Raw genomic sequence first — 288,358 nt, forward strand, 5'->3', positions numbered from 1 at the left:
AAGTCTGCGACGTAAACTACTCCGCCACGGTGACCACCCTATACCCTTAAGAGGATTTATGGTATGTCTCTACTTACTATCCACTGTTACAGTAAAGACTACGCGTCTTTTTGGAAGTCTGTGACAAGTGCTTGTTTGAAAGTATGGCATAATAATCTGACTTATTTTTAACCTTGTGTAGATGCTTGAATTTCTGTAAATAGTTTCCTTAATTAAAACATTTTTATTCAATATTAATGAGTTGCCCTCATAATTGCGTGATTGTGATCATATGTAATGTTTTCTTTAAAATATTGTATTTGTCTCATGTTTTTGTATGTATACAAACTGAGAATGTGTTGAATAAACTTGAAACTCAATATTAACACGAACAGGTACAATGTAAACTTTAAAGTTTTACGGCTAATGATATCTGTACTGCCGTGGTATGTACAATGAGTGATCACATATAATAATCTTTAGCAAGGTCTATCGTTGATGCATACCTGTAAGGATTTAATTAGAAGAATGACAGAGGACCGTCTTTGTCTTATCTAAGGGTAGTCTACTATGTATGTCAAGGCCGAATAGATATCAAGCGTGTGCTTTGTGAGAAGGTAAGGCTACTTTTTATAGATGTTTCAATTAATTAGCATAAAATACTTGTCTGAACTTTCGATACTTCGGTTTAACCCAGACATTTATTAACCCATCAAGGCATATACCGAAAGCAGACACAACGGATTCTTATTCTGAAAGACACAGATGAAATGTACTTGTCTTATCATTACTATATTGTGATAGTAACTGTGAAATACATAACGCATTTTGTTTGCTTGTTTGTGGAGAAATATTGTTAAAGAAGGGTAAGTAATAGCAGTAACGGCATTTTAAGGGTTTAAATGTAACAGCTGACAACATCTAATGCAGATGATTACAGGAGTTGTTCAACTTACAGGAAAACACTTTGAAATTTAACGTTCTATTTAAAGACTTGCACGAGAGTGTAAAACTTTTGTATTGTACTGTTTTATCATTTCCCTATAGATACTAGTACTTCGGTTTGAACAGTTTTGGCCGTACCCGGGAAAAAAGGTGACAAATCAGAGAGCATAGTTCTTCGATGGTTGTTAAAGGTTAACCATTAATACAAGGGTATAGCAAATGAGCTCAAGTATAACCTTTCAATTGACAAGCATGCATTCGTCATAAAATCGGGTTACATTGGAACTCTGGATACTCTATTGCTCATGTGATCTTAAAATTCAGTTTACTGAATTTAAGGCGGATGTCAGCAAAGTAATGAATTTCTGTCCGAAGAATAACCCGTATTTCGTTCTAAAATACAGAAAAAGCAAGATTCACCAGTTCAACAGAAATCAAGAAAGGGCAAGTGTCTAGAGACTGCATGCAAAAATGTCCAAATTGGATACGAAAAAAACACTTGTTATTTTTGGTGGGGCTATATTCTGCAAAAAAATAGAAGACATGGGCCAATGCGGTTATGCTTTATAAGAAAGTGTGGCAATGACCTTGAGAATCTGGAGATCCTTGTCGTGTATGTTTAAACGTTGCAGATATTATTTTTGTAATAGAACTGAAATCGAACATTTTAACGGTGAAATACTCTTATATTTTAAAAACGTTAAATAAATAAAAAGTATTAAAAAACATGATTTTTTTTCAAACTGCATTTTGTCATTCTGATCACTTTCAGAGATGGCGGAGGTTTTATTATGGGAAGACTACTTGACGATAGCACTGTATTTTGCAGTTGTACTTTCACTGGGAATATGGGTAAGTATGTACTCGAAAACTTGATGACAAAAGTATTTCAGTTAAAGAATTTATTGAGAATGCTACATTTAGTTAAAAGGTTATTGTGGATTTTATTGTAAAAAGAACAGGATCCGTAACACATTAGATAAGGTGTTGATCTCATGGTGTATATGTAAGGATGAACTCCCTCTACTGTATAAAAATAATTCGCAAGACTAAAACTGTCATGATTTCATTGCCACCTTCTTCTTCAGTCTACGTTCAATCAGAACAGAGGAAGCACTAAAGGTTATTTTCTGGCTGGCAAAAATATGTTATGGTTTCCGGTAAGTAAAACAATATACTTTTTATGATAATTATAATAAACTCACTGGAAGGTAATATGACAATAAGCCAAGCACATCGAAATATAATGTCGTTTTTAGCTCACCTGAGCAATGCTCATGTGAGTTTTTGTGATCGCTTGATGTCCGGTGTCCGTCGTCTGTCTGTCATCTGTCGTCTGTCTATCGTCTGTCGTCTGTCAACATTTAGCTTGTGTATCCGATAGAGGCTGTATTTTTCAACAGATCTTCAAGACATTTGGTCAGAAGGATTACATTGATAAAATCTAGGCCGAGTTTGAAAATGGGTTATCTGGGATTAAAAACTAGGTCACTAGGTCAAATCAAAGAAGAACCTTGCGTATGCGATAGAGGCTGTATTTTTTAATTGATCTTCATGAAATTTGGTCAGAATGATTATCATGATAAAATCTAGGCAGAATTTGAAAATGGGTTATCTGGGATCAAAATCTAGGTCACTATGTCAAATCAAAGAAAAACATCGTGTATGCGATAGAGACTGTATTTTTCAACAGATCTTCATGAAATTTAGTTAGAATAATTGCCTTGATAAAATCTAAGTCGAGTTTGAATATGGGTCATCTGAGATGAAAAACTAGGTCACTAGGTCAAATTATAGAAAAACCTTGTGTATGCGATAGAGGCTGTATTTTTCAATTGATCTTCATGAATTGTGGTCAGAATGATTATATTGATAAAATCTAGGCCGAGTTCGAAAATGGGTTATCTGGGGTAAAAATTAGGTCACTAGTTCAAATCAAAGAAAAACCTTGTGTATTCGATAGAGGCTGTATTTTTCAACTGATCTTCATGAATTTTGGTCAGAATGATTACCTTGATGAAATCTAGACCGAGTTTGAAAATGGGTCATCTGGGGTCAAAAAACTAGGTCACTATGTCAAATCAAAGAAAAAATTTGTGTATGTGATAGAGGCTGTATTTTTTAACTGATCTTCATGAAATTTGGTCAGAATGATAATCTTGATGAAATCTAGGCCAAGTTCGAAAATGGGTCATCTGGGGTCAAAAACTAGGTCACTAGGTCAAATAAAATAAAAAACCTTGTGTATGCAATATAGAGGCTGTAATTTTCAATTGAACCATTATAAAGGGATTTCCCAAGATGCTATCACCTACTGCTCCAATTGTCTGTGTGATTATTTTCCACCCAATTTTAAAAGACTGAAGAAACATTAAAATTTTAGTGTTTGAACTGTTTGTCAGCTCTCACACTTATTATATAACCATCTGCTACACTCTGTGGTTTATGTTATCTTCATAAAACTTGGTCAGAATGTTTTTTATTATTACATTCTTGAATAGTTTCGAATCTGGGTCACATGGGGCCAAAAACTAGGTTACTAGGTCAAATTAAAGGAAAAGCTTGCATACACTCCGGAGGCCACTTTTTTGCTCCAATCTTCCCGAAACTTTGTCAGAATGTTTGTTTTTTATGGGATCTTGGACGAGCACGATTATGGGGCATGTGGGTTAAAAAAACTAGGTCACTAGGTCAAATCAAAGAAAATACTTGTTAACACTCAAGATGCCATCTCAATGAGAATTGGTCATAATTTTTGTCTCCATGAAATCTAGTGATGGGCAAATCGGTTAATCGGCATAATCGGACAAGCCAACCGATTCGATTAATCGGATATAATTGGATAATCGGTTACTCTAGTTGCATATCTATAAGGTCATCTCACAGTGTATGTTTTATGTCATTACTTAGGAAATGAACCACACAGACGTCAAATATCCTATTTCTTCATAAACATGAGTAAGTTAACAGCATAAAAGTAAAATATTTGTGAAGATAGTAAACTTCAAATCAGGTACTTGTCTTAATTTCACAAGGGACTTATCCAGTGATATTGTGTTATCAAATTAAAATTGTTTGGAGCAAAAAATGTATTAATGATTTATTAATTCTAAGTTTACGACTGGAATGATTTCAATCCCACAAAATCAAAAAATGAAAATTCCTTTGCTAATATGCTTGCGTAAGTCTTTCGGCATGCTATGCATACTGCCATACTAATGTCAAGAGTTAAGGTTGATGGTTTTCCCGGCTTAATGTTGTAAAACCATATATCTTCCAAAATCTGGGTGATCACAGATGACTTTCACTTTCTTTCGAGACTTTGAGGATGCCATTTTCAGGTAGAGTACTTTCCCTTGGCGTAATTGCCCCAAAGAACCATAAATACCAGAAAGAAAGAGGTCAGAAACAACTAAAGTATCCGTTTAGGGTGCCAAATAATTAATCGGTCAGGGAAAAGTGAAGTCGGCGATCGCGCTCATGAATGCAACGTCGACGATTATTCGATTGTCGCCGATTGTCGGCCCATCACTAATGAAATCACATTTTTCAAATACGCTTACACTACTATGATGTGTTTCTCAGGTGAGCGACCTAGGGCAATCTTGGCCCTCTTGTTTAAGGTTGAATTTACTGAATCTGGATTTAGTTAACTAAAAAATGTATATATGAGCCGTGCCATGAGAAAACCAACATAGTGGATATGCGACCAGCATGGATCCAGACCAGCCTGCGCATCCGCGCAGTCTGGTCAGGCTCCATGCTGTTCGCTTTTAAAGCCTATTGGAATTGGAGAAACTATTAGCGAACAGCATGGATCCTGACCAGACTGCGCGGATGCGCAGGCTGGTCTGGATCCATGCTGGTCGCATACCCACTATGTTGGTTTTCCCATGGCACGGCTCATATATTTATTTAAGTATTTTAAAAAGCCTAAATACCGCTTGTTTGTATGCTTTTTGTTTCTTTTCTGTGATTTATCTTTCACATTTTGCATGTATTAGCTTTTAGTCTATCGCCCGCAAGAGGGCGAAAACAAATTTTGTATTAATGAACGTATATCTTGTATTGACGTGTTCCTTAATGAGTAATGTGTTTTTGATGTTCCATTGTGTCGCAGCTCGGTGCATCTGTATACGCGAGTAATGTAGGAGCACCAATGTTTGTCGGATTGTCTGGAACAGCGGCGGCCAGCGGTATAGCGGTTACCATATATGAATGGCACGTAAGTACATATGAACAAGAAATTATTAAACACAGTACGTTATTTTTTCTTGAAATTCTGCAAAAGATTACTATATACGCATTTATTGTCTGGAACTTAACGGATTTCTTTTCATATTTTATGATTAAAATGCACTGGCTTGTTAAAAATGAACAAAAATTCTCGTATCATAACTATTTATTAGTTAATTTAACGTTGTTGTTTGCTTCTATTTGCATTATGCAAGGGCAGATAGTTCAATCATTGTTTTTATTTAGTTCTATGTTTATTTCGTAACACGAGAAAATAATGATTTTTCATTCCAGGCAGTTTATATCATTATTTCTTTGGGGTGGATATTTGTTCCAGTTTATATTGCGTCTGGGGTAAGTGAGCTCATCTTTCTTTTATGTAATTTTGCAAAACTGTATACTTCATACAATGTGTTTTATTATGCTGCTTGCACAGCAATGCAATTTGACTTATTCCTTAACTAATTTCCTCTATTACTGATATGAATGAAGTATGCTGGCCAAAAGACAAATACAGGCGTATGTGTTATAAATACTCTCTCTCTCTTTTGCGATTTTCAGTCAAGATTACAACTGCTGTATTAAATTACAACTATATGAATTAAATATTTCTGCATACGTTATTGATTTAAGGCCTTTACGAGTCCAGAATATCTGAAGATGAGATTCGGTGGCAAGAGGATTAGGGTGTGTACCTCATTGATCATGCTCATCTCCTATATTCTCAGGAATATCAGTGTAAGTATGATACTTATACAAACAATACTTTTAAGTTGCTGCAATGACAATATCGTGCTGTACTAGTCACTAATGAGAATTAAAGAATTCTTGCATGATACCAAATATAAATCGCCGGTTCAGATCTTGTGCATGACCTGTCTATAGCTAAACGCTTCATTTTGCTGGGCTAAAATTAAAACTTGAAAAAATACGAACATTTATTTCTGGCGTTATATGATAAAACACATATGGAGTGACTTGTCGGTTCCGTGGTCGAAAGGCCGTTTATTTTATACTGGAACTGTAAATCCTTTGAAATCCGATATGTAGTTCTACAGCACTGTACAAAATGAAACAAATGAAAGACAAAATGCAGTTGCTTCTTTTGAATGGTATCCTTATTCATTCTATATCAGTAGCTTTCATTTGTCTAAGGTTTTTCGCTAGTACAACTTCTCATCCATCAGAGGTTCGTCAAAGATCGAAGCCAAACTCAAGTTCACCGTTCACCTAGGGAACCATGGTAAACCTCTAGTATGCGAGAATGCTAGACCATGCAATGTATTCAAAACCAATATTTTACTTTATACATGCGGATTAATGATTATTTCTGTATTATCCAGGGTGAGATATTTTGTGGGGCAATCTTCATGCAGCAGCTACTCGGATGGAACCTGTATATCAGTGTCTCAGCCATCCTGGTTGTCGTCGCTATCTACACAATTATTGGTAAGAGTTATTCAAAAGTGATAGAATATTAGTTTAGTTTTTACTAATTTATTTTAGTGCGATTTTGATGGATTCATCAAGCTTATCTGAACCACTCTCGAGTCCGCTACCTGGAAAACATCTTATGAGAAGGCGTGGTGGCATTTACCCATTACCCCTGGGTCGAGAAGACGACACCTTATCCACTAGTCCACGCTCCACTTTACGGAATACAAAAATTCAGAATATGACTTGCATCTACCTTTGAGATATGTTAATTTTTCAGGAAAATGTTTCAAGGTAAATATTGTATTATATCTCCCAGTAAAGTTTGTAGAACTAAGACATTTTAGATGAGGGTTTTGAGAAATTTGTTCTATTTGTTCCGGGTACAAGATTGCTTTCTTGTCTGCTTTGACAATGGTATATAAAAACTCGAGTATCTGGTGACATTTGGTTTAACGAAGGTGTATATATGAGTAAAAATATACATCTGACATATTTCTATCTTATTCTGCGGCACAAGGGCTTTGTATGAAAATGCTGAATTTATTTCTTTGCAAAGTAAGAAACATAAACTGACTTGAACACGCAAAATCGCAAATTTGTTTTATGAATATATATTGCTGGATTTCAGGAGGTCTACGGGCGGTGATTTTTACTGACACGTTGCAAACTGGTATACTTGTGGCCGGGGCAGTAACTGTTTGTATTGTATGTAAGTGTATTTTTTCTTGTAGTTTTCATTTCTTGTAAACATGCAAATTTAAAAAAAATAGATAGAAACTTTCTTCTGATTATTGTTCTGTGAAACGGCTACTAATGACATTTAATATCGGATTTGCTTTTCATTCTGTTGTTCATGCATGTCTAAACCCTGTCGAAGAAAATGTGTGCGTTAAGACAAAGTCACACAGTGTTTCATTTATGAAAACCAGAAAATTATTTGATCCTTATAATTCAAAGTCAACATATTTCCATATTTTTTTACATTTTTTAACGATTTTGCTCTCCACACCAAAAAATATTTTTTTATCATATTTTGAATCTAAGCCTTAATCATTGTATAGGAAATGATCTAAACAAGAAAATGGGTACAAACACATAAATGTCTCGTTTAAACAGAAGACAGTTATCACCATTTGTCGAATTTTGAGAAAATCTAGTTTCGGTATTGACGAAATGTTGAAATGCGCGCATGAATACAAAAGAAAAAGTAAAAACAAGGAGTTATACGATTATGAGCGCAATCAATTCGCTTGAATTAAAACATGACGGAATTATAGAAATGCGACAATTTTGATATGAATCAGTACAAGATTGTAGGTCTTATTGTAGAAATGACTTGAACTATTGTTTTTGCATTCAGCTTTCAAAGAAATTGGTAACTGGCAAACAATGGAGGTAAAATACATGCACGCTGCCACAAATTACACCCTTGCCAATCAGTCACTATACAGCTGCGGCATGCCACGTGAGGACGCCTTCCATATATTTCGCGATCCAGTTAATGGCGACATTCCCTGGACGGGCTCTACATTCGGACTTACAATTCTAGCGTTGTTCGTCTGGTGTCAAGATCAGGTAATTTGGTACTAAAGTGCTTTTGTTTTAAAATTTATGCAGATTAGGATTTGGACTTTTTGTTTAAGCTACTCGCCCACAGTTTGAGTGAAATATTTCAATATGTTCATTTACGCCAAGTTTGGCATAGAATGTTTATATAACAGTACAAAATGATAAAGTGGGTGAAAATAAAGGTTAGATATTGGTAAAAATGCAAAATGAATGTAAATTGTCTTCATTATTTCAAAAGCTTTGCAACGGTTTACTACCTTCTGCACATTATATTCGGTTATTTATAAGATTATCTTTCAAAAACGTTATGTCAATAGGTTTGTACCACTAGTCACTCTTAATGAACTGTTTTTTCAGCTAATGGTTCAGAGATGTTTGTCAGCTAAGAATTTAGCTCATGCCAAAGGAGGAACCTTGTTTGCTTCTGCCTTGAAGTTTCTCAGCTTTCCAATGTTTGTCCTGCCTGGAATGATCAGCAGGATATTATACACAGGTAATGATAACTCACCGGAAGTGAGGTCTGATTGCACACCGAAAGAGTTCGTTTACCTTTTGTACAGTAACAAGTGTTCTAAATATAATGCTTGTCTGTAAAGTCTCTTTTGTAGATCAGGCAGATTTCAATATCTTGTAGTTTTCTTTTTAACACGCACATGCTTTTTACTCTGACCTTTTTGTTTGCGTTATCTTATCACAAGTGTTCAGTAATGTTTGAAAATACAAAAATGCAGCTAGTTGTGCAAACATATAAGTAGTATTTAACCTTGAGCATGCTAGATAAATTGTCGTCTGCTGGAAATGTCGTCTGCTAAAATTGTAAAGATCATTCAATTTGCTCCAAAATTGGAAGAAATATTGTCAGAGTAGCAAACAGCTTGGAACCTGATCAGACGCCGATTTAATCGGCGTCTGATCTTGTTCCAAGCTGTTTGCAAAGGCTGTTAAATTCGCCTGCAGCAGGCTAAGGGTTAAGTCTAGTTTGTATGGGTACGCACGTCAAGGCAAAGGGGGAAACGTTGCTTTGACAAATTGTCACACGAATAAGTTACTTAAGGATGTTCTCAAACGTAATAGTGACACTGTTCAGTTAGCTTGTATATAAAAGCTTGTAAAAATACCAAAAAAAGGTACAGAGATTTTCTTTTGCAGATGAAGTTGCATGTGCTGACCCTGATGACTGTACAGAAATCTGCGGCAGTCCTTCCGGTTGTTCCAACATTGCTTACCCACTTCTTGTTCTCCGCATACTGCCAGTAGGTATGCCAATCCATCAATATCAATTTGCAAGCTTCTGGCGAATGTGAGTAAATAGTAACTGGAGCAGGATGCGATTGTAAAGCAATTTGTTGCAGGTGCAAGTGAAAAGCAATTTATTGCAGATGCAAGTGAAAAGCAATTGTTCGTTGTGAATACGAATGAATAGCAGTTTGTTACAGATGCGAGTTAAGGGCAGTTTATTGCGAATGGACAGTCTGTTGCGAATGGGAGTGAATAACATTTCATTACAGATACTAGTGAAGGGCAGTTTGTTGCGAATGTGAGGGAACAGCAAGATTGAATAGCAACTTATTACAGACGCTAGTGAATAGCAATGTATTACGAATGCGAGGGAATGGCAAGAGTGAATAGCAGCTTGCTGCGGATTCGTGTGAATAGCATCGCATTGCGGTTGAGAGTGGAAATACATTGAGATACGAGATCTATTTTATCGGTGGTTCGAATCTATTGGCCGGCAATATGATTTTCTCGCACAAACAATGGATGGATGCTATCTGTTGAAATATAATTATAGTAGAAAAACGTCTTGTCAATGTCAGAGACCTGACTAAAAGATATTTTATAAATTGTATCTGATCAGAAAGTTTCATATACTGTACTTTAACGTAAACGTAAAAAGTAGACCCACAAGAAAGTGCGGACAAATATCCGCATTGTAAAGCCCTATCACACAGTTGACTGTTTTTATTTTTTGGAATGTCTTATGTTTCAGGAATCCGGGGACTTATGTTAGCAGCACTGTTGTCTGCAATAATGAGTACACTAACATCTGTATTCAACAGTGCAAGCTCATTGGTTACGCTAGATCTCTGGGCTCATTTTCGAAAGAACGCCGGTCAAAAAGAACTCATGGTAGTAGGCAGAGTTACAGTTCTTGTTTTAGTTGGAATCAGTATTCTCTGGTTACCTATACTTCAGCAGCAACAAGGTGGGATATTGTGGTTCTATCTGGCATCAATTGTTGCCTATTTTTTCGTTCCTTGGTGTGTGGCTTTTCTTCTTGGTCTGTTTTGGAAACCTACTACAGAGCCTGTAAGTATCGTGTAGAATACCACTTACCCTGTACGTTAAGTGTTTAAACAGTGGAAAACAATGGTTCTGATAAAACTGATGATAAGGTTTACTACATATACATTGACAAGTACTAAAAGTCATGAAAATCGAATCAAAATGTTATAGTTTAAGCATAATCAATTTTTAGATATAGTAATGGTTGATGACGTACTGATGTCAAAACTATTAATTGTTTAAAAGTTCAATTTCATGCATAAAGAACAAAATTGGAAAATTTTGCAAAATACTGAGAAAAAATATACTGTGGTTTTATTGTTTATTAGATGAATATGACATTAACGGAAGTAGCGCAAACGATAATCTTTATCATTTTTCTTTACTTTTTGATGAGGCTATCTTCTACGGAATGTCATTTGGACTGCTGGTTGGTATTATTCGGATGGGTTTGGATTTTTCTGTAGCTCCGCCCTACTGCGGTAGTGGAGAACCAGACGAGAGGCCACTTATATCTGCCAAATTGGATTTCTTACATTTTTCAATCATCAACGGTATTATCTGCGTGGTGGTCATGGTGATCATTAGCTTCTGCACGACACCTAGAAGTGAAAAACAGGTGATTAATATACACAAGCTCTGTGCGACTCTCACAGTTCAAGTGTATTGACGTTTTATTTTAATTAAGTCAAGACAAAACTGATACCAACTAGCCAAGCAAACCAACAACATTATTCCATCATAAAATTTGATCCATAGGAAGTATAGAGCAGAACATCAAGAAAAGTATTGTTAGAATTAGTAGTTGAAAGTTAACGTGGTGAAGTGCCGTGGCCTCTATACAAGAAACAAGAAAATGGATCGTCAAGAACGCAGTTTATATAAACAAGAGCACCGCCTTGCGGGTGCAGACGCTCATCTGATTTTTTTGTCTCTTTGTGTCTGTATAATATTTTCTAAGTCCAAAAGGGGCTATAATTTTTGCAAAAAGCAGGATGGAGTTGTGTTTCTTGCTGTACAGAGTCAGCTATTGATAGTAAACAAGTGGTGCAAGTTTTAAAGCAATAGCTTTGATAGTTTAGGAGAAAAGCTGACCTAAACATAAACTTAACCAGGCAACGCCAACGTCAGTGCCAATGCCAACGCCGACGCCAATCAAATGATGACAATAACTCATCTTTTTTTTCTTCCAAAAATCTGATGAGCTAAAAATGAGCGTCGTCCCCTGGGTACATAGCCAAGCTATGTAGAACAAAATAAAAAAAAAAAAAACTAATGTCTGAAATTTCTTGCTGTATACCCTCTTACCATTTTGTTACGGAAGACAACTTTGATAATTTTTGAATAATTATGTCATAATACTCCCCATGAAAATAGAATTTTCTTCTGGTTTGCTATATTTCAACGTTTGTTTCGTTAATATCTTATTCAGTTACACCGGTTAACTTGGTGGACTAGGCACGATGACGAGGAACCTGAACTAACTGATAACGAAGACGAAGAAGATAATGAAATTGGTGAACTGGATACAGCTGAAACAGACATCGCTGCTGCTACTAAACTTCAGCCGATAGAAATAGAACAAGATCCGGCAACTTTTTCTTGTCAGTATTTCTTTAAAACGTATTCAGTACATATATGTTTATCACAAAATAATTCTAAATAACGAAAGCGACAAATAATGGGTTGATTTAGCAATTGCAGTTTGGAACTTATGAGCGACAGTTAGTTTTTCAGTACATGTATTTACGTTTTGGAAACATTTTTCACAGTACATGAATTATTCTGGTAATTTTGAATATAGGGGCAATCCTCACGTTTTTATTTCACTTACATTATTTCTATAATTTTCATATTGGTTTTGCAACAGTGATTAAAGTAATGTCAAATTTATTTCTCTTTGTTCATTTCAGTCCGTGAAAGATGTAAAATAGCATTTTTATCGTGGATATGTGGGAATCCAGAAACCGGAAGTACTAAAATTTCAGCGGAAGAACGTGCAATAATACGTCAGAAAATGACGTCTATTAAAGAAAGTCGTAAGGCGACTATAATTCTAAACGCTGGAGCCGTGATCCTGATCACGGCTATAACTTTTTTATTTGGATATTTTGCTTGACATCAATATTGTAAAATAAATCATTGTTAATATTACGCTCTTTTTCTTCTTTATTTTTGGTTCGAAAAGATTTACATCAATACAAAGATGTATACGATCAATACTTTGCAATTATTATCGTTTGGTTTTGCGTTTCAAGTGAAACTTTATGTAAAACAGCAGAAATTATGATATAGTTTATACACACTATGGTTCATTCACAATGGTCCGTTTGTGTCCACGTCTGATTCTCAGACATTTAGAATACATTACTGGGAGCTTATTAAGCATCAAGACCTAACAAAGGCTGATAAGTAAAATGCTTTAATTATCTTGACGGTGCATTATTCCTGTCTACGAAATACAATTCAGTCACGTCATTTGTTTGCTTGGTGAAGATGGGTAATTCGGTAAACAACTGAACTTCGGACAAAATTTTGCATGGCAGCAAATCAAAATTATTCAAGAATGTTAAGCCGAACAGAGAGGTCGGGCAAAAAGTTAAACAAGGTTAGCGTTTGTTTATCAGCTCATATTTTTAGTCCTATCAATAAGACCTGACATAACATATTTTAACATTTTAACGTCTATCTGTTATGTCCGGTCTTATCGGATCGCCATTTATAACATGTAGCCAGAAGTGAACACACATCATGTCGCCTTTATTCTTCAAATTACGAACAACATAACCCAGTCCGAAGTGAAAGAACACTATTTACACCGAAAATAATCCTTTTTTCAACTGCATATGTGAATAATTAGTAAATTACAAAATAAAAGTTACTTTTCATGTTAAATATAGAGTTGTTTCTTTCAACTGTATGTATCGCTGTGTATCTGTGTTATGGTGTGCAACATTGCCGGTCTATTCCGAATGTTGTGTAAATACAATTTATTTTGAGAATCAATTTTAGACGAAATATTTTCGCTCTAAATCAGTTGGCAAATAGTTCACGTTGTTTTTCGTCTAAGTCGCATCTAAAATATATTATTATTATAGCCTGCTGCATATGCTTGAAAAATGGCGGAATGTGTATTGAAAACTCTACACAATTGGCATACATTGAATATAAGGGTTTTTAAAGGTAAATTTAAACGATATATTACTAGAATATGATAAATAACGGTAGGCTAAACTGTTTAAATCTGCGTACATCGTATATTTTACGTTTGAGAAAATGCTACATTCTACATATTAGGGCCCTTTTAGACGTTACAATGCAGATTAAAAATGAAATATAAAATAATGAAAATTGAAGGTAAAATGAGCATTTACATTGGACTACTCTTATTTTATAATATTTTTGATTTATTTCAAAGGCTCTATTCAATAATTTAGCTGTTTGTGTATTCTAGTATTCTACTGTCAATTCTACTTTTAAATTTCTTGTACAGGCGCGCAGCTGCACATAATACTCGTAAAGAGGGGTAATGCAGTATAAATAGATAGATAATGGCAGTGTTCGAAATTCGCGGTAGTCTGACAGCCCGTGGCTACCAAATTTCAGCTCGGGCTACCGATTTGCCGCAGGTACAAGCCCGACCAGGCTACCGAATTTTCCTAATTTGTTTAAAAAATCATGCTAATTAAACGAGTACTGCATCCAGCCTGAGAAACGCTTATGGAATTATTGTTGGTTTTGCACTCTCATGTGTTGACAATCAAACACAGTGTCAAAGACGTAACCGCAGCGCTAATTGGCTGAATACAATCACCTCTAGCGTAACAGATAATTTGATTAGCTTTCATACTTCTCGCGAAAATCTCACAAGTACCTGCAGTAGGCGGAGCTTAAATTATGCTATCAGCGTGTGTGTAAATGTATATTCAGCACTCGTTATTACATCATGCAAATTGTCAACAGTCCGAGTTGCAGTAATTGGCGATTGCGGATCCTAAAAAATTGGACGCAACAGTTTAGATTTTGTTTTGGCAAGGAGTGTCATGTCCGATGCATGCTTTTGGACTCTGACGATGCTGATCTGGACTGGAGTATTTAGAGTTAAAATTTTTCAAAAACATGGCAGACATGTACTGTATGTCTTTTTTATTACTTCAAACATGCATAGAGATGTCTGTAAAACAAAATGTTATATGGTGCAAAAATTATGACATTTTAAGGTATTAAAGTTCGGGCTAGTGAAATTGGTGTCGGGCTTGGAAAATTTCCAATCTGGTAGCCCGAACAGGCTAGTGGATTCAAATCTGAATTTCGTACACTGTAACAGTTTGACGTCTTAATCTTCAGATTTTTATGCAAGGTAGCAGGGGTGGCAAAATCTGATTTTGACTTGTTTGTCCTTTTTGTCAGTTGCTATTTTGTACTTGTCCGTATAGTAGTTACATGTATATAGTAAATTCTAGTCAAATTAGACTCGTCCGTACAAGCTTTGGGTCAACCTGGGCAATACGGACAATTGAATTTGCCACCCCTGGGTAGTCGAATGTATTTGATGATGATCATGAACGAGCATTAAATTACATCGTCAAAGGTAGTTGTTCTTTGAAAGTCAACAGGTGTACGGCTCCAGTCGCATTCGGTTTAATAATATTACAAAACGCACATTTTTACAAATTGATATCCAATCAATTGGACCTCATTCTATTAGTGTACAATGAAAAACGATATTCTTGTTTCGTTATTCAAATATCTTTTGAAACTGAATAACCATTTTAAATGTCGTATGATTTAAATAGCGCTGTAGATGCCCTCAACTTTTAGGACACCATAAGTTATTTTACACTAACAACTTCTTTCCATAATTTAAATGGCTTTTTTCCCAATCTGAACAGTTATCACGCAGAAATTTTCACACTTTTGAGCAAGTCTCAATGAAACTTAGTCAGAATGTTACCCTTAATAAAACTTTTGATGAGTTCTTGATTGGGTCATCTTAGCTCTAAAACTAGGTCACCAGGTCAAATCAAAGGGAAAGCTTGTAAACACTCTAGAGGTCAAATGTTTGGCCCAGTCTTAATAAAACTTGGTCAGAATTGAACCCTCAATAAAATCTTAGAAAAGTTTGACATTGGGTCATCTGGGGTCAAAATCTAGGTCACCAGTTCAAATTAAAGGAAAAGCTTGTTTACACTCCAGAGGTCACAATTTGGGCCCAATCTTAATGAAACTTGGCCAGTATGTTACCCTCAATAAAGTCTTTGACGAGTTTGATATCAGGTTATCTTGGGTCAAAACTAGGTCACCAGTTCAAATTAAAGGAAAAGCTTGTTTACACTGTAGAGGCCACATCTATGACTATATCTTCATGAAACTTGGTCAGAATGTTGATCTTAAAGATCGTAAGGTCCAATTTGTATCTAGGTCATCTAGAATAAAAAAAACTAGATCACCAGGTCAAATCAAAGGAAAAGCTAATTTACACTAAAGAGGCCACATTTATGAAGATATCTTAATGAAACTTAGTCAAAATATTAATTTAGATATTCTTTATGTCAAGTGCAAATTTGGGTGAGGTGGGGTAAAAAACTCGGTCACTAGGTCAAATCAAAGGAAAAGCTTATTGAGGCCACATTTATGACTGTATCTTCATGAAACTTGGTTGGAATGTTAATCTTGGTGATCTTTAGGTCAAGCTCGAACTTGGGTCATGTCGGGTCAGAAACTGGGCCACCGGGTCAAATCAAAGGAATAGCTAGTTTACACTTAAGAGACCACATTTATGACCATATCTTAATGAAACTTGGTCAGAATGTTAATTTTGATAATCTTTAGGTCAGTAGCTCAGGGGAGAGATACATGGCCTTCATGGCCCTCTTGTTTATATTTTCTCTGACTCGCTTAATAAATTTAAATTTATATGACAGTAACCTAATATTCTCTATTTATTACATAAATGGCGTTGCAGGAGTGTAATACAGCCATTAAATAAAAACGATACTACACTGTTGTAATAAAGCTTTGACATTGACGTGATTTATAGTATAGGCGACGTCGGTCAAATTGACTTGTTTATATAGCAGAAGAAAGTCGAATATTTGGTGTTTCGACAAGAAAGGCTAACATGTGATAAAAAGAATTCATCTTACATTTGTGACTATCCACGTTGAATTTATTAAACTCTTTGAATATAATTGATAAAATGTGGTGTTTCACATTTTATCATGCAATCTGTCTTATATTTGGCATGAGTGTCATCGTCAGTCAGACGAAGTCTCTTGCGAAAACCACAGGTTCCTATCTCAATATTTGACTTTCATCTAAGAATGTTACAAAAACAGCTGAAATGCACCGCCCCATCAGTACTCTCAGTGCTTTGATTACATACCTTTAACATAAATGTTTTACCTGTGTCAATATAAATAAAGGTAAACACTTGAAACGATCCAAGCGCTTTAAATAGTTGAATTATGTATGACAAAATACGCTGTATCTTGTTTAAAGTGAAATGTACTATACATGATGTAGGTTAATTAATTCTGATCTGTTTTCGTGTAAATGCATAATATATGCATTTGGATATTGCCCTATTACGATGAAAATCACGACAGTAAATTTGAAATTGATGGTTTAAACTTAAAATCACGGAGCAGAAAGTGGTTGATAGTTTGTACATCATGACAGGTAATACTTTTTTTATTTTTTTGTAACTGCTTCGTTTAAACAAGATAAAGATGTTAATGATTACAGTAGGTAAAAAATAAATCAACTGATATACTCGTATATTAAAAGATTAACTTGACTGACCCCAGACAAAGCACATATCCATGTAAGCCACCACAAGAGACCTCACTCTATATAAAAACTTTTATACATGTATAGATTTTTGCGGCATATAGTTTCTGGGATCGTTCATCAACAGTTCGTAAATAATCGCGTGCAACAGATATTAAATTTGTTTTTAAAAGTGCGTGATATAACGGAAGTATATTAGTTGCTTGTAACTGGATATTCTAATAACTAAAGAGAGGGTTGATTCGGTCACTGCGTAGAAATAAAAATAAAAACTGCATGATTAATTTTAAAAACTTGTCCAGACCTTTATCTGCACAAAAATTGCAAATCGCGCATTTAATTTCATGTGAATTGCTAGTCCTTCTGTGTAGTAAAAGCGTAGTAATGCAGTTATCTCATTTCCTCTTTCATAAATGTCCGTCTCTTTGTACGACCTATGTCGAGTCCGCTCCAAAACTGCTACACGATGGTCATTGCATTATTTTAATGACCATTTGGTATTTAGACCGCACGTATAACATTCCAGTCTGAACCATTATCCTAGTAGATCAATATGATATTTTAAGTATAAGATCGGAGTGACAATTTCTGCTTTTTTTATTTACAAAAAGACTTTACAACGACACAACTGTTCAGAACATAACATTCAGTAAGTTAAAGGTCAATGTAATACATGGTCAAGGTTAAAACAGATACTGGTCATTATTCACACGGCAACACTGAAATGTATTCAGATACTGCTAATCTATAGCAGTTGCTGATGAAAAAAATACCCGTCTTCAAATTTGTTGGCCGACATAAATAGTTAATGTCCGCTACATTGCTCGAATACAAGACAAGCTTATGTCATATTTAACTGAACGAAAATCAGACCATATCTAGTATATTAAAATGGTGTAACATTTTCGGAACCAAATTTAGTGCATTGAAAACAAATATTATGTGTACATTTCTGTTTCGTATATAGCATGCATTAACTTATTTTAGTTTATTCTTTATTCATATATTTATGGAATTTCATAAAAGTGTAACATATAGGTGAAGCTCAGGGCGTAACATTCGGGTTCCAAGGTCGTAGGTCAAACTATGCTACCCACTGAATTACCTTCTGCTCATTCTGTGCATTTTCAAAAATGTCTTGAAAGATCTAGTTCATGATTATACATCGAAGGGTAATGTCACCTCCTTCATGATACAAAGGTAACTGAATGAAAATGACTGGTAATCAGAAAGGGGCTCAAATGTTATTGGATGTTACTTTCATCCCAGTTTTAAGATATTGTAAAATTATTAAGCATGCTTGCCGTGAAAGTCTTATGGTTAATATACTGAAAAGCAGTGGGAATTTATGATACAAGTTTTTCTCAGCCTTATCTTTCATTTAGCTGAGTCAAAATACAAACACAAAATGTAAATGTGTTTATTAACTTCAGGTCAAGAACCTTGCATTCACATAAATGCTAACGAGGTTTGTTAACAGTCAGAAAATTTGCATCGTCGTGAAATTGAAGAGTGGGCAAACAATAACTTTCATATGTTGACTGTATCGCCAATGATATACTTGTAAATTTTTAACCCTTTTGGGGGTTCAGTTTAAGTTCAAATGGACTCGGTTTTTACAAAGTATAGACCATTAAACATAGTTTCAAATATAAAACAGAAATTGCAATCTTCTGTAAGGTATAAATTACTTTATTTTATCTAGAGACGACCGGTAGATGCTCTCTGTCTTGGGTCAGATGCGACAGGCGATAATTTACTTGATTTACAAATTTCAATTGAAATTGAAATCATCAGCAGTCATGGTAAAATAGGATACAGAAATCCTAGGTTTATACAGATTTGCTTCTTGTTTGGTTTAAACAGTAATTATTTCGAAAACTGCACATACAACTGTATAAATGAAATTTGTATATGAATGGATTAGAAAACAAGTTTACAAAAACGTATTTGAATTCTTCAGGAATATATATGTTTACAAAAATACAGAGGCGATAGCAACATGATCGTATGACATATGTGTAACTTTGTGTTAGAAAGCGGATACAAATATTTATCAAATTAATTTACTAATTAATGTGCTCAGTAAATTTGTTGAGGCTATATTGACCTACTTAAACATACGGGGGAAAAAAGAATATTTGCGGAATTGAACGGAATTACCCGATGAAATGTTCCAATTAGTTATATAATATTGTTGTTTGCGATTTGTTTTGAAAGATACTGGACAAAGCGTGGTTTTACTTTGTCTTTTTCAGTTTTCATCTGAATAATTTGGTAAAAATATTGGAGCCACAGTAGCAAGATGGTAGAAAAACTTGTATGGGAAGATTATATGACCATTGGCATCTACTTTGCCATTGTCCTTGCAGTTGGACTATGGGTAAATATATACAAATGTTACAGTTTCTATCATACAATTTCTAAATATAATAAATATAGACAGCTAAGTATAACAGCTTGGTGAACTTGACCTTGGGTATAATGGGCTCAGCCCCTACACATACATTGTTTGTATACTGGACAATGTTTATGTGAAGTTACAGTAAGATATAAGCAATAGTAAGAAAGATAATTATTTATGACAGAAAAACAAAGGTTGCCGAAAAACTTTAACCAAGAAGGGTCACGCCGACGCCGATGCCGGGGCGAGTAGAATAGCCCCCCTATTCTCCGAATAGTGGAGCTAAAAATTAGTATGAGGAAATTTGAAACTAAATATCTCTACTTTCCTTTGTAGTCAACATGCCGGCCAAATCGAGGAAGTACAACAGGATACTTCCTGGCAGGGAAGAATATGCACTGGATTCCGGTACTATACACTTACTTTTAGACTAGCCACTAGACTGATAATAAATATATTTCTACAATATTCCACTTTTTTGTCGAATTCAATTTCATAGAGACAAAAGCCAGTCTATTTTAGAGATGATGTTGAAATTATCATATGATATTGGACATAGGATATAGACTGGCTCAGTTCACTATATTCAGTCATAAAAATGTAAAAAAGATATATCATAGTCTAGGAGCTAGTCTAACTTACTTTGTGTCTGTGTTATATACATTATGGAATTAGTATCTATAAAATTATCATGTTTTAATCATTTTTATTTTATTTTTTATTATTATTCTTTTTTGTCATCGCTCTTGTCATATTCACAAGCCCCGCACTATTGGCTTTGGTAACAAATTTATATGTCAAACATCACTGGCAATATCTTGTTATACTTGTGTTCATTAGGCAATAGTTTTGAATGCCAATATAGAAAAACTATGTCGTACCGTTTATGATATATTATTCTATACCTATTTTATCTATCCAGTCGCAAACTTTCATTTGGAACACGTGACCGTACAATATATTACGGTATTTGGATGCACGTGCGTACAAAAATCCTGTATTTTCTGTATTTGGACGCACGCGCGTACAAAAATCCTGTATTTTCTGTATTTGGACGGTTCAACAGCCCCATGTAAAACATACGATAAAGCCCGAAACGCGTGAAAATGTTCCGAATGTAAATCGGATGAAGTAGGCGCTCTATGTACAGGGTTTGATTATGCGTCTTGAAATCTGGATTTTTTAATTTGAGTTTTCTTTTTGTTTACAACACACAAAAGCGATTCAAGGGATAACAATGCTATCTGATTTAGATATTAAAACGTTCGTTAATAATCAAAAACTTAAAAATACAGTAAAAAGGATCATCAGATGTTGGAATATTTGAAAAGTCGCTTAAAGAAGCCGTTCCGGACGAAACCTAGAAACTGGTATCAGCCCTGACTGTCTGAATAGCTATCTAAGCAGTTTTTATTTAACGGTTAAGAAAAAAATTGGAGAAGATTATGAATGGCAACGGACGGGCGGTCAGCATCCAAAACATGTCTGCTCTATAATTCAGTTTTGGTCGGATCTTCACCAAACTTGCTGACAATGTTTTTGGGCATTACATCTCGGCCAATTTCGATAACCAACCAAATTGTACCAGGCACTCTTTGATTATAGTCCTTGAATTACTCGAAAAACGGGGAATTTAGCCTTGTCCGCTCTTTTAAGTGTTATTACCACCCAAATCGCCAAATGGCTGTTGTAGGGAGGTTGCACCAATACTTTTTAATGATGATACGCAGAAAAAACAACATTCAATGAATTAAGTATATTACGTATGAAGTGAAATAAATATAGAATAAAAAGGTTATTTAAGGTCTAACATTGTTCTGTATAATATATATTTGCACTCATACCAAGCTGGGAAAAACTAGAAAAGGCAGGAATACAATATTCAGTGAAACATTTTTAATTTAAACTATTATTATAGTAAGATAAAATAGATATAGAATAAAAAGGTTATTTAACATTGTACTGTACAATACGAGATATATTTGGACTCGTACCCAGCTGAGAAAACCATATTGAACTCGCCTAGCGGCTCGTCCAATATGGATTTCTCAGCTGGGTACTCGTCCAAATATATCTCCGTATTGTACTGAACAATGTTAAATAACCTAATAATATATTGGTGTGAATTTTGATACACACGTTTGAAAAAAAAGTCTTGCTGCTACATTCTATTTAATACCTAATAAAACATTAATTTGTCATGAGATAACATAACAGTTTACTTTTTGCCAAACTATTTTAGGAAGTCGAAATGATATTATATTTTTGCTTTTATATACTTTTTGATTTAGTAAAGTTTAATCTAGATGTACATTTTGCCTATTTTACCGTTTACAGATTGGTGCCTCAATATATGCCAGTAACATAGGAGCGCCCATGTTTATTGGGTTAGCTGGCACAGCCGCTGCTATGGGATTCTCTGTGACCATCTACGAGTGGCATGTAAGTTTATATATCATTTCATAAGTTCTGAAAAATTGAATGAAATAACTATGAAGGTCATAGCAGCCTGTACGTAAAACGTTTATAGTTTATATCAAATTAAAGCAATCAGTAAAGATCTATATAGATATATAGTATCTGACAACCTTCATTGACCGTAAATATTACAGCTTTCCGAATGAAGGAGAAAAGATGTGATAACTGGTTTAAGGTTATCGTGTTTATTTAAAAGTTAAATGCCATTGGATGTATGCATAGAGAATCTTTTCCATTTTAGACCACCCAATTTATTGCCGACAGAATAGTCTATTGTAACATTGTTTATTATATACAGAATCGCCATGTACTCTTATTGCAAAACATAACGAAATGCAAGCACTTTGCTTCTCTGTGGTTTTGTTGTTGTTGCTGGTTTGCTTTCTATATTTTTTCGTCTGTTGTGTTACTTGTGGATATTTCCGAAATTTTGTATTTGATGATTTTGGGAGACAGAGAACTAAAATGTTGCACAAACACCTATCAGTGCTTTCTTTTTATTTGTAGTCAATCTACTTTTTAATACTGCTCGGCTGGGTGTTTGTTCCCGTATATGTTGCCTGTGGTGTGAGTATTTTTCATTTTTCATACATATATTTCGTTTTACAAATACGACTTTAACATTAAACTTTAACCTGCTGGCGGCAAATCATTCTTCCATCTTGGTCTGCACGGACGTGCTGGTTGATCTTGGTCTGATGGACAAGCCCATTTTAGAAATTTAGCAGGGTAAAGGTTATTGTTCTTGCAATAATTACGCAATGAAGTTATTGCTTATTCAGTTCTTATAAAATGATAAGATATGCCTTCTAGCGTAAATCTACGCATTTATAACTTCAGATATTGGTTAAAAGTAACTTTTGACTGTGTATGGATAACTTTTATTCAGAATTATGCAGACATATAGAATGAAATCCTACAGGTATCGCATACCCGAACGAGCACGACATCGCAATTATATCTATCTAGAATTTACTTTATACATACAATTTACTTTATACATACAATATTGTTATTTATTACACGATTCCTTAATGAATTGACGGTCCGTAGTTTGTGCTACAAGACCAGCCTATATCTAACATATGTTTACTAGGCTGGTAAATGAAACATTTAAAAATAACACTATGTGAATTAATTTCTGATGTAATAAAACGCTTATTGAATGGCCTGCTGGACAATATTCAAAATTATTTGTCCAAGGTCAGAAGGGCAATAGTTTTGACTTTTGACCGGAATACCATACAATGAGTGTATATAATAATACAAATATAACAATAAAGCAGTAAAGTTAGTTCATACTTTGTATGTTGTTTCAGGCTTACACAATGCCAGAGTATCTCCGAAAGAGGTTTGGTGGAAAGCGAATACGTCTTTACTGCTCGGTGCTTTCCCTTGTTGAGTACATTTTGCATAATATATCGGTAATACATTTATATCGGTATTACATTTGTTCAGTACACTTGACATAACATATCAGTAAAACTTATATTAATAAGCATTTGTTTTGTACCTTTTGCATAATACTTGCACTATTGAAAAATATTCTAAAGATTTCATGACTGATTTCTATAAAAGCATTTTTATACCGAAATGTTTCAAATTTATTTTTAAAAAATGGCTGGAAATCTAACTACAAAAACAAGTTCTTTTATATCTTGTCAATCCGTTAATTATATTTCACGCCCGCAAGTTTTTGAATGAGACAATATTTGTCGGGATGCAGACGTAGTTTATCTATCGTCATTGATATATATTTTTATCTGTGTTCAACATACTCCAAATGCAGCGTCTGTGCTTACATTAAATAAAACTATAAATAACATCAAGGTTGCAAGGCCGAAGCAAATAAACTCAGTCAATATCGAACGCATACAGTGGAAACATGATATTATTTAAGGTAAAAGAGCTCTGCATAACAGGGCATAATATGCCTGTTGGCAAGAGAAATGAAAGAAACGGAAGAAAGTGGGCTTTAAAAAGTGATTACTTTGGTGTGTGGGACGACATTAAGATATCATTTGTAATTGTCCCTTTTCACCGCAAATTATGTAACGTCATGCCCGTTACAAAATGAATGGTATTGCTATAGCTGCCTATATTTTCAGGCAGAAATATATTCAGGTGCTATTTTCATGCAACAACTGCTCGGCTGGAACATGTACCTATGTGTGTTCGTCATTCTAGCAGTCACTGCAGTCTATACAATCGCAGGTAAGAGGAATTTATTTTACCGGAGTTGGAATAGAAGAAAAGAGACGAACACAGCTATACTCTCACTGCATTTTGCATCAAACTAGGAAACTCTTGTACAAAACAAAACAATAGCAGGGAATCGGTGTTGCCATGACATTTTATTTTATTTCAGGTGGGCTTGCGTCCGTCATTTATACAGATACTCTACAAACTGTTGTACTTATAGCCGGTGCGACAGTTGTAACATCCATGTGTAAGTTAATTTTCTTATTATCTACACAAAATCAAAGCAATTAAAGTTCATATGGTGATTTCTAATACAGTGTTATAAACATTGAACCCCTTCAACTACTTATGAAACTTACGATAGTCGCACAGTAAGCATATGTCAAAGATGTTTCTTGAAAGAGCATAAGCGCTCACGCCAACCTTGATCCGGAGACTACTTTTAGGAAACTGTCTCTGTATCAGTTGAACGCTTTTCCAAAAGCTTTTAAAAATTGCTTGCACGTACAAAACGATTTAGTGCGAAATAATTGTCATAGTATTCTCTCCCTCCTATAGAGGTGCAAGTACTGCATTATTGCTTAATAAAAAGCAACCGGGGTCTTTCTTTTTGTTATTTAATTCTTACTCAGCTAAGTCTCAAATAATGAACATTAACTTGTTAGCGTCTGTCATATACATAAAACATCAGCTCTGACGCATACAGTCTTTTGTTTACATTTCAAATTATAATTCATTTTCTTCAGCACTAATAGAGATAGGAGGCTGGAACGGTCTACTTGTACGTTACCCTCAGGCGGCCACAAACTATACCTTGTACAACCAGACACTGTACCAGTGCGGGATGCCGAGGGAGGATGCCTTCCACATATGGAGAAGTGCTACAACAGGTGATATTCCATGGCCAGGAGCTCTCTTCGGTTTGACCACACTGGGTTTGTTTACTTGGTGTCAAGATCAGGTGAGTTCCATCGGTAAACACAAACAAAAAGCAGTTAGCAGCAACAAAGGATGATCATTTTCATTTTCAGCTCATACCTTTACCAATAATAATACTGACGAAAGTAGTACTGAAAAATGCATGACATTCTAGAGGATTTTGACAAGCGGAGTTAGCGCTTTCATTCTGCGAAGATTAAAAATATTGACATTATGAAATAGAAGGGAAAATATGAAAGTCAAGTCATAGAATGCACAATTGTTTACCTTGAACCGTTAGCTTTTTGAACTTAAGTTTTTACAATTCCTTGAATGATCAGTATGTTTTTTTATACAAATAAAGATATAGACATTTGACAATGCAAAGGTCCGAACTTTGTTTGAATATTGGTTTAAGGGACGGGTTTTAACACTTGTAATTGCGGAATGTCACCGCTTAATGATACTCCGAGAAAAAAGAAACACGTGTAGCTATTCAACATTTAGTAAAACTGAAACAAATTTCATTTTGCAAGTTATGTTATTCATTTTTTCCAGGTAATCGTTCAGAGGTGTCTTTCCGCCAAGAACCTTGGTCACGCCAAAGCTGGATCTCTCCTAGCAGCTTTTCTCAAACTTTTTGGATTTCTTCTTTTTATAATTCCCGGAATGGTCAGCAGAATTCTTTATACAGGTAAGATATAAATTACTGAAACTGCGAGTTTGCAGAGACTATAGTAACATTTTAATAAATATTCATTAAGCATATGAAATTAGTTTTCCGACAAGCGGCGTATAAAGGATTTCATACTTAATGGATTGTATTCTGTGGCTGTTCCTAATGGGTCTTCGTCTTTCTTCCTATTCCAGACGATATTGCATGTGCTAGTCCTGATGAATGTGACAGGTTTTGTCAGAACAAAGCCGGATGTTATAATTTGGCATATCCGCTGCTCGTTCTTCGACTTTTACCCGCAGGTGTGTGTTGCTGTTTTCGAGATTTTAGTTTTTTATGATAAATTAGCCATCGTATAAATTATATAAATAAATAGTTTTTCCCAGCATCTTATTTTTGCTATGATAATCGTTACCTCGAAATTAATTAGCTTGCTTTTTAATGGTGGGAGGGTCTTAAAAATGAAATCTATTTTGAGTACCCCTGGCGATTTAGTTATCCTGGTGATAGTAAATTAGAAACAATCAACGTAAGAATGTGTCGTTCTTCAAACTAAAAATGAAAACATCTGTCAAAAGGAGACATCTGGCGCATATTCAGCAAGCACTTTAATTGAAAAAAAGACAAATGTACAACATGGATTGGAAAGAAGACATTTGGCATTTTCCAACGATCCTCTTAACGAAAAGCTGTCACTTCTTTCAGGTGTTCGAGGGCTGATGTTGGCGGCGTTACTGGCCGCTCTGATGAGCTCGCTGACATCGATATTCAACAGTGCAAGCTCAATCGTGACCTTAGATATATGGACCCTGTTCCGCAAGAAAGCCAAAGAAACAGAATTAATGATCGTTGGCCGTGTTACTATTTTAGTACTGATTGGAGTGAGTATTCTCTGGTTGCCAGTCCTACAGCAGTCACAGGGCGGGATCCTATGGTTCTACTTACAGGCTGTCAGGTCTTATTTGGTGGTTCCCTTGTGTATGATATTCCTGTTGGGATTCTTCTGGAAAAGAATGACGGAACAGGTATATTTGCATATCTTTGAATTATTGATTGAAATTGTTCTTACATAGAACAAAGATTTTGTGCGTACTTACATAGACCTATATCCTGAAATTCATTGGAGGAATTTCATAGATTTGTGTAGTAATAATTTTATGTTTTACGTAAAACGGGATAAAAATTAAATACCTTGATAATTTTTCTTTTTTCCTTATAGCATATTTCTCCATTTAGTGCGTTTCACAGTAGAAGATAAAACAAAACCGGAACTATTACTAAACTTGTTTGTGGACGTAAAGTTCCCGCGCTTTAAAAATTAATACTCTACAATAAGAAAAAAGTGCTATTAGAAAATTATTTGTTTGAATTTAATTTTACTATTATTAATTTTGTTAAATATGGCATGCAAGAAAAAGATTCAATCACTGATGGTAGGTGTAGATGGAAAAATCCGCCTCTCGGGCAACTGTTTAAGTTGTAACTCGGCACAGCCTCGTTACCGCCAAAACAGTTACCCTCGAGCCGGATATTCCCATCCGCACCTACCACCAGTGAAAGAACCTGATAATATCTTAGAACATTTCAAAATGTGTAGAAAACAAATCAACAATCTGAAAAATCAACAATCTGAAATACTTTTTCATTTCTCAATAACTATTTCCATTTGTAAAATATATAGGGTGCATTCTGGGGAATAATGGTTGGGCTAGTTGTTGGTTTGATACGGATGGGCTTGGACTTTGCCATTTCTGCACCATATTGTGGGAGCGGAGAAGAAGACAAGAGATTTCCGATTGTAGCTAAAGTGGACTTCCTGCATTTTGCAATCATCTTGGCAGGTGTGAGCACAATAGCAATGGTTGTAATCAGTCTGTTTACAAAACCAAGGCCAGAGAGAAAGGTAAAATTTGTTTTCACATACAGTTTTATCTTTTGTCAAATACTAAACAATGAGAGCAGATTCGTCCATTTTTAAGTAAATACCTTATTACAGTTAGTGTTTCATTGTCTAGCGTTGAAATTATGTATGTGCATATAGATCTATAATCTAACAGCATCTTCAGACAATTGTAAGATATTTTACATAAACCTGAAAAAAATCTAAGTGATTTGATGTATAAACTAGTAGTAAATCCTATTTCTTGTTATCATAGCAGTCTTCACGTCTTAATGAGAAATTTTCGTTTGTGTACTTTTTATCGGCTAGATTGCCCTTACATAAAATTCTTTTCAAATTGAAGCTTTATCGTGTCACGTGGTGGACACGTCACGCTATACCGGAACCGGAACTTACCGATGATGAAGAGGAAGAGGAAGCTTCGCATCCAAATACCATGGAAATACAGGAACCTGATATTGGCAAGAAATCCGGTAAAATTGTTTCGTTTTCTATAATCTCCTGCCATGCACTGTTATTTAATTTCTAGTTCAACAGGCTTTAATTTGAGGGGAGCCTCCATGGTCAAGTGGTTAACTTCAAATCACATTCCCCTCATCGTTGTGGGTTCGAGCCTTACTCGGGGCGTTGAATTCTTCATGTGAGGAAGCCATCCAGCTGTACGGAAGGTCGATTGTTTTACCCAAGTGCTCGCTTGTAATGAAATAATGCACGGAGGTCTTCCTCCATCATCAAAGCTGGAAAGTCGCCATATGACCTATAATTGTTTCGGTGCGGCGTTAAACCCGACAAAACAAAGCTTGATTTGATTTCAGATGCGTTTTGCAAAATACTCCTGGCAGGTCTTCATGTAATTATATTGCACGAAATAATAAATTAGACAAAATCTGTTAAAATATTTTAGTGAAACAGAATATCAATGAAGATAGATTTGGTGTACAGTAATACAAACAACCGTAGATAAAAAAAATCAAGATGAAACATAACACGTTTATATAGCCCGTTTTTTCTTTTTGCATTTGTGCAGGTATTTTCATGTTATCTTTCTAAGTGGTTTAAATATACCAGTTACGACATAATGTACAAGTCATTTGTTCGTGATACTTTTATTATGCCCCCGAAGGTTGGCATATCAAAATCGACTGTCCGTCTGTGCGTCACGTGAAAATTCTTGACCGGGCTATAACTCTGCCATCCATAAAGGGACTTTGAAATAACTTGGCATAAATGTTTACCATAATTAGACGACGTGTCATGCGTAAGACCCAGGTCCCTAGCTCCAAGGTCAAGGTCTCATTTGGAGGTCAAACGTTAAAACAGGGTCTGTTTTGTGTCCGGTCCATAACTCTGCCACCCATGAACGGATTTTGAAATACCTTGGCATACATGCTCCAAGGTCAAGGTCACACTTAGAGTTCAAAAGTTGACAAGGTCTGTTTCGTGTCCGGTCCATACCTTTGCCATCCATGAAGGGATTTTGAAATAACTTTGCATAAATGTCTACCATAATGAGATGATGTGTCTTGCGCAAGACCCAGTCCCCTACCTCCAAGGTCAAGGTCAGACTTAAAAGTCAAAGGTTAACAGGGTTTGTTTCATATCCGGTCCATAAATCTACCATTCACCATAATGAGACGATGTGTCATTCGCAAGATCCAGACCCCTAGCTCAAAGGTCAATGTCACACTTAGAGGTTAAAGGTCAACAGGGTATGTTTCTTGTCCGGTCCATAACTCTGCCGTCGATGAATTAAAATTACTTGGCATAAATGCTCGGGGGCAGTTGTCACTAATAGTGACAGCTCTTGTTCCAACTCGGTTTTACTTATTTTGTTTCTAGGTATGGCGAACTGCTCGAGGTATTTCAGAAACTGGCTATGTGGCACCACTGACCAACCGGAGAAATATATATCACCTGAGGAGAAGGCAGAAATACGCCGGAAGTTGACGTCATTAGAGCACAATGCTAAATGGGGAAGAGTTCTCAATGTAGCTGCAATAGCAGTCGGAACTATAACTGCATTTTTGCTAGTATATTTTGGCTGATTCAACATTACATTCCAAAACGAGACTTAAACATATCATGTGCGTTTTAATGTACACTAGTAGAGACAACTGAAATAACATATCATGAGAATACATAATGTGAATTTGTACTGGTATGCGTGCATTCACTGCAGTAAGATATCGTGCGCTTTTGTATGTACAAAAGATGCAAATGAAATCAGAATACTGTTGTTTTCCGGAACGATGTCATTGTCTTATATAATCATATATTCATTACTTTGCATTTCAGCATTATACGGTCATTATAGCCTTGTAAACATCACATTTGTTAGATCATTTGATATATCAATTTGTCAGTTTTGTTATAATATACATGTAAGGCTTCTTATTGTTTCAGAATTAATTTGCGCTGCAGCTAGGTGAGGTTTGCAAGAGGTCAATTTTATATGAAATAAATGAAAATATATTCAGTTTTAATACTTTATTTTATTCAAACGAAAGGCTGTCTGAAATGTAAACACAAAAATACAACATGCAGAATGAACAAAACTATCTATGAGTGGCATAGAATATATTCCCTTACTCAGAAAGTTCTCCAATGGCGTGAAAAAGAGTAGTGTTCTGGAACGTAAAGAACATGTGCGGCTTGTTTTAAATTAAACCTGGGACAGACTGCACAGTCACGTGATAAATATTTACGACAATGCAGAGCAAGTATAGTTTCCTTCTGTTATGGACTGAGAACCAGAGCGGAACTGTGTACTATTTTATTCTTTTGACAATTTTTTAAAAAAAATCTAGATTTGTTAGAATGCTGTTCTTTGTATTCAAGGGGTCTGAAAACCCCCATGATATTTGGAATCATATTGGTCCTTATTCAACAAAATTCTGAATGGGATATGTTGACTTGGACTTGAAAGTATTTAATTTTTAAGTAATGTATTCATTATTTCCATGAGACATGTGCTCGATTTACTACAATCATTTTAAAAGAGAAAACAGATTGATTATTTAAAAAGATACAAGACGGTCATGATAGTTCTAAAGATGCTCACCTGACCTTGACCTTTTGATCATAAATATATGGCATGACACACTGTATTATGAAAATGCATCAATTTTGTTTAGCATAAAACAGATCATTCTGTAATAAGTTAGTTTCAGAACTATTTGCATACACTTGAGACGCTGCTTCTGACCAAGTTTGGCGAAGATCCATCAAGCATTTCATGAAAAGAAGTTGTTTTAAGTTTCATTTTTTCTCATGAACGACCGAGTCTGATACCTGGATGCAAAATATGCTTCAAAATGATCTTTTTATAGATCTTATAAAGTGCTTATACGCCAGAAATACAAAAATTCGTCTCCGCTAAATAACTTAAGAATGCTTTGACCTAGGATCCTCTAACGTAATATGCACATTGATCATGGGCATTAGATGCCCATTATCTTTAGTGCATGAGGTCAAGATTACAATAAACGTTAGCACCAAAGTCTTTAGTCGTTTCTGCTGTATTAATTTGATGTCAGCGAGTGTTAATTTGATGTCAGCGAGTGTTAATTTGATGTCAGCGTGTGTTAGTACAAAAAAACTGTTTCCGCGCAATACCTTGACAACTGGTTGATCCTCTTACCAGTCACGTACATTGCCCATGAACATGGGATGAATTCTATTTATTTCGAATTCAGTAGGTCAAAGATCAAGGTCACAGTGATGTTTAGTACAAAAACATTTTCCGCTCGGTATTTGAGAATAACTTGACCTATACAATCGTCGAACTTGACAAGCATACTGCTCATGGGCAGACAGAGTGGTTAGAGAGTCAGAGATTTAGTTACAAGAAAGGAACATCACGGGCGCATGGTAACTGTCATGTGAAGTGATCAGATGGACCTACTATGTGATGATGCTAGTCATCCATTTATCTGTCTGCAATTAAGTTTCTGTCCTAGAACTTCAGAATACTCTGAGCTATGACTCTCAAACATGGTAGACACAGCGCTTCGAGAGTATTATACTCCACACAACATCGCCCTTGTCTTATTCCTGTAGAAGTTCTAACGATCTCTAAGTGCTGTCGAACAGTAATACCTGAGATAACTCCAGGGATGCTACAGTCGAAGTGAGTGAAGATTTCCATTTATATATATATATATATATATATATATATATATATATATATATATATATATATATATATATATATATATATATATATATATATATATATATATATATAGTTCTTGCGCTCCTTAAAAGGGGCCACGCGAACCCATTAATGTTAGTGAAGATCCATTAATAATTCATAAAAAGAAGTTGTCAAGAGGGTGTTTATTTGTATTTTTACTCAGGACGCAAATAAAGAGGCCAACCGAGAACTGTAGAACAAATTAGACAGATCCACGAAAATATGCTACAAAAGACCCATCCAGCGGTACATGAGATGAAGACGATCGAAGTTTAAAGATATTTTCTCTATTTTCTAGCCCATGCGATCCGGCGGAATTTAATTAATTTTGAGAGGGGTCTATACAAGGCTGCTACACACAAAGTGTGGTGAAGATCCATCAGGCGGTTTTTAATCGTTTATTTTTCTATTTCTAACTCTGACAGCACATAAAAGGGTCCAATGTTTACCCATTTGAAATACATTGAGATATGTCTATGGCAAGTGTCCTGGTGCCAGCAGAGAGATTTAAATTTGTCTTACGAACGACTTACTATCTCCTACGTAGGATTTAGTATCTCCTACGTTGGAGTTAGTACCACTATGTCCTACGTAGGAGATACTAAGTCCTACGTAGGAGATGGTAAGTCATATGTAAGACAAATTTAAATCTCTCTGCTGGCACCAGGACGCTGCTACACAAGGATGCAGCAGACATCAGAAAAGTTGTTTCATTTTTTTGCATTTTTCTTCTAGCGGTCCCTGAAAGTAAATAAGTGGAATCATTTCGGTACGGAATTGAAAGAAGTCTATGCCAGGATACTAGAGAAGTCTATGCCAGGATACTAGAGAAGTCTGGCCAGTTGTGTCAGTTGAAGTAGAGGGCAATCAGTTGAATTACAGGTGATGGACGACGGACATTCTAGCATCCGCCTTTACCATTGCTTCAGTCGGAACATAGTTTATAGGTGAGCTAAAATACACTCTGAATGATGATGGAGGAATATTATATTGCATTCCTGTACCAGTTTATAAATTTCTATGACATATGAAAAAGACATGTAGATTTGAGCGATGCGAGCGTAAATGAAACGCCAAACATGGGAACATTTATATTCAGGTCGAGTCAACAGGGTGGAGAAAGATGTTCAAGTATCGCAAAAAGGATAACAATATTAGGTTTACCAAAAAAAAAAGTATTGAAATGTATATAAGCAAATAAGTAGCTAGCAAGTCATCAGTTTATCTTAGCAGCATATATTGTGTAAATGTATGTATTGTTAAGGGCGTCATGATTCATGAAACTTTGATTTTAACGATTACACTTCCGTAAAGCGCTATATCCAACAAGTTTAAGGTTTTTCAAAAACATTAAAAAAGTTTCTTGTTTAAACGGGGGTGGTGAAAGTCCCCACCTTGGAATGGATGGAACAGTTTATTTTCAGCCGAGCCCACGACAGGTGTCATGGTTAACTCCCCAGCATTCAGTCGATACTGCTGGAAACAGTACCAATTTAAGTTAATCACCCAGCACTGAACACTTGTCACTGGGAATCGAATCTGTAACGCTGGCGTTGTAATCCAACCTGCTAACCACTGCGCCACAGACTCCCTTAGTGCAATAATAAAAAATCAAAGAACTAAAATGTTTTACTGAAGTTGCAAGTTGTATGTAATGGGAGAGGCCATTCCAAATAGCTGAACCAGAGTAAAGAGTTTTTTTGTTTTTTTTTTGAAAGATTCACTAGTTGGAGATGAGATGATGACCTTAATGTTCTAGAATGAATATTATACAATTATTGCCTTTTGGTGAGGTCGATATGTGGATTTATCGATCTGATAACAGCGATATCGACCAAGGGCGCAGCCCTAGGTTGAAAAAATTGATTACAGGTATCTGCAGCCTTTGGTCATTTTTCGCAATAAATTGTGTACGACGTCGCATTGTTTTGACGTCAAACCATGATGACGTCACTGCTGGAAGTCAATACGTGTTTTGGCTCCACCTCCGAGTCAATACGGCTTTTTATCATTGATCATGTGACTACATCTAGACCAATGGAAAGGACTATCTATACAGATTTAATAATAAATATATTTAGTAATTAGCTCGATCTATGGTCTCATGTTTTCGATCTGTTTAGAAATTTTAAAGACGTTTCCCAAACGTTTTGGTGTAGGCCTATATAGCCTACCTTCTGACATATAAGAACAGAAAATATTCAAAGAGTGAAACACCACCCTAAAAGCAGCTTTAGTTAGTATTTTCTTGAAAAATGAATCGGTGCCAAACTTCTTTCCTCTGTATAATTTTGTTGAAGTAGAACCTTTGTGAAACAAAAACATAGGAGGCACCTGGATAATACTTTCATTTTTTGCAGAACCAAAGAGCTATAAAAATAAATGTATTTTATACTTCGGGGGCCTCCGTGGCCGAGTGGTTAAGGTCGCTGACTTCAAATCACTTGCCCCTCATCGATGTGGGTTCGAGCCTCACTCGGGGCGTTGAATTCTTCATGTGAGGAAGCCATCCAGCTGGCTTACGGAAGGTTGGTGGTTCTACCCAGGTGCCCGCTCGTGATGAAATAATGAACGGAGGGGCACCTGGGGTCTTCCTCCACCATTAAAGCTGGAAAGTCGCCATATGACCTATCATGTGTCGGTGCGACGTTAAATCCAACAAAAAAAAAAAAAATTATACTTCTTTGGCAGAACAAACAATCTACTGTATGGACAATATTAAGTTATAGAATATAACAACTACTCAGTTCGGCCGAAGAAGTTGCATGAATATGCTCTAGAATATTGTGTTTCGTATATTTTGGTGTTTGTGGACACATCAATTGGTTGAAGGCTAAGACGCTTTCATAGAAATGTGAAGGCCACTGGTTCGATTCCTGGCTACTCCCATCGCAGTGTGTCCTTTGGTATGGCACTTTACCACGATTGTCATTTGAAGTCGACCCAGGTACATGGGTAGGCTACCAAAATTTTGCTGGTGGTATGCATTGATGGTAGATATAACTGGTTTTAATTGTTCTTAAAATAGATTCGAACTCATCTAAATAGGCCTAATAGGCCTTGAAGCCAGTATGGAAATTTTCCGAGTTATACCTACCAGAGTGTCTATTCGCAAAGCTAAGTTAGCCGGATAGGCCTAAAGGATTTCTCTCTGTTTAGGTGGCTTTCTCCAGTCAGTGTCGGTACTAGATCTAGCAGAGGATGAATTTGACGCCATGAGTGGCTGCCTTGGTGCTATGAAAATGGCGCTAGCCTAAGGGCTAGATCTGGTAAAGAAAATATTTTTAATGCCGCTGTTAGGCCTACGACAAAAAGGTAGAATAACAATTATCAGATCATAAAATAAGCCATCCTGATAAGCCGAATGAGTTAGGCTAGGGTCGCTCGACAGGTCCCGACGGTTATTTACCTGTAGCTACACCCTTGTAAGTATGTTCGGTGTTTTTCGGATCCTTCCGTGAATAAATTCACGTGACAGTCACATGATACCTTCAAGGTAAACAAATATTTAATATTTGATCTTTTTAATCGATTTTCCACTTTAATAAACTGTTAAATGAATAATCATGTATTAAATATTGATATGTTTACAAATTTCTGCATTTATTTTATACATTATGAACATGTCAACTACTGTTTGAGTGGTAATGCAGGATTGTAATGTTAATTCGCGACGTTGGAGACATCATAGAAATTTTATAATAATTTGTTGAGTTCTGTAATTAAGTTACTGTTACTTACTTTAGCAATAAAACAAATTCAACATTTTAGGAGCACAATTCAAGTATAAAATACAAAAGAAAAGCATGTTATAAGTTTATTATTTAATCCTTCAGTTCTGAGAAAAACACAAAATTGATAAAATATTATATTACTATGCACAATGGCTAATTCCTATTAATAATTCATTAAAGTTCATATTCATGTTTTTCTCTTTATTAAAAGATTTTCAAATCCTTTCATTTCTGGTCTTGCAATTTATTCCATTTTATCAACAAAAAAATGGAAATCATCACCTGTTTTTGATAAATAATGAAAGTTTCCTCTCTGAAATTATACCATTTTCAGTATGGGTTATCAATGAGTCCGTTAATCAAACCTCTAGAGTCTAGACGCCGGGTCTATAGATTCGGTTATCGGACCCCTAGCCACTGCCTTAACTTTAGGTTTAGCCTCACTCATTAGGCTTACCGGGATAGCTTATTTTATGATCTGATATTTATAGTCGCCATCCCTCTAGTGACATTAAAAAGTTATAACGCTTTCCCGAAAGGTCCTATTATTTGACTAATATGCTAGGCCACTTACAACAGTCTTTCTGTTGGCCTAACACTATACAGTTCAGGAGGCTAGGGGTTAGATCCTTAAGAGGGACTTTGTTATTTTGCCGCCCTCCAGGTATATACTTCAATGGTGTCCGAAACATTTGATAGACTAGCTTTTTAATGAGCAATTACTTGGTCATACTGGAGTGCTGATCAGCTCTAAAAAAGTAAAGTTGGGTGAAGTGCAGAGAAAGTAGGTTTATAGTCCACCACCAACAGCTGTGCTGTTGGGTTATTCCCTTAAGCAATGATGTAAGTGTCTGCTTATATTTATCACCAGGTCAAGGTTTTGATCCCTTATTAGTGACTTTGGTGTTCTCTTCAGGTTTACATATTTTCTTACTTTTCTTAGGATGTTGCTGAAGTGGATGCACATGTTGCTGTTAGCAGGTCTAGCAGTCTTGTGTTCAAGTCTTGATAATGGCTTGGCCAGGACACCACCCATGGGCTGGCTCACTTGGACTAGGTTCAGCTGTAATACTGAGTGTTCCCTTGACCCAGATTTCTGTATAAGGTACGACTCGGGATATTGTTACAGGATGAGAAAGATGTGCATTCCGGGGCTTGAACCCGGGACCCCTTGTTTTACAAGGCACATGCTCTATCCGGCTGCCTGTGACACATACTCTCCCACTAACCTAACAAAGTCTGTATCATGGTAATTACTTCAGGACTCAATGTTAGCAATGAGTAATTATGATAGAGGCAGAAGATTTTACTTTTATTTTAGAACAATCCTGACATAACAAAGATCTGTAAGGCATTTAGCATTAGATAATTCTGTACTTAATTGTGTTGTCAAGGTAAGTAACCAGTCATGTTATTACATTTTGTATTCAGAAGATAGTTCCATAGTTACCACCCTTGAATTTTTTTCAATTAATATCAAACCCTCCCTGGGTACTAATTTGAAATCTATTCTTTATATAAAGCTAAATATTTCTGAGATTTAAGACAGTAGATATTGGGCACTAGTCTTGTTAATGTTAATTAATCATTTGTTTATCCTTTACTTTAGTGAGAAACTGATTATGCAGATGGCTGACCGTATGGCAGAAGATGGCTACAAGGATGCTGGTTATGAGTATGTCTGTCTAGACGATTGTTGGCTTGCCACAGAGAGGGATATATTCCACAGGCTTCAGCCAGATCGTAAACGCTTCCCTCATGGCATGAAATATTTGGCTGACTATGTAAGCATCAAGTTTGTTGCTGTAATGGGCACAAAAGAATTAATTGTTTTAGTTTATACTAACTTATTTAAGCTCGATTGTGATGAAAGCTTATAGCTTACTTGAACCACCCTTGAGTCTGCTTCCTGGAAAAACCAGTACTGGTGTTGTATGAGAAGTCTTGACCCAATGGGGCTCAAACCCACAACGCCTGGGTTGAGCGGCTGACACTTAAAATAACCACTAGACCAGTGCTCCCCTTGAATGAATTGTTTTGATTTTTAGGCCACACCAAATTGATGTCTTGTTCTTCGTTTTTTTTTTCAAAAATATTTGGGGCAAGCGAGCGAAAAAAAAATTAAAATATTTTTTTTTCAAATCATCATTTATTGATGCGAGCGAAGAGCAATGAAATAAAAAAAAGTAAATAATTGCTTGTGTCATGTTTTACACCAAGTAAAGTGTATTTCCACCTATATTGTATGACAAGCCAAAACAATCTTAATTTTGGTTCAGCAAAAATGTGTACAAAAAACCTTTTTGGCTGATGTTCAAACACCAGTTTAGGAGAAAAGACTCTTCACTGAGATGGGACTTGGACGTAGAAAGTTAGGAGTCCGAAAATACATTTATTACTGGATATGTCATTGTATTCCTCAGTGTTAAAGGCACATGTGGCAATTAGTGTCTGAATGTTTGTCACATACATACTTTCAATGGGTCTTCTTTATTAGTATACTTAAGTGGACATGAGAATATTGCCAGGAGTTTCATGTTTGGTAATTATCTTTTGAGTTTGGTACCTGGTTAGAATTTTAATCAAACTAATTTGACTTGATCTTCGAAATATTGAGATAAGCTTTTCATACGCGCAATATCTCCAATCCGTTAGGTTGCCCGACAAAAATATAAAACAACCATTAATGTGAGCGTCAAATTATTTGTACTAGTTTGAATTTTTTATCGCGTGTTTGCATTTGCAGGGGACATCAATCATTATACATTGAAAATGCAGTTTGTTTTGAACATAATTACTAACAATTGTGATATTACTTATTTTTTTCTTCTCTGCCCTTCAATACTTCAAAGGAAAAGACCCTCAATACTTCAAAGAAAAAAATCTTTTTACAAGCCGATACTCACTTTTGCTCTTCCATTTCGCCATTTCTTTGGTTTCTTTCCTTTTTATCAATTGTGGTATTTTTCTGGCAGTCCCACATGCATTTGATCGTTGTCCAATTATAATATACAGACAACAAATCTCGTACATGTGATACGCCAGATTTTTCAACATCTTGGACAGCTTTGTTAGTGACTTAAGGCAATGATGTAACCTTGAGTTAAAGGCATTGATGTAACCCTGAGTTTAAGGCTATGATGTAACCTTGAGTTAAAGGCAATGATGTAACCCTGAGTTTAAGGCAATGATGTAACCTTGAGTTTAAGGCAATGATGTAACCTTGAGTTTAAGGCAATGATGTAACCTTGAGTTTAAGGCAATGATGTAACCCTGAGTTTAAGGCTATGGTGTAACCCTGAGTTTAAGGCAATGGTGTAACCCTGAGTTTAAGGCAATGATGTAACCCTGAGTTTAAGGCAATGATGTAACCCTGAGTTTAAGGCAATGATGTAACCTTGAGTTTAAGGCAATGATGTAACCTTGAGTTTAAGGCAATGATGTAACCTTGAGTTTAAGGCAATGATGTAACCTTGAGTTTAAGGCAATGATGTTTAAGGCAATGATGTAACCTTGAGTTTAAGGCAATGATGAAACCCTGAGTTTAAGACTATGGTGTAACCCTGAGTTTAAGGCTATGATGTAACCCTGAGTTTAAGTCAATGATGTAACCTTGATTTTAAGGCAATGATGTAACCCTGAGTTTAAGGCAATGATGTAACCTTGAGTTAAGGGCAATGGTGTAACCCTGAGTTTAAGGCTATGGTGTAACCCTGAGTTTAAGGCTATGGTGTAACCCTGAGTTAAGGGCAGTGATATAACCCTGAGTTTAAGGCAATGGTGTAACCCTGAGTTTAAGGCTATGATGTAACCTTTAGTTAAGGGCAGTTATGTAACCCTGAGTTTAAGGCAATGATGTAACCTTGAGTTAAGGGCAATGATGTAACCCTGGGCAATGATGTAACCCTGAGTTTAAGGCTATGGTGTAACCCTGAGTTTAAGGCTATGATGTAACATTGAGTTAAGGGCAATGATATAACCTTGAGTTTAAGGCAATGATGTAACCCTGAGTTTAAGGCAATGATGTAACCCTGAGTTTAAGGCAATGATGTAACCTTGAGTTTAAGGCTATGATGTAACCCTGAGTTTAAGGCAATGATGTAACCTTGAGTTTAAGGCAATGATGTAACCTTGAGTTTAAGGCAATGATGTAACCCTGAGTTTAAGGGCAATGATGTAACCCTGAGTTTTAGGCAATGATGTAACCTTGTGTTTAAGGCAATGATGTAACCTTGAGTTTAAGGCTATGGTGTAACCCTGAGTTTAAGGCAATGATGTAACCTTGAGTTTAAGGCAATGATGTAACCTTGAGTTTTAGGCTATGGTGTAACCCTGAGTTTAAGGCAATGGTGTAACCCTGAGTTTAAGGCAATGGTGTAACCCTGAGTTTAAGGCTATTGTGTAACCCTGAGTTTAAGGCAGTTATGTAGCCTTGAGTTTAAGGCAATGATGTAACCTTGAGTGTAACCCTTCAAGTTTAAGGCTATGGTGTAACCCTGAGTTTAAGGCAATGATGTAACCTTGAGTTTAAGGCAATGATGTAACCCTGAGTTTAAGGCTATGGTGTAACCCTGAGTTTAAGGCTATGGTGTAACCCTGAGTTTAAGGCTATGATGTAACCTTGAGTTAAGGGCAATGATGTAACCCTGAGTTTAAGGCTATGGTGTAACCCTGAGTTTAAGGCTATGATGTAACCTTGAGTTAAGGGCAATGATGTAACCTTGAGTTTAAGGCAATGATGTAACCTTGAGTTTAAGGCAATGATGTAACCCTGAGTTTAAGGCTATGGTGTAACCCTGAGTTAAAGGCTATGATGTAACCTTGAGTTAAGGGCAATGATATAACCCTGAGTTTAAGGCAATGGTGTAACCTAGAGTTTAAGGCAATGATGTAACCTTGAGTTTAAGGCAATGGTGTAACCCTGAGTTTAAGGCAATGGTGTAACCCTGAGTTTAAGGCAATGGTGTAACCCTGAGTTTAAGGCAATGGTGTAACCTTGAGTTTAAACTTTAAAGCAATGATGAAACCTTGAGTTTAAGGCAATGATGTAACCCTGAGTTTAAGGCAATGATGTAACCTTGAGTTTAAACTTTAAAGCAATGATGAAACCTTGAGTTTAAGGCAATGATGTAACCCTGAGTTTAAGGCAATGATGTAACCTTGAGTTTAAGTTAAGGCAATGATGTAACCCTGAGTTTAAGGCAATGATGTAACCCTGAGTTTAGGCAATGGTAACCTGAGTTAAACTTAAGAATGATGAAACCTTGAGTTTAGGCAATGATGTAACCTGATTATAAGGCAATGATGTAACCTTGATTAAGGGCAATATATAACCCTGAGTTTAAAGCATGATGAAATGTAGTTAAGGCTATGATGTAACCTGAGTTTTAGGCAATGAGTAACTTGGTTTAGAATGATGTAACCCTGAGTTTAAGGCTATGGTGTAACCCTGAGTTTAAGGCAATGATGTAACCCTGAGTTTAAGGCAATGATGTAACATTGAGTTTAGGGCAATGATGTAACCTTGAGTTTAAACTTTAAAGCAATGATGAGTTACTTAAAATTGGAGTAAAATCATATAGAAATTCACATATTGCTAAATAATTGTTAATTTAATTACTGTATATGGCTTGTATTCCTAATTAAGGTACATTCTAAAGGATTGAAGTTGGGCATATATGAAGATTTTGGAACCAAAACATGTGCAGGGTTTCCAGGAAGTGAATTTTACATGGAGCTGGATGCGCAGACGTTTGCTGAGTGGGGCATTGACCTGCTCAAGTTTGATACCTGTCATTCTGATCCACGAGATAATAAATACGGTATTGTATATATGGAATGTTTTTCTTGAGCATGATTTAATTGATACACTTACCTTATATTGCTTACCTTCAAACAGTGGTGCTGTCCCAAACAAAAGTATGTAGACTAGTTAGGTTATTTTGGAAAAAATATATATTTTGGGATATGGCATCAGAAGTGTCAACTTTATTATTACTTTCATCAGAAACATGAATTTTTAGTGTTATACTTTGAAATGATACAATAGAAAACATATTATCATATCTGCAAGTGGTAAAAGAGTTCATTTAAAGGAAATAAAACAGGGCTGTTACAGAACAGGATGGTCTAGAGTAAGGAATGTCAGCAAGGTAGGTTTAGGTTATCACAGTCATCATTTTAGGTCAAAAATAAGTGTAAATAAAGATTTTTTAAGGAATGATAGAATTTAAAGGGAAAGTGGAGTACAAAAATTTTTATAGACCAAACCTAAAGACTTTAGTGATGATTCTTGTTTAGAACATGATTGTGTGCACACAGTTCAACTACAAAATGATGTCTTTTTATTCCAGCATGGTTTCCTGAATATTACACATATAAAATTATACTTCACTACCTTTCCATTTGTCCCTAACTTGCATGAAAATGTCTAGATTCATAAATTGCTTAAATAAACTATGCAGAATCATTTTAATATTTATATAAAACTGTTTCATTAATACAAATATGTAATTATCTAGTGTATTTCTGATATTGTAGGGTATCCAGCAATGTCTTTGTACCTGAATAAAACAGCCCGCCCAATACTGTTCTCCTGCGAATGGCCCTATGGAGAAATACAACTAAATGCTTCGGTTAGTATCCGCATTATATGTGTCCAAATTTTAATCCAGATCAGCTTCTGTCTTTTCTAAGAGGTTTCTTTGTAAAGCTAACCATGTCTATCAATTTGTAACAAATAAGTCAGTAGTAATATGAACTCGTATATCAGTTCTTAGGAACTTTAGGAAAATGACATCTGGAGGCCATTAATTAAGTTGCAAGTGTGTTTATGAAATTATGATTATTGCAATAGTTGTAACATGGGATCAGACCATTAAGTTGACAGTATAGTGTTTATCCTTTTCATACACACATACTTCTGTGTCAGAAAACTACCAGAAGCACTTTGAATTAACTTGTACTGTAATATTATACTGTAACAGTGTTCTTGCACAAAACTATATGTTTAAGAGGAAATGTTATGTTGTAGCTGCAGACAGATTATGGTACCATTCGACAGAACTGTAACGTATGGAGAAACTTCTGGGATGTTACTGACAACTTCAACAGTATAAAGAATATCGTAAACTTTTATGGGAAAAATAATGTACTGTTCCAGAAATACTCAGCTCCAGGAGGATTCTTTGATCCAGATCAGGTAGAGCGCTAACCTATAATTTGGGAGTCAGATATTTTATTGTTATATCCAATACGGGGAGACATTTCAAATCAAATGTGATCAGACAGAGCTTTCTGAAACATAAACAAAGCTGTTTAGAAATCATTAATTTTTGTTTTGTTTTGGGTTTAACACCATTTTTCAACAGTATTTCAGTCATGTTATGTTGGGCAGTTAACCTAACCAGTGTTCCCGGATTCTGTACCAGTACAAACCTGTTCTCTGCAAGTAACTGCCAACTTCCCCACATGAATCAGAGGTGGAGGACTAATGATTTCAGACACAATGGCGTTTATCAAATAGTCACAGAGAACAAACGCCCCGCCTGAGGATCAAACTCGCGACCCCGCGATCCGTAGACCAAAGCTCTTACCTCTTGAGCTAAGTGGGCAGAAATCATTAATGAATTTGGACAGTGAATGTTGAAAATGCAGTTACTTTTTAAATCATTTTTCTGAGCACTGATGACAAATTTTTGCACTAGTACAATGTTCTTTCCTTATATGGACATTACCATGTATGTTTCACAACAGAAATGTGACCAAGATAAACCATACTTCATCAGTCAAAATATAAATATTTATTAAAATGTAAAAATATGATCATGAGCTAAAATTCAACTTTAAATTGTGTTTACCATGATTTTACATAAGCTGCCTCATTTCATATTCACCTTATAATAAGGAAAGAATTCAAGGATCATAGTGCTAAAAATAGCCACTATATATTATTCTATTATAGTCAATATTGTTTGTTTGTTTGATTGTTTGATTTGGGTTTAATGCCGTTTTTCAACAATATTTCAGTCATATAATGGCGGGCAGTTAACCTAACCAGTGTTCCTGGATTCTGTACCAGTACAAACCTGTTCTCCGCAAGTAACTGCCAACTTAGTCAATACTGAATAAGTGAAGCCTGTGTTTAAGTAACTACCCCTTAAAGCTTCTTGCCCACAGTTTGGGAGAATTTTTTTTTCAACATGTTCATTTCCATCAAGTTTGGTATAGATGGTATATATGACTCTTAAAAATGATAAAGTGGTGAAAATAAAAATTAGATATTGGTAAAAGTGCAAGAAGAATGTAAATTTTCTACATTATTTCAAAAGCTTTGTAATAGTTTACTACCTTCTGCACTATATTTCTGGTTATTTATAAGAATATCTTGCAAAAAAGGTCAATAAGTTTGTACCACTAGTCACTTCCAGAGTACTCACTTTTTATGGATTTTTGAGAGAAATTATGTTTTCACCTAAAATATGTGGGTAAGTCCCTTTAAGGCCCACTTTAACAGGTTATGCGACCAACAGCCACTGAAAAACGGCACCATCAGATATAATTTTCTGCAAAAAAGTTCTATTGAATTGATATTAATGAAACTTCTCTGGAATCATTTTTGCATAGGTCTCAAAATGTGAGGTCTTACCATGCTTACATCTGGAGGAAATAATATATGTTAACCCTTACCCTGCTAAATTTCTATAATGAACTTGTCCATCTTTCAATTTTGACAGTACCATTAACTGTTAAAAGGGGTGCATACCAAAACGATACTCACTGAATCGCCAATGCAGATCCTGATCAGACTACACGGATGTGCATGCTGATCACGATCTGCAGCAGCACTGGTGGTAAAGGCAGAATAAATCATGTCCAGCATGATAAGGGTTAAAGAGCTTTCTAAAACAAAACAAAAAATCTGGGGAAATAGGATAAGGAAAGACACAATAGGTAACATTTAGAAAAGAAAGGCAGATATGTTGTCAAATAATGAGAATACTTTGTAATTCTAAAATTGACAAAAATTTGTTAAGTGACTTAAGAGACTTTTTTTTTGTTGGTCAGTTGTGTGGTCTCTTAATACATGCCAACTGTGTATGAATACTGTTCAAGTGGCTATTTGTTTGTAGTCAGCTTTTATTAATGTTTTCATCAGTTTCAGTGTTATATTGATACTTCGATGGGGTTTCACAATTAACTCAATATAGTAATAAGACAATGGGTAATCTCCCTTTACCTATCACTTGTCTATATATAGACTACTGTGTTGACATAAATATCAATTTCAAAGGAAATACATTTTAAAGATATTCTAATGAATACATTGCATATTGATTTATCTAGAATTATACACACTGTGTATATGAGAAATCTGTTTTTCCAATAGTGTCATAATTTTATTGTAAACAAATTGTATTCAACAGAGAAAGATGGCAGACTGAACTGTTCAAATTTTACAAACTGCAGTTAAGAATACATTTACTGTCTTATTTTAAATATTAGATTTTTCTCTCCTATGTTCAGCTGTATGTAGGTGAGTTTTGTTTGAGTCCTCACCAACAGAGAGCCCAGATGGCCATGTGGGCCATGTTTTCTGCTCCATTCACAATGTACTGTTATTGTTTTCAGTTACTTGTAGGCGGGTTTGGAATGAGTCATTACCAACAGCGAGCCCAGATGGCCATGTGGGCCATGTTTTCTGCCCCACTAATAATGTCCAATGATCTGAGAGACATACCAGATGAAGCAAAGCAGTTGTTACTGAACAAGTACATACTAAGTGTTGATCAGGACCCTCTGGGTGCTATGGCAACTAAAGTCTGGGAAGTGAGAACTTTATGTTTTTCTGTAGTATCATTTATTAGTAAGAACAAAAATGATAAACCACAACTTTTAGCTCAACTTTTGGAATAAAAAGTAGAGCTATTGCACTCCCCCTGGCGTTGGCATTGCCGTCGCTGTTGGTTAAAGCTTTTGCTATTTTTGGCTTGTGAACACAATAGAGACCACATTTTGCAATTGATTTTAATCATACTTGCACGTAACTTGTATTGGCATAATATCTTCATTTACGGATTGATTTGATACAAACTTGCAAAATATCTTTAACAATAATAGATCTTGGATTCCATGATGAATCTGGCAGATCCAATCATATTTTACATTGGATTTTAACTACATTTACATCTTAAGTCACAATAATATCTCGGTTCCTTTCGAAGACCTGCTAGATTCCGTCATGGGTTCTAGAGTAACTGCCCCTAAAAGGGGAAAAAAATTTCTATATTGGCTCTTTCAGCTATATAGAGGTTTCATTTATGCTTTGATTTGAAATCAAATAATCAGCTTGTTTACACTCTAGGGGACACATTTTTTACTTTGTCTTCGTAAGACTTGGTCAGAATGTTTATCATAAAGTCTTGAATGATTTCAAATCTGGGCTACATGGGATCAAAAACTAGGTCACTCGGTCAAATCAAAGGGAAAGCTTGTATACATACACACTTGAGGCCACTTTTTTGCTCCAATCTTCCCCAAACTTTTTTACAATGTTTTCATGAAATCTTGGACAGGTTCGAATCTGGGTCATGTGGGATAAAAATTTAGGTCAATAGGTCAAATCAAAGAAAATGCTTGTGTACACTCAAGAGGCCACATATTTGGTCCAGTGTAGATGACAATTGGTCAGAATATTTTTCTCCATGAAATCACTAGGTAAAACATGTTTATACTGTTATGGTGTGTTACTCAGGTGGGCAACCTAGGGCCATCTTGGCCCCCTTGTTGGTCCAATCTTGATGAAAATTGGTCAGAATATTTGTCTGCATGAAATCACTAGGTAAAACATGTTTACGCTTTTATGGTACTATATGTTACTCAGTTGAACGACCTAAGGCCATCTTAAACTCCAATTCAGAGTCAGGTACTGAGAAAAGTCAAGCATGCTGTCTTATGGACAGCTCTTGTTATACTACATTTAATTGATAATCTTAGCTTTTTTGCATCATCTGATAAGAACATAAGAATATTTCACTGGCTGATGGAAATATCAGGCTCGGGGGAAACTGTTGAGGTAGTAACTGTTGAGGTAGTAACGAGGCTCTGCTGAGTTACCACAAAACAGTAACCCAAGAGATATTCTCATCCACACTTTATCTTGCATACCATATTCTTCAATTTATAGAAGAAATAAAGCAAATGCTTTTCTTTTAAGCACTATTGTTTATAGTCATTCATAAATTACAAAATATAATTGATCTTATACACTGTATATGAGTTTTCCCAGGAATGGCAAAAATTGTGGAAAATCTTGTCTTGAATGAGGGAAGATAAGTACAGTCGACATCGTACTTGCGACCACCTCTATTAAGCGATTTTTGTATTAAACGACCGGTCAAAATCCCTCCTGAACGTTTTCAGTACATAAATTTATTCCATTAAACGACTTTTTTATTAAACGACCAGCGACCACTTTAATGGAGTCCCGACAGGTAAAATATTTAACAAAAGTCTCTATTAAGCAACCTGGTACCAAATTCCTGCCCGGTAATTCTTCACCTGTGTAATTAGCGAGTACATTTTGCACCTGCCTGGATGCAATTAACCTTTGTGACAGTCGAACTGACGAACAATCCAGTTATAATTTTCAGTTTGTGAAATTTATATACATATATGTATGCTCATGATATATACAGTTACATTAAGAGTTAAAAATATCTTTTCTCTTCACCTGACTGAAATTCATTAAGAGACCACTCCATTAAGAGACCACTTTTTAGCAGTCCCTCTGGCGGTCTCTTAATACAATGTTGACTGTATCTTTAACAACTGTTGTAGTGTGAAGCGAGTGATTCAAAATTTGCATGTCCATCGTCTGTCCTTGATTATAGCAGCTTAATATCAGTTGTACCAAAATAATCATACTTGTACATTTTGAGTATTATGATACTTCATTTGTCTACCAAATTTCTTATTATTGAGCTAAAGCTCAATTCATCATCTATTTCAGTTCAGTGGACTTCAGTTGTGGGTAAAACCAATAGTGCCTCAAGGCAGTCTAGCGATAGTTTTCTTCAACACAAACAATTTTGGAAGTGGAACTCCAATTGTATCAGCAGCCAGTGATATAGGAATGACAGATCCTAAAGGCTATCAAGTTACTGAAGTCTTTAAAGGAACAGATATGGGAACTTTTATGCCGGATACAAAACTGAATATACGTGTGTTTCCAGATGATGCGTATATGATGATTTGCAAGATTTTGTCTTAATCCTTTCCCTGATAAATTTCTATAACGACTTGTCCATCTTTCAGTTTGGACAGTGCCATTAACTGTAAAAACGGATGCTTAATAAAAAGATACTGACTGAATGGCGAACAGTGCAGATCTTGATCAGTCTGCACAAATGTGTAGGCTGATCATCATCTACACTGTTCGCAAGACAGAATCAGTGGTGTCCAACATGATAAGGGTTAAGATAATTTCTCCTATTTGTTGGTGGATTACATTCTCCTGTTGATTTATATCAAGTGCTGTTAGTGATCTCCTTTCACTTGTAACGCTTCATGTTTGAGCCACGCCATGAGAAAACCAACATAGTGCATTTGAGACCAGCATGGATCCAGACTAGCCTGCTCATCCATGCAGTCTGGTCAGGATCCATGCTGTTCACTTTCAAAGCCTATTGCAATTAGAGAAACAGTTAGCGAACAGCATGGATCCTGACCAGACTGCGCGGATGCACAGACTGGTCAGGATCCATGCTGGACGCAAATGCACTATGTTGGTTTTCTCATGGCACGGCTCAATTATTTGTTTGCTGCCTCAAACCTGTTCATTTGAAGAAAAGATTTATTTCCACATCTTGTTTTGAAAAGAACAGGTAAGATTCTTCAAATGCATAGTAAATGTTACTTTATGTATAAATGCTATGTTTCTGTGATAACTCAACAAGAAACCAATACAGTTGTCTGAAGTAATGCTGCTTTCATGTTTCTCCATTATTACAGTTGGAAAACCATTATAACTGTGACATTGGTTTTGATGTGACAAAGCAAACATCAAGGTATGTCTGACAATCAGATATGCTGTAAGGATATGCAAAGTGGGCAACAGTTGTATTAACTTATTCTGAAACATACAGATTTTATTATTCTTTAGTGTTAAACTAATGCCACCTTTATACAAAACAAACTGGTTGTTGTTAAAAAATGATCTCAATGTTTTTTGAATATCTTTGTTTGATTTTTAGCTCGACTATTCTAAGAATATGGAGAGCTGTACAACTCACCAAGGCGTCAGCATTGGTTAATTTTTTTTTTTTTTTTTTTTTTTTTTTTTTTTTTTTCCAATTTTTATTTCACTTCAGTACATTGACATTACGGTAATACATACATGATCATTATATGGATATATTACTTATGAACATTATATTTTAACATTACATATTTATCCATGTAATTTAACATAGTAAGAGGAAAAAGTATACATCTAGTACATAATATCAATCCCAGAATGGTTAAAGTTTTTTATAATGTCAGATATCTTAAATACTTGGAATACTTGCATATAGTGACAGTGTGTACATGTATGACAAGGGACATTACTATTTTCAGATTTATGCCCCTTTTTAACTTAAAAAATTTTGGTTAAAGTTTTTGATAAAGTCAAATATCTTGATCACTATCAAAGATATTCAGCTGAAACTTGGAATACTTGCATATAGTGACAGTGTGTACATGTATGACAAGGGACATTACTATTTTCAGATTTATGCCCCTTTTTAACTTAAAAAATTTTGGTTAAAGTTTTTGATAAAGTCAAATATCTTGATCACTATCAAAGATATTCAGCTGAAACTTGGAATACTTGCATATAGTGACAGTGTGTACATGTATGACAAAGGACATTACTATTTTCAGATTTATGTCCCTTTTTAACTTAACAAATTTTGGTTAAAGTTTTTTATAAAGTCAAATATCTTAATCACTATCAAAGATATTCAGCTGAAACTTGGAATACTGGCATATAGTGACAGTGTGTACATGTATGACAAAGGACATTACTCTGTCAGTAATATTTTCAGATTTATGCCCCTTTTTAACTTAAAAAATTTTGGTTAAAGTTTTTGATAAAGTCAAATATCTTGATCACTATCAAAGATATTCAGCTGAGACTTGGAATACTTCCATACAGTGACAGTGTGCACATGTAAGACAAGAGACATTACTATGTCAGCAATATTTAAAGAGCTGTGCTCCTTTTTAACTTAAAAAATTGTTTTCAATTATTCATAATGATAACTATCTCTGCAATGCATTGATACTCTGGATTCAAACTTCACACATGGCCAGTAAATATAGTCACAGGTGCAGGTCCTAAAAGTCTAACTTGTATTTTTAACAAAATTAGGTGCCTTTTTATACTCAGAAAAGTCATGTGTTAATACAGAATACAATTTTCTGCCTTTGTAAGTACTTGGGGGCTATTTTATTGAAACTTCACACATGTCTTAATTAGGGTCATTGCATATGGTCACTGGGCCAAGTCCAATAACTCTGAATTGTTTTTTAACAGAATTATACCCTTTGGTCTACTTAGTTCATATGGAGGTTTTGCATGCAACTTAAAATCTTTCTAAGTACTAGAACTACTGGATTGAGAATACAAAGCTATGGTAGGGGTCAGTGTATAAGGTCGCATATCTTGGACTTGTATTTTAATAGATCTATGCCCATTTTGTACTTAATGTGTAAATACTGCATACATATTTCTGCCATTGTAAGTACTTGTAAATAACAGCAGGTTTTATAATTTTGACCCTTACTGTGACACAGTTATAACAGTACTATTATAAAATCCATTTTATTGACAAGCCTTTGAATAGTCGAGCACGCTGTCATCAGACAGTTCTTGTTAATAAGCTTGTTATAGGTCAAAGAAAAAGCAATCATTGTAAATCTTCACTTATATACATTATAGTTATATCTTGTTACTGTGATAAGTTTTACATTCCATGCGATTTTTTGCTCAAAATATTCACGCTTATTCCCAGGAATTTTAGCCTGTATATCTGTTAACTGTTTCTTATAGATGTATTCTTTAGATTATTTGACATCTTTATCCTAGATTTTTAATATATGAGCCGTGCCATGAGAAAACCATCAAAGTGGCTTTGCGACCAGCAAGGATCCAGACCAGCCTGGGCATCCGCGCAGTCTGGTCAGGACCCATGCTGTTCGCTTCAAAGCCTAGCTATTACAATTAGAGAAACCGTTAGTGAACAGCATGGATCCTGACCAGACTGCACGGATTCGCAGGTTGGTCTGGATCCATGCTGGTCCGAAAGCCACTATGTTGGTTTTCTCATGGCACGGCTCAATTATTATCTTTCATAGAAGAATCTTTCTGTATTGAATTTCTTGAATTATTTTCAGCTTAAAACCGGATATCACTGAGTTTGAGATTTATTATGGTATAGTATTTCAATTAATTGATATAATATATGCAATGTTCATCATTTAAAGAGAATTGGATGCGTGTTAGGATTAATCTGTTCCAATTGGATCGTCATTTTTTTCATATCAGTGTAACATAAAATAGGTTTTGTTTGTAGTACATATACATGATTTTTAAAGACAGCATTAGACTTTTTAAACTGTGATATTTTTATACAGTACATTTAATTTACATCTTTATATTTTTATGACCCAACCCCACCTCACACTGCGCAACAGGGCAACAGACTGTCTGTCTGTCTGTCCCTCCCCTTTTTGTCCGATTGTTTACTGAAGAACACTTTGTCACAGGAACCTCAAACTAGGTAGGCTTGCAGGTTGTCGTTGGCAGATTCCCCCTATTGGTTTTAAGACTGGTAGGTTAAAAGTCAAGGTCGTGATGACCTTGAGTTGAAAATTGGTTTCCTACCGGTAACTGATGGTCTACAGTTGTCAAACTTCACAGTATGAATGCCTGTGGTCAGTAGATTACCCATATCGTTTTAAGGTGAAGTAGGTCAGAGAGCAAGGTCGTGTTGACATTCAGCTAAAGATCGGTTTCCCATCAATAATAGAAGAAAACATTGATGATCTACAGTACTCAAACCTCATAAAATGGCTGCTTGTGGTTTTGAAGATGACCCCAATGTTTCTGGGGTCAAAGATTGAGGTCACTATGACTGAGCAGAAAGTGGGTTTCTAACTGATTAGTGAAGAACATTTGACCTACTTCGTAAAACGATTGCCTGTGGTCTGTAGATGACCCTTTTACTGTCTTTGGATTCAGATCATCAAGCTTCATAAATTGATTGTCTGTTGTCAGTAGATGACCCCTTTCATTATAGGGTTCAGTAGATCTACTAGGTCAAAGGTCAAGGTCATGATGACCTTAAGTTAAAAACGATTTCCAGTAAAAAATCCTCCTATTTTTGGAGTATATCTCGGTGGACAGTATTCTCATGATGTTAACAGTATTTACTGGCCTGTGAAAAGAAGCTGTGACTTTCATGTGTTGTGCTATAAGGCACATTGCACGCCATCAACAAAAACTTTCGTTCTTCAGCCTAAATGCATTACGAAAAGCTTATACATGTGTTTATATGTAAATCAAAGTAATCATATATATGTTTTATGGATCAGTGACATTAATATTAAATGTGATATACATTTTTGTGTTATGATGATGTCTAAATTTTAATGTGTCTGTTGACATGATAAATATTAATGGCCCGAGAGCGCACGGACTTCTATTACAACAACTGAGGCCAAAAGAAGTTTATACTTTTTTGGGAAGAATGTTTAAAATTTATTTATATTCTTAAAAATAGTTTGTTATCATAAGTCATTTGATCTGTATTTATGTTAAATTCCTTTTTGATGAATTTCTTATTGATGACATTGTTTTACAGATACATTTACTGACAATCAGATAGATACTGTAATCAAACTGTGAAATAACCCGTAGATGTAAACTTTACCCTACCTCCTAATATTTTTAGCTCAGCAGAGCATAAAGTGCTCAAGGTGAGCTATTTCACCAGTCATTGTCCGGCGTCGTGTGGTGCGCGTCGTCCGTCATCTGTCAACATTTGTCTTCTTCACACACTTGAGGCCACATTTGTGACCCTTTCTTTAAGAAACTTGGTTAGAATGTTTGTCTTGATGATCTCTAGGTCCAGTTTTAAACTGGGTCATGCGGGATCAAAAACTAGGTCACTAGGTCAGATCAAAGGAAAATCTTGTTAACACTCTGATTTCACAGTTTAAGTTTGAAACTCAAAGAGAGAATTGGTCAGAATGTTTGGCTTAACGACATCTAGGTAGGTCAAGTTCGAATCTGGGTCATGTTGGGTCAAAAACTAGGTCACCCGGTCAGATCAAAGGAAAAACTTGTTAACACTCCAGAGGCCACATTTGTGACCCTTTCTTTAAGAAACTTGGTCAGAATGTTTGTCTTGATGATCTCTAGGTCCAGTTTTAAACTGGGTCATGCGGGATCAAAAACTAGGTCACTAGGTCAGATCAAAGGAAAATCTTGTTAACACTCTGATTTCACAGTTTAAGTTTGAAACTCAAAGAGAGAATTGGTCAGAATGTTTGGCTTAACGACATCTAGGTAGGTCAAGTTCGAATCTGGGTCATGTTGGGTCAAAAACTAGGTCACCCGGTCAGATCAAAGGAAAAACTTGTTAACACTCCAGAGGCCACATTTGTGACCCTTTCTTTAAGAAACTTGGTCAGAATGTTTGTCTTGATGATCTCTAGGTCCAGTTTTAAACTGGGTCATGCGGGATCAAAAACTAGGTCACTAGGTCAGATCAAAGGAAAATCTTGTTAACACTCTGATTTCACAGTTTAAGTTTGAAACTCAAAGAGAGAATTGGTCAGAATGTTTGGCTTAACGACATCTAGGTAGGTCAAGTTCGAATCTGGGTCATGTTGGGTCAAAAACTAGGTCACCCGGTCAGATCAAAGGAAAAACTTGTTAACACTCCAGAGGCCACATTTATGACCCTATCTTCATGAAACTTGGTCAGAATATTTGTCTTGATGATCTCTAGGTCCAGTTTTAAACTAGGTCATGTGGAGTCATAAACTTGGCCACTAGGCCAGATTAAAGGAAAATCTTGTTACCTCTCAAGAAACATTTTAAGTTTGAAACTCGAGAATTGGTCAGAATGTTTGCCTTGATGACCTCTAGGTCAGGTTTGAATGGTCATATGGGTCAAAAACTAGGTCATTCAATCAAATCAAAGGAAAAGCTTGTTAACACTAGAGGCCACATTTATGACCCTATCTTCATGAAACTTAGTCAGAATGTTTAGCTTAATGATCTCTAGGCCAAGCTCAAAACTTGGTCATGTGGGATCAAAAACTAAGTCACTAGGCCAGTTCAAAAGGAAAAGCTTGTTAACACTCTAGAGGCTACATTTATGGCACTATCTTCATGAGACTTGGTCAGAATGTTTGCCTTGATGACCTTTAGGTCAAGTTCGAATCTGGGTCATGTTGGGTCAAAAACTAGGTCACCTGATCAAATCAAAGGAAAAGCTTGTTAACACATTTTTGACCCTATCTTCATGAAACTTGGTCAGAATGTTTATCTTGATCCCTAGGTTAAGTTCGAATCTGTGCTCAAATCACATGAAAAGCTTGTTTACACTCTTGAGGCCAGATTTATGATCCTATCTTCATGAAACTTGGTCAGAATGTTTGTCTTGATGATCTCTGGGTCAAGTTTGAAACTGGGTTATATGGGGTCAAAAACAAGGTCAGTAGGCCAAATCAACTCGTGAGCGATTTAGGGCCATCATGGCCCTCTTGTTACAAGCTAGTTTTACTTCTCCTATCACAAACATATGAGAACAAAATATAGATACGCACAGCCTTGTCACTTATGAAATGGGTTTTCATGAAGGATATGAAATATTCTTTCCAAAAAAAAGTATAAACTTCTTTTGGCCTCAGTTGTTGCAATAAAAGTCCGTGGGCTCTTGGACCATAAAGACTATGCCTTTATCACATTTACAATTATCTGAATATAAATTCAAATTTATACATTTTTCTTTATTGAAAAATATGCATGAAACCTTTGAGCGACTGAAAGTTTAAGGTTTTGAATAAAGGCAAAATACCTGGTAAATGTTCCTGGTCTTTATTTAATTGCAATTTCAAACCTGTCAGATGATATCCCAGTTAAAATATAGTGTCAGTTTTCAAGTAATGTAGTTTTATAACTTGTAATTTACATTCCTTATTCATAAACTTATAAACTGATTATTTGATCCATGCTTTGCTATCTTGGTTGCTATCAGTGTGTTACCATGAAAAATTGCGTGCATGCATGAGTGTTTTATCAAAGTCGCCACAGGTAATGCATATTGACGACTCCGCCAGAAAACTGTTATTATTTGTAATTTTAGCTGGGGAATAATGCAAGATACAGACGACACTCCACTCCTAGGTTTCCTGGTTCTTTACCATGCCAGGTGTAAGGTACTCATACACGGTACTCTCATTCGAATGTTAGTACTGTTCGTTAAGCGGAGCTTGATATCCCAACCTTTCATTTAGTAGTCTTTATCTTACTGCGCGACTGCTGCGTTCATTCTAATGACAAAAAATGGCAAGTAACAGGAAAGGTGTGATGATGTCTGCTTGATTTGTGTGAAAAAAAAAATGAATACCTACACTCATCGTAAAATTTGTAGAATGAATTGAATAATTAAACCAAATAATTTGAAATTTTACCTAGAACAATTTTACCGTGTCCTATTTATTTTCGACGTTTGTCCGTCCGTTCGTCCATTGTGTAGAATATATAGATGAAACACAGTAAATTGATGTTATCCCATTATGTATTAGTCCAATAATGGTGGTTGCACCTTTATGATAAAATCAATTTACAGTTTTTTAAAAGAATTGTATGAAAACATAAAGGTAAGACCACTTTCACTTGTTTGACCTATTTCATTATCATGATGTTTGCTGATATTGTTTGTCAACAAAATCAAATTATCGAGTTATATTTTGTCAATTTATCTGTCCGTTCGTTCATCTTTCTCCCTATCCGTCAGTCACATAAGATGGATCCTTTAAGTGCCACCGCCTCGGTAGCCTAGTGGTAGAGCGTCCGCTTCGAGAGCGGGAGGTCGTGGGTTCGATCGCTGGCCGCGTCATATCAAAGACGTAAAAAATGGTACTAGCAGCTTCCTCGCTTGGCGCTCTGCATTAAGAGGATAGTGCTAGGACTGGTCAGCCCGGTGTCAGTATAATGTGACTGGGTGGGGTATCATGCCCCGTGTCTACGGCGTGATATTCCAGTGAGGCAGCACTATAAAGTTGGGCATTGTGCTCACTGCTACAAGCAGACACCGTCGTTTATATGACTGAAAAACTGTTGAAAAAGACGTTAAACCCGAACGCACACACACACCTTTAAGTGGCAGGTTAACAATTCAAGTTTCAGTATGAAAATTTGGTTTCTTTGGCAGCAAATGTGTAAAATGCCCATTCGGTTTGGACTTTTACTTCTTGGCAATACTTTTGTCTGATAGGGTTTTAAAACGGCATTAGTACATTCCTTCTAATTAATTCCAGACAAGAATGAGATATTGCGATCAAACTTAGTAAAATTGTAACTTATTTTGAAACCGAGGAATGCGTTTTTGAGTCAAGTTACAGGTCGCTGATCTTTATCATGTAATAAGATCACTTAGTCGCTTTGATTCAGTTTGATTGAGTCAAGATACATTCACAGAATATTCTTCTCATTATATTTTCGTCGTTGATTTGGAGAAAAAGTCTAAACGTCGCCATTTTGATTGTATATCTATATAATGCCGGTGTGGTCACATCGCACTTGCAGTTTCGCGGATCATTTCTTCAAAGCTATATGGATATTTGAGAGAAAAATAAAACAGTTTAGACAAGAAAAGAGATTGTATATGTACGTTTGTTTTGTGAAACTTCTTCAGAATTCCTCGTGCTATATTGGTGCACGAGCTACAACCAATCATTTGTGGTTTTACAGACGTTGTTGCACGAAAAAAAAAACGTGCATTAACCCTACATTGTGCATCGTCAGCTAACATGATTTAAAGAAGCATTTTAGTTATTTGGTAGCTATACATGTAAAGAATTTCAGATAGGAGAAATCGATCAAATCACAGAGCGGTTATATATCCAGCTGCAAAGTACCTGATAGTATTTTTTCGGGGAAAGAAGCACGTGCATTTCATATAGCCTTTTATAGGCCGAGATAATCATAATTTGGAGTGGTGACCAATATTTCGCTGTAGATTTTTATTTAACGAAATAATTTGGAAACGTGTCCACCTGTTGATTAAACTTACATAAACGGTAAAAAAAATCAGCAGTGAAGTAGGCGAAGTGCAGTTACTGTTCACTTCGAAATGCGAAAGATTGGACAAAAATCCATCGGCTTCATATATTTTTCAAAAATATGAAATTAAAAGAGAAAGATTTGATTTACCTCTGAAATCAGTTATGTGAAAACCGCAAAAGTTAATGAAAAGGAAAGAAAGAACATCTACCGCCGACACTCTTTGTGACCAACAAATTTATTTGATCAAATTAAATATATACGTGGCCATTATACTAATTGGTATTATGTCGACCCGAGGATGGTACTATTTATTTGACAGCCTATCATTTTCATTGAAAAATCTTGTATCCTCGTGTATTTTCAATTAATTTTGTGTGAATAAAAGTTAGTCTTTAATGAGTATGAAATATCACACCTTTCCCCAGTTTTTTTGTTTATTTTTGTACATTTCAGAATTATTTAACAAGGGTATTTCGCAGGATTCTGGAATTTCTGCAATGCATAAACATGATCATATCCAAACATATTACAATTTTACCTTTACAAAAATGTGAAGTAATTCGAAAAGGACGTAATGGCTGAGCAGACGCGATATTACCTACTAGATTTGTATCCTGATAACGAGCGACATTACGGGATCGCTCTAGTTCGCAACTGGGATGACGCCGTGATTTGTTTCGTCGCTGCTGCATATATATATAGCCCAAAATCACGGTTTTAACAATTTGAGCAACCGACGGTATACTGACCTCCGAGTGGTAATGTAAAAAAAAAATAATTGTGGGTACAGTTTTAGCTCGACTACGAAGTATAGAGTGGTATCCTACTCGATCCGGCGTCGGCGTCTTTCCACGTCCCTACATTGGTTAAAGTTTTTTTTACATTTTCTCTTTATCTTTGTTACTACTTGATGGATTGCTTTAAACTTAAAATAGTTATTCCTCATCATCACCCACATCATATGGCACAAGGGACATAACTCTCGCACCAATATTTCATGAATTATCTCCCCCCCCCCCTTTTTTACTTAGGCTTTTATTTAATTTTGATGCATTTTCACTATATCTGTTATTTCAGAAGGGATTTGATTCGGACTTGAAATAATTTGTTCATCATCATCGCTTACATTATTTGACACAAGGACCATAACTGTGACACCTGTATTTTATGAGTTATTTCCCTTTTTACTTAAAATTTCAGCTTATAATTTTTATAAACTTTCACTCTATCTCTGTTTTTACTGAACAGATTTGATTCAAACTTAAAATAGCTGTACCTCATCATCACCCACATCATATGATACAATGGGTTATTACTCTTGCATCAATATTTCATGAATTATGTCCCCATTTTACTTAGAATTTCATGTTAATTGCGGTGCACTTTCACCAAATCTTTGGCATTACTTAATGAATTTGATTAAAACTTAAATTAATTAGTTTTTCCGGATCATCATCCAAGGTCAGTAACTCTGGTGAAAATATTTTATGAGTTATATCCCTTTTTACTTAGAATTTTAGTTTGATTTTTATGCTATTATACATGTATCTCTGTTGTTTCTGGCACCAGGTCTGTTCTGAGTTATGCCCTCTTTTTACTTATAGAATTTCCAGTTCAAGTTGCGATGCAATAAAATTTGCTGTGTCTCCAGTATTACTTAATAGATTTCACGGATTCAAACTTAAAATTGTCAGGCTATGACACATGGAGCATTACTTTTGTAGAACTTTCCATGAATTATGTTCCTTTTATACGGTTTTTAGACTTAACTTATTGTCCAATATCTTCATCCACATTTGAGTCATTAAACATTCCAGTGACAGCTTCAGCTTCCTCAGTTGTGCCCAATTTCACTATCCAGCATCGGAATAGTCGAGCGCGCTGTCTCCTGTGACAGCTCTTGTTATTTTTGCGGGAAATAGGTACCGTAAGTTGTGTTGATGTTGACTGAGACTGTGATAGACAGATGGGTCCATGTTTTCAAGTCAGTTACTCAGTAAATCAATTTTGACACGCCACCCGCTGTTGATGTCTGATAACTACTTGCAAATTTAGACAAACTGAAATTGTAATTTTCTTTAAAAGGGGAAATACCAAAATTTGGATAAAGTATTAATGTAGGATACCGTAAAATCTGCTGATAATATCTTAGAAATGTTGCAACAAAAAATAGTAGGTTCTAATTGTTAAAAAAAATGGTAAAAGACTATTTGGCAGGAAATGCACTAAATGTGGATGTGAAATCCTAATTTAAGATGGAGCGTTGGATAAGGTGTCGGCCGCTCAATCCAGGGGTCATGGGTTCGAGCCTCACTGGGGTCACGACCATGACTTCTCATATTACACCAGTACTGTTTTTTCCAGGAAGTGAACTCGAGAGTGGTTTCAATAAGCTTCCCTTACAGTCCTTGACAAGGGCCCTGGTCTTGCCGGCCTATTGATCCTCACCAGTTGTCCTTCTTTTGACAAAACTAATTCACATAAAAATAGTTCAGTGATCTCATGAAAAATACGTGGTATACATAGCAAAAATCCAGGAAATCTTTGCGGTGGGGGTTGGGGGGGGGGGGGGGGGGTGGAATGGGTTGCACTGTTTGCCATTCAGTCACTATCTTTTTGGTAAGCACCCCTTTTAACAGTTAATGGTACTGTCTAAATTGAAAGATAGACAAGTCAATACGATGCAAAATATGACCTTTTACCAGTCTGCATAAGACTGTGATTAGATCAATGGAAATGATTGTATAAGTGTAAATTTAATAATATAAATGGGTAATTATTGTATATCTAAAGCGTGTCTCGAAAGTTTCGAGCTTGGCAACTATGAGTGCTGCCTCTAGTATCCGCCGACATGTTGAACTGTTGGCGGCGAGACTACATATTGATCTAGATATTCCGCATCTCAGATGTAATTTATGTGTAATCCGAAATAATTTGTTTGTAAAGCGTATCATGCTGATTTCCCTTAACGGCAAACGACTCTATGAAAAAAAGCTTATGCATCAAATTTTCAATGAAAACGTTCTTTATCAAAATAAGAGCTTCTATAATAGAAAAGATAATATTTTACTAAAATTATTATATGATGAAACACGATTTGGGTTTATTGAAAGGTTAACTATGTTTTTTAAGATTTTATCATTGAAGGTGACAATTAAGGTCATTCACCGGCTTGAGCCTTTTTACGATCATAACACAAAAATAGTTATCCCGGTTTCATCTCACAAATCATAAAAGAATTTACAATAATAGTTCATAATGCGACTGTTTTGATAGTGGACGTAGCAGAAGAGTAGTCCGGAATGTCACTCAACTGGATTTTTATGGATGAAAGTTGCGCTTTTTCCAATTCTCTAGTGAACTTTATTCAAACACTGCTGTAACTGGCGTTCAATTGTACGCATGCTTTTCGAACAATGATATGTCATGTATCATCGACATAATATAATGAATATCCCTGGAGAAAACCATTTAAAATTTTATTTTGATGCTTAAAAGGGGAACAGATCAAACAGAATCTTGCGGAATACCATGTTCCAACTCAAAAAAGTCAGGAAGTATAGAACCAACACGTACTCTAAAATTTCGATCAAATACAAAATTGTGAAACAAATATTGTAAGACGACACTTTTAACCTTTAATTGGGTCAAGGTCATTCATACTACAATAGCTCAAGTGGAATCATAAGGATTTCGTAAATTCGAAAAATATAGACACAGTATGTTCTATTTTGACAAAGCATCACGAATAACATTTTCCAGATGAACAAGTTGATAAGTCCGCTTAGAAAAATTTTAATTAGGCCACCAAACTTATTTAGAATTATTCTATGTTCTCGAGATTTACATAAACAATTAATAAGGACAGTCAATCTGTAATGGCTGGGGTTCGTGTTATCTGTCCCTGGTTTCGGCATGGGAATAACTTTAGCTTCTCTCCTCCTGGAAACTTTCCAGTTTTCTATAGCCTACTGTGAATTTCGAAGAGGAGTTCTAAACATTCTTGTTGTAGATGTTCTAGAAACTGATGGTGGATTTGGTCTGAACTAGCTGCAAAATTATGATATTTCTCAAGTAATTCTGTGAGTAAAAACTTTTATTTAAACTTCATCATTGTTTAAACTAAACTTAAATGGTTCATTTTTCTATAAAGTTGATTTAAAATTTTGATAACGTTGATCATAATTGTTTGCTCAGTGAAGAGTACGCTTAGGCCGATGATCATGGAACTTCATAGTGAGGTTGATCATGACCAGCAGATGACCCCTATTGATTTTGAGGTCAGTAGGTCAAAGGTCGAGCAAGTTCGGCTTTGAGTTTGGCTTAGTTCTGTGACAAGGCCATATTGTGGGGGTATAATTCGTCACTCGTGTGACAACTCTACTTTGTATTTGCTATGGTGCTTACCGTTTGTTATATCTTTAAGCTTCTTCCACCGGACGACATATTTCCTGGTGATGTCACGACCCGGAAGTGCTTTACCCGTGATCAACGTATCTGGCACCTGGATGTGATTACCTCAAGCTCCCTGGTTGTGCCGTAACCGCCCACTTGTTGATCTCTGTACACGACTGAGATAGCTCAGTGATACAAACACCGGATATGGAGAGCCAGAATGGGGTCAACTTCCTCGTGATTTGACCAAACAGTATTTAAGTTGTGTGATTCTTTACGTGCTAGTTTATTGGATACTTTAAGGATCTTACATGTCTGCCTGTGTAAGACGGGTGTTGGGAAAACAGCTGTCTTACACAGGCAGACATGTTAGATCATTTTTCTTGCCTATCACGCTTTAGACGAGGTTTTTCCCTAGGGAAAGACAGGAATATCTATGCTCGGACAAATGTATACTTTCCCAGCTAGGTAGGCATAAAAAAACCATCTGTAACGTTACTGTGGAAACTTTTAGAAGAAAGCACGGACTGAAAAATCAGCACATATAACTGTGAACCCTATACAGGAAGTGATCTCGTCATTTGTTACTTTCTTTCTTCTTTAGATCTATATTTTTTTCTTTTTCTTTTCATTACTCGTATGAGGTAAATAAACTTGTTAATACTGTACTGAGTGTAGTATTGTTCAAACAGGTTCTGCTCTCTTTTCGACCATCCTGTCACATATGTAGATGTGTGTGCATGCATTAATGATGATGATAATAATTATATGTCTCAACAGATGATCGTTTTTTGCTCGGATTCATAATGTTCAATGAGTTATTCTCAAAAGAGAAGTTGTTAGTTTCTTTTAAATATGTATCACAAGGACTGTATGAATGAGAAGAACGTCAGCATAATTAGCCTTTAACCAACGGCTGTTTCACTGAAATTTAATGATGTTTGCTTAAAATGTTAAAGAAAACAATTGAACATTGTAAACGGAAATTACAGATATAGGTAAGTTTTGCATTGACTTGGGAGGTGGGACCCTTTTGAACCTCATCTTCCTTGTATTATATGCGAAGGCTTAGCTGTAACTTTCTGAACTATATGTGGCTGCGTAAGCCTTGCTGCAACTTTATGAAGTACATGTGGCTGCGTATTCTTAGCTGCAACTTCTGATCTACATGTGGCTACGTAGGCTTAGCTGCAACTTCTGAACTATATGCGTCCGCGTAAGCTTGGCTGCAACTTTCTGAACTACATGTGGCTGCGTAGGCTTTGCTGCCACTTCTGAACTACATGTAGATGTGTATGCTTGATTGCAACTTTCTTAAGTGCATGTAGCTGCGTAGGTTTAGCTGCAACTTTCTGAACTACATGTAGCTGCGTAGGCTTAGCTGCAACTTTCTTAAGTGTATGTAGCTGCGTAGGCTAAGCTGCAACTTTATGAATTACATGTGGTTGCGTAGGTTTAGCTCCAACTTTCTGAACTATATGTGGCTGTATTGGCTTAGCTGCAACTTTCTTTAGTACATGTAGCTGCGTAGGCTTAGCTGCAACTTTCTAAATTGTATGTAGCTGCGTAGCCTTAGCTGCAACTTTCTGACCTACATCTGGTTGCGTAGGCTTAGCTGCAACTTTCTGAACTATATGTGGTGCCTAGCCTTAGCTCCAACTTTCTGAAATATATGTGGCTGCGTATGCTTAGCTGCAACTTCTGAACTATATTTGACTGCGTAGACCTAGCTGCAACTTTCTGAACTACATGTGGTTGCATAGGCTTGACTGCAACTTTCTGAACTGTATGTGGCTGCGTATGCTTAGCTGCAACTTCTGAATTATATGTGGCTGCGTAGGCTTAGCTGCAACTTTCTGATCTACATGTGGTTGCATAGGCTTGACTGCAACTTTCTGAACTATATGTGGCTGCGTAGGCTTAGCTGCAACTTTCTGATCTACATGTGGCTGCGTAGGCTTAGCTGCAACTTTCTGAACTACATGTGGCTGCGTATGCTTAGCTCCAACTTTCTGAACTACATGTGGTTGCGTAGGCTTAGCTCCAACTTTCTGAACTACATGTGGTTGCGTATGCTTAGCTGCAACTTTCTGAACTACATGTGGTTGCGTATGCTTAGCTGCAACTTTCTGAACTACATGTGGTTGCGTATGCTTAGCTGCAACTTTCTGAACTACATGTGGTTGCGTATGCTTAGCTGCAACTTTCTGAACTACATGTGGTTGCGTATTTCTGAACTACATGTGGTTGCGTAGGCTTAGCTGCAACTTTCTGAACTACATGTGGTTGCGTAGGCTTAGCTGCAACTTTCTGAACTACATGTGGTTGCGTATGCTTAGCTGCAACTTTCTGAACTACATGTGGTTGCGTAGGCTTAGCTGCAACTTTCTGAACTACATGTGGCTGCGTAGGCTTAGCTCCAACGTTCTGAACTACATGTGGCTGCGTATGCTTAGCTCCAACTTTCTGAACTACATGTAGCTGCGTATGCTTAGCAGCAACTTTCTGAACTACATGTGGTTGCGTATGCTTAGCTGCTTAGCAGCAACTTTCTGAACTACATGTGGTTGCGTATGCTTAGCTGCAACTTTCTGAACTATATGTGGTTGCGTATGCTTAGCTGCAACATTCTGTACTATATGTGGTTGCGTATGCATAGCTGCAACTTTCTGAACTATATGTGGTTGCGTATGCTTAGCTGCAACTTTCTGAACTATATGTGGTTGCGTATGCTTAGCTGCAACTTTCTGAACTACATGTGGTTGCGTAGGCTTAGCTGCAACTTTCTGAACTACATGTGGCTGCGTATGCTTAGCTGCAACTTTCTGAACTATATGTGGCTGCGTAGACTTAGCTGCAAATTTCTGAACTACATGTGGTTGCGTAGGCTTAGCTCCAAATTTCTGAACTACATGTGGTTGCGTATGCTTAGTTGCATGTGGTTGCGTATGCTTAGCTGCAACTTTCTGAACTACATGTGGTTGCGTATGCTTAGCTGCAACTTTCTGAACTACATGTGGTTGCGTAGGCTTAGCTCCAACTTTCTGAACTACACTGGTTGCGTATGCTTAGCTGCAACTTTCTGAACTATATGTGGTTGCGTATGCTTAGCTGCAACTTTCTGAACTACATGTAGTTGCGTATGCTTAGCTGCAACTTTCTGAACTACATGTGGCTGTGTAGGCTTAGCTGCAACTTTCTGAACTACATGTGGCTGCGTAGGCTTAGCTGCAACTTTCTGAACTACATGTGGTTGCGTAGGCTTAGCTGCAACTTTCTGAACTACATGTGGTTGCGTAGGCTTAGCTCCAACTTTCTGAACTACATGTGGCTGCGTATGCTTAGCTGCAACTTTCTGAACTATATGTGGCTGCGTAGACTTAGTTGCAACTTTCTGAACTACATGTGGTTGCATAAGCTTGACTGTAACTTTCTGAACTACACGTGGCTGCGTAGGCTGTAACTTTCTGAACTACACGTGGCTGCGTAGGCTGTAACTTTCTGAACTACACGTGGCTGCGTATGCTTAGCTGCACTTAAGAAAGTCTGCTAGTATTCTGCTTGGTTGCATTCTATGCTTCCGAATGATCATCATACAGATTTTATCTTATAGATCACTTATATCACCATTAGTCACGTAAACAGTCAATATGGAAAGCGTGTCGTCTAATTTTAAAGGGGCTAAGCACCAAATATGTGTATCACAAAGTCAGAATTAAGAAAAACATTCACAAGGAATTCGTAACATAAAAAAATGTATTCACAATGTTATTGCAGATGGGTGGGGTATTTGATAATGTAAAAAATTGCTTTACATTCATAAATAGTTACGGAAAGTCTTTACAAAATGCTCCGTGAACTGCTGCATGCATGTGAATTAAGAAATAGTTCTACTATTTTGTTTAATTTATTTTATCTTGGATAAATTTGCAGTACTTTGTTGAATCAAAATCTACAGTAAGTTGCCCTTTAATATCACTTAATTTTCAGGGTTTGGCTTGGATTTCTTTTTAGGACTTTTTACCTTTATTGAATGAGTATCTCAAGATAAAATAAAACATCAATAAAACTTCATGCTGGAATTAATTTAATATTCTGACACTATTTCTTATAATATAACCAGCCTAGTAAATATAGCTGATCCAATGAAGGAACCGAGAACTCAAGTAAACAAGTGTAGCGGTTCTCGTATCGGGTGACCTAGGTAGTTCAATTGGTAGAGCGTTGGCACGGTAAGCCGAAGGTCCGAGGTTCTAATCCCGGTCGAGGCTGCACATTTTTCCTGAGACTGTTACATTTGGGGGCTCGTCCGGGATGCTCTCCCTTGGAGCCCATGCGGGGCGAAGCAGTTTGGCTGGGGTGTGCATCTGAATTCGGTTAACAGTCTGCGGCAATGTCTCGCAATAAGAGGGAAGGTGTGTAGCGGTTCTCGTATCGGGTGGCCTCGGTAGCTCAATTGGTAGAGCGTTGGCACGGTAAGCCGAAGGTCCGAGGTTCGAATCCCGGTCGAGGCTGCACATTTTTCCTGAGACTGTTACACAAGTTACATTCAAATCTTAATTATGCGTGTCAAATATTAAATGGAGTTTTGTGAAAAGAATGTCAGTTTGGGTGATTTTCGAATTTCAGAGCTACAAAACAAAATAATGTAACTGTTTCACGAAAGGAACAGCGCTCTTATTCAAGTATGGTCACGTACCAAGAGTTATTTAGATATGAACATGCAAATGAACAATTGCGTAAAGCAGGTCAAATGCATTGTCCTTACGTATTTCGACAGTTAAAACCTCGTTCAAATAATGAACCAAGATGTCAAACCTGTTAAGCTGTACACTAAGTGTACAAAAGATTAAGTCCAGTCAGGCGTATTTTCATAGAAAACCCCACGGGTATATTAGTATAATGAAAACCCGACAATCTGATCTAGACAAACAATAACCGCCAGTAGCATAATAATGAAAAAGGTCAAACAAGTGAAAGTGACTTTTATCAAAAACTGTAAACTGATTTTATCATAAAGGTGCAACCACTTATTGGAATATAACATAATGGGATAAAATCAAATAATTGCATTTAATTCTAGTCAGAATTAAATAAAGAAAAGAATGAAAGTGATAGAAGTAAACAAGGCACATTTTGAACCCTAAAAAGCCATAAACGTATGGTGGCTCGTTTCTGCCATGGCGTGCTGACGTGTTGACGCAACCCGTCAGAACGACAATGCCACAGCATGATAAACTATTTTGTCGTGTTGTCTTTTTGGCGTCCGCCAGCTAGACAGCACGAGGGAACGACAAAAGTAAGGCGATAATGTCCAGGCGCCCTATTTTGTCGTTCTGTCGTGCTGACGGGGACGTTTTGCATTTTTAAGGATGAAGAACCTACCACAGTCAACAACACATTTTTAGGGATTCACTAGTTTGTTATAGCATGTATTAGTAGGGCAAGAATATTATCCCATCAAACGATATAAACAGAGTCCATGTGATTTGTGTGTCAACATATCAGTTTTACATGGAAGCAACATGTTCACTTACTCTAAGCTTTAACGCAATAACCTTGCCAGAAATATCATGATACATAAATTATCAGCGGGGTCCATATACGCTCCCGTAGCTGACGTCTAGATCGATTTTCTCTATATTCATATTATCTGGGGGTAAACATTTTTCGTATTACTCTCTCAGGAATGCAATATTTATAATACAGATATACAATACAGAGAATAACTAGACTGTAACTTACACTCGTCCTGACGACATCGGCGTCGACGCCTAGATTGACCTTTTTTCACTTTTTTCTATTTTCTTTTTGAATTTCACATTGACACTAAACTTTGTTAAAGGTAAATGCAGCTGTGTTTGTTTCATGGTGGCATCACTTTTTATAGGGCAAGTAATTTTAACTTTTGAGACATCTTTGCCTTTTTATATAGCTGCCTCCCGAACTTATCCTTTAATGCCAGGCACCAGGCAGGAAGATAGTCAGATACACCAAACCACACTAGCTAGCGGCTCATCTACCGGCCGCATCGGGTCGGATTCCAGTGGGGCTCCACTTTATCTCCTCGTTCCCATTTGCTCAACTGATTTGATCTAAACTTAAACAGGTCGGTCTTCGTGTATGACTGTCTCTTTGTCTTTCTGTCAGCGTGCGTGCGTGCGTGCGTTCGTTCGTATGTATGTATGTGTATATTCGCCCACCAACACGCCGGTACGACAGAACGATTTTTTCTGGTCTTGCCATCCTGTCGTGTTGTCGTGTCTTCGCTATGCCAACACGAACACTTGATATGGCTTAAATCAGCCACCATATTATAATGATAATTTTAAAAGCCGTACTCAATGAAACGTAAAGATCAGCTATCCGTGTTAAAATGTTAACATAAGCATGACGTCTTACTAAAAATGTTGTATACTCCTGTTTCACTTTTAGTGATTTGAGCTTAATAAAGGTGATGTTGCAAAAACCATAAACAGATGCTTTTTGCGATTCCGACAGGATTTAAATTCTGTGCAGAGTTTTTCGAACGAAAGGTAATGGTAAATTAGATATTATTTTATATTTTTAACGGTTTAATGAAATAGAACGGTGGGTTATATTTGAATCTTTGACTGTTTCTAACAGTGGGGTTTTCATTTTTATAATTTTATTGCACATTACAGAGCTAAGACTTGCACGCGTAAGAATATGAGAATAGAAACTAGTCAGTAAATTTGTAATGAATTAATGTGAGTAAATATACAGAATATATTTTTCCTTTCTGTGTCGGGCAATTAGACACGAGTTTTGAATTTAGTCCTTTATTGTTATATTTCATTATTAATTTGAATACTATTTAACGAATGTAGTCCTATTTTCAAGCGGTGAATTATTTGCATAAACGAATCAGAGAAAAATAGAAGCAAGCAGTACTTAATACTATTAGGTTAATTAATATTGTTCTGTACGATACGGAGATATATTTGGACTCGTACCCAGCTGAGAAAACCATATTGGACGAGCCTCTAGGCGAGTTCAATATGGTTTTCTCAGCTGGGTACGAGTCCAAATATATCTCGTATTGTACAGTATTGTGTTAAATAACCTTTTTATTCTATATCTATTTTATCTTACTATAATAATAGTTTAAATTAAATATGTTTCAATGAATATTGTATTCCTGCCTTTTCTAGTTTTTCCCAGCTTGGTATGCCTATGAGTGCAAATATATATTATACAGAACAATGTTAAGCCTTAAATAACCTTTTTATTCTATATTTATTTCACTTCATACGTATTATACGTAATTCATTGAATGTTGTTTTTTCTGCGTATCATTATTAAAAAAAAGTATATGGTGCAACCTCCCTACAACAGCCATTTGGCGACTTGGGTGGTAATAATACTTGACTGAGATATTATGCCCACAAACATTGTCAGCAAGTTTGGTGAAGATCGGATGAAAACTATTCGATTTGAACAAGCGGACAAGGCTAAATTCCCCGTTTTTTGAGTAATTCAAGGACTATAATCAAAGAGTGCCTGGTACAATTTGGCTGGTTCGAAACTGGCCGAGATGTTATGCCCACAAACATTGTCAGCAAGTTTGGTGAAGATCCGATGAAAACTGAATTAGAGAGCAGACATGTTTTGGATGCTGACCGTCCGTCCGCTGCCATTCATAATCTTTTCCATTTTGTTTCTTAACCGTTAAATAAAAACTGCTGAGGTAGCTATTCAGACAGTCAGGGCTGATATCTTCCAATTTCTAGGTTTCGTCCGGAAAGGCTTCTTTTAGCGACTTTTCAAATATTCCAACATCTGATGATCCTTTTTACTGTATTTTTAAGTTTTTGATTATTAATGAACGTTTTAATATCTAAATCAGATAGCATTGTTATCACTTGAATCGTTTTTGTGTACTGTAAATAAAAACAACTCAAATTAAATTCAGATTTCAAGACGCATAATCAAACTCTGTACATGGAGTGCCTACTTCATCCGATTTACATTCGGAACCTTTTCACGCGTTTCGGGCTTTATCGTATGTTTAATATGGGACTGTTGAATCGTCCAAATACAGAAAATACAGGAGTTTTGTACGCGCGTCCGTCCAAATACAGAAAATACAGGATTTTTGTACGCACATGCATCCAAATACCGTAATATAGTGTACGGTCACGTGTTGTAAATGAACGTTCGCGAATGGATAGATAAAATAGATATAGAATAATTAAACATATAAGATCAATATAAAAATACGACTTTCTTTCAACTGACGAAACTTGAATGAAATTGAATCTTAACTGCTGTATTGTATCGAATAAGTTGTTTCTGGTTCAAATGTAATGATCACCTATCCAGGAAAAATGAACATAGAACGGGGAAAAAACAGAAATTGTACCAACGTACATTGTACATCAATTCGTTTATATGGTAATTAGTACAACATATATTCTTTTCTTTCATGCGCATACATATATTCTCAAGCTAATTATCATGTGGAAGTAGGTCAAATTATGTTTAATTTATGCCTCAATTACAGCTCTTTGCCTCATTTCTGAGACTTTCTACCAAAATCGGTAATATATGTATTACCGCCTCAATAACACAAAGGTAGTGTCCGCTCTGAGTGCGGGAGGTCGTGAGTTCGATGCCTGGCTTAGTTATACCAAACACGTGAAAATAGTACTGGTAGCTCCCTTGCTTGGCACTTAGTATTTAAAAAGGGTTTTACCAGAAGGTAAAATAGGCCCAGGTATTAAAGTATCTGTTTCTGGATACCTTGTTTGTTGTACTCATGTGGTCTGTATGTGATGTTAATTAAAGCTTACCTTTACCTTCATGTATACAATTGCAACATTTTTGGTATATGTATCTAATTATAGATACAAAGGATAACTACTATGTTTTACGTAAAGGTAATATAAGAAAATGTTAAACCTAGAACTAAGAAATGTATCAGCTTGTACGATTTTTGCCGAACATTTTAATGTTTCAAGCAGCAGCTGAATATATCTAGCAGTGGAATATTCCGAGCAGTTAAACAGTAATTGATTTTTACGGTGTTCCGTTAGGGCCAGCGCGAAGGTACGACGGTACGATGGCGAAGCACGACAGTACAATGGTGACAACACGACAGTGCGATGGCGAAGCGCGACAGTACGATGGCGAAGCACGACAGTCCGATGGTGAAAGTCCGTCGTACTGTCGCGCTTCGCAATCGTACTGTCGCGCTTCGCCGTCGTAGTGTCGCGCTTAACCATCGTACTGTCACCATCGTACTGTCGCGCTTCGCCATCGTACTGTTGCGCTTCGCCATCGCACTGTCGCGCTTCGCCATCGTAGTGTCACCATCGTACTGTCGCGCTTCGCCATCGCACTGTCGCGCTTCACCATCGTACTGTCGCGCTTCGCCATCGCACTGTCGCCCTTCACCATCGTACTGTCACCATCGTACTGTCGCGCTTCGCCATCGCACTGTCGTGCTTAACCATCGTACTGTCGCGCTTCGCCATCGCACTGTCGCCCTTCACCATCGTACTGTCGCGCTTCGCCATCGCACTGTCGCGCTTCACCATCGTACTGTCACCATCGTACTGTCGCGCTTCGCCATCGCACTGTCGCGCTTCACCATCGTACTGTCACCATCGTACTGTCGCGCTTCGCCATCGCACTGTCGCGCTTCACCATCGTACTGTCACCATCGTACTGTCGCGCTTCGCCATCGCACTGTCGCGCTTCACCATCGTACTGTCGCGCTTCGCCATCGTACTGTCGCATTTCACGAACTTTTCTCTGTTTACTTAAGGTCCGACTAAATGTAGGCTATAGACTTGTACGGTCAGACGGTGGGACGTGCTTTTACTTACTAATAATCTTGTTTAACATAAATCAGTGGTAAAAAGACAGGGTCGATCAGGTAAAAACAAACACTTGTATTCTAGACCTAATTAACATCAGCAAAGACAGGAAATTCTATCCACGGCGCCTGCTGGGACAAATGAATGTATACTTTCCCCGCTAGATAGGCAAAAATAAAATATCTTTAACATTACTGTGGAAACTTTAGAAGAAAGCTCGGACTGAAAAATCTGCACATGTAACTGTGAACTCTATAATAGTAAATGCTCTCTTCATTTGTTACTTTCTTTCTTCTTTAGATATACATTGTATTTGTTTCCTTTTATTTTCATTACTCGTGTGTAAATATTCATTCATGTAAATAAACTTGTTAATATTTTACTGAGTGTTGAATTGTTCAAATAGGTTCTGTTCCCTGTTCGACCATCCTGTCACATGTGTAGATGTGTGAACAAGCATTAATGATGATGATAATATATGTCTCAACATATGATCTTTCTGTGTTCGGATTCATAATGTTCAATGAGTTATTCTCAAAAGAAAAGTTGTTAGTTTCTTTTAAATATATATCACAAGGACTGTATTAATGAGAAGACCTTCATCATAATAACCCTTAAACAAACGGAAAATCACTGAAATTTAATGATGTTTGCTTAAAATGGTAAACAAAACAATTGAAAATTGTAAACGGAAATTACAGATATAGGTAAGTTCTGTATTGACTTGGGAGGTGGGACCCTTTTGAACCTCATCTTCCTTGTATTATCTGCATAGGCTTAGCTGCATTTTTCTGAACTCTATGTGACTGCGTAGGCTTAGCTGTAACTTCTGAACTACATGTGGCTACGTATGCTTAACTGCAACTTTCTGAACTACATGTGGCTGCGTAGGCTTAGCTGCAATTTCTGAACTACATGTGGTTGCATATGCTTAGCTGAAACTTCTGAACTACCTGTGGCTGCGTAGGCCTTGCTGCAACTTTCTGAACTACATGTGGCTGCGTATGCTTAGCTGCAACTTCTGAACTACATGTGGCTATGTAGGCTTAGCTGCAACTTTCTGTACTACATGAGGCTGCGCAGGCTTAGCTGCAACTTTCTGAACTAATGTGGCTACGTATGCTTAGATGCAACTTTCTGACCTATATCTGACTGCGTAGGCTTAGCTGTAACTTCTGAACTACATGTGGCTACGTATGCTTAGCTGCAACTTTCTGAACTACATGTGGCTGCGTAGGCTTAGCTGCAACTTCTGAACTACATGTGGTTGCATAGCTGCAACTTCTGAACTACATGTGGCTATGTAGGCTTAGCTGCAACTTTCTGTACTACATGAGGCTGCGCAGGCTTATCTGCAACGTTCTGAACTATATGTGACTGCGTAGGCTTAGCTGCAACTTTCTGAACTATATATGGCTACGTAGGCTTAGCTGCAGCTTTCTGAACTACATGTGGCTGCGTAGGCCTTGCTGCAACTTTCTGCACTACATGTGGCTGCGTATGCTTAGCTGCAACTTCTGAACTACATGTGGCTATGTAGGCTTAGCTGCAACTTTCTGTACTACATGTGGCTACGTAGGCCTTACTGCAACGTTCTGAACTATATGCGGATGCATAGGCTTAGCTGCAACTTTCTGAACTATATGCGGATGCATAGGCTTAGCTGAAACTTTCTGAACTACATGTGGCTGCGTAGGTTTGGCTGCAACTTCTGAACTACATGTGGCTATGTAGGCATAGCTGCAACTTTCTGAACTACATGAGGCTGCGTAGGCTTTGCTGCAACTTTCTTAACTATATGCTGCATTTGTCTGAACTCTATGTGACTGCGAAGGCTTAGCTGTAACTTCTGAACTACATGTGGCTACGTATGCTTAGCTGCAACTTTCTGAACTAAATGTGGCTGCATAGGCTTAGCTGCAACATTCTGAACTACATGTGGCTGTAAATGCTCAGCTGCAACTTCTGAACTACATGTGGCTGCGTAGGCCTTGCTGCAACTTTCTGAACTACATGTGGCTACGTAGGCCTTGCTGCAACTTTCTGAACTACATGTGGCTACGTATGCTTAGCTGCAACCTTTGAACTACATGTGGCTGCGTATGCTTAGCTGCAAATTCTGAACTACATGTGGCTATGTTGGCATAGCTGCAACTTTCTGAACTACATGAGGCTATGTAGGCATAGTTGCAACTTTCTGAACTACATGAGGCTGCGTAGGCTCTGTTGCAACGTTCTGAACTATATGTGGCTGTGTAGGCTTAGCTGCAACGTTCTGAACTATATGTGGCTGCGTAGGCTTAGCTCAACTTCTGAACTATATGTGGCTGTGTAGGCTTTGCTGCAACTTTCTGAACTATATGCGGATGCATAGGCTTAGCTGCAACTTTCTGAACTACATGTGGTTGCGTAGGCTTTGCTGCAACGTTCTGAACTATATTTGACTGTGTAGGCTTTGCTGCAAATTTCTGAAATATTTACGGATGCAAAGGCTTAGCTGCAACTTTCTGAACTACATGTGGCCGCGTAGGCTTAGCTGCAACTTCTGAACTACATGTGGCTGCATAGGCTTAGCTGCAAATTCTGAACTACATGTGGCTATGTAGGCATAACTGCAACTTTCTGAACTACATGAGGCTGCGTAGGCTTTGCTGCAAGGTTCTGAACTATATTTGGCTGTGTAGGCTTAGCTGCAACGTTCTGAACTACATGAGGCTGCGTAGACTTAGCTGCAACTTCTGAACTGCACGTGGCTATGTAGGCTTGTCTGCAACGTTCTTAACTATATGTGGCTGCGTAGGCTAAGCTGCAACATTCTGAATTACATGTGGCTGTGTATGCTTAGCTGCAGCTTCTGAACTACATGAGGCTATGTAGGCATTGCTGCAACTTTCTGAACTACATGAGGCTACATAGGCTTTGCTGCAACTTTCTTAACTATATGTGGCTGCGTAGGATTAGCTGCAACTTTCTGAACTACATGTGGCTACGTATGCTTAGCTGCAACTTCTGAACTACATGTGGCTGCGTAGGTTTAGCTGTAACTTCTGAACTACATGTGGCTATGTATGCATAGCTGCAACTTTCTGAACTACATGAGGCTGCGTATGCTTTGTTGCAACGTTCTGAACTATATGTTGTTTTGTAGGCTTACCTGCAACGTTCTGAACTATATGTGGCTGTGTAGGCTTTCCTGTAACATTCTGAACTATATGCGGATGCATAGGCTTAGCTGCAATTTTCTGAACTAATGTGGCTTCGTAGGCTTAGCTGCAACGTTCTGAACTATATGTGGCTGTGTAGGCTTTACTGCAACATTCTGAACTATATGCGGACGCATAGGCTTAGCTGCAACTTTCTGAACGTATGTGGCTGCGTAGGCTTAGCTGCAACTTCTGAACTGCACGTGGCTATGTAGGCTTGTCTGCAACGTTCTTAACTATATGTGGCGGTGTAGGCTTAGCTGCATCGTTCTGAACTACATGTGGCTGTGTAGGCTTTGTTGCAACATTCTGAACTATATGTGGCTGCGTAAGCTTAGCTGCAGCTTTCTGAACTACATGTGGCTGTGTAGGATTTGCTGCAACTTTCTGAACTATATGTGGCTGCGTAGGCTTAGCTGCAACGTTCTGAACTATATGTGGTTACATAGGCTTAGCTGCACATTTCCGAACTACATGTGGCTGTGTGTGGCTGCGTAGGCTTAGCTGCAACTTTCTGAACTACATATGGTTACATAGGCTTAGCTGCAAGGTGGTGAACTACATGTAGTTGCGTAGGCTTAGCTGCAACTTTCTGAACTACATGTGGCTGCGTAGGGTTAGCTGCAACTTTCTGAACTATATGCGGATGCATAGGCTTAGCTGCAACTTCCCGAACTACATCTGGTTACGTAGGCTTATCTGTAACTTTTTGAACTACATGTGGCTGTGTAGGCTTTGCTGCAACTTTCTGAACTATATGTGGCTGCGTAGGCTTAGCAGCAACGTCCTGAACTATATGTGGCTGTGTAGTCTTTGCTGCAACTTTCTGAACTATATGTTGTTACGTAGGCTTAGCTGCACATTTCTGAACTACATGTGGCTGTGTGTGGCTGCGTAGGCTTAGCTGCAACTTTCTGAACTACATGTGGTTACGTAGGCTTAGCTGCAACTTTCTGAACTACATGTTGTTGCGTAGGCTTAGCTGCAACTTTCTGAACTACATGTGGCTGCATAGGCTTAGCTGCAACTTTCCGAACTACATCTGGTTACGTAGGCTTAGCTGCAACTTTCTGAACTACTTGTGGCTGCGTAGGTTTAGCTGCAACTTTCTGAACTATATTCGGATGCATAGGCTTAGTTGCACCTTTCCGAACTGCATGTGGTTACGTATGCTTATCTGCAACTTTCCGAAGTACATGTGGTTACGTAGGCTTAGCTGCAACGTTCTGAGCTACATGTGGCTGTGTAGGCTTAGTTGCAACATTCTGAACTATATGCGGAAGCATAGGGTTAGCTGCACCTTTCCGAACTACATGTGGTTACGTAGGCTGAGCTGCAACTTTCTTAACTATATGTGGCTGTGTAGGCTTAGCTACAACTTTCCGAACTACATGTGGTTGCGTAGGCTTAGCTGCAACTTTCTGAACTATATGCGGATGCATAGGCTTAGCTGCAACTTTCTGAACTACATGTGGTTACGTAGGCTTAGCTGCAACTTTCTGAACTATATGTGGTTGCGAAAGCTTCACTGCAACGTTCTGAACTACATGTGGCTGCGTAGGCTTAGCTGTAACTTTCTGAACTATATGCTGATGCATAGGCTTAGCTGCAACTTTCCGAAATACATGTGGTTGCGTAGGCTTAGCTGCAACTTTCTGAACTATATGTGGTTGTGTAGGCTTAGCTGCAACTTTCCGAGCTATATGTGGTCACGTAGGCTTAGCTGCAACTTTCTGAACTATATTTGGCTGTGTAGGCTTAGCTGCAAGTTTCCGAGCTATATGTGGTTACGTAGGCTTAGCTGCAACTTTCTGAACTACATGTGGTTACGTAGGCTTAGCTGCAACTTTCTGAACTATATGTGGTTGCGTAGGCTTCGCTGCAACTTTCTTACCTATATGCGGATGCATAGGCTTAGCTGCAACTTTCCGAGCTATATGTGGTTACGTAGGCTTTCTGAACTATATGTGGCTGTGTAGGCTTAGCTGCAACTTTCCGAGCTATATGTGGTTACGTAGGCTTAGCTGCAACTTTCTGAACTATATGTGGCTGTGTAGGCTTAGCTGCAACTTTCCGAGCTATATGTGGTTACGTAGGCTTAGCTGCAACTTTCTGAACTACATGTGGTTACGTAGGCCTAGCTGCAACTTTCTGAACTATATGTAGTTGTGTCGACTTAGCTGCAACTTTCCGAGCTATATGTGGTTACGTAGGCTTAGCTGCAACTTTCTGAACTATATGTGGCTGTGTAGGCTTAGCTGCAACTTTCCGAGCTATATGTGGTTACGTAGGCTTAGCTGCAACTTTCTGAACTACATGTGGTTCGGTAGGCTTAGCTGCAACTTTCTGAACTATATGTGGTTGCGTAGGCTTCGCTGCAACTTTCTGAACTACATGTGGCTGCGTAGGCTTAGCTGCAACTTTCTGAACTACATGTGGTTACGTAGGCTTAGCTGCAACTTTCTGAACTATATGTGGTTGCGTAGGCTTCGCTGCAACTTTCTGAACTACATGTGACCCCAACTAGACCATGAAGATGTGTGCTGTGGAGTTGAAAGAAATTAATTTTTCTTTAGTGAATGTGGAATGATAATAATAATTATTATTCTATACCTATTTTATCTATCCAATCGCGAACGTTTATTTGCAACACGTGACCGTACAATATATTACGGTATTTGGATGCACGTGCGTACAAAAATCTTGTATTTTCTGTATCTGGACGCACGCGCGTACAAAAAATCCTGTATTTTCTGTATTTGGACGGTTCAACAGTCCCATGTTAAACATACGATAAAGCCCGAAACGCGTGAAAATGTTCCGAATGTAAATCGGATGAAGTAGGCGCTCTATGTACAGAGTTTGATTATGCGTCTTGAAATCTAGATTTAATTTGAGTTTTTTGTAAATTTTTGTTTAGACTTAAATCTTCTACACCAAATGTTATGTTATATTGTGAACTGGGTATTAAACCCATAACTTTGCTTATTAAAGCAAGATTATTATGTTACAGGAGTAAAATATTGAATGCAAAGAATGACAAGATTTGTGGAATCCTGTATAGAACAATGTTAACTTTACATAATGCAGGTACTTTTAGCTCTCCATGGATTGTATATGTCAGAAATTGTTTGAACGAACTAGGATTGTCTGAATATTTCATAAATCAAAAAGTTGATAATGTATTTCATTTCAAGGCTCTAGTAAAAATAAGGTTATATGATCAGTTCTTGCAGTCCTGGAATAACACTGTGAATGACACTTCTAAATGCTTGGTGTACCGTATTTTTAAGCAGAAACATTGCTTTGAAGAGTATCTTGATATATTACCTACAAATTTAGCCTTATCACTTTGTAAGTTTCGTACTACAAATCATAGATTACCTATTGAAAAAGGCAGGTTCTTGGGTATTGAAAGAGAACAGCGCCTGTGTGGTTTTTGTTCAAATAACTGTCTCGGTGACGAATATCATTACGTTATGGAATGTCAATTATTTGTAAATGTCAGAACTAAATATTTGGAACAGCATTATTTGAATAATCCAAATACCTACAAATTCGAGAAGCTTATGAGTAGCAATGACAAACCTTTACTTATTAAACTTGCTCTATTTTGTAAATCTATTATGTCATGTTTTAGCTAGCTAGATATTACACTTTATTAAACCTTATTTCATACAACTCATTCTCCGTGTAAAACATATTTTGGCATATCTTCATAATTTTAGGCTTGTTAACGCTCATTATGACTAAATTCATGTCAGTTGTTGTACAACTATATATAGTCTTTTTCTCTAGTCGGATTATTGTAAGTAGTATTCATATGTATATTCTACTTACTGTCAAATGTTACCCTTCTAGTCATTAAAGTAAATAAGTATTTGCAACTATTGTAAAACTTACTTATTACAGATATGTACTTTACAACAACCAACTAGATGCATCCCACACTGATGTTTTATTTGTTATACTGTTATAGTCTCATGCATGTAATATGCCATGACTAAATGAATAAACTTGAAACTTGAAACTTGTTTACAACACGCAAACACGATTCAAGGGATAACAATGCTCTCTGATTTAGATATTAAAACGTTCGTTAATAATCAAAAACTTAAAAATACAGTAAAAAGGATCATCTGATATAATTGGAATATTTGAAAAGTCGCAAAAAGAAGCCGTTCCGGACGAAACCTAGAAATTGGTATCAGCCCTGACTGTCTGGAGAAGATTATGAATGGCAGCGGACGGGCGGTCAGCATCCAAAACATGTCTGCTCTATAATTCAGTTTTCGTCGGATCTTCACCAAACTTGCTGACAATGTTTGTGCGCATTACATCTCGGCCAATTTCGACAACCTACCAAATTGTACCAGGCACTCTTTGATTATAGTCCTTGAATTACTCGAAAAACGGGGAATTTAGCCTTGTCCGCTCTTTAAAGTCGAACAGTTTTCATCCGATCTTCACCAAACTTGCTGACAATGTTTGTGGGCATAATATCTCGGCAAAGTATTATTACCACCCAAATCGCCAAATGGCTGCTGTAGGGAGGTTTCACAAACTACCTTTTTTAATGATGATACGCAGAAACAAAACATTCAATGAATTACGTATATTACGTATGAAGTGAAATAAATATAGAATAAAAAGGTTATTTAAGGTCTAACATTGTTCTGTATAATATATATTTGCACTTTGCACTCATACCAAGCTGGGAAAAACTAGAAAAGGCAGGAATACATTATTCAGTGAAACATTTTTAATTTAAACTATTATTATAGAAAGATAAAATAGATATAGAATAAAAATGTTATTTAACATTGTAGTGTACAATACGAGATATATCTGGACTCGTACCCAGCTGAGAAAACCATATTGAACTCGCCTAGTGGCTCGTCCAATATGGTTTTCTCAGCTGGGTACTCGTCCAAATATATCTCCGTATTGTACAGAACATTCTTAAATAACCTAATATTATTATTTTGATATTATTTAAATGATAATAACTATTACTTTAATGTTATGATAATGATAATAATAATTATAATAATATAATCATAATCATAATCGTAATTAAATAACAACTAAGATGATAAAAGGTACAGTAATAATACTGAAAATAATAATAATAATAACATAACATAAATGTTATTTGTCTTAAGCATGAAAAGCTCATCGACACAACAAAAAACATATAAACATAATTTTTTGGCATGCGTAAAATCTTACGTTGCACATGAGGAGAGAAAGTGCCCACGGTGCCCACTTAACGATATTGGGGATGAAATGCATTACCTCTTAATTTGTCCTTTCTTTACAGCTCTTAGGAATAAATACATTCCTCATAGATTTTCCCATAGACCAAATATCCTGAAATACAAAGAACTAATGACGTGCAAAAATGAAACAATTATTCATAATTTATGCTTATTTGTTAAACATGTAATGCGGGAATTTAAGTAATTTCCTATTTGTATACATACCTTTCTTAAACAGTGTTTACTATGTACCAAATGAATTTAATAAGATTTAACAAACCAGTGTAAGTACATTCATTACGAATTCTTGTTCGTTTGTATTTCAGTCAAGAAAGAGAATAAAGTACCTTCGTGTAAGTCCACGCATTCCGAAATCTTAATCCATTTTGATATCAGCATAAGGAAAATGTACTTTCGGACTTATTTTGTTATTACAATTTAAGATAAACTCTCGATAGTAGCCTCCATTCATAAACTGTACACGTGGATTCCGTGATCTTCGCGCGCCTTGCGAACTCGTCCAATCAAAACAGAGTATATGCAAACCCAGCTACTACTATATTACACAACAAAAATAACGTGCCATATAATGTGAAAGCAATGTTTGTTTTTTTTTTGTTGTTTTATTTTTCAACTTCTGTTTTTGCTTTTGTTTTTTATTTCTACTTGCTATTTAAATCTGACATTATGTTATTGATATTTTTCATCGTATAGTATTTTTTTTTCTATTTAAAGTGTCTTCTTGATTTGATCACTTCCCCTTCAGAAATTACCACTCCCGTATGAACTTTATCAGTTATGTGTATTTATTTGTTCACATGTATTTACACCATGTAAACTGTGACTCTGAATAAAAGTACTGACTTGACTTGATATATTCATGTAAAATACATATTCATGTAAAGATGCGAGAAAAATCAAAATTAACATAAGCATAACACAAAGTATGAATTTTAAGATGTGAGAGTATATTCAAAACACGAATGAACATAAATAGACTAATATCTAAGTAACATCTGGTCTAACATTAGACTGTCTTAATTTAAAAGCTTTAGTAATATATGATGCAAGTTTCGTTAATGTATTCTTATTTGTCGAGTTTAATAATTCCATGAATTTAAAAACACTTGGATTTTCAGAGAAATATTTACTAATATATTTTTTGCGCAGTTCTGCATAGCAGCTACACTTTAGAATGAAGTGGAACTCGTCTTCCAAATCATTAAGGTCACAAAAACACATTTTCTTTCCTGTCTCGGTATGGGGTTTGCAGAATGTCTGGCTTTTTTAATCATTAAGTCATGAGAACTTAGTCTTATTTTAAGAATAGCCCTTCTATAGTTTATATTATTCAGAATTTTCAGATAATCTGACATTTCAAACACCTGTTTTAACTCTTTGTACATATGTAACGATGGGTGGAAGTTCATATTTTCTCTCCATTCATTTATGAATGTGTCTTTTAATCGTTGCCTTAATACTGGTATAAACTGGTCCATGTTCACTGAACTGGGGAAACTCCAAACGTCATCAAATCCTATTTAGTTCAACATATTTCTCACTTTTAGAGACCAATTATCAATTCCTCTGTTCGTTAAATCTAACTGGCGTGACAGAATATTTGTCAATATACAATTTTCTCTTCTTTGGTGTATTTTTAAAAAGTATTTATTAATTCTTATTTTGCGTTCAATTTTTTTCCATTTCATTTCATTTATTGGCAAATCGGCATTACAAATGCCTTTGACCATTTACAATATGTTTATTCAATATGGTCAAGACATACAAATACATAATTATATAATATACACAAATACAGAACAGAGCAGAACAGAACAGAACAGAACAGAACTTTATTGAAGAAGAAGCACAGATTACAAATTAACATTTTGCAATAACATGTGCGCAAAACATATATACAAGAAATTCACAAGCGGGTATTGGTATTGGTGATATATACATTTTATGTTTGTGGGGAAAGTGGTTAATCTTTTTCTTTTGTTTTGTCTAAATTTAATATATTGCAGAAATACATAAAACGGACAAGAGTGCTTGTAGTTTGTATATACGGGCAGGTGCAGTAATCGCCGATTGTCACAGCCATTTATGTTTGTTGGTTTTTCTTAATAAAAACAACATTAACAACTACAAAAACATATAACAATGGATTTTACATAGATAGATACTGTAACTATAAATTTAAACTTATGAACGGACATAGACGAGTATATACTGTTACAGTACCTTTAAAATGGACTTAGGTGAATACTGTAACTTTAAATTTTAAAATTGTGAACGGACATTGATGAATACTGTAACTATAAAACGGCCATAGATGAATACTAAAACTAAAAAATTAAAGTTGTGAAAAGGCGTAGATGAATAGTCTGTAAATATAGAATTAAACTTGTAAACGGGCATACTTGAATACTGGAGCTATAAATTAAAACACGTGAACGGACATAGATGAGTACTGTATCAATAAACCGAACAAAGATGAATTCTGAAATTAAAAAACATTAAAGTTGTACTGTAACTCTAAGTTTAAAATTGTGAACGGGCATAGATTAATACTATAACTGTAAATTTATACTTGTGAACGGACCTAGATGAATACTGTAAGTATAAAACGAACATAGATGAATACTGAAACAAAGAAAAGAAAAGAAAGTTGTGAACGAAAAAATATCACTTCAATAAAACATTTATACTGTGCAAACATAAATTCAGCTAAACATTATATGAAAATTTAAAGAGCAGTTAAATCTTCAAGAGTTTGTTCACGTAGTTTAATAGCTTCACTTATATATTTCGCATTTCTTATCAATCTTTTCTTGCTAGTAGAGGACATGATATATATGAATTTATTAACAGACGGCCAAGCTGCATTGATACAATATTTCTGTCTAATATGTGAATACTTATTGCAACAAAGCATAAAATGGTATTCAGATTCAACAAAATGACTAGAGCATATTTTATAGATACGATCTTGTCTATCAATACCAGTATACCGGCCTACTTTGATTTCTAAGCTATGTGATGCAGTTCTAAAACTTGTATATTGTTTTCTCAGTAAATTGCTTGGTAAAATATCTAAATATTTCTCATAACAAAATTCAAGTTTATATTTACTATAATATTCAAGTTTCGATACATTTTGAATAGACGCTTTCCAACTTTGTATGTACTGATCACGTAGCCGTTGCTTAAACATAGCATAATAGTTGCAGTTCGAATCGAAATTCAACCAGATATCACTAAATCCTAAACTATCTAATAAAGATTTAACTTTATGTGACCATGATTCACCATTCAGGCTATTGCATTGCTCATTAAAAATTCTATACATGGGCATATCCTGATTTTTCATAATTTTTATCCAATATTTTAAGGCTCTCTCTTTCATAATTACTGATAATGGAAAGCGGCCAAGTTCGCCAAAGACAGCTAAGTTTGGAGTTTGATTTCGTACCCCTAAGACGTGTTTACAAAATCTTAAATGTAGTTTGTCGATTTCTTTATATTCGTATATTCCCCAAATATCCGCAGCATACAAAAGAATAGGCGCAACCACTGAATCAAAAAGTGATAATTTTGTTCTAATATCCATATTTATCCTACTGAAAACAGATAGCAAATTATTAAACGCCCTTAAGGCTTGGTCAGAGAGAGTCTTTACAGCAATTTTCATATTTCCGGTATAAGTGAAATTAACACCCAGGTAACAAAAATGATCAACAATATCCAACTTCTCACCATTAACATACCATTCAAATGTACGGTTTTGTTTTCTTTTTTCAAAAATACAAACTTTGGTCTTTCTGACATTTATCTTAAGACCCCATTTATCAGAATATTGATAAATACAATCAAGTTGTGTTTGTAAGCTCTCAGCATTTGTTGTGAATAAAACAATGTCGTCCGCAAAAATCAGCATATACATTGACAATTGAGTTAAATCATTTTCAGTAAGGTTATTAAAATCGATACAATTTTTAATATCATTTAGGAATAATATAAACAATAGGGGCGATGATTAACGGCACACGGCCAGATTCTCCATACAAGCGTAGGTTGCTAGTTGACATTTTAGCATTAAAAGTCCACTTCAAAAACTTTCTGTGTACGCGTTCTATACATTCAGCGTTTGAGAAACCCCATATTTCGCTTGAGTATGATAGAATTGAAGATACATACGCGTCAAACAGATTAAACATGATTTCTGTCGGGACAGTTATATCTTTTATAATTGAGTAGAGCGATCCTATTGCTTTTAAGCCTTTTCCCGCCAGTGTACTAATCGCTGTTCGAAATGAGCCACCGGATGTCAAAACCAATCCGAGATAGTTAAAATGGTCAACAATTTCTATTTCTATTCCATCGTAGGTCCATTTCTCTGAATTTCTCAAGGCGCCCCCTTTTCTAAAGACCATTATTTTAGTTTGTTCGACATTTACAGTTAAGCTCCATTTATCACAGTACCGTTTTAAATTGTCCATTGATTGCTGTAATCCCGTAATTGTATCAGAGAATATAACAGCGTCGTCGGCAAACAATATTAGATACAGAGATAACTGATCTAGATTTATACCTGAATTAAGGTTTTCTTGCAAGCTAGTTTCTAGATCATTGATGCATAATGAAAATAGAAATGGCGAACATATTTCTCCTTGAAATAATCCAATATCGTACTCGAAAAAATCCGACAAGTTATTAAATTGTCTAACACATGATTTTACATTTTGATACAGGGAGCGTATGATTTGTAACAATTTGCCATCAATTCCATTCTTTATCATTTTTATCCACAAGGAGGATCTGTCAATGAGATCATAAGCTTTCTTGAGGTCCAGAAATAAGCAGTAAAGTCTCTGTTTATTCCTTAAATGATGCTGAATAATGTCATTAAGAACGAAAATTGCATCTGTAGTACCAAAATTTGATTTGAAACCAAATTGAGCGTCTGTTATAACATCATTCTGTTCTGACCATTTTTTCAGTCTGTTGTTTATTACTGACATGAACAGTTTTGAAAAGCAACTTACAAGGGTTATTCCCCTGTAGTTACCAGGTTCATTCTTCGCTCCTTTCTTGAATATCGGTATAATTATTCCATTCGCCCATTGTTCAGGAAAAGTAGCGCTTTGTAATATTTTATTAAATAATTTTTCAATATGCGTTATTATCAGCTCTAAGGACTCAATAAAATATTCTGGTAATAAACAGTCATTTCCAGGCGCTTTATTCCGGTTTAATTTCTTCGACGCCGCACGAATTTCTTCAACGGTAATCGGCAAATCTAGTTCTTCAAATGTTGTGCTAGTATTTCCGTTTTCCTGGTTTTCATCAAATGATCGTATTGCTTCAATGAATTCTTCGTTTCTCGAGTTACTTGTATCTGACGCTAATCCTTTGAAATGATCGTAAAACTCATTTAAAGATATATCACTGTCCTCTGACTTTTTTTTTACATTTGAAATGATTCCAGAACTCTCTGGGTCTATATTTTCTGAGCCTATTCATCTCTGAACACCTTTTTATGTCAAATATATGCTTGCTTTTCCTAACACAGTACCTGTAGTCCTTTTTCCTTTCAATTAATATTGATCTATTTTGATCGTTTCGATTACAAATAAATTGTCGGTATAAGTTTCTTTTTTGTATTCATTCGTCGTTGTACCATTGTTTGCTATTGATAAGCGGGTTTTGTTTAAACATAGCCTTATCTTTTAATGTGACTGTCTTTTTAAATAAACGATTTGCTTTCGTTAATATAAAATCGCTAAAAGACTGGACAACTTCATCAACCGACAGCTCATTACTTTCCATTTGTTCGATTACTGTATTTAATGTATCAATATTGTCTGAAATTGAGCTTAAAAACTCTTGTCTATATTCATCGTTCCACTTGGAGTATGAAAAGGTTTTTTTTCATAATTTTCTACATGCCTGGTATTAGTTTTTAATGAGACGGACACAGTAGCATGATTAGAAAACAAGTTATAATCACTTATGCGGAAATTACACAAGTAATCAAAATTTGCATATTGAGTCAACACCAAATCAATCTCACTTTCTCCGTTACTCGTAAAACATGTAAATTTTCCGGGATTTTTATCTAGTCTCCCATTACAAATACACATATTTACTGCTTTACATAAATCTATTAGATTGTCGCCAAATCGGTTTGATCTTTGATCAGGAGACCGCCGCGGGGGCGGAATGTCATTCAAATTGTCATTCAGATCGTAATCTAGAGTTCGCTCAAACTGTATATAATCCTTCTATTAAGGTCGCCTATAAGCATTGTTCCGCCGATTTCGGAAAAATAGAGAATTTCATTTTGAAGCTTTTGGAATAAATCAACATTATAAACGTTATGCATTACAGATGTCTCTGGGGATATGTATGCAAAAGCTATATACCAGTCTTTGTCCAGATTAAAAAATGTTTTATCAATCTTGGCCCATATGATACAGTCAAGATCATTTTTTACTATTTTTATTCCCTTCCTTATACTGTCTTTTATATAAAGAATAATTCCACCGCTCGCTCGTTTTGCTCTTCGGTTTTGAAATCTTCTGTACGAATGGATTGGGTTACCGTATCCATTAATATCAATTTTTGAGTTTTTAGTAGACCATGTTTCACTTAAGCATACGATGTCGTAATCCGATATGATAGCTAAAAATTCAGCATTCTCCTTTTTTGTGTTAGTAAGTCCTTCTACATTCCAACTAAGAACTTTTATTGAATTCTCGCATGAATCCTATGTCGCAGAGGCGCTCTCAGTGTGCATGGTGGGCTCGTATGCACTGCTCCTCTCAACATAAAGTTTGCCGTCAATGTATAATTTGTCCCATGCAATGTATGCGCTTTTATTCTTCTGATTGGCACTTTTCAAGACGGGTACCAGTTTTCGGCGTTTTTCAAGAATTTCTTTCGGATATTGAGGACTGGCGCCGTATTCGGTTCCCTTCAGATTCCGGGCTGCCTTTCGCACATTCTCTCTATCCTGTTGAGATCTAAATTTAAACTTCACCAGAATAGGTCTCGTTTTATTTGTAACATATTTTCCAATTCTTTGGGTAGATTCTATTTCAATGTTCGTGGTCGCATCTTCGATTTTCATATTATCTTGAACGACATTCAAGACCTTTGTTCTGCATTTTTCTTTTGTTTCTTCTTTTTCTTCGGGTATCTTATAAAACATTAAATTATTTTGAAATTCTTTTGATTTTATTTCCAATAGTGTAGACTGAAAGTCTTCTTCTTTCTTTTGTTGTTCCAGTTGACAAGATTCAAGTTTAGCTACCAGACTCTGTATTTGATTTTGTTTATGATGGAGCTGATCTGCCGTTGTCGAGTCAAAATCTCTACTCTTTTCCATATCAGTAATTTTTGACTCCATCTCCTTAACCTTTTGCTCGAGTGTGTCGAGCTGACACAGTTTTTAGGCTGGCGAATTTATTCGCCAGACTATTATAACCATAAATCGAAATTCTGCAAAGTTCAACAAAAGTTAAAGGTGCTGAGACTGACAACACAAAACCATTTCATGCGCAATTCAAATAGTTCGCCACGTTTATCAGTTTTGCCACAGAGTTGTATAAAGATTGTTAAACTTACCTGTTTCAGTAAATCTATTTGGTTTAACATGTTATATTAATGTTTTATTTTTCTAACGGTAAATACTAGAAAGATAATATTAGAAAATATTACATAATGATGGTAAATTAATTCGCCCCTATGAATGAAATGTCTGTATGAATGGAACTTTTTCATAACTCAACACTGTTGACCGTTTCGTTATAGATTATGACCCCGGTCTGTAAATAGCTAATTAAACAAACGCTGGTTCTGAGAAACAATTGTCGATTTGAGTTACAATGCGCATTATTCGACGACCTGACATAACATTGAAAATGAGAAATATGAACTATCAATTAAAATGAACTTATAGTGATACGAGTTATGTCAGGTCTTATATTTAGGGCTAAAGTTGTAAGAATCTATTCTTTCAGATCATTTGCTATAGGTACTAAGAGACGTAATCGCTGCGTGGAATTGCCACAGTAACGTGAGAAGAAACAAATGACCACTTTCTACGAGTTGTATGTCTAAAGAGTGACCATGCTATATATTCTTTTTTTTTCTTTCTTTCTTTTTTTCGTTTTTGCTATTTCTATACTAAATTCATTTTAGAAACATTCTGGCGAATGCTGAAAGATATATTGCAAAAAGTGTCTTGTCACCATTGTCACAAATTGACATACGGGCCTTATTTTATCTGTAGTGTAAATGCAGGTATTGCATCATCTTTTTGTAAATTTTTGAGTTATTGAGGTAAATGTCAGATTTCACGCATGAAATACCTCTCATGTTTTTCTGTATTTCATAACTTAAATTTCCATGTAAATTTCATTAAATTCTGTTCAGTAATAAGAAAGTTGATATTTTATAAACTTCAGTAATTTATGTTTTTATCCCAAAACCACTATAATGGGCCTCAAATTGTCAATTTAAATTCGCGCCAAAGTAGTTAGATTCCCCGGCTATATCGTGAATCCCGTAAAAAATGACAATAGTCATAGCTCACGGCTTAACCGTGAACCCCATGAAATTTAGTATTTGGCGGGACATTATCCTTTTAAAATAGACTGGACTAGATATGCCTTGCGCACACCACCTTACGACTTTATAGACGTATGTCTGAATTATTTTTCTTGCTAGAAATTTATGCTCGATCGAGGTAAGAAATTTATTTGTTAGATTTTTGTATGATTTTTGCTTTACGATTTTTATTTGGTAAATTTTTGTTCATTCTACAGAATTCTGTAACATTTACTTTTCGGCATATTGATTTTGGCTAGTTTCGGTTTGTCAGGATAATTTATTAATTTTTTTCAGACTTTTGTAAATTATTTAGAAGAGGAGTCTAAATGTTTCATTTATATAAGATGTAAAATTTGTACTGAAATTTGTAACATGATATTTATAAAGTACTTTGTTTCAAAAACTTATGTCAAACATTTCATTATTATGGAACGCCATTACTGCATTGTATTGTTATGTATAAATCTATATGGCAAGTCTAGTGCCATGTTTGTAATATATTATTGTAATATGAAATTGTGTGACAGTCTATTGCACACACATACAATGTCCGTTTTAGTGTATGGCATTAGATATTATATGGATGCCAACTATCATATAACGTTTGATTTACATTGAATTTTGTTAAATTTTGTAGTTGTAAATAATGGCTGCAGTTTATCATGTCCGTATCTATAATGTTTCTCATATACTTTTCATATCATTTCATACTTTAACTTTAGTCTTTTAAGTAAGTTTTCTTTGTAATATGGAATTTAAATAGTGACGTATTTTAATCATGTGACGTCTGAACTTAGTAGCACATATATTTTGTATAAGTAGCACGTATTATTTATGGGAGCCTACGGAGGTATGGTGTACCAAAGGAGCAGTTTTATGCCCTGACTTTTTTGTTTTGCTATGGTGCTTACCATATGTTATATATTTTAGCTTCTTCCGCCAGACGATTTTTCCTGGTGATGTCATAACCCGGAAGTACAATGCCCGAGGTTCACTTGTCTTCACTCGCCTGGATGTGATATTCCCAGCGCAGAGCTTTCGTCCCATGGTTGTGCCGTAAACCGCCAAGACGATGATTTTTGTTATCCTCTGAAGTCAGCTCAGGGATGCAATCACCTACCCCCATAGGGAGCCAATACGGAATCAACGTATTCACGGTTTAAAGGGACTGTATTTTGAATTTAGAAGCTGTTTTGTTTGTGCTACTTAAAGTTCACAATTACATTAAAGACCTGTGTCACGTCAGATTAGAATGGACTATAAGAACTTTTGTATCTAGAGATACTGAACTTTCTTTTTTTTTCTTTCTTATAATCAGTTTTTTTTTCTTTTCATATCTATTCATTGTTAATAATCATCTTATGTAAATAAATTTGTAAATATTGTAAAGGGTGTTGATTTGTTCTGATGGTTACTGTCGCCGGTACGGCCTTTCCTGTCACAATGGTGTCAGAAGTGGGATTGGTCGACCAGACACAGTAGCTATTCGAACATTATTAACACCCATTTAACTGCAGCAATAATTTGTAAAGATTCCTCTTGTTTTGTTCTATTGGTACACATATAATAGTTTTATTCATTTTTCAGAGTGACGTCTTACCTCAGACAAGACAAGGACAGATCCATAGCTTCAGCTAACCAGCTTTAGTGGTCACAGACTGATAGACAGTTGCTTACGACACTTGGATTCTGGGGTGAGTTCGTTCCTTTTATTTTTCTTTTGGGTTTATTTTGTGTCACTCTATGATTAAGCCACCATATATTTGTGCTGAGAGTGACCGCCCTTGACAAGGAGAGTTATCCTACTCACTCTTACTTGTGCGTCGCCCTACTTCTCCCAGTGATCCTATTAGGTATTAGTGTGCTGTATACATACCAGATACAGTATTTTTTTTTTAATTTGTGTGTGTTAGCAAGCTTGTTTACTTGCATATACTTTTAACCTACTTTTAAGTTTTAGTGCTACACAGTTGTGTTATACCTATACTTTATCTTAGGATAAAGCACTTTGATTTATTTTTGTTTATTTGTTACACTAAAGTGTTAACACTAGTTACAGTTGATTGATATTTGATAAGGCTAGGGTATTGTTGTAGCCTACTGTCACTGTACTTTGTTGATTGTTGCCTATGCAACCTTGATTGACACATAGTACTGTTGCGCAACTTAGTGTATTATTATTTTAGTGAGGACGTTTTGTGTAGTATATACGTAGTGTATAGTACTTTGTTTTGGCTTCAGTGGTAACTGTTAGAGCCTTAGTGTAAACTAGTGTAGTCTAGTTTTCCCCTCACGATTGTTTAACTGTGTCTCAGGTTGTTATAGTAGCTGTTGTACTGTAGTGTTATATAGTGTTAACGTAGTGTAATCATGACTAGTGTATGTAGAGTTAACGAAGGTAGGAAAAGAGTTAGGTTATGAAGGAGAGGAGTTACGTAATTTGTTAAGGAAGAGCAGGCTAGGGAACGTGAGGAAAGACATAGTAGATTAGAGGCAGAGAAGATAGGTTAGAAGCAGAGAAAGATAGATTAGAGTTAGAAGCTAGGTTGCAGAAAGAAAAGATAGAATATGAAAAAACAAAGTTAGTTTAGAAGCGAGAGATTAAGAGTAGAAACAGAGAGAGAAAAGAGAGAAGGAAAGGTTAGAAGCAGATAGGGAAAGATTAGAGTTAGGAAGTTAGGTTGCAGAAGGAAAAGATGAATATGAACGACGTAGTAGCTTAGAGGCTGAGAAGGAAAGGTTAGAGTTAGAACGTAAGTTAGAGCTAGATAAGTTAGAATACGAACGTAAGTTAGAACTAGATAAGTTAGAAATGGAAAAGGAGAAGTTAATGTTAGCTAGGAAGTTAGAAACAGAAAAGGAGGAAGCAGAAAAGTAGGAAATTAGAAACAGAGCATAAGTTTAAGACAGACTTAGAAAAGATGATAAGAAAAAGGTAAAGGTTAAGATGTCTCCCTTTGATGAGAAAATTGATTCCATGGATGCGTACTTGAATGTGTACGAAACGTACGCTGTTGCGCAGGATTGGGATAAAGAGATATGGTCACTTAACTTACCGTTCCTTCTAAAGGGTACGGCAAGAGAGGTTTTTGATAGGCTTCCGTTGGAAGATAGGAAGGATTATGATAAACTGAAAGCCGCTTTGCTACGTCAGTTCGAACTCACTGACGATGGCTATAAGAAAAAGTTTAGAACTGAGAGGCCTCGGGATAATGAGACCTTTGTGATGTTTCTAGCCAGAATAAGTAGATATTTAGATGGTTGGCTTAGATTGAGTAAGGTAGATTAAAACGTACGAGGATTGTTAGATTTTATTCTTAGGGACCAATTTTTAGATGTATGAAATAGAGAACTATACCAGAATTTGAGTAGTAAGAGTTAGTTAAAGCTAGGGATGTAGCAGAAGATGCAGATTTGTTTGCAAAGACTCGTGGAGGTCCCAAGTATGTCGTGAATCGAACCAATAAGGACCGGAGCTATAACCATATGAAACACCTCAGAGACAGTATCCTATTAGTCGTAATGTAGGCACTAGTAATAGAGGTAGTAGCAATGTTGTAATAGAGGTAGAGGTTATCAACCCTTTGGTGTACTGAAGTGTTATAAGTGTGGTCGAATAGGGCATAGTTCATATTACTGTAGGAGTGGAAAGTACGGCGGTAACAGTGCTAATGCAGCAGCAGAGTTAGAGGTAGAGCAGGAAAGTAGTAAAGGGGAGAATAGAAATAGTAAGGAAAGTAGAAATAGAGGTAGAGGCCGTGACCGATCTAGGAGTAGAGGTAGAGGAAGAAATAGAGATAGAGATAGGAGTAAGTCAAGTAGGTCAGAGAGTGGAAATAGCATTATAGAACTAAGTGATGTTGAGGAGTTAGGTATGCTTAGTGTAAGTACATGTCCTACAAAACCGGTACTTGTAATGGTAGGGATGTAATCGCTATGCGAGATACAGGTTGTACATGTGTGATAGTGAAACGGGACTTAGTAGAAGCAAGTCAGTTTTTAGAGAAAACCCGTAGATGTAAGTACATAGATGGGAGTGAACATAGGCTAGATGTAGCTAGAATAGATATTGATTGTCCGTATTTCAAGGGTACAGTAGAGGCGTTGGTTGTAGATAATCCTACCAATGATGTTATAATTGGTAATGTAGAGGGAGCTGTAGAACCTCAGTTTAGTAGCTTAGCGTCAGCAGTAGAAACTAGGGCGCAAGCCAAAGTTAGAAGCAAGTAAAGCTTAAATTTCCCGTCTCAGATTTTAGATGTATCTAGAGAGGAATTCTTAGATAAGCAACAGAAAGATAGCACGTTAGATTTGTGTAGAAAGAAGGCTGAGGAAGGTACGATTAAGCAGTGTAGAGGTAAAGGTTCAGTTAGGTTTGAGATAAGGATTAGATTGTTATATAGAGAGTATACCGCCCAGAATTTAGACAAAAGTAGGGCAGTTGATTGTACCTAAATGTCTTAGAGAAACTGTGATGAAAGTTGCACATGATTCGTTACTGTCAGGCCATTTAGGTATAAGGAAAACTAGTGATAGGGTATTAGGCGAATTTTACTGGCCAGGAGTAATGGCAGAGGTTAGGAGTGTACTGTCAGTCATGTAGTATTTGTCAACGTACTATAGCTAAGGGTTTGAGTAAGTAAAGTTCCGTTAGGAAAAATGCCTTTGATTGATACTCCGTTTAAGAGAGTTGCGTCGATATCGTTGGTCCGATCGAACCTATGACTGATAGGAAAAACAGGTACATTTTGACTATGGTAGATTATGCTACTAGATATCCAGAAGCTATAGCACTACCTAGTATTGAAACTGAGAGAGTAGCAGAGGCATTAGTAGATATGTACAGTAGATTAGGAGTGCCAGAGGAAATGCTTACCCATTGTGGATCGCAGTTTACGTCAGAACTTATGGCAGAAGTAAGTAGGTTATTGTCATTAAGGCAGTTAACTACAACACCGTATCACCCTATGTGTAACGGTTTAGTAGAGAAGTTTAACGGTAGTTTGAAGCAAATGTTGAAGCGTATGTGTAGTGAGAGACCTAGGATTGGGATAGGTATTTGAATGCTATGTTGTTTGCTTACGTGAAGTTCCGCAAGAAAGTTGGGATTTTCTCCTTTTGAGTTACTTTACGGCAGAACATTCGTGGACCCATAACTGTGCTAAGAGAGTTATGGGCTGGTAAGACGGAGAATGATGAGGTTTAAACCACTTACCAGTATGTTATGGATTTGCAAGAAAGTTGGAGGATACGTGTAAGATAGCTCAGCAACAGTTAGCAAAAAGTAGTGCTAGATACAAGAAGTATTACAATGGAAGGCTAGAGATAGGAGGTTTAAGGCAGGTAGTAAGGTACTTGTATTGTTACCTACAAAACATAATAAGTTGTTGTTACATTGGAAGGGTCCTTACGTAGTAGTAGAGGTAGTAAATAGACTAGATTACAGGATAGATGTAGACGGAAAGTTGAAAACGTTTCATGCAAACATGCTGAAACAGTACTGTGAAAGGAAGGATGATAGTAAGTCTATACCAGATAAGGGTATTTTAAGTAAGGTTGGAGCAGCTATTGTAGAGGAGGATCAGAGAGATATGACAGATTAGATCCGAATGAAAGTAGTGATGAGTTTTCAAGTAGAGTAGAAAAGGATATAGTTTTGTGTCCTATAAAGCAGGGTACAGAAACGTACAAAGATGATGAGATAAATCCAGAGTTAACAGTAGAATGTAAACAGGAAGTAGTAGATTTGTTAGACAATTTCTCAAAGGTATTGACAGATATTTATTTTGTATGCATACTTCTACTGATACTTTTTAAGTTTATCTCAAATGTCGGCGCCATTGCAGTTCCGCTCACGATTTGACGAAAAAGGGTCAGCCAAATTTGTAGAGTGGGGTGAAAGTCAAGAAAAGGCTTTCCAGACTTTGAAGGCTAGCTTAATGGGTCCGCCTATTTGAAGTTGCCAGATTTAGATCAGACTTTTATATTGAGAGTAGATGCTTCAGATTTAGGTTTAGGCTCAGTATTGCTTCAGGAAAGTGATGGAGAGAAATTTACCTATAGCGTATGCTAGTAGAAAATTGCTACCTAGGGAGCAAAAGTACTCAGTGATAGAGAAGGAGTGTTTAGCGATAGTATGGGCAGTAGCTAAGTTTCACGGTATTTGTTCGGTAAAAGACTTTGTATTAGAGACAGATCATCAGCCGCTCATTTATTTGAATAAGCGAAACTTAGCAATTCCAGGCTGATGAGATGGGCATTGGCATTGCAGCCATATAGGATCAGTATTAGAGCAATTCCTGGTAGAGAAAATGTAGGTGCAGATTATTTAAGTAGAGTGTAGACAGGTGGCTATATTATATGATGTACAGATAGTGACAGTGTGTGTTTTCTTTTTGTGTTGCTATTTTCAGTATGTCATTTTGCTTTCATTAAGAAAATTATAAAAATTTTCTTTTTAAGGGGGGACGTGTGTCACAAATTGACATACGGGCCTTTTTTATCTGTAGTGTAAATGCAGGTATTGCATCATCTTTTTGTAAATTTTTGAGTTATTGAGGTAAATGTCAGATTTCACGCATGAAATACCTCTCATGTTTTTCTGTATTTCATAACTTAAATTTTCATGTAAATTTCATTAAAATTCTGTTCAGTAATAAGAAAGTTGATATTTTATAAACTTCAGTTTAAATTTTTGTTTTTATCCCAAAACCACTATAATGGGCCTCAAATTGTCAATTTAAATTCGCGCCAAAGTAGTTAGATTCCCCGGCTATATCGTGAATCCCCTGAAAATGACAATAGTCATAGCTCACGGCTTAACCGTGAATCCCATGAAATTTAGTATTTGGCGGGGCATTACTTTAAATAGACTGGACTAGATATGCCTTGCGCACACCACCTTACGACTTTATAGACGTATGTCTGAATTATTTTCTTGCTAGAAATTTATGCTCGATCGAGGTAAGAAATTTATTTGTTAGATTTTTGTATGATTTTTGCATTACGATTTTTATTTGGTAAATTTTTGTTCATTCTACAGAATTCTGTAACATTTACTTTTCGGCATATGATTTTGGCTAGTTTCGGTATGTCAGGATAATTTATTAAATTTTTCAGACTTTTGTAAATTATTTAGAAAGAGGAGTCTAAATGTTTCATTTATATAAGATGTAAAATTTGTACTGAAATTTGTAACATGATATTTATAAAGTACTTTGTTTCAAAAACTTATGTCAAACATTTCATTATTATGGAACGCCATTACTGCATTGTATTGTTATGTATAAATCTATATGGCAAGTCTAGTGCCATGTTTGTAATATATTATTGTAATATGAAATTGTGTGACAGTCTATTGCACACACATACAATGTCCGTTTTAGTGTATGGCATTAGATATTATATGGATGCCAACTATCATATAACGTTTGATTTACATTGATTTTGTTAATTTGTAGTTGTAAATAATGGCTGCAGTTTATCATGTCCGTATCTATAATGTTTCCTCATATTTCTTTTCATATCATTTCATACTTTAACTTTAGTCTTTTAAGTAAGTATTCTTTGTAATAATGGAAGTAATAAGTGACGTATTTTAATCATGTGACGTCTGAACTTAGTAGCACATATATTTTGTATAAGTAGCACGTATTATTTATGGGAGCCTACGGAGGTATGGTGTACCCAAAGGAGCAGTTTTATGCCCTGACTTATTTGTTTTGCTATGGTGCTTACCATATGTTATATATTTTAGTTCTTCCGCCAGACGATTTTCTGGTGATGTCATAACCCGGAAGTACAATGCCCGAGGTTCACTTGTCTTCACTCGCCTGGATGTGATATTCCCAGCGCAGAGCTTTCGTCCATGGTTGTGCCGTAAACCCCAAAGACGATGATTTTGTTATCCTCTGAAGTCAGCTCAGGGATGCAATCACCTACCACCATAGGGAGCCAATACGGAATCAACGTATTCACGGTTTAAAGGGACTGTATTTTGAATTTAGAAGCTGTTTTGTTTGTGCTACTTAAAGTTCACAATTACATTAAAGACCTGTGTCACGTCAGATTAGAATGGACTATAAGAACTTTTGTATCTAGAGATACTGAACTTTCTTTTTTTTTCTTTCTTATAATCAGTTTTTTTTTCTTTTCATATCTATTCATTGTTAATAATCATCTTATGTAAATAAATTTGTAAATATTGTAAAGGGTGTTGATTTGTTCTGATGGTTACTGTCGCCGGTACGGCCTTTCCTGTCACAACCATTTTGTTTAAAGGGCGTAGATGTAAGCGAATTTTGTTTAAACACACGTTTTCAGCTGTAATTAGTTAAAGCAGCCTATGGTAGGAATGGAATACTTTTCAAAAAAAGGAGGTACACTATTACGGGTCCGGCAATTTTCCTAATTATCGTATTAGGGAAGGAACAGGACTAGACCATAATCATTAACAGTCCGGTTTATAGTGGTATTCCCTCATACCGACAAGAAAATCACCCCATCTGATCAGTGTTCATACATTCATAAATGTGTTTGTGTGTGGATGGGGAGGGGGTTGCATATCGAAGTATAGATGTTGTGTTTGCTACCTTTATACTTTATCTGATATTATGTCCCTAAATGTTTATTATTGCTTCTTTATAAACGTATATAAACGGTTATGGCACGCCAGTTGCCCAATTATAACGTGAACTCAGATTCATGATCGAATCAAAGTACTGAAAGTACAGCAAGGCTGGCTACCACAAAACACTGAATGAAAATTGTGCGGGAAAGATGTTTGCAAAATCTTAGATATCATGGGTTTTCCATATCAAACTAAGGCGAGCATAGAGTATTGTTGTGATGAACCATCTTGATTAACTTGTGCATCAAAGTAAAAGTTCAATCGAGAAACCTAGTTTATCGGACGTAAACATGGGTTCAAGAGAGTAAACAATAGTTTACGCCCGTTATCCTGTGTGTTCGCTCGGAAATTTATGTTAGTATTCGATAATCCTAGATTTTCGACCAAGAATGTAATTATTTGATAATATGATTGCCGAGAACCATTGTTTACGGACGTGAACCTATGTTTACGGCCATGAACTTGGGTTTACATGCGTGAACCACAGTTTACGAACTTGAACCTTGGTTTGTCGAACAAAACTATGATTTGTGGTCATTATCCTATATTCACGAGCGTAAACCTATGTTTACGGTCGTAAACCCATGTTAACATATGTTCACGTTCGTAAACTATGGTTTACACTCGTGAAACCTGGTTTACTCCCGTAAACATAGGTCAACGCTCGTGAACTTAGAATAACGGCCGAAATTCAAAGTTCAATTGAAAAACCTAGTTGAAACATGGGTTCACGGGCGTGTTTTCGCTCGAAAATATGGGTATGTGTTAGAAAAACCTGGTTTTACATTCGAAAACCCTAGTTTATCTATTGTTAATCCTAGTTTTTCGATCGTGAACCTGGGTTCACGTTATTATTGAACAATTGGCGTGCCATAACCGTTTATATATATGTTTCTAAAGAAGCGATAATAAACATTGAGGGACATTATATCAGATAAAATATAAAGGTAACAAACTTCGCATCTATATTTCGATATGCAATCCCAACGACACACACACACACACACACACACACACACACACACACACACGCGCGCGCGCGCGCGCGCACACACTCACATACACACATCATGTATGAATGTATGAACACTGATCAGATACGGCGATTTTCTTGTCGGTATGAGGGAAATTTTGGTCTCGAACCCGGCTATAAACCGGACTGTTAATGATTATTGTTTAGTCACGTTCCTTCCCTATACGATGGTTAGGAATATTGTCGTACCCGTAATAATGTACCAGTGTTTTGTGGTAGCCAGCCTTTCTGTACTTTCAGTACTTTGATTTATCAATGCAGTCAAGCTTTTGTAAGATTAGTGACATTGCCTGATCAGTATTCACTGCCTGCACAGGTTGTAGTGTTTGTAATGGCTGCCCCGAGGGAGGGGGAGACAATGGGGTACAAGGTGAACCTTGAAAATTTGGCTGCTGAAGATTCTGGCACAAATTTGTACCCTGGTTCATCATCTGACTATTATGATAGTTTATATGACTGAAAGTATTATATGGCTGACCTTGATTGTTCAAATGTTGTCCATTTTGTGTCATCAAAGTTGGCGATACAAAATTTTGCGCCATAACTGGTCTCTTTGTTGTTGGGGTGTCTGTATTGTTTGGCGATTTTTTATCCTTTTTACGCTTTCTATTACCCATAGAACTGGTTCACATATTCCGTCAACAATTACTCATATGCCTCACACAGAGTTATATCCAACTTAATGTATTTAACAGTTATTAAATCCAATATTTTATCATATATTATTCTTCAGAAAAAATACGTCCATTTTTTACGCATGCGTACATGATTTAGATGATAATAACTATTACTTTAATGTTATAATAATGAAAATAATAATTATAATAATATAATCATAATCATAATCGTAATTATTATTATTATTATTATTATTATTATTAAATAACAAATAATATGATTAAAGGTACAGTAATAATACTGAAAATAATAATAATAATAAAACACAAGTATAGTGAAAACTTCATGAGCTCTTTGTACTAACGAACAATATTTTTTGAATTGGAAATTGATCTTCTTGTATTCATGTAATCAACATTATTTGAATATAAAATTATTGTGTTCCATCTATACTCAATTTTCATTTTCAGTATGTTGCCAAAAGTTGAAATGCACATTTTGTTTTGAATTTTAGACAAATGTTATTTACAGTATTCTGCAAGCTTTAGATGAATGAAAGTCACATTTTTGTGAATTATCACAATTCTCCAGACAGAATTTGAAACAAAAAAAACTTTCATATTTCTTTAAGTTTTTCATTATTTGATCAACAAATATTTTTCTTTAAATAGAAATGCCAAAAAAAAAAAAAAAAAAAAAAAAAAAAACTAGTATAACTTTAAAAGTTATCAATTATTCATTAATTTAAAATAAATCACATTGTTTCCCCTTCTCTCTAACTGATACACTTGTTAAGTAGACCGACACTCCAATAAACAATGACCCTTGTTTATTGGAACCATACTGTGATGGTCATTAGCCCCCAACTGTGCTGGTGAAGACAGAAATCCCTTGGCCCACTTCCAAAATCTAGGCCTTTAAACGTATAAGATCAATATAAAAATATGACTTTCCTTCGATGGTTCAAATGAAATGATCAGCTAGAACGGGAAAAACAGAAATTGTAACAAATTACATTGTACTTCAATTCGTTTAAATAGTAATCAGTACAAAATATATTCTTTTCATATATGTTCATACAGCGAAGCGGATACATATATTTACAAGTTAAATATTCATTTGGAAGTAGGTCAAATTATGTTTAACTTATGCCTCAATTACAGCTCTTTGCTTTCTACCAAAATTGGTAATAAATGTAAAATGGGTATATTTATCTAATTATAGTGTTATGGAGTGAAAAATCAGAAAAAACCCGTTAAAAATCAGTTATCACCGAGATGTATATTATTTAGTATAGAAACGACAATAAGGATAAATTACTCAATAACTTTATGTTGCTAAAATTTTAAATAAGAGGAATTTTTGTTTTCATATGACAGATGTCAAAACTTTATTGTTGTCTCAACTTTGACACAATTATGCATTTGAACCTTTGTGCTTAAAGGCTTCTAAATGTATTTATGATAAGGTCATTGTGATCGTCTGCGTAATTTAAATGCTAAGGCTTCCAGACCGATCAGGTGTTGATTGCTGTCAAAACTTGTTAATATTTTAAATACTTGTACTTTTATTACCATGTACACTATATTGAATTTAATTGGTTGATACAGTTAATTACAGTCACAATAAGGGTCATTTTAACTGGTCAGTTGTTATATGTTTTTCTTAGCAGGTTTCTAAGAGGATATACTTTGGATTTCCAAGTAGAAAAATTGTTGTTTTCTACTGGAACACTAGAATATTTTAATATTTAAATCTTTGTTTTAATTTTTATATTCTACGGTTATACGTATGAAAACTGTTGATTGTTGACTTTGAACTGTGTGGTTTTTCACTGAAGAAAACTGGAATGGTGTTTTATCATTTGGACATAATAAGTGAGTGCGTTTGTGCCTTTGCCATTCATCATATTTTTCGGCATTACAGTAGATACAAAGGATATCTACCACGTTTTACGTAAAAGTAAATATAAAAAAAAGTTAAACCTAGAAGTAAGAAATGGATCAGTTTGCACGATTTTTGCCAAACATTTGAATGTTTCAAGCAGTGAAATATTTGGAGCAGCTGAACACATCTAGCAGTGGAATATTCCGATCAGTTAAACAGTAACTGACTGCTTTGTTTTTTGTTTTAAATTTCAGGCTATTCCAGTATAACTTGTGGACAATACATTGCATACCTATTGTAACAAGATCCTGAGCAATACCAAACAGAGATTGGAGCTCTCAGCTGTTGAAAATGATTCATTTGACACTGATATTAGCCGTCACATTGACTTATAGCTTCCCTGGAGTGTTTTGCCAGCAAACAAGAGGTGAGACATCTTTTTCTGTTAATGCAGTGATCAAATATAGATCTAGTCAGATTACTCAGAGCCGTACCGGAATGCTGTTCATCTAACCAAAGAAATACATGGTGTGACCAGGCATTGAACATTCCGGATAATACATTTTATCATATTTTTTATGTATAAAACCCTTTACCGCAATATTCCTTTGTGTATTTTGTAAGAAGCCGGTTTCATATATGTGAAATTATTTTAATTATATTTTATTGCTTTCTTCACATCCTGTACGAAATTTTACACACGTCAATGGCACGGATTAGAGACGGAAAATGCTCAATTTTTCCAGGAGGAATTCAGTTTATAAGGTATCTAAATAAAACAGAGATTCCGCACGTCACCGGTCAGGAAAATGGGCACGGAATATTTAAATTAGCAGAAAAAAATTACGTGCGGAGCAGCTTTACGCACGCCATTGGTAAGGAAAATCGGCACGGAATATTTAAATTAGCAGGAAAAAAATCCGTGCGGATTCCGTGCGGCGCAGCTTTACGCACGCGATTGGGCAGGAAAACCGGCACGGAATATTTAAATTAGCAGGAAAAAAAATCCGTGCGGCGCAGCTTTACGCACGTCATTGGGCAGGAAAATAGGCACGGAATATGTAAATGAGACGGAACTCAGAACAAAATTCCGTTTGGATTCCGTGCGGAAGTATTTCACGCACGTCATTTTTCTAGACAATTGGCATGGCCCATACGCTTATTGGACCGACAGGTGACGGACATTTAGTGGTCACAACAGCTTGCCAAAACATTTCGCTGTAATGTGAGCTTATATTATATTCAAAATCTTTAAAATTTTGTTCTTTATTCAAATTTAGTTAAATATACTTTCACACACAAGCTCATACAATGAAGCATGTTATTGCCTGAAATTTAATTAATTAAAACATTAAATGAATTAAAAATAGGCACAATTATGCAAGTAGACATTAATCTGATGATAAATACAGTAGTCTAAATTTAATTTATCTTAAACATAAGATTATTCTAAGCAAAAGTTCCAGCTGTATACATTATCACACTCGGCAAATGCATTCATGCTGCTTTGTAGAACAAAACTCACATCCTTTTACTGTCAGAACAATTTGAATGCCTCCAATAATTAAGTTGTTGTGAATTTTTCGTAAAAATGGTTGAATAACACAATTAATAGTCAGATGATCGACAAAATCGACTAAAGTACATGTACTTAAAATGTCAAGTTATTTTCACTAATTACAATTTTTTTAATTATGATGAAGATGATACCGGTACTGCTGACGATTCACAGTGACTGTCTGTTAATTGTATTTATAACGACTGTAAAAGGTGATCACTCTCAAATCTTTACCAAATGTATGTATGATGTGACACAGATGTATTGTAAAACTGTGACTGTCATGTAATGTTATGCTATATGACGATGAGCTGTATGCTTAAGTCAAAAATAAAATTTCTGTTCTGTTCTGTATTTATTCTGATTTATTTATATTCTTCTTGCATCAACCACTACTGTCCGTGAACAGGCTCAATCAAACCGTACAATTTCGTTTTTGTATTTTTCTCTTGTTGAGCAACCTGTGGAGTTTCCATTTTTCTATTTTAAAATGTCATTCAACAAGTTTTCTAGATCTATTGATCTTTGCCCGATTTATGTCGATATTTGGGAATATGATCCAGCACTGTGAGTTATCTGAAAAACAAATAAAATTTACAAAATCAAAGTGTTAAATATTTCTTAGAAAGCATTTTTAACAAAGATAATAAGCCTGAAATTACAGTTACATGTTAGATCATGTTCAAGGTAAAACTGAATTTGTAAATTTCAATGGTGTGTAAAATTTTGAGAAGACTGGGGAGAATTCTCAAAATTTTGTATTCAGATTTCAGAGGCAAGTTCGTGTGCTTAAAACAGGAAATGACATAAAAAAAACCGACTTAATTTATCGTATTTTTTTATTTTTTTTCCAAAAAATACGTTTGAAAATGGGGGGCCGAAAAGACCAATTTGAAACCGCCAAGAGGGACGAAATGACCAGATCGGGGACGAGTTGACTAGGGTTCGGGTCGACTGTAAATCGTTTGTTGTGGGCCTACTTTACAAATGCGTGGCTCTGGGGCTTTGTTGTTTTTTCTCCAAGAAGTCTACCCTTACCTATATTCTTTTGCTTCCGGAATTAAGTCGCAGGATTTCTCAAGGATTGAATTTTTCGGTCAGCGTGGTATGCTACTACAGTACCACAATTTGGCACAAACATAGTCATAGCAAACATCTCACAATTTTTTAAAGATGGCGCAAAAACTGCAGCAGCTTTGGAAACCAATAGAAATACTCAAATCAGTTGACCCTTGGTCTTACGATAACCAATCAAATATGCCAATACAAAATGGTCTCCTGCGATTGCCAACTTTTGAATAATGCGACAGGTAACCAGCAACTTCCTGTAAAGCTGATTGGCTGAGTTATCTTCGGTAAACAAACATGGCGGCGAATGTGATCTAATAGCAATCGGGAGACTGTACTTAAATGGTATAGTTTTACTGTCCTTGATTGTATTTATATGTAAAGTTGACGCAAGTCCAAAACAAATACACGTAAATGTTGTCTTACGATTCATTCGTCCCCGTTCAACTCGTGCCCATTTTGGCAGTTGGTCCGACTCTCCATGTAGAAATTTACACATACTGCCTTTTTAACATTGTTTTTGTGCCCCCCCCCCCCGCCCCCATGAGTGGTGGGGGCATATAGATTTGCTCTTGTCCGTGCGTGCGTGCGTGCGTGCGTTCGTGCGTCCGTCCGTACGTCCGAAGTTCGTGACACGCCTTGCTCAAAAGTATTTGATATAAATTAATACAACCTTGCATGAGTCTTTTTCATGATAAGAACTTGCGCATCTTCTATTTTCGTCTGGCTCCGCCCCGTAATTTTAGAGTTATGGCCCCTGAAATAGTCAAAAATGCACATTTTCACCTTGTGACACGCCTAGCTCGAAAAGTATTGATACAGATTCATGAAACCTTGCATGAGTCTTAACTATGATATGAACTTGCGCACCTCCTATTTTTCATCTGGGTCCGCCCCCTTTTTCTAGAGTTATGGCCCCTGAAATAGTCAAAAATGCACATTTATACCTTGTGACACGCCTGCTTCAAAAAGTATTTGACATAAATTGATGAAACCTTGCATGAGTCTTAATCATGACATGAACTTGCACACCTCCTATTTTTGATCTGGGTCCGCCCCCTATTTCCAGAGTTATGGCCCCTGAAATAAAAAAACGCACATTTTCACCTAATTATGTGCCTCACTAAAATGTATTTAATGTAAATTCATGAAACCTTGCTTGAGTCTTTATCATAATGTGACCTTGCACACTTGGCATTCTTCTTGAGAATTTTAGCGTTTAGTACAGAGTTATGGCCCTTGAAATAGCCAAAATAGTGGATTTTTTTGTTTGTGATGCTTATAGCTCAAAAAGTATATGGTATAGAATAATAAAGTTTAGTTTAGTTTAGTTTATTTCAACAAGCATGAAGGACTCCGGCCCATATACACAATATTTACATAGCTAAGCTAAAACAATACATGCATACAGTTTGTACTTGTGTGATACCCAGCTGACATTTTATTAAATATAATACACAAATAATACAGTAATTATTCAGTTCGTCACGTATTATACAAATTTCATATTACCTATTGTCACTATATTCCGCTCTTAACTTAAATGCATAATATATGTACATTGCCAAGTTTCTTATAATATTAACATTGGTACTTGACATCAAAATACAAAATTTATTAACATTCGGGTATCTTAAATATTTTTCTTTCAGATATTTTTGTCGTATATTTCTATATATTAGACAAATAAGTATAAAATGGTACTCGTCTTCGACACAATTTTTACAAAAAAAACATAATCTATCATTTTAGGTATACCTAAATGTCTTTCCTTTTCTGTTAACAGTTGGTGAGATGATGATCTTAGAGAGACGAGACTTGATCTAAACTTAACTATATCTATAGCATCTATATATGCTTCGACATCAAAATTTGTCTTAAATACATGGTAATATGTTAATTTTCTATTCTCAGCGCATTTTGTGTTCTACATTTGCAGATACTGGTCTTTTAGACGTTGCAAATAAGTATATAGGAAAACATTTTGATTGTTTACTTTTTGACTTTCCCAAATAAATGAATCTATTTCATAATTTTTTTTTGAGGCTATACCCCCTTAAGACTGCAAACATTTGAATGATTTCCCCTTATTTGTGATAAATGTACCAGTGGGGGCACACAATGTGTCCTACAGACACGTTCTAGTTTATAAAATGTGTACTAAATAGTTAAAAACAAATAAATTGGCAATTTTTATTGACTATCCTAGCTTTTCCGAGGAATACATGATCATTTAATATTCATTTATTTTTTATTTCATTGTCAGCATACTATGAATTTGAAGAATAATTAAAGCTAAGTCATACTCACCACAGCATTGGCATCACACCTAATAGTTAAGTTTTTTGATCAAGTCTGCATTTTGAAAAAAAAAAAGAACTTTTGAGATTTATAATTATATATAGATATGCGCCAACATTTACTCCAAATGTCTTTAATATATCTTGAAATATCTAACTGATTTACAAAAAAAAAATCATCTGAAGAAATGTCAAATTGTTTACTTAAATATTTTTTTAAGCGAAAACAAATTCTAAGTTAAACTTTTTCTAGAAGTTAGAAAATTTCAAAGTCAAACTTTTGCCTCTCACGAAGAAATAAAAATTCTAAGTCCAACTTTACGCCTCTGTTTGTCTTACATGAATTGATTGCGCCTGATATATTCTTAAAGATTATGCCTGGTTTTCATGCGATTTACGCCCGTAAGTAAAACAGAATTACCTGTCCTGCATCTTTACGCCTGGTTCTTGTCACATAACAACCCATTACGCCTGGTTTACGCCTCAAAACCAGGTGTAGTACGTCTCATTATTTTATAAGGGTCACTGGGTGGTTTAAAACATGATTAGTTGGAGAAAAATTGGATCTTGGAATAAAATCAATTGAAATAGCCTCTTCTTTGGAGCCTTTCACACAGCACCCATTTGATAAAAACAACACAATTGCTGTTAATAACATCTACATCACACATCAAAAGAATGTATACACAGTAGAAAAAAACTAGGTATATCTAAATTTTTAGAGATATCTGTGATATCTAAACAAAGAAAAATATTCAAGTGACAAATCTTGTGTGAAACTGCTAGCCAGATTTTACAATAATTTTACACAAATGGTCCTTGTGTGACCCTCTACCAAGATTGTTCAAAACATTTCCATTAGTCAGCAAACCAGTTAAATTTATGTCACAATTTTTTTTAATTTTTTTTAATTTCTGAAAGAAAGTTAAACTCTTTTCATTCCTAAAGAGGTCCGCCAACTTTTAATGTAAAAATATCTTGTAATATTTAATTTATTTAAAAGAAAAATCAGAAAAAGTCAAATTGACCACTTCATTGTTTTTTTTCAAAGTATAATGTCTCTGTCTTATGAAATAGTCAGAGTCAAAATTTCCGCAACTGAAAATGTCAAAGTAAAACTTATCCGCATTATGAAATTGTCAGAGTCAGAATTTCCGCAAATGAGAAATGTTTAAATGTCATTACTCTGCATGTTTTCCGTAAAACAAAAATTATTTTCCGCATAAACTGAAGGTTTCTGCAAATTTTCCGCTTCTTGAAATGCAGTGCGGAAATCTGAGCTAAGGGCGATCAAATATAGACTAAAACGTGACTAGATTACAAAGTAATGTTTTTCATTATTCCTTTGTACCCATACTTCATTTTACTCCTGTTTTGGGGCTTGTAGGAGTGTAAAAATTTCTAAGTGGAAAAAGTCCGTGTTGTAAAAATTACTAAGTGCCAAAATCCGTCTACAAAATTTGACTAAGTCGAAAAAGTCCGTGTCTACCAAAAATGACGTGTGGGTTGCAGCAGGTAAATAATGAGGGTTCGCACGGAAAACTGAATTTTTCCGCACGGAAAAAATCGGTGTCCGTGTCAATTTCACACGGAATATTGCAATTCCTGCCCAATGACGTGCCTTTTCCAGGCGGATTCTGTTTGGACTTTTCGTACATGATGGAAACTACAAATTTACAAGACATGCATGCAAAAGGCGAACTGAATTTGAGAATTTTATGAATGCATGGGTATACAGATTACATATAAAAGCAAAAGGGATTAGTAAATTAAGATTAACACAATGAGTATTATGGTCATTTTATAAGTAGAGAAATTTTGGTTTGAAAACATGTAAACACGTATGACCTAGTAATCGAACTGTAACGGACCGTTCCATTATTAAAACTGAGTACAAAAACGTCGCTAACCTCAAAACTGAAATATATATAAAAGTAAAACAGTTAACCGTCCCAAAAGCTTCAAGGCGTGAAGTATTTTAACATCCTAGAGGACGTAATCATTCAGGTCAATAACAGCGGCAGAGGATCAGCGGATTCAGGGGATGGAGAGGAATGGGGGTGCACAAGGCGCGCGCTTCTCCTAAAGAGCTGTCATACACAGGTTTTTTCTTCGAAAAGTATAAAAAAAATTGCCCGCTTCGTTTGCACATCATTAATTATTATTACTATTAATAACTCGAGGTGCGATATTTCTATGTATGATCATTTTTACCTATAGGTATTAAGATGCAATTTAATAGCATAACACAGGTTGCTCTAGCTTCCCTCGCACGTCATTATTCATTATAACTAATACAACAGTGGCGATATTCCCATGAATTAGCTCGCTACGCTCGTAAATCATTATTGCTTTACAACAACCATAGGTAATAATGCAAGCAACAAACATGCTGTCTGCTCACGTTACTTATTATAACTTAACGGAGATGGATACTCCTATGCAGATGAAAGCTAAAAACAAGAAATTTTCAGCTCGCTTCGCTCGCATGTCTGCATTTAGTATTATTTGCAAAATAGAAAATGAACAGAGCAAAACAGACACGTTCAGTGTCTCCTATATAACATGCGATAACAAACTTTAAAAGTGCAAAAATGCGGACCCCTAACCAGAAACCCTGGATCTGTCCCTAGAACATTAGTGCAAGATGTGTTACTAACTCGAAATTTCGAGAAATAAGTGCGAATGTTTGAGCAACTAAATTCAAATTTCGAATTATTAAGACAAAAAAATTGTGTTTCTACGTCAAAATTAGAAATACTAAATCGAGATAGTGTCTCGAAATTTCGACTAGTTAACGTATCTCGAAATTTCAAGTTTGTTATTATAAATTTCGATGTAACTAAGTTATTACACGCCTTAGTGTCTCGAAATTTCGCGTAACATCAAAACCCGTCTGGCACTAATGCTCTTCAGTATATTTTAGTTTAAACGACCAAATTGCAAATAAACTTCATTTATTATTCACATTTGTGAAAGAATACAAAGGAAATCACGTTTAATTTTTTGTTCAAATAATGTTAATAATAAGGAATTCATTCGCTATACGTTTATAACAAACAAGCAGGCTCAAATATTTATTTAGCCTAATGGGGGCAAGGGACAGTTAATTTGAAAACTCCACAAATCTGCGCTGATACCAGTGCGAAAAAAATCATAAAACATCCAATTTCGACAAATTCAAGGCAATTGTTGAGCGAATGTCTTGCATAGACATAGCACTTCATTATGTGTGACATTTTCAGCCTGCCGATTCTGTTGCTGCTGTGATAAAAACGAGTAAAAGCCTGTATCTGATTTCTGATATCTCTGTCGTAGGGGCTTTGTCTCACTCTGTCCCTCTGGTCAGATCGCTCTGTGTCTGTACTAGTAGAGGATGAATTATGCGCCCTGTGTGGCTGCATTTGAACTATGTAAAGCGCCTTTGAACGTGAAATTGATCATGAAAAGAGCGCTATATAAATCTGGTATAATAATAATAATATAATAAAACGCAGGTTTCAGGACACTAAATTTTTAGACAAAAATGGCCAAAAATGCACACCTTGGGCGACCTGTACCGTATTATCTGCAAATGACTGACCTAAAACACATGCATATGTTTAAAGCATGTGTCCAGAAAAAACTAATGGTGGGAAGAAAAGTGTCTCATAACCGTTTACTTCAGGACCCATTTTAAATGTCTGTAACTAACATTTTCTTAAAGAATATTGTCAATGCTAACTAAAAATCAAAAGAAAAGTGGGGGTCATGTTTGATGCAAGAAAAATAATTTCAGTCAAACACACAAACTGCAAAATCAGCTAAAAAATGAGACCACAAATTATACTGGTGGTGTATGATCTAAGTTTCCATGAAAAATTTTGTCATGTTGTTATTTCATTATGAAAATGCTACCTACATGTCAAGCATAGATCAGTCATGTGATTTTAGCAACAACAAAAAATGCAAAGAAAATAAGGAAATAGCTCTACAGAGCAAAAAAATAAAACTGAGGACTATTTGTATCCCCCATTATGCTACCATTTTGTTTTCGCGCCATTTTTCTATTTAGTGTCTGTATGCCTTATACAATACATATTTTCCAAACAAAAGAAAAGTTATATATTGTTATTACTTTACAATTTTGAAATAAATAAATAAATATTTTTCAGTTTTAGAAAAGTACACATCTCATCCCTGTATACGGCCATGCCAGGTGAACCAGCCAATGACGTGTTCATACGACTTTCAGTTGGAGCTGTATTTTACCCTCACCAAAGCGTGCTACGACTGTCCTTTCAACAGAACCGACTGCTTCCGACCTCACTGCATCCCGGCTGATGGTGTGTCACGTGGTTTAAACGTGATCAATAGAATGCTTCCTGGACCAGGAATACATGTAAATTATCCAATAACCAGATGCAAAGGTTATACAGCTTACGTTGTGAGACCAGTCTCAAACTACATCAGTGCCATTGGTCAATTTCAAACTTGTTGATCAAAACAGCCAGTTAGATGCTGCAGTTTGAGACTGTTCTCGAAAAACTCAGTTATATAACTTTGCGTGTAGCTGGTATTACTAAAATTAAATACGCATACAGTTTAAATTATTAGACCCTAGACGTCTACGCACTCCTAAGTTATTCAGCGGACGAGATACTTCCCGTATTTTAACACTTTCAAAACACGGTTAAGCGTTGACGTCACGTTAAACTTTCATATTTGGCGCCATGAAATAGTGCTTTCCTATCTCATCTACTTGCTTACATTAAAGACACATTAGAATCGAAACAATATATAGCAGACTCATGTTTTAATATATCTCAACAATACGAGTCGGTTATACGCCGCGTGCATAATTCATTTGGGCTAGGCCCTCGTGAAATTATTCCGCAGGCGTATAACCTCCTCGTATTATTGCGATATGTTAAAACGTGGTTCTGCTATATATAATTTCTTAAATTAGGCGCGAAAAAGAACTTATTAGATGTCTATATATATATATTAGATATATTACACACTTTAAGTTATTCAATGGAACGTGTTATATACTTCCCGTATAACACAGTTACGCGTTGACGTCACGTCGAGGTACTATATTCTGTGCCATATATGCGCCATGAAATATTGCTTCCATTTTTCATCTACTTCTTAACATAAATGACATATCAGAATCGAAATAATGTATAGTAGAACCATGTTTAAACATATCTCACCAATACGAATCGGTTATACGCTACTTGTAAAATTCACTCGAGCTACGTCCTCGTGAAATTATTTCTCAAGTGTATAACCTCATCGTGTTGTTTCAGTATGTTAAATGATTGTTCTGCTATATATTATTTCGTAAATAACGCATGAAAATCATGTTATAAATGTCTTAAGCAAAATAGTTCTCTGTAGTTAGATGTATATTTTTGATCTATATATGTGAGAATGGTTTGTCGATTGTCAACCGAGATAGATAAGAAAACGACGCGCATATGATATTGATGAATTCTGCGTGCGTTTAGAATCCTAATCTCTAATTATTCGCGCACTTATTTTGTCTAAATATTAGTGGTTCTGAGAGCTTTGAAACATAAAACATAATGTAGTGGTATGCTAAGGTTATTCGGAAAAGTATCTACAAAATGAAGTGTCCGCAGTTAGGTTTACAGATAGGTTTGGTTTTTGGTGCAAGCGGTATTTAGAGACATCTCTAAAATTCAGGGAACGGAGACTTTGGGTTGTGTGTGTTCATCTAGGGCAGAAATATATTTCATCCAGGCTTTAAAGTTAGCTTCCTCTACCAATAATGTATACATCGTTATCTTTATTTATCAAAAACGAAAATAATGAGTTTATTCGTTATTTGTCAAGTTCACTACCTTGGAAATATTCGACTCGTTTAGAAATTATTATGTTTCTCTTTCTTGATTCATTTTATCATGATTTTCTCGTTAGAACACAAATATCTGATCAGAGATCGCAATAATATCTCATCACGGCAAACTAAGATTTTCAAATAAAAATGTTATTGTTGTCATTCTTTCATCGGCGTCGGCGTCCACAACAAAATGTTTGAATGTTACCAGGTTTGTAAGAAACTGTTTGACTAAATGCTTTTAAACTCTACACGTCTGGATGACCTAGCGTGACTAACACCAGGCAGGCTTCCCAGAAACTATACTGCGCCTAAAACTTTAAAAAATCACGCTGTCATTAGTACTATATGATGGTCTCACACAAAAAGGTTACATTACTCTAACTGAAATGTCATCAGAATAAAGACAAAAAAATATCACTTACAACGTGTCCTTTAGGTTATCATTACTACAGGTCTGCGGTTGGTGTGTACATATCGTCAGCCTTATTCCACAAAGCCGTAATTCCATTTTTGGTGTGTACATATCCAACACATCTAGGTGTCTAACGCAACTTGCTAGTGGCAGAAATTTAATACTCTCCCACGCATCCGTCAAATATTAGCCTCTACAATACATTTTCAATAACATGGGTATTCTCAACACTGTTTGCTACCATATTGACGCGTATCACACTTTTTAGTCGTATTACTCACATTCTAGGTATGCGAAGGCGACACTGTCATTGTGAATGTGAAAAACGACTTAACTGGGGGTGAGGGAACCAGCATTCACTGGCATGGTATTTTGCAGCATGGTTCCCAGCATATGGATGGTGTTGGCATGGTAACACAATGCCCAATACCACAGAGAACCTCGTTTCAATACAGGTATACAGTCTAGATTATTATACTTCACGTAAATATTCCATATAATTTCTCAATTGCTTCAACAGGAAAATTATATCATATTTCCCTGCCATTTAAAATGTCATGCGCAAAAGATTTATCAAGTGTGTATACATTCTACAACTTAGTTTCAGTGCATCTGCGGGACATGCCGGATAGTCTGAACATAACAGCATGGTGAATTTTGGAGTACCGATCACGTGGTCGGGATAGGCCTGGCGTAGGAAGTCGGTGCATACAATAATGTTCACCTGATAGTTTCACATGCTTTTGAATTTTCATTACTTTTATACAAAAAGCTTTATTTCGCACTGTACTCCCACTGTACCCCATTCACAGTACCCCATTTCTTAATTTTATACAGATTTAAAGCCGAGAATCCCGGAACACATTATTGGCATGCCCATTCCGGACTCCAAAGATCAGATGGTGCTTATGGCGCTATTGTTGTTCGGCAAGCGCCCGAGTTCGAGTCTCACCTTGGTCTGTACGACGAGGACCTACCAGAACATACCATGCTCGTTAATGACTGGCTGGTGGAAATGAGTGTTAACAGGTTCGCCCATCACCACCAAGCAGGAGGAGACAACAAACCAAGATCAATGCTTATAAATGGTAAGCAAATTAGACAACAAACGTGTGTCAATCTTAATACTAATAGTAAACGATAAGCTAGGGAGACAACAGAGGTCACAGCATTGTGTAAATGGTAAGCACGAGGTAATGCAGTGCATATAAATCATAAGTAGGTGGAATTGTAATGCTTATCAAATGTAAGCATTGGGATCATTCAGCGCTCAAACAATGGTACGAAGGTGGTAATGCAGTGCCTATACAATAATAAGCCTTTGTAATTTGAAGGCTTACACAATGGCAAGCAGGGGGTAATGCAAGGTGTATAAAATGGCAAGCAGGGGGCAATGCAAGGTGTATGAAATGGCAAGCAAGAGGTAACGTATTGCTCCTATAATTTCAAGCAGAAGCTGATACAATGCCTATGCAGTGGTAAGCAAGGGGTAATGCACGGCTGATACAAAGATAAGTAATGGTAATGCAGTGCTAGCACAATGGTAAGTAGGGGTTAGTACAGTGTTTAAAAAATCATAAGAAGTAGAGAAATGCTCATACAGTGGTAAGTAAGGGGTAATTCAATGCTTTACAGTGGTAGGCAACGGGTAATGCGATGTTCATACAAATGTAATCGAGGGGTAATGCATGGTTCATACAGTTGTAAGCCAGGGGTAATGCAATGCATTAACAATGGTAGGCAATGGGTAATGCACAGCTTATACAATTGTAAGCAAAGGGTAAGACAATGCTTTACAATGGTAACCAAGGGATAATGCAGTGCTTTAACAATTATAAACAAGGGGTGATACACGGATCATACAATGGTAACCAAGGGGTAAGGCAATGCTTTTAAAATTGTAAACAAGGGGTAAGGCAATGCTTTACAATGGTAAGCAAGGGGTAATGCAGCGCGTTAACAATTATAAACAAGGGGTGATACACGGATCATACAATGGTAAGCAAGGGGTAATGCAGTGTTTTAACAATTATAAACAAGGGGTAAGGCAATGTTTTAACAATTATAAACAAGGGGTGAAACACGGCTCATAGAATGGTAAGCAAGGGGTAAAGCGATGTTTGAACAATTATAAACAAGCAAGGGTTAGGCAATGTTTTAACAATTATAAACAAGGGGTGATACACGGCTCATACAATGGTAACCAAGAGGTAATGCAGTGTTTGAACAATTATAAACAAGGGGTAAGGCAATGTTTTAACAATTATAAACAAGGGGTGATACACGGCTCATACAATGGTAAGCAAGGGGTAAAGCGATGTCTTAACAATTATAAACAAGGGTTAGGCAATGTTTTAACAATTATAAACAAGGGGTGATACACGGCTCATACAATGGTAAGCAAGGGGTAATGCAGTGTTTTAACAATTATAAACAAGGGGTTAGGCAATGTTTTAACAATTATAAACAAGGGGTGATAAACGGCTCATACAATGGTAACCAAGGGGTAATGCAGTGTTTAAACAATTATAAACAAGGGGTAAGGCAATGTTTTAACAATTATAAACAAGGGGTAAGGCAATGCTTTAACAATTATAAACAAGGGGTGATACACGGCTCATAGAATGGTAAGCAAGGGGTAAAGCGATGTTTTAACATTATAAACAAGGGTGTACAGGCTCCAATTTGTTTTTAACAATTATAAACAAGGGGTAATGCACGTTTCATATATAGGGTAAGATGCTTAATGGGTGTCGTATACAAGCTGATATGCGTGTTTAACAATTATAAACAAGGGTTAGGCAATGTTTTAACAATTATAAACAAGGGGTGATACACGGCTCATAGAATGGTAAGCAAGGGGTAATGCAGTGTTTTAACAATTATAAACAAGGGGTAAGGCAATGTTTTAACAATTATAAACAAGGGGTGATACACGGCTCATACAATGTAAGCAATGAGTAATGCATGTTTTAACAATTATAAACAAGGGGTAGCAATGCTTAACAATTATAACAAGGGGTGATACACGGCTCATAGAATGGTAACAATGGTAATGCAGTGTTTAACAATTATAACAAGGGTTAGGCAATGTTTAACAATTATAAACAAGGGGTAAGGCAATTTACTTTTAAGCAATTTAAAACAAGGGGTGATACACGGCTCATAGAATGGTAAGCAAGGGTAAAGCGATGTTTTAACAATTATAAACAAGGGTATAGGCAACAATGTTGGTTGATTTTAACAATTATAAACAGGGGTGGAATGTAACATCGGCTCAAATTAACAATGTAACGCTAATGGTGCATAATGCGATGTTTTAATTAAACAATGATAAACTAGCAATGGGTAATGCAGCGTTTTAACAATTATAAACAAGGGGTAATGCAGTGTTTTAACAATTATAAACAAGGGGTAAGGCAATGCTTTAACAATTATAAACAATGGGTAATGCAGTGCGTTAACAATTATAAACAAGGGGTGATACACGGCTCATAGAATGGTAAGCAATGGGTAAAGCGATGTTTTAACAATTATAAACAAGGGTTAGGCAATGTTTTAACAATTATAAACAAGGGGTGATACACGGCTCATACAATGTAAGCAATGGGTAATGCAGTGTTTTAACAATTATAAACAAGGGGTAAGGCAATGCTTTAACAATTATAAACAAGGGGTGATACACGGCTCATAGAATGGTAAGCAATGGGTAATGCAGTGTTTTAACAATTATAAACAAGGGTTAGGCAATGTTTTAACAATTAAAAACAAGGGGTGATACACGGCTCATAGAATGGTAAGCAAGGGGTAAAGCGATGTTTTAACAATTATAAACAAGGGGTGATACGCGGCTCATACAATGATAAGCAAGGGATAATGTAATGCTTTAACAATTATAAACAAGGGGTAGCTCACAGCTCATACAATAGTAAGCAAGGGATTATAGTAATACAATGCTTAACAATGGTAACCAAGAGGTTATGCATTGCTTTACCAAGTAAACAAGGGGTAATGCACGGCTCATACAATGTCAGTAAAATGTAAACAAACACTGTTAAAAACAAAAGTGAAAACTTTGTTGCTTCATTAAAAAATATTCTGTTAATAGTTTGAGCGTAAATAACTGGGGATCGACCATGTTTTTGGTCTAAATTGACATCTGCATTTAATAAAATAAGTACCTGATTTTCTAAAAATTACCTTTACTTACTTCAATTGTGGCTTCAACTCATCTGCATCTATATTAATTTCATTTTGCAGGTAAAGGGGTGTTACAAGAGTTTTTCGATAATTCGGGTAATACCAGTTCCTACACACCCGTGGAAATATTTCACGTGACCAGAGGCAAACGGTACAGATTTCGAACAATCAGTAACGGAATCTTGAACTGCCCGACACAAGTAAGAACATTTTTATCATCATAACCAATCTTATTTTTGGCAATTAATCTTGAAGCGTAATACATTGTCATTTTAAATAAATATCACAAAATGTCTAGGAGATTTACAGTGCCGAAATGTTTGCACATATACCATAGTCGATGTAATGTTACTTATAAAGATACGTCCAAATCAAATAAGAGAATAATTTGTTTGTTTTGGGTTTAACGCCGTTTTTCAACAGTATTTCAGTTATGTAACGGGGGGCATGTAACCTAACCGGTGTTCCTGGATACTCTACCAGTACAAACCTGTTCTCTGCAAGTAACTGCCAACTTCCCCACATGAATCAGAGGTGGATGATGAATGATTTCAGACAAAGTGTCTTTTATCAAATTGTCACGGAGAACATACGCCTCGTCCAGGGATCGATCTCACGGCCGTACGATCCGTAGATCTGCGTTCTCCCTGTTGAGCTGAGCGGGTAGGCCCCAAATAAAATAATTAGGACAAACATTCAATACTTACATTCTCATATTTTTCCTATAGCATTCTCTTTATTCAATTAATATTTTTATCTATCATTGACAGATTTCCATTGACGGTCACACCCTGACTATGATGGCATCCGATGGTAACCCGTTTGATAAAATCGAGGTAGATTCCTTCAACATTTTCCCCGGAGAGCGGTTTGACTTTATGCTTAATGCTTCTCAACCTGTAGGAAACTACTGGGTTAGGGCAAGGGGACTTGCTGATTGTGGTGTCAAGCAAGCAAAACAGGTAATTGTCACTATGGTTACTTACAAGAAACAACATCGATTTATTTAAAAAAACAAAATTTAATATATTTATACGTTAATAGCAATGGCAGTTACGATTTGATTGGTGTGAACAAATTTGAGACATTTTTAATACATGTAGATGACAAATGAGGCCAGTCATTTCAAGTGAACAAAGAACTGGTAGACAACATTGCTGTTTATAGCTCCCCGGTGTTCCATAAATCAAATGAGATTTTTGAATGTACTCTGTCGAAATCATGTTCTTTTCATAAAATATAATTTATATTAATTGCTTCATATAGGTGGCTATTCTACGATATGAAGGTGCCTCGGAGGAGGACCCTGTAGGAAATACCACATGGGAGGATGCAGACAGAATGGGAAAAGTAATTCTTTCAGTAACTTTATGTTGACGTACACCTGTGCCTTGCTATATATATATTATATTTGATAAATTCCTGTAAACGATCAAATATTTTATTAATTCGTTTTCATTTAATTTTTAGTAGAAGTTTTTAATCTAGATTTCTCATTGACCAAAAGATATTTAAAACTGTTGCAAAAATTATAAAAAAAACTGTAGTAAAAATAACTTCATTTAACGTTGAAGTTCTAATGTTTTAATACGGTTTATAGAAACTTAATCCGTGGAACAAGAAAGGTGATGAAAACAACATACAAGTGAGCGATCTTAAGTCACGTTTGGATGGAAAAGCTGCTCTAAAAGTAACTCCAGACAAGAAATTTTATCTTGCGATGGACTTCAACAAAATTGACAATTACCATTTTCACGATGTGTCATTTTACCCCATCTCCGCTGTGGAAAGACCTCAACACCTCTACATGCCACAGATGAACCACGTGACATTGAGACTGCCCTCATCACCACCCCTGTCACAGCATTCCGATCTGGATGAGGTATAAAAGATGATGTCTATGTCCCTTTGTGTAAACAAAATACCATTGTGTTCTCATATAAATATATGAATTGGAAATATATATCATTCTGGAGTACATGTAGGCCTACATTTATATTTTACTGAAATTCGATCGAGAATCTAGTAAATATGCATACAAGTATAAACGTAAAAGTAGAATAAATGAGATGACATATATATATATAGATTTAGTTCGTATAAATTCTCCCTACTATATAATAATTTATAATGCGAACTTGTATCCTAGCGGATCTCACGTATGGGAAAGTCAACTGTTCTGAATATAATTATATCCCTTAATGCAAATTATCTATATATATATATATATATATATATATATATATTCAATGTATCCTCGAGATCCAGTTAACTTTCAGAGAGAGAAAATATAGCTTCTCTGTTCCCAATCAGTTAAAAAGACTAAAATGTCGCTGCTGATTTGTGAGACATGAAAACAGAGATTTGAGTATATATATGCAAATGTTGAACCAGTACGAATGTGTAGTACAATTCGGGCTCGTATATAAAGCAGCTTCGAAACTGATTTTATTGGGTTAGTGGACTTGCTGTGGCATGTTCGTTTGTACTGCTAGGCGCTATGCAGTAATTGGTCTGGTATATTGTGGTGGTAATTTAGGTCGTATAAATTCTCTCTGCTATACAGTGGGGTGTTAAAATGGTTTATTTATGCTAACCGGTGAAATACTGAAAATTATTCGTGAGATATTTCTGTATATGTCTCACTGTGTCAAACTTCCTTTTCTTTAGAAAAAAATATCTCCCATGAAAAATATTCTTTAATTACCCCCATTTGTTGCCTTTAGAATGGTTATCCTAAAAGTCAAGCAAAACACGAGTCAAATACAGCTAGACAATCCTGTAGAGAGAAAAAAACTAGCTATACTAGAGTTTTCAAACGAAAAAAAAAAACAGTAATGCTCTAGAAATGTTACCTCGGTTTGTATGTGCTTCTCCACTTTCCATCTGTTTACTATCGTTTGATAGATTATTCTGGCGACAGCATATTTAGTTTGTTGTTGTATTAGTTATTTATCACAAGACATCAACTCAACTTTACGTAATATGCCAGCATTTTCGTAGTTTCCCAGCCAGGACCAGGTTTCCTTCCGTTGTCAGTTGTGTTCCAGGCACTTGGCGTCTGATCCTATATACCTTAGTACTGAAGAAATCAAAATCAGATTCTATATTCCTGAGTACTAAAAATATTTTGTTTAGTACTCATGTATATAGGATCTGATTTTTTTCTCACAGAACTTTTATTATTTCGTGTAACTATATGGTATTCAGATAAAGAATCTGTTTATTTTTCTCACAGAACTTTATTATTTCGTGTAACTATATGTTATAAACAACTGTGCAGTTTTTGTACCAGGTTAGTAGAGGAGGGTCATTGGGGGTTGGGGCGGGGGTGGGGTCCAAGTCACACGCCGAGTGCCTATGTTAGGTTATATCGCAATTTCACGACATAATTTGTTACGCTATGAAGCTCCTAGATCAATATTTCCAAGCTATTTCTGTTGAATATCCATGATAATATTATAAACAAAATGATTTCATGGACCTAATCACCAATATTCGATATCACTGTGCATACGTATCCATGGTTATTTAGCGGATGCATTCTATGTAACACGGTAGCTAAATCAATCCGAATTTCGTCATGAAGTATTCTTCATATTTGAATATGTTAGCATGTAATTAACAGAAAATTCGTTGGTCTTAGCATACAATAAAAAGAAACTTTGTTTATCACCGATAAGGGAGACAATTCTGATATATTCAAACAGGCTCCGACTTCGTGATAATATTGAATTGTCTCCCTTATCGGTGTATCACACTGAACACAAACGTGTTGTAGTAATGACTTTTGATGTACAAATGTTGAAATGATGTTTTATATATAGTGAGTGTCGAAAATCAAACTTGTGAGCATTCCTTTCCGTGATTGTAATATTAAATTTTAAAATGACAACCCAGCGATATCTATCCTCAAACCTTCGTTCACCTGCTTCTCTAATTCTATATAAATTTTATTAATGCCTCACTTTGTTTTAGTATGTTTAACTTTTAAAAGATAAAATGTAAGTACACCTCTTTTCCAACACTTAATTGTATGCGTTGTTTCCGTTTATAGGGCGAGTTCTGCAACCATATGACAACAGGATCAAAGAATTGCACGGAAGAGTTCTGCGAGTGTGTTTACCGGCTTCATGTGCAATTAAATGACACGGTTGAGATAATTGTCATTGATGAGGGTGTCACATTTAATGCGAATCATCCTGTCCATCTCCATGGATACAAATTTTACGTCGTTGGTATGGACCGGGTATGCGTTTCAATTTCTCTTTCTTATCACACTTCCAGATTTGGTACGGAACAGAAAGTTTGCTGTTGAATTTCGGTCGTTGCGATTTCAGTGTACATTTATAAAAAATAAATATATTAAGCGAGTGATCAAGTCTTCCTCATATATGCTATAAAGTAATTCCCACCAACTGTTAATATTTCATCTTTTTCTTAGCTCGGAGAATCTACATCTTTAGAAGAAGTGAAACGACTTGACGTGCAAGGGAGGCTGCCACGAAATCTTGTTGATCCCGTTGCCAAGGATACAGTTACTGTCCCTGATGGTGGATACTCCATTTTACGATTTCATGCTGATAACCCAGGTATATTTCACGTCGATTGTGTCTGTTTAGTATACTGGCGGGTAAACTTCTTTAAGCAATTGTTTCAGGAAGCAGGCAGATGCTTTCCAAATATTAATTCACGAGGACAGGCACTTTGTTATTACTACGCGTGTTCTGCGGGTCGTCTGGATCGTCTGATCACATTGTAGAATTGACTAAAGCCAGTGGACAAACGGTGACCTAAATCAGATGGTCACAAAGGACATGCGTTCATTTCGATTTTCTTACGTTCGTTTTTTTTTAAAAAAAAAATCCCTGTTATAATTTTGCTTCATCTATTTTGAAATGACTTGCCAACTCGTAACAATTGTAAAACTAAACTATTTTTTTTCATAACTTCATTCAACTGCAACATAAGCAGCACTCTTCTTGATTTAAAACACTTTCATGCATTAGTAACTGTTGATGAATATAAATCGAAGGTGTGACACAGAATGTTTCCATGTTGTCAGTGCATTAACATGGTAATTGGTGAAGTATGTTTTTATTTTAAAGAATTTTATTTTTTTTGTTTTCTACAACTTTCTGTAAAGTAATACTGATTTCATATCATTTCCATGGTTTATAAAATTATAATATTACAAATATTTTTGCATACAACTCGTGGCTGGCTAGCCTGTTAAAATGTGTAAATGCTCGTTTCAGGATTCTGGTTCTTCCACTGTCATATAGAATTCCATGCAAACATAGGAATGGGTTTACTCGTGCAAGTTGGAAATGAAAGTGATATGCCAAAAGTTCCCAAAAACTTTCCAAAATGCGGTAACTGGCAATTCACTGGATACGACGAACCGGAAGAAGACAAACAGTGCGTTAGCGGAGCAACCAGTATTTGGTCGGTGATGACAGTTTCTCTTACAGTGATAACTGGCGGTATAGCCATGGGTTTGCAGCAATACTATATATGAAGCTTCTTTAGGATAATGGGCAAGTAATGGTACTCGGTAATTTCCGTTCTATTTCGTATTCTCCGTATGTGATTCCGGCATTCTCCGGTTGCTATGGAAAGTATTGCTCGTATGAGCTAAATTTACAACCGATGAATGTCGAAATAGCAGACGAGAATACGCAATCACACGGAAAGTGTCGATTGTCGTTACAGGTCCTCCACTTTAATGACCTGTCTGCAGATTTTTGTATCTATATTCTTCAAGACATTGTCTTTATTATATAAAAACATCTCAACTGCAACGAATACATATTATATAGATAACATATGAAAATAGTTAGTACCATTTTATATTAACAATTTGGTTTTCTCTTCTGTTTACATCGCAGGCAGTGGAACTAAAGATACAAATTTGAAGAAATTTTACATGTAATGCGCATCAAGGTACTGCATCAATGTACAAAGTTTAAAACGGTCTGAAAAGATAAAGTATTATTTTCTAAGAAAGAGTTATTTCACTCTCAGAGATGTCGGTCACAAAGAAATTGTTTAGAACGAGTGGTTTTAGATAACGGAAAATAACACAAAAATCGTCCTGAAACCCGTGACACTTTGCTCACAAATCCGTTACCAATGCCTGTCCTAAACCATTTCGTCGTGTGACCAATATCCCCAAGCGTATAGGCCTATTGAGCCGAAAAGAATGGCCCTGGGTTAAATATTTGGGAAAAATGGAGACAACAGTGAAACTGTATTGTAAGGTTATGTGACTAGGTACCTATAATATCGCTTTTTACCTATAGGATTGAAAAAGGCATGCATAATTACTACTGTGGTCAGTAATGTGAAAAGAAAAATATATAAAGATCAGATTAAGAAATACTCTGGTGAAAGTGTGACATTATTTGTTGGGAACACGAACAGAGGTTTTTTTCTTAAAAAGTAAAAACCCACAGAATTTCACATGATAAAAAATGTTGACAAAGCTATTGCTGGAAAGCAAACAATCTCTGCTACCTTAATATATGCAACAAAATATGGGAAAATATCTAGAAGTGTACGAAAATCAACGAAAAATATTTCAGGACTGTCAAATGCAGGACTCAATATAGCAGGTAACATATATTGCCTTATCAATGCATTAATATAACGTGGACAAGATTAGGATTTACAAACGGTGTTCTCACAACAGAGTATCTCGAAAACATACAATTTCCTTTGTGTAGGTATAGGGTAAATCTCTATACATTGGTTTTAAGTTATTTAACACTGCATGCTTTTAAAATCCAATTGCGGTGGTTGGACCAGCCAACACACAGTGATTAAATAGGATTATTTAGACTGTAAATATATATAAACTTATACAGGGATCAGCTTTATATATCTGTAATATTTAGTTACATCTGCTTTGTACATATTTCTATTACAATTTCATTTACATTTCGTAATCAGCAAATGAACAAATACAACTGCATTTTATAATCAGGAATTTCGCAGTTTTAATTTTTTATACAAAAACCTTGTTTATATATTTGTTTTACGTTTTTTATATTTTATATTTATGTCTTTAATTGTCTTTGTGTTGCTTATTTACAATTAATATATTTTAAGATCACTCATATATGTACAAAAATGTATTCGGACGTTCGTGGAAATAAAGAATTACGTTGAGTACTTGACGTGTTATTTTCTTTTCGGTGAAACAGTATAACTGGCGTTTTAGGAGAACCATGTTGCCTGCGTCACAAGAACTGTGGTAAATTTTCAAATATTAAAGGTGGTCAATAAAATTCTCCTTACCTAATCAATGTCACAACAAACGTGATCGAAAACATTTGCTATTGATAATACAATTTTTAATGCAGGGATTTGATTTTGTAATTGTCTATCACTTTTGAAAATACATTACTGCACTACATCGGCCACTAAAACTATCTGCTTTGAATTTACTTCAAAATGGAACAAATGGAATTTGAGCAATCAATCACATAACAGTGATGAACATACCACATATTCAATTAATTTTGAAAGGCGTAAGTTCCCAGGGTTCCGCTGCGTAAATTGTTGAACAGTTCATTTTACCGTCATGCTCTGAGACCTGCACTGTTTACAATTCCAATATAATGTGTACATTAGTATGTCAATTGTAAGCAATCTTTCCGTATATTCACCATTCAATCAATTTTAGAAGATGACGAAAGTTATTCAAGGTAGTGTATATTTTATAAGTATATGAATGAAAGAGTATAGGCGACTCAGGTAAGGTCAATGTGTGTTACAGTTCGTCACTGTGTATTGACCATTGACCGCCCTCGTCCTGATAACAGGGTTTTAAAGACGTGCCACAGAATAACCAGCGCAGCGGTCCTGTGGTAACCGTGACTGTCTGACTATGAAACCAGGGATCGGGCCTTCGATCACCCGCTTCTCCAACTAAAATTTACTAACATTGGGATAAAAGTCCCGTGTATGGGTGCTTTACACCTGGTATGCTAATAACCAGAGATGCTTCTGGAATTCGAATTCTACATACAGACACATCACCAGACAATTTGTATTTCTCGAGGTGTGTCATCAAACTATAATAACTCACCAGTAATTTCTACTCTTTTTTTAATGGTTTCTAAACAGAATTTGACTAGATTTTCAATCCTGGTCCCGATGGAAACAACATTTGAACGATTATGCAAGTCATTACTTTCTCCGTAAATGTAAACGCATAATTATAAATATATAAACTGTTTGCATCTATGCATAGTAACTTAAATGTTGAAATTCTTATGAAGGTCGAAATTTATCATCTGCCGTTTAGTTGCAACTTGTCATAAAACTTCGATGTCAAACTCAAAGTATGTAAATACAATGTATTTGTTAGCAAGTAAAGAATTAATACATGTATTTCGACAGATTCACTAAAATAAACAAGTGAAAAGCCACAGGTCGTCCAACACGATATAAACGGCTCGGTCTGATTGAGTCTGTTCATGGACGGTAGTGAAATGCAAGCAACCGTCCACGCCATCTAGCCCAGGGTTGAGCTGAACTCAACATTTACACATGTTATAAGTACCAGAAAATAATTTAGAGACATCTGCAGATGTATTCATACGGCGGTACACATGGAACCTTCAATGACGCACAAAAAGCACTTCCATGATACTGCCTTTAAAAGACAAAATTAAAAAGCAGGCACCATATCTATGGGGTGATAAAAGAATCCCCAAAGCTTTAAAAGCGGGAGTATTGGAACCACTCAAGCCGATATGTTCAAGCTGAAAAATTAAACAGTACACTAACACAACATAAATGTCGTGCTAAACGATCTGAAGAGGCTCTAATTGAAGGTACGGGGAGATTTTTAACGGCCGCCACCCGGCACAAACAATGCTGCTGTGATAATAAAATAAAAATTAAAGTAGAAAACCACAGGCCGCCCAACACGACATAAACGAAAATATTGCAGGCTCGGTTTAACTGAGCCTGTTCATGGACTAAAACGCGTTTAACGTTATCTTGGTGTAACACGGAATCTGTAAAACACGCTTGTCATAAGTGTCCATTTTTGCCAATTCTTGCATAAAAACTACTTTTTTCACTGGATCAGCCCATGTATTAACGGGAGAAAAATCGTGTGCAAACAAGGCAATTCACGTGCTGTTAATACCCGATTTTTATTTTTGAAATGCTTCGCCAGGGACATATGTATGTATTTCTGCGCAGACTGATATTTGGCATCTGCATCTTGTTTCTTCCATAATAACCTCTTCTTGTAGCATTATAGACACAATGTAATCCATAGTAAGTTTAGCTGTATCAGTTTCCAACCCCAAACGTACTGCCCCCATCAATGTACGCACTAGCTTCTCTTAAAGTTTACTCCCTTTACAAAGCGTCTGTTCAGTTATTGTAAATAACTGTGAATAAATAAGTATCGCGTGTAACTGGTGCTATTGCCCGTTTTTAGGTATTATATTAATGACTTTTGTTAGTATCAGTCGGTTTGTTTTTACCTGATTGTTCGCAGAATTCATATAATAAACCAGGAAAGCTAGTCACTAGCTTCGTACTCATCCGTACTCTGTTTGTTCGTACTCAAAATAATTCGAATGTAAAGTTGTTATTCTTAAAATAATTGTGTTCCTGTTTATCAAATTTTTAAGTTATATGCAAAATTATGTGTAATCTAACGTTTGTAATAACTAAAAATAAAAATAAGATGCTCAAAAACCTCCAAATCACGCTTTTAGTAGTGTTGTTGTTATGTCTGCCCCGGTTATGGATATTTAAAACATGTTTACCGTTTCCAAGAACAACAAGAATGGTAAATAAAAAATGTACCGGAATCGTCAAGTCATCACATATGAAAACAATGCATTTAGTCGTCGTGTAATGTTTTTTTATGCAAGAATAGCGACAATACACGTTTGTTTTGTGTATTAACGCCTGCAGAAGCCCTTGGGATAGCTTATGTTTGTGACCTCGACCTTCGGTCTCGGTCACAAACAATCCCGCGGGCTTCTGCAGACGTTAATACACAAAAAAAACGTGTATTATCCCTACAGAATTACACTGCCTATCAAACATTTGATTTAACTGAAGCTGTTACCGTCAAAAATCTAACTTGGCTGTCAGAATGTTTTGTATATCTCTACAATAGATGAATATGTTCCTGTTACACAGCCAACCAGTCCTAGGATAATTATAAATCCGTTTTTCATATAAACTGTCTTACTGCAGTCAAACGTGATAAGTTCTATAACAGCCGGAAGTATGAGTGCAATGAAGGAGCTTTCACAAGCTCCTATCAGAGCGATAAGTAAATCTAGGTGTGGTACCAGTGTTGATAGTCCACCTGAAATAACAGAATACAGTAAGATAACTTGTGCAAGAAATGTGATTCTTTAATATGGGTGGATGAGTGTACATGTCAATAAAACATGTACTAATCATGCTGATCTTTAAGTTAGTGAAATCCCTAATCATTTAAAATTGTTGCTTCGTTTAAGTAACTTTTTCGTGATAAATTTCGGTATAGTGTTACTGTTATAGTAATTGATACCGCATACCAGGAGGCAATATTGGAAATAAGTTTCATGTTTATTATGCATTCTTGAAATGTCACCTTCTAAAAGTAATACTATTGTTATATATATTATTTCTTATGCTCCTTGTAATAACAGATTACAATAAAAACATGACAAACAGAAAAACTGCAATTGCTAGGAAGGATTTTTACGTACATTTATCAGAGCAATAAATGGATCTAGATGTGGTATCAATGTTGATAATCTAAACGACTTCATTCTTTTTTTTTTCGTAATGTCAATCTATGTATATTTGTAAAACTTTGTAATTTAGAAATATACTTACATATTAAAAGAACTAGGAACAGTCTGATGAAGTATTCTGTATACGCTGGTATTGATGTTGAACCAATTTTTCTCTTTTTGTCAACAAAATGCCAGATGATTTCTATTGGTACATAAAACTGTATTCCGTATGTAAGAAATACAGAAGATGCAAAAATCAACTTGACGGAGAGGTACAGCCTGCAAAATAACACATCATGAAAATATTACTTAAAATCTCCGTAGACCTCTTCGGTAGCCTAGTGGTAGAGCGCCCGCTTCGAGTGCGGGAGGTCGTGGGTTCGATCCCTGACCGCGTCATACCAAAGACGTAAAAATGGTACTAGTAGCTTCCTCGCTTGGCGCTCAGCGGTAAGAGGATAAGGACTGGTCACTGTGTGGTCAGCCTGGTGTCAGTATAATGTGACTGGATAGGGAATCATGTCACGTGTCTACGGCGTGATATTCCAGTGAGGCAGCGCTATAAAGTTGGTAACTGTGCTCACTGCTACAAGTAGACACCGTCGTTTATATGACTGAAAAAAAAACTGTTGAAAAAGACGCTGAACCCGAACACGCACACACACTAAAACCTTCGTTACATAAATTACATTAAGATTCCAATCAGAATTTTTAATTTTTAATAACTTTTTTGCTCATTTATGGATTTTCAAAATTCAAAAAGATTTGAAATACTAACAATCTTCATATTTTTGTATCCAAATATCTTTTTTCAATGAATAACCGTTTTAAATGACATATAATTTTAAAAGCGGCGTAGTGATTTTCACAACCTTTAGAAAAACAGTGTAAGTTAAGCGTTTATAATTAATCCATTTTATTTCGAAATAACAATTAAAAGTAATCAATAAATTGCTTGTTTTATAACCTTTCCATTGATCAAAAAATTATTTATGTAATTTGTGTTTTAAGAAAGTTTAGACCGTTATAAAAAACATCACTGTTTACAAAAAACATGGACGGTCGGCTTCTGCCCACCCGATCACTGTCTTATCAGTTCTAAAAATAGAATTTGTATACAAACACGATCTCTCCTATAGTGAACTGTCGCAATGTACCATTAGCAACAGTAAATAATTTGCGGGGTGCAATGTATTTTACATCAATTTCTAATGTCTCGCTTGGTAAAATGTATGTCTCGCTCGGTAAAATGTAGTACACTAGTTAGGCCGTGAAGTGTCGCAGGTACATGTATTACACTTACACATTATTGAACAAGTATTGCTATGTAAAATGTACTATAAATACCAGCCCATGATGTGTCGTGAGTTACATTGTATTACAGTTTGTGAAGTCCCGCGGGTTACCTTATTAAGACATCTGAAGTAACACTTTTTATTGCCAGTAGCTTAAAAATAACATACATTGCGCCAACAGTTTCAATGCAGGTACAAAGTTAAGAGGCATTTAATTGTGATTCAGCTATTTGACGAGACAGTATGAAAAGAATGATTCCCTCTATCTAAGCTCGAACACACACCGCTGACCAAATACTCAGTTGTATAAAAAAATCAAATAGGTTCTCTAAAAGTGTTTCAACATCCCAATGTACTCATTTGATTAAATTTATTAGAAAAGAGACTGTAAATGAAATTATGCCTCGCTGAGTTCATGTTTCAACACACGTCACTAAAAAATTGTTAGCATGAAATAAAATAAAACCAATGGATAGGGCCAATCCAAGGTATCGGAACACCAACGCGGTCAATGAGATAAAAACAAAGCTTTTAAGGCACGTCTAGGTCACAGTTCAAGACTGTCCCTTGTAAGGGGACTTCTTACATGAAAGTTTACTTTGCTATACTAACCACTGATCATTCGGTAAGTTGAGTGTTATGCTGCCCTTTGTTTCATTTCCATATTTCAGGTAACCATAGAAACCAACAGCATTATCAAGGGCTATAACTATAGTCAGTCCGAGATTAAGTACTCCAGCCTTTCCAAGAAACGCATCTTGCTCTTTCATTTTCTTATAAAGTGGCAAAACCTGGAAAACAACAGTAGTACCTTCTATTCATGAATTGTATTTGCTTGATATTTCTATGTATTATTCCAAATAAGTAAAAATAACTTTAACTCGTTAATGAAAACTGAACTCTTTTACGATTACATATATTTTTCATAAAAATGTTTTCAAAGTTATGTGATAATAAAAAAACTTGCGTTTTTCTACAAAACTTTAAACTTGAATGGCAATTAATATCAACATAAGGCTCTCTATGGCAATTATACAAACCATGCTTCCTGTACGAAAGACGCATTTTAACAGATAATGTTATATTGATAGCACCTATTACAGTGGGAATAACTAATAAGGATTCAATTGATCATTTTTTTGGAAACAATTTAAGGCAGCGTATTTAATAGTCTCTTAAATATCAAAGAATATTAAATGATGTGTTCAGCTAGTTTTCATTTATTTTCTGAGAGACAGACCTATGTTGGCACTTAAGGATTATTTACCATTGTGTGAGATTTCAAATGTATTTTTTGACAATTGCCTTGAAAATCGTCATATGAAAAGTTAAGATTTTCATGGAAGAACATATTCTAGGTTACAACAAGAATAAACAAGTTGTAGGAAGATTCAAAAGTCAATGTTTAAAACTAATAGGGAAATTTTGAGAAATACAAGACGTTTTTAGATATTGTAAACATATGGTATCAAAAATGAACATTTGTTCTCGTTAGATTAACTTACTAAAATAAAAAGCACATGACGGTTGTAGATTTACTTTTATAATACTTTACTACATAATGCAACCCAAGACTTTCATACAAAATACATTAAAATGAAAGCCACCGACCTACATATACCAATATAGTTGTGTGCGATACAATATCATGCCCAAGTTCTTTAAATGTGCAATAGTGATATTGGCTATCGGTTTCAAACACATTTCGAAGAAAATGAACGTTGAAACATCCCTTATAACCTGTCGCTTAATAATAAAGAACATCCAGTCTTAGCGATTGATTATTTATGGTGAGTTTACTTTCTGCAATTTACGTTGTTGTGGTTAAGTCACAGCATACTTTTTTGCAAGGGTAAACTTATGTTTTATGAAAGAGAGGCTGGGATTTCTTATCCTGTGAAAAACATTTCACTGCTTAGTGTTTTTGCACGCCACATTCTTACCAATCCGATACCTTCAAATGCAAACAAAACTTGTCCAAAGAAAAGCGGTATATCCCCTGCTTTAGCCACAGAAGGTCGGGTCCTGGTATCTGGAAGGTCCTGCCATAAGTTCACAAAAACCAGTATAAATCCAAACAAATTAAGCACGTTTGCAATAGCTGAAAATGGTGCCAGAATTTTCAGGCTTTTCACCATTGAGTAGGGAACCAGCATCGCTGTTACCATGACGATGTACAGTTTCGTGTCTAGTAATATTGGTGCTGCGTATTGTACAACCTAAATAAGATCGTTTAATTAAGTAAAATAACAAATGAGGCGCTGTAAAAATGCAAAGATAAAGAACTATGTTATTTTGATCAAAACGGTTACCAGTTAATTAACAGTCTTCAAAGAGAACATGCAGAGGAAATACCATTGGCTTAATTGCGTTATCATTAGACATGTAGCCGTAGAGTGTAAGATTTGACTTCTAATTAAGCACTTGGTTGAAAAGATTTGAGTTAACGAAATATATTGTATCATAAAGTTTAGGCGATACCTGACATCTGAAATAAATGGTAGGTATGTAGCTATGGTAGTAATATTACCTGTCTTACATTTTCAGCGATGAAAACTGTATATGTACAACAGAATCCAAGTTGTGTGGTTACCAGAAAGATATTCACCATCCTCCTAGACGGAAAAAAGATAATACATATTCATAGCATAAATAAATTGTTCCTTAAATTCTCAATCATACAGAGATAGACCCTAAAATTTTCAATGATAGTAATACATTAAATAAAATCTAGAAATTGATTTCCAAGTCCTTGAAATAACCAAAAATGATTTCACAAATGTGAAGTTTATGATAGTTTTGTTAATATCAATAACAGAAGTTTTAATTTTTAATGTAAAGTTGTGATCCACAAGGAATGACAACTCTTGCCTTGGGCTAATACTTATAAGCAGAGATATCTATTAGTTTACTTCCCTTGCAATTACACAATTGAATGGAAAATGAATCACTGTTTTAGGCACAATATCATACTTTTTGCACAATAAAAACATTAAGGATTTATTCATTTGTGTTTGATTTACCCCTCAAAACATGGTTCCTATGATTCTGTCAACTTGCACATGGTAATAATTAACTTTTAACAAGCCAATAATAAAATGAAGTACCAGTAAGTAACTAATAGTGCAGATAATACAGTTTTGCTTGTATCAAAATGTCACAATAGAAGCACTTTTGTAATACAGAACACATGGTAGGATTAGTAAAGGTGCAATTATATTGATCTCTATTTCCTATGCCTAAATCATACAGTGAAAAGAAAATACGATTTTATTGACACGGACCTTAACTTAATTTTTATCCGAGGTTCAAAACAAAACACAAGTTAAATTAAACTTATACATAGGATATTTATAGGCAAACATTTTCAATGCCATTTTTATCAGATTTATGAACGTTTAAATTAAACCAATTCTACATGACACATTTTGTCACAGTGGTGAGTGATTTTATTATTATGGCTTGTGTCAAACATGCAAATTAAAAAGCACAACCTACAACAAAACATCATAACCAACTATTTCTGAGTGGAAGAATTTCGTAGAATAATATATGCACTGCTATTTTGTTTTCGTTTTTCTTTCAAAAGGCTCTAATTTATTACAAAACAATGCAAAATAGAATTTCATTGTTTTCCAGCCTATTGTTCATGCTGGGAAAATTAAGAAGGCAGATTTAAATACCGTGCAAATCTGCTCCAGTTCCTTAGCCAATCCTTCCTTGTTTTAAAAGCTGTTTCCATTACGCTTGCATAGTCTAGATGTTGGCTCTTTGTTCTACATAATCAAAATCGCAGAAGAATTATTTTTATAATATCAGATATCACTCTTATTTCATATTTAATTCAGTTGTTCTTGTGAGTTTGAACAGTCAGCATCATGCCGCCAAGACGAAAAAAAGGGTGGGATGGGGGCTTTTGCTACTAGCGCTGCAAGTAAGAAGAATGCAAAGCCTCTTTCACTAGCAATGTCTTCGGACGAAGAAGAACACCAGGAGGAAGAGCACATCCGAGAAGTAACGCACCATGTGACACCCCCTGAAGACCCTAAGCACCCTGAAAACCCCAATGAGGACGGTCCGACCATAGCAAAGAGAGGGCAGAAGCAGAGAAAGGATTGCAGGATCCTCGGCCGGGCGGTTGAGGATAGACTGGTGGAGCTTTTCCGCGAAAACGAACTGCTGTGGAACTCACAGAAGACAGATTACAGGAACAAGGCGAAGAGGCAACGGATACTCGAGGTCAAGGCCACAGAACTGCCTCCTTAGTCTTTCTGGATCTTCCATAGTAGGTGCTCTCTACGGTAGCCTAAAATCAAATGAACCTTGCTAACAAAGCATCGGTTTATATACCCATATGCATGGACGTTCGGGAAACGCTCGAATGACGCTCAATGGACGCCAAGGGACGTTCGTTTGACTTTAGTCACACGCTGCGTGCGCTAGGGGACCGTTCAGCGGTCGTTGACAGGTCGCCAGTGAGTCGTTCACTGCAAAGCAAACGATTAGTAACAACCAAGTAACGCTAGAGTAACGACTGACTAACGATAACCGAACGCGTGCAACGCCCGGCGAACGTTAGTAAAACGTTCCACGAACGTTCTTTAACGTTCTTCAGCGTTTAAAATTAAACGTTGAAGAACGCTGGTCTCTGTGAGAACTTTTGTGCATGTTCAAATTATTTTTTCCGGACCAGCGTTCTCCGCCGATTCCCGGCGATCACCGACGTTCACTAGCGTTCACACAACGCTCTTCTGGCGCTATCCCAGCGACCATGGGCGACTACCAACGTTTCCTCAAACGTCACAGAACGCTGACCAGAACGTCATGGTGTGACGGCCCCATAAAGAAAAACTTATCACTGACAGATGTATTCTAACTGTTAGTTAACCGAGTAGCAACTTCTTTTATATTTTTTGTTGACCACGAGGTAATCAACCAAACTGCGGGCAGTTTTGATGTGTAAAACGTTCGACAGTTCACTGAGAGGTTTAGAGAATTTACCCGTCAAGCTTCCAAAAACTTCTTTCGAAATATTGCGTTAACCCTTCCCTATAGACATGTACGTATAAAAGCATTTGCAGAGATATGTAATTGGGTATCGACAATGGTTAACACGTTTTAACAGACTGGAATTTGCTGTTAGAAAGCGGTCCAATATTGTTCAATACAGGTATTATATTCTCTACCATTTGAGTGTTTTTATGTGTAAAATGTTTCTCCAGTACTTCTATAGAATCATGAAGGTTCTAGAAACGGTATTATACTGTAAGCTATGTGGTTACAGTATTCCCGTAATATTACAACATTTTTTTCCCGACAGAAATAATATTTACATTCGATATTTTGTTGTTTCCAGAACCACAAACGAAGTGTTTTACCTTTTACGAAGTTCGTTTCCTGATAGAACGAGTATGTGCATACAGTGAGTACAGATGATTCCTATAAGAGTCACCACTCCCAGGCTGAGCTTGAATCAATAAGAAATATATGATGTTAAATATAGTTTCATAATTGTCTCATGCTTACATAAATATTGAACTTTCAAAGTTACGACGAGAATACCGTTTTCGGATTTTTATGCCTACTTATTCGCGCCATTTCGTTTTCGTTCGTCGCAGCGACACAACTAAAAAAATAAAATAAATTAAAAAAATAAACAACGTTTGGCGGGGCGCCATGACGACGTTTGGGTGAGGCAGAGCTTGGCGCGGCGCCATAACAACCTTTGCCGCTGTGTCGCTGCGACAAAGTAAAATAACGATATGGCACAAGTCAGCCACCATAGGGTCTACATCGTAAAATTGGTCAGTTAACTATATTAAAGATTTTGATTTGGTGACAATTTCATCATTCTTTTTATAGGAGTTCTCACTTATCTTTGAAAGTACATTTTTATGAATATAACTAGATCTACAGTGTTAACATAACTATCATTGTTAACTCAACTTAGTTCGTTAGTAATTGACATTAGAAGCTGTACATGGGATCGGCAGATATGATATCCATGTTACTTGTTACTGTTTCTAATTCAGATCACGACACAGGTGGCTGATACAAGCATATGTCTGTACTGCTTCGAGCCTGACGTTGTAATATAGTCAATAGTGAAGAAAATATAAAGCTTGGTTTTGCTTGTTTTGCTTTTGTTTCAGCCGTGATACAAACACATCTAGTCACTACATAGATGAATGTTTCGTATCACATTTTCCAAATTTACAGTGATATTGTGAAACATGATCCAATACCAAATGTCTTACAAAGTTTCATCAAGAAATGTTCAGTTTTAAGAAAGATACGGACAGTTTACTGAGGTCACCCCCTGTCGATTTATATGCCCAGACTCAGTCCCTGTCGTCGTCAGATTGCAATTTTTCGTAAATATTTTAGTTGTCTGCTTTTGATTTGACTTGGAAGCTGAAATACGATTCATTCCGTAAAAAATAGAAATAAGGTCTAATAATTTTGATCATTCTCTAACATTACAGAGATAAAAATGATCCATTTTGTCCAAAAAGCTCAGATAAAAATGGGCACACCTGTTAAAAAAAAAGAGGCCCAATTTAAAAAAAATCAAATTTCACGCTTATTTTTGCACGAAAACGTCTTTCTACATCATTTACAACAGATTTGTGGCCATTTACATTACCTGTGATGACTTCCGACGAAAGTCATGTTTTAGCTCTATTATAGGTTAGAGACCACCAATTGTTTTCCCATAGACTTACATTGTAACATTATGGCGTGTACGGCCTCCCATACATCGAAACATGTATATCTAATCAAAAGTTTTTCAAGAACTATCTTAGTTCTACCAAAATATCGGACGAAAAACATATGAATAGTGATACTTTATTTAAGTAATTTTCGTGTGAATGAGATGACCCCCTGTTTACATCATTGACATGGCGAGAGAAATTCGTTTGATAAAACTTTTTTAAATACACATAAAATGTAGCAAATTTTGTCAAAATGTATAATACTGTAAATGCAGTGAAAAAATATCAATTTTGAAAAAATAATCACATCCTGGGTTTGTTTACATGACTGACCAATCAGAACGCACAGACGTTACCTTATTCCCAGGTATACACTTACCTCATTCCCAGTAAGTTCCCTGTACCGTTTTGAATTGGTGGTCTCTGACCTACAGTTAAAGACGAAGGACATACCCATAATCCACCGTTTTTGTATGCAACTGGAAGTGCTAATATTCCTACACCCGTATTTCCTTTCAATAGATGCATAAGACATTCTGTATTCCTGGAAACATAATTTAGAATACAAAAAAATGGCATTTTCTTATAATTTCTTATAGTATGATCAGTAGTTGTTTTAAATTCATGAAAGCAAATGGAAGATATAAAATAAAACTTTACAGAATGTCCGATCACTTATCGACTTTTGAACATGTCGAACAGCCCTCAACCCAAACATTTTACAGTGTTTCCTGTTGAACAGAACTGTATCACAGATTTTCTAAACATTGGTTTCAGTTTTATGACCCAGCATATAAAAGTATAAAATAATTTGAAGAAAAATATTAATATTCTTTCACATTGTAGGAAGACTTCTGGATTCGTTTGGTAAAACATTTTTATTTCCTTTAGTGACTTATATTTTTGTAGTCATATAGTAGTGTTTTCAATATATTGCAAGTAAAAATATGTGAACTTATACGTATTATTCTTGAACAAACGTATATTAAACTATATATAGCTTTTAGAACTCAAGACGAACTTGGGTGAACTTTTCAAACTTACGTCGTGGTAGCCCCGACAACATCAACAGGAATTTCTCCAGATTTCACGACAACATGACTTCCGGAGGCTGTATGGATATCATATACAACGTCATCGCTAGTAGTCCTGTCTTCGAATTTAAACTGACGATCTGTTTTAGAAGTGACATAACTCCTCACGTGACCTGAATCTGTTTCACTTTGAGATGTTAACAGTGCCGTAGTGTCCGCATCGTTTCCCGAGAACAGTTCCGATTCTTGTTGTGGCATGCTTTTGCTATATTATCTTATTTGTTTTATCAAAGAATTTGGATCCATTTGAAACAAAGAAATTTAAATTTACATTAGTGTAAGTTGTTTCGATACAGTTTTCTAACCTGGTCACCGTAATGGGTACTTGTCAGTAATTTTCCATTGTATGAAAGTATGACTTTGATTATGACACAGTTGTCGTGTGCCTGCATTTGATTACCAGCAAAACTATATGACATGATTGTGTACTAACATCTGACACAGCTATAGGTTACAAAATAGTTCTACTGTCTAGTATACATTACCAAAGTATTGAACAAGTCACACTGAGACCTTGCATTTTAACTGAAGAAGTGTTGTAATGATAATGCATTTATTTAGTACATGAACATGTTTGTATTTTAAAGTACACGTATGTGTCATTCGGAATGTGAAGTTTTAATTAGAAGTAAACGGGGATATAATTAGCGGTAGTAAAGTTGAAACATGATACTTTCTCTTTACAGTAGTTGATTTCTCTCTCTTGATGTATATACTTTCAGACTCATATGGTGGGTCTATTTTTGTATTGATTACAAAAACATTTGTAAATCAACAAAGAATCAACAGGTACTACAATAGAATGACGTCTGAAAATGGTATAAGTATATATATTTTAATCCTTACCCTGCTAAATTTCTATAGTGAACTTGTCCATCTTTCAGTTTGGATTGTACCATTAACTGTTAAAAGGGGTGCTTATCAAAAAGATATTGACTGAATAGCGAACAGTGCAGATCTTGATCAGACTGCATGGATGTGTAGGCTGATCATGGTCTGCACTAGTCGCAAAGGCAGAATCACTTGACGCCAACAGGCTAATTATTAAAGTGTCAGGCTCATATGGTAAGGTAGGTAGGGTCGGTTTAACGTGAAGAAAAGACATAAAGCAAAAGGAGCAAAGAAAGGTTTCAATGACAATAGAGCCGTGTTGCAACTGTGTTACACTTATGTACTGTGTTGATGCCGAAATAGATTTATTTATTCCCTGTCGCGCACAGACGCTACGTCCCGTAGACGTAGACATCCAACGGTAAAGTTTTCACAAGATATAACTTTTGAATTGTCAGACTTGCAAATAAAACTTAACTGATGCCTTTAAGCTGTAAAAATGTGTGTTAGCCAATTCAATGTAGCCACCAAAGCACAGCATACTTTAACTAATTCAATGGCAAAATCCCTAGTGTCAACCGTTGCAAAACATAGAACGAGTTTTTATGACTCAATACGTTTTATACAAGTTTAAGGAAGTTTGCAGTCTCTTAAAGGTTATTATTATTATTATTATTATTATTATTATTATACCAGATTTATATAGCGCCCTTTTCATGATCAATTTCACGTTCAAAGGCGCTTTACATAGTTCAAATGCAGCCACAAAGGGCGCATAATTCATCCTCTACTAGTACAGACACAGAGGGACAGAGTGAGACAAAGCCCCCACGACAGAGAGATCAAAAATCAGATACAGGCTTGTCCGGCTAACTTAGCCTAGCTCGTTGCGAATAGACAGCCTGGTTCTTTAACGTGCCCAGTGTATAGCACTGATACGCGCAAGGATTGCCTGGGTTCCTGACCAGTACACCTCTAGTTAGGTGGGAAACACTGAAAAGCGTTTCTGGAAATTCCCGAGTAGCTGCTGGGGATCGAACCCCCGACCTCAGGACTGGAAGGCCAGTGTGCAAACCACTGAGCTATCCGTTCACCAGACAAAGGTTAACAATATGAACATTCTAACACGGCAGCAATATGAAATACGGTCATTCAATGCAGTCTTTTACACGGCAGCATTATGAAATACGGCATTCAATGCAGTCTTTTACACGGCAGCAATATGAAATACGGTCATTCAATGCAGTCTTTTACACGGCAGCAATATGAAATACGGCATTCAATGCAGTCTTTTACATGGCAGCAATATGAAATACGGTCATTCAATGCAGTCTTTTACACGGCAGCAATATGAAATACGGCATTCAATGCAGTCTTTTACACGGCAGCAATATGAAATACGGCATTCAATGCAGTCTTTTACACGGTAGCAATATGAAATACGGCATTCAGTGCAGTCTCTAACACTGAATCAGTGCAGTTTCTAACACGATAGCAATATGAAATACGGTCATTCAAACGGTCATTCAATGCAGTTTCTAACACGGCAGCAATATAAAATACGGTCATTCAATGCAGTTTCTAACACGGCAGCAATATAAAGTACGGTCATTCAATGCAGTCCCTTATACGAGGTCATTCAATGCAGTCTCTAACACGGATGCAATATGAAATACGGTCATTCAAATGGTAATCAATGCAGTCTCTAACACGGCAGCAATATGAAATACGGTCATTCAATGCACTCTCTAACATGGCAGCAATATGAAATACGGTCACTCAGTGCAGTCTCTAATACGAGGTCATTCAATGCAGTCTCCAACACGGTAGCGATATGAAATACGGTCATTCAATGCAGTCTCTAACATGGCAGCAATATAAAATACGGTCATTCAATGCAGTCTCTTATACGAGGTCATTCAATGCAGTCTCTAACACGGATGCAATATGAAATACGGCCATACAATGCAGTCTCTAACACGGGAACTCATAATAAGTGTTCTTTGCCTTTGTATCCATGACACGCAACTTGAACACCAAGGTGTATATAATGAAATGAATGAATTAGCAAGCAGAAAAGTGCTATTCAAATATTCCAAATTTAATGCGAACACAATTCACCGTGTCCTAACGTTCAAAAGGAGTTTGGATATTTTTTTAATTATTCGAAAGTAAAGCCATAATCACTCCCAGGCATAATGTATCAACACAACCCGACATCATGCACATCAGCGGTCTGAAGGATTCCCCGGACATATCACCAGATAAATTCCCGTGTGAAGATTTTATGTCAAGTTAAGGCCTTTACGCGCGTTTTTTTTTCTTTTTCTCTTTTATTAGGTTGTTATATGTAATTGGACAGTATCTTGCCCTATTATGCTTTTTCTTACTCCGAGACAACTGGCCTTGACTCATTGTCAATCATATGTCAAAAAATGTATAAGTCTGAGTATTTAATTTTCAGATGGAGACCTTGCTGCTTATTTCATGTTATTATTTTGAATCGTTTTACACACAAACCTATATATTGTCAAAATCAATCCTAAGAAAGACAGTACTAAAAGTGCTGACTCTTTATTGCTTGATATACGGGATATAATAGATTCCGGCAACATGTATGCTACTATAGTGCCCGCGTACGGTCTGGGACGGTCTACGGGCCTTCGTTTTTGATGACTTTTGTAATAATTGCTTGCTATTCCTAGGCTATGTTTACGTTATAAAGAGTAATATATGACATTTAAAATTTGTAATTATGACTTTCGATATATGTTGTATGTGTCAATCAGTCTCTATTTTCTTTAGGCAAATTCACTTCCTTCTTATAATGTCGGGCACGCGCTCTTTCTATCTAAAATGACGTATTTTCATTCAAACACAGGTTACGTGTATAGTGTGTTTATTAGTACAGAAAAAATAAATATTCAAACTTGATTTAACTTGCTAATTATTTGATTCTCATCAGATAAACAACAAATATATAACACTGTCATTCAAAGATAATAATATCCCGAAGCTGTCCGCTGTAGTAGTTCAGTTTGGAGAGCGATAGATAGAAGATCTAAAGATCTAAAGGTCCTTGCTGTGAGCCTGGGTTTCGGCGCGAACGGAACGTTCAGAGGCTGGCCTTTCACATTGATTAATTCAATGACTCTTTTAAACAAAAACAAACTTTGTAAACCTTTTGTGTGTGTGGGTGGGGTGAGGGGGGGGGGGGGGGGGGGGGGGGGGGGGGGGGGAAGAGAGATGGTAAGAAAGCTGTCGCTATCACTTAATCATTTAATATAGTATACACGATATTTGAATGTTTATTATTTCCTTTCATAGACATACTAGCGGTGACTAAACTGTAAAATATGAACGCTGTTACCCTTGTAGCCGCAGAAGAACACATTGACCTTAGCTGTCATCTAATTTAAAATTAAATATGGCGCTGATTTATTTAGCATGTAAATGAAATGTAGTTTCAAAGGACACTACAAAACATGCCAGCTCTAAAGTGTCTTCTGTACTCTTGGCTTCAGGAATTAAAATCGATGTTCTGTTATTTTCGTCAAAATATAAAGTGACGGGCTGCCTTTTTAAACGGTCTCGTTCTTCGTATAATTCAAGTCATTATTCACATTTGAGCATACAACGTATACACAATTTCATGAGGACTGAACTCTATACACTCATTTTCTATTGAATAGAACAGTGAAATTTAAATCGAAAGTTTTTAGGTTTAAGCCTGTTTTGTTCATATTCTTTTCATAGCATCAATAAAACATTTTCTTATAAATGCATGTACTGAAACAATCTGGCAATGAAACACTGAACAGCAGTTAACATTGCTGCGTTGGATTCATCTGATAAAGCAAATGTACCCTGACTTTACTCCTTGTATTCAAAGCTTACTATCTTTTTAGATTGACTGACGCTATATCAAAATCTATCTCAAAGTGTATATGCTTTTTTTCTTGGAGAACTGCATATCACCCTTATATATTTATATCAGTACTTCTCCATCTTATTTTACCCAGTTTATGATGGCATAAAAGTTAATTGAGTTTTATTACGGATTATCTGATTTTCGACAGTCTTTCTTTCTCGACCATGCATATTTAACAGCTAATATTCTTTTTCAAGAATAACGTAGAACCCGGTAACTTCACACAGGTGTTCCGAAAGGACACATCTGTTAAACCAGTTGATAAAAGTTTTCACAGGTTGTTCGTAAACAAAAATATTTGCGCAAAACTTTGGATTTTTGCTCGATTTTTCAAACTCAAGTAATTGTTAGCTAATATCTCCAAACATAACGATCGGTTCTGGCCCAGAAATTGTAAATGTAAGCCATGGTCATTCCTTGACCAAATTGTCAAGTTGATTTGCAAGAATTGGCTTCGTTTTAAGAGAAATAAATGAAAAACTTTTCCTACCGATTTACAGCTGGTTTACATTTCCAGCTGGGTTACATTTCCAGCGGGCGTCAGGATAGCCGGTTATCCAGTGTGATGTAATTGAAACGAAAATAAATAAATTTAACATAGTATTTGCTTCATTAAAATCAAACTTTCTGAAACATATCGCGCCGATTTCTGTTTATATCAGTATTTCTCTATCTTGACTTCTCAAGTTTATGATGGCATGTAATTTAATTAAGGTTTATGATACAGTAAAATCACATTTAAAGTCTAATTGTGTATTAGTTTTTGTAAAACTCTTTAAAACGGTATGTTACCAAAACCACGTGCAAACGTGCAGTATCAATGAAACCCATAGTTATCCATTGAAAATTTTAAAAAGCCTTCTTTTAAGCTCAAATCTAAACAAAATGGGTGATTTTATCCTAAGGATAAATATTTAAACTTTATGAAAGTTTATCAATGTATGTAAATAGTACAGGTTTTATCAGGTAAAGTATTACATTGACTAAAACGCTTGATGATGATATTATCTGGTAATAAATATTAGCTTGTCTAACTTGTCAGCCGGAATAGCTCAGTTGGGAGAGCGTTAGACTGAAGATCTAAAGGTCCCTGGTTCGATCCCGGGTTCCGGCGCGAACGCAACGTTCGGCGGCTGGCCTTTTTTGTGAAATATTCCAACCTTCAGAAGTAATGTGACAATCTTATTATTAAATATTGTGCTAAACATACCATTTTTATTGCCTTTAAAGTATACATAAAATAGGAAGTATTAAAATAACAATAGCTGTTTCAAATTTTGTTCACCGAGATCACATAGTCCGATGACCGACGAGTGATACCTTATCTTAAAGTAGTTTAAGAAAGCTGACATAAGGTTCACAGAGAGTATATAGGAAATTTGAAATAGGTTAATGTTTAGTCTTATTTACTTTCTTAGACATGCTGGCGATAAGTGCACTGTAAAACGAAGAACACAATCCGAGGAAAACGTTGATGCCGTTGAAGAGCACCTTGACCTTAGCCGTCATAATATCTAAAGATAATGTGGTTTTTGATTAAGCTTGTTGTATGTCAAAGTTGGCATACAGACACTAAATAGAAAAATGGCGCGAAAAAAAAATGGTAGTCGCATAATGGCGGATACAAATAGTCCTCAGTTTTTTTGCTCTGTAGAGCTATTTTCCTTATTTTCTTTGCATTTTTTTTTTGCTAAAATCACATGACAGATCTATGCTTGACATGTAGGTAATACTTTCATAATGAAATAACAACATGACAAAATTTGTCATGGAAACTTAGATCATACACCACCAGTATAATTTGGGGTCTCATTTTTTAGCTGATGTTGCAGTTTGTGTGTTTGACTGAAATTATTTTTCTTGCATCAAACATGACCCCCACTTTTCTTTTGATTTTTAGTTAGCACTGACAATATTCTTCAAGAAAATGTAAGTTACAGAAATTTAAAATGGGTCCTGATGTGTGCTGCGGTCATTGGAAATAGGTCAGTTTTATATAGAATAAAGAACAACAACTATTTAGTGTGTTATAACCTATAATACTATACAGCATGCTAACTCTTAAGTGTCTTCTGTACTCTGGACTTAAGGAACTGAAATCGATGAATTACTGTAAAATTTACACTGACGGGCTATTTTTGCAATGAGGCCCCGTTTTTTGCATACTTCTAATCTTTTTCATATTTAATCATTTACATTTGAACATACAACATATACACCACGAGGACTGAACTCTGTACATTTTAGTTTGTTTTTACATCGGACAGTAAAATGTAAACTTAACCCCGAAGATGTATTATTTGAAAATATCTTGTTGATATTCTTTTCTTAGCATGAATACAATTACACTACAAGTAAAGATTGGATAAGAAGCTGTATAAGCTTAAGAATGTCCTCTCCATTTTATATCAATGTACAGACATATTTAATGGCATAATACTACTTCTAACTGACTGGATACTAAGTGCAAAACATAAGAAACTGGAAATTAGAAGAGGCAGACGACAACAACGATAGTATCAATTACATTATTACTGTTTCTATTATTTGATACAATTATGGATATTGATAAGTTGTTTCTGTTATAAGCCTTTTCTGATATACTTTGAGAGATTTTAACATAGCTTCAATTTATGTAAAAGAAATAATAAGCTTGAAAGGTGGATAGACCAGGTGATTCTGCTTTATCAGATGAATCCACGTTGTAGCTGCACTGCTGTTCAGTGTTACATTGCCAAATCTCAATGATGCTGATTTTTATTATTTTTTTCTTCAGTATATGCATCTATATGCTATTGAATCTTTTGGAGAACTGCATTACAAATGTTTGACATTTACCCCTGCTAAAACGGTTGTTTAATTTTCAGGAATTCGCATTGATCTTCCGATTGCATTATGTAATTGTTAAATATTTACCAGATGCTTCAAATTTAAAACATATCACGCTGATTTCTGTATATCGGTATTTCGCTGTCTTATCATCACCAGTTTATGATGGCATTAACAGTAAGGATTCCTGTAACTGTTATGTAAAATAAATAAATTCTTCATTTGATTTTCCTGATTCCGTGTCGACGGTCGGTTCAAAAATCTCACCTGAAGTAACGGAAGCCAGACGCAATGGAAACGGTCATTTATCCATTTTGATTCAGGATACTTGTAGTTCTCAATGTTTTTCATGCTGGTCATGTATATTTACTATCATAGAAACACAATCGGTACAGTTGACGTATGTGTTTCTAAAGGTACTGTACCACATACCACATATAACGAGTATACCCATCCCGGGGCTTTAGGAATTTAAGTCACTAAAATTCTATGACTCTTTTGTCAAAACTCAAAGTGCCGGGCTACCTTACACAGGGGCCTCGTTGTTCGCATAATTTCTCCTTATCCAAATCTAATAATTTCCATTTAAATATACAATACCCTTGTTTTTCCACACACGTTTCACAATTGCTAACTATATAGAAACTAATTCAATAAACACATCACGCTACCAGCCCTAACATGAGAGCCTTCAGTACTCTTGGCTTTAGGAATTGAAATCGCTGTACTTGAGTTACTTTTGTCCTATTTTAGCAATGAGCATATTATATAGTTCATAGCATAATTGTACCTCTAACTAACTGGGGAAATATAAAAAAAGGAAATAGAAAACAACGCTAGTAGCAATTGCATTATTACTGTTACTATCACTTGATACAATTATGGATACTGATAAGCTGTTTCTAACAAAAACTTTATTTAATAAATGCGTTTATTAAAAAATCAAACTCATTTGGCAAACGTGCCCGCCCGCTTAGCTCAGTAGGTAAGAGCGTTGGTCTACGGATCGAGGGGTCGCGAGTTCGATCCTCGGGCAGGGCTAATGTTCTCCGTGACTATTTGATAAACGACATTGTGTCTGAAATCATTGGTCCTCCACCTCTGACCATTCATGTGGGGAAGTTGGCAGTTACTTGTGGAGAACAGGTTTGTACTGGTACAGAATCCAGGAACACTGGTTAGGTTAACTGCCCGCCGTTACATGACTGAAATACTGTTGAAAAATGGCGTTAAACCCAAAACAAAACAAACAAACATTTGGCAAACACTGAACAGCAATAAAACCTGCTACGTTGGATTTATTGATATAGCAGAATTACCATGCTTTTACGCTACATATTTCTATAAGATCAAATGAAGCCGTGTCAAAATCTATCTCAAAGTATTTATATTATTGTATCTTGGATTCCAAAGGTTTGAAATCTTCCCTTTAAAAAACAGTTATACAATATTAAAGAATTCGTCTTAATCTTCCCCATGAGTTATAAAACTGTTCATTATATAGCAGCTACTTCACATATGAGAATTCCTCGGTAATTCTCAATCTTATCTTCTCCATTTAATGACGGGATCTAATTTAATTAAGTTTTTGTTACGAAACAATTGCACGTCTAACGGGTAATTTTTTATCAACTTTTGTAAGGCACTTAAAAGAATATGAATTATTCAAATCTGATGTTATCAAAAGCATATTCAAAATTGCGATATTAATGAGACCAGTCGTTATCCATTTAAAGTTAAAAGTCAATATTTAGGCTCTAATCTAAGCGATGATTTAATGTTAAGATATGATGCACTAAGATATATACAAAAAGTATAGGTTTTAAAAGATAAAGCACTTAAGTGAATTTAAACGCTTGTTTATGATATTATCAGTTCATATATATTTACTTGTCAAAATTGTCAGCCGGAATAGCTCAGTTGGGAGAGCGTTAGACTGAAGATCTAAAGGTCCCTGGTTCGATCCCGGGTTCCGGCGCGAACGGAACGTTCGGCGGCTGGCCTTTTTGCGAAATATTCTAACATTTAGAAATATTATTAAATATTGTGGTAAACACACCGTTATATTGCCAGCTATTTAATTTATAATGCTTGTGTTAAATTTTAAAGTATACATGAAATGGTATGAATTTTCACCATCGTAGTTTCGTTCTTTCGACTTTGCAACATCGTAGTTTCGTTATTTAGTCTTTTTTGAACATCGTAGTATCGTTCTTTTGTTATTTCGAGCTAACAATATGTGGCGATGGCCCTAACGGTACACCGTATATTCTAGACATTAAGTGTATGTTTGTGCCTTTTCACAAATTGGGTTGAAGTTTAGACGATGTCATTGTTTAACTTTTCAAGAACATATTGTTCTAAGTGCAAATTTATTAGCAAAATAACATATTATGGCGGGTTAGTTGTTTTGTTAAGTATAGAAAGCAGTCCTTACAACTTTCTTGCGGTAATATACTTTCTATACATTCGTTTTATAATGAATCGAACAGTGCAAATTAAATCGAAAGTTTTTGGGTTTAAACAAGTTTGTTCATATTCTTTTTAAAGCATTAATTAATTATATTATAAGGATTGGACATGAAGCTGTATAGGCTTAAGTTTGCCCTTCCCTATTTTAACAATGTGTATATATATAATTAATGGCATTATAATACTTCTAATTAACTGGAGACTAAGATATATTTGAATATCTTTTATCTTAATATGTGAGCATACAACGTAATACACAATTTCATATGAGGACCAAACTTTGTACAGCTGAGTATTTTCGAAATAAGGCAGCAAAATTTGTTCATATTCTTTCCATAGAATCAATACAATATATTATAAAAGAAGGACGACAGGCTGTATAGGCTTAAGATTGCTCTTCCTAACCTTAACCATGAGCATACATAGTTCATGGCATAAATATATTTCTAATTAATTGGAGACTAATAGATATAAGCATTAATTCAATAGTGAAAAATATAAGAAAAAGGAAATAAGAAGAGATAGAAAGCAACACAGGTGAGTTACATTATTAATGTTACTACCAGTTGATACAATTATTGATACTGATAGACTGTTTCTGCCATAAGCCTTTTGTGACATATGCATTTATTGAAGAGATCAAAATCATTTAGATTTGACTATTTAACACTGAACAGGAATAAAGATTGTTACGTTTGATTTATCTGATACAGCAGAATTACCCTGTTTTTACACCTTGCATTTAAAGATTACTATTTCTTTAAGATCAGTTGAAGCTAGATCGGAATCTATCTCAAAGTATATATGTTTTTGTATCTTCGAGAACTCCATTACAAATGTTTGACATCTGCACGTTCAAATTTCTTTTAAGAAATTCACTTCAATTTTCTCCATGCGCTACGTAATTGGTAGTATTTGCTTCATTAAAATCAAAATTTCTGAAACATGTTGCACTGATTAATTAAGGTTTATGATGTAACAAATACATACATAAGGTCTAATTGTTTATTAGTTTTTTGTTAGTCTGTTTAAAACAGTATTTAATTATTAAAAACTAATGTTATCAAAACCACGTGCAAAAGTGCGGTATCAAATTGAATGAAACCCATAGTAATCTATTGAAAAGTTGAAAAAGCCTTCTTTTAAGCTCAAATCTAAACTAAAGCGGTGATTTAATCTTACCATATAATACACAAAGATAAATATTTAAACTTTATGAAGGTTTATCAATGTATGTAAATAGTACAGGTTTTATCAGGTAAAGTATTAAATTGACTAAAACGCTTGATGATGATATTATCAGGTCATAAATATTTGCTTGTTAGACTTGTCAGCCGGAATAGCTCAGTTGGGAGAGCGTTAGACTGAAGATCTAAAGGTCCCTGGTTCGATCCCGGGTTCCGGCGCGAACGGAACGTTCGGCGGCTGGCGTTTTTGTGAAATATTCTAACCATTAGAAATATGGTGATAATCTTATTATTAGATTTTGTGCTAAATACACTGTGTTTATTGCCAATTATTATGCTTGAGTTGAATCTTAAAGTATACATGAAATAGGAAGTATTAAAATAACAAGAGCTGTTTCAGATAGTTACAATTATTACTTTGTTCGCCGAAATCGGCACATAGTCCGATAACCGATGAGTTACCTGCAAGTGATACCTTCAATTAAAGTAGTTTAAGATAGCTGACATAAGGAAACTGCAGATTTCACTGAGAGTATATAGGAAATTTGAAACATATTAGTGTTTAGTCTTATTTACTTTCATAGAAATGCTGGCGATAAGTTCACTGTAAAACGAAGAATATATTTTCATGTTTCAAGGGACATAATTCTGATGGGCGTGTTCGGGGCGTAACCAGAAGAAATTGTGCGACGCGACAAGAAGAGGCGTCTATGTAAACGCAAGGTGTCTTTGACAATTTTTGTAATAATTGCTTGCTATCCCTGGGCTATGTTTACGTTATAAAGAGTAATGTATGACATTTATAATTTGTAATTATAATGACTTTCGATATATGTTGTATGTGTCAATCAGTCTCTATTTTCTTCAGGCAAATTCACTTCCTTCTTATAACGTCGGGCACGATGCAACACTCCGCGCTCTTCCTATCTAAAATGACGTGTTTTTATTCAAATACAGAAACGATAAATATTCAAACTTCATTTAATTTGATAATTATTTGCTTCTCATCAGATAAACAATAAATATAGAACACTGTCATTCAAAGGTAATACTATCCTATCCCGAAGCTGTCCGCTAGAGTAGTTCAGTTTGGAGAGCGATACATAGGAGATCTAAAGGTCCTTGCTGTGATCCTGGATTTCGGCGCGAACGGAACGTTCAGAGGCTGGCCTTTCACATTGATTAATTCAATTACTCTTTTAAACATTCAATCTTAAACTTTGTAAATCTTTTGAGGGAAAGAAAACTCTTGATATCACTTAATTAATTAATATAGTATACAGGACATTTGAGTGTTTATTATTATTTCTTTTCATAGACATACAAGCGGTGACTAAACTGTAAAATATGAACGCTGTTACCCTTGTAGCCACCAGAAGAACACCTTGACCTTAGCTGTCATCTAATTTAAAATTAAATATGGCGTTGGTTTATTTAGCTGGTAAATGAAATGCAGTTTCAAAGTACACTACACAACATGTCAACTCTAAAGAGTCTTCTGTACTCCTGGCTGTAGGAATTAAAATCGCTGTTCTATTGTTTTGTCGAAAAATAAAGTGACGGGCTGCCTTTTTAAAACGGTCTCGTACTTCGTATAATTCAAGTCATTATTCACATTTGAGCATACAACGTATACACAATTTCATGTGGACTGAACTCTATACACTCATTTTCTATTGAATAGAACAGTGAAATTTAAATGAGCCGTGCCATGAGAAAAGCAACATAGTGGGTTTGCGACCAGCATGGATCCAGACCAGCCTGCGCATCCGCGCAGTCTGGTCAGGATCCATGCTGTTCGCTTTCAAAGCCTATAGTAATTAGAGAAACTGTTAGCGAACAGCATGGATCCTGACCAGACTGCGCGGATGCGCAGGCTGGTCTGGATCCATGCTGGTCGCAAAGCCACTATGTTGGTTTTCCCATGGCACGGCTCAAATAGAAAGTTTTTGGGTTTAAACATGTTTTGTTCATATCCTTTTCATAGCATCAATAAAAATAAATTCTTATAATTGCATGTACTGAAACAATCTGGCAATGTAACATTGAGTGCTACGCTGGATTCACCTGATAAAGCAAAGGCATCTTGATTTTACTCCTTGTATTCAAAGCTTAATGTCTCTTTTAGATTGATTGAAGCTATATCAAAATCTGTCTCAAAGTATATATGCTATTTATCTTGGAGAACTGCATTTCACCCTTATTTATGTATACATGTATTAGTATTTTTCCATCTTATCTTACCTAGTTTATGATGGCAGGAAAGTTAATTACGTTTTATTACGGAACAATGTCTCAGCCTTTTTGTGGAGCTCTGGTAAACGATATATGACGGATTGAAAAGAGCAGTATGAGTGAAACCCGTTGTTTTCCATTTAAAGTTAAGAAATCATATTTTAGGTTCAAATCTGAAATAAACTTGGCGGCGATGATGCAATGCTAAGATATGACACACAAACATAAATATTTAAACTTTATTTAACGTATATAAACAGTAAAGATCTTATCAGATAAAATACTAATATGATTAAAACGCTTGTTTATGATATCATCATAAATATTTCATTGTCAAAATTGTCAGCTTGAATATATCAGTTTGGAGAGCAGCTCAGTTGGAAGTGACTAAATGTCCCTGTTACAAATCTTTAGGAGTTAGGTGACTAGCTTATCATTAAACTTTGTGCTAATCATAACGTTTTATTGCCATTCATTTTGCTGGTGTTAAATCTTAAAATATATATGATATAGGAAGTAGTTATATAACAATACCTTTTTCAGATATTTACAATTACTATCTTTTTTTTAGCTTTTGATAATGCAAAACGAAATCATATAGAAGACAAGTTACCTCCGATAGCCAATCAGTGATACCTTGACTTGAAGTAGTTTATGATGGCTGACTTCTTCACTGATAGTATATAGAAAATTTGAAAATAGGTTAATGTTTATACTTATTTCCTCTCATATACATGCTGGCGATAACTTCACTGTATAACGAAAAGGAAACCCCGTAGAAAACGTTATTAACCTTGTAGTCGCTGAAAGACACATTAACCTTAGCCGTCATATAATTACTATTATGGAAACAAAATCGGTACAGTTAAGGAAATGTGTTTCTAAAGGCATTATATCAGATACCAGCTCTCACGAATATACCCTGCCATGGGCTTCAGGAATTGAAATCGCTGAAATTTTATGACTCGTTTGTCAAAAGTTAAAGAGACGGTCTCGTACCCTTACATAGGGGTATCGTTGTTCGCATAATTACCCTTTATTTAAATCTAACCATTCCCATTTGAACATTCAATACCCTTGATATTCCAAATGCGTTTCACAATTGCTAACTACACAGCAATTAATTCCATAATGTTGATAAGCTGTTTCTAACATATGCATTAAGTTGAAAACAATAAAGATCTTTAACATTTGGCAATGTAACACTCAACAGCAGTAAGACCTGCTACGTTCGATTTATTGAAAAAGCAGAGTTAGATCCTTGAATTAAAAGCTGACTATTTCTTTAACATCACTTGAAGCTATACCAAAATCTATCTCAAAGTAATTTTTGTATCTTGGAGAACTCCATTTCAAAGGTTTGACACCTACCCGTTCAAAGACGGTTATACGATATTGAGAAATTAGCCATAATCTTCCCATGCGTTACAATATTGGCATTTATATAGCTCCTCGGTAATTTTCAAAAGGTTTTGTTACACATCTAACGTGTAACTTTTTATTAACTTCTTTTACAAAGGATATAAATTATATAAATCCGATGTTATCAAAAACAGATTAGAATGTGCAGTAATAATCAGATCCGTCATTATGATTGATTAGCCATTTAAAGTCAAAAGTCATTATTTAGGCTCAAATCTTAGCTAAAGCGATGATTTAATAACATAAATTTTAACATAACATAAATTTTATTTGTCTTAAGCATGAAAAGCTCATCGACACAACAAAAAACATATAAACATAATTTTTGGCATGCGTGAAATACATATTCATGTAAAGATGCGAGAAAAACAAAATTAACATAAGCATAACACAAAGTATGAATTTTAAGATGTGAGAGTATATTCAAAACACGATTGAACATAAATAGACTGATATCTAAGTGACATCTGGTCTAACATTAGACTGTCTTAACTTAAAAGCTTTAGTAATATATAATGCAAGTTTCGTTAATGTATTCTTATTTGTCGAGTTTAATAATTCAGGAAAGAAAATGTGTTGTTTTTTTTTGTGACCTTAATTATTTGGAAGACGAGTTCCTCTTCATTCTAAAAAACACTTGAATTTTCAGAGAAATATTTACTAATATATTTTTTGCGCAGTTCTGCATAACAGCTACACTTTAGAATGAAGTGGAACTCGTCTTCCAAATAAATAAGGTCACAAAAAAAACCACATTTTCTTTCCTGTCTCGGTATGGTGTTTGCAGAATGTCTGGCTTTTTCAGTCAGTAAGTCATGAGAACTCAGTCTTATTTTAAGAATAGCCCTTCTATAGTTTATATTATTCAGAATTTTCAAATAATCTGACATTTCAAACACCTGTTTTAACTCTTTGTACATATGTAACGATGGGTGGAAGTTCATATTTTCTCTCCATTCATTTATGAATGTGTCTTTTAGTCTTTGCCTTAATACTGGTATAAACTGGTCCATGTTCGCTGAACTGGGGAAAATCCAAACGTCACCAAATCCTATTTTGTTCAACATATTTCTCACCTTTAGAGACCAATTATCAATTCCTCTGTTCGTTAAATCTAACTGGCGTGACAGAATATTTATCAATATACAATTTTCTCTTCTTTGGTGTATTTTTAAAAAGTATTTAATAATTCTTATTTTGCGTTCAATGATTAACGGCACACGGCCAGATTCTCCATACAAGCGTCGGTTGCTAGTTGAAATTTTAGCATTAACAGTCCACTTCAAAAACTTTCTGTGTACGCGTTCTATACATTCAGCGTTTGAGAAACCCCAGATTTCGCTTGAGTATGATAGAATTGAAGATACATAAGCGTTTCTAACCTTTAGAAATAAGGTGACAATCTTATTATTACATTTTGTGCTAAATATACCGTGTTTATTGCCAATTATTATGCTTGAGTTGAAGCAACAACGACAACTTTTATTAATGTCAGTGTGTGCTCGGGTTTAACGTCTTTTTCAACAATTTTTCAGTTATATAACTGATATCACTAACGAGACCAAGGATGGAGGAAGATGCTTTTCATCTCCTTGATCGGTCTGAACAAGCGATGATGGTCAGGCTCCGCTCAGGGCACAACAAGCTAAATGCTCACATGTACAAGAAATACAGACTGACATCATCACCAACTTGTCCGTGTGGTGAAGAAGATCAGACTGCGGAGCATATACTTCAGAGATGTAAAAGGCATGACCAGGAGCGAGCTGCGACTTGGCCGATAGATACCTCAATCCACCAGAAACTGTATGGAGGCATTAAGGATCTTCGGCAAACCACAAGTTTCATCGAGGCTACTGGTCTGACAGTGTAGACGCGAACGACAAGAAGAAGAAGAAGAAGTCAGTAATGTATATGTACTATTAAAGAGTTACTTCCCTTGCTCTTTTATGACCGTGCTTTTTCTTTACAGCTGTTTTTTTCCATTTTATTTTGTTATTACTATATCATTTGTTTGTCGGGAAATAGCTTTAAGCTAATGTTAATTGTTAATTTCATATCCGACGTTAAATAAAGTTTCTTGTATCTTGTATCTTGTATTGACTCAGTTCATTGATAAGTTTGCAAATACAAATGTGTGTATGCGCGTTGACAGCATGGACATTAGTGATACTATGAGATTAATATACCTATTGGATATATGTGATATGGTTGTAAGTATTTTTACATATTACAGTTTTGAGAAGTTGATATTTGTTATGTCTGAAAGTAATCTTGTTTAAATATGTGCCAAAACCTGCTTAGATATTTTAACTACACGTCGTAATGTACTGTATAAGTAGATAGTAAGTGTTTTATTTGCTGTCTCAGTGATTTTGATTTATCTTTTAAACTCTTACAGCAATGCGCTTCCATGTTTTTAAGTTTTATGAATTGCTTTAAATGTAAATTATCCTTATACAGAATACGCGATTTTATACAGATTGTACATATTGTAAATGTTTTTATATAGTCTCTCATAACTCATAAGGAGTGGTTTTATACATGCATTTTATGTTTTATATTCTATGTACTGTATAAAAGTGAGACTTTAATAAACTTTCTTCTTCTTTTTCTTTTATTATTACTTACTATTTCGGAAATAATTTATTATTAGCGACACGAATGCACTTATGCTGTTTAATACACCGAATTATACTTCAAGTATACATAAAATTGAAAGTATTAAAATAACAATAGCTGTTTCAAATAGTTACAATTATTAGTTCGTTCGCCGAAATCGGCACATAGTCCGATAACCGATGAGTTACCTACAAGTGATACCGTCAATTAAAGCAGTTTAAGATAGCTGATATAAGGAAACTGCCGATTTCACTGAGAGTATACAGGAAATTTGAAGTAGGTTAATGTTTAGTATTATTTACTTTCACAGACATGATGGCGATAACTTCACTTAAAAACGAAGAATACAATCCGAGGAAAACGTTGATACCCTAGTTGCCGTTGAAGAACACATTGGTCTTAGACGTCATAATATTTAAAGATAATGTTATTTTTGATTAAGATTGTTGTATGTCAAAGTATACTAGACAGCATGCCAACTCTTAAGTTTCTCCTGTACTCTAGGCTTAAGGAACTGAAATCGATGAATTTCTGTAAAATTTACATTGACGGTCTATTTTTTGCAGTGCGGCCCCGTTTTTCGCATAATTTAAATTTATTTTTCATATTTAATCATTTACATTTTAACATACAACGTATACACCATTCCACGAGGACTGAACTCTGTTTATTTGAGGATTTCTACATCGGACAGTAAAATTTAAACTTAACCACGAAGTTGTATTATTTGAACATATCTTGTAGATATTCTTTTCTTAGCATGAATACAATTACGCTACAAGTAAAGATTGGATAAGAAGCTGTATAAGCTTAAGAATGCCCTCTCCCTTTTATATCAATGTACAGACATATTTAATGGCATAATACTGCTTCTAACTAACTGGATACTAAGTGAAAAATATAAGAAACGGGAAATTAGAAGAGGTAGACAACAACAACGATAGTATCAATTACATTATTACTGTTTCTATTATTTCATACCATTATGGATATTGATAAGTTGTTTCTGTTATAAGCCTTTTCTGATATACTTTGAGAGATTTTAACATAGCTTCAATTGATCATAAAGAAATAATAAGCTTGATGGTGGATAAACCATGTGATTCTGCTTTATCAGATGAATCCACGAAGCAGTTGTACTGCTGTTCAGTGTTACATTGCCAAAACTCAATGATGCTGATTTTGATTTTCTTTTCAATGTATGCATATATATGCTATTGAATCTTTTGGAGAACTGCATTACAAATGTTTGACATTTACCCCTGCAAAAACGGTTGTTTAATTTTCAGGAATTCGCCTTATCTTCTGATTGCGTTATGTAATTGTTAAATATTTACCAGATACTTCAAATATCAAATGTTTTAAAACATATCACGCTGATTTATGTATATCGTTATTTCGCTATCTTATCATCGCCAGTTTATGATGGCATTAACAGTAAGAATTCCTGTAATTGTTGTGTAAAATAAATAAATGCTTGATTTGATTTTCCTGGTTCCGTGTCGACGGTCGGGTCTAAAATCTCACCTGAGGTAACGGAAGCCAGACGCAATGGAAATTTTGATTCAGGATACTTGTAATTCCCAATGTTTTTCATGCTGGTCATGTATATTTACTATCATATAAACACAATCGGTACAGTTGACGTATGTGTTTCTAAAGGTACTTTACCACATACCACATATAACGAGTATACCCTTCCCGGGGCTTTAGGAATTTAAGTCACGGAAATTCTAAAATTCAAAGTGCCGGGCTACCTTACACAGGGGTTTCGTTGTTCGCATATTTTCTCCTTATCCGAATCTAATAATTCCCATTTGAATATACAATACCCTTGTTATTCCACATACGTTTCACAATTGCTAACTATATAGAAACTAATTCAATAAACACATCACGATGGTATGCCAGTCCTAACATGAGAGTCTTCAGTACTCTTGGCTTTAGGAATTGAAATCGCTGTACTTGAGTTACTTTTGTCATATTTTAGCAATGAGCATATTGTATAGTTCATAGCATAATTGTACCTCTAACTAACTGGGGAAATATAAAAAAAGGAAATAAGAAGAGATAGAAAACTTCGCTGGTAGTGTCCATTTTAAGTTAAAAGTCATCATTTAGGCTCTAATCTAAGCGATGATTTGATGGTAAGGTATGTTGCACTAAGATAAGAACTTTCATACAAAAAGTATAGTTTTTATCAGATAAAGCAATTAAGTGAATTTAAATTCTTGTTTATGATATTATGAGGTCATAACTATTTACTTGTCAAAATTGTCAGCCGGAATAGCTCAGTTGGGAGAGCGTTAGACTGAAGATCTAAAGGTCCCTGGTTCGATCCCGGGTTCCGGCGCGGACGGAACGTTCGGCGGCTGGCATTTTTGCGAAATATTCGTACCGTTAGAAGTAAAGTGACTAGATTATTATTAAATTTTGTGCTAAATACACCGTTCTGTTGCCATGTATTCACACCCTATAAACGACTGTATCCCCCGCTTCCTCTTGCGAGTGATCAAAACAATAAAATGACACGGAAAAGGTACGAATCGTCATTAAATTCATTATTTGGCTTTACACTCTATGTGTATTTAAGTTAAACGATAAGTCTAACATAAATATGTGTATATGATGATATAATAGATGCAACTGACAGGTAATGTTTAAAAAATGCTGACTGATCACACTCATTGCATGAGAATTCTCTCGACGATGTCACGAAATTGATGAATATCACGCCAAATTGATTTGTAATCCAATTATCCATTTTGTTTTCTGTAATAAGTATGCATACTCCATAAATGTATGTAAATAAAATGTTTTGTTTCTGTTGCGTTTTTGAATGAAATTAATTTTTCTCTAGTCGGTAAAAAAACATTTACTGTATGCCGGCTTGCCAATTTTGATATTTGATCTGAATTCGTATTTGCGAATGATACTGTATTCCATCTTGCGATTACAAAAGGCGATTTACGTCCTTGAAATGCGTAAATGAAATAAAAAAATATGCATATAAAATTGTTTCTTTTAATCAGTCGTCATGTTTATACTGCCATTAAATGTCGAACCCAACACCACCCCGCCCCCCCTATGCGATGCTTATACTAATCCATTGGGGGTGGTTGGATTTGAGTGTCTGTGACTCGCTATCCTACTTAATTAAATAATTAATTAAATGCTTCAGCATCGTTTACAAGCAAGTGTTCAGAGTTGGCTTTACACACATATACTATCATAAAATACGAATTAGAAACTGAATGTATACACAAGGTCCCTACCATGTCTTGCAAGAAATTAATCGTCGATTCCCTATGGAAATCGCACGAAGTAATGTTACCTTACGATTTCAACATATCAGTGAGAGGACTATAGGTTGACCCCCGTTTGTCTGTCCGTCTGCAAGAAAATGATCCTCTGATTTAAAAACAACAAACAAAACTATTTCACCCGCAAGTATCCTGCGGATGAACGTATAAATAGAAAAGGATAACGAATATATTATCGAAAAAGTCGATTAAGTCCTTCTTAGTAATTCAGAGTTAACTTCATGGTGAATCAGTCAACAAGTTTCAAAAGCAGCACAAAATAGCTGAATGGCCTAATGGTTTAACCCCGTTTCTCAATAATAAAATAAACATGTTATCATTACAAATACAGCCATCATGTTTACTGACTGTCAAGATTTACCGCTATTTCTCATGTTAGAAATAGTTTGCATTTGATAGTGATAACGCACACACGCCAGGAATATGTCCTTGCGGATTTGGTCATTTTCATTGCTTTTTACAGTTTACAGTTTATTAATCAAGTCAAGGCCCATAAGGGCCTCTGACAACAATTGTAACAATAACAAGTCATAGTAACAAAATCAGATTGGCATGTAAAATCTGACAAATCGTTGCAGAAGTAACTGATGATGTGGAGGATGAGAACTAACTATTTATCTAAAAGCAGACATAATTTTCTTACAGAAAACAGCCAGTTTTAACAAAGTATTCTTATTGTAATTGTTCATAAGGTCAGACAATTTGAGAGTATCTGGATATTTAAAATAATATTCATCTATATATTAAATATATAGATGAATATTATGTTGATAGAAAAAAATATATTACATTTTTTATCAACATTGAAATATATATTTGTAATAAAAAGGAAATTCATCTCCTAAATATGTTACTGTTACACAAATGACAAGTACTTTGTTCTCCTGCATTGTTTTCAAATCTACCTTTTTCTATTGGCAACATGATTCATGCATCTGAATTTACAAAGTGAAATGCTAAGGTCAAAAGGTAAAAGCTTGAAATATTTTTCAAATACAAATTCGTGTTTATATATTCTATAATTTAAACATTTGCTTGGGTTATTAACTGAATAGTTCCAGTTTTGTATAAACTGATTTTTAATTCAAGTGTTAACAACATTTTAGAAGGAGTTACAAGAGCGAATCTTCTGATCTAACGACTAATTAGATATACCAAGAGAATCAAGACTTTCTTTAAAATAACATAACCAGTTAAATTTCTTGTTTTGCCTCTGAGACAGTGAGAGAAGTTCTGTACAAAATATTACAAATTTTATTTTCCTTGGAGCTTATTAACTTACTTCAAAAACTTAACACTCTACGACTCGAAAGTGGTAAAATACCAAGATCACCATACAACATGTTATTAGGGGTACTCTGCTTCAAATTTAAAATAAGTTTTATATATTTCAACTGAAATTTATCAACAATATCTAAATTTTCAACCCCTCCCCCATACCTCTGAGCCGTACAAGACAATAGGAGTAACCATGGTATCGAAAAGGTGCAACTGCAAATAAATAGGTAAAAACAACTTCCTGAATTTACTAATAACTGCAAACATAGCTTTGCGTGCTTGATCAACTAAATGAGCCTCAGTTCTACCGAACTTGCCATTGAATGAAAATTGAATACCTAGGTATGAGAAGTAGTCAGCAATTTCTAAAATATTACCACTCTCAAATTGAAATACTGAAGCATTACGTATACCTCTCTTATTTTTCAAAAATATGACAACTTTAGCCCCTATGAGGTGCAATACTCTGACATAGCATTAAGAGCTGACTCGAGGTCATTAGGGGTCTCTGCTAAGATGACTGTGTCATCAGCATACAATAGCAAATATAACTTGAAGAAGAAAACTTCAAAATCGTTATCACTTAACATATTACTAGCATTATCAGAAAATAACTGAAGACCATGAAATTTACTAGACAAAAAGCTATTAATCATTCCAGAATAAAAAAAGTAGAATAGGAAAGAGATTTTCACCTTGTCTAACTCCTGTATCACAAAAAATTCAGATAGAGTATTGTTTGATTTTACACAAGACTTCGCTCAAGTTATCATAAATGTTGAGAATAATTTTAAAACATTTACTATCAATATTGTAACTTAGAATCTTTCGCCGCAGAGCAATACGATTGACTGAGTTGAGAGAAATTTGGTTAATCCAAAAAAAGCACAGTACAGTTTTTTATTATTGACAAAATACATATCTATTAACAATTTTAAAGAAAATATATGATCAACAGGGCTATAATGTTTTCTAAATCCAGCCTGTTCTTCACACAATATGTTATTGACCTTAAAAGTGTTTAACCTAGTGTTTTATAAAGACGTGAACAACTTTCCAAAACAGCTTAATATAGTTATGCCCCTGTAATTGTCAGGGTTATTAATGCTACCCTTGTTCTTGTACAAAGGTAAATAACACCATTACTCCAGATATCGGGAAAAATACCTGACAACAACTGACGACGGACACAGGTTAATCACAAAAGCTCTTCTAGAGCACTTCTTGCTCAGATGAGGTAATAGACCCTCATTTTTTCCTCTAATGGCACTTCTGCTTGTAAAATGTGGACTTATTTCATTCTCAGAATGTACTTTCAGTAAAATAAGACAAGGTTCATGTTAAAGTGCATGTGTTTATGGCAAATACAAAGACAAACCTAAAATAAAGCTGATTACTGTGCGAAACTGTCAAGAAAACGATCCACAAAGGATTAGTGAATTCAATCTGGCGCCGCTTCACCCCATTTACTGTTCATATTCTCACATGTTATTTATTACAGTTGCGATTATATATTAGTTGGTTTGAAATTCTAGAAAATATAGTCTTGTATGAGACACATCGTCGCATTACGGTCTCATGATGGTGAACATTTGTGCCAAGTTATTTCAAAATCCCTAAATGCATGAAGAAGTTATGGCACTGACACGAAACACAGACCATGTTTCTTCTTTAAGTGTAACTTTAAAAAGAAAAAGGAAAGTAATAAGATGGGCATTAACTACATATGGCCGATGTTTGTATGAAAACTTTGAGAGAGGTAGGTGCAATATCACTGAAGTAATTGCACGACCAAATATATGAGGACACATATACAAACAGATCGAACAGACAGACCTCATGGTGACTGCTTTATACCACCCTCCTTCAAACATTGTTTGCGGGTTCTAAATATGAAGAAATACTACAGGAGCATAGGAAATGCCGACATTTTGTAAAGAAGTCACTCACAAACAGGCATACAGTCTTTCTACTAAACTCGCAAGCACTTGTACAGAAATTAAGCAAGCATGCATACAGTCAGGAAATAGTACTGAATCTTCTTTCCTTTACGGTTATAAACAAATTCGAGAATTTATCAATGATTTTATTTCATTTTACCAAACTAGTATTGTTTCTTTATCCATGAAACAGTGGAATTTACATATAGGTCATTCTTCCAGCAAGAAAATAAGTACCTGTGATGCCGACAATGTATAATTTCTGGACAAAATCAGTGATCAATCGAGTTTTTGCTATAATTCTACCTGTCATCAGACTAGCACATTATATACAGAAACAAGTCATGTTCAGGTTCTAATAAAATGAAAATATATATACCTTGAAAGCAAATCAGTCACTTTAAAATGCTGTTTTTCAACGTTTAGCTGTCAGTTTATTATTTTTGATCACTCGCAAGAGGAAGAGGGGAAATACAGTCGTTTATAGGGTGTGGTATTTACTTGTATTAAATCTTAAAGTATACATGAAATAGGAAACATTTAAATAAGATTAGCTGATTCAAATATTTACAATTACTATTTTGTTCGCTTTTGATAATACGAAACGAAATCACATATAGAGAACAAATAACCGATGGCCGATGAGTGATACATTCAATTAAAGTATTTTAAGACGCTGACTTCAGGGAACTGCCGATGTAACTGATAGTATACAGGAAATTTGAACTAGGTAAATGTTTAGTCTTATTTATTTTCATAGACATGCTGGCGATATCTTCATGTAAAACGGAGAAGACTGTCCGTAGTTGATACCCTTAATGCCGATGAAGGATACCTTGACCTTACCCTTCATAATATTTAATGAATTAATTTAACTGGGTGGGTTTCAAAGTATACTACACTTCGTGCCAACTCTAAAGAGGTGTTTGAATGAATAATTTGGCAGAGTGTAAATGACGTCATAAAAACAGTAAAATGGCTGATTCTACGGTTGGCCATTTTCTTACTTATAAAAGTGTCATATCGATTTTAATAAATGTCAGATCTTAAAGTTCACTCGTCGTAATTATTTGTTTGATAATGGCGTTTATACAAAATCAAAAGTTGAAAATTATAGTAAGGTATTCCTTCCCTTTAAAGTGTTTCTGTAATATTCGTGCATCAATTAAATGAATGCTGACAGCTAATTTTATAATTATCAATGTTCAGGGGAAGGCTACGTAGGTACACATAATTACATGACTCCATGTTTAAATTGCTAGTTCATAGTGTGTGCTGTATTGTGACAGATAGATTTTATACATAGTTTATAACAGTATGGTATTGGTTTAGTTTTAGTGGCCTGTAGCCTAAATGGTATAGTAATGGTTTATTGATTTCTATTCGGAATTCCTCTGATACTTAGAACAGTAGAATACAGGTGATCGATAGAGTAACGTCGTGCCTTTCATATGCACATTTAGATGAATTGAAGATTACATATTTGGCAAATTAATGGTTAGGCAATACATAGAGATAAAAGGTATGTAGGTTTTCTTTGTACAGGTTTTCCGTTGGCTGTGGAATTGCGTATTTATCGGTTGGATTGAGTTGTTCTATTGCCTCCTTTGATTTTCCCGCCTCCCGGACTGTCAAATGATCAAACTAAATGAAACTTTATCTTTGTCACTTTTTACTTTACTAATTTATTAGTTACAGCAGTTCAAAGCACCACTGTACCTTGGAAGAGACGTATAGAGTGTATGGAGTGTATATATATAGAGAGAGAGTTACCAGAATTGTATGTGGGCTGTGGATCCCAAAGATCCAGTAAGTATTTGTATAAGTATTTGTACAAGTACATGTATAAGTATTTGAAATTGTATAAGTAATTTTTACAGGTCTAAGTATCTGTGTTAGTATTGACAGTTGTATATGTATTTCATACATGTATCTCTTTGCATTTACATGTGTATTAATTACACTTTTGATCGGTAAAACGTTTGCTAGTTAGTGGACCTATTATACACTAATGATTAAAGACTGTATTGTTTTATATTGTAAAAGAACTGTCGAACCACAAGTACAAGTACAGCACTATTTTATATTTTATCATTTATATGAATGACGACATGTATATTATATATCTTTAGTTATTGCGTACCAGCTGACAGGATCATATAGTAAAATATGTGTAATTGTTAATTTCAGAGCGACGTTAGAGCGTTTTGATGTTAGAAATCTCCAAGTCATATAAAAGACTAGTTTTTACGAGAAGATTACGTGTCAAATTATTATTTAAAGCTGAACAGAAATAAATAAATATGCTGTACCTATGACTTCGTTTGTTACGCATCGCCAAACAAACTATGGGAAGCCAGGATTACAGATTTGACGACCACGACGAGACTTACGAGACCAACAAGCGAGAACACTTCTAAATGGCATTTTTGGACTTCTATATCTTTGCATGATACATTATGTATTCGGACGGAGAAGAGAGGAACAGGTTTTTACAGTGGCAGTTTACAGTGTGAACATTAAGATATTGTGCTTGTGGTTCTTGATAATAAACATTGTTGTGAATTTAAAAAGGTCATCAGTTGGTGAGTTGACATTGTTTTATGTTATTTAATTGATCAGCAAAATAGCCTTTGTTTCTTAAATACTTCAGATCTCAAATAAATTGAGTTAAATAAAAGTAATTCAAGTGTAGAGAAAGGGTATTGAAGTTTGGTCTAAATCAGCTGTAAATTTAGTGCTAATCAGTAAATATATATTTTTTAAAACAAAAACTATTTAGTGTGATAGTGTAAAGGAGTCTGAGGCAATCCGAGTAAAGCACATTTCACCGGTGAAGGGTATAATCACACTAATTTGCATGAAATATAACTTTGCATAATTAAAACATCTATCATATTCTTCTTAAACACTTTAAAGGTAATTCACACAGATCATTTTGATAGTCCCATTTTTTTTTCACTGTCCATGCCAGTTCCGTTTCTACGAAAAAGGTGGTAATTCCATTTTTCTGAGTTTGTCGTCTGAAAGTATAGTAGCCGCAGTCAAATCAATGTTGTTTTAGCTGGTGTAAACTGGTTTTCTTATCACACAAGCTGATAGTAGACAATTTAGAGGTGTAAATATTTCTGTTTACATTCTGTGGTTATTGTAGTAAAGCAGATATTCAGGGTAGTTCTGTAGAAGTAGAATTACTAGAAAGTTAAATACATTTTTAAAGAAAATACTGAGAAAAATGTAACTGATACTCTTCATTTGTTTATATCACTTTCAGGAATTTTCAGTTTAACAGCTTTATTTCAGCTGTACATCAAAGTGGGCTATACATGTACATTTCATTCATACTTTGTCTATGACCTTGGTGACCTAAGTCACATGATAACCACATGGTAGCATTCTTACAGTTGATTAGTTTGAAAATAAATATTTGCATACAGGTGGCAGTCACATGACCAGTGAATCAGTGTATTACAGAATTAGGTCATCAGCATTGAACAACTTTGTGTATTAGTTAATATTGAATATTTAGAAAGAAAGTGAATTGATATTTATTCTTTTATACAGCATTTAATACTTGGTCAGTAGTTGATTGTAAACATTGAACAGTGTAATTGATAATTAAGAAAATTATTGATAACATTTAAAGGTTTATTGAATTGGTAATATTTTCAGCAGTTCAGAAGTGGTTATACTTGTTGCTGCTTGCACCACATTCAGCAGCACTGTTATCATAAGTGAAAGTTTTTTTATTTGTTAATCTGTTACACTTTTGATAAAGTTTAATAGATTTTAACAGATTACACAATATAGACAATAGGAAAAGTACTAAGCTTTTTGAATTTAATTCAAATTGTTAAATACTGATACACTATAGTGAAATTTGAATACCACTAACCAACACCGTGTTATGTTGTACAAGTATGGTGTTGTGTCGAGTCACACATTACATATCGACGGATAGTTTTACTTTGTCGGATACTTTTATTCTTGCGCGTTGAATACCGTAAAAGGTCAAATAAACTGACATCAGACTTTGCACATAGTTTGTTGAATTAAAGTGCAAAATATTTACTTATTCAATGCGTTGAATAATTGAATTGAATTAATTATTCAACTGAACTTGTCCTTTTGAATAGATAGATACTTATACGGTAATTTTAGCAGTTGTTTCATTCGGTAGAAACATACTTGTGATATATTTTAGAAATTGTTTCAGTCGGAAGAAACAGTGTGCAACATCGTGATCACAACATCACATGATCATTGTGATATAATATTATTAGCTCGACATGAAGAGTAGTTATCATCAGGTAGATGTAGAAGAGTCCCACAAGAAACAGACAGCCTTTACTGTAGGACCTCTTGGTTTCTACGAGTGGAATAAGATGCCTTTCAGTTTAAGCAATAGTCCGGCCACTTACCAGTGTTTGATGGAGGAATGATTGGGAGATCTCAATATGAAGATATGCATAGTCTACTTGGATGACTTAATTATTTTCAGTAACTCGTACGAACAACATATGGAAAGGCTTAACATTATTTTGACACGACTTCAAGAATGCGGAATCAAGCTATCGCCAGGCAAATGTTACTTCATGAAGAGGAAAGTCAAGTTCCTAGGACATGTAGTTGGAGAAGATGGTATTGAGACGGATTCAGATAAGATTGAGAAGATAAGGACATCTCCAACACCTACCAACCCTGATGAACTCCAGTCATTTTTGGCGTTTGCTGGATATTACCTAAAATATGTCCGTGACTTTTCACGTATCACCAAGCCTTTATCTGACATTCTACCACCAATAACTAGCAAGAAGAACAAAGAAAACACAACAGAAAGAATGGAAATGGGAAAAGCAACATAAAGACACATTTACCAAACTGAAGACAATATTAACATCACCACCTATTCTTGGCTATCCAGATTTTACGCAACCATTTGAGCTACAAACTGATGCAAGTGGATCAGATTTAGGAGCAGTACTTTATCAACTTCAAGGAAACCAGAAAAATGTCAAAGCCTACGCCGGTCGTACATTATCGAAGTCAGAAAAGACCTACTCTGCATTTCGTCTTGAATTTGTAGCATTGAAATTGGCCATCACTGAAAATATTTCCGACTACCTGAAAGCAAACAGATTTGTGGTTTACACGGACAACTATCCTTTGACATACATTTTAACAATTGCTAAACTAGAAGCAACAGGTCAAAGATGGGTAGCTGCATTAAGTGATTACAACTTTGATATAGTATATAGGCCAGGTATTAAGAATACAAATGCTGATACCATATCAAGATACCCATATAAACCAACTGAAGATGAATCAGGAGAGCAACTTATCAAGATTGAAGATGACACAGTTAAAGCTATATGTAACTCAGTGCATTGTTCACCATTCATAGACATTTTACCATGTGCAACATTGAATATAGTAGAATCAACTGAGAGTCAATGAATGCCAATGGCTCAGATTGAAATGAGAGAGGTCAGAAGACAACAGAGACAGGATCCAATAGTAAGAATATGGCATAGAGCCACAGCTGATAGACAGTTTTCCAAGAAAAACCTAATAGCCAATAACTGACAGCATCAAACAATGTCAAGGAACTTCAGACAGTTTAAAATGGTGAGAGGACTGCTATATAGAGAGACAAATGATCATGACCAGATAATCAATCAACTGGAACTACCAGATATATACAAACAGCAAGTCTTGAGAAGATTGCACAATGGGGTTGGCCATCCAGGTAAAGAGAGAACAATATCATTGGTGAAGGAGAGATTTTATTGGCCAGGTTATACTATAGACATAGAAAAGTGGATAGCGAAATGCAATAGATGCCTAAGAAGGAAATCCTCAACAAATATCAGAGCCCCACTAGTCAGCATCCAATCATCATATCCATTAGAAAGAGTTTGTATGGATTACATGACTGTAGATCCTTGTAAAGGAGGATTTGGAAACATACTGGTTATCACAAACCATTTCACCAAGTTCTCAGTGGCAGTAGCAACTAGAAATCAAACATCAAAAACAACAGCCGAAGCTCTTTTGGACATTTTTTTTCTTCATTACGGAATACCATCAGTTTTACATAGTGATCAAAGCGCCAATTTTAAATCGGACCTAATGAAAGAACTCTGCAAACTTATGAACATTCAGAAAACAAGAACAACTAGTTACCATCCGCAATGTAATGGACAGACTGAACGATATAATCGCACTCTTTTAGATATGTTAGGAACATTGGAACCAGACAAAAAGGCTGACTGGAAAAAGTATTTACCGACTTTAGTCTACGCATATAGTGCTACCAAACATGAGTCTACTGGATACTCATCATTTGAGCTGATGTTTGGAAGAAAGCCAAAACTACCAATAGACTCTCTCTTCCATTTAGAACAAGAAGACAGTATGAGTACAGATTATGTGAAAGATCTCCAGAAAAGATTGGAAACGTCAAGAGAAATTGCCAGCAAATCTTTGGAAAAGGCCAGAAACAAGCAAAAACTTCAGTTTGACAAGAAGGCAAAAGCTGTGCAAATAAATATAGGAGATACATTCTTAGTGCCTTTGATCCAATTAGTTACCATAATATAAATGAATATGTCAGCAGTCGCTTAACTTATTGATTGCAAAACGCTTTATTTGACCTTAATCTTGTATCATGACAATGTGATAGTGACGCTTGATTGGGGGTTATCATGTACAGATATGCAATAATTGCAATAATTGCAGCCGAACAATAAGTTTACAAATTTGCCCATTGCTTTTAAGTTTTAAAAAAGGAGTAAACTGCAAATGCATGTTTTAATGTGAATATTAGTTTCATTGTACTTGTGTTATATTACATGTACAATATTTAAATTAAACTATGAACGTTAATCAATTGTACATTATAGTATGTTTTAATGCATTGCCAATAAATAATTTTAGTAGCGAAAATTAGTAAATGAATTTAAAAAACTGAAATATTTTTTATTCAAACATGTAATTTAAAATAACTTCTTTTTTTTTAATTTAGTCTAATAAAGTGATGGCATTAAACACGGAATTAGATCGACACACACGCCTATCTAATTTAGAGGACAGTATAACGATACGTGTTCTTATATGTATCTGATTGAAAAAGCATGTACCAGTCAGTACACGTGTACTAAGACGGGCAAAAATTTCAGTAAGTGATATTCAAACGCTTAGGGAAGCAAGAAGACATAAAATAACTTAAAAATAAACTCATTGAAAGAAAACTTAACTTTTACTTCAATAACTTAATAAATGTTGTTGGATGAGTATAAATATGAAAAGACCATGTAAAGCTTAAAATCTGTTATTTCCTACAGAAATCAGTGGGACTCGGGATCAAAATTAGTCATTTATTTCAAACGCTTATGGAAGCAGGAAGATCATATTTTATTTTAATAAAAATTAAATTGAAAAATTATATTGAAAAAAATGTGCAAATGTTGCACATTACTTCAATAACTTAATAAATATTGTCAGATAATGCTTTTGGTGTCATTTGATGTATTAAAGATTTCCCCCTCAATAATAATAAAGGCGTAAATTGACCGATAACGGCTGTAGTGGAGGTTATAACTGAAAATAGGCTCGAATTGTGCACTTTTTAGAAGAGTTTGGATCTTTATCTGATATGTTGCTATTATCTATAAGGAAACATTTTAGTTGTAGAACCCACCTCTGTCCTCCCTTTTATGGTAAATAATAAGGACCAGAGTTATGTTCGTTGAAATCATTTATAAAAGGCATCTGTATACAAAACCGACCATATACTTATTTATGTAATATACACGCACCATCATTTTACGCGAAATGTATGTCGGAGGAAATTTTTCATCAGTCTGGGTGCTCAAAATTTAATATAATGTGCTTATATGAGAGTTACGACCCTTGAATTTGTTAATATAGAACAATTGGACAACATTTATATTGGTACATTTAGAGTTTGATTTTTGAATAGTTTTGTTTAGCTACATTTCCAAAAACGATGTTATCAGTAGTAAAAGACAATGGGTTGTGAAACCCTATTTCTATGCCCCACTTCGAAGAAGGAGAGGCATATTGCTTTGTAGATGCGGGTCAGTCTGCTGGTCGGTCGGTATGTTGAACAATCAGTTTCCGGTTGATAACTAAATTTGATAGGGAGATTGATCACAACCTATAAATGACCCTTCTTGATTTTGAGATTAGTAGATCAAAGGTCAAGGTCACAGTGACCGTAACAGTTAAACGTTTTCCAGAGAATAACTTGAGACCGCTTAAGCCTAGATCACAAAATTTGATTTGAAGATCAAACATGACATGTAAATCACCCCTACTGATCTTGAGGTCAATAGGTCAAAGGTAAAGGTCATAGTGACCCGGAATAGTTAAACAGTTTCTGGACGATACCTTAAAAATGCTTAGGCCTAGGATCATTAAACTTTATAGAGAGTTTTATCATGACCAGCAAATGACCTCTATTGATTTTGATGTCTGTAGGTCAAAGGTCAAGGGTACATTGACCAAGAACATGTATACAGTTTCTAGATGATAACTTAAGAATGCTTGGTACTAGGAACATGTAATTTGATAAGGATTGGTTAGTCATGACCATCAAATGACCCTTATCGATTCTGAGATCATTAGGTCAAAGGTCAAGGTTAATGTAACCCAAAACAGTTAAACGGTTTTTGAATGATAACTTAAGAACGCTTAGGCCTAGAAGTACGAAACTTAATACGGTGGTTGAGCATGACCAGCTGATGAATCCTGTTGATTTAGAGATCAGTAAGTCAAAGGTCCAGTGCACGGTGACCAAATAAGTTCTGTTCTTCAGTTATTGACAGTATAGAAATATCCAACAGCTTTTCTTCAGGGTTAAAAACAGGTTCAAACCTTCAGATCAAGGTCAGATATGATTAAAAGCTTATAAATTATATAAACATTATAATTAACAATAAGCTTGTCATCATTACAAAAGCTTTAAGATGTTCCCTTAATGTAAGCTTATCGTTTATAGGACATTATTTTAATAATATTTGCCATTAAATAAAACAATATTATACAGGTGACGTTTCAAATTTAAGTTGATCAGTTAATCAGGAGTCAAAGGCAAAATAATCTTGTAGTACCCACAAACGCCTAAAAGAAGATGTCAAAATCTTTGTCTGTCGATCAACATGAGTACAATTTATTTGAAATATGATTTTACGGTTCCTCGAGCCGTCGCAATCCTATTTTGTTGTTTTTATATCAAAGGTCATGTCACCAATAAAACAATAATATAGTAGATACTTTTATATAACTTTTTATATCAACTTTTTAATATTATGTAAACTTTGTAGATGAACACAATGTTAAAGTTTTTTTTCGTCAACAGAATAAAGGTCGGTGTCATCTGAGAAGAATTGCATTTTGACATTCTTATTCCTTTCACCAATTATTATTTTTGCATAACGAATTCGGTAGCCTTTGTTTTGTTCTCATGATACTTTGATTTCATAGTGTTATAACGACAATTGTATATGCCTCATTTGAAAATGAGACATATTTTGTCTGCCCGCCTCAATGAAAGAATTACTCCGCATTTTGTCTTCATACAGACATATATCGAGCTGAGTTTAAAAACAAGTGTAAAAATGAGAATCTATAAAACGAGTTGTGAGATGATTAGTTAGGCGTTATGCCCCTTGCATGTATTCACATTTTCATGTTTTTCACATTTTATCATCACGTATAAACAAAATGATTAATACATGCGAAAATCATTGCTGTGAAAATGTCAGCTAATGTATACATTTTTTATTTAAAGCTTGTCTTTTTGTATTCAGCCCGATAAAACAAATTTCATTTCGTCGATGACAACCTGGCGTGATGTTTTAATTCTTTGTCATGTGTAAATGCTGTCTATAGTGGCTAATTTAGGATGCTTAGTGATGTTGCATTGTCTTGCGCGCGGTTTATGCAACACGCTGCTGTGTGTCGTCCTGACGCACACGCCTTCACACCATAACAAAACTTTGAAAGCTGTGTGTGTTGCTTTGGTATGTGCGCCAACGAGACAATCGAAACTGATAAAGATACATAGAACCCAACCTAAGGATACATTTAATCTTGAGTAAAAGAAAAAACTTTTATACATTTGATGGATTCTAAAACTTTCACTGGAAAATAATGAGGCGCAGCTGTCGGCGAGAAAGTGTTTTCTTTGCAGTGAAGAGAGAACGTCATCCAGTTGCTCAAAGTTACTCATCAATGACTTATCAAAGTTTCTTGCTAGATGGGAAAAAATGATAACCTTTTTTCGAAGAAATTTCTAGAAACAAATTGGAAAAGCATGCCAGTAATATTTCTAAGCAAACGTGACGAATGGCAAATAACGTCACGGTGTAATCAGTTCGCAAGGGGCATATCTAGCGAATACTGCTTTCGTACCTGTAAGAAATGTCAAAGGTTTAAAAATCATTACAAATTTGGGTTCAATAAATAAATTATTTTAGATAAATCGATTGTTAGCAGTTTTGCAAAAGTTTTATAGAATGTTTATTATCTTACTTTTCTTATTTCTATTACTTTTCAAGGGATTGTAGTAGGTACCGGAAAAGCCGGCAATTTCTATAATAATGTTCCTGATGCGAAACCAAGGTGCGGCGAACACCTTTAAATCAGGACTAAGCCTTATTTTCGGTATCAATTTTGCATGAAATGAAAAAAAATGACATAACTTGTTTTTCTTAAACTTGCATTCATTAACAAAATAGAAAACGTGGAAACTCCACAGGTCACTCAACACAACAAAAATGAAAATGTTGCAGGCTCGGTTTGATAGAGCCTGTTCATGGACGGTAGTGGAACAAATCTGATAAGTAAATACCAGTTTTATCTGGGCTGAAGCAATTTTCAGGAAATTGTTTCTTTATAGGTTAGAATATACTAAATGTCTCCGCTACTATTTTCAATGTAAAATGACAATGCATAGTATTTTCTCGTCAGCATTTCCAACCTTTCACTTCTTGTGAGGTAGTCTTGTTTTGAAGATTTGTCTATAGACGATTAATATATTACAAAAATATTGGCTTTGCCGTAATGCAGTGAGACCGAGGTCACGTGACCAAGATACTTGGAAAACATCAGCAGGTACTTTCATTTACATTCATTCTACCCAGCAGGTTCTACACAAACTTTGAACAATATAAAGTTACGAAGCTTTAAATCAGCCACAGAGTTTCTTCTTTAAAATAAAGTATCAATACAGCTTACATCTGGCACAAGATCACAATTATTTGCCCTTGGTTGACCACAATGAGGAAGTGATTACGCGGAAAATAGTTCGTCTGTTTGATGGTGAATTTTTGAGTGAAAGACCTGCATTAAATTACATAATTGAATAGAGGAGATGTGAAATAGTAGGTACATGTACAATTTGACATAATGAGAATGTATAACATAACATTTTGATTGGGCCTGTTTTGCCTGTTTGCTGCCATCTAAAGGGTATTATTCATAAGCATGTGACTTAGTTCAAAATGGTGGAAAAAGAACCGGTCAACCCCATGTTTGTTGTGGCTGGAAGTTTTTCTCTTGAATAGTTCTCTTTAAGTTCAGATACTTTTAGGGGGGTTTGGAATGCATGCAATATTGCAGTAGTGTCCTGTGTCTATATAGATCATAATATTTTATAGTAAAGATAATTCTGGTCTTGTGCTAGATAAAATGGAAAAACATAAAAAGTAAATAGTCAATATTTTTGTTATTTTTCATAACTGTTTTCATGGCTGTAATTGTGACAGTAAATGACTGGTAGGCATAGAAATCGGGTAAATATTTGGATTAATAATTATATTTGCCTGAAATTGCTTCAGTTTGGGTAAAAATTATCACGCACTTGAAAATTGTTAAAATTCCTTCTTTAAATTTACATATTTCTGGAAATTTTCTAAATTTGCAGGTTTTCATGCATGAAATGCATTTTTATTTGATCTATGTTTGAAACTGGTACGCAGGAAAGTAAATGGTGTATTACATATGCCCCGATGTGATATTTTCTTGATTTTTTAGAAATTTAACTGACCTAGCTGGAGTCGGATATGTAATTTTTCTATTCTTGTTTACATTTCATTGCTCTTTTGGATACTTGAATTTAAGTATAGAAAAACTATATTCAAAATATTTTTGAGGTCCTTGATAATACTCACTACTAAAACATTCTTATGAAATTTAAATATGGTAAAAATGTCCAAATATCTGTAATATCAGCAATTTTGAGTGACATGTATTGATAAAAATAATAACTTTGTTTAAAAACATTAAATTCATTATAGAAGGTAAACATTCGGGTGACAGACTATGCATAATTTTGTCAATAATCAACAGTCTTCAGTACTGAATAAATTCTAAACTATTGCAAGAATTTTGATAAAGCAATACGTCTTCATGAAAGAAAACTTGGAATTTACTCCGTTTAAAGACTTTCAGTGTTAGGAAGTTTTGGGCAAAAGTTACGAAAGTCCGGTAGTGACTTCCGACTTCCGAGTTCCGACTTCTGACTTCCCACTTCGCACTTCAGACTTTTCATACTATAAGCTTACGGAAGTCAGAATTCAGAAGTCGGAAGTCGGAACTCGGATGACAGAAGACGGAAGTCAGAACTCGGAAGTCGGAAGTCGGAACTCGGAAGTCAGAAGTCGGAAGTAGGAACTCGGAAGTCAGAAGTCGGAAGAAATCGGAAGTAGGAACTCAGAAGTCGGAACTTGGAAGTCTGAAGTCAGGATTGTGTACAGTAGGAATACTATCTCCAAAACTAATGCAAATATTGAATTGAAACTTCACATGTGTTTTAGTCATAAAACTAGATGATAGCATCAAGTCCCATAACTCTGACTTGCACTTTTGCCAAATTATGCCCCCTTTTGGACTTAGATATATAAATACTGATTAAAGTTTTGCGTGTAAGTACATATATTATAACTATTGCTTAAAGGCATATTGCTTTGAAAATTACTTTTTAGCTCGACTATTCAAAGAGTAGTCTAGCCTAGCTATTCTACTACCCTTGGCGTCGGCGTCGGCGTCGGCGTGGTTACAGTTTTGCATGCAAGTACATATTGCTACCATTTAAAGGCATACAGCTTTGAAACTTATTTTTTCTTTAGAATCAATTACAAACCTCACTGGGTCAAGTCCCATAACATTGACATTTATTTTGGCCAAAATATGCCCCCTTTTGGACTTCTTACATTCTGGTTAAAGTTTTACATGCAAGTTACAATCTCCAAAACTAATGCAGATATTGAATTGAAACTTCACATGTGTCTTCGGGGCTATAAACTATGTGATAGCATGAAGTCCCATAACACTGACTTGCAGTTGGCCAAGTTATACCCCATTTCGGACTTCCTGGTTAAGGTTTTGTGTGCAAATACGTATAGCTATTACTTAGAAGCAAATAGATTTGAAACTTATATTTTCATTTTCTAGAGCAAATACCTACATCACTGGTTCATACGGAACGGAAGCCTTTTAGGGCCGTTTTGAGTTAGAACTCAGATGAAAACAATTAGACATTAGAAATTATGACTTAGAACTTAAACCTTAGAACTTAGAACTAAGATGTTAGAAATCTAAAAAAGCGCGAATTTACAGGAAAATTCAATGAGGACCGGAAGAGAAAGGACAAGGTAAACATTCAAATTCTGTTTTTTTGATGTTTTTAATTTATCTTTTCTTTTTAGTTTAGCGACCGTTTTCAACAAGTTTTTAGTCATATACAAGCGAATAGTTTCTTAACCATTGTTTCTGGGAAGTATCAGCATTACACTTAAAATATGTGTATGCCTTTATAGTTAAACACGACTAACACAGGGTTGTCTTCCAAATAAAAACTCCAGTACTCGGAAAATTTCGAGTTTTCGTAGGTTTGCTGTGGTTTAGTTCAGCTATGTACAGTTGTAGTTCCATAGTTTTTCGACAGTTTTTTAACCGATGTTTGGTCCCCTTCCTGTACATTAAGTATGACATACCATGCAGGCAACTTGAAAAGGCACAGTAGGTTTATTTACTCGTGTTTGGCACAAAGATGAATATATAAAATATAAAACCGGAACGTTTAATCATCAAAAACTTACTATATTGCAATTTCAATACTACGTTTTAAAGATATCTGGTACCGTAGTGCATTTTGCATCCCGGCACATTTATTATCATAAAATAGTAGTAGTTGCAGTAATAGTAAGCAATAATCACAAAAATATCATCTTTATGGTTGTTCTTTTCAGTATTTACAAAAGTCATTTTTTTATGTTTTTTTTTCAGAGAATAGCCATGACGTCTTACTATACACTGATTTTTGGAGTACTGTTCGTTTGTATAACAACAGTCTGATGAGATATCAGTTGCACAATTTGATTTGCATGATATTGTCTTTGGAAATAAGATTTGAGAGGGATAATTTGGAAAGGTATATAAAGGCAGTTGGATTGGCACTGATATCGATCGCTATCAAAAAAAATCAAAGTTAAAAGAATGAAGTATTGTAAGAAGTTTTTTTTTTGCGTGAAATTGATGTACACAGCAGAGTAAGACATCCCAACATTATGCTCATAATGGGTTTTCCAGTGGCCAGAGACCACCTGTATATGATTGCAGAATATGATAAAGGTTCGAATCTGGATGATGTTATCTTTAGTAAGGAAAATCAGAATCTAGATGTGGGCAAAAAGTGTTCAATTTCATTGCAAATTGCGCGAGCTATGGCATATCTGCATAACCAGAAACGTTATTATTTTAGAGAATTATAATGTTGTGAAACTGTGCGATATGGGTCTTTCATTATTAAATACAATAAACAGTCAATGACAACATTCGCAAATCAAAACGAACTTCAGCGTGGAACACCTGCCTACCACAACTGAAATTATTTTGAACCACTCACCTGCTTGTAAAAGCACTGAAGTTTGTAGCTTGTCATGCACCATATCTGAGGTATTTTCAGAAGAGCAAGTATGGCCTCCTGGGGGAGATTCTCTGAAGGAAATCACTGAAAAGAATGAAACACCATACAGTCTCAGAAATTTTTTTGAAGATCAGGCTATTCAAAGAGTGGTAAAAAATGGTCAGTCGTACCCTGAATTAAAACAGTGAAGAGCGCCCGGCAGTGATTAAATTTATTGCAGAGTTGAAATCTATACAGAACTCAGTTGTATAAGCTCACAGGAGCTTAGTCTCATGTAAGAGTTAACGATGTTTCATTGTTGATTGAAACTGTGTTGTATTTTTAGCTCACCCGAGCCAAACGCTCAAGGTGAGCTTTTGTGACCACTCCATGTCTGTCGTCCAACAAAAAATCTTCTTCTTCAAAACCGCTGGGCAAATTTACTCCAAACTTCACAGAAATTGGGTGGCCCCCTTTCAAAATTGCCCAAAAAAATGAAATCCATGCAGAATTCTTGTTGTCATGGCAACCGAAAGGAAAATCTTTAGATATCTTCTTCTCGGAAACCGTCAGCTTGATTTAAAAATTATTTTGTAGGAATGATCTCTCTATAAAAATGCCGAAGCCGTTCTATTTCGATAAAAACATGGCCGCCAGGAGGCAGGGCTTATTTTCCCAATATGTCTCTATAATAAGCTTCAACAATCTTCTTCAAAACCACTTGGCAGATTTACACCAAACTTCACAGTAATATTTCTTCGGTGGCCTCCTTTCAAAATTGCCCAAAGAATTGAAATCCATGTTGAACTTTGATTAACTTGGCAACCGAAAAGAAAATCTTTAAAACTCTTCTCGGCGAGGTCTTGTTTTTTTGTAAAATGATCTTTGGGTGACTCTCTACAAAAATTGCCTAAGCAATTCTGTTTCGATATAAACATGGCCACCAGGGTGCGGGGCTTATTTTGCCTATATAGCTGTATTGTAAACTTCAAAACTTTTCTTCAAAATCACTTGGCAGATTTACATCAAATTTCACAGAAATGTTCCTTAGGTGGCCCTGCAATTTTCTCTGGATCTTCATGAAATATGGTCAGATTGTTTGTCCTAGGAATCTAGGTCAAGATGAAGTATGGGTCGTCTGGGGTCAGAAACAAGGACAGTCGGTGAAATTAAAGAAAATCTTGTTTATGCAATAGGGGCTGCATTTTACAATGGATCTTCATGAAATTCAATCAGAATGTCTTGATGAAATCTATGTCAAGTTAGAATACGAGTTAGCACGGGTCCAAAAGTAAGTCACCCGGTCAAATCAAAGTAAAACCTTGTGTATGCAATAGGGATTGCATTTTACACTAGATTTTCATGAAATTTTGTCAGAATTTTGTCTTGATGGAATCTAGGTCTAGATTGAATATGGGTCACTTACTAGGTCATCCAGTCAAATAAAAAAACAGCCTTTTGTATGGAAATAGTCCTCTCCAGGTTTTTCTTAGCACAAATTCTTCAGTCACATTTTTAGCATAATTATTCCAGGTGTTGTCAGGTGAGCGACTGAGGACCATTTGGTCCTCTTGTCTTAATTTCTCAGTGCAATTTTTACAATATTCCTTTGTTGTTTAAAAATTGTAAGCATTGTTCTTTCTTACTTTTTAAAGCCTATAGAGTTTTATTGAAGTTTTATGAGTTTATCTGGTTTTATTAACTCATTTTAGCTGCATTAACATTTGCTTTTTTGTTGTCCGAAATTGTTAGCACTATTCACAATTTTTGGAGCTGTAAAATTTTGTTGTTTAAGCTCACCTGAGCTCAATTTTTGTTAGATTCAATGATGTTATGTCTAGCAAGAGAAAGTATACAAATACGTGTATACACTTTCATAGTCATTTGAAGAGTTCTAAACTTTGTCTCGTACAAAATGTGTACAAAAATAGTTGGCCACATTTCTGATAACTTAATTTTTGACATTAAAATTTGTTTTGAAATGATTCAATTTCTGTGTTTAATAAAGTTAAAAGTTGTTATTGATATCTTTTGATTCCTTTGTTGTAATATTTCCACTAGTTGTTTTGTACTTTTGTTACCGATAATCTAGATTAATGATGATTTATACTAAAGATAATTATGGTTAATGTTAATTTAGGTAAATGATCATTACTATTTCTTGTTAGAAACTACTGGGCGGATCTCAATTAAACTTGACCAGAATCCTAGTTAGTTCTAAGTTAAACGGCGTCACTAGGTCAAAGATCAAGGTTACGTTAACCTTGACATTGAAAATGGTTCCCACTAACAATGGAGAGCCATTTTACCTAGGATTTTGAAACTTCATGATTTTAGGGTCACTGGGTCGAAGGTCAAGATTACAGTGACCTGAACATTGTAATTGTAACATTTTGTTGTAAGTGATCGAAGGGAGACAACTCTTATTTAGTACTGATTTATACTGTTCAGGTTTTACCTGTTGAAGGGCAATAATCACTCCTTGTCTGTTTTAACTGTTATATACTGAGTTAACCCTTTTTTAATTTTTTTTAATTTTATTGAAAAATCAACTGAGCGCTTCTTTAATTTCTAATAAAATCTATCAATATTCAATATTTCTGTTTTTATTTTGTTAGATAAAAAGATCAGAATTAATTAATATTTTTAAAAAATGCTTGTCATTTCTCTTATTGAGTTTTAAATAATTATTTCTTTTTTCATTAAATTCAATTCAATATATTTATTGCATTAAACATGTTACACACATTTATAGCAACACAATACATTAAATACAATAGAAGACATGGATTTCCTAAACAATATACATTTTTTGCAAAAAAGCATAGATGTTTGTGGATATTAGAAAAAGGTTCCTAGTTTCGTGTCAGATTGGCATAATATATAAATTTACTCAAGTTCTGTATTATTTTCCGATTAGTCACTGTTAGTAGGTTGATAAACTTTTGTTTGGTGGGCCAAGTATAATAATAACGTTTTAAATATTTAACTCTAAGATCTCTAAATCTAGGACAGATTAGAAGAAAATGATATTCATTTTCGATTATTCCATTGTTACAATATGTACAATTTCTTTCGTTCCTTGGTACATTGTTGTAACGCCCGCGTTCTATTGCTAAGTCATGTGATGATGTACGGAATTTCATAAATGATATTCTGAATTTAGGCTCTTGTATAATGTCAAGATATTTTTCTACTTTAAATTCATGCTTAAATAAACAATACGTTTCCAGACGAGGCGAGTTATTAATTGATGAGTACCATTGTTGGTTATACATATCTATTATTCTTTGTTTTATTGTATTGAAATTAATAAGCATATTAAACTGGTTTTGCCAGATGTAGGTTAAACCGTGGTCATTAAGGATAGTTCTAATATTATGGGCCCAATTACTGCCGTTGTAAGTGTCACCTGCCTCTGCATCGTTCTTCAACATATTGTATACTTTAAATAATATTGACTGATTGTCTAGAGTTAGTATTTTTATCCAGTATTTAATTAAAAGTATTTTTCTCTGAATAATCATTGGTGTTCTTCCTAATTCTCCATAAAGAGCATCTACGTTTGTGGAGCGTTTAACACATAGGATTTTTCTACAAAATTTAGTATGTACAATCTCAACGTCTGGTCCGGCATGGTGGCCCCACACCTCGGCGCAATAATTAAGGGTTGGGTGCGCACCATAAACCGGTTTAAGCTCCCAAGTGGTGTTTTTGCCACTGACCGTTCCAAGGCGGTGCCCCACTGTGTTCCTTTGTTTGTTCGTTTTGTCCTTGTGTGTTGACTTTGTGTGCGCGCGCGTGTGTATGCTTATTCTCGTCTTGTCCTTATGTGTTGGCTTTGGGTGTGTGTGTTTGTGTGTTGTTCGTTTTGTCCTGATGTGTAAGATTTGAATGTGTGTATATGTGTTGTTCGTTTTGTCCTGATGTGTAAGCTTTGAATGTGTGTGTGGTGCAAGCGTTTGCGTGCTGGGGGGTTCGTTTTGAGGAGGCTGCGCTTTTGGTGCGTGGCACTCCCTGTTTGATATTTTTCTTTGTTTTTTTGACGACACAAGAGTATCAAATAAGTATACTTTCTGAGAAACTGGTAGGTCCAACTGGTTATATACTGTAAATAAATTATGAAGCGAGAATTGGGCATGTTGTGCGATACGTTGCTGCGTGCGATTCCAATTACCGTTTTTAAACAAATAAACGCCAGGATACTTAAATGACTGAACAATTTCAATAAGTGAATTATAAATGTAAAAATTAAACGATGTATGACGCCCATTTTCAAATATCATTATTTTCGTTTTATTTACATTTAATCGGAGTCCCCATGCATTTCAATAAGTTTCAACATCATTTAACAATGACTGTAATGTTTTGGGATCATGAGCAAATATGGCCTCGTCATCAGCAAATAGTAGCAAAAATAGTTTTATATCTTAAATACTAACAATTCCATTTATATTACTATTTATATTTTCTAAAATATCATTTAAGAAGAAAAGGCACAAGATGCTGCTTGCAGGATCTCCCTGCTTTACCCCGATATATGATGTTATAGGATCTGAGTTTGTAGATTTATAACGGATAACAGACTTAACAACTAGATACATCGATTTAATAGCTGTAACGAGTTTTGTGCTTCGTAAGATCTTTGGTCACGGTAATTTTCCAAATGTATTTGGAAAGATTATCAAACGTTTTATTAAAAGAGGTTACGACCCAACTGTTTTGAGACATACCGCATGTTTAGTGTTCAACCCGTTTACAGTTGGACACTACGCTTCCCTCTTTGATTGCGTCTGACGGAAGAGGGGGAGGACTCTATGATAAGCAGTTTTTAAATCCTACCAGGACTGAACTGTTTTGATATTTGTCTTCTGGCATGTTTCGTCGGGCCCTTAAGGGTGTTTCTCTTGTTGCTATGTCTTCTGAAAAGGCATTGAGTACATACGTTTTTGGTTCTTAAGGTTTGTTTTTTATATATTTATACACGAGCATTTTTGTGTTTTACATGCCATGCCTTTTTGTTTCCATTACGTGTGTAAGAGATTCACCTGGAGGGGATTACTTTTATTTACACTGTCCCATGTCCTTGGAACATGGTGGGGGTAAGAGTGAGGTTAGATGCACCATAAACCGGTTTAAGCTCCCCAGTGGTGTTTTTGCCACTGACCGTTCCAAGGCGGTGCCCCACTGTGTTCCTTTGTTTGTTCGTTTCGTCTTATGTGTTGGCTTTGTGTGCGTGTGTGTTGTTCGTTTTGTCCTTATGTGTTGGCTTTGTGTGTGTGTGTGTGTGTGTGTGTGTGTGTGTGTGTATGTATGTGGTGCGCGCGTCTGCGTGCTGGGGGTTTCGTTTTGAGGAGGCTGCGTTTTTGGTGCGTGGCGTTCCCTGCTTGATATTTTTCTTTGTTTTTTACGTTTGATGTTATCAATTTTTTGCCATAACATTACTCGATCAATCCGGTCAAACATTTTTTCCCAGTCTAAAAAAGCAACATAAAGTTTCTTTTTCATAGATAGCGTCTTTGATATAATAGCATGGAGGACAAATATACAATCACTAGTGGATTTCGATTTTTGAAATCCATATTGGTTATCTATTAGAGCTGAATTTTCGTCTGCCCATTTTGTCAACCTAGAAATTAGCATTTTAGAGTAGATTTTAGACAAAATATTATTTAATGTAATTCCACGAAAGTTTTTAGCTTAAAGGTGAGAGTTTTCTAAAATGGTAAGAATTATAATTTAGTTGGTCAGGACATTACTCAACAAGAATGAGCAATTACAATTAGTATATTATCAATTAAAATAAGTTTGTGTATAATCTGAAAAAAAGCTTCATATCAATCAGTGAAATGTATAGCACTGGAAATAACATATAACATATCAATCAGTGAAATTATAGCACTGGAAATAACCTATAACATATCAATCAGTGAAATGTATAGCACTGGAAATAACTAATTATCTTAACATATCAATAAAATTTATGATACTCTGACATGGACTACATGTCAAGTCTACAGTGGTTTTATGGTCCCTTATCAGACTGGACCAGACAGGATCCTGTTTATTGGGGATTTAAATGTCTGGCTTTTAGGGGGTGGGGGTCACTTATTTAGTGGATTTTCTTTGCCTTTAAGGAAAACAAATTGCATGCAGAAGTTGTTTCCCTTGCACTGCCAAAATCTCTACCTACATCATCATCAACAACTATATAAGAAAGATTACTGTCAAGAAAGGAACTATTACTTATTAGTCCAATTTCTTTATTTCTGAAGCACCAGCCTCAAATATTCATACGGCATTATCGTTCACTTAAACATATTGAAGTGCATAGCAATAGGGCAATGACTTTTTCCTGCAGAACAGTTTCCCAAAATACTTTTTATAGAACGACCATTGGCACTTCTAAGGTAATGTATTTTAGGCTTATTTTTGTTGTCCATTTCGTCTACAAGATTTAACATATTTGTGTACGATTTGCAAGGGCTTCTTCCGCATTTACACCTACAGAGCAGTTTGAGAACTAGTTAACACTGAAGTTTAAAATATTAAATCTTGCAATTTCATATATTTTATGGATTATTATTTGTGATACTTAAGTAACGATATTGTAACTGGAAAGAGGATGGGAGACTAAGGCTTGATAAGATTTATGATCGTATTACAAATTGTACATCTATTTAAAATTTCCAAGCTCTAAATGATGATCTAAGTTGTAAGTTCTAAGTTCCAAGTTGTTAGTTCCAATTTGTAAGTTGTAAGTTCTAACTTCTAAGTTGTAATTTCCAAGTTATCTTCCAAGTTGAAAGTTCGAAGTTGTAAGTTCTAAAATGTAAGATTTAAGAGGTTTCTCAAAATTTTGGAGGCCGTCTTGGATTTTGAGCAATCGGACCTTGTACGGCCATTACAATGTCTAGTTCCTGAAACTACATACAATGTACATGTTATACATATAAAGATTTTTCTCGTACTTAGGAAAAAACTGAAAGTTTATTTATAACCCCCGCAAAAAGGCAAAGTGGGATACTAGAAATGGTCCTCGTCCGCGCGTCCGAATCGTTTTTGTCGGGAGCATAACTCCAAAAGTGCTTATCGGATTTCCTTCAAAATTCATACACTGACTGAGTATATTAGGAAGAAGTGCTGTGTGCATGAACAATAACTCTATCTTGCCGATTTTTGTAATAATTCCCATTTTGTCCGGAGCATTAATTCGAAAGTACGGTACGTATTTCCTTCAAACTTCATACACTGACAGAGTTCATTGGGGGAAGTGAAGTAATGAAATTTACTTTATCGATTTTTTAAAAATTGTTCACCTCTTTTATGTTTACTTTAACATTTTTGTCCGGAGCATAACTCCAAAATTACTTAACGGATTTCCTTCAAACTTCATACGTTGACAGAGTATATTAGGAGCAAGTTTAGCCTTCAATTCACGTTGAAGGGCAATAATCACTCCTTGTCTGTTTTAACTGTAATATACAGAGTTTATATTTTTCTTTGTTTTTAACCCTTCTTGTTTCTTATGGCTGAATGTCGTTTTAGTCACATGACATTATGAAATGAAAAAGGTGGGAAAAATGTTGTCCTTGCAATTAGTAATGTTTGTGTGAAGCAGGCATGTTGTACATTGAAAATGGTTTTTACTCAGTAACTCCACAACTTTTTCACATAGGCTCTTGAAACTTCACAGGCATGTTAGTCTTTTTGTGAAGATGACACATAATGATTTCAAGGGATCAAACATTAACATTGAAAATATTTCCGCGCAATAACAGGAGAACTATTTCATCTAGGACCTTTAATCTTCATAGGTTTATTGCTCTTAATGTGTAGATGAACCCTAATGAATTTGGTGTCACTGGGTCAAGGTCAAGGTCAAGGTCAAGCTCACAGGGACCTGAACATTGAAAATTGTTTCTGCTCAATTACTAGAGTACCATAGAACCTGTATTCGGATTTTGTTACGTAGAAAATTGTCCATTAAAACAATCATTCAATGTTGGGCGCCAAGATCCCTCTGGTCTTGTTCATGTGAAAGTCCAGCTAAAATAGATGTGTTTGTAAAATGGGTGGAGGAAAATAATAGATTTTAACCCATGACACCAAATTTTCCCTGGTACTAGTACAGAATAATAATTTTCCAAATATTACTTTTCTTATTTTGACTGAGGCAGTGTTTTTAAAGACACTGATTCTGGTATACAAGGTATGTGGCCTATGGTCTGTGTATTGGCGGTAAGAGCCAATATACAAGACTGGACGATTGATAGACTTGCTTCTGTTTATCATATTAAGCTACTGTATAGCTACTGTGCAATACACAGATTGCATGTGATATTTTAACCTTTATAACAAACCAGTTCTCACTTTTATAACGAGTTTAGAAAACCTGATTAAATTGGGACTAAACAAACAAAGTGATAAAATACAGAAGCATATTTATTTTTCAATTAATCAAGCTTTATAACAATTATATCTTATCATTGCTTAATTCATATAAAAAATAATGAATTAAAGAAAATGCATTCCGAGACCTTTTTAAAAATAATGAATAAATCTATGTATAAATAAATTATGTGTATTTTGAACAATGATATCTGTTTATTGCTGGATTTTATTGAGGGTCCATATTTTTTTTTTCATTTATTGAAAATGCAACTGAGCGCTTCTTTAATTTCTAATAAAATCTATCAATATTCAATTTTTCTGTTTTTATTTTGTTACTTAGATAAAAAGATCAGAATTAATTAATAATTAAAAAAAATGCTTGTCATTTCTCTTATTGAGTTTTAAATAAATATTTCATTATTCATTAAATAAAGGTGAGAGTTTTCTAAAATGGTAAGAATTATATTTTAATTGGTCAGGACATTACTCAACAAGAATGAGCAATTACAATTAGTATATTATCAATTGAAATAAGTTTGTGTATAATCTGAAAAAGCTTCATATCAATCAGTGAAATGTATAGCACTGGAAATAACCTATAACATATCAATCAGTGAAATCTATAGCACTGGAAATAACCAATAACATATTAGTCAGTGAAATCTATAGCACTGGAAATAACCTATAACATATCAATCAGTGAAATGTATAGCACTGGAAATAACCTATAACATATCAATCAGTGAAATGTATAGTACTGGAAATAACTAATTATCTTAACATATCAATAAAATTTATGATACTCTGACATGGACTACATGTCAAGTCTACAGTGGTTTTATGGACCCTTATCAGACTGGACCAGACAGGATGCTGTTTATTGGGGATTAAAATGTCTGGCCTTTAGGGGGTGGGGGTGTGTCACTTATATAGGGGATTTTCTTTGCCTTTAAGGAAAACAAATTGCACGCAGAAGTTATTTCCCTTGCACTGCCAAAATCTCTACCTACATCATCAACAACAACAACAATATAAGAAAGATTACTGTCAAGAAAGGAACTATTACTTATTAGTCCAATTTCTTTATTTCTGAAGCACCAGCCTCAAATATTCGTAAGGCATTATCGTTCACTTAAACATATTGAAGTGTATAGCAATAGGGCAATGACTTTTTTCCTGCAGGACAGTTTCCCAAAATACTTTTTATAGAACGACCATTGGCACTTCTAAGGTAATGTATTTTAGGCTAATTTTTGTTGTCCATTTCGTCTACAAGATTTAACATATTTGTGTACGATTTGCAAGGGTTTCTTCCGCATTTATACCTACAGAGCAGTTTGAGAACTAGTTAACACTAAAGTTTAAAATATTAAATCTTGCAATTTCATATATTTTATGGATTATTAATTGTGATACTTAAGTAACGATATTGTAAGTGGAAAGAGGATGGAAGACTAAGGCTTGATAAGATTTATGATCGTATTACAAATTGTACATCTATATAAAATTTCCAAGCTCTAAATGATGATCTAAGTTGTAAGTTCTAAGTTCCAAGTTGTTAGTTCTACTTTGTAAGTTGTAAGTTCTAACATCTAAGTTGTAAGTTCCAAGTTTTAAGTTCCAAGTTGAAAGTTCGAAGTTGTAAGTTCTAAAATGTAAGATTTAAGAGGTTTCTCAAAATTTTGGAGGCCGTCTTGGATTTTGAGCAATCGGCCCTTGTACGGCCATTATAATGTCCAGTTCCTGAAACTACATACAATGTACATGTTATACATATAAAGACTTTTCTTGTGCTTAGGACAAAACTAAAAGTTTATTTATACCCCCCACAAAAAGGCAAAGTGGGATACTAGAAATGGTCCTCGTCCGCGCGTCCGAAACGTTTTTGTCGGGAGCATAACTCCAAAAGTGCTTATCGGATTTCCTTCAAAGCTCATACACTGACAGAGTATATTAGGAAGAAGTGCTGTGTGCATGAACAATAACTCTATCTTACCGACTTTTTTAATAATTCCCATTTTGTCCGGAGCATTAATACGAAAGTACGGTACATATTTCCTTCAAACTTCATACACTGACAGAGTTCATTGGGGGAAGTGAAGTAATGAATTTTACCTTATCGATTTTTAAAAAATTGTTCACCTTTTTTTTATATTTACTTTAATATTTTTGTCCGGAGCTAACCTTCAAACTTCATACGTTGACAGAGTATATTAGGAGCACGTTTAGCCTTCAATTCACGTTTTCCGCCGGGGGATTTGCCATGTCTAACATGGCTCTTGTTTCAATACTGTTCTTAAACGCAAGTTTATCATTCATTAACATATGTAAGTACCAGTATGCAAAAAGTCATTAAATGTCAGGAAACAAATACATGTGCATAATTGTTTCAGCGTTACATGAGCAAATTGATCGAGGGGGAAATAATATGATAATATGAACCAAAATAATACACCAGATGCGAATAAAATACTCAAGACATAAGAAAAGTATAGTTTAATTTGTCTTAAAACATTTTCTTGTGTTTTAAGAGTACAGCTTATCTCCGCCTTATTCAATCAAACCGAGTCTGCAATTTTCACAGTTTGCCTTGTTCTTGGTGCTTCTGAGGGATCCACTTTCAAGATTTTATTTTATTTTATACGTAACGCTTAAAACACTTAACAGTTTCAGAATAATTTGATTTCAGTCAAGACACAAGTTTGTAAACACTTTAAAACGGTCCACAAAATATGAACTTGCCGCTAGTTTATCTAACGATCAAAAAATTTCAACGACTGGTTTACTTTATCGTTCATCTATGATATCGGCTAAATCCATACGAAATACAAACTGTCAGATACATGTTTGTAGATATTCATCTATCAAGTGTTGCGCATGTGTGTACAAAGCTGAAGCTTCTTCTGCATCCGTAGGTCTTACATGATCCAGAGACAACTGCTGAAACAGTTCGTTTTTTTTTTCGTCTGAATAGAGCTGCTTTTGTTCTCCATACAACTACATGAATATCTCGATATCTTCCTGGTCAACGTTATGACCAAGGTCGTGTCCGCCATATATTTCAGGTATAAAAACATAACATCTGGCATTCCACACGGATTATGAGCTCGATTTTTATGGACATTCCGTTGTTGTGCGATCATATCGTGTTCTGCTTGGATTAAATCCATGAAGCAGTATCTCAAACATTCAATGTGCACCCTGCTTGTTATATCAAGAACACATGCATCCATCATGTCCTTAAAATTACGAAATCCACCAGTGATTACCTTGTCTACATAATATTTCCCACCAAGATTTTATGCGCTGGTTAGATGCACTCTTCCCATAAAGCCTTTCAAACCAGCAACAATGTCCGTACCTCAGTATTTGAAAAAATGGTCACAGCAATGCCAATTTTGCATTTTCAGTTCCTCTGTCACAACAGATAGCCTTGGCACAATATCGAGTTCCTTCACTGTTTCTGAAGCTATTACAGATGGTGAATTATTACTGTTCGCTACCTCAAGCCAAAAAAATTGTCGACGGTAACCAACGATTGCCACATGTATACTAAACCCATATGAATTAACTTTATCATAACCATCTACATGCCATACGAAGTTCGGACCGTTTGATGCGTATTTTCGCTTTTTCAGCTGATGTGCTTTACGTATTATAATCCTGTCTGGATCTATCTCTCTCAAAAACCTTGAGACTTTGTCTCGCGATACCATTAGGCAATAAATCTTTCACCAAATTTTGCCACAAAGATCGATAGCCCGTATATTGACCATTCGCTGGATTGTTGCATGAATATGATCCCTCACAATATCTTCTGGTGTACGATTTATAGATAGATTATTAGCTTTTAAAATACGCTTTAGCTGACCCAAACTGAGGGCGCTTTTGTAACAAATTCAGTTCGGTTTCAAACCGGTTTTCCAAACTTTCGATTTGTTTTGTAAAACTGGTTTTGATCTCAAAAAGGTTTGTGTCATTTGTTTTCAAAATCTGCTAACCGGTTTGTCAAACCGATCAAACTGCCCCCAGAGGCGGTTTGTTCAGTTTGTTGTATCCGAAATTTATTGTAGTTCGGGAAAAAATGGCGGACCTCGTGAACCAAAATGGAAACGGGTAAAGAAAAAAACTAAGAATTAGTTGATTTCTTGTGAAACCCCATGGTAATCTTTATCCTCAGCCGAGATTATTTGTCACAAATTACTTTAAAAACACTCTCCTTGATTGGCATACAACCTGTTCATCAGTTTCTCTAACCGTCGAAATATTCCAGTCATTTCGTTCTAAGATTATTCGTCCTCCAACAGTGCAAAATCCCCCATCATTATAGAATAAAGTCTTAATTTATAGTAAATATTTCTGTTTCTGAAGAATTCCATACATATGTGATATTTTTTATTTAAATAAATGTCTCTGCTGCTAAGGGATCACTTCTTGTAGTGTAAAGAAACACACTTACTCTTGTAAGAATTCTAGGTTCAAGTCCTAGCAAAAAGCCCTATGCACATTGACAAAACTCTATATGCACATACACATCTTCAGTATATAAATATATAGATCTATCCAAAGCAGTTCTCTAGCCTGACTAAAGTGTGCAGTTTTAACTTTTTAAGCAAAATGAATATTTATTTTGTATTTTCATGCATACAACTATTCATATAAATGAACATTTTCCTACTAAATTTTCATTTTTTTTATCCCTGACAAGATATTAATTGAAAATAAATGACTGATGGAATTAATACTGACAGAGGACCTGTTTACTTATGCAGAAAAGTGGCCGAAAAAACACTGCAAAGTCATACGTACTTCTGGGGGACTTATTTTCATGGATTTCATAGTTGTGTAATTAACTTCTAACAAGCGGATAAAAATACCATCATTGTTATCTTCAAAAGTTGAATTTCATAAATTTATATCCCCATGAAATAAAATTTCAATATAGACAAAGCATTCATCAAACAACAATAAAAATGACTATAGATTCTGTAAAAGGAGCTGATCCTGTACCTTGTGGTCAAATGTTGTACAATCTATTACAATGCTAACTTCGAAAACAATTCCCATATGTGACTGCAACAGTATTATATAGTGACATATTTTGAAAAAAAGATCTGTTTTTAAGAAAGCTTAATTCAGAACAAAAGTGATAGACATTCTGGTAGGAGCTATTGTGATCACCATGTATCTGTTACACAAGTTTGTTTCAACTGATAATTGCATTGTACTCCTGTTCCATACAAGATTCTTTTGTCTCATTTTCAAGTCAAAAAGACAAACACTAACCAGCTACTGATTTCAAATAATGTTTCAGACTTTTGATAATTGACTGATGTTTTCAGGGTAGGTACATTATATAGAAATGTCACAATACCTGAAAGTGAGTGTTTAACCAGTTGTTACAAAATGCATTATTTTCATTTTACTAATAATATGCAAATTGCTGGAGGTAGAGGTCTGGTTAAGGTATTTAAAATGTGATTACTGTCTTATGAAAGTGGCATGTACATCTAACAAATCATTAGGTCAAATATGATGCCTACTCGTCAGTGGATGTCATCCAACTCATTGTTGCCAGATTTTGGATATATACAGTGTGGCGTTAGAAAAATAAATGTCAGAGATTAAAAATGGCAACCATGTTTTGAAGAATCTTGATTAATATTTATTTAAACACGTTTTTGTGGGGGTAAGACACACTCACTGGCTTAAAATACATCTAGTTACTTAAATCAGCCAGGCACCTCAGCCAGAGTATATGTACTTTGCTTGAACCTTGCGTAGTATGACATTATCTATTTTTGCACATTAATTACATCACAGCTGTCAAACATTGCCGAGTGTGTCTCAAACAAGGAAACAGCTATGATTTAACGTTTTTCTATGTTATTCAGTTGATCGTAGATGTATGTTTATCTTTGGAACATGAGTGTCTGCGCTATTGTGGTTTACGTTGTAGTGCAACTGTTTCTAAAGAACACGGCATTCCTTTGTATATTCGTCCTTGTTCAACTTTCACCTTCGGGTTCCTCCCCCCACCTCCCCCATTTCGCCCTTTACTATTTCCTCCCCTACGTCAATATTTAGCATGAATTAATATGTACTTGTTGGATGTTTGAAGCAACCCGTCTGAAATATTTTTTCATTACAGCTTCTTTTTGTTGTTTGCAAATGCGTGGCTCGGGGCCTGTGTTTTTGATGCTCTGTGTTCCCGAGAAATCTACCCTTACCTGTTATCTTTTAAGGGGTTACCCCTGTTACAAAACACTTAATCTCCAATTTTCAGCAAAGTGAAATAAAACAAAATGTAGTTTCAAAGTCTATTGGATAGTAGATACAGTTACATAATTACATCTCAGTTTTAGTCTTTGTGGCCGGGTGGTTAGGGTAGTTGACTTTAAATTATTTGTCCTTCACTGCTGAGTGTTCGAAACCTTGCTCAGGGTGTAGAAATCTTTCATGTGTGGAAGTAATCCAGCTCGCTTACAGGACAGTGGCTTAATCTAGCTGCCCGCTCATGCCTGAAATAATGCCTTAACCTATAATTCTGTCAGTCTAACATTAAACTTAACAAAAACAAACATTTGTATTCACTCATTTGATCTACTGGCTTATGTTGTTGAGTGCAAAAGGTAGTGACTCAATTGTCTATTCCATAATGAGCCTCGCTACACAAATATTAAAATAGAGTAGTTATAGCAGTACATGTTATCTAATACGTTTGGCTATTGGATACCAAATCTGTCATTAATCTCCATTTAGAACAAAGTTAATCACTAGTGTTTCTAGCTTCGCCATTTTGTTCATACAAAACCGCCTGTTTGTTCAAGGACACCTTTTAAAAGAAACAAGTTTATCATTACTTTTATCCAAACCGAAACCTAGAACCCAAACCGGATTTTTGCAAACAAATGGACCATGAGTTTAATACCATTTAAAACGTATAACATTACTAGTATATCATTGTATGGGAAGTCACACATGAAGTTTGTTCTAATACATTCGAGTCTTGTAAGAAGTGCTCCATTATTGGCATCGGCGATACCTGAAGTAATAGCATTATTTACTGTTGTTATACAAACGAACAGCACTCCAAACTCAGTTTGTAGTAAGACGTCATGGCTATTGTCTGAAAAAAAAACACATAAAAAATAACATTTTAGTTAAACCTAAAAAAAAACATAAAAATAATTTTTGTAAATACAGAAAAAAACATAAAGATAATATTTTTGTAATTATTTTTACTACTACTGCAACTACTAAAATTTTATGATTATAAACGTGCCGAGATGCAAAATGCACTACGGTACAAGATATCTTTAAAAAGTTTGCTCTAATGGGTATTACTAAATGTTAATATCTCGTAGTATTGAATTTGCGATACTGTAACAGTAAGTTCTTGATAATTGAACATCCCTGTTTTATATTTATGATATTCTTCTTTGTGCCAAACACGAGTAAATAAACCTACAGTGCCTTTTCAAGAGCTGTTGACCTGCATGGTATGTCATACTAAATGTACAGGAAGGGGACCAAACATCGGTTAAAAACTGTCGAAACACTGTGGAATTACAACTGTGTACAGCTGAACTAAACCACAGTAAACCTGCAAAAGCTCGAAATTTTCTGAGTGCTGGGGATTTTATGTGCTAGACAACCCTGGGTTAACTGTACAGGCATATACATACTTTAGGTGTAGTACTGGTACTTCCCAGGAATGATAGCTAAGAAACTATCCGCTTGTTTATGACTGAAAACCTGTTGAAAACGGTCGATAAACTAACAAAAATAAAAACATCAACAAGAGTGCAAGAATGTCACAATATACGCCCGTCACAGCAAATTTCTTTACTCTAGCACCTGTATTTGCAAATGGAATTTTAACTTTGTGGTTGTTTAGTAATAACTAAGTGTTTTGTTTTTCTAAGTCCACAAAAAAAACTCCTTACCAGGTAGAGATACATTAAAATACACCTAAAATTGGAAAGTAACATCTATGTTGTACCACAGATAAGTGGTCTTGGTTTTTCCCTACGGTCAATTATAAAAAAGTTACAATATAAGTTATTTATAGTAACAACTAAGGGAAGTTAATCTTAAAAAAAAAAAAAAAAAAAAAAAAAAAAAAAAAATTGTAAGTCCTCACAAAAATCTTTACCAGGTAGAGACTGGTCAAAATAAATAAAAATTGGATGTAGCATGCATATTGTACTACAGAAAAGTGGTCTCGATTTTTCCCTATGACTAATAATGAAAAAGTTACAATATAAGCTATTTATAGTAACAACAAAGGGAAGTAATTCGAAAGAAGAGAACTGCGCATGACACTTCGTCTTATGATGGTGTATAATTGTGTCAAGTTACATCAAAATCCCTCCATGCATGAAGAAGAAATGCTTCGGACAAAGTCATTCTTGTATCTGACCTTTGGCCTCTAAGTGTGACCTTGACCTTAGACCTAGGGACCTGGTTCTTGCGCATGACACTACGTCTCGTGGTGGTGAACATTTGTGCCAAGTTATATCAAAATCCCTCTATGCATGAAGAAGACATGCTCCGGACAAGGTTTTCATTCTTGTATCCTTTGACCTCTAAGTGTGACCTTGACCTTAGACCTAGAGACCTGGTTCTTGCGCATGACACTCCGCCTCATGGTGGTGAACATTTGTGCCAAGTTATATCAAAATCCCTCTATGCATGAAGAAGAAATGCTCCGGACAAAGTTTTCATTCTTGTATCCTTTGACCTCTAAGTGTGACCTTGACCTTAGACCTAGGGACCTGGTTCTTGCGCATGACACTCCTTCTCATGATGATGAACAATTGTGCCAACTTTCATCAAAATCCCTCTATGCATGAAGAAGATATGCTCCGGACAAAGTCATTCTTGAATTTGACCTTTGACCTCTAAGTGTGACCTTGACCTTAGACCTAGGGACCTGGTTCTTGCGCATGACACTCCGTCTCATGATGGTGAACAACTGTGCCAAGTTTCATCAAAATCCCTTCATGCATGTAGAAGATATGCTCCGGACAAGGTCTGTGGACGCCGCCCGCCCGCCCGCCCGCCAGGGGCGTTCCCATAATACGTCCCGTTTTTCAAACGGGCGTATAAAAACTAGAATTTGAATTTTTACCTTTTCCTTTCTCTTCCGGCCCTCACTGTTTTTTTTTTCTATAAATTCGCGCTTTTTTAGATTTTTTTTACATCTAAGCTCTAAGTTCTAAGGTCTAAGTTCTAAGTCATAACTTCTAACATCTAATTGTTTTCATCTAAGTTCTAACTCAAAACGGCCCTATTAGGCTTCCGTAGGTTCAAGTTCATAAACTCTGAAAAGCATTTTATGCTCCTTTTATGAAACAAACTAGTCGTTATATCCCTGCTTCTGGGACAACAATTCGATTAGTCGAGCATTGGCTGTCTTATGCACATGTCTTCTTATATCTCGAATGCATTTTCCAAAAGTTTAGTACTTCCGTATGCGTATGATATGAAAAGTCTGAAGTGCGAAGTCGGAAGTCGGATCTCGGAAGTCGGAACTCGAAAGTTGGAAGTTGGAAGTCAGAAGTCGGAAGTCAGAAGTCGGAACTCGGAAGTCAGAAGTCGGAAGTCAGAAGTCGGAAATCGGAAGTCAGAAGTCGGAAGTCAGAAGTCAGAAGTCGGAAGTCACAACCAAAATTGATCTTCCTCCACTCTTTTTCTTCTTATGTTTATGATTTCTTTCATAATAAATCGTGTACGTAACTTGAATTGTTCAAGATTATTTCAGCCTCCTTTCACACAATACGTGTTTATAGCATGAATGTTAGTACGTACACTCTTTCCCGTTGTCTTCCTGAAAATAATTATTTACCATGGGCACCCGTATGTGTCACAAACCGACATCCAGGCCTCAACGTATCTATAGTATAAATACTGGTATTGCATCATCCTTTTATAAACTTTTTAGTTATTGAGGTAAATGTCAGGTTTTTCGCATAAAATACCGCTCATGGTTTTCTGTATTTGATAACTTAAATTTCCATATGAAAATTTCATTAAATTCGGTTCAGTAATAAAGAAGTTGATATTTTTTAAACTTCAGTAATTGATGTTTAATCCCTTAAACCACTATAACGGGCCTTAAATTTTCCATTTAACGTTCCCGCCGTTATAGTCAGAGCTCACGGCTATATCGTGATTCCCGTGCAAAATCCAATATTTGGTAGGACATAACGTTACAAACTGACCAGACCAGATATGCTTATCGCATACCACATTACAGTCTGATGACACTATGTCACTCTTCTATTCTTTGTAGAAACTAATTTTTTGCTCGGACGAGGTAAGAAGTTTATTTGTAAATTTTTGTATGATTTTTGAAATTAGTAAACTTTTTTTGTAAAATGTTTACTTTTCGGCAAGCTATTAGCTAGTTTCGATTTGTCAGGCTAATATATTAGATTTTTTTTCCGATTTCTGTAAATTATTTATTAAGAAAGAGGAATCTAAAATGTTTCACTTGTATAAAATGTAAAATTTATATTGAAAATTGTGTAACGTGATAAATTTTTGTCATAAATCGTAATAATCTATCCTTTCGTTGCAAATTATGGAACGCCATTGTACATTTTTATTGTTGCCTATACAACCCTGACTGACACATAGTACTGTTGCTCAGCTTAATGTGTTCTTATTTTAATGAGGACGTTTGTGTAGTATATAAGTTGAGTAAAATATTTCGTTTTAGCTTCTGTAGTAACTGTAGAGTCCTTCTTTAAACTAGTGTAGTCTAGTATTCCCTCACGATTCTTTAACTAGTATCTCAGGTTGTTATAGTTATTGTTGTACAGTTGTGTTAAATTCTGTTGACGTAGTGTAATCATTTAAACATGACTAGTGTATTAAAGTTAACGAAGGTAGGACAGAAGTAAGGTTACGAAGGGGAAGAGTTACACAACTTTGTTAAGGAAGAGCAGGCTATGACCATGAGGAACGACATAGTGAATTAGAAGCAGAGAAAGATAGATTAGAAGCAGAGAGAGAAAGAGAGAAGGAAAGATCAGAAGCAGAGAGGGAAAGATACAAAAGAAAGATAAGAAGCTGAGAAGGAAAAATTAGAATTAGAAGCTAGGTTACATAAGGAAAGGATAGAATGTGAACGACATAGTAATACCCCAGTCACACATATGGCGCGGATAGCTACGTCTAGCCATGGATAGAAACGTAGTTATCCGTATCGATCCGTACATGAGCCGTACCTCAAATTAGTAATCCGTATCAATTCATACCAGCACTTGTTCAAAACGTATTAAAGACTTGTCCCAAACATCCAAGTTTCTCTAATTTTTGAACATGCATAAAAGTTTGAGCGATCCGTAGGCATTTGACCGTGACTTTAGTCCAACTTGGTTGAAACTTATTCATCCGTACTTAAACGTACTAAACGCAGTTAACTGTACTGAAACGTACCTTGCCGTAGTTTGACATAATGTCAAAATAATCGTAACGAAAACGCTGGCGACACGTGACCTATTAATATGAAACTTACCGACCCGTTACTAAACCTTAATGCGAACGTAGTCATGTTTATTGATCAGTAGCTGAACGTATTTATCCGAGGCTGACCGTACTTAAGCATATTTAACGTAGTTCACCGCAGAAACGTTCACGCGCTGGGCAATTTGCCTGGCGCAGTAAAACGTAGATTGCCATACCTATCCGTACTTATTCACGTCCTGTATCTTTTTGTTCCCCGTTTTTCACCATTTTTCCCGTACTAAGACGTACTGCTCCGTACTTATCCGTGTCCGTTCCCCCACAGACCAATCCCATTCGTACCGTACCTCAACGCACGGACATATCCGCATGTGCGACTGTAGCTTAATTTAGAACCTGAGATAAGTTTGAAATGGAAAAGCGGAAGTTACTGTTAGCTAGAAAATCAGAAACATAGAAAGAGGAAAACAGAATGTAAGAAGTTCAAGAACCTCAGCCCAAGAGAGACTTAGAAACAATAAACGGTAAAGGTTAAGATGTCCCCCTTTGATGAGAAAATTGATTCCATGGCTTGAATGTGTACGAAACGTACGCTGTTGTGCAGGATTGGGATAAAAAGATATGGTCACTTAACTTACCGTTCCTTCTGAAAGGTACCGCGAGAGATAGGCTTCCGTTTGAAGACCGGAAGTACTATGATAAATTAAAAGCCGCTTTGTTACGTCAGTTGAACACATTGACGATGGTTATAAAAAAAGCTCAGAAATGAAAGATCCCGTGAAAATGAGACATTTATGATGTTTCTAGCTGGAATCAGTAGATACTTAGACGGTTGGCTTAGGCTGAGTAAAGTAGAGAAAACTTACGAAGGGTTGTTATATTTTATGCTTAGGGATCAATAATTCTTAGATGTATGTAAGAGAACTGTATCAGAATTTAAGTAACAAGAGGCTGGTTAAAGTTAGGGATGTAGCAGAAGATGCAGATTTGTTTGCGAAGACCCTAGGAGGTCCCAAGTATGAATCGAACCAATAAGAACCGAGGCAATAAACCATGTGAAATCTCTCAGAGGCATTTTCCTAGTAATCAAAATGCGCACTGCTAATAAAGGTAGTAGTACTGGTGTGAATAGAGGTAGAGATTATCAACCCTTGGTGTACTGAAATGTACTAATTGTGGGTCGTGTGGGCACAGTAGAAGTGGTAAATCCGGTAATAGTGCTAGTGCAGCTGCAGAGGTAGAGCAGAAGCAGGAGAGTAATAAAGCAGAAATTCCAGATAGTAAATAAAATAGAAAGCCGTGACATAACTAGGGGCAAAGGTAGAGGAAGAAATAGAGATAGAGATTAAGTCAGTTTAATAGGTCGGAGAGTGGAAATAATATTTTAGAACTCAGCGATATTGAGGAGTTAAGTATGCTAAGTGTAAGTTCGTGTCCTTCAAAAGCCAGTACTTGTAATGGTAGGGATATAATCGTAATGAGAGATACAGGTTGTACATGTGTAATAGTGAAACGGGACCTAGTAGAAACAAATCAATTTTTAGAGAAAACCCGTAGATGTAAGTACTTAGATGGACGTGAACACTGGCTAGATTTAGCTCAATTAAATATTGACTGTTCGTATTGTAAGAGTACAGTTGATATATTTGGCAATGTTGTGGGAGCTGTAGAACCTCATTTAAGTAGTTTAACGTCAGCTGTAGAACCTAGAACACATTCTAAAGTTAAGAAGCAAGTTAAGCTTCGTTACAGATTCTAGATATCCCCAGAGAGGAATTTCTGGAAAAGCAACAGAAAGATAGCAATTTAGATTTGTGTAGAAAGAAGGATGAGGAAGGTACTAGTACGCAGTGTAGAGATAAGGGTTTAGTGGCGTTTGAGGTTAGGAATAAGCTGTTGTATACCGCCTAGAGTGCAGAAAAAAGCAGACAGTTGATTGTACCCAAATTTCCTAGGGAAATTGTGCGCTGAAAGTCGCGCATGCTTCGTTACTGTCAGGTTATTTAGGAGTGAAGAGACTAGTGATAGAGTCTTAGGTGAATTTTACTAGCCAGGAGTAATGGCAGAGGTTAGGAGATATTGTCAGTCATGTAGTATAATTATGTCAACGTATTATATCTAAGGTTAGGATAATAAAGTTCCTTTAGGAAAGATGCCAATGATTGATACTTCATTTAAGAGAGTTGCTGTCGATATTATTGGCCCGATCAAACCTTTGACTGATAGAGAAAACAGTTATATGTTGATTATGGTAGATTATGCTACTAGATATCCAGAAGCAATAGCACTACCTAGTACAGAAACTGAGAGAGTAGCAGAGGCATTGGTAGATATGTATAGTAGATTAGAAGTTTCAGAGGAAATGCTTACCGACTGCGGATCGCAGTTTACGCCAGACCTTATGGCGGAAGTTAGTAGATTATTGTCACTAAGACAGTTGAATACAACACAGTATCAAACCTATGTGTAACGGTTTAGTAGAGTGAGAGACCTAGAGATTGGGACAGGTATTTGAATGCTATGTTGTTTGCGTATCGTTAAATTCCGCAAGAGAGTTTGGGGTTTTCTCCCTTTGACTTTCTTTATGGCAGAACAACTCGTGGACCGATAACTGTTCTAAAAGAGTTATGGGCTGGTAAGACGGAGAATAATGAGGTGATAATCACTTACCAGTAGGTTAAGGATTTGCAAGAAAAGTAGGATACGTAAGATAGCTCAGCAACAGTTAGCCAAGCGTAGTGCTAGGTACAAGAAGTATCACAATAGGAAGGCTATAGATAGGAGGTTTAAGACAGGTAGTAAGGTACTTGTATTGTTACCTACGAAACATGATAAGTTGTTGTTAAATTGGAAAGGCCCTTAAGTAGTAGTATAGAGGTAGTAAATAGTCTAGATTACAGGATAGACGTAGACGGAAAGTTTAAAACTTTTCACGCAAACATGCTGAAACAGTACTGTGAAAGAAATGATGATAGTAACTCTATACCGGATAAGGGTGTATTAGGTATGGTTAGTGCAGCTATTGTAGAGGAGGATCAAAGAAATTACGACAGATTAGATCCGAATGTAAGTAGTGATGAGATTTCGAGCAGAGTAGAAAAGGATATAGTATTATGTCCTATAAAGCAGGGTACAGAAATGTACAAAGACGTAGAGATAAATCCAAAGTTACCAGTAAAAAGTAAGCAAGAAGTAGTAGAATTTTTAGTAAAAAGTATCAGACTTACTGACAGATATTCCTGGAATACCAACTTAGTTGAACATAATATTCCGTTGTCGACTACAGATCCGATAAAAGTAAAAGGTTATCCTATTTCTTTTCAATCGCAGCCAGTTGTGAAAGAGGAAACAGATAAAATGTTGGAGTTGGGAGTAATCATAAACACACAGTATTAGCAAAACAGAGCTATAAGTAGTTTAAACAGAATAAAAAGTGATTGAACAAGATTTTTATGTTCTTAATAACAAGAATATTTTAAAGACTGCACATAGGCTTTAAAACACTTTGATTAAGATAGTTCTGCACATTTGATTAATTAACCGAAAGTGTCGGCGTGACGTCATTTATCTATTTATTTATTCAATACATTCATTTATTGTAAACCTAGAATATTGCCTAGTAGCTTAAATGTTGCCGGAAATTTATTTTATCCCGGGAGATAAGCTTTAAACAATCAGCGTAACTGTCATTACAAGGGGGGTATTCGATCTACTCCTTACCATGGAAAAAAAATGGCGGCCAAAACTGAAAATGTGAGTTTTTCTTACGTTTTTGCTTTTTCAAGGATATCTAGACAATAACACATGTCTATCAACCTGCTCCACTGTTTTCTCCATCTACCGGTACCTTTCACTTTGGAAACAGCACTTTAATTTGTCTGGAATGCTGGTCATGAAATTCGAATCGATGGAAAATTCTCCGGTAAACACGGGATAAGGAATAGTGCGACTTGCAAAAATGGTCTTTTTACCTAATATACCGCAGGTTGTAAGCTATTTTTCTGATTTGAAGGAATATTTCCACATATTTATCTAATACTGTTGGTTTTGAGCAGATCACAGTTCGTATTTTCAAAAAAACACAATTTTTGTCCGATGGTAAGGAACAGTGTGCGAAAATTAGAGGATAAGGTGCAGTGCAATTTTTTCAAACGGATTTTACAGTTTTCTCTCATCATTTCTGAGATAACCAGTTGACATTTTTATACCATGTAATAATTAAAGAGGTCTGAATCGTGACCCTGGCTGTTAAACTACACTAATATTGAAGATGAACCATAGTGTAAACCCTCCTATCGTTAAGTTTTAAATGACGAACAATCGAGTGTTCCTTATCGTGGTTGTTTAAAAATAGGCCCCGGAAGCAAATTAAACATACTATAATTCCAATGAATATGTGTTTATACTTGTTACCTAATGTCAATTGGATTTATCATATCCATAATGCAAAAAATGTACAAAAGACAATTTAAAATGATACATACGTTACTGGCGCCATGCGCAAGTTTTATACAAAAATTCACAACGCTTGACCGCTTTTATAGTTAATGACGGATTTTTTAGTAAATGCAAAGAATACATGTTCCCTAATTATTAATAACTGCATCATAATATGTATGTTTGTGTTATTACGATTCCTAAACAAAAAAACAGATAGACGCCAATGAAGGAATACTTTGGTTATGGATCTATCCTACTATGAATATATGAGCTTGACATATAAAGAATATCGTTTTTATGTCTTTATAGGTTATTTCTAGTTTTGTTTCAACTACATGTTATAACATTTGATACAAGATATACTTAGTAGTGATATATTTTTCACTTAAACTTTCCTTATGTAAAGATTCCACTTTCTATGATACAAACGTTACATTTATTCTAAGACACTGAAAATCACAGCAGTTCATGTTGAACTAAGAGTAGTTTTTTCATGCCAAAACAGTATATGCATTTTCAATACATCAATCATTTGTCTGTTATGAAGCAGAGGTCCTTCTTAATTTAAATGGCATAAGAAATGGCAAAATGATACGTGATCGATACAAACGTTACCAATCTTATTTAAAATAACATAAACAAGAAAGTGTTACTCAGTTTTAATTGGCAGTGTCATCAGTTTGTATCGTCTATGTCGTAAGATGCAGATTTCACACAGGTTAAGTCGCACATTTGTCCTTGATGACGTGTTTTCTTTTTCTGAAAATGTTCAATGGGCTCCGCTGGTAATGTTCGGTTTAAATAGGAAACTTAAAGTAAAACCTATTTTTGATTATATGACAATTATATTTTTTTGTTTCAATTAAATTTATGTTGTTGTACATATTGAGTACGCCATAAACACAGTACAAATTATTGATACATACGTTACGTACGGTAACGTATGTATCCTTTCATGTCTGATATATTACTTTTTATACAACATGAGGCTTCTTTTATATTTTGAAGTCAAGGTTCCAAGATAATACGCTCAGGCGTTTTAATTTGCTAAAAAGTTTTGTTTTAATCACTATTTTTGTTTAAAACACGTCATGCAAATTCTATTTTTAAAATCTAATAATATATGCTTTAATATTAATTTCTTGCTAGAAAGGTTTTGTTTACAGAATTGGTTGTATGTCATAGTGTTTTTAGCATAAAGATACATGTTTAACATATTTTTGAATACAAAATGAATGGAAACAGCATACCCGTGGTACCCATAGCACAGTGATCGGTAACGTATGTATCAATACATAGGTTATTGGTGTATCACTGTTGACTTGTGGTGGGTTGCACATCAGGTTAACATTATTGTAACATCAAGGGCTAAAATCAGAAAGGTGTATCGAGAATGTGAGAAGGCTAAAGACAGTGCGCTACTTTAAAAAGAGAGAATCAGACAGTGAAACTATTACCTCCCTGCTAATTATATCCTTTGGCAAACAGAAAATGGAGGAGAGAAAATAAGAAAAACAAAACGAGAAACGGACTTCGAGACTTCGAAAAAAAAAAAAACAGTACTTTTTCACAAGAAATGTATAATATGACATTATACATTCCCTGTGAAAATGTACCGTGTTTCTTTCGGAGTATCGAGAGTCTGTTTCTTAGTTTGTTGAATAGGCTTTGGTTGTTCGGGCGCAGGCTTAACCGAAAAGATAGTGTTTGTAGTTTTACTAAGAACGTATGCGACCTTATATTACTTTATTTTCGTATCTATTAAAATCGATACCTTAAAACAAATCGCTGCCGTAGAACTGGTAGCTAAAAGGTAAAAGAGCTAGCTTTAATTACTGTTAAGGTAAAAATCTGCAAGTAAAAGGGCATAAAGTTTTGTTCCAACCGTGATATATCTTGAAATATTTTTTTACAAGACTGTTAATATATTTGAAAAAGTCTTTACAGTAAAGACAGACTTAATAGAACTGTTAACTCTGAATGAAATTTTATATGTAGAATTGTTGGTTTTTGTTGGTGCTTGGTTCATGAATGTGGTTGTACTCAAATAAAATTATCTTTTCTTCATTATTTGGAAAAGTTCTGACACGGTGACTTGTGGTTATATTTAATTTTTAATATTAGAATAAGAACTTTTTCTTTGTGCATTTCATTATATACAGCTTAAAGTGGTGTGATTCATGGATTCAGTGACAAAAGCACTTGTTTTAAGAGCTGCCACTTACAAATATACAAGAGAACGAGATTATCAAAGCCGCCTTTGAGAATACGAATAATTAATTTGACAATCGTAAGAAATAATTAATTTGAATAAATAAGTATTTGTGCTTTTGATTTACAATGGTCGGCTTCAATTTGATGGCAATCTTGAACATGAATTTTGATGCCCGAAAATGAATTTATTAGTTAATTTGGGATACATACGTTACCATCAGCATATTTCTGATCAGTTTTGACAAGTTTAATATGTGTTATTGTTGATTGACATAAATGTTTCCAAGAAAAGCTTGATGATTAAATGTTCTTAAATTCGTGGTATAAGATACATAATGTTGGTAAATAACAATCATATTTGCCACATATTAAGCCTTACTTGAATGTATTTTTTTCTCATACCTATGTGCAATGATACTTACGTTACTTTTGTAATGCAGCTTAAGATACAAGCAGGACACATAAAATATTCAAATTACTCTTCCAAATATATACGTTAATGGCATCGTAAGAGTATATCTATGATTTTATGAGCTTATTATGTTTGCGATTTGCCTTTTGTCAATGTTTTTTAAATATGTTTTGTTACAGTTAAATGTTCGTTCAATAATCTACTAGCGAACTCGCGAGGTAATATTCCTTAATAACTCTAAGCCAACGTTAACTTAAAATGTAAGAGTTAACCATAATTATGAAAAGTCGTATACATAGTTATAGCTTCAACCACGAATAATTTCTGGTCTTTGTATCCATAAAATCGTGAATTAGTGCGCCTAAATGTCGCATAACGTATGTATTTTAACGCAAAATTACAAAGAATGCATAACACCTAAACAAGTTAAGTGGTGTTGCTGAGTTTTCACTATCTTTAGTAAAACACATTGTATTTTAAGTAGGTTTAACTTTTAATGGTTTTTTAAGACAAAAAAATAATATTTCAACATTTTTGTAAGGCAATTGCTTGTTATTAATGACTTTGGGCGCTATACCAAATAGAAAGTTATAAATACTTAAATGTTGGCGAGGGATACTATATTAAATACTTGCTGAACTTTTGGCTTTCAGTACATCACGTGTCTGATAGACAGGCGGATACCTTTTAAATCTTACTACATTTAGCAAGAAATAGTTATAAATGATCACCAAAATATTATTGTAATAGAATTTTACTTGATTGTCTCTGAAAAGAGCAAAGTAAAAAGTTGCTTGAAGAAGTGAACTGCACCTTATCCTCTTATTTTCGTACACTCTTCCTTACCATCAGACAAAAAACTGTGTAATTTAAAATTACGACTTTAAATCGGCTCCAGACTAACCATGATGGAAATATATATTGATTCTTTTCTTCTAATTAGAAAAATAGCTCACAATTATTTGAATTATAAGGAAAAAAGACCATTTTTGCTAATCGCACTATTCCTTATCCCGTGTTTACCGGAGGATTTTCCATCGATTCAAATCCCATGACCAGCATTCCAGACAAACTACAGCACTGTTTCCAATGTTAAAGGTACCGATAGATAGAAAAAACAGTGGAGCAGGTTGATAGCCATGTGTCATGGTCTAGAAATCCTTAAAAAAGATAAAAAGTAAGAAAAACTCACATTTTCAGTTTTTGCCGCCATTTTGTTTTGGTGGTAAGGAGTAAATCGAATACCCCCCTTGGTCATTAGGTAGAAAGTCAGAAATTCACATTCATCGTTTGTCTCATATATAAAAAAACGACAGTTTTAGGTCGCAGTTTCTTCGGTAAGTCCATATTGTCCTGTTTGGTATAAATGAGATTAATGCTGTTGTTAAGAGGGACTGAAATAGTACTTAAGTTACACATAAATACAAACTATTTGCTTGTTTGCAATGTGATATCGACATCTCTTCACGGATAAGGGATACAATTAAATTTTTACGAAGGTGGAGATCTCACTGAAAAAAACAACACTTTTTATGTTATGCCGTTTGGTGAAGATTTCTGTTTATTACATGCTTACATGTTCAAATAAGACCAATACTTTATGATGAAATTCGGATTTATATGGGCTACCGTGTTACATATGATGCATCCGCTAAATTACCATTGACACTTTGGCAGATTGATAGAATATTGGTGATTAAGTCAGTGAAATCAACACGACGCCATTTCGTTTTTAAAAAATCTACCATACGATAGTGATGAACTGATGAAAAGTAGGGGAAGCACGTATCAATACTATAGCTACATGAATGGCAAGGTACAATAACATTTCTACAGCATTTGCGAACTTTATTATAGCTAGCTTGTCCTATACTATATGTAGCTGTACATGACTCGGGTATTGCTTGATAATCATAGTGAACCGGTAATTCTGAAGGCAACTAAGGGAGTTAATTAAGAAATATATTTCAAGGGAGATCATTTGATCGGAAAACAATGTAGTTCGTCACTGTGAGTGATATACAGAAATATCTCACTGATATTTTTCACTATTTCACCAGTTAATATAAAATAAACTGCTTTAACTAGCATGCGGTTTTGAATATGTACAATTTCAGTACAACAAGAAATGACCACAATATGACATAAATTTCCACACTATTCATATAAGGCATTAAGGTCAAATATTAAATGGTCAAAACCTCTAATATTAATGTTGTTATTGAAACCACAGGCACTCGGTTGAAAGGTAGGTATACTTCATAAGTGGCTACATGCAGTTTCTCTCCCCCCCCCGTCTCTCTCTCTCTCTCTCTCTCTCTCCCTGTCCCCTCCCATGCCAACCTCTCTCTCTCTCTCTCTCTCTCTCTCTCTCTCTCTCTCTCTCTCTCTCATAATGTCAACTCATCTTTTGAGTGTTATAGACATAGGTAGACATAGGATGCACGTCGACTTGCTAGTTAAGGTGAAAAGAGTTTCTACTCATTATTTTTGTAATACAGAACTACAGCAACTCATTCGTCGCTGACGAAGGTCTCTTAACTGTACAATTCATCATGTAATTAACTAAATTGACAATCCACCTTTTATTTCATCATGTCACATTTTAAGGGTTATGACGTTCTATGTGTGTGTTTTTCGCAAGACTTGAGTTTCACTTGAAATGTGTGGTATTTCTATCTAAAACAGTACATGATGGTACCATTTACCGGGAGGTTGAACCACTATATGCAGCCCGTCTGGGCGTACCAGATGTTTAAAGCACTGGTATTGGCAATAGGGGTAAAACGACCTGGCTGTTTGTTACAATAATTTTATTATCATTGTTCATTTATGATATTGTTGTAACAACTATTGTTTTTTATTATTATGTACAACGCCATTGAAAATATCTTTTATAAAAAAGGCGTTTAATCAAATTGTTCAATTTCAGTTTTGTGATTGCATATGTCATGTTTTGTTATTTTCCTACATATCTGCGATGTGTCACATGTTTAATTGTAAAGCGCCTTTGAACGTATATTACATATGAAAAGGGCGCTCAACAAATCTGTTATAATAATAAAATAATAATTCTAAAAAACTGATGGGTCTAACAACAGCTAAAATGAGAAGGCTAAAAGAATGTTAGCATGGTAAGTGTGATTAAAAAAGGACAAGCATTGAAAGATAAAAAAACCCATAGCTCTCTGGTCTAGTACATGTACTGTATGATTGCTTCAGCCACCTTGAAAGCTTCAAGGTCAGGGATGGTCGAGGTTATTCCACAGTACAACTGAAAATTTGTGGTCAGATTATTCCACAAGGTCAAGGTTATTCCACAGTATAGCTTGGGTACAAGATGGTATATGCATATTCTAGCTGTATTTTGTATGCTAATGTTTTGTCGTTTTCGTTGGTTGTTGTTATGTTTCCTTTTATGATTATGAAATTAAGAGTTTTATTAGCATTTGAAGATTTGAAGATATTTTAGTGATATGTGTATTCCATTTTAGATCTGTCACACTAAGATATTTTCCACTGGCAATTAACTCTAAAATATGACCATGGAGTAAATATTTGGTTTTGATGACACCTTTGATTTTTGTGACATGAAGTGCCTAATTCAGAAGGATTAAACTCCATGTCCCACTAATTTTCCCATTGTTCTAGCTTGTTGAGATTTTCCTGAAGTATTTTGTTGTCATCGAGAGAATTGATATCATAATAAGGTAGACTACGTTATCGTCGGCAAAGAGTCGGACTTGAGACTTTTTATATATTTATACACGAGCATTTTTGTGTTTTACATGCCATGCCTTTTTGTTTCATTACGTGTGTTAGAGATTCACCTGGGGGGGGGATTACTTTTATTTACACTGTCCCATGTCTTTGGAACATGGTGGGGGTAAGAGTGAGGTTGGGTGCGCACCATAAACCGGTTTAAGCTCCCCAGTGGTGTTTTTGCCACTGACCGTTCCAAGGCGGTGCCCCACTGTGTTCCTTTGTTTGTTCGTTTTGTCCTTGTGTGTTGGCTTTGTGTACGCGCGTGTGTGTATGCTTATTGTTCGTCTTATCCTTGTGTGTTGGCTTTGGGTGTGTGTGTGTGTGTTGTTCGTTTTGTCCTGATGTGTGGACTTTGGGTGTGTGTGTGTGGTGCACGCGTTTGCGTGTTGGGGGTTCGTTTTTTGGGGGGGGGGGGGGCTGCGCTTTTGGTGCGTGGCATTCCCTGTTTGATATTTTTCTTTGTTTTTGATTGAAAATGGGAGATCGCTATGATAAAATAGAAAATACTGAGGTCAAAGGATGGAACCTTGTGAAAACCCAGATGTCATTGGTAATTCTTTGGAATGTCGCCCTCTAAAACTGCAAATTGACTTTCTGTCAAGTAGAAATGCATAATACCACTTGAAGACTTGTGGACAGACACCATAATCTGGAAGTTTTAGAAGAAGCCTTATCAAAAGCTTTACTAAAGTCGAGCAGAATTAAGTTAGTTTGTGTACGATTGGAAATGCTGCTAATCAGCTCATCTATTAACTCAGTTAGTTGAGTGTCACAATATCTCCTTCAGGAAAGCCATGTTGGAGGTCATAAAGAATGTTACGTTTAGAAAGGTGGGCAGAGACATTGGAGGCAAAGATGTGTTTTAGTGTTTTACACAGTTAATGATATAACAGATAATTTGCCGGGTCACTTGTGTCCCAATTTTTGAATAGCGGGAAAACAAAATTTTATCTCCATTTTGAGGAGATAGATTATTGGAAGATTACAACTAGAATATCAACAATTTCATCATTAATTTTCTTGAAGACAACTGGGCAAAAATAATTTCAACATTAAGTCTGGTTTAAGATTAGCTAGCGATTGGAGAACATACATTTTATCGGTGGAAATTTCGGATACTATTAGGGAATGTTTAGAAGGCTATAGAATTGTAAGTTCTTGAAGTCAATTTTGTTTCAGAGAAATAATGATTTGTTGGTGAATACGGATTGATAATTATAGGTTTGAAAATGAAATAGATTAGTATAGCGTTTGTGCTCTAATAAACCAGTGAAACGTCAAAAAGGTTATTCCATAACCCTGCATAGCGCTGGTAAGTAAAAATTTACTGACTATCATCATAACTGAGTGGTTACATTTACATGTTCTTCACCTGTGTGGATTATAAATCCTCTTTTGGTGTAGAAATCTTTCACTTCAAGAATTTATACTGGTACATGGAAGGTTGGTAGTTCTAGCCAGGCGTCTAATGAGATAATACCTGCAGGCACACCTTAAATATTCCTCCATCAACATCAGACATTTGAAAAATACCAGTAACATTTTAATTTTGTGAATGTGACTCCATTCACAATAGAATGAAAAAGAAAATGTCCAATGTAATGTCACAGAATATTCACGAATATCCACAAAATTAGGTCAATGTCAATGTCAAGAGACAAGAAAAAATAATTGTACAGCAATAGACCAAATCAGTTATTACCATTTCTGGGGCTCCATCATGAATTCTGGGGAAAATTGTAATGATAGTTCTTGCTTGTACAATTCTAGTCAACATGCCTTGTGTTATTCTTCTGGCTGTTTAGGCAAAAAGCGACATGTACTCCAGATCGTTTTATAGTCTGTTCCATTGATCTGTCTTAGCAATGCAGAGTTAATATGTAGTATAAACGCATGGAATAGGTTAGGTAGTTACCACGCCACGATAAATTAGTGGCTTACTACCGTTTGCGAAACCAGTCAAGCTTTGGTCAACCGTAGTTCCGTTGCCTATAATGGCGGATGCAATGCCTTGGATTTATATCTATCCTTAGACCAAATTGTTAAGATTCTTTAAAAAGCAAATTCTCGACATATTGTTGATGTTTTTATACAGCTACTTCAAAGGTTAAAAGCAGCAAAAGTTCGGTACTTGGTCATTTACGTAAAACTACCATCAGTGCAACCAGATGCCTGTGATTGAAACCCATATCGAATTATGTATTAATTTCTTAATACTTCAGGTAATGTAGGATTGATCTTCAGTGTATTTTATGCATGTGATAAAAATACAACATAAACAGATGTTTTCTTTTATGATAACGCAAATCAAAGAAATAACTTACTAAAAGTAAGATTAAATCTTGCAGCGGATATATCACTTAATTGTGATGGAGGGAAATAATTTGAGACTGTAAAGGAGCATAATATGAACAGAAAACTTGGCAGTAATTGACTCTGAAGGAGGGAGTATGTTTAGAGGAACATGTAACTCAATTTTACAAATGTTCGCATACCACCAAAGTTTCTATCCCGTACGTGTATGTGTATATATCCAATATGTTATTCTGTAATACCTTGACAACTGAGATCACCTCAAATTTGTGAGACATAAAGTTTCACTCTACCTTTACGTTTAGACTCTCATTCAAACGTTAATATCCGATACAGTGTATATTCGGGAACATAACAGGGTCCAGATGTTCGAAATTTTAAGCGCCTGTTAAACTAACCACCGGCCTAATTTTGATCCATAATATAAGTCTTAATGGGAAACACATGTATAATGTTTTGCTTTTAATGTAAATACTGTTTTGTGTTCAGATAATTAATTCATGCATTTGTTTTTTTTAAATAAGCAAATATCTGTGCAATACAATGGCCATAATTTATCAGTAAAATAATGAATCATGAAGGAAGATGGTACAAATCCCAGTATCATTGTGTTTAAACTACTTTAAGGTCTTAGTGTGCTTTGAAGTGATATTTGTGATTAAACAGGTGAATTTTCAGTTGAACAATTAAAAATAACACATCCTCTATTATATGTCCAGTTAAATCTCTTGTGAGTCCTTCCCTTGAGAAAGAATATACAAGACAAACACACTTACGCTTTCTTTATCTTGATGATATAAAAGGTAATAAAAGTTAAACGAGACATTGTACAAACGTTTAAGCATACCTCTCGTGCGGGGACTTTAAAGAACGAACTAATGTTTAACCGAAATGAAATAGATATACAGAATTATCTTTCTGGAATAATAAGAAATACATTATAAAGATGCGAATATACATTTATTTTGTCATAATTTAGCATATCACTAGCAGCAGTAGAATACGACGTCATTAAGGGCGCTGTCGTCTTCATTTACTCCTTTGCCTACATATGCCTCTATTTTTGTTCTTATACCACAAATGGCAGTAAACGTCGGACATTTTCGGCTGGGGGCCCATGTACCCCATATTCCATGTCCGGGAGCTGCAGCAATTTCATACGTATTGGTGTATGGGAAGCCAAATTGACCACATTCAAATTTGACAAAGTTTGCTGCCGAGTCGTCGCCTTTTTTTCTCTAAAAATACAAAGAATAGCCATTATGGTTTCGTCATTCTGTGGATCTATCATACTTGTATATAATTAACAGCATTGTTATTCATTAACATACAGCTATTCTATTTTCGTATTTTATCTGTAATTATTATATGTTCAATGAAATAAAATATTAGATTGAAAGACTTAAAGTTGGGCTTTCTGGAGTGGCAGATTTATTCAGAATGTTAAAGAATCATCAATACCAGGGCAAATTTGAAGCCTAAGCTCAAACATTCATATCTATAATATGTATTGCAGTTTTTTAGCAATTTTAGTCAACAAATTTTTCTAGAAGTGAGCTGTGGTCAAAGTTGACTTTCAGACTAGTGGGTTTTATGTCTAGCATTAGACCGGGGGATGGGGCGGTGTGGAGACTTCGGGTTATTTGACATTCGAATCTTTAGGCGGCCGCTCTATTGATACTAGTATTCAGGCTATCTACATCATACTTCGATGAAAGAATAATAGCTTACGTTTCCTTCTACTTGCAAGCTGAAACCAACAAGTACATCAATACCACTGCATGTTGTTTCTCATACCCACTTTCCCCATGGTGACGTTTCTGAGATCACGTATTCAGTGAAATTACTTTCGAATGGTCTACATTTTTTATGGCATTCAAAGCGGTATTATCGCCGGTCGTGCCCTGATCTGGCTCGATCTGTAAAAAAATGTAGATACTGAGAAATGCATTTACAGTACCATTTATAAAAGGTATATTCTTGTACAAGTATCTCCTATTAAGATATATTATGTGAACTGAACACAAGCCCGGTAATAAAAAGAGAAATGAGTATTGAACCTGTGGTAATTTTGACATATACATTTATCCGTGGTAAATATTTGCAACGTTTCGATCGGAAATCCCTTGTCACACTTAATTCGACATTACCAATATGTTCAGCATTACAGGTACTTAATCTGATCGACAGAATTTTCGAAAACATTATATGCAGAGGTAAGTTACCTGCCAATTTGTCTTAAACCAATCAGCAATGAAAATGTTTATATGCTGTTATGAATCTACAATAAGTAGCATTATAGAAATATTCAGTATTTTCTATGGTGCATATTATTTGAAAGGGAGCCAACTTCGTCGACCTTAATTTACCAATTGACTATTATCTATCCTTCCCTGTCACTCTTGGAACATTTTAAAAACAGTTACAAATCGATTCTTAATTTTTGTACATCATTCATCAAAACTCATAGGAAAGGAAAAGACTATTTAGAAAATGTCATAGTGCACCGTTAAACATGAATATCTATGTAGCCAGTTGTTATAATTGCCCGGAAAATACAGTTATTGACTTACAATGTTATTTATAACATATCACATAGCAAAACATACTGTTGACTGACGTAGTGTTATAAATTCAAATGACATTTAAGTGTTTTTACATGAAATTAAAGGGTCGTATATTCAATGAACTATAAACTTACCATCATGTCATATCCATAAGCATAAGAGCCTGGAGAATAAAAGTCTTCGTAACCCCACTGTCCCCAGTTTCCGCCATTATATACTTTCAATGTGTCTACAACGCCCTGTTCTTCTAACAAATTATGAAATGGAATAAAATGATTTTGTACAGTAAATTACAGTAATAAGTTTCCGTAGTACGCCCAGTAAACTTTACTCAAGTTGGACACTATAACGCAAATTATGTACTATCCTTGATTCACAGTATAGTTCTTGAAAATTGACTAATCTAAAGAAACTATTGGCCACATCACAGTTGATATGTTTATTAATGTTAACAGCCTAAAATTTAGGTGAAATCAACACATTTCAAAAATGTTTTTCACAGTTAAACGTATTCAAAGTTTCTATGTTCATGAGTAAAAGTTAAAATTAATAAATGAATGTCACAATATTAATTATAATTGATTCAAGTAATCCATATAGTACAAATTGATCAAATAAGGACTGTTCCGGCTTTCCATATCTTCCAGGTAGCAAATCAATTTACATGTATTTTAAATATACATGTACACAAAACATCTATGTAGTGCTGCACTGTCTTAAAAGGACAAGATATAGAAAAAGTGAAACACCAATAACTCGCCCAGTTAAACAGTACAGTAACATAACATAAAAGTCGCGCCGAACGATCTGAAGAGATCAAAATTTAACAGTACTGAATGTACGGGTATCTGTATTTAGACTGATCTATTTATGAGTTAACTTGTACATATCGACGCGCCTATAAACATAACGTCCAGCAACGTTAATTCCTGTATAAGCCATGACAATTTACATACTAGTACACTGTTCTGTTATGATTTACTTTACTTTAAATAAGTAATGAAGATGTAAATGCATCGATACAGGTAATATACTAACTGTTAGTAGAAACTGTAGTAAAACTTTTAAATAGAGGATATTTGTTTGTTTTAGTGTAAGATCGAAATATATTTCACCGAGTGAACACTATGATGCAATATTTTCACGAGTGGCGCAAAATTATGGTGTTCACGAGTGAAATATATTTCGATCTTACACTGAAACAAACAAATTTTCTATTTATCCTGTGCATTTTTAATGGTTTCAGTTTGCCCGCGCAACGTCACGTGCATCGCGTCATAGCGTGATAATGTCCTGACGTCAGGATGACTTTGTAGAAAAATTATAAATAGTTATATTACGTTTTCTGATTTCTTTGACATTTTATTATGATAAAATGTAAATATTTATGATTCTTTTATTATCTTTATACATCTTTAACTTTACTGAAGAATATTTTGCAAGGAATTTCCTATCATTTATTATTCATATCTTCGCATTCGAATGTAGCTCTGTACCAGTGAAAAATAAAAATACAATAGACCGTGAAATTAACACAACTGGTAAAGAGTATCGAGATGTGTTGAACATTTCAAGGAGATGCTTTTTGCAATACAAAATATATTTAAGCATATGTTTCTTGCATTTTCATATCTCGTCAGTGTGTTCAATATGAAAAATCCAGATATCTTTTACTCTAATATGCCGACAGTTCACTGAAAACTTAATTCTCAAAACACTATTTTCCCCGAGACTTTCTTTGACAAGAAATAAGAAAGTGACTATTCCAAGACTTATAAATAACTTCCCCGCAGTATTTAGTCACCAGTACCTTATTACCACTACAGCTAACAAACAATATGCAACAAAATTACGAAATTTTTAAATGAAAACTATATATTCCTTCATATAATTTCACAAGAAAAACAATTTTATGTAATAAAAATCAAGCGCCATTTACCTGCATATTCCCAAATACACACAGAGAAAAGTAAAACCGTATACACGATAGGTTTGAACATCACTATTGCTATCGTCCAGTTGTCCGATGACAGAAACGACCAAATCTGGTATTATATATACTATGCGACGTGCTTTAAGAGCAGTCTCCATAATGTCATTACGGACTGTTAAAACGATAATGTTAAGTTGAAAGTTAGGATGAATTGCCCGTACAATGTCAGATTGCCATGACCATACAATAGCTTAAGTCTGAAAACAAATACAACAACAACGTAAAGTCGATTAATCTTTATTCATAATTAAAAGCCGATCCAGTGTTTAAACAAACGACTCTCCCTTAAGGGGAATGTAGGAATACTTTTCATGAAGTTCCATATTTGTTCCACCATATTACAATAAAAGGCAAAGCGTAGTGATTGGCTGTAAAAGGCCTGAACATGAAACATACGATGTGTTTCGAATAAGCTTATACCATCATCAGCTTAACATTTTATAATTTAATTTATAATAGTCGGGAATGATTATGTCCAAATATAATGATGTTTGTAAATAACATCTCCATACAAATCAGGTTGTGAAATATCTTGTCGCAGAAAAGTTTTTAGATTACATTAAAGGGGCCTATGCTAACTGATTTAATTAATAGTTGCGGCGATGAAATTTGAGCAATATTTTTGCCTATGATAACGGCACCATAATGGTAGACAGTAATATTACAGACTCAGCATCTTCCTTCTTGTTGATAGTCTCTTCATCGTCATCTTCATAGATTTTGATTTTCCTCTTCTTAGGTTTATTGATCAGCAAAAAAAAATTAGCATTTAGATCTCTCAACTTCTTGTTGATAGTCTCTTCATCGTCATCTTCATAGATTTCGATTTCCCTTTTCTTAGGATTATCAGCAACAAATATTGCTTCGTTTGACAATGTACTATACTGAATTGCAGGAGCCCATGGTCTTCCTTTCTCTATAAAGTCTACTTGATGTCTCGCAGCATTCTTGCCAATAATTCTCTTGTACTTGGTATGATATGAATCTGCTTTGCCAAACTCTAATAATTCATATCTCTTGTGGAGTGTAGTCTCTCTATATGGACAGACAAACTGTACATATCCGTGTATCATATCATCTATTACAGCGTAACAGATATATAATATTTCTTGTGAGTCTACTAAGCTTTGTAGACAATCTTCTGTCATTAACTTCAAGTCTTGATCTGCTGGATCCACCATTGCTTTGAATATATAGAACTCCTTCATCTTCTGGAATTTATAAGCTGTATGATAGTTTGTAAGCGTGTTTACGGTATGATAACATTCGACAGAATGAAGCTCGATGGTCTATTTCCCTGGTACTGTACCGAAAAATAACTTTTTCAATCAATCTGCTTTCTGATTGGTTAATACAAAGTAGGCGTGGTTTAAATGCGACATTCTGATTGGTCAAAACATTTTGAGCTAGATATGGCGTGCGCGGATGGTCTAAACTCTCATTCTGTATCAGAATGATGAACAGATCAGCCGCAGAATTACTGAGCACATTAATGACAAAGAGCCGTCAACAAGCAATGGAAACATTTGTGTTATACAAGCGAAGAGGCCTCATAAGAAGAGCTCAGAACTTGATCGAAAACATCGATAACGTCGTTACTTGCATCAACCTGGATCGAGGACGAGATCCTTCCTTGTTCAAGAGTAGCATGTCGGCGCTATCCAAACTGAACTTGTGGGAAAACGAGATCAGAGAGGCAACGAATGACAAAGATATGCCAGACATCATATCAGCTGCGAGGTTTCTCTTGGAAAACCAAGGCTTGCTGATGGATGAAATTGGTGAGTTGACACTTTCAAATTGAACTAGATAGCTAATAGTGATTGACTTTTTTGAAATAACCATGTAACATTTTTAGATATGGTTTAACTGAAATTCGTGTTTTTTCTTATTTGTTTCAGACAATAGTGACAGAGCAAAGAGACAGTTGCTTCCGACAGATATTATCGCAATAGATAGTGATGAAGAAGAAGAAGATGATGATGATGATCTACCAGATATAATTAGTCCGACTTTAATGAGAACACCTACGTGTACTTTGAAGTCAAAAAGTCCCGTAAAAGGCATCAAAGGACTGCATAGGCTGAAACCGTACTCAAGGCCTACATCAACTGTTACAAGTGCAAGCAGCACAAGCAGTACATTGTCAGAAACGGCTTGGGAAAAGAGGGAAAATGAGATGCTGGTGGCTCATCAGAGAGAACTGTCTAAAGCTAAGCAAGAGGCAAGGGACGAACTGTTATTATGCATTATATGTCTGTCAGCCGAGAAAGATCACACACTAGTGCCTTGCGGACACACCTTTTGTAAAGACTGTTCACATGAGAGTAAAGCTAAGGGAAAGTGCTTCTTTTGCATGGCCAAAGTAAAATCGTGTGTAAAAATGAGACTGACAGACTAAATGACTGACAGATGCTATTCATTCTTGTCTTATCATGATGGCAATAAAATGCTAACATATTACTTTGCTTTGTTTTTACTAATAATAGGAGGACAAAATCATATCTGAAGATATCATGCATCAGCTTTGCTAGTAATACTTAAACACTTTGAATGTCGACTGTTTTGTCAAATTTGTCTTGTAATGCTAAGGCAATGGGCATACAAAGATACAACTGCTTTGACATCCAGCAGAAGTTCCTCCCACATCGGTGTAGGACAAAATGTTCAACATCATGTTATGTATCATGTTGTTTTCTTTTTCCTACTGAGTGGAATTTGGTTTCCTATTGATCGAAATTTGGAAAACAATTAGCAACAGAATAGTGAGAAAACGCTTAATATCCTGTAACGCAGGACAAATGCCAGATTAAAAAATGCTTTTAGCAGTGTTCGAAATTCACGGTAGTCCGACAGCCCGTGGCTACCAAATTTCAGCTCGGGCTACCGATTTTCCACAGGTACAAACCCGACTGGGCTACCGAATCGAGTTTCCAAACTGAGAAACGCTTATGGAATTATTGGTTTTTGCACTCTTACGTGTTGACAATCAAACACAGTGTCAAAGACGTAACCGCAGCGCTAATTGGCTGAATACAATCACCTCTAGCGTAACGGATAATTTGATTAGCTTTCACACTTCTCGCGAAAATCTCACAAGTACCTGCAGTAGGCGGAGCTTAAATTATGCTATCAGCGTGTGTGTAAATGTGTATTAAGCACTCGGTATTACATCTTACAAATTGTCAACAGTCCGAGTTGCAGTAATTGGCGAGTGCGGATCCTAAAAAATCGGGCATTGCAGTTTAGATTTCGTTTTGGCAAGGAGTGTCATGTCCAATGCTTTTGGACTCTGACGATGCTGATCTGGACTGGAGTATTTCGAGTTAAAATTTTTCCAAAACATGGAAAACATGTACTGTATGTCTTTTATTACTTCAAACATGCATAGAGATGTCTGTAAAACAAAATGTTATATGGTGCAAAAATTATGTATTTTAAGGTGTTAACGTTCGGGCTAGTGAAATTGGTGTCGGGCTTGGAAATTTTTTAATCTGGTAGCCCGAACGGGCTATTGGATTCAAATCTGAATTTCGTACACTGTTTTAGCTTTTTAACACATTCGACCCGCATGACGCCTTTTCTTGTTTCTGTTGGAACAGGCATTGGTAAACTTTTGATGAAAAAAAAATTATTAAAGGGAAATATTATTTTTCTTAGTCCCAATAAAGCCGGTTGCACTTCGGTTCAGTCCTCACTTCAGAATGAAGAGAAAACGAGAACAGATGACTTTGTGGAAAGCCGCGTTTGTCAACGGGCAGGAAACGTTCAAGTCCTGGATTGACAAGGTGCGGATGCTTGAATTGAACTGTGACATCTCTTCTGCAAGCTCGACACATTACTCTGATCTGAACTTGAAAACAAAGTGTGCCAAGACAGAAGACAAATTTATGTGTACTTATTCTGTCGGCATACGACCGACTTCTAAGCAGAAGCGAACGTTGAACCAGATGCTCAAGGTGAGCAACTATGCTTACAATTGGTGCAATTACCTAGTTAAGGAGAAAGACTTCAAACCGAAGCAGTTCGACTTGCAAAGAGTTGTTGCCAAAACAAATTCAACAGACGTTCCGGCCGAGTACAGACTTCCAGGAGACGACTGGTCTTTCGACAACAAGATGTCAGGTATCAAGTTGACCGCCTGTAAGAACTTTTGCACCATGTACAAGTCTGCTCAAACCAACCAAAAGAAAACAAAGGTCGATCTCAGAAACAAAGACATTGTTCAGTTACGCGAAGGATCGTTTGAAGTTCAAAGCAAGTACGTGAGCTTGCTAACGGAAAAAGACATACCAGGCGAACGAATTCGGCAATTGAGAATTGCTTTGATGCCAGACAGTTTTTCGAAATCAAAGAAGGACTGGAAAGAAAGGTTTCTCAGGCTTTCGAAAAATGTATCTAAGATACCACCTTTGAGTCACGACATGAAGGTATGCAAACGTCCGAACGGAAAATTCATACTGCAAATTCCGTGCGATCCAATATGTACGCGACAGATACAAGTGCAAACTTCAGATTCGATATGTTCAATCGATCCGGGAGGCAGGACGTTCGCCACATGTTACGATCCTAGCAATATAAAGACATTTCAAATCGGACCTGAGGCAGACAAAAAGGAAATCATTCACGAATTTCACAACAAGATCGATTCTGTTCACCATCTCTTGTCGCATGCTCAGGAGAAAAAGCAGACGCAAGCCGTACAAGACAGAATCGGACAACTGAAAAAGCTGCATCTGAAATTGAAAACGTACGTCGACGACGTGCACTTGAAACTGTGCTCGTACCTGGTCAAGAATTACAAACTGGTCGTTCTTGGCAAGATATCGGTTTCCTCCATCGTGAGAAAAGACAGGCCGAACCATCTTGCCAAAAAAGGCAACAGGGACTTGCTCTGTTGGGGACATTACAGATTCAGGCAGAGACTATTACACAGAGTCCGTGGCACGGACTGCGAAGCGATCGCCCAAGACGAACGTTACACTTCAAAGACCTGTGGTAATTGCGGAGTAAAGAACGACAAACTGGGTGGAAATGAAACGTTTATTTGTGAAAGTTGCAATTACAAAACTCATCGAGACGTCAACGGAGCGAGAAACATTCTGTGCAAATACTTGGGACTTTTTCCATTCGCAGCATAACGAAAGAAAATGACAATCGATTTTTTCGGGTTCGATTCTATCCCACTTGACTCAAAGAGTCAGAAGGCTCGAAGACATTTTTGTCACAGATTTTGCAAATGCAAGATCTGGGGCAAGAATGTGTCCGGGTCAAAAGAGTCAGCCACTTCAAAAGTTCAAATCACAATCAACATACTGAGCAGTGACAGATGAAAACATACACTAACCTTTTTTTCAGCTCCTGTATCATGCATCCGCCTCCTTCCTTGGTAGGTTTCAACAGCAGGCATTCTGAGATGTATTTTCTCATAAAGTTTTTTTCCGATCCTCCATCTACAAACACAATAAAATGATTTTATTTTATGTTTTTCGGTGGTTTATCGATATATAACGGTGAATTATATCCTGATAAACTCACTGGCCACTCTGTGAAAATTATCAAATCTGATACCCGGATTAACGTCAAAAGTTTACCGAGCGTACTGAAAGCCGGAAACAATATGACGATGACGTCGTTAAAATGACGTCATCTTTGCGATGCTTCCTGATAAAATTTCCCGCAAATTTCGACATTTTATTGAAATAAACACAACAAAAGTAGAGTTTTAGACATAAAATAAACAGAAAAATTGTCCTCTATTTATTTCAGAGAAATACTTGTGACCGTTGAAAGCCATATTGTTATTGTTATGTCCAGCTCCTAAATGACGTGAGTGATGACGTAACGACCTTACGTGACCCTATTCTCGGAAAATGCAAAAAAAAAGACGAGAAATGGTGAATGACAGGGTCATTTCAAATCAATGTTTTGAACTTATTACTGATCGCAGAAAGATGAAAATGGTCTCATTTAAAAGCCAATACTTTTATCCTCATTGTATTAAATTTTCAGTTTCATATCTTATTTACTTTTTGCAAAATTATCGCCTAAACCTGCACCTTTGTTGTAACGGCGCGGCCATTGTTGTTTACCGTGGTGTGTCATATTCTGAGCAAAAAATCAGGTTCTTCCCCAATTTTGTAAACTGTGACAAATTAACAGCAAAACAAGAAAGGGTTTAGCTATCGAATGAGACCAACATCATGAATTTACATTGAAAAATGAATAAGATATAAACGTTTCAAAATCACTTATTTTCGCGAGCATTTTACACAAATTTTGACAATTTTTCATGTTCAAAAATATGCTAAACCAAATGTTCTAGAATGAAATCTTTACATGCATTCAATACGCTAGCAAACAGGCTTTCTTGCCTTAAAAGAAATATGTTTTACATTCACGCAATAGAAAACTACGAGGTTTGAAACTTGAAACTTTGCAAATGGCGCATTACCGTTATGTTGACAATACGGTATGACACTTCTGAGCTAAAAATCACATATTTCCACACTTTCGTAAATTCTGACATTTTAACATCAAAACAAGAAAGGGTTTAACTGTCGAATGAGACCAACATCATGAATTTACATTGAGAAATGAATAAGATATTTACGTTTCAAAATCACTCATTTTCGCGAGCATTTCGCATGAATTTCAACAATTTTTCATGGTAAAAAATATATATAACCAAGTGTTTCAGAACAAGATTTTTGCATGCATTTATTACGCTAGCGAACTGACTTTCTTGTCCTAAAACAGATATTTTTTACATCCATGCAATAGAAAACTACGAGGGTCGAAACTTGCAACTTTGCAAATGGAGCATTACTGTTATGTTGACAATACGGTATGTCGCTTCTGAGCAAAAAATCATATATTTCCACACTTTAGTAAATTATGCCAAATTAACATCGAAACAAGAAAAGGTTTAGCTTTCAAATGAGACCATCATCATGAATTTTCATTGAGAAATGAATAAGATATTTACGTTTCAAAATCACTCATTTTCGCGAGCATTTCACATGAATTTCAACATTTTTTCAGAGTGAAAAAAATACATAACCAAGTGTTTCAGAACAAGATTTTTGCATGCATTCATTACGCTAGCGAACTGACTTTCTTGTCCTAAAAGAGATATTTTTTACATCAATGCGTTAACAAAATATGAGCTCCCAAAATTTGACAGAAATTGCATCATTCTGCACACATGCCGTTGCGCGAAAAAAGTCATAAAAAAGTGTTTATTTCCACTACAAACTTATCAAAGCAAGAATATGTCATTCACTGACATAAAATCCACCTACCTTTTCATTTTGTTACTTCCAAATCCTCCAAATTATTCCATAAAGCTCCAAAACTCAGAGAGAACTTTTTACTTTTATTTTGTTCAATGCAGTTGTGACTGCCACGCACTGTCAGTATGTGTACGCTGTAAATTGATCAAGAACGTCACAGTTGTTTCGCAGACTTCTCTGTTTTACTGTTATTATGGTGCTAAAAGCCTTGCACACACTAAATCAACAATGCCTGGTGTATTTTACAGAATGTTTGAACCTGTGCAGTTATTGAAATAAGCTGTTTTGTATCACAAATGTGCACAACGCTTTAGATCAGAATGCAACCTTGTTTGGCAGCAAAAATGCATGTTTTCAGAAAAAAGTCTGTTTTATTGACGGTAAAGTGTTACAGGTACATTGCTTACGCCTTAAGTATACAAAATAGAAGATGTGTCTCATGGTACTATTATTCAAATGGGCTGTTTCACGTCAAAATTGTGCGCAATGTTGACTATCAGTGCACCTCTAGGTTTTATCTGTAAATCACAATAGAAGCAGTTCTTGTGTTACTGCTAGTGTTTCAGAGATAGATCAAGCATTACCCTTTCTGATATAAAAGTGTAAGTGGTAATTGTTCATTGAAATACAAAGGAAAATTCATTGTTGATATAGTACACAGTTGTGCGTTGAAACTGGCATCGCTCTGACTGTGTATTAATGTCTGAGAACATATAACAGCTCTTCTGACTTTACTTTTATTGTTTTAGGGATAGTGCTACTAGAAACATTCATTATTTTTCATGTTTATTACTCAGTGCTAAATACAGTTAACAGTAATTCAACAAATACATGTCTTCTATCTTGTCATGCACATACCACTCCATTTTAATGTTTTCAATGTCACAGTCATGCTATTGGTTGTATTTTCTTTCTTTCAACACTTTTTCCATTGTTGTATTTCTCAACTGCATCATCAACCAATTTTTGTGATCTTTGTTGCTCACTTACAATTCTGATGAACTCAGGATCCAATTCTTGGTCTGTAAGATTGCTTACTTGTTGTGCACTTTTTCCATTGTTGTATTTCTCAACTGCATCATCAACCAATTTTTGTGATCTTTGTTGCTCACTTACAATTCTGATGAACTCGGGATCCAATTCTTGGTCTGTAAGATTGCTTAGTTGTTGTGCCATTTTTAAGTTCGAAACTTATTTTATGACTGATTTCACATTCAGTTTTAACTTATATACCTTTTCTCGATGCAGAAAAATAACTTTCTTTTTTACCATTGTAAATTTTGTGTCTCTTTTCTGCGGCATGGCCGGTTACTGGGCACAGATATGCCTCTCCTATAGCGGTGTCCCACTGTGTAATGTCTCATGCACAGTTGTCATTATTATGAGCACAGTTTTATGTAATCTTTTGCAAAGGTTTCGATGTGATCTAAGTAGATTTTCCAGGTTTGGTTGAAATTTTCAGTCATACCATTCGTCCATGGACATCCAAAGTATATTACCGCTGATGAAGGTTTATTTGAAGCAAAAAGCGTTCACTAAAATGAACGTACACCCATAAAAATACCCCCCATTTTATAGGGGGGGGGGGGGGGTCTTTTTTCCAGTCATTTTTTACCTTTTTCCCGCACAAAAATCACTCTAAAACACCCTACCTGCCCACACGAAAATCCATTTCAATTCGACTTTTTTTTCAAATCCCATTTTGGTAGGCCTATAACTTGTGAGAAAACTACTGGTATATAGATCTATAGATCTGTTACTTATTGATTTATTTTACAGTAACTATGACCTTATTGTTAAGCTATGTTTATTGTAATATGTATATATGTATGACGAGAAACTGTGTACAGTTTAAGTCAATAAAATATTCTTCTTCTCTTCTTCTTCCTATTCCATGAATAAATCATTGTTAACTTTTTCAGGTGTTTACACAAGTCCGGGGGATGTCTGATGTTGAAACCAAACAAGTGCTGCAAAGTCGCAGAAGCTTGTGTGAGGCTTCACAACTTCTGTATTGATAGACAGATACCACTGAATGAAGATTTGGCAGAAAGTGACACCAGTGATGACATTTCTGTATGCCAGCTGCCACCATCAAGGTCTGGCTCGGAGAAAAGGTCACGGCTGGTCCGATTATTTCAATGAAATAATTTATTTGGATTTGCTGTAAATGTGTTTTTTCCACATCATTTTTGGCATTTACCGAAATAATAATGTAGACCAAGGAATTTATTGTTGCTTTTTTATGACATTTTTCTCCTGAAGAAGAACAGCTGATTTTTGTGCCCCCCATCGAAGGAGGGGTATATTTTTTGCAGATGGCTGTCAGTCTGTCTGTTGGTATGTAGACCAATCAGTTTCCGGATGATAAATCAAGAACGTTTGGGCCTAGGGTCATGAAAGTTGATAGTGAAGTTGATCATGACTAGCAGAGGTCAAAAGGTCAAGGTCACATTGAGCCAGAACAGTAAAGCTTTTGTTTTGCTTACAGTGAGCATATAATTTCTGTTCCTTTTGCAATTACAGGATGCATCAAGGGGGACATTTCCTGTTAGACGAGCTCTTGTATTTAAAAGCCAGCCAGACTTATAAAGAGGTACAATTTGTACTGTATATGATTAAAATCATTTATATCTGTCATCTATAGAATCTCTATGACTTGACTTCCCCTAGTTATCAACGAAGCAAACGTTTTAACTTTCAACAATGCTTCATAAAAGCCAAGTTAGAACTTATTGTCAATACAGACTCAGTTTTTCTATATGACCAAATACCGTTTGTTCTCGGATAATTCTGAATAATTGAACAAATAGAAGATATTACACAAGTGTCTTTTCATAATGGTTTGATTGATAATAAATTAACATTTGACAGCAGTTAGGATAATTTAACAAATTTATTGAAGCTAAATCATTATGAAATTATACAATAAATTATTCATATTACTGTAACAACAAAGAAAATAAAACTCTGGAAAATTACAGTGAAATGTGTAAAAGTCCTGATATTTCAAATGTAGATAATACACATTAATATGTATTTGACAAATAACAGCTTGTAAGACAATATATTCCACTGAAAGTAATATTAGATTTGTGTAATGCACTAAATCATATTAAAATCAATATAGAATATTACACGAGTGTCTTTTCATATTGAATTTATTAAACGAGTTGAATAAAATGATAAAATGCGAGGCTATGCCGAGAGTCACAAATGTAATATTCTTTTTATCACATGTAAGCCTTTCTTGTCGAAACATCAAAAAAATCGACTTTCTTTTACTATATAAACAAGACAATTTGACCGACGTAGCCTATACTATAAATGACGTCGACGTCAAAGCTTTATTACACTAGTGTATTATCATTTTTATTTAATGGCTTTATTACACTCCCGCGACGTCAAACATGTAATAAGAAATGTTATTAAATGTTTCTGACGCAGCCTAACGAGTTATGTAATATTTCAAGGCAATATGCATACATTCACCTAGTACTTATCATTTGTGAATTTTCATTAAATTCTGGCCAGGAACTTTGCAAAAATAAGGATGCAAAAAAATATAATTGAGCCGTGCCATGAGAAAACCAACGTAGTAGGTTTGCGACCAGCATTGATCCAGACCAGCCTGCGCGTGTATAAACAAAGACCTACTATTGGCGCCAAACAGTTTCATAATATTTGATATAAATTTTACAATAAAGAACATATTAGAATCGAAATAATTCATAGCAAAACAGTGCTTTATCACTATTTATACACTCGGGCGGTTATACGTCGTCCGAAATAATTTCAGTCGGGCGTTCTTAATTAAAATTAAGTTATTTCACGATAAGAACAAACGATAACACTAATGACAACTAGCGATCCATGCATTGATAATATTATATTGTTTATATGAAAAAATCAGGTACATTGATAGTTTCTTTCCGATCCTTAAAGTATAATTCTCGATTCAAAATACGTTATTTTATGGTAAGAACATACCGTTACTCTACAAACGATAGAGGTAAAGAGGAACTTTGTTATTGTGTGTCACGAAAACATCATGACGTCACTTCTGTTTACGGACGTTAATTTCCCGCGCTTTGTATAAGAAAGAGTCATAAAAAGAAAGCTTTATTTACTCTATTTTTTGTAAATTCCGGTATGCAAGTAAAATTATCTGTCAGAATAAAAAGCTCATATGTTTACGATATGCAAGAAAAAATATCACTCGTGTTCACGACAGATATTATTAATCTAAATTCTTGCATATTTTACAATTTATACATTATTGAAGACAATATTTTGACGTAAAAGAAAACATTTTAACATCACAGGTATGGGAAACATTAAGTGTTTAACCAAATTTGTACACAAATCTGAAATTTTGATATGGCACAAACAAAAATGACCATATATTCGGTGGAAAAATCTGAACATATTTTCAAAATATTTATGGTCCGTGACAATGCTCACTATTACAAACATTCTTATGTAATATAAATATGGCAACGAATGTCCAAATATCTGTAATTTAAACAATATTCAGTGACCTATTTTGATCAAAATAATAACTTAAAAATAAACTATATTCATTATACAAGGTAAACATTCAGGAGGCAAACTATGCATAATTTTGTCATTTATCAACAATTTGTACATTTTCAAACTGGTGTAGGCCATATAAGGCTTAAGTAAACCGTGTCCTTAGAGATATGCAAGCATACATACACACACTGACCTGATATCTTTTTTACCTTGTCTTGACAAATGCATACAAAAATAAAGATATAAATAATGTAGATAGCCCTACATCTAGCTGTATGACACAAGTGTCATGAGATAGGTAAACGGAACGGCCAAAGCGGAGGATATCCCACCAAAAGGTGTATCAATCACTTCGTCGTCCAGGTCTTCATAAACTCCATTATATTTTCCAGTTTCCGCATTTCGGAAAATGCTTTGGCACTTGTGGGAGGTCGGTTATATTGCCCACTTGAAAAAGTAAACCCATGCCAATACCAACATGAAACTCTATATGGCAGTGGAAGAACCAAAATCCTACAAACAAAAAGTAAATTTTAGATTATGTCATGTCATTGCAGATTATACTGCTTTGAAAAAACTTAATACTAAAATGCCACAATTTACACACGTAAATCGTGTAAACATGATAGGTAAGTGACAGCTGCAGCGTTATCTTGACAGGTTTCGAGGTCGTGTGCAGTAAGGGGGTCCGCAAAACAAAGTTTTCAACATTTTTTTCTTTACTTGACAACGTAAAAATTACAGACACGTTTTACTGTGTGCAAATACTGTAAAAGGCGCCGCCTGATTTCCAATGAAATTTTATCTGCGTCTGTCTCATTCGCATTTTATTCGTTTAAAGTTATTCACAATTGATATAATGATCGCGAAAACTATTTTCTGTTTAGGGCAAAGTATATATTTATTTTGTAGACATTAATTAAGTGTGTCTAACCATTTTTTATTACCGGATTTGTTTTATTACTAGACACACGCTTAGGGATAAACGTTCATTTCGATCCAGCAGCTGGCTTGATAAGACGTTTTACTTTGATACAACAAATAATGGCTGACTTCTGGCCGGTCATACAGCACATACTACGAACTAGCTATTTAAACATGGAGTCACGTAATAATGTGTGTTTACATAGCCTTCTGCTGAACATTGCCAATTATAAAATTAGCTGTCAGCATTTATTTAATTGATGCAAGTGTTCGAAGCTTGTCTTCAAGAATATAATACCGTTTACAGAAACAATTTAAAGAGAAGGAATACCTAATTATAAGTTTTGATTTTGTATATACGCAGTTATCAAACAAAAAAATACGACAGAGTAACGACGAATGAGTTTTAAGATTTAAGACATTTACTAAAATCGATTTGATACTTTTAAAAGTAAGAACATATAGTAGACAATCGTAGACTGAGGCAGCCATTTTACTGTGTTTATGACGTCATTTACACTCTGCCAAGTAATTCATTCAAACAGCTTTTAAAATTGATTAATTTCTATAGCAGCTTGCTTTAAAGATAGATAGATAGATAGATAGATAGATTTCAACATAAAATGTACAATTTACATGGCGACTTATAATTAAAACATACAATCAAACAATATACAAACATGTATGAATTAATATAGCCATGTCAATCAACATTATATGTTAAGGATAACACAAAAAGAGTTAAAATAAACTCTTATTTCCATTGTGGTCCTTAAGATATAGTATGACATAGGAAGAATAATTTATCATAGTAAAAAAAATAAAATAAAAGAAATATAAAATAATATAATATAATAAAGATGTAAAGCATGATTTCTTTCAATCTAGTTGAAAAATCTGTTTAATCCAGGAGTACAGTTCAATCACGGACTAAAAATGGCTGCAATTCTTATCAAATCTTTTTTATCAATTACACATTGTTTCCACTGTTTTGATTGTTGTTAGCAAACCGTTCAGACAGAATTAACGCTGAAGCAAAGAATTTCCCTTAAAGTTGTAAATGAGCAAAGCGATAAGCACGTTTTCGTGTATTCTTTTGCAGTTTTGAATGTTTTAAGGCCATTTTAAAAAATAAATGTAACAAGGACATTTAATAAATACCAGGATTATTTGCATGGAAACGCAATATTGTGTAACCGCCATCAGGTATCGTGACTGTATCCTTGGCTACGGGATCTGCAAGATTTCTGTGTAACTTCCCTTGGCCATCTAGTTGTTTTACTCTATCCAATGTCACAGTTTCTCCTAACTTCAGATGTCACATAAAAGAAATTTAGATAGCGTTTTTCTCTTGTGTGTTCTAAATTTTTGTTAACTAGCATGTATATACTTCTGACATTTTAAAACAAAAACAAAATAGTCAAATGTGCATTAACACGCGGACTGCACCTAAGTGATACAAACATCTGATACCTTATATTTAAGACTATCATACATTTTAGATTACTACATACGTCTATAAATCTTGGTTTGCTCACATTTCAGGACTAAAAACATTTAATGTCAATATTTACATGTTATAATATACTAAGAAATATGCATAAATTCTGCAGCGAAGTTAATGTGTGACTTTGTATGTTCACAAGCCCATATTTCTCAACGCAAAATCTTAAGAGTAGTTTTATTACAAACTCTGATTAGTATAACTTTATTTAACGACACAATTTTGAACATATGGCAACTTTTCCAGCGTCATACGCTCCTATTATTGTGCATCGGCGACACCTAGGAAGAACCACCGACCTTCCATTAGGTAACTAGATACTTAACACACACGAAGTAACTGTTATACCACAAGAAAACTCAGATCGTTGAGGGTTAATGATTCGGATTCTTTCGCGGAAGAATACTTCGTTCATTATGTTGACGAGTAATTGTGTATGTTCTGGTAACCTATGATTTTCAACAACGTTTGCGCCTGAATTTCCAAAGGAGAAAAAATACATAAATCTTTCTTTAATTATATTACTGAAAAGAGTATACTATAAATGTTTTACCCTTTCATCATAAATGTAATAGATTTTATGTTATTCTATGTAAACCTACTTTGTCCATTCCAACAACGTAGTATTTGTGGCCGTGTAGATGCATGGGATGGTTAGCATTGTAAGTTTCACCTTCGTCTAAAATCACTAATTCTACGACATCATTTAACCCCACCTGCAGCAGGTAAACACACTCGCAGTACACTTCTGTGCAGTTCCGAGACCCATTTGTTTCGTGGTTACAAAATATTTCCTCGAAATGAATAGAAAAATAAAAGTACATAAAGTGTACATCGCGAAACTCTTTTACGGATATTGACCGGTTGAGATAAGTGAACCACGTTAAGGGTAAAAGATGGATCATCGTCTAAATTATATATTTCATATTGAGAGTAAAACGGGCATTAAACATATTCAGAACAAGTGGAATTTGCACATCATTTCAAACGCATCTTCTACGCTTTACTGCTTTCAAAACTGCTTTGTTTACTTGTTTTCATTAAAGTGACACTCTAACAATTCTATAAAAAATAAGATACAATAGTTTCTTGCATAGCCCTCGACTCTTTGCAAAACTGCTTACAAGTACGAGAAACCTTTTCGATTTTGTTCAGTAATTATATATATTAGCACTGGCCTTCATGATCAACAATTAGGTAAAATTTGTCGTCTTATCGGTAAAATTATCCCCCTTGAAATCACCTGGCAGTGCGATATCGATTTTTATCTGGTTGATATTTTCCAATAGAAACAAAGAAGGAAATAAAGTTTGAACAAATATTGTTTTAATTAGAATGAACACACAATATTTATTATCCTATTGAAGTGTTCGTCATTCTTTTCTCTTTACAAAGATATAAAAAATATTTATCTAAAATAAAGAATTAATGCTTCCCTTGGCGATTAAAAAACATCACTGTCAGTCTCTGTTTACGGCATATAGTTACTGAATAAAATAAGCAAAAACCTGTGATACGTATATTATTCTTTTCCCTGTAGCCACTTTATTCATATTTTGAGAATATTTATTATTCTATTGAAGTATTCTACAGACATTAAACTTTTTATATATGTTTTTATTTTGAAATTATTTTAATGTCTTCTTGCTTCCCTAGACGTTTAAAAGTTGGTGATTTTTGTATTATTTCTTTATTTGCCGTGTCCGTGGTATTTCCGGACGTGTGCGGAAACGCACGAACTCGCCCGAAGTTTAGCTGCCGATGATACAGAAAATAAAATAGTTACAACATAGTATTAAGTGATAATAACAGTGCGGGAATAATTTCAGTTATATTAAGGCGAACCATAGTTTTTGGGAATTACAAGCTTTCCGCAAAATAAATGTTACAGAGAAAGATGCTGACGTATCATGTTAATAAATAAAAAAATATAAGACATGATGCACGTTGCAACTATATATATTTCTTTCTAAACCACTGTCTCGTATTTTAAAGATCGTTTAATAATACTTATACCCCTTAGTTTAAGTTTTAACCATAAATACAACAATGTCAAATAGTGATATTATACCCATATGGCAAAAATATATTTAAATATATTACCTCATCCAAGTCTTGTAGCTGGGTAAGTGGTGGTGAAGGGGGTAAAATCAATGATACATGATTAATCTGGGGAACGTATAGGTGCATTGACTCATTCAAGGCTGAAAGTGGATAATACATCTCATCATGGAAGTGGTAGTCGTCAATCTTGTTAAAATCCATGGCCAGGTAGAACTTCTTGTCAGGAATAGGTTTCAGTGCGTCCGAGTTGTTGAACTTCTTGTCAGGAATAGGTTTCAGTGCGTCCGAGTTGTTGAACTTCTTGTCAGGAATAGGTTTCAGTGCGTCCGTGTTGTTGAACTTCTTGTCAGGAATAGCTTTCAGTGCATCCGTGTTGTTGACAGGTGATCTAAGCTCCGTCACCGGTATATGCGTGCCGTCTCCTTTCCGGTTCCACGGGTTCAGTTTCTTGAAGAGTGTGAAATATATTTGCAATCGGCATAACATAATAAATTGCTTGAAAAATTTGCCTTAATTATTCGTTTATGTTTAATTTTCAGACGCTTGCATTATCCAGACGAATATGCTACCCCACACTTATCCCCACTTTATGTTTTATAGTAATTTACGCAAATTACATAATATTAATAAATATTTCATAGTCTATATATGGTAATTTGAATGTTTCGTATTTCTTTTACAAATAACAAAATGCTCCTTTCTTCTTATAAAATTAGTTACCTATGAAGTGTTATATATCTTTAGAAAGATTGAACATTGATCATTTTAATCTGTAAACAAAACGTATTTAAAAAAGACACAGTTCAAATTTAGCGGCAATCGAAATGCAGATATAAGCATAGAATTAACAGGTGCAATACAATATAAGAAATCTTCATTTTTATATGGACTGTTACGAAATTTAGCGGAAAACCACTTCACTGACGTTGAAAACGAAGTCAATATAGTTCTATTCAGACAGTTCGCAAAGACCTTTAAAACTGTAGAAATGCATTTAGTAAGAAGGGGTAGGAGTTTAATTGTGTAATCTATTTCAAATGTCGTTCGGTAACTTAGTTATCTACAAAAGAACAGATTTCATTGATTTGTACGAGGATGTATTTATTTCATTTTTTAGTTTGTCCATGTATTGTTGCTCACAGACGGTAGGGTTGCAAATCACTTATTACTTTTCAGTCAGTAAAGAAATTGCATTTTGTGTGGATTTTACAACCAGCAACGTGTGTTACCATCCATCTCTGGCAGTGATTTAAGCACTTATTTATTATTATGACAAGCCAACGCACTGACGTTATTGACGGTTGTAGAACAGCATTGAACATACTTGGGTCTTACAGTGAAGCTTTCTTTCACATACGCAAGAATTTTATTATGAACCGAAGATGCATCAAATAATGAAGCATTTTTTTTATATTTACTTTGATGGTTAATTAGAATATCTATAGATATATACCTTCCCACTTCTGTCTCCATCCAGCCACGACGTGCCTTCAACCGGATTTTTTTCTGGTGCACCCTCATAGCGTAAAACAGCAACCTAGGTAAACAGTATGGTATAGCAACATTTTTTCAAAACAGCTTCTCACAAAAGCAGCTTCTTACATTACCGTAGCAATTATTTCTCTGACAAAACCAGAATTTTTAAACACTAGGCGTGTATACATGGAATGAATATGAGCACAGTACGAAAATTTAGTAAATAAATCTGTGATAGTCATAGTAGATAAACAGGGTGAGATAAAACGTTAAAATAGATGTAGTAAACGGACTGGTTTTGCTGACATTAATTCTATGAAGAAAAAGGACGATTATTTATAGATCACTTCAATTAAGTTCTTGTTTTCACTTATCTATAACCTATACTTAGTGTTTAAGGACATAAGGAAGTCAAAAAACATGAAACTGTTAATAAAATGATCAAAGGTTTTAACTAGTCAAAGAAAATGTAAGATACTCCGACTGCAAAATGTTCGCTGTTAGCACTCACAAGACATCAAACGTACCTGTTTCGCATGTTTCGCCTTGCAGTGAGCTAAACCTCGAACTCGTATCGCCAGATGTCATACGTACCTGTTTAGCATGTTCTGACTGGCAGTCGGCTAAATTGGGGTCTCAAGTACTCGCCAGACGTCAGACGTACATGTTTAGCATGTCATGGCTCGCAATTGGCTAAACCTCGAACTCAAGTACTCACCAAACATCATACGTACCTGTTCAGCATGTTCTGGCTCGCAGTGGGCTAAACCTCGGACTCAAGTACTCGTCAGACGCCATACGTACCTGTTTGGCATGTTCTGGCTCGCAGTGGGTTAAACCTCGGACTCAAGGACTCCTCAGACGTCATTCGTACCTGTTTGGCATGTTCTGACTCGCAGTGGGCTAAACCTCGGACTCAAGTACTCACCAGACGTCATTCGTACCTGTTAAGCATGTTCTGGCTCGCAGTGGGTTAAACCTCGGACTCAAGTACTCACCAGACGTCATTCGTACCTGTTTGGCATGTTCTGACTCGCAGTGGGCTAAACCTCGGACTCAAGTACTCACCAGACGTCATTCGTACCTGTTTAGCATGTTCTGGCTCGCAGTGGGCTAAACCTCGGACTCAAGTACTCACCAGACGTCATACGTACCTGTTTAGCATGTTCTAGCTCGCAGTGGTTTAAACCTCGGACTCAAGTATTCACCAGACGTCATTCGTACCTGTTTGGCATGTTCTGACTCGCAGTGGGCTAAACCTCGGACTCAAGGACTCACCAGACGTCATTCGTACCTGTTTGGCATGTTCTGGCTCGCAGTGGGCTAAACCTCGGACACAATTACTCACCAAACGTCATTCGTACCTGTTTGGCATGTTCTGGCTCGCAGTGGGTTAAACCTCGGACTCAAGTACTCACCAGACGTCATTCGTACCTGTTTGGCATGTTCTGGCTCGCAGTGGGCTAAACCTCGGACACAATTACTCACCAGACGTCATTCGTACCTGTTTGGCATGTTCTGGCTGGCAGTGGGTTAAACCTCGGACTCAAGGACTCACCAGACGTCATTCGTACCTGTTTGGCATGTTCTGGCTCGCAGTGGGCTAAACCTCGGACACAATTACTCACCAGACGTCATTCGTACCTGTTTGGCATGTATGTTCTGGCTCGCAGTGGGTTAAACCTCGGACTCAAGTACTCACCAGACGTCAGTCGTACCTGTTTAGCATGTTCTGGCTCGCTGTGGTTCAGCATGTTCTGGCTCACAGTGGGCTAAACCTCGGACTCAAGTACTCACCAGACGTCATATGTACCTGTTCAGCATGTTCTGGCTCGCAGTGGGCTAAACCTCGGACTCAAGTACTCACCAGATGTCATTCGTACCTGTTTAGCATGTTCTGGCTCGGTTTGGGCTAAACCTCGGACTCAAGTACTCACCAGACGTCATATGTACCTGTTCAGCATGTTCTGGCTCGCAGTGGGCTAAACCTCGGACTCAAGTACTCACCAGATGTCATTCGTACCTGTTTAGCATGTTCTGGCTCGAAGTGGGCTAAACCTCGGACTCAAGTACTCACCAGACGTCATATGTACCTGTTCGGCATGTTCTGGCTCGCAGTGGGCTAAACCTCGGACTCAAGTACTCACCAGACGTCATACGTACCTGTTTGACATGTTCTGGCTCGCAGTAGGCTAAACCTCGGACTCAAGTACTCACCAGACGTCATATGGCTAAACCTCGGACTCAAGTACTCACCAGACATCATACGTACCTGTTTGGCTTGTTCTGGCTCGCAGTGGGCTAAACCTCGGACTCAACTACTCACCAGACGTCATATGTACCTGTTGGGCATGTTCTGGCTCGCAGTGGGCTAAACCTCGGACTCAAGTACTCACCAGACGTCATATGTACCTGTTGGGCATGTTCTGGCTCGCAGTGGGCTAAACGGAGGCCTCAAGTACTCACCAGATGTCATTCGTACCTGTTCAGCATGTTCTGGCTCGCAGTGGGCAAAACCTCGGACTCAAGTATCACCAGACGTCATATGTACCTATTCAGCATGTTCTGGCTCGCAGTGGGCTAAACGGAGGCCTCAAGTACTCGCCAGACGCCATTCGTACCTGTTCAGCATGTTCTGGCTCTCATCAGTGGGCTAAACCTCGGACTCAAGTATAAACAGACGTCATATGTACCTGTTCAGCATGTTCTGGCTCGCAGTGGGCTAAACCTCGGACTCAAGTACTCGCCAGACGCCATTCGTACCTGTTTAGCATGTTCTGGCTCGCAGTGGGCTAAACCTTCAACTCAAGTACTCACCAGATGTCATTCGTACCTGTTTGGCATGTTCTGGCTCGCAGTGGGTTAAACCTTGGACTCAAGTACTCGCCAGACGCCATTCGTACCTGTTCGGCATGTTCTGGCTCGCAGTGGATTAAACCTCGGACTCAAGTACTCGCCAGACGCCATTCGTACCTGTTCGGCATATTCTGGCTCGCAGTGGGCTAAACCTCGGACTCAAGTACTCGCCAGACGCCATTCGTACCTGTTTGGCATGTTCTGGCTCGCAGTGGGTTAAACCTTGGACTCAAGTACTCACCAGACGTCAGTCGTACCTGTTTAGCATGTTCTGGCTCGCAGTGGGTCAGCATGTTCTGGCTCGCAGTGGGCTAAACCTTGGACTCAAGTACTCACCAGACGCCATTCGTACCTGTTCAGCATGTTCTGGCTCGCAGTGGGTTAAACCTCGGACTCAAGTTCTCACCAGACGTCATACGTACCTGTTTAGCATGTTCTGGCTCGCAGCGGGTTAAACTATGGACTCAAGTACTCACCAGACGTCATTCGTACTGTTTAGCATGTTCTGGTTCGCAGTGGCTTAAACCTCGGACTCAAGTACTCACCAGACGTCATACGTACCTGTTTAGCATGTTCTGGCTCGCAGTGGGTTAAACCTCGGACTCAAGTACTCGCCAGACGCCATTCGTACCTGTTCGGCATGTTCTGGCTCGCAGTGGGTTAAACCTCGGACTCAAGTACTCGCCAGACGCCATTCGTACCTGTTTAGCATGTTCTGGCTCGCAGTGGGTTAAACCTCGGACTCAAGTACTCGCCAGACGCCATTCGTACCTGTTCGGCATGTTCTGGCTCGCAGTGGGCTAAACCTCGGACTCAAGTACTCGCCAGACGCCATTCGTACCTGTTTGGCATGTTCTGGCTCGCAGTGGGTTAAACCTCGGACTCAAGTACTCACCAGACGTCAGTCGTACCTGTTTAGCATGTTCTGGCTCGCAGTGGGTCAGCATGTTCTGGCTCGCAGTGGGCTAAACCTTGGACTCAAGTACTCACCAGACGTCATTCGTACCTGTTCAGCATGTTCTGGCTCGCAGTGGGTTAAACCTCGGACTCAAGTACTCACCAGACGTCATTCTTACCTGTTTAGCATGTTCTGGCTCGCAGTGGGTTAAACTATGGACTCAAGTACTCACCAGACGTCATTCGTACTGTTTAGCATGTTCTGGTTCGCAGTGGCTTAAACCTCGGACTCAAGTACTCACCAGACGTCATACGTACCTGTTTAGCATGTTCTGGCTCGCAGTGAGTTAAACCCCGGACTCAAGTACTCACCAGACGTCATTCGTACCTGTTTAGCATGTTCTGGCTCGCAGTGGGCTAAACCTTGGACTCAAGTACTCACCAGACGTCATATGTACCTGTTTGGCATGTTCTGGCTCGCAGTGGGCTAAACCTCGGACTCAAGTACTCACCAGACGTCATATGTACCTGTTTAGCATGTTCTGGCTCGCAGTGGGCTAAACCTCGGACTCAAGTACTCGCCAGACGTCATTCGTACCTGTTTGGCATGTTCTGGCTCGCAGTGGGTTAAACCTCGGACTCAAGTACTCACCAGACGTCATTCGTACCTGTTTAGCATGTTCCGGCTCGCAGTGGGTTAAACCTCGGACTCAAGTACTCACCAGACATTATACGTACCTGTTTAGCATGTTCTGGCTCACAGTCGGCTAAACCCTTCACACAAGTACTCGCCAGACGTCATATGTACCTGTTGGGCCTGTTCTGGCTCGCAGTGAGCTAAAACCTGGACTCAAGTACTCACCAGAAGTCATACATACCTGTTCAGCACAATCTGGCTCGCAGTGGGCTAAATTAAGTAATGACCAAACATCAAACGTATTTCATTTAGCATGGTTTGGCCCACTGTCGGCTAAACCTTGGACTCGAGTGCTCATCAGACGTCATACGTACCTGTTTAGCATGTTCTGGCTCGCAGTCGGCTAAACCCCGGACTCGGATCCAATAGTTTCCGACAGTGTTGCTAGCATTTAACACAAAGTCATATCTCTCTCCGGCGAAGATGTTGAACGATTCAACGTCTATCTTTTCAAAAGCGTTTCCATCCGATGCTATCATCGTCAAGGTATGATTATCTACGGAAATCTAAAGAAAAACGAAAACAATTCAATCATTAATCTTTGTTCATATCTTCAGGGTTATATGCAAAATGGACATAGAGCTAGACAAACGTGCTAATATACCAACCGAATACCGACCAGAGTAGCAGTTAAAATGGCCCAGTCGTAGTGTCACGTTTTGGCCTCCACGTATATCTACGTTGGGAAACGTGGCTACAACGTGAGTCAACGTAGATCAACATGGTTGAAACGTGATCAAAGTGACACAACGCGAACTTGAAATTTTAATTTCGGGCATGTTTAAAATTCGATGCCGTTTTCCAACCACGTACTACAACACGGCAACAACGTGGCAAGAACGAAGTACAGCATAGTATAACGTAGCAAAAACGTAACAGAACGTGAACATAGCGTGTTCGGTTGGTAATATTGCCCCAGCCAATGTGTCACGTTTTGGCTACGACATACAGCTACGTTGGTAATTTAGGTCAGCCAGCCAGCCAGTGCGTGACGCGTTTAAGCTGCACATGGTTGCAGTGTGGCGGAATCGAGGCATAATGAAGCACAACGTAGGACAACTTGGCGATTACGAGGCGACAGCATCGCGCGAACGTGGCTAGCTCGTAGTGACAACTTGGCATATCGTGGCACCCGGTGGAAATTTCCAGAAATATGGATGTCAGAAACGGGGCAAAACGGCGCGGCGTGACACTATGACTGTGGCATAAGGCAATTCTGACTATACACGTAATTATTATCTTTGGATATAATATTATATACTTTCATCTTGTAAAGCAGTTAACACATAAAGAATATACTCCATGTTCTAAAGTGACAGACGCTTCTTGTAGTTCACAGATGCATGAAAATATGAAGTATGAATTTGTAAGAATGGCAAATGTATCGCCAAGTGAAGCCAGCTAAAGTTGTTTTTTTTTTCTTTTTTCTTTTCCATTCAGATGACGAGCTTGTCATTAGGTGATAAGCAATTCTCTTAATATGCCAGGAAGACACACTTGACACATATTACTAACTATGTCTATTGCAAACTACATATCCATGCGTTTTAAAATGTCTATTCTTGCCGAATTACAACCGAAGCGAGTGAAAATACGTCACGGTATGGACTTGATTATTTCGATACAGAACAGTGGCATTTCTCTATCTAATCTGTCCACGTGTAAAACGTACCGTTCCCTTAATTATGAGACAATGAAGTTTCTAACACAAGAAAAAAGACAGTAAAAACTGTACAAAGCATATTCTGTTTCGATTTGACACCGTACTAGCGGTACTTCCGTAAAACTTGACGAACAGTCTTCCAGACGTAAGATAAATAAAATATTGAGAAAAGATGAGGAACTCTTTAAATGTCAAGAACTTTGGATTGCAATATATAAATAGCCGAGTAGCTGCGAAGGCAAGTATTTATACATTTTCGTTTGACCTGAATAAGTTACAGCTCCATTTTTTACCTGATAAAAGGGTGATTGCAAGTTTGTCATACTGAATGGAAATACATTTCGTTAGCCGTACTCTTGCATCACCGTTGAATCTGGCCAAAAATGTTTGAACGAGCGGAATACATGATAAAACGATATGAAATAATACGAACTTGTTTAGGGCAATTGAGGACGCCATTGCTGATTATCCTGAAACGATATCTCTGTCCTCTTCTCACGTGAAATACTTCGACTGGCGTATAGTTTCTCGAAGTGTTGCCATGACGCTTAGAAACTTGCTTATAAACGCCCTTGCCTAAAATATTTTGTGTGATAACATTACCAAATACAGCACATGGTGTTAAATCGGTGAAGTTTTTTTTATCATATCTAACACAGGAAGTTTGAAAAGAACTACAAGACAATTGGCACGTCAGCCACACATCTCGCCTTCTTTGCAAATTAAGTGTCCTTCAAAAATCCTGAAGGCGGTACTATTCAGTGACATAATGAATTAGTATTTTGCTCGTAGTCTATACAATTTTGCACAGTTTTTCAGTCAAATATAGTAGTTTACATTGTTATTTACTTTAACCTTCTATAATGCGTACAAACATGATAGGGGACAACCATATCTTTGACGGTCACAGCGTATCTTCAATCTTCTAAAGGTATCAGCAAAGTAATCTTTAAGTTCATATAATGAAAAGAAGTTCTATCGTTAATTGACCTTTCATATTTTCGTTTCATTCTTTCCAAAGTTCACCTTGTTCAAACAGCTTATGAAACGAAAAACATAAAAAAGTGTCATTGACCGTTGTTACAGTTTGGAATATCCAGCTACAATGTTACTCTTTAGGCGTTAACGCGGCTCTACCGAGTAACAAGACCCTACCGAGTTTTTTGCAAAAAACAGTTACCCGAGAGCCATGAAAAATAAACTGAAACGAATGACTTTCTTTAAAGCGTTATTTTCGAATTGCAGCGTATTCTTGCATAAAAACTACTTTTTTTTACTGGATCCGCCCATGTATAAACGGGAGAAAAATCGTGTGCAAACAAGGCAATTCACGTGCTGTTAATACATGATTTTTATTTTTGAAATGCTTTGCCAGGGACGTATGTATGTATTTCTGCGCAGACTGATATTTGGCATTTGCATCTTGTTTCTTCCATAATAACCTCTTCTTGTAGCATTATAGATACAATGTAATTCATAGTATGTTTAGCTGTATCAGTTTCGAAACCCAAACGTACCGCCCCCATCAATGTACGCACTAGCTTCTCTTAGAGTTTACTCCCTTTACAAAGTGTCTGTTCAGTTATTGTAAATAACTGTGAATAAATAAGTATCGCGTGTAACTTGTGCTATTTTCCGTTTTTAGGTATTATATTAATGATTTTTGTTAGTATCAGTCGGTTTGTTTTTACCTGATTTTTCGCAGAATACATATAATAAACATCGAAAGCTAGTCACTAGCTTCGTACTCATCCGTACTCTGTTTGTTCGTACTCAAAATAATTCGAATGTAAAGTTGTTATTCTTAAAATAATTGTGTTCCTGTTTATCAAATTTTTAAGTTATATGCAAAATTATGTGTAATGTAACGTTTGTAATAACTAAAAATAAAAATAAGATGCTCAAAAACCTTCAAATCACGCTTTTAGTAGTGTTGTTGTTATGTGTGCCCCGGTTATGGATATTTAAAACATGTTTACCGTATCCAAGAACAACCAGAATGGTAAATGAATAATGTACCGGAATCGTCAAGTCATCACATATGAAAACAATGCATTTAGTCGTCGTGTAATGTTTTTTTTTTATGCAAGAATAGTGACAATACATGTTTGTTTTGTGTAGTAACGCCTGCAGAAGCCCTTGGGATATGTTTGTGACCGAGACCGAAGGTCTCGCGGGCTTCTGCAGACGTTAATACACAAAAAAACGTGTATTATCCCTACATTAAAACCAGAAATAGCCCGCCCGCTAAGCTTAATAGATACAGCACAGATCTACGGATCGAGGGGTCGTAAGTTCGATCTCTGAGCGGAGCACATGTTCTCCGTGACGATTTGATAAAAGACATTGTGTCTGAAATCATTTGTCCTCCACCTCTGATTCATTTGGGAAAGTTGGCAGTTTCTTGATCAGAACAGGTTTGTACTTGTACAGAATCCAGGAACACTGGTTAGGTTAAGTGCCCGCCTTTCTGTTGAAAAATTTGCATTAAACCCAAAACAAACAAACAATGGCTTCACTACACCGCAACGAGTTACAGTTTGTATGTGTCAGTCGATACGAAGAAAACTGTTTAGATCATCAAACCACTTTACCCCTGCATTGTCATTTATCTAGTGCATGTTCCTTGTGACATGACTTTAAAAGGGTTTCTTTCTTCTTGACATGCAGCTTAGATAGATACCTCATGATATGCAATGCTGACGTGCAGTTTTGAGATAATCTGCAGATAGGCACGTATCTGGATATGACACATTTATCAAAAAAACAACAAAAAAAAAAAAACAACCAAATAGTCAAGGTTGTATCTCTTCGCAAGATTTTTACCATCAGACTTTGAGCTCAAAACCTAATCTAATCAGTATATACATGTACCCAAGGTTTGACAGAATCGTTTAAACTATTGATAAGCTTTTGTGCAGCTCTAGGTATCAGTTTGTCTTTCCGTGCATATCATTGCATAGGCCTACTATTTCCTTTTTTTAAAACCACTAAAAGACACATGAGGATACTTATAACTTTACATTCCACAATTTATGTCACGACATAAATAATATGATACCTTATAACCTGATATAATTTTATATGCCGATCAAATATCAAAAATTGGAAATCAGTATTTTGTGCTTGTCTTCAGTAAGGAAAATAATATCAACTCTGCAGCTAAACTTCTTGTATTTCCATAACAAAATTCTACTGCGTGGCTTACGATGTAGAATACTATAATTTTCTACTGCCTGACAGTTTCTTCGGTGCGTACAGACGTCGTGAGAGAGTTTTTGATAAACAACAACTGTCCAGAACTCATTAAATTACTTTTTAGGATGATGGTGGTCACGCACATTGCTTCGGTCGTTTTAAGCTACACACCGCAGGGCCCTTTTTTACTTTTATGTACAATTACAACCAACTGAAAGAGAGTTTGAAACAAGTGACTCAAAGCTGGAACTTTGTACCTTCAACTCATATCTTTTATACGTGAAGAAGTTTTAATATGTCATACCAATCCAACATGCTAGTTAACCTTTAGCCTGCTGGCGGCAAGTGAGTCTGCCTTTGCGACCAGTGTAGACCAAGATCAGCCTGCACGTCTGTGCAGGCTGATCATGGTCTGCACTGTTCGCTATTCAGTCAGTAAAGTTTTAGTGAATTCCCCTTCAAATAATGAATGGAATTGCCCAACTTTAAAATGAATGATGGAACGGTCCATTTTAGAAAATTAGCAGACTAAAAGTTAAGCAGAAAGAGAACAAGACTTCAAAACCAAGAGGTCATGGAATCACACCCATATCGAGGCTTTCGTTGTTCTCCGCTTTTTATTCATGTCTCTTTCATATAAAGACAATTCTCATACTTACGACGACAGTCGTAATATCATTAAAGAATATGAAAGACATACATAACATTGTCACACAACAAACATTTATACTAAAACCTACCATTTATTAGAATAGATTTCGGCCTATTATCTCCCCCTGCGTGGTGATGACGGGCAAATTTATTTTCAGTCAGTTCTCCTAACCAGTCATTTACTATAACCGTGTGCTCGGGAAGATCGTGCTCATAAAGTCCAAGATGCGGCTCAAACTCGTCTGCTTGGCGGACAATAAAGGCGCCAAAAATACCATCAGAACGCTGGAGCCCGGAATGAGCGTGCCATAAATGGGTTCCTGCATTAGTCGCGTTGAATCTGCAGAAATTTAGAAATATTATGCCTTTCCTTTAGTGGCAGGTTAGAGGGTTAGTTAAGATTTTATACCTTTAAAATTACAGGTTAAGTGCCAGATTTTGTTCTAAACACATTTTAAAACTAATTTAATGTATATATACTACAGATATTTCAAACCTTAACAAGGGGGGTATTCGATCTACTCCTTACCACCGAAACAAAATGGCGGCCAAAACTGAAAATGTGAGTTTTTCTTACTTTTTTTCTTTTTCAAGGATATCTAGACAATAACACATGTCTATCAACCTCCTCCACTGTTTTCTCTATCAACCGCTACCTTTCACTTTGGAAACAGTGCTGTAATTTGTCTGGAATGCTGGTCATGAGATTCGAATCGATGGAAAATCCTCCGTTAAACACGGGATAAGGAATAGTGCGATTAGCAAAAATGGTCTTTTTTCCTAATATACCGCAGGTTGTAAGCTATTTTTCTGATTGGAAGGAATATTTCCACATACTTATCTAATACTGTTCATTTTGTGCAGATCACAGTTCGTATTTTCAAAAAAAAAACACAATTTTTGTCCGATGGTAAGGAACAGTGTGCGAAAATCAGAGGATAAGGTGCAGTGCAATTTTTTTCAAACGGATTTTACAGTTTTCTTTCATCGTTTCTGAGATAACCAGTTTACATTTCTCTACCATGTAATAATTGAAGGGGTCGGATTGAGGAGTAGAACAGTAACATAATCCCCGAATGAACATATTACCAGACAAGATATGTCAGTAGGTAAGCACACTTGACTTTTTCAGTGATTGTCGATTAAACAAAACTGTTGTTCTCTGTTCTACGTGGTGTCTTATATCACTTTTGCCCTAGATATTTGGCCAATCAAACATTTTATAGGAACTTATATTTGGCCATTCAAATATAATAGGTCGGGACCCAATTAAACCGAATTTTCCATTGGTTAAATATACCAAAGAACAATTTCTCTTCAGAAGATATATATACTAAAAAGTTTGTTTCTACTTCAGAACTTTTCACGAAATATAAACAACAACGATTTTCTGGAAATTACAAATCGGTTAGGTCTCTTGGTAGACTTTTATGATTATTCATGCGGCCAAGAACCGTTGCTTTTTATTTCACAATCTCATTTGCATATTTAAAGTAACTCTGATCTCTTACTGTAATTCGTGTAGAAATTAATACTAGTAGCAATTTTCAGTTGCTGTGCATTTCCATGTGTAAAATGAATGATATTTCCGCAAAGTTTTTGGTTGTCGTCTTTTGAAATTATAAACCAGGCATTTGGACAGGACAATGTCTATTCTGTATGCTAAAAATACGATAATCCAATTACTTGAAAGATTTCAAGTAGGATGTCTCGTTACCCGCCTGCATGAAAAAGTGAAAAATGTAAACATTTCATAAACATGGCTATAAATATGGGGACTGGGATTTCAGTCTTATTTAAAAATGCAAAGGAATTATTCACCAAAAATCACTAGTGAGGCGCATGTTTTATTTTACTGTTTACTATCTTATTCCCCAAATCAAAGGAAGAGTAATTCGTCTCCTGTCATATTAGCACTAAGCTTGTTTGATTTTATACCGAATCTTTGACTGTTACCTTTGTCTGTGTCTTTATGAAGCTTCAAACTACGAAAAACCCAATACTACGCTACTGTCGCCAGCTCATTTTTATGTTTAAGAACGTTCTTGTAGTTAAAATTCATCAGTAGTCAATGAAATCACATATTTTTATGAAGTAACATAGGAAGTAATTTTATAATCAAAATAGATACAAATTTTTCCTGATCCTTTGGTATCAGTCATCATTTAAAAATAATGCCAAAAAATATGATAATGCTTTGCCGTTTCTGGGTGGAATAAACATTCACACATTTTGTTTGTAAATTATATAATTTTTATGCTTGCTCATTCATGCTGTTAATTGGGTTACATTTATACCATTTCGCGGGGAAAACCTTACCAAAGCGTATATAACAGATTGTACATCCGTTACCGTATTGTAGAAATATCAAATTAATTTAATTCATTTTTAATGCTCTTAAGACGAAGTTCATTGTCATATCTGATAGCTGATTACCTTTAGGCAACAAATATCTATAAATGAATTCTTTATGAGCATCAAAAAAGGAAAATGATACATACGTGATCGATAATAACGTTCTGAAATATTAAAACTAACCCCTACGTCAGATAATCAACAGTGACGCGGGTTTCTGTTTACAAGTTTTTAGGTCGCCAACTTTTAATTTTAAATAACCTTATATCACGTACACATTGAAAAACAAATTCATTTTTGAGAATTGTATGCTATAGATATGATAAGAGAATAATATCACCCGTAATAATTTTATATCTAATATTTTTTAAATATAGAATTTTTTATTTTTTTCAATAAAATCATTACATGTATATTAATGTATATAAAAGTAAAGATACAGTGTTTACGGTGATACATACGTATCCAATAGTAACGTATGTATAATTTCAAATAAAAACATTTCTTTTTTTGGTGGCATTGTAATGTAGTAATACAATTATTTGAATATCATGTCGGATATAATTACAGGATATGAATAGATAGGAAAGTATTTTGTATTATGTTCAAAACGGGTGCCATTATTTATCCCAAATTTGATTTGACATGTAATTCAATTTCCATAGATTGTAATTCATTTACTCAATACTAATGCTTCGATTCAGTCGTACAGGATGGATTTTATACCCTTTCGTAGAATTTAAACGATTACAAAGATATTCTACTTTTGTACAGCAGGAGGTTAATGCCAGTGTAATTGTGCAAGTAACGTATGTATTGCTTTGAAAAAAAGTATTTGTTGTCGCGATATTGATTCTTTTTTTCTGCAATTCAATGATATGCATAACTCCCTTTGATAGTGATTAAAATCTTAAAACCTTTCCTTTATTTGTTTTGGACAAAATACTAGAAATTTAGGACGTACATAAATTTCAGGGCAGTATCATAGAGACTGAATTAATGAGAATACACTATTGCCCCTAAACAGTAATACAAAATTTAATGTGATCGAAACATATTCAAAGGGCATATAAAAGATTATAATTAAATAACAAAAGTGGTATCGGTAAATACATTGTATATGCATAATTTACTTAATGGTAATACGGTTACTTGAGCATACTCATCGATTTTGTTTTTATGTATGATGAAAATATGATAGAATGTTCTCAAAGTTTTTAGAATGACTGTAAATATTCCAGGACTTTTCTTCAGACAAAACTATTGTTGTATTACGTTTAAATTACATAGAAAAAAAGAAAAAAACTGCTTTAGTTCAATCTGAATGTTTAAATAAAAATTTTATTTCAATTCATCTTGTTAGTTTGATATATGAAGCCGGAAAAATAAATGCGTTTGTATAATGGTATGTACCTGAAATGCTGGTTATTTTAGTATTCCCACTAAACATACCGACACAGTCAAACCGCGCAACTGTTTCCCCAAAACAGTTTGTTTTTTAAACACTGGTGTAGTTACGTATGTATTTTGAAAACCCCCAAGGAAAAGTGGTGATGTTTTTTAATGTATCATAACTTTCTTAGAGAAAATTTTCATGGTTTTTTTTTTTTGTGTGTTTAATCTAGGTATGTTTTATTTGGAAATGAAAACACCCACTTGTATACCTCAAAATTATTTTTTTTCAGACTTTTTACGACCTATATACGCCTTATTAGTAATTTTGGGTGAATTACTTCCCAAAAAAACTTTTTAAAATGTTGAATTATTATATACCATTAGGAGAAATTTTTTTGAATCTGGAAAATAGGGTAGTCCTTTTAAAAAAAAGATGTCGCAGTAAATGTTTTCAAATATAATAGTAAGATTTAGATTCGTTATTTATTAAAGCTTTTGGAACTAGATGTGTTGATAAACGTATTTTATGTATGCTTTCATCCGAAATTAAAAATGTATGCTTTAAAATATGGGAACTCCAAAAACATTAGAAGCATAAGCACCCTTGTCAAAAACAAATTGTAAAAGCACATGCGTAAACCTCCTATACCAAAAGAATTTACAGAGCAAGGGGTACTATATTAAATACTTGCTAAATTTTGGCTTTCAGTACATACGTGTTGATAGACAGGCGGATACCTTTTAAATCTAATACATTGAGCAAGAGATAGTTATAAATGATACAAAATTTTTATTTTAACAGAATTTTACTTTATTATTCTGAAAGGCGAGGAAAAAAGTCGCTTGAAGAATTGTGAATGCACCAAACCCTTATTTCGTACACTGTTCTTACATCAGACAAAACTGGTAATTTAAAAATTTCGATTTTAAACGGCTCCAGACTAACCATGAAGGAATATATTGATATTTTATTGTAAAAAATAGCTCCAGCTGTTTGAATAATTAGGAAAAAAGACTTTTTGCTATCGCACTATTCTTATCCGTGTTAACGGAGGATTTTCCATCGTTCAAATCCCATGACCGCATTCAGCAAATTACACACTGTTCCCAGTTAAAGGTACTGATATATAGGAAACAGTGGAGCAGGTTATAGCCATGTGTAATGGTCTAGAAATCCTTCAAAAGATAAAAGTAAGAAAAATCACTTTTCAGTTGGCCGCATTTTGTTCGGGGGTAAAGAGTAGATCGAATACCCCCCTTGCTTAACATATCTGGTAAAAAACATAAATGCATAAACGCCTTAGTTCCCATAAGCATGTAGACTAAAGTGTGCTTCATAATTTGTTGCTTCGGCTGTTCACTCACGAACAAACGGAAGTTAGTGTACGCTATATAGCTTACCTGTATTCAAACGACGTTCCAATCGGTATCGGACATTGTGTTACCATGCCAACACCGTCCATATGCGGGGAACCATTTTGCAGAACCCCGTGCCAGTGAATGCTGGTTCCTTCTCCTCCAATGAAGCCGTTTACAACATTCACTATGACTGTGTCGCCTTCACAAACCTTGATAATAGACATTATTTTGAAATCATTTGTTACGGTAAATTGTACGTCTTACACTACGAAATGGTAACGCTGAAACAGAAGAATAAGTCCGCTGTCTTTCACACCTCATTTACGTAACAACTAGAAATAAAGAGCAATATTTAAGTCACAGTTACTGGTTAGTTGGAAGCAGTCCTTATCAACAGAAAATAGTGCATGAACAGAAATAGGAAACTAAAGTTGAAAAAAAATATTAAAAAGTAATATTAATAATATAAAGTATCTAGTGATATCAAGGGCCAATTATTAGGTTATTAGCTTTGTATCGGGAAATATGCACTAGTTCTTCAGCGGAAATATTGCGCGTCTTTAGGGGCGCAATATTCTTCCGCTGAAGAACGAGTGCATATTTCCCGATGCAAAGATAATAACCTTTTTATTACATACGCATCTCACGTACAAATATAATGTAAATATCATAAATATGTTCAATAGCCTGAATAGGATTGACAATACTGAACTAAATAGAAAAGAAATAGTGCAACAACACACACTGAATTACGTCACGCACCCGATATGAAATTCAGGCGTCAGTGTATGGAAAAATATTGACGTTTCCGGTACCAGTGTAACTTAACGGGGAATAGAAACGAGTATGTAATAAAACAGTATATTTCTGTGATAGCTTCTTACATGTATTCCGGGTCCAGGCAACATTCTGTTCACCACGAGGACTCCACGCGGGACACCATCAGCCGGGATACAGTGAGGCCGGAAGGTCGGTTTTATTTGTCGGACAGTCATAACACGCCTTGGATAGAGTGAAATAGAGCTCCAAGTTAAACTCGTAAAAGCAGGTCTGTGGTCTGTTCGCAACACATGCTCTTCTGCATGGATGACTTGTGTATGTGTCTAAAACTAAAATCAAATGGATTATGTAAACTTCAAAAAAAAACTGCACAAAACTTACGACTTAAATATTTCAGGCTTTCTTGAGGTGTTTAAAGTACATCGACAAATCCCTCTAAACCGAACTTTCACTCTAGTCCGGAGACCAGCATGTTAACAAGTGCAGCAATCCGCACAAAAATATCTATAGGTATAGATCAAACATTAGCTGAACAAAATAAAATGTTCTAAGGAAGACCGTAGCCTGACATGCACAAGCAGGAAATATGTTATATGCAGGAAATGACAGTTTGTTGCAAGACCAATTAATATTTTGGAGACAGCTGTATTTCTTTTTCCAAAACACTACATAAACATTTCAACCTCCACAAAGTCTGCAGTAGGCAAATTGTAACCTTGTTTTGCCATTTAGCATTCTACCGTAAAAACGGCATTGAAGTTGTTTTTTTTTTCTCGATTAACGACGTTTTTGTATATTTTACGTTTTTAAAATACACTGGTAGAAAATGTCTGGGTATTTCTTGACGACCCCGTCCCTCCCAAACCTCTCCGCCACTTACACAAACCTCTCACCTCTATATTTTTTATTATATTAACATTTACATATTAAGGTTATAAAACAATCTTACCTCTGCTTTGGCAACTAGGCATCGTAAGAACGATAATAAATACATGCAAACTAGTGACTATTTCTCTCTTCATATTTGTTTCGTAACTCTTAGTCCGCCACTTTATATGATATCTTCTTCTAACAGCAACTCTAAAATAAATACCCGTTTACATTTAAACACAATGTTATAATCTGTCAGAACTGATTAGTGCCTGTCAAATCGTCACCTTTGCCATCGCCTGCATTGAACAAAAAAGATAACGCGAGCGTTAAATTTGCGAAAACAACTGACGTGTTTATACATCATTCTAACATGGTTCGATTTGATCTCCATTTAAACGAAGAAGGAAATCAAGCTCTGTACATTTAATTCTTCAGATTTTAAATTTCTAAAATCCATACTTCAATTTCTCTTTATTAAACGTTTAATTTTTAATTTCGACTTTTAATGATATTGCTAGTATCATGTGGGCTAACAGGTGTAAGTTCTGTCAGAATATGTAAGGAAATCAAACATATTTTTTTTAAATTCATTTTCAATTTCTCATTCAACTTTAGCCTAAATTTGCCGAATGAAAGATCAAAATTGCTGAAAATAGTTTATTGTCTGTTCAATATGAATCCCTAATCATCAGTTTTGACTTGACTAGTTATAATGCGCATTAATTGAAGTATCTCATTTTTGAGCAAGGCAGTTGCGGGGATGCAAAGATCTACATATATTTTCCTTTGTCCTGCGGTGGTAATTTACTATAATACAGACTCATTATTGATCGAATAGATTGAAAATTTACTTCCGTTGCAAAGGATCTCGCGATGTGTAAATCCATCTATATCGTAAATACACCGGTATAACAAATCTGTTTCAGGATATAGAAGTAGTTTAATGTCCGGAGAGGCTATGTGGCCTTCCAGAATTAAGCCTACATTTATACGACTGTGAAAAACACTGACGGATTTGTAATACAGGAGAATTTAGAGAGAACCAGGAGAGCGATTGATGTAATCTATTTACAATTGAAGCCGTCAACAGTTTAACATTTTAAGAGTAGTCGAGAAGATTTTAGCTGTGTGAATTTACTTTATTTTAGAGAAATCATGTTCTGATCAGATATCAATGATTTTTGAAAACTAAATCTTGACTACGGTCTAAACTTTGGCTATTATAATCAATTGTGTAACAACTGTTGACAACTTCTATGTTGATCATTTGGCATATTATGTTCAAGAAATCTACGCGGCATGTACATACAAGAAAAAGCAGAGCATATAACATCTATACATATAAAAAAAATAATGTATTTATTTTGAAATTGGTGGTAAAATATGAGGAAAAAAAGTAAGAAATCATCATATTAAAGCGAAGTAATTTTGAAGAAAATACACCAACATTTTTTGATTGGGTTTATATGACACAGACCGGGTAGGAAAAGAGCATTGTTGACTTTAGACCTTCAAAAGTGACCTTGACCTTTTAGTTAGGGGCCCGGGTATCACATATGACCCACTACCCTATTATGGGGAACATTTGTGTCAAGTAATATTAAAATCCCTTAGTGGATGACAGCATTATGGACCATGAAGGAAATAAACCCTACAGCCATTCGATCTCCGACTGTGACCTTGACCTTTGTGTTAGGATAAGGGTGCTCCGTAAGACAGATTGCCTCATTATGGAAAACATTTTGTATTGACCTTACAGCAAAAAATCCTTATTAACCTTTGACATCCAAGTGTGACACTGACCTTTAAGCTAGGGGTCTGGGTATTGCGCATGCCATTTCGTCTTATAATGGGGTACATTTATACCAAGTAATATTAAAATCCCACTAAGGATTGTTGAGTTACAAGTGGACAGGTAAATAATCCATGCAAGTGTGACCTTGACCTTTCAGCTAGGGTTCAGAATTCACGCATGACATGTCGTCTCATCCTGGGAAATATTTGTTCCAACTAATATTTAAATCCTATTTTGCATGACAAAGTTATGGACCTGAAAGGAAAAAAAACCCTATTGACCTATGATCTCCAAGTGTGACCTTTGAGCTAGGGTTCTGGTTGTTGCGCATTACACGTTATCTGATTATGGGGAGCATGTATGCCAAGTAATATTGAAATCCTTTGATGAATGACAGAGTTATGGACCGGACACAAAACAGACCCTGTTCATGCCATGTTTACATTTGACTGCCAAGTGTGACCTTTACCTATGAGCTAGGGGTCTGAAAGTTGTGCATGACACATCATCTTGTTATGGGGTACATTTGTGCCAAGAAATGTAATCAAAGTGTTAGGCTGCGCGTGTTACGTAAAATTTCTTTGGGGAATTTTTTTAGCTCAAATTCAGTTTTTCGAGTATTTATTATTTGTTAAATTAATTAGCAAAATCCAGATTCTGTTTCTTCTTTTATTCTGTTTTCAACAACAATATATGGATGTCCACATAACAACAATAATTTCTAAAAGCACAACTATAGTAATCAAAACTTTGTAATTATCTAGTCGGATATCTCGACATGAAACACAGAAGTATATGTCCTTCTTACTTCGTAGGTAAAAATCTTCTGTTTTCTGTTATCATTGACTTTTTATGATGTTCATGACAACAATAAAATCAACCAATAATATTGCGGGAAACCTACATGTCCCCTAGCAACAAATCTCTCATACCGCGATACCTAGTGAGATTTCACGTGATTTCACGTGACCAGGGACCTCTGTCCTTGCGTGTCAAAAGATTATTATCTCATAAACAGATATTAAGATTATATAATAAAATGCAATAAGACCATTAACAGACGTATAATAGCAATTAGTTTGACACTGCAAAATCTTATCAATGTTTAGTAAGAAATAAAACACTTTTATAATGACAGCATGTAAAATTCTTTTTGTTCTGTTAAAATTATTGACAAAGTTCGAGTTTTTACATATACAATCAATTTTAAACATTTCTAAAACAAATTATTTGAAAGTTTTAAACACTAATGTTACCGCATGACAAAAGCACTGAAAGTGCTGACAGCTAGGGACTCATTGCAGATCATGGATGTCAGTAATACAAACCTATTAAGTACCTACATTAAAGTCAGATACATTATAAAAAGCTCTCTTCGTAAATATTGGTTTCATGCCAGATTTCAACAGAATTCCAGTAATAACCAGTAGGCTGAGTCACGACTCGTGACAACTTTCTCACCATAAACTGGTCAATGGTTAAGTGTACATCATTGAAGTGAGTAACAGAGATGGGCTCCGCAGAGCTAAACGCAGTTGAAGGAGATATCAATATCTCACTTTAGTCCATGATCTTGATGTCTAACTGTTGAATGTTGACAATTATTACCGCTGATGAGGTGGCAAGACCATGACTAAGACATGATTATTCGTAATTACAAACTTACAGAAGAATCAGATTAACATAAAAGCTATCCGATAAAAATCAACCCTTATATTTTCTGTACAATAATAACAACCTGGAGATGACCACTCAATAATTCAAATCTTAAAATCTTGTTTCCAGTGGCTTGGCAAAATGGCGCAGACACTTCTGAAGAGGATTCCCGGAAAATTGTTTTCGAAAGGATTTGTTTTACAAATCCGAAACTTGCACTTGAAACTGGTTCCATTTGTAGTCTGTTCCACTGATCTGTCTTAGCAATACAGAGTCAGTTATGGGGGCAAGGGATAGTAAATTTGGAAATTCCACGAATCTGCGTTGATACCAGTGCGAAAAAAAATCATTAAAAATCCAGTTTTGAGAAATTCCCGGGAAGTGTTGAGAGGATTTATTGCATATATTTAACACTTCATCATGTGACATTTTCAGCCTACCGATTCCGTTGTTTCTATGATAAAAACGAGTAAAACTCCAGTTTTAGGACACTAAATTTTAAAGCAATAATGGCCCAAAATGCACACCTTGCGCGACCTGTACCGCATTATCTGCAAACGACTGACCTGAAATATTGTATATTTTTAAAGCATGTGACCAGACGAAAATAATGGTGGGAAAAAAAGTCTCATATCCGTTTACTTTTTGCGCAAATTTGAGCTGAATCTGGATGGATCCTGGATGACCGTTTCTATTTTTTTTTCTGACCTCCGTTACCTCAGGTAAGATTTTAGACCTGGCCGCCTACACGGAGCCAGAAAAATCGATTCAAGCATTTATTTAATATTTATTTTACACAATATTTACTCGTACACAGGAATCCTTAGTTCTATAAACACCATAAATAATCAGTTGAATATAAAGGCCTTTAAAGTACATCTACCTATCTTATTTAAAAAATGCGAAACTGTCCACTGCCACTCAACAACAAGCGTACAGATTTCTGTATCAGTACCATGATCCACCGCTCGAATGCTAATCTAATCAAAGCGCTCAAAGCGCTGATGGTGGCTGCTAATCAATGTTTAAAATATTACAAAGAAAGTGACAACTGAGGAATTGTTAATATAAACTATAAGAACTTTTTTTTGCATTTTTTTAATATTCGGCTTTGGTTTCAAAATTAATCCTTTTTCACTGTCAGTCATTGTTTACATACACACTGATTCAGTCTTTAACGAATAGTTTTGATTATTTGTGAGGATAACGACAACATAAATTACATCGAAAATGTTTTACTATGAATAAATAATATAAGCTTTTTCTTCAAATCATTCAGCTTTTAAGATTTCCTTTTAAAGCTTTTGGGCGGTGTCTGTCATGAATTATTATACACACTGATTTAGTCCGTATCAGATAGCTGTGGTTTTCATGAGACTTTTGTGAAAGAAAACAACACAAACATGCACCACAGATGCACCTCAGAATGTCAGTTCTGCAGCTAGTGTATTTTAGAGGTGCATTAATTATCACTCCTTGGCAAAAATGCTGGACATTAAGTCAGACAAACTTACAACTTTAGTCAGACCGAGAAAAAAGTCGAAAATATGTAAATGGCGAAACGAAACCGTTTTACTTCTTATACATATATTTGTATCCAGATATATTGAGACGCACCATGAGAAAATCAGCATAGTGCGTTAGCGAACAGCAAGGATTCTGACCAGAGTGGTGTATGGATCCGCAGTTTGATTTGGGCCCATGCTGGTCACAAATGCACTATGTTGTTTTTCTCATGGTGCGACTCGAATGAATTTAGCTGAAGTGAGCAGAATCTGTCTTGAAACAATTCAATTTTTAAGTTGGTCAAATCAGTTATCCGACGACTTGCTACGGTCTGACACATTGCCTTTTCAAAAAGGAGAGTATTAGTATCATCGCTGCGCCCACTTTCATGGGCTTACAAGTTGATGAAATCGTGATACAGTAGCACCACTTAGTCAAAGCGAGCTTGAAACACTTCTCAGCTTGGGCGACCTGTGGGTTTCCACGTTGATAATTCGTGTTTTGTCAGACGAAATTATACCGAATACATGTGTATCTATGCATACATATAATATCTTATATTGTACATTTGCTGAAGGAAGATTATCCGTGAGGGAATATTATTTAGAAAACATACATGTCTTTGATTCTCACGGCAGGTCACATTGCAAACAATATCGAATGAATTTTAACTGAATGTTCTTTCATTTTTGTTCACTCTCGTATTGTAAGCATGTTTTAGTATATTTTGTTCTTGATATAACGATGAACTGTACATGTTCAAGTTATATCAATAAAGTACTGTTCTGTTCATAAATCATCTCACTAAATTTGCGCTAATTAGTGTTAATTGGCAGTATCAACGCCTGAGGAAATCCATATCACTGCTGATTATCGATTTTCTATAAATAGCCTAATCAACATGCGATCATATTTTTGCGTGCTTGAAACGAAAACGAGACAATGCAGTCGAAAATTCAGTAACATTCTTAGATCACTAGGGTTGCATTAATATAATATCTTGCAATTTGATAGCTATGACGAAATTTAAGTTTGTTCTGACATATTTGAAAAGTATTACAACTTGCTGGAAAAGCTATCAGCAGTACAAACTGGTATTGTCTATGGACCGGAAATGTTTGGAAACTTTTCAGTTGAAATTCCGTTTCTATTTTTATCCGCGGATTATTGCTATCAGAAGTCATTGTTCTTTATCAAAAAAAGCCTTAAATTTCGCAAGTTATACGTGTGACACTGCGGTTAGGAAACATTTTTGAATTGTCAGTCTGGATTCCCAGGCTAGGTTTCTATATACATAAGCTACCTTTTTCAACGTTATAAGCTACGTGACCTCTGGGGCAGTACTACGCAACAGCAATCAATATCATCGCTCCAGTTCAGGTGACATGAGGTCATCGTTTATTCACGTGACCATAAATTTGCATATTTGTATTCATACACGTTGTTGTTTTAATTAAAACGTTTACCTCAGTTTGTATTGATTTTAGTCGCCGAATTTACATTAAAAATGGTATTAAGGCATATATTGTAGCTTTTCAAATTATGCACGTTGTGTAGATAATTGTTTACCTAGAAAGCTTGGAACTATTTTTGGTTGTGTTGTTATGATGGTCTTAAGAACTGACAAGATTTTTCAAACGGAGTATTCTTTTTGACACTGGTGGCAGCTAGCAGCCACCAAAAATAGCCAGGCTTTCCCTAAAAGAAATGTAGCACAATATAAACCTTGATATTGAATGCGCATAGAAAATTGTCTAAAAAGCAAAGAAGTCTTAAAAGCGTAGAACTAATCCTGTACGAAAAAGGACCTGTTTTACAGCTGTAAAACGTCTGTAAAAGACCTGTATTTTGAAATTACAACTGTAAAAGATCTGTAAGTGGAAAACTGATCAGAAATACAGTTAAAATTTTCAGGTGTAAAATATGAAGGTCTCAATTTACAGCTGTAAAAATTTTACTGTTGAAAGTTACAGCTGTAAAAATTTTACTGTTGAAAGTTAAAAATTTTACTGTTGAAAGTTACAGCTGTAAAAATTTTACTGTTGAAAGTTACAGCTGTAAAATGGCCATGTCTCAAAATTACAGCTGTAACATTTTTGGAGGGAAACATGAGTATTGTCAGCCATTTTTAATGCATTTTGGCGGGATATAACTGAAATTCACACAGACATCACATCTTGTAAAATTTTGGAATTTAAAGCGGTATAGATTAAGTACAGATGTTTAATTATCTATTATAGTTGTAAAAGAACATGTATAAGTACATACATTAACTATTTACTCAATACTGGAAACCGATAAGTTTAAATGAAATAATTACAAGATTGTCATATGTTTTCATGACTGACAAAGAAAGTTTTATAAACAAGATCTGCATATGTTCTACTTTGTATCCTACTCTTGAATTTTGCTGTTGCTATACTGTAATCATACCACATATACTATACGTACTAGATCATTTATTTTGCCATTCTCATAGCAATTGCTACCTTATCTAGAGAATTGCAATTCATCCTAAAACTTTTTGCACCTCTACTTTCGTCCCTTAAAATAATGCCCTCTTTTTCAATACCTATAATATTTCTACAGCTGTAACTTTTGGGCATTTTTACAGCTGTAACTTTTTTCATTTTACAGGTGTAGCTCATTTGCATATTTCGAACTGTTTTACAGTCGTTTGACAGCTGTAAATTGAAATCTACAGCTGTAAAATCAATATTGTTATATAAAATCTACAGGTGTAAATTTGAACAAAAATACAGGTCTTTTACAGCTGTAAAATTTCGTACAGGATTAACTTGCGTATCGTCAACATAACACGTTAAATCTACAACTATGAAGGCTTAAACTAAACACATCTGATAAGCGCAGATAATTCCAGTCATCTGTTGTTCATTGAGTAAATTAAGCATAGATCTACTATAAATCATTCTCTATCTACGATAATAACATTGTAATTAAGTATAACTAATTGGGATTCTAAAGATAGTCAAGTTGTTTGTGTATCCATCAATTTTTTTTTTAATTCTGTAATTACAATATTTTAACAGCGAGTTTCTCTTGGGTGATTTCTATTGTATAAGTAATATCATTTCAAATACATTTCCCAGCTGATATCGCAAATGCTTACCGCTGCTTTCTTTTTGTTAACCAAGGACTACTTTATATACAGTCAAACCAGACTGCAAAACCTCCCTTGGGGACTGAAAATGCTGGTATTTGTGAAAACTTGAATTTTTCAAGACATGTAAAGTGTGACTTTAGTACGCAGGTTATATGTATTTGGAGGTTGTCTACAGTACGGGTCTGACTGCATAATGGAGTGCATCGCTTCTTAAGACAAGGGTAAATTACCAAGTAATGTAATTAAAACAAAACAAGATTATGTGGAATAAGGCCGTGACTTTATTATAAATTTTTAAATGAAAATTATGGCATATTGTAAATATATAGCATGGTATATAGGAAAATTATGAGGAAATATGAAGGACAAAGCTCCAGCTAAAATGCATGGAAGCAACATAGCAGTGCGAAGGTGCAGAAACCAATGAAAATAAGCGCAGAATATACTAGACCTAATAGGAAATTGTAGGTTCTAGTAAATCGCACTAATGAGAAAAGAGGCAAAGATGCTCTCAGACATCTCTATGTCATGAGATGATAAATCAACAAAAAATATTCTTCCTAAGTTAAGTAAATACGTAATGGAACATAACACTAAGATCAAAATAAAATCCGATGTAAGTTAAGAAAGTCTTCAGCAAATAAACGCACAAAACAAAATAAAATATTGAAAATTTTGTTTTAATGTAATATATATACAGCAAACTATGCTACAATTAATAATATAATCCATCCAAGCGATTGACTGAGCTAACCGACAGACTGGAAAAATAAGAAAACAGGGGGGATTTACATGTCTGTTTCAACATAACCCATGTGTTTGAGGTTTGTAGCAAAATTATCCACAAATTATATACTAATATGTACGGACCTACACGTACATATAATAAATGCAACTTTCGACTGATCACTAATAATCGTTTGGCCGATAAGTTGAATAACCCTGTTTATATAGACACAGTCAATCCACGGACCAGGAGAATGGCCGACCACATGGTCAAGGCCCCCTCTAACGGTTAAAGGGCGCCCGCCCAGCAACACTAATAATAAGAGATGACCAACCGGGCGCGAGGTTGCTGATACGAGAAGGTCAACCTAGACAAATGAGCTTTTATACTGCCACTACTGGACAAAAATTAAAATGAAATTAGAATTGACTTGAGCCAAACCTTTTGATAAAGAAAACTTTCTTTACTGTACCCCGAATAAAGATTACCAATCTGTAAGCGCCATTTAAGTCACGACAATAAAATAATTCTAAAATGATGAAATCAAATCAATGCAAGTAATGTATATTTACTAATAAAAAGTAATGTATGTTCACTAATAAAATCAAGTTTATATACACGTACACCTACTGTGCAAACGCTTTTTTTTCTCTTAATTTCATCTAAAAACTACCCAGAAAGACAGGTTAATCGTATGCTGCGAGCCGGCTGCCCCAACCCTAACTCTTTTCTAATTTTTATAATATTTTTATATATGAGGGGGGGAGGTAGGGAGAATCCGAGGCTCTGACCAGCGAAAAGGCTCTCTTCACCCCCTGTTTTCCGAGTATTTACTAACATCAGTGTTTCTAGTAGATAAAATAAATGTGCCAAACAGAACAAAAACAATATAAAAAACTGGGTAATGTCCGTGAACTGTCATCCAATTATAAATCGATGAATTTCTTACAGAAATATTTCAGTTATGTTTTTTACAGAATAAATGACATTAAGACCATCTCCTCATAATTCTGCAAATTATATGCCAGGATTTGGCTAACCTGCGTGTTATCGCTTTGTGTAGTTAACCACGAATGAACTATAGCCCGCGCTAATTGATGAAAACTTCGTGCTTAAATTTAAACCAAATTTAACAAAACACGAGAAAGAACCATATAGTACCAAAAAGAAAAAAGATAGTAACATTTGAAATGTTCATAAATGAATATATGCAATTTAAAATCGAGTCGGTTCCATTCAACCGTATTGTTCCATGATGATTAAATGCATAGTAGCAAAATTGAGTTTATACACACACAGTATAAAGAGTTTGTTCTCCAATATAACGTAGATTACTGAAGCGGCGTGACATGTTTGGTGCAGCAGTACATTTGTAGCAGGGTTCAACAGTATGGTACACCATTGTGACTCTGAAATAAATTAAACTTGACGGCAGAAATATGTTAAAACAACAAAGTTACGGTAATGGGAAGGGTGGGAGGGAATTTTTGTAAACGATCTGTCCTCTACGGATTTCAGATAAAGTATGTACTTGTCGCTGCACTAAATTTGCCCATGAAAAAAACCCGTGGGATTAAAACTTGTCAGACTAGTATTTAGACTGATACGACTATAAGTACAAATACAGGTGTGGATAAGCAGTGAGGCGTTATGTTAAGCAAGACAATACCCACCAAAATTAAAAGTATTTATTTCTTAATAGAACATAAATTTTACATAAAGGAATGATGTACTTGACTATGAACATTCCGTATGTTTATTGTTTGATTTTTTACATTGACAAAATAATGAATGGGCTTCTCAAAAGTATCCGTTTTTTATCAATTAAGATATGTTAAGATTTATTTAACGAAACACTGTCTTGTTACAGTAAAATGTATGTCTTATATATTTCCAACCAGTTCAGTATTGATTGCTTTCACTGGCTTTAATTCTTTAACGTTGATTTACAGTCAGTTACGATCAAATAACGACATTCAAAGACACAACACCAATAAAATCTATAAGAAGAGGACGTCGAAACATAGACTGGAGCCAAACGAAATGTCAGCAGACACGTTCTAACAGAACTCGTTCATAACGTGCAACACCCCTCCCGACTCCTAGCACCATTTAAGCCAGTTAGAATAACTCTAAAATGTTATAAGTTTATTCATTTCATTATATGATCACACTTGTTTCGTGATTTATTGAGAAAAAAAACCAATTTATTTAGGAGGCTAGAATTTCTTATTATTGCATAACTCCTTGATAAATGAGTGGTCCATTGTTTGCGTTCTTGACAGGTTTCATGGTTCAACACAGGTTTAATAAACTTGAGGAAAGGACTCTTAATGAATGATTGACGGTCAAGTGTCTGCCCCTTCTGTCTTGCGGAGTCTCGTTCAATTAGGATTTGACTACTGACTTGCTATTAAATTAAAGTAGGTGTATTCTTTACGCTAATACCACTACATTGTAATCTATTGCGAAAAAACTACGGGGGAGAATTTTGATATATCGCGCTGGAGACTAGATTTTATCTATCGCTTCTATTTTAATAGTTTTTGAAAAGTCCTTCATTCCAGCTTTATGTTTTACTGTTATTCTGTTATTTCATATGGACTATCAGCCACTCGGTACCACACCTAGATTTACTTTATGCTCTGGAGTGCGTCGTGAATGCAGTAAGGTGTTATTTATATGGGGTGCGAGCCGTTTTGACCACAATGGTCCCCTGTACCCTATTCTAAAAAAATCCATTGCCGGACAATTTAAAACAAAATAAATAAATAACTTTCATAGTACTTTATGAAAAACCTGTATTAAATATGATTAAAGATAATTTTAACACTTCACCAAAATTTTGGCCATAATTCCTGCCAAGTGGCAGCATGTGGCAGATCGCTGCCAACTTGACAAAACTTTTGGCAGGAACGTTGGCAAACACAATTTCAACCAATCAAAAGCCTGCCTTTTTTTCTGACAAGTAGCAAGCAATGTGACATTGTCTTCCAACTTGGAAAACTTGTGGCAGATTATTTTTTAATTGATAAAATGTAAAATTTTTGATCTTATTTTGAATTGTAAGTATTTTATTGAGGGTACACATAGTAATTATATAACTAGGGATTTAATCCAAAAGTTTACTTTCTTTTTTTATTTATATATTTCCACTAATATGTGGATTGAAATAACTTATCCGACAAGTTTAAATGATTTACTTTTGTATAAGTTGAATCGTCATAAGGATGAATATCAAAACATTGTCCTTTTCTGTTTCAGAAAATTTTAAGTTTTTTTCTGTTTTATACAATATACTTCGTTTCAGGCACCTTATTCTCCGGACTATGGGTGGTATATTTACACTCCAGTGGGGAAATGTACCTGTAAATCCATCTGCCACCACCTAACAAAGAAAATGTGATAAACTTTTACATTTTTCTTCTGTGCGTAGGCTGTTTAATAAATCCTGATATCTAATGTTATAAATTTTCGGTTTTTTTGACTGATAACCACATTTTTTAATACGCACATCCGGTACCAAACTAGTTTATATTCTTGGTTGTGTTTATAAAATCTATTTAAATAACGACATTACCAGATTCCTATTTACAATATCATATTCAAAAATAGACCACATCATTACCCAAAAACTTATTATTTTTTATTGATAATATATCCAGACACCTTGACTATCGATATACGTTTTTTTTTGTTATTATTTATTTTGATTAAAGTTTGTTTTGGCTCTGGTTTTGATTCATTCTTAATAAATCCGCTGTTATATTCAAAAAAGGAAAACACTTACGTGGCTTTAATTTTTTCTATTTCTTTTTCCAATTCTTCTTTTATTTTTTTGTTTCTTTATTTTAAGTGTAAGGAATTATTTCAGCTAAATCATCATATACGGTTTTGTTGTAGATAAATTATGAAGCAGATAAATTGTCACAAACCTTTGTTTCTAGCTAATTGTGTTTCTTGTTTAAGAAAAACATTTTTTACTTTTGTTAATTTTTGGGGTATTTAGTGGTAATTTTTCGTCGTTAGCGGTTATTGCTTTAGTTTTAGCAGTAAATTACTTGGGTTGTTATGCAGTGATTGATTCTACTTGGTTATCGTTATTTTCAATACAGAGTCCCAAACATCATTTGTTTTTTTTTTTAATTTATCATTTAATTTTATCATTAATTATCATAATTGCTTCTTCTTGTTTTGCTGATATTTCAAAACTACAGATCCAGATCATGTGTTATTTTTTTATTTTGATTATTAAATTCATTAATATCTTCTTGTAATTTTTTGTAATATTATTAATCTGCATATTTTAAATTGTTGACGGTTATTTGTCAACAATTCTAATCAATTTCGAATTTGGTTTTTTAGTCATTATATTTTAGACATTTTAATTTCTTTTTAAGGTTATCTAATGCTGGTATCATGATAATCACCTCTTTGTGAAGCTTGCCTTTTCAAGTTCAGATTTATCTGCAAAATTTATTGTAATGTATCGAGTAAATCTTGATTCCCTTTTGTTCAATTTTTTCAGTATTTAGTTTATTTTTTTCTGGTTTGAATTTTCTAAACTGATACATATTTTGTAACTTTTCTCAGCTTCAATAATCTTGTCTTTTAGTTCTTCAGGTTTAATCATAATATCTTTTTAATTCTTGAACTTGAGGAATAAAATGTTTAATTTAACTCGATAAGCAGTAGTCTTTCTTTTATGTTGTCATCTTGTCATATCAGATTTCTCTTCTAGTTCTTTAATAGGAATCAAGTAATAGCTTTCATTTCTTCTTCCAATTTTACTAGTAATTGATTAATTAATAATGAAATCTTTTAAATCTTTTGTTAATTCTTCAATTTCTTTTATTATGATTATAGTGTTTGTTTTCTACTTTTGAGGTCTCAAGCTTTTTAGTCATTATTTACCACTTTGAATTTTTTTTAACAAATAAACTCGTCTTGGGAACTGCATCGTTGGGTTTATCTGGATTTTCTAGGTTGATTATTTCATAACCTCCCATATCTAATGCCTCTGTCATTGTGTTATCAAGTCCTTTTTTCGTGAAGATACGATTCCGTTTCCTTTTTTAAGCTTTTTGAATTGCTTTTAGTAGCATAATCAATTATATCAATATTCAAATTTAACCTTACTTATACTGTCAGGTTGATTAATTTGATTTTACATCATTAAAAACTCCATTATATTATTATTATATATTACCAGGTAAAGTTTTTCTTAAAAACTTGCTTGGTTTTGTCAATTATATATGAAATCATATTTTTGATTTGTTGCATTAGCAAAAGTATCACGATCTATATTTTGTTTCATCACTTATCATATTTTTTTACATTTTACCTGGACCTTTCTAATAAATATAAATGTGATGTACAGTTATACGAATATCCTTTGGTGTTTTATAGTAAAGACTGACTTAATAATATTAACACAAAAAGTTTTTTGTGGCGTCCTTGAATAAAGTATTTTGTTATTTTCATTTTGAACTTTTTTATCTTCTAATACAAATTCATCAAATTATTAATTACTTTTTTGTTTTCTGATTCAGATTCTCACCAAGGTTCAATTTGGTCGGATCAGATGAATATTCAAGTATGTATTCATTTTGGATATAATTTTAAATCTTTTTTGCAATTTGATTTAAGTTGTTAATTAAAATCTTGGTATTTAGATTGTTATTAAGTTTTTAGCATACAAGTATAATTTCTCATAATATTATATAGAGGTTTTCGAAGTATATGCATTAATGTATTGTTTTTCCAGATCCAGAAGATTCAACATATTAACATTCTAAAAAAATGAATCTGGCATAAAAGGCAACCTAAAATTGTTTAAAGTTATTTGAATTTTTTCATTTTTTGTATCATAATTTGGAATTTCCTTTATATATAATATTACATTATTTTACATTATCTTAAATTTCTTTTACATTTCTTACATTATTTTTTTTTTTTCTTACATTTTTATATTAAAATTGCAATCAAATCTTAATGAAATGATTAATAAGGAAAATAAATTAGTTGGGCAAAAAGTGAGAAAATTTTAGAGGAAGAAATAATGAGAGAAAAAATAAGAAAAAAGCTAAAAATCGGGATATGTTTCTGTTTTGTATAAACCATTTATGAAAAATATAGAAAGGTCAAAAAGAACTAAATTATACAAAGTACCACTGTAGTGTAAAGAATTTCACTGGAATTATGGTGCAATTAGCGTTACTAGGTGATGAAATGATAGGACTACAACATTCAGGGTTGTACCACAGATATTCCCAAAGAACCAAATGCGGTTATTGCCACAGAGGATTATATGGTTTCGGATGATAAAAGATGATGAGTTTGGAAGTGAAGGGTCACTAGAGAATTTCTGAAGAATTAGCAGAAGGAAATAGGTAAAAATACTGATGAATCAGTAAGAAAGATTTATTGATATTTAGATGCAAATATGATAAGATTGTAATATCTGAATGGAACTTACCTGTTTTATCAGAGTAGTAAAAACAAAGATAAAGATGATTGGATAATAAACAAGAAATAGGTTACCGGAAAAATTATAGAGATGTACCCGTAAAATAAATAAACTCAGTTAAAAAAAATCAGTGATGAATAATTGGAATTTCTCAGATGAAGAACCTATGATGTAGAATGTGTAATTGTTTCGGGAGTTAAAAATAGACAAAAAAATCTTAAAATATATGGTTGAACGCTTATCAAAAATGATTTGTTGAATCAGAGATACGTTGGAAATGGAATAAGATATTCATAAACCCAATATAAAGTTTCACCAAAATGGACAATTTATGGTAATTTATATTAACTATATAAACTTATTGGCCAAAATAAGTTAATTGCTAAGGACTTGAATTAACTGGAAAAGAAAGTCATTAACACTAATGAGTTGATGTTGAATTAATTGATTTGATTAATAAAAGTTATAACACTAATAAAAAAGCATTCTAGTCAGTCAAGAATTATATTCTAATGAATTAACAGAAAAGTCAGGATTGCCTATCAATAAAATGATTTATGAAATTTAAAAAAGTATTAGGGGCACAAGGGTTATGAGTATTGTCCATTGTAATCAAAAAAGAATTGGGTTAATGACTTAGAGTTAATTTGTGGTTCAATTAAATGCTGGAATATTATAATGAAGAACTAAAAAATGATAGGTATTAGAATAATGATTGATTTTAATATGAAATCATGTTACCAGAAACATCATGAATGTTATATAAAAATTTATTTTTCTTGAATTTTGATTTTAATTAAAAAGATATGTTTGTTAATTATATGATAATGGAACAAAAAATAGTTTTATGTTCTGAAAAAAACAGTTAACGATAATAAAAATATCGATGGATTTTAACAATTAGATTTAGTCGTTCTTTTATTTTGAGATAAATAAATAAATATTTGTTGTCGGTTTAGGAATAGTATTAAAAATATGACTTATCGTGGAATAATATTGTGATGAATATAAATAAAAGGAATTCGTTTAATAATGGTGAGGATTGGAAAGGATATTATATTTAACTAATATGGTTTATTAAGTTAAACAGTTATTATAAATTATTGTAGGGAAAAATTAATAAGTAATGATGATTTTGAATTTTGATATATCAGAATTTGGCTCCAATAAGTTTTGGAATTTGCCTAATTTAAGTAGTTTTTAATAAGATTTATTTCATTTACAGATAATTTTAGTTGGATTTGGAAATATCAAATTTTAATACATGCTTGGATTTGAGAAAAAAAATTGGAAAATACTGATTGGAACTAAAAAACCAATATAACTAACTCTGTGGATACCAATTTATTTCATGTGTCTTATTGATAATTCACTTGGTGAGGTAATTTCAGGGATATTATCTATGCTTTAAGTTCTGCAAAGATTTATACAAAGGCTTATACATTTACAAAGAACCACAAAGTGTTGGTATCTGAATTTTAATACTTTTTTTTAAATCAATTAGAATTTTATAATTACAGATGTATTTTGGGTAGGAATAATTAATTTTTTATGAGGTTGAAACAAGTTTTACACTAATTTTAAAAGAAATTTAATTAAATAAAACCTTTTAGTTTTATTAATGTACAAGAAAGTTTTTGACAATAATAAAGGGAATATTTATTTATGTTGATGCTCCACAGGAGAAAGATAATATACACGGAAAGGTATCTTTGGACACTTTAAAACGAAAATTATTTCAATCTTCAATTGGCACAGTGGAAAAAAAAGCTTTTGGAAAACAGTCGAAAAGCAGCACTTGAATGTTAGAACAAAAAAGGTTGGAACAGAAGTTGGAAAAATTTAGCTGCTGCTAAAATTGTTGGAAAAAACTTAAAAAAGAAAACCTGCTCCGGGCAGTTGGTTATGCTATATTGCTAAGGAATTACTAGGAAAAGATAATAAACAGTAAAAATAATAAGGAGGAAATTATTATTATAAGATTTAAATGTATTATTGTTCAGGATCTGGGAACTTCAGCTCAACAAAAACGTAATTAACAGATGTATTTTATAATAAACTTTTTTAACTTTAAGTTTTTAAACTTTTATAAAAAATAAAAATAAAAACTAAAATAAAAAATAAAATAATATATAATATATACATGTTTAGACAAACAATATTGTGAAAGATTTGAATTAACTCTATTCAAGTTGATACAGCTTTAATATATGTTCTTGGGAAAATAATGTTAAAGCAACAAAAAAAATAAGGATTTCACTTTTACAAATTATGATAGAACGTTAATTAAATTTTGATTGGTTTAATGGTGATTTTGAAGTAAGTTTTAAAGTAAATAACGCTTGCTTAATGGTAATAATTATTGCGATGGAGATTCAAATTGCTATAATTTAATAATGCAGCCTTAATTTATTGATCAGTTTTTGGTTTAAACAAAAGGGAAAAATTGTTTATGATTGTAATATTTTTTACAAAATATTAAATGTAAAAAAAATTTAGTGAACTAATCTGAGGATTATGCAAAAATCAAACTGGAACAAATGGATTTATTTATTTTTGATACAAATGTTTACTGCTGGCTGTTGCTGATAATTCAGGTTTTAAATTAGAATGGAAATTAATACAAGGTGGTAAAGTGGTAAAATGCTAAATTTCATTAAATTTATTATTAATTTTTTCAGGGTTTTAGCAAAAGCTTAATATTTTACCTCCCAAGTCATATAAATAATATCAATGAAGCTGAAGATGATGATGATTAATTTTTTAGAGATAAATGCTGCTGATCCTGGTAGAGTAATTGTATCAAAATTAATTCTATGGGTTCCGCGTTTGATTTTTATTGAATTTGGGTTTGATCTATTGATACTGAAAGATTTAAAAAAGAAAGATGGTCAATACCTTTGGGAAATGATACACAATTCAACTGATGCACGACAGACGGACATATATATTTTTGAAATAACAGATGGTATAATCAAAAAACACATCATGTAATTTGTTTTGTTTACTACGACCTAAAAAAGTAATTGCACAAAGGCTGAATTCCACATTTTATTAGATACCATTAAAGTTGATGCAGCAGGATGGTTATTGTTTGTATTTTTAGCTTCTTTGTCGTGTTGTAGTTGGTTAATGGTGTTTTTTTTCCAGAAATACAGGAATACACAAGTATTTCAAGGAATATATGACGATGTAATTATTTTATTATCATTAACAAAATATTCTAAACTTTCGGAAGTCTATTAAATAGATATTATTTTTCAAAAGTTTGTTTGGATTTGTTCTTTTTAACTTTGGAATATTAAATAGGAAGCAATAACAAGAAGATCCTAAAAACACATTACATTAACAGCATAAATTTAAATGTTCGGCCTGGCAGCACATGTCCGTGTTTACGCACAATTGTTTTATGATGAGGAAAACAGTGTAATAAATACTATTGGAAGTACTTGTTATTGTTTATAATAATTTAAAATATAAATTAAAAATAAATATAAAGTATATAATGTCATCAAATTATTATTAATATAAAGTTAAACCCTTACAGATGGACAAAAAAAAATTTAGGGCCCGAGGGCCTACCAACAACAAAATTTCCACAACTTTTAGATTAAAACATGAACAATTTTACGTGGAAAAATTCCTTTAATTTTAACTAAAACACAAAATTAATCAAATTAAAAAAGCGTGTTTGCAAATTAGAAGGGATTAGACATTACATTTTCAAGAAAACATATGTCCAGGTAAGTCAAATTGGTGGATTTTTAGGAGGCTTTGGCTGGTTTTGTTAGGTAAAAATAAAATTCATTACAATGGCAGCAAAAAATAGCTCCTAAAATATTAAACCCCTATAGGAATTGGAGCCTTTCTGGACTAGGCCAGTACTGGTGTTAGTAAAATACTTGGAAATGGTATGATTTCTGTAGCTAATGTATAAGTGTAACATATTGGGATATAACATATCGTACACATAATCAAGTAAAGAATTTAGGGTAGGATCTGGAGTGATTTATTTAACACATAAACAAAAACAAGACGGTGGCTTTTTAGGTAGGTTGGGCTGTAGGGGCTAGGAATACCTTTCATTACATCTTTGTTTTGTCGGGAAATGGACTACAGATATGATTCACAGCGGAGACCTTACAGACGTATTTACTATAGCCAAAAAAAAAAATTAAATTTTATAAAACAAAACATATTTATAACTTTGAATATTGAACAATGGGTAAACCAATTAATAATTAAAACTTTAGGGGGAGTATTTGTGAAATAATTTATTAAAATTTTGTAAAAAATAAAGTTGAATGTGGGAATTATAAATTTGGACGATCTCTATTGGTTCTTGGAATCAACTTTGGTTGGGGTTTGTTACTTAATTTTTATGTATTTAGATCCTTTTGGACTTCCTCAACAAAAGAAGTTATTTCTGTTGTTACCAAATGTAAAATACAACAATGTTCCAATTATCAGACTAAATCAAGTATGCTTTGCGGATTTTATTGTTTATTTTTCATTAAAATGTTATCATGATAAAGTTCCGTTGTATGATTTATTGTATAAAATACTACAAATTATTAAATCAAGAGTTAAATGAACATAACTATTATAAATTATTTTAATTAAAAAAGGACATTTATTTTAACTGAAAATTAACTGGAATATATTAATATATTGGGAATATTCATTAAATATAAATGAAAAAAGTATATAAAAATAGAAAAAACAAATAGAAGACTATTATTAAGAAAACCTCCATTTGTTTTTAAATACAAAGTTATACACACATGTTACCGATGGTTGGATTATTTCTTGGCAAACTGTAAATTGCTAGAGTCATGGTTTTAGTTCAAAATGGTTATTAATGTAAGAATTGAATTTTAATTGCATCTTAATGTTTCTTGGTGATTGCAAATTAAATTAGATTTAGGAGAAGCTAAATTACAATTGAAAAATGAAGAAAATGTAATTCTTCAAAGTTTACGTTGTAAAAAATTAAAATCAGAAACATATAAATTTATGTATCTATTTTCTTATTATTGATGTATAAATTTAAAATAAATGATGTTATTTATATTTATTCTTTATAACGTTAAAAATTTTCAGTTAATACATTTTATGGTTCTTATATTTTTAGCAAAAAATTTATTAAAAAATTTAAGTACTTTTAAGAAATAAGATATTGTTATCAAATTCAATTATCATTAGAATTTTATCCTTTTTTCATCTTAACCATGATAAAAGTTGTGTTATTTTATAACATAACTGGATAAATGATTGTGTTTATCAGGATAAGATTAACTTTAAAGGTGTGTTTTTATTTGGGTTGTGATTAAACAAAGTATAGTTGTAATTTTTATGAACTATTGTTGTCTTAACATACAAGTGTTTTATTTCTTTACTTTTTTTTTGTTAAACATTTCGTTTTCTAAGAAAATAGGAATACATGTTACTTCTTAATCCATCAAATGTCATCAATTTACTACTCCGCAGCTTCATCTTTAAAATTTTCCAATTACTTTTTTTTTATTATCAAAATAAATTTTTGTATTACTATTCGTAAAATAACTATTATCCAAATAAATCTTTGTCTTATATAAGTATTTATATGCATTCTTTAGTTTTTTTTTCATAACATATTGTATCTGTGTCTGTAAACTATAATTTACCAATTACCTCGGCCTTTTTCTTAATTAATAATTATTATGAATATCATACATTTAAAATATTTTGGATAAATCTAGAATGGCACTCATTACAACTAACAAGGTTTGGTTTTAATAAACAAACTTTCTTTTATTTATGAATACCAAAAAGGTTAGAGTTAAACATCGTTGAAAAGACTAACATAATGAAGGTTTGGGCCTATGTATTTTTTAATAAATTTTTCATTTCATGTGTTTAATTATTATTAACCCTATTGCGTAAATTCTCCATCGTCTTAACCGCTTACAGTGGTTGTTCATTATCTTAAAAAAGTCCTTTTCAAATGTTTTTTTTTGCTTAGTATCTTTTTTGAGTATTAAATCAATATACTTTTTTTAACCAAGGACTTTCGTCAAAAGTTAATTTTTATGTATTTTTGTTACTTTTTAAACCTATATTGTGTTATTGTTCTGATTTTTTTATGTAACTACATATTTTTGTTTTTTTCATTAAAGTTGGACCGACTTATTTTACATTACTTTTTCCTTTTCAAATTCTGTTTTAATTTTTTGAATATAATCAGAAAACCATTGATCTGGTATTTAATTTTTTCATGAGCCTTAAGGATAATATTATGGGTTTTATGTAAATTCCTTTTGGATATTCATGATCCACATTTCAAACTATAAAGTTAGGTTTTACCTTTTGCAATAATTTCTTAATTGGTTTTCGGATATAAAATTTAAAGTTTCCAGAGGGTAAAGGTTGACAATAGCCAACCGTAATGATTTTGGCCGTTCAAGGTACATAATTGGTATTTGCTTTCTTATTTTGAATTATTATCCTTCATTTATTTATTGTTTGCTTACTGTAGCGTTTGAAATAAAATTTTGACCTCACTCTCAGTACTTTTTCAATAAAAAGGATACATATCAATATAAGTTATTAAATATAACTAATTCAGTTCATTTTTATACAATTGGCTTCACCAAAAAGCCGAACCCAGGACACTAAATTAATGACAAGGATTCTCCATTTGTAGTACTCTAAAAATAGTTTTCTAAAATTTTCAATACTAGCTAAAAGTAATACATCTGTTTTTAAATTTAGATCAGTGATATTTCTCCCATTGTTTTAATTTTAAAATTTATTCCAAACATTGTTTAGGCATGTTCATATTCCGTTGTCGTAATATTAGTTTCTTTAAAATTGAATAAAAACTCTTCTTTAGAAGGTTTATTTTGGTTTTCTTAATTTTTTAAATGAATCATGTAATTAATATGGATAAACACCCTTTTGTCTTTTATTAAATTATTGTTTTCTCAATCAAATTCTTGAGATAAATAGTTATTTTAAATTCTGGATTTTGGTTTCTAAGTTATCCAATGATTGTGACATTTTTTTTTTTTTTTTTAAAATTGGAATTGATATTCAATAAGACCAAGTTCAGAAATCATAAAATGACATATATTTTTTCCATATTGTTAGGAATAACATTAATTTCTTTTTGAAATTTTCCTATTTGTTGCATAATAAATTGACCGTCATAACCTCTTAAATTATGAAAAAATAACAGGAATTTTATGTGTTAGTTTAAAATTTAATATTACATTCTGAGTGAGCAATTCTCTAAATTTTACTGTTATATGACAAGTGATCTCGTACTGGACTTCACTTCTATATATTCTTTTTCACAAATATGACAAAACTTTTGTTTTTAAATTCGGTTGAATAGTTTGTTAGGACATTCTTAGTTTCATTTGTTTTATATGTTCTTTAATTATTTATTTACAAATAGTCCTCTTCCTAAAGCATTTTTTTCAATAAACTTATAAACTGCAATTAGGGCCTTTATAAATCTGGGTTGGTTTAGTATATTTATCGTCAATAAAACAAACAACTTTATATGCCGTAACACATTTCTATATGATTTTGATTTCGGGTTCAGTAATTGAAGATTAAGTTGATGGTAAAGACAGTTAAAATCTTTTTTTGTTATTGATTCAAAATCCAGCATAAATTACAAAAAGGTACTGCTAAACCTTTATGATAATTTTTGAAATTGTACTTTACTTCCCTCTTTTGGCATTTTTACAACCTTGGGGTTCCATTAATAGTCTTAACTATTTGTATTATGTTAATTTAATATTCTTTCTTTGTGATAATTTCTGTAGACATGTTTTACATAAATGATTTTTTTCTTTTTGTTTGGTTTTTGTTAAAACATTATCTAATTAATGTCTTTTACAATATGTTGGGACTGGGGGGTATCTGGTTGATTTTACAGTCGCACGTTTTTTTGATTCATTAGGAAATTAGCATCATGTCACTAGTGTTCTTTTCGTATTGATATTTTGATATGTACAATGGATAAATTACGATTTTTCTTCATATCCAATTATATTAAATGATATTTCATTTAAATCTTCTTATTTTAGGTATTTGATTTAATGTAACTGGAAAATTTTATTTCCAGGTATAATTCAAGATCGTTTATAATGTTTTTTTATATTTTGATATTTTGAGGATTTTTTCTCAACAGGAAATTTGTAGCTAAATGGAAACATCTAAAAACATTCGTTAACATCATTCTTTATATTTTTTAATCCTTTCATTAATTTTGTAAGGGTTTTGGTTATTTCTAAATAATTTGAAAGCAGCCTATGGACTATACTTATATCTATTTATATTAATGCGCATCAACTGTTTCTATTCCTCCAGACACTTCCTTCTGAAATCCAATTACCATTTCTTTTATTATTTCATCTAATGGCTTGATGGTAAAGTTTTTTATTTTCTTTTGTGTTAATAATTTCTTAAAGCCTTTGATTGAAATTATGCTTATTTATATATTGTATCAGTTTTATCCATTTTTGCAAAAGTTATTTTTAAACAACGTTTATTTTTATCCTTTTAAAGTTTTAAGTTCTGTTTTAAGTATTTCATATGAGGTCGTTTATAGTAAATATAATTGATTATTTGGTTCTTTGGTACTATATGTTATTTTAATTTCTATTTATATTATATTGTTTTGAAGATCTCTCGTTTTCCATATATATATTATATTTAGAAAAATTAAATCACTTAGGAATAAAGGATAAAAAAAATAATAAAAAATAATAAAAATAAATAAAGTTTTTTAATTATCTTTAAGATGAATTAAAAAATATTTAATTTATATCTTTTTCCGCTTGGTTTTTGTTATTTTCCACTTTTTAACTTGGTTTTTTCCTATGCAGCCCATTGTTATTAACCCTGATATTTAATATTTAGGTCTTTGGATGTGGCGCATAAAGTGGCTTTTTTATGTTTTTTCTTCATTTAGTGTCACAATCGGTTTGCAATAAACTTTTTTAGGATTGTTTCGAATTATTATTTGGTCTGGGACATAATCACATAATCTGTCAGCATTTTATTGACTCTTTCCGTTAATAGACAACCTACAGTCCCATTCATTATAAAGTTCTTTTACGAAGATAGGATCTATTACATTTTGTAATTCACCTATCAATGACAGATTTTTAAATTTTCGTAACCTATTTGATTTAACCGATATTTAATAACATTTTCTACTTTTAAGAACTTTTTTATATTGAATTTTTGTCTGGATTCATTTATTTCTCCTAATGTGAAGGATAATTTTGGTATAATTCTTATATTACCTTTTCTATTAATCCCATCTATATAATATAACTTATAGATATAAAAATTCTCCTAAAAAAAAGCTTGTAAAATTTAATTCAAGCTCTTCTTCTTTTTTTACTTTTAATATTCCGGTTCATGTTTAATTCCTTCATGTGCATTTAAGAGGTGTTGATATATTTTTTTCTTTCTTGCATTTTTAATTGTATTGTATAAAATTATCCTGTTTAACTTTTTTTGGTTCTTCTTTATTTACTTTTTCCAATCGTGTTTTGTTTATAAGTTGTTTTTTTTTTTGTGTGTGTTGATTTTTATTTAAATTATTTGTCGTAAAGTTTTAGTTTTGTCTGTTAGTAAATTTGGTAATTAATGATGGAACGCGGCCAGCAACTGCTTCCACAAATATAGGGAATAGCTGGAACAAGTACTAATCGCTGCTGAACCAATAAACCAAAAAGTACCTGCTGTTATTTTAAATCAGTATTTACTCTCCACAAAATTTATAACTTTTTCTGTGTAAGCAGCAAGCTACTTTAGTTAGTGAATAATTAATTGATCTTAGGTTTCTAATACTTTTATTATTAGAAATTAGATTTTTATTGCTCATTTATATATATTTAACTGTATATTTCTAAAATTAATTTTGTTAAAGATCGACCTAAATGGTACCCAAACTATTAAATTTTTCTCTAATAACCTTTCCATTTTACTAACTGATTGGTTTTTTCTTTTAAGTCTGTCTAATTACTTTTTTCTATTCTATAATTAATTCATGTGTAGTAGGTTTAAAAGTTTCTTGTTCATAAAATGAACGTGTGAATTATTTCATCATTTTAAATCTTTAATAGTGTTTGTTCTGGGATTTGTATTATTTTAATTTTATTATATTTATATAAATATTTCTCTGTCCCTATTGGTGTTTTATCCTTTTTCAAAATGTCTTTTTATGTTTGCTTAAAACAGAAACTCGGATCACCAATTTTATATTTTGCTTTGCTCTTTTGGTTATCTTTAAATCACCATATTTATTAAAGTAAACTGTACTTTATTTAGTTTTTACTTGCTTCGGTGTTTGGGGTGGTCTTTTTTATATAGTATGTTTTTGTTTTGTTTATAATTTATCAACCATATTCCTGCAAATTATCTATATATAGTTTAGTTTTATTTGATGTAAATTATTTCCAAGACTTGTATTTTTTAACACTCTACTTAATTCTTTCTTTCTTCTAACAGATTTGCCTTATTAAATGTTTTGTTACATATTAATCTTATTTTTATTCAAAAATGATTCTAATCTTTTATATTTTAAAGTCTTTTTCCTTCATCTAACCATATATTTACTGGTCTGTCGTTCCTTCAGAAATTTTTTTTTCAAATGCTTCAGTAAACTGGTTCTCCAGGTTTTTTTCTTCCTTTGGAATAACCCAAGCAGATTTACGAATATATCAATAAACGGTAAATAAGTTCTTTACTACTTTATTATATTTTTGAAAAAAGCTGAATGTCAACCTAATATCAGCTGACCAAGTATCATCTGTATAATTAAAACAATCTCTCTTTCGTTTCCTAAATTTTCTTTTTATTGGTTTGTGTAATTCTTATGCTAATTCATCGCTCCAGCGTAGCTTGGAGCAGTGAGGCGGGGGTATTTCTTACCCCCTTTTCGTTTTTTGACTTTTGTTTTTGTCCCAACCCAAGTGTGTATTTCGTTTTAATTATAGGTTTCACAACTAAATGTTTGCAATCTTTTCTCCAAATGTTTTTGATTTAGTTTTATTTAAATTGGAAAGCATTGCTTATCACATTACCCTTTTTTACACCACTGTCATAGCAAAAATCATGGTCCATACATAATGCATCCAGTTCATTGACAGGGGGTCCATTATCTAGGGGATTTCCTGGCCCACAATAATTATATCCTGGAAGTGTTAAACCTTTCTTAGGTAATAAAGGTAACATTGCTTTGTGAATATCTAAATTACCCCCTGTACTTTTAACAAACTTTGATTTCATTTTTCCACAAGATGAACAAGTAGCCCTTATCATTTTTCTCCCGTTTTTTGTTGTAACATAATGAGGATTTATATTATCAGTAAATCTTCTTTCTTTCAAACAATATATTTTATTTTGTAAACTCATCTATATCAAATGTATTTAAAATTATTTAAAGACTAATAATGTAGTTATTAATTGAAAATAAGATCAAATACCTTTACATTTTATCAATAAAAATAATCTGCCAAAAGTTTGCCAAAAGTTTGTCAAGTTGGCAGACATTGTCGCATTGCTGCCACTTGGCAGAAAAATGGCAAATATTTGGTGGAAGTGTTTAAAATTATCTTTAATCATATTTTACTATAGGTTTTAACAATAATTTGTTAAAATTTGTTTTAAATTTGTTGAAATTGGTCAGCATTGGTCGGTTTAGGTCAAGGGTTAAAATTAATTTGGGTCAAAATCGGGCTCGCACCCCCATATATATAACTACTGAAAGCTCCTTTCTTTGTAATGTGTTACTGTTTTCTGTTATTTCAGGTGGACTATCAGCACTGGTACCACACCTAGATTTACTTATCGCTCTAATAGGAGCATGTGAAAGCTCCTTCCTTGCACTTATACTTCCGGCTGTTATAGAACTTATCACGTTTGATGCAGTAAGACAGTTTATATGAAAAACGGCTTTATAATTATTCTAGGACTGGCTGGCTGTGTAACAGGAACATATTCATCCATTCTAGAAATATACAAAACATTTTGAAAACATCAGAAGTTCCACAGTTTCACCAACTTAATAGATAGCACAAACGTAAAGGAAGTTTTTCAGTCGTCACGCAGACCAGACGGTTTTAATTATGTCTTCTATTTTACACATAAGAAGCCGTCTTTATTCTAGTGACTTTAAAACTTATTACAATAAATGTGTAGTTGAAAACCTCTGGTGCTGTATTTTAATATTCTTGGTAGTGGGTCACCCAAGGAATATTTCTATGAAATTATTTCGCACAAATAGTATCAACAAATTAAAGGGAGTAAGCTTGTTTCAGAGGGCATTTTGAAGTTCTCGTAAGGATTTTATGCGATGTCTATTGTCGAGAACGTGTTTTTCTTTTGGTTGTCCAAACATTTTGTAGGAGAATGTGGGTAGGGTTGGCTGGGTCGATTTGCACCACTTCCCCAGCTTTGAATTCTCTCCTACGGTAGTGCCCTATGAAACGTTTGTTACATAAGTACGTATACCATACAATGTTTACAATAAAGGTAAATATATATGCTATATATTAGACAAAAATCATACGGACTTAAGGTATGTTATTTTTCTTGTGACTTTGTATTCATTATGAAAAGGATCAATGATACCACTATTTCATTTACGTACACTACCTATCTCAAGTCAATTTAAAATTTCCGAAACACGTCATAAGAAATACCTAGGAAGTTTAAAGATTACAATGGTTAGAAAGTTTATTATATAGTGAGGCCAATATTTAAATCTTTTCATATTATGTGTCCAAAACTAGCTAAAATGGAAAAAAAACGCTATTATGTTTGTATATCAGCGTTTCAAATGGCACCTTATATATATATTAATAGCATCTATAGTAATCAAAATTTGTAAGAAAATTCTTTAGAAACATTGAACGCAACGATGAAAAAAACAAACTAGCAGAGTCGGTTTGATAGAGTATGTGCATATGAGGTAATGAAGTGTACAACACCCCTCCCTCCCACTAGCACCAGTTTAAGCGGTACTCTATAATCTATAAGCATTGCACGGACTCCATGATCCCAAAATACCAGAAAATATAACAACAGTAAGTCCAAATACGGGAAGACTTTTTACAGCCATACAACACTTAAAGACCCAAAAAGCAAATTAATAAAATGTTGTGTACATGTATTTTTCCACTTTTCTCTATTTTATTATCACAGCAGCGTTGTTTGTGCCGTGTAGCGCCGTAAAAAGTCTCCCCGTACATTCAATCAGGGCTGTTATATTTCGATCTTCTCAGATCGTTCAGCTTTTATGTCGTGTTATTGGCACTGTTTAGTTTCTCAACATGACCTTTTCGGCCTGGGTGGTTCCAATATTCCCGCTTTCATAGCCTTGGGTATTGTATAATCACCGCTTGGATATGGTGTCTGCTTTTTAATTTTGTCTTTTGACAGTTCCTGTGATACGCAAGCTCCATAACCTCAGATCCCCTTCCTAAATTCCAGTTTGTTTAGTTCTGCCCATTGTTTTCTCGTTTGGGGCAAACCCGTTATTTTATTAGGGGACCAAACGCCGCTCTTCATGGAATTACACGCCTCAACATGTGTATCATTGAAGGTTCCGTGTTCACCGCCGTTTGAATGCATCTGCGGATGTCTCTAAATTGCTTTTTGTACTTTTAACATGTGTAAATGTCTTGAGTTCTGCTCAACCCGAGGCTAGTGTGCTTAATGAGAGGTGAATGATAAAGTAGATACAGGTGTTATCTACACAAAAAAAGTTCCAGTGTAATATAAGAATATGAGGTTATTTATCAGTGTTAAGTACAATACTGAATTCTGTCAAATCCAATTAAACTCAGTTCTGTACACAACACTGTTAAATTACTTCTTTATTTCATAGCATAAAAATGATAGTCCAAAAAAACAACAACAACAACAAATGCTCTCATATTTTAACTGACAAACAACGACACACATTAATACATTATAAAGTTTATGTTCACCCCTGATAATACGTACATTGACATGGCTTTCAGAGTAATGGAAATAATTTCCTTAAAAATCTGACCAGGAGTCAGAATTCGCTGCACAAAATGGCCGCCTGAGCTAAAGATTGAAAAATCTTGTCCGGCTTTCGCATGTCAAACTGCTGGCTGGATTTCAACGAGATCACTACTAAGCCTAGGTGTGCATATTGCTGGTACGTTCCACTTCGCTGCACAAAATGGCCACAAGAGCTAAAAATGGAAGAATATTGTCCGGCTTTCACAGGTCAAACTGCTGGCTTGATTTTGACGAAACTTCACAGGAGAGTTCAGTACCAACCCTAGTTGTGCATATCGCTGGCACGTTCCGCTTCGCCGCACAAAATGGCCAACAGAGCTAAAAATAGAAAAATCTTGTCTGGCTTTCATATGTTAAACTGCTGTTGGCAAATTTCGACGAAACTTCACAGTGCTTTTTATTTAAGAAAGTTTACCTTCAGTACACCGTTTGTCAAGACACGATGTTATATGATCCAGGGAAGTGTATATGCCTTTAGTATCTCGAGCAATGAAAAGGGTTCAACGGCTAAGGTGACTATGTCTTAGCCTAGCTGACACACTGAGTTGAATGTCCTTTGCTAAAACGTAAAGCTGGTGAGACCTATACAACTCGTATATAAAAAGTTTCTCTGGCTATCTCGCCTAAATGATTCGTGTACCAATGATTCGTAAATGATTTGAATTATGAGCTGGATAATTTCAGGGATCAGGTAAATCACTCAATGTCTCAAACTAACAACCTTCAACTAATGATAATCAGCTCAAACTCCTATATGGTGGATATACCTAACTTGACTAGTCCTTTTGTGGAAGATTCCATCAGAGGATGTCTTTGATGTCCTTTCGCATACATGTTCAGCCTATGTCTTCTGAATTGAAGCGACAACTCGATGCTTATCCTGACTCTTGGATGCTAACGCATGTATGCTATCACATATAGCATTCAAGTACCATATAGGTATAACGCTGAACCCCGTCTGTACTTCGCCAATAACGCTGAACATCGTCTGTCCGATGCTCACTCGTCTACCCGTAAAGATTTAGCTTCTATGCGCTGGCCCTAAGGCACTTTGATTGGTGCTATTTATAGAACTTCTTTCTGATTGGTCCAAATTCGTACATATTATTTTACAACGAGTACTTGCTCTAACAAATACATGTACTTGGTTCCCTTTTACTATTGTATATAACATTATGTGTGAGGCTGGGATACAGCTATAATAATTAACGCAAATCAGCCATAAATAACCCAAATATATTATTTACAACAAATCAACTATAATTATAGCAGTGTTAGAATTGCAGATTAAGTCATGCACTATCTGTGCCTATGTATCACGTATCAAAAATACAATTTACTCTGACACCGTTACAAACGTTTAGCATTTTTGAATAAAAAATAGAAAAAAATAAGTAATTTTTATGTGTTTCCATAACATCGGTAAGAGGCAAATTATTCGAAGTCAGCGACTTTAATCACTCGGCAACAGAGGCCCCAGCTCTGTGTCTGTACTAGCCGAGAATGAATGGCGCCCTGTGTTGCTGCCCTTGTATGTAAAGCGCCTTGGAATGTGTGTTTGCTATATAAATCTGGCTAATTAAATAATAAGTCGTACGTAGAACTATAGATCTCTTTTCTCTTCGATACTTCCGTACTAAAGACGGCATTGTTATATTTCACAAAACTTTTGTGTATTTTGTTTGAAGTTTCTGATAAAGCGAGGAATAGTAAGGCAATATGTTCAATTGTTTCCTAAAGTTTGAATTGTAGATATTTTACTAGCAACGAAATATGTTTCTGTTATGACTGTCTTTATTATATAACAAAGGGTTTTTTCTCTCTGTATTTTTAACATTACGGGTATGGGAAACATTAAGTTTATAACAAAATCTGAAATTTTGATATGGCACAGTTGTCGGCCACAAACGAAAAACCATAAATTTGGTTGAAGAAGCTGAACCTACGGTCAAAATATTTTTGTGGTCCTTGACAATGTTCACTACTAAAACATTCTTATGCAACTTAAATACGGCAAATATGCCAATTGATTTCAGCAATATTCAGTGACATGTAACATTTTCGTTTATGTCGTGTTGGGCGACTTGTGGTTTTCCACTTTATCATTTTATTGAACAAAATAATAACTCTGTGTCAAAAAAAAAAGATCTAAATTCAGTATAGAATGTAAACATTCGGGTAGTAAGCCATGCATAATTTTGTCAATAATCAACAATTTGAACATTTTCAAGATGGTGTGGGCTTGCATGAATCTTGACCTTTTATGCATGCAAGCATACATACATACACTGTCCTGTCAGCATTTACTGAATAACAGAAACGACATAGTAGCTTAATTAGCAACTGGTGTTACGTAGCATACCGTATTTACATGAAACTATTGTCAAATGCTTATTCAACTAATTCAAATAATTACAATGCGTATATCAAAAACGACAACGATTAAGACTATTTTGATCTTGATTCCATGTAACAAACGTTGTTCTTGTCGAAACGAAACACAAGAACAACGTTTGGAGCCCGTGTAATATACATTTTGAATACGACTCTTTAAGTAACTTAATAAAATAGTATGCTATGTAACATTGCATGTAATATGTTACAATAACAGTATACATTAAAGTGAAATATTATTCTACTGACAAGACATAAAATTATAAATATGCCATGACATGATAACCATCATATCGTTATAGACTATATCAACTTTGTATAACTGATTGTTTGACGAATAAACAGTTAGAAACCGATATATGGTAAATAAACAGTCCGAAACATTGACAGACATAAATATAAAGGTCAAAATAAACGTTAAGTTTCAATTATCTTAACATAATTATATTTATTGGGGAAAAACAGCAAAAAAACAACAACAAAAACAAACAAACAAAATTAACCATACTCTATAATAAAGGTTCAAGTGAAGCGCAAGAGCGGGTTAACTTAAAAGCCAGTTACACATAGTGATATTACAATATATAGCACAATTTGAAATTCTGTGACTGCATGTAACTTTTTAGATTAAATATTGCATAATGTAAATATACATTAGTTTCTAAACGTATGTTCTCTTCTGATTTGAAAGGCTTTAAAACATATTTTCCAAGCTTACGTACAGTATTTTCATTGCATGAGTTTATTAATTCAATTGATTTTGCCATACATAATCGTCTCCAATAATATATAGGTATACATTGTTTTCTTAAATCTGAATATAATAGACATTCTAATATAAAATGATATTCATCTTCTAATACATCACATATTACAATTTCTTTCACTGGGTTTTGTTTATCTGCCTGTTTCAATATGCAATCGATGTAGTAAAATCACTACAATGCCTTTTAATAGTAATATATTTCAGATATGGCTGAAACATAAATTCTGATAAATGTTTATAAAACAAAGCTCTGCTTGATTCTTCTAATCTGCTAGACCAGTTTTGTACAAATTGATCATGAAGTCTCTGCTTGATATTGTACAAGAATAAATCAATATCACCAACATTTTGCGATAGCCATACATCATAGAATCCTAAAGAACATAACTGTTTTTTACAATGATTTAACTAGAGAACACCAGTTAGTCTTATCTGGGTGATCTTCAAAATCTTGTCTTAACATATTATAAACTTTATTAACATATTTATATGCTTCACAATGAATTACTTTAATCCAATATTTCAGTATATTATAACAACGTTGTGTTTTAAAACATATTCTTCCCCAAAAGTTCCCCAAAAATGAAATCATTTTGTGTAGTTTTCTTTATCCCAAGTACACTTTTATAAAATTGCATATGTACCCTCTCAATAGCATTTCCGTGTATAAAACCCCAAACTTCAATGCCATAATTAAATATTGGACCAATTAGATTATCAGACAACTCTATTCTATGTAAAACTGATATATTAACAAATTTATGTAAATATTTATTCATTCTAAACATGGCTTTCAAAGCTTGGCCAGCAATGGTATTTTGGGCTTCGTTAAAAGATCCACCAGTTGTAAAAACAATTTCCAAGTATGTAAATTTATCAACAATTTCAACTTGTACATCCTTGTACATAAAATTAATATCTCTGGGTAACCTACCAACTTTTCGAAATATTATAATTTTGGTTTTAGATGCATTTACAGTTAATTTCCACCTGTCACAATAATCTGATAACACATTTAATCCCATTTGTAATTCTTCTTTTGTATTTGCAAAAATAGTATCATCAGCGTACATAATCAAAAACATTTTGAGCATGTCAACATCAGTACCGGGTACTTCGCCATGTAGAAACGTGTCTTCTAAATCATTTAGAAACATTGAGAATAAAAAAGGAGATAGACATTCGCCTTGTCTTACACCTAGTGTGCATACAAATTCATCACTTAATTGATTACAATATTTCACTTTTGTTTTTACAACAGAATAAACAGAACTAATAATATTCAAAATGGGACCTCTAATACCAAGATTTATCATTTTAAACCACAAATTGTCTCGTACAATGTAATCAAAGGCTTTGGTAAAGTCAATAAAAGCGCAGTAAAATTGTCTCTATTGATTAATTAAATGTGTAATCAAACCATGTAGTACAAAAATATTATCAACTGTATCCATATTTTTCCTGAAACCAGCTGATTCGTTTTGAGGAGGCTGCGCTTTTGGTGCGTGGCACTCCCTGTTTGATATTTTTCTTTGTTTTTTTTTGTGCCTCAACATATACGCGGTAATCTTCTGCCCAATCAGATCTATTAAATTATCTTGGTGTACCACAATATTTCGTTTAAATAAAGGGGATGTAACGCCGTCAATGATATCACGGAATGTATCAAGGCAATTATCAGTATCGTTCGAGTCTATAACAGAACAAGTGTTTTCATTCAAAGCATTAATTTTCACCGTTAATTCTTCGGTAGTCAAACCATCTACAAAAGTTTTAATACGCTTAATTTGACCATACATACTTGTAATTAACATTTTGGTACGATTTATTTTCAATATATCAACCTCCAATACAAAGGATACCAAACAGTGATCAGACAAAATATTGGGATCTGACACTTCGAAATGCGTGACATATTTAAGTAAATTTTGAGTTCCAATAACATAATCTATATATAGCTACTAGGCTTAAACCTCTGTGTCCAACAAAAGTGCATTTACCTATACCATTGTCTTTGTCCAGTCTACCATTGAAAATGCGCATACCTGTTTGTTTACATAAATCTAGTAACAACGTACCATCCCAGGAAGCACAGTAACGTTGTGACAACGTTGTTACAAAGTTGTGCTGTACGTTGTGACAACGTTAGAAACAACGTTGTGACAACGTAAAAGTGTGGAGTCGTGTCAACGTTGCGACAACGTTGTGGCATAACGTTGTGTTGCGGTCAGATACAACGTTGTGACAACGTAAATATGTGGAGTCGTATCAACGTTGTGACAACGTTGTTGGTTAACGTTGTGAAACCACCAAAATACAACCTACTTTTGACAGCTCATGTTTAAATAAATAAGCAAAACAAAATTTCATTTACATATTTTAATTCAAGATCTAATTATAAAATTTACTAAAATATTTGTTAAAGTTCAGAAACAACGAAAGTAATCCCTTAAGCAGTATATGGGAATACCGCACCCCTTGATAATACAATATAGTTTAAAGCATACGTAACAATTATTTAAATCCAAATACAAAAAAAAACTTATGTAGTTTAACAATAACGATAATTCAAGTCCAAAATTATAAAAAGATTTTGTAGTTTAACGATAACGATAATTCAATTTAATTAAATACAAAAAGCTTATGTAGTTTAACGATAACAAAATCTAATACAATGACATGCCCACAGGAACAAGGTAAATACGGACTTCAGGAGCTGCAAGTTTGGCAAAGGTGAACTAGAAGATGATTTTGAAGAAAAATGCATGTCTCCCCAAATGCATAGTCGTATAGGCAAGAAGTCAATAGGGGACAGGAGCAAAAGTCAAAGAGACAATGATGGTTGGCTGCAAAAGGGATCATCTACTTGGCATGTCCAATCATCCGACTAAGTTTCAAAATTCTGGGCCTTGTGGTTCTTAACTTATGAAATGGAAATTGTTTCTCATGTTCAGGTCCAGTGACCCCCAAAATAAATAGAGGTCATAAACTCTGCATGTGCAATCATCCTATTAAGTTTTAACATTCTGGGTAAAGTGGTTCTCAAGTTACTGACTGAAAAAAACATCTATGCTGTACCAATGTATGTTATTTATAGTAACAACTAAGGGAAGTTAATCTTTAACCCATATCCCCCCCCCCCCCCCCATCCAATCCAAAGTCCACACAAAAATCTTACCAGGTAGAGACAGGTCAAAATACATCTCAGAATTGGATGTATCATGCATGTTGCACTACAGAAAAGTGATCTCGATTTTTCCCTACGACTAGTAATAAAAAAGTTGCAATATAAGCTTTTTATAGTAACAACAAAGGGAAGTAATTCTAAAGAAGGGACCTGCGCATAACACTCCGTCTCATGATGGTGTACAATTGTGCCAAGTTACATCAAAATCCCTCTATGCATGAAGAAGAAATGCTTCGGACAAAGTTATTCTTGTATCTGAACTTTAGGCTCTAACTATGACCTTGACCTTAGACCTGGGGATCTGGTTCTTGCGCATGACACTCCGTCTCGTGGTGGTTAACATTTGTGCCAAGTAATATCAAAATCCCTCCATGCATGAAGAAGAAATGCTCCGGACAAGGTTTTCATTCTTGTATCCTTTGACCTATAATTGTGACCTTGACCTTAGATCTAGGGACCTGGTTCTTGCGCATGATACTCCGTCTCATGATGGTGAACAACTGTGCCAAGTTTCATCAAAATGCATCCATGCATGAAGAAGAAATGCTCCAGATAAAGTCATTATTGAATTTAACCTTTGACCTCTAAGTGTGACCTTGACCTTTGAGATAGGAACCTGCGGTTTGCGCATGACACTCCGTCTCACTGAGGTTAACATTCATGCCAAATATAAACGAGATTACTCCATGCATGTAAAAGTTACAGTCTGGACAATCAAATCCGGACACACACACGCACGGATGCACTTACACTGAACAGCCCTAGGGATCTGGTTCTTGCGCATGACACTCTGTCTCATGATGGTGAGCAACTGTTCCAAGTTTCATCAAAATCCCTCCATGCATGAAGAAGATATGCTCCAGACGTCACCTGCCGGCCCACCAGGGGTGTTCCCATAATACGTCCAATTTTTCAAACGGGCGTATAAAAAGGACAATAATTCTTAGAAAATGATCCTTGATAGAGTTACCTCCTCTTGTCTAACAAACTGGGTCATCACAATAAATTATGTCTAGTATCATGTCAATACCTATGATAAGATATTGGGTTATTGGACTGAAAAAAAACTGAAAATTTAAGGTCGAAAAAGGGCAATAGCTCAACAAAAAAAACATTGAAAGTCACCTAGTCAACAGAATGAGGTCACCACTGTAAAGAAGAAAAATACCTTGTTACATTGTATTGAGAAATTGGAGACTGACAGACAGTAAGAGGTATTAACTCTGTAAAAACAAATCACAGGGTTACCTGCATTGAATGAATAAAATGTGTAAAAGTGAACAAGTTTTCCAAGTTTCAAATAGTTACCTTTGACAGTTTTTGAGAAAAACAAAATTTAAGTAACGCAGACGGTCAATAATTTGATTTTCAGATAAAAAAATAGTAAAAGAATAAACAAAGAATGTGTTAGAATCAACTCTCTTTTGACCTTTGACCAAAGTGTGACCTTGGCCATGGTTATGTGAATGCGACTTGTGTGCAACACATCAGAGTGAAGATTTGCGACAACAAATTTGAAATTCTCTAAGGGGTCTCAACAACAAGAGCTGTCCGTAAGACAGCGCGCTCCATTATTCAGAGGTTTGACAGTAAAATGTATATATTTCTCAATAGGAGACCTCTACTTTAAAAGGAAGATACATCAAGATGCATAATTCTGTCAAGAACACATATTAGAGTTATTGGGATTGCTACCACACATGTTGATAAAGTGAAGTCACTATCTTTTAAAGTACCAAAGATATGTCTATAAACGAAGCTTTCCAAAAAATTTAACATGAAAATAATTCCAAGTATAACAAGTTTGTGACCTTAACCTAAGTATAACACCTTGGTGACCTTGACATTGGGTATAATTGACCCACCTTCTGTACATACTTTGTATGCTAGACAATGTTTATGTAAAATTACAGAAAGATATAAGCAATAATAACAAAGCTATGACAGAAAAACAAAGGTTGCCGAAAAACTTTGACCTTAAAAATAACCAAAGACGTCACTATAACACCTTGGTGACATTGACCTTGGGTTAAATGGACCCAGCCCCTACACATACTTTGTTTGTATACTGGACAATGTTTATGTGAAGATATAGTAAGATATAATCAATAGTAACAAAGATATGACAGAAAAACAAAGGTTGCCAAAAAATTTAACCTTAAAAATAACCTAAGTATAACACATTGGTGACCTTGACCTTGGGTATAATTGGCCCAGCCCCTGTACATACTTTGTTTGTACACTGGGCAATGTTTATGTGAAGTTACAGTAAGATATAAGCAATAGTAACAAAGATATGACAGAAAAACAAAGGTTGCAGAAACCTTTAACCAAGAAAAGTCATACCGAGCCAACGCCAGGGCGAGTAGAACAGCCCCCCTTTTCTCTGAATAGCAGAGCTAAAAAAATCAGTCAACATGAAAAGCTTATCTGAGCCTTTATTCATAAAGCATCTTGGCAAACTTTTCTATTTAGTTCAGGGGTTGTTTTTTTTTTTACTTGATGTTTTTCCTTTCCCTGTTTATTTTCAATATTAAAGGGAGTTCAATCATTTTAATTTTACTCTTCAGAGTACTCAGTATAATCAAAGAACTATAAAATACACAGAATGGCAGCTGGAGAGTCTTGCGTCAGCTCGTGTTAGCGCGTTATATTATTTCACGTTATATTATTTCAAAGTGTTTGCCGATTTGATCAGTCGTGATCAAATCAACAGATGCTTACTGAAGTATTAAACTGGCGGTACAGCCGGTGTAATAAATACCCCATTGATCAAAATTTAATGTTGAAATGTTGGTGGGGCCATTTCTCAACGTTGAAAAAGGATCTTTTGATCAAAATTTAATGTTGAAATGTTGACGGGGTCAATTCTCAACGTTGAAAAAGGACCCTTTGATCAAAATTTGATGTTGAAATGTTGACGGGGTCAATTCTCAACGTTGAAAAGGATCTATGGGGTCAATTTTCAACGTGGTCAGTATTTAATGTTACACTGGCGCGTAATAAACCGAATCGAGCCCATTTTTCAACAACTGTTGATTTCTCAGACTTCCAATAAAAAATTCATTGCTTTCCTGCGTAGAAAGTACTGATAACATTATTAAAAAAAGTACCATTAGCATTATACACAAACAATCAAGTTTTCTTATTTCAAAGCGTTTGCCGACTTGATCAATTGTGATCAAATATGCTTACTAAAAGGAGATCTCATTCAGTTGCCATGTGATGTTGGCGAGATTTGCTCTATATGCCTTTCAAGTTGCCAATCTATTTTTCTTTGGTATAATATACAAGTTTTAGTCATGCTGTGAAATATTTAAAGAGCGTGAAAAGTTTTTGGCTTAATTGAAGAATATTAAGTTCTAGATAATTTTTTTTACTAAGATCCTTTATGAATACAGGCCCAGATCTAGTTTAACAATATCAATAATTTAAATCACTACTGTATGTTTTTATTTTATGCCTTCTTTTGGTTCATAAATAACATTCAGAGATCAGGCTATATGATAATATGTATCGAGCAGTGAACTTGTTCACTTTCTACAGTATATAATCATGGGCCTATATCACCAATACTGGTATTAAACAAAAGCTCATGACGTCAACAAGACCGCTTCAAAGTTCTTTGAGTTATGTAGTTTGAGCAAATTGTCATAGCTCAATTTTGAAAACTGACATACTTTCACACACACTTAAACACTTGTGAAAACTCAAATCACACGCAAGTCCACATTAAAGACATTACAGTATATCTCCAAATCCTCTGGCTGACTGTCCAATCCTCCCTGCCTGCAGCAGCCGCACCCGTCACACCTTTCTGTAATAATATTGAATGTTTTGTTTTAATATAATAATTTATTCATTAATATTAAGTACTTGTGTAAAACAATGTCAATGATAGAATGACTCTGGAGCAAAGACACATTTGTTTAAATTGTTTCTGAAACTTAAATTTATGTTTTAAGCAAACTTTAAGGTTGAAGATTTGGTTCTTTAATTTTATATCAGTTCAACCATCCTGAATCCTGCAGTAAAACCTGAATCAAATTATGCTGGCCTTTTTAGTGCAACACCAAAAACAAAGAAGTAAAGCTGAAGATTATCAAGAGCTCAAGTTACACTGATCTTTAGATACATTTAACTGTAACCTAAATCAGTTTGACCTTCAAGCAAGTGCTGTTTAATGTTGTAAATTTTCTGACTTATCCAAAAAGCATCAACACTGAACAATAGAAAAGCAATAGAATCTAAGCCTACCTTAAATTTCAATCCACCTTTTTTGAATGGAACATGTTGTAAAAACAGCATCCTCAGGTTCTTTTTTTTTTTTTGTTACTGTCTTACGAGTTTTCATAAGAGCATCTGAAAAAAAAATCATTACAGTGTTGTAAAAGTTGTAATCAAATTGCCGTTATCACAAAAAAGGCATCCACATTAGGCGCCATGCTCACATGTTAATTTAAATCTTATATTCTATTAATGAAACAACAATTGAGATTTTAAACAGCTATTTAAATGGATTCCTGATTGATTATGATGTTTTAGATAAAACAACAAATGAGACTGAAAAATGGTTTGAGAACATGAGGCCCAGCTGAGTTTTTTCTTTTCTGAATTGTCCTCAAAAAATACCTGTCAGTGATGATGATTTATGTTATCAATATTCTAAACATGTTTTTTTTTTAATTACCAAGCTACCTATCCTCTTTCTTTGGACATGTTAAAAACAAATTAACTCCACACTGTAACAGTATACAGAACTTACTCAATACTGATCTGCAGCCAGCATTGGCCTGCAGATAGCCAGGTCTTCCAGTTTCTTTTCTCCTCTCATTCCTTTCAGGGAATACAATGACCAAACCTTATTCGTTCCCGTAAAACTCATCATCAGACGACATATGGTGTCAACATCTTTGCTACCGAATGTGCAATAATGTTGGGACTGTAAAAAGGAAACAGAACAACAGTTAAGCTATTGTAAATATGTAGGTCCAATCAGTTCTACAGCAATCGTATTGACAAAAATAGATCGCATTATAAGAACAAGACAGTACTCATTGAATAAACTTTTTATGTCATTAATGGTATCAAATGATTCAATTTCAGTCATTAAATCTTTAAAATTTAAATAACTAGAGCTATCACTGAAGGTGATGAATACCTCCATATAGTATGGCACCTAAATTGCTTATTTTCTGAAGACACTGACTTTAAAAAGTATCTCAAGTCAAGGCGAAGGTCAAAGTTACATGTAAATGCACGTGTTCCTTGCGCTCCTGATGGTGATGTGCATGTAAAATTATTTGAAAATTTAGTGAGCAGTTTTGGAGACATAACTGTAGATGGACAGACTGATGTGACTCCCATATATAGCCATGATACTAGATCTCTAGGTATGACGTACTTTAGAATTTACATCATGCAAAGCTTGGTATCTACATGCATTTATACCATCCGTCATGTCTCACTTGACATAAGGATCGTGCCAATTAAGGTATTAGCCACCTCTCCGTGTCAACAGGCCTGAAGATTGTCAAAGAAACATGAGATAGCTTTCAGATTTGAATTGGTTTTACTCTGTATGACATACTTAAATATTTACATCTTGCAAGTCTTGGTATCTACATGCATTTGTACCACCTCTCCTAATCTATCCTACTTGGCATGAGGATCGTAACATTTAAGGTATTCGCCACCTCTCCATGTAAACAGG

The 288,358-nt window shown here is 34.9% G+C and overlaps 8 protein-coding genes, 3 long non-coding RNA genes and 4 other non-coding genes across 20 annotated transcripts; 9 read left to right on the forward strand and 6 right to left on the reverse strand.

Moving 5' to 3' along the window:
- The first annotated feature begins 382 nt into the window (after window positions 1-382).
- LOC123556286 (sodium/glucose cotransporter 4-like) lies at window positions 383-12,606 on the forward strand. Of its 2 annotated transcripts, none has more exons than XM_045346886.2 (15): window positions 383-596; window positions 1,697-1,776; window positions 2,013-2,084; window positions 5,045-5,149; window positions 5,455-5,514; window positions 5,794-5,898; window positions 6,504-6,609; window positions 7,226-7,306; window positions 7,958-8,172; window positions 8,524-8,659; window positions 9,316-9,423; window positions 10,157-10,476; window positions 10,850-11,071; window positions 11,885-12,056; window positions 12,366-12,606. In XM_045346886.2, the coding sequence occupies exons 2-15, from the start codon at window positions 1,699-1,701 to the stop codon at window positions 12,569-12,571; spliced, it is 1,986 nt and encodes a 661-aa protein (XP_045202821.1). In that variant the 5' UTR covers window positions 383-596; window positions 1,697-1,698; the 3' UTR covers window positions 12,572-12,606. The 2 variants fall into 2 exon arrangements, with proteins under 2 accessions (XP_045202821.1, XP_045202822.1); XM_045346887.2 differs by lacking the exon at window positions 383-596 and adding an exon at window positions 773-845.
- LOC128556834 (uncharacterized) lies at window positions 10,761-17,553 on the reverse strand. 2 transcript variants are annotated; one of them, XR_008370856.1, is made up of 2 exons: window positions 17,257-17,553; window positions 10,761-11,054 (listed from the first exon to the last, which is right to left on the reverse strand). It is a non-coding gene; the product is annotated as an uncharacterized LOC128556834 (long non-coding RNA). The 2 variants fall into 2 exon arrangements; XR_008370855.1 differs by lacking the exon at window positions 17,257-17,553 and adding an exon at window positions 13,335-13,832.
- On the forward strand, window positions 16,877-30,298 carry LOC123556287 (sodium/glucose cotransporter 4-like). 2 transcript variants are annotated; one of them, XM_053542516.1, is made up of 15 exons: window positions 16,877-17,133; window positions 18,950-19,074; window positions 19,503-19,627; window positions 19,985-20,056; window positions 21,986-22,090; window positions 22,634-22,693; window positions 23,446-23,550; window positions 24,235-24,340; window positions 24,495-24,575; window positions 25,075-25,289; window positions 25,805-25,940; window positions 26,628-26,947; window positions 27,604-27,825; window positions 28,166-28,295; window positions 29,662-30,298. In XM_053542516.1, exons 3-15 carry the CDS (start codon window positions 19,550-19,552, stop codon window positions 29,865-29,867), a joined length of 1,836 nt encoding a protein of 611 aa, XP_053398491.1. In that variant the 5' UTR covers window positions 16,877-17,133; window positions 18,950-19,074; window positions 19,503-19,549; the 3' UTR covers window positions 29,868-30,298. The 2 variants fall into 2 exon arrangements, with proteins under 2 accessions (XP_053398491.1, XP_053398490.1); XM_053542515.1 differs by lacking the exon at window positions 18,950-19,074 and having other exon boundaries at window positions 16,878-17,133.
- A 5,196-nt stretch (window positions 30,299-35,494) lies between these two features.
- Window positions 35,495-54,892, forward strand: LOC123556288 (alpha-galactosidase A-like). Its single transcript, XM_045346889.2, has 8 exons — window positions 35,495-35,513; window positions 36,695-36,856; window positions 37,361-37,535; window positions 41,399-41,573; window positions 42,292-42,386; window positions 42,785-42,952; window positions 45,382-45,579; window positions 47,762-54,892. Exons 1-8 carry the CDS (start codon window positions 35,500-35,502, stop codon window positions 48,020-48,022), a joined length of 1,248 nt encoding a protein of 415 aa, XP_045202824.2. The 5' UTR covers window positions 35,495-35,499; the 3' UTR covers window positions 48,023-54,892.
- A 7,427-nt stretch (window positions 54,893-62,319) lies between these two features.
- LOC123558060 (uncharacterized) lies at window positions 62,320-123,152 on the forward strand. Of its 2 annotated transcripts, none has more exons than XM_053542517.1 (12): window positions 62,320-62,490; window positions 100,842-101,014; window positions 109,668-109,894; window positions 112,065-112,231; window positions 112,614-112,864; window positions 116,037-116,176; window positions 116,747-116,938; window positions 117,243-117,326; window positions 117,577-117,858; window positions 120,034-120,225; window positions 120,421-120,568; window positions 121,235-123,152. In XM_053542517.1, exons 2-12 carry the CDS (start codon window positions 100,939-100,941, stop codon window positions 121,495-121,497), a joined length of 2,022 nt encoding a protein of 673 aa, XP_053398492.1. In that variant the 5' UTR covers window positions 62,320-62,490; window positions 100,842-100,938; the 3' UTR covers window positions 121,498-123,152. The 2 variants fall into 2 exon arrangements, with proteins under 2 accessions (XP_053398492.1, XP_053398493.1); XM_053542518.1 differs by lacking the exon at window positions 62,320-62,490 and adding an exon at window positions 71,909-72,044.
- On the reverse strand, window positions 63,238-74,561 carry LOC128557210 (PGC-1 and ERR-induced regulator in muscle protein 1-like). The gene is made up of 4 exons (XM_053544259.1): window positions 74,433-74,561; window positions 73,648-73,805; window positions 64,054-64,546; window positions 63,238-63,729 (listed from the first exon to the last, which is right to left on the reverse strand). The coding sequence occupies exons 1-4, from the start codon at window positions 74,559-74,561 to the stop codon at window positions 63,238-63,240; spliced, it is 1,272 nt and encodes a 423-aa protein (XP_053400234.1).
- A 2,597-nt stretch (window positions 123,153-125,749) lies between the features above and the next one.
- LOC123558744 (proton-coupled amino acid transporter 1-like) lies at window positions 125,750-136,187 on the reverse strand. 2 transcript variants are annotated; one of them, XM_045350610.2, is made up of 9 exons: window positions 135,804-136,187; window positions 135,213-135,303; window positions 133,422-133,510; window positions 131,727-131,819; window positions 130,574-130,658; window positions 129,987-130,262; window positions 128,656-128,834; window positions 126,849-127,027; window positions 125,750-126,330 (listed from the first exon to the last, which is right to left on the reverse strand). In XM_045350610.2, exons 1-9 carry the CDS (start codon window positions 136,049-136,051, stop codon window positions 126,107-126,109), a joined length of 1,464 nt encoding a protein of 487 aa, XP_045206545.2. In that variant the 5' UTR covers window positions 136,052-136,187; the 3' UTR covers window positions 125,750-126,106. The 2 variants fall into 2 exon arrangements, with proteins under 2 accessions (XP_045206545.2, XP_053398494.1); XM_053542519.1 differs by having other exon boundaries at window positions 135,139-135,303; window positions 135,804-135,849.
- Window positions 136,188-141,656: 5,469 nt separating this feature from the next.
- Window positions 141,657-141,729, forward strand: Trnaf-gaa (transfer RNA phenylalanine (anticodon GAA)). Its single transcript has one exon. It is a non-coding gene; the product is annotated as a tRNA-Phe (tRNA).
- A 3,620-nt stretch (window positions 141,730-145,349) lies between these two features.
- Window positions 145,350-145,422, forward strand: Trnaf-gaa (transfer RNA phenylalanine (anticodon GAA)). Its single transcript has one exon. It is a non-coding gene; the product is annotated as a tRNA-Phe (tRNA).
- Window positions 145,423-147,249: 1,827 nt separating this feature from the next.
- Trnaf-gaa (transfer RNA phenylalanine (anticodon GAA)) lies at window positions 147,250-147,322 on the forward strand. Its single transcript has one exon. It is a non-coding gene; the product is annotated as a tRNA-Phe (tRNA).
- Window positions 147,323-155,662: 8,340 nt separating this feature from the next.
- On the forward strand, window positions 155,663-155,735 carry Trnaf-gaa (transfer RNA phenylalanine (anticodon GAA)). Its single transcript has one exon. It is a non-coding gene; the product is annotated as a tRNA-Phe (tRNA).
- Window positions 155,736-208,816: 53,081 nt separating this feature from the next.
- On the reverse strand, window positions 208,817-217,909 carry LOC128556835 (uncharacterized). Its single transcript, XR_008370857.1, has 4 exons — window positions 217,782-217,909; window positions 210,576-210,688; window positions 209,606-209,793; window positions 208,817-209,112 (listed from the first exon to the last, which is right to left on the reverse strand). It is a non-coding gene; the product is annotated as an uncharacterized LOC128556835 (long non-coding RNA).
- LOC123558061 (uncharacterized) lies at window positions 213,373-214,896 on the forward strand. Its single transcript, XM_045349936.2, has 2 exons — window positions 213,373-214,215; window positions 214,336-214,896. The coding sequence occupies exons 1-2, from the start codon at window positions 213,888-213,890 to the stop codon at window positions 214,833-214,835; spliced, it is 828 nt and encodes a 275-aa protein (XP_045205871.2). The 5' UTR covers window positions 213,373-213,887; the 3' UTR covers window positions 214,836-214,896.
- Window positions 217,910-222,606: 4,697 nt separating the features above from the next.
- Window positions 222,607-247,190, reverse strand: LOC123556290 (uncharacterized). The gene is made up of 11 exons (XM_045346890.2): window positions 247,034-247,190; window positions 246,189-246,413; window positions 245,347-245,513; window positions 240,285-240,535; window positions 236,780-236,922; window positions 234,998-235,189; window positions 230,211-230,294; window positions 228,797-229,204; window positions 227,296-227,487; window positions 226,351-226,498; window positions 222,607-224,778 (listed from the first exon to the last, which is right to left on the reverse strand). Exons 2-11 carry the CDS (start codon window positions 246,297-246,299, stop codon window positions 224,645-224,647), a joined length of 1,830 nt encoding a protein of 609 aa, XP_045202825.2. The 5' UTR covers window positions 246,300-246,413; window positions 247,034-247,190; the 3' UTR covers window positions 222,607-224,644.
- A 28,982-nt stretch (window positions 247,191-276,172) lies between these two features.
- LOC128557433 (uncharacterized) lies at window positions 276,173-282,487 on the reverse strand. Its single transcript, XR_008371152.1, has 2 exons — window positions 281,459-282,487; window positions 276,173-276,616 (listed from the first exon to the last, which is right to left on the reverse strand). It is a non-coding gene; the product is annotated as an uncharacterized LOC128557433 (long non-coding RNA).
- Window positions 282,488-288,358: the final 5,871 nt, after the last annotated feature.

Source organism: Mercenaria mercenaria, chromosome 5 (genome assembly GCF_021730395.1).
Source record: "Mercenaria mercenaria strain notata chromosome 5, MADL_Memer_1, whole genome shotgun sequence".
Taxonomy (NCBI): Eukaryota; Metazoa; Mollusca; class Bivalvia; order Venerida; family Veneridae; genus Mercenaria; species Mercenaria mercenaria.

Bases quoted from the DNA above. Each gene is read 5' to 3' on its own strand.
- LOC123556287 (XM_053542516.1), top strand. From the start codon at position 19,550: ATGGTAGAAAAACTTGTATGGGAAGATTATATGACCATTGGCATCTAC. The intron at 19,628-19,984 runs GTAAATATATAC...TTTCCTTTGTAG, and splicing joins TCCTTGCAGTTGGACTATGG to TCAACATGCCGGCCAAATCG. The intron at 26,948-27,603 runs GTATATTTGCAT...TAAAATATATAG, and splicing joins GGAAAAGAATGACGGAACAG to GGTGCATTCTGGGGAATAAT.
- LOC123556286 (XM_045346886.2), top strand. From the start codon at position 1,699: ATGGCGGAGGTTTTATTATGGGAAGACTACTTGACGATAGCACTGTAT. The intron at 1,777-2,012 runs GTAAGTATGTAC...CTTCTTCTTCAG, and splicing joins TACTTTCACTGGGAATATGG to TCTACGTTCAATCAGAACAG. The intron at 7,307-7,957 runs GTAAGTGTATTT...TTTTGCATTCAG, and splicing joins AGTAACTGTTTGTATTGTAT to CTTTCAAAGAAATTGGTAAC.
- LOC123556290 (XM_045346890.2), bottom strand. From the start codon at position 246,299: ATGACTGTCCGACAAATAAAACCGACCTTCCGGCCTCACTGTATCCCG. The intron at 245,514-246,188 runs GTAAGAAGCTAT...TCTATTATCAAG, and splicing joins TGCCTGGACCCGGAATACAT to GTTTGTGAAGGCGACACAGT. The intron at 226,499-227,295 runs GTAGGTTTACAT...TGACATCTGAAG, and splicing joins ACGTTGTTGGAATGGACAAA to TTAGGAGAAACTGTGACATT.
- LOC123558061 (XM_045349936.2), top strand. From the start codon at position 213,888: ATGATGAACAGATCAGCCGCAGAATTACTGAGCACATTAATGACAAAG. The intron at 214,216-214,335 runs GTGAGTTGACAC...TATTTGTTTCAG, and splicing joins CTTGCTGATGGATGAAATTG to ACAATAGTGACAGAGCAAAG.
- LOC123556288 (XM_045346889.2), top strand. The intron at 42,387-42,784 runs GTTAGTATCCGC...GTTATGTTGTAG, and splicing joins AAATACAACTAAATGCTTCG to CTGCAGACAGATTATGGTAC. The intron at 42,953-45,381 runs GTAGAGCGCTAA...TATTGTTTTCAG, and splicing joins GATTCTTTGATCCAGATCAG to TTACTTGTAGGCGGGTTTGG.
- LOC123558744 (XM_045350610.2), bottom strand. From the start codon at position 136,051: ATGCCACAACAAGAATCGGAACTGTTCTCGGGAAACGATGCGGACACT. The intron at 131,820-133,421 runs GTAAAACACTTC...TTGATTATGTAG, and splicing joins GGAAACGAACTTCGTAAAAG to AACAAAGAGCCAACATCTAG. The intron at 126,331-126,848 runs GTAAGTATATTT...CTGTTATTTCAG, and splicing joins GTTCCTAGTTCTTTTAATAT to GTGGACTATCAACACTGGTA.
- LOC123558060 (XM_053542517.1), top strand. From the start codon at position 100,939: ATGATTCATTTGACACTGATATTAGCCGTCACATTGACTTATAGCTTC. The intron at 109,895-112,064 runs GTAAATTATCCA...CTCACATTCTAG, and splicing joins TTCCTGGACCAGGAATACAT to GTATGCGAAGGCGACACTGT. The intron at 112,865-116,036 runs GTAAGCAAATTA...TTCATTTTGCAG, and splicing joins AAGATCAATGCTTATAAATG to GTAAAGGGGTGTTACAAGAG.
- LOC128557210 (XM_053544259.1), bottom strand. From the start codon at position 74,561: ATGCATCCGCATATAGTTCAGAATGTTACAGGAAAGCCTACACAGCCA. The intron at 73,806-74,432 runs GTAGTTCAGAAA...TAAATATTTCAG, and splicing joins CAAAGCATACGCAGCCTCAT to AAATTTGCAGCAAAGCCTAC. The intron at 63,730-64,053 runs GTAGTTCAGAAA...AACCACATGTAG, and splicing joins CTAAGCATACGCAACCACAT to TTCAGAAATACGCAACCACA.